Raw genomic sequence first — 288,358 nt, 5'->3', positions numbered from 1 at the left:
AGTCTAATACGGTGGTGAAGGGCTTTTTCACCAGGAAACTCGAAATTGTTTCATCCCTCAAAATAGACAAACCAGCCTCTTGAACACTCACGCGTACAGCCATAAATACTGAGGATATATAATTCCCTCAACGTAGGCTCCGAAACAAGCCGATTGGGTTCTCCCAATGTTGCATCAAGGAAATACAGCTGACCTGCATCAAGCGGGATGTAATGCTAGGAAGAAGACAAAGATTGCCTGAATGTTCCACTCGGGAAGTGTGATGATAATAAGTGTTATATCAGAGTATATCAACTGTTTAAATAATTCAATTTTTAAAGTAAAAGTCGAATTGAAAAAAAAAGAGGATGATTAGAGTGATAACAAGCCTATTAATGCATGCAATTATCTTTCTTTGCCATGCAGATATAGCAATTTTTTTGTTCACACTGAGCATCATTCCACTTTAACCACGCTACCGGCCCAGACGTATATATTCGTCCAGGTTACCATGGATGCGAAGTGCATATTAAAATTGGAATACCAACAACGAAACATATCCTGGATACGAAGCGTATGAGGATGCCGATTTGATCCATAATGGTAAGGTGGTTCTGTATACATCTCACCACAGTGTTTTTACTAACTGCTGGGAGCACCGTAATTCCAGTTGGTGTAATCAAAAGCACTGCCATCATAGCCAACAAATCCACCATAAAAATGATAACGATATTCAATGAGAAATAGAAAATCAAAATCTATTTTGGAAATATGAATAAATGAGGATTTCATGAATGTTTTATTTTCAATTTCCTTCCATTTTTACTTTATTATTACTGACACACAAACACACACACACAACTTAAAGCCTCTTAAGGCTTTAAGTTGTGTGTGTGCGCGTCACACACACACTTTTTTGCTCATTCTAATGAATATCAAAGGTATGTTTTGGCTTTGCGTTTCGAAATTTAGCTTGATGATGTTATTGTTTGAACTTGAACACATTCATTTTATCACGTCATCATTACTATAACTACATGCAGTAAAGTAGGTTTCTAGATAATTTATTATGCTGGTTCTGATGGTTAGATATCGGGAATTGATATTTAATATAAACATGATGTTCAAGAAATACATCAGCCGAATCTTAATTTTTTTTCACTCTCCCTTTCTTACACAGTGTGGAAACGGTGGGTGAAGTGATACAAGCTTTTGCAACATGTAAGTGTGTGGAGGAATGGATTCCTAAAACTAACTGAGATTTAAATGATCAGTTGTAATATATGATTACAACTTTTTGTCATTCACTCCTTTCCTAAAATCAAGTTCAAGCCTTCATAGACCTTTTTGCTATCATTTTCCTCTATTTCTTTGGAGACTGGTTGAGCAAGTCTTACTTTGCATTTTCAACCGAATAATTACTTGTTTATTCAACTCTTTTATATCCGACTTGGGATTCACTGTTTTTCTTATTCTTCCATATTCTTGTTTTGACCAATTTTTTCTACCACTTCCTCAGTAATCCAAGGCTTCCTTCCTTTCCTCTCTGCCTCACCCAGAAGACGTTTAGAACATTTCTTGATTTTCTCTCTTAACTCAGTCCAGATTACTTCTAGAGGTGTATAAGTATCATCAATGTTGCTGATTTTTACAATGTTGCTGATATCAATTAGCATAAATCAGTATTTACATTTATACTGATTTATGCTAATTGAAATTTCTTTATTTGTTTGTTTTAATCTGATTTGTACTTTAATTTCTCTCTTCAAATTAATTTCTGTAATATTTACTTTCACCTTCTCATATATAACTAATACGATGTGGTTTGGTATCGGATTTAATTCTAGTACTTGTTTATTGATTACTGTAGTTCACATCATTGTAATAAATTATGAAAATGTGATTGTATCATATATCCTATGAGGTCATGCACAAACAGTGTTCGTTTCCGCACAAAATATTTAGTCTAAATGTAAATTTACAGTTTTTCTTCTTGCTTACAATATACTTATAATATTTTACAATACTTCGTATAAATCAGTATGAACTACATCATATCTTGATGTGTTTCATTCTTGTTCCTTTTCTTACGGAGTTGGATTTAATATTGAAAATGTTCTAATGAAAGTGAATGGAAATATTAACATAAAAACGTTTTCTGTTATAAATCAACACAAACAACCAAGTAAATTACAATCTTGTTTATTTCAATGAGAATATTGCAAAACAGCAATGAATACAACAAGCATTTCTTTAAGGGTCGCTTAAAAATCATGAAAGAAAATTGTTCTACTGCTCCATATCACTCAGCATGCAAACTGTGGGTTTTGGTATTAAAAAGTATTTAAGCTTCTTGAAATGATGTTCATAGTAGGGAATGTTTTTTTTTCTTTTTTTGCATATCTGATTTTATTCGTGTACATGTGATCAGTAAGCTACGTTCCACATCCAGTGTTTCTTCTTTTCCCACTATTAACCGATTTCCCATAAGCATAGAGCCATTCAGGCGGAGTGCCCAATAAATGGAATACAATTCAGCAAGTTCTACGAAACCAAACCCTCTGGAGCGACCTGTCTTTTTATCTCTTATGATATCTACTCTGTTAATTGGTCCACACGAAAAGAAGTGAGCCCTCACATCGTTCTCGGTTGCTTGCAGAGGGATGTTCCTTACGCAAATTATGCGAGATGCAATTTGTAGGATCTCTGCGATGTTCGTCATTTTCGAAACTCCGCTTTGGCCGCCGTTGGAAATATGCCATTCTTTTATTTTGTCGTTGATCCTTTTGGACAACTCTATTTCAACTGGATCATGTGCTGGGTCGGAGTATTCGGCATTTACTTCTTCTTCTTCGAGCCCATTTTCTTGCTTATTCAGTTCACTGGATGCATCCAACTCTGTAGCACAATCATTTCTTTCTCGTCTAAATGGAGAATCAAATCGAGTGAATGCATTTGCACTTCCTGGCAAAGCACCATCAGCCTTGAGAAAGTGATCGGGATAAGGATATTCTGTGATCCACTGCCTTTGAGACCTGGCCAGTGCTTCTACTATTCCATTGTTATCACGTGTTTCTGCATCTCTCCCTTGAGGTGTTTCTGTACATAACTCGGGTTTGTATAAATCTCCACTCTTTTCTACTCGAAAGGTGTCGACGTTTCTGTAAGTTGAATGTATTTGCACGTTGTTCGCTTTTTGCGAATTCTTCCTTATAGTATGCGGCATTATAAATCTCTCATCATTTTCTAACGTTGTGCAAATGAGATCCAGAACTTCTTTTTTCTGTGTATCTTTCACACAGCTGCAAAGGTCAAGTAATAATCGAACTGATGAGTCTTCTATATTTGCTTCATCCTCTTTAAACATTGGAAAGTTAAAAGCCATCTTTCACTGGGCAAGGTTTCTTCTTTTGAAATCAAAACAATTTATTCGTAAAACCTATAAATAAACAAAAGCTAATTGAATAAAAGTGATCTGAAGTAAATTTGAAATATAATTTCATGATATTCCTCGATTATTATTAATTATTTGTCAAACATAAAGTGGATAATTATTTAACTGGTTAAATTTCTGTTAACAAATTCAAAAGAAACAAAGAGCTTAGGTAAATAAACTTTGCATGCAAACAAATATGAGCATTTGCGACTAAAAAATGAAAGAAGGGAAAAATAAACTTTCCTTTCTTTGAATATTGTATCAATATTATGCATAAGCACAAAATGTTGTGCGTATGCATATATATCAAATATTGTATAGAGGTTCTGTATAGAACTTCTATACAGAATAATAAACACAATATCCTCATAGCCTTAGTTGCTTCGGCAGATTCCAAACATCGTGATGATGAAGTAATTTTGATGAACACACATATTGAATAATACACACTACACCTCTAAAGAAGAATTAAAATAAGAATGATAGTTGATGAACTTCCATAACATGGTAGTTCTTCTACCATAACAACCATGATTATGAGGAATATAAGAACAAGGTATTGATTGATTTGTGGATTATTTCTATATCATCCGAATTTGCTGATTTAACTTACGGTTTATTATGTTTCGTTCTGAAATCAAATCGTAAACATGCTATCCCCCCCCCCTCCCCAAGAGCTCCTTAAATTTACTTTGCGCTGATATTGCTATTCTTATCTTAAAGCATTTCACTCTTAACAATCATGACAATTTAGATTTTGTTCTCTTCACACATTTTGTTTCTGTTTGAAAGGAGTTTCTTAATGGAATATCAAAGCCATAAAAAATAATCACAGTTTTCACAAATGTTTCAAACGGAGTTTTATCCGATGAGTGCAAGGAATCCTTCTAGGGAAATAGTACTCCATTAATCTTCATCGGAGAAAGATCTTAGACGATACTCTGCATATACGTGCTGTTATCTTGACAGCAAAAGTTTGAAGAATTCGTAGAATTGTATTAATAAAATTTGAACACTATCACGTGAACATTGAAAGCAATTCAAATTTCTCTTCTAAGATTATAGGTGTCCAAGATTAGCATACAATATTTACATTTCTTTAATAGCACACTCGAAAAAACGAATAAAATAACTGAGCGAAACCAAAATGTTAATAAAGAGTAGGTTATTATATCCTAAATTATGATATTAAATCTTACCTTAAGGAGCTGGATAATAAAATTCCACAAATCTTGGCTACTTCTTATTGCCAAATAAATTAAAAAAATTTTTTTTATAATGGCTGAATTTATAGAGTATATGCCCTTGTTCGAGATTTTAAAACCGCTATATACTAAAATAACCAATCAGAAACAATTCTATTAATGCAAGGAAGAGAATATCGCTTTATGCGAAATCATCTGCTGGTTACGAGAGTATACAAGTAACAGAACAACGTAATGATGTCGTCACACCGAGTAAATAGTTTCTTTATTTTCCAATTGATAGCGCAAAAATCGCTCAACTTGTTAACCTGAACAAATGCAATAAATAAAACCAATCTGCTGATCAAAATGAACAGATAGGGTTCTAAAAATCACATCTGCTCATTAAAATGAAAGTTGATTATACTATAGCCAAACTGTATGTAACATTATCGGGAAAACAAACCAAAGCAGTTTATAAAAGAGACTGACAGATGGCAAGGTCATTGGCAAATTTGTGAAAAATGCAGTGTATCGAAGATCTGACTTAATTTTAGTGAACATTTATTTCTATTTTTATATATGATTACATATGGTACATCACATTTCCAAGTTTATTGCTGAAATAAATTTAAATAGGAATAATTTTTCACTATGCGTTCTAAATCTCTCTTTAGCCTCATTAGTAATGTAAATATATTTAACATCATTCACATGAAGAATATTAGTTAATTATGGCATAATACTCGTAGGTTCAGAAGCGCGCCATTAACAGTTTTCTTTAATTGTTCTCTTTCACAACAGTATATGTTAATATATTGCACTTGTTAAGAGAATTTGTTTTGTTATCATTTGTATATGAATTAAAATATTGAATATTATTCCTATATTTTTGATTTTGTCTAATTTTTTGTTTGATTCCCATCTCCAAATAGCATTCCTCCCTGCCACGGGGATGAATCGTTTTGCTTATTTTTATGTGGGAGATGGATTTCGTCTTCCGTAATGACAATACCGTTGTTATAACGGACCATATTATATCAGAAACGTTGCCTTATTATGATTAATAAGGCAAATCAATCTGTTACCTGTGAAGAAGTAACTGTCAATTTGAAAAATGAGAGTTTGTAAATCAGAAATATTCTTGTTAATACTTATACAAAGTAATAATGTACGAAAGTAGTCATTTATTTTATCGAAGTGCTTTACTTTTTTACATTGTTTTCACTGGTAATGATTTTAAAAAATGAATAAAACAAAGCATAGGAATTTCAGCTCTTTAATTTGAACACTGTTGTATATAGGTTTTTGCCATTTTGACTAATTTCTCTCTTATTCTATATGAATTTATTCAGTTGATTTCCCAACATATAAGCTTTGCTGATTTCATTGTCTATTTCCATATTCATTAAAACTTGTGCGTAAATAGCTGAAATATTTTACTTTTGCATTATTGGTTCTGCATTCAGATTGAAGTTTATATTTTCAATGTTCCTACATATTTTCGTAGTCTGAAATTGCCAATTTTCACACCAAATATTTTAATAGGTTTTCAGATGAGTTAGTGAATTTTGCAGACGTTTACAAGATTTGTTTAAATAGTAAATCATCAGCAGAAAGTAAAGAGCTGAGAATTTTGATACCAGGTTTCAAAGGACTCCCATCATTTTATCCAAACGATGGATAATAATAGGGATAATGTTCACTCTTGTCTTACACGAGACGACATCAAATTGTATTCTTGTATCCCCTAAAATTCTAACTGCTGTATTATATCTGAAATATAAACTATGTCGACATACTGTTGTATTCAAACCCCGTAACTGTAGAGGTTCGAAAAGTTTTCATTGCGCACCTGGTCGTAAGCCTTTTCCAGATACCAATAAGTAAATTCTGATTCTTGTTATATTCCCATGATTTCTCAACGTATGTAATAAAGTTAAAATCTGATACTGACATTCTGTTTTAGGCCTGAATCCAGCTTATTGTTTCCCAAGTCTAACTTTCACTTAAGCATACCAGCATAAATATTACCAGAAAAAAATGGTATAATTTATTCAAGTTTACCCAAGAAAAAGTATTTCTCTGTAATTCTAAAAGTCAGTTTTGGTTCATCTTTCTCTCTGTAATTATAATACTTAGTTTCATTTCCCTTTTTATAAATAGGTTCTATGCGAGGTAGGCTCCAATAATTTGGAACTGAACTGATATCATCATGACCTGATGAATTGATTATACAGTGCAGTCACTGTAAAACGTTAACACCTCCATGTTTGCTGGTCGAATATAATCTACTCCAGATGCCTTTTCACATTTTATGTTTTGCGCCTTTTCTTCTTGAAGTACACGCTTTCCCCCGGTTTACGGACGACCGATTAACGGCGTTTGGTACGTAAGAACCAGCTCTGAAGACTCTCCACAAGGATAACTAATAATTAAGTCAGTGGTTCCCAAAATGTGCGCCACGAAATATTCCAATATTTTCACTGAAACAATCGCACTGCAAATGTTAGGTAGGCCTATGTTCTTTCAGCGCCATGGAAATATCTTGCTATACTATGGGCACCACGAACCGAAAAAGTTTGGGATCCACTGAATTAAATGAATAAGACGGAAACTAGTTTCTTCCGCTCATCTAAACAAACCCACATGTATCAATTTGTTTTTACGTTCTCTTTGAATTAAAAGAAAGAGCACAATAGTTTCTGTAACTTATTATTAGATTACATGGGTATTATTATTATTATTATTATTATTATTATTATTGTCACATTAGAGTATTATTATTATTACCGTATAGGCACTGTTCATTATGGATTCGAGTTACGTACAAATACGACTTAAGACGTTCTCAGGAACGTTCGTAACCCGAGGACTGCCTGTACTGAAATGCATTCTTGCCGCGTATTTTCTGCCATCGTCACTGCTTGTTTCAAATTAATTACTCCAGACATTTTATGTTTTTCTATCATCTATATCATTCTTTGATTCCTTTTTTGCTATCTTCTCGATATTTAGTTTCAATATTCTTTCATGATATTTGTATAGATTGTTCTTCACAATGCTCCACTTTCTTACATTTTCACTGTATTCTCTCGTAGAACATGCTGACCTACTTCGCAATACCTTTTGATATGCTTTATTCTGTTACTAGTCTGGCTGTTTAACTTCCTTAGACCACAATGGAGGACTGATAATTTCTATACTTGGAGACAACTTAAACAGCAGGTCTATTTGGCTGAATCAATTCTTTATTTTTCTTCCAATGAATCTCTAAAGCTTGATTCTTGTAGTGACACACTTTCATTTTGAATAATATTTGTGTATTTAAGTCTACAGTTCATCTTTGATAGATTCTCTATGATGCGTTTTAAAACTCTCTTACTCACTTTTCTTTCCAATATGATATTCAGTTTTGTCCTGCTCAGAACTAAATGGCGATCGCTTACTTTTCCAAATCCTCTGTATACTCTTGTCCCGTGAACTATCGTTAAATATCACACTCAGCACACTAAAGATTACTTCTGTAATGCCTCAAGAAATTCATCCATATGCTGCCTAAAGTATCACAGAACATTCTGTGATACTTTAGACACAAATAGTGTCATTGTCCAGTTAACTATTCCGATAGTTGCCCCTTATCACTTTATTTGATATTTCCAGCCATTGAAGAATATTTTCGTCGTGTTTAGTGCTGAATGCTATATCCACTGTTTTTTGCTTGAAAATCTTTAACATCTCATCCGTTTTTAATTCTACATTTCGGTGATATTAATTATGCTAATTTAGTACTTTTCTAATTCTTCTGCCAGTCTCAAATCTTTTCTGTCCATGCTGGTTAAATTTCATAGTCTTTTGTTATTCGGTTGTTGTTAATCTTTTTGTCTGACTGATATATATATATATATATATATATATATAATATACTGTAAATTAAGTCTAGTCTGACATTGTACTTCTAAGCAAAAAATTTATTATATTAATTTCTTCCGAAATATTTTCACTTATTGTTATTTTATATCTCGCTGGGTTTTGATCTATACGTCCATACTTTTCGGATTTCTTTGTTGAAATTATGATTATTATTATTTTCTGTAGAAGTGCGTTTTGATTTCGTATATACTCACTGGTCTTACAGATATAGAATTCTCTGTTATAGAGTTTAATCATATCTGTATTTCACAGGTATGTCTGTAATAATCTTATTTGTATTAGAATATTATTTGCTTCGTTTTTTTTTTCCTTCTTGTGATATTTTAAATACACTTCAATTAATTCAACATGTGTTTGTAGCTTGTGAATTACCGGATAGTTATTTTTTCTGGCAAAACCAATGAATGGAATGTATGTGTGTTGGTTGTATCCATTTATTATTAATTTTTTCTATTATTCATTTGAAAAAAATCTTAATTTACACATGAACGTCGGTAGCAAAAATGATTTTGTTATTCTAGAATAAAACATTCTCATTATTTTCTAAGCTTCTTAAATAATATTATACTTTTATATAATAATAAACAAGCTTCTTAAATAATACTTGAAATTCCTGATACACTGTGTATCAGAAATCTCTGCCCGATTTAAAATGTTTACATAATCTATTATTTTTAGTTTCGTCTTTATTGACTTTTATTTATATATGAATTACTGTTACTAGTTTTCAATTTTTTTCCAGATTAAGCGGAGATTTTCTTTAAATCGGATTCTGCATATTTCTATAATTCCAAATAGAAGTTACCTCTTTTGGTGATTTTGTTTGTTTCTTTTAGGTTTATTTTTAATATTCATGTTGTCATTATTTTAGCATTTCGGTTATATGTATCCAAAATGTTTACTCTGTAATTATTATCTCTTCATAATTCTAAATAAAAATTTAGAAATTGCGTTTCTTCAAAGTTAACAATTGGAAAAATATACAGTAAGCGATGGAATTTCAAAATGCGGTTAACAAACAAAACAAAACAAAAATCAAACAGATTAGTACAGAATAATTCCATGTATGATCCATCGTATTTATATGTAAGCAGTTTATTGTCATGAATAAGTTTTAGATGGTTACTGACGCAGTGAATGTCTAAAATATGATCCGTTGTGTGTCCTGTTTCGTCAAATGTCGTTTCCATCCAACGGATTGATTATTATATATCCCTTCCTGAAATCCATAATGTGCAGAAGGAAGATGAATTGGTGACCCTCTGATATCTTCCGTCTCGCAGCTAGTAACCTATATCACATATTAAATGTGTGCTCACGGGACCGTTTTGCTTGTATTAAGGGACAAAAAACCAGAGTTTCATAGCGAAGCTTCGATTTAAGTAAGAAACCGGCTAACTCACTATTTGATTGTCATCTGATAAACTTTCCACTCGTTAATGACAGCAATCAAACCCGGATTGTTGCAACCAAATCGGTAGTCTACCAGGGAGCTACGGAGGGTCTGATCCATCGCATGAGCCTACTTGTAAATATTGTATCATGCAGAAAGAAACTCTGGGATCTACTTTGTGTGTTTTATAACTTAAATGGACTCTTTAGAAATCCATAAGGTAAGGTACAAATGCATGAATTTGTCATCGAGTCTGATCTTACAAACTTCTAAAGGGTTACCGACAACTGAAAATTCTTCAGGTTTTCTAGAAAAAAGTGTTAGACATCAACATAAATTTCAAGTAGTTTAGATGTTGTGTTATTATTCAAAAGCGTATTGGTTGAAGTCTAAATGCCTCACTGTCCAGTATATTCCTTCAGTAAACGCACATCCTACATCTTCATGAAAATGTCATGATGTTGTTCGTCTATAATTTCAGGCAAATTTTATATTCAGTAATATAAGGCCTAGTTATGGATCGTCTTTATTACCTCCCGTTGCTATCTTTTAAAAGAAACAAGAAACGAGGCGAAATCTTTATTTCAAGCTATTTTGAAACCCATTTATGCGTTTATTGTATATGGGCGATATTTTCGTTATCTGGTAGCATACCCTAAAAGGAATTAACATATTCCTTTTTTTCCTAAATAGTCCTATACAATAATAACCTTTATCATAGAAATAGAAACGGACAAACTTTCTTCATAGATTTAGTTCTAATTATCCATAGAACACAAACCATCTTCTTCGAGCCTTACCTGAAAGATAACCTGCTATTACAGGTTATTTAATCAAGTGTATTCTCTTAAAGTAATTTAAATAGAAACCATTGGTTTTTATTTATATTACTTTGAGACATTCATCATGTTAGTTGGAAGTTTCATATACTATCTTATATTTGATGAGCGTTATATACTTATCAAAATATATGAGTGAATTCCCGAATAATTCAGTTATTATTCAAAATCTTCGAAATTTCTTTATATAATTTCTTATTACCTAACATTTATGGTGGCATGTTTCTTAATTATTATTACAAGAATAGAATTTCTTACTTAATATGATTAATTACGTATTGTTCTCGATTAAATGTGTGAATTAATTCAAGATTTGTGAATGTACTCAATTTTAACATTAAAAGAAAAAAAAAGTTTTTAGTCTGTTTGTTGACAACTGTTAAATGTACATTTTAATTAATAGTTGATTAAAATTAAAATGAATGCGAAAGTACTGATAATTGCTAAATGAACTTAAGAAAGTTGTATATTTCTTGTGTAAATAGAGTATTGTAAAATACTACTTGCAAAAGTACAGGAATAAATAACTACAACTGTTAAAATGAAATGAACAAGTTTAATAGTAATATTGAAAGTGCTGCAAAATGGATTACATACATTATAGACAACACTAACTTTTGTAATCGGCATATCCATACCCTTTAAGCTTCTTATGTTCAACTGTTATTCTCTTTCCCATAATAATTGATCCATTTAATTTGCGAGCCCAAACAACACTTGCTAATTTAGCCATTTCAACAAAGCCGTACCTCCTTATTACGCCATTCTGATTATACTTTATGATATTCACATGTTTTATTTCTCCACACTGACTGAAATATGCTTTCAGATGTTCTTCGGTGGCTACCCCTGGAAGGTTCTTGACAATTACACTACGGAAACACCTTTCAATCTTCTCTTCAGTCAGCTCCTTTGGAAACCTTCCGAAACGGGAATTGAAAGCACCTTTACTGTTTTCAGTTCTTGTTCCAAATCCACCATTATTTCCCATATGTGGATTTGATGTTGGAATAATACTGTTGAATTCACGATGAGTTTTGTTTTCTGGATCTGATTCTATGTTTGATTGTTCACAGCTGCCAAGTTTAGCTGACGGCTTTGATTCAAGACTCACAATTTGTTTACTCGCTTCTTCTTTGTTTTCACTTCGACGTCTTCGTACTGGAGAGAAGAATAATCCGCAAGAGCTTTTTGGAATCGCACCGTAGCCTTCACTAAAATGACCGGGATAAGGATATTCTCCCATAAATAAACCCGAATTGCAATCCGAGTTCTGTATTAATTTACTAGGATCTGACTGACTAATTTCATCCAGAAATCTTCCCTTTCGCAGATAAGAAAGCATATCGAATTCAGGATTGCGAAGGTCCCGTTCTAGACAACTGGTAGACTTCTCCGAAACTAATCCCCTGTCAGCTGTACTTCTTATTGCTGAGGCCAGTACAGTAGAATTGTCTGGAAACATATTTTTGGAATTGAAATCAAATTGTTGAGAATGATTTACTTGTAACACACCATTTTGCGATTCTTCACAATCGATGACACCAAACTGCGGATTTTGTCCGTACGTTTCATTTCCAATCGATCTTGTTGAAGGCAACTTCTGTAAATGACCATTCTTGGAAACCCTAACTTCTGTTGCTAGATTCCTTGCTGCACCGAAATTGCTTTTAGTACTTTCATACAATGAGGTTTCGCTGTTGTACATATCTGCTGTTGTACTGAATTTTGTTATATGAAAACTGGAGAATACCAAAGTTTATTTCGGGCTTTCTCACCTTCTGCACCACTCGTGACTTCGCGTTTTCCAATTGAGTGGTAATTGCTGAAAGAATAAAAAAAGATTCAAAATATTAATTTATTCTGAAAACAGAAATTAGAAGCAAACGTATAAAAATATTATTTAGTGTTAAGTATTAAGGGATGGAAATTCTAGAAATACTTTTTAAAAAACTTAGATTTCACAGCATAACACGAACAAAAACACAAAAAAATTTACCTTATTGATTTCAAAAATCCTGCACCAGCTTATGATAAGAATGTAATAGCGATTTTCTATCTAACCTCTACTTTGCGAAAAAACGTACATGCTTTGACCATTCCTTTTATACTTGTAGAGCTTGTGACTGAGAATTGCAGATTGAGATTATTGTGTACTACTTCACTGGTATCCAGAGTTTACTGTGACATCACACATTATTCCTTCTATTGATTATGATATAATTCTTATATATATTTTAGAATAATATCATTCTAATATAAACATTTGGAGTTGAGATTATTGTGCACTAGTGAACTGGTATCCAGAGTTTATTCTGACGTCACGCATTATGCCCTTAAGATAAATGTTCATATATATATATTTTGTTTTGTTTGATATCAAATTATGCAAGTTTAAAATTTCCTTTCATTAACTGACAAAATTAAAATAAGAACAATAAGGACTTTTAGATGATGTGTTTAGAATTTTAGTCGATCATATTTATTTTCAGAAATATAATAGTAAAAATAATAAGCCGAAAAATAATCTGGGGTGTAGGAGTATTTATACTAGGATCGAGATTGTATGAATGTCAAGCTACTTCTAAATCACGATAGACAATATTAAATAATAATTATAATATATTCATATTTCATAACACTCTATATGACAGCAGATAAACCTATATGTTTATTTAAAGGATGCGATTGCTGCTGTAGCGGTAATAATATGTTGTATAATTGTTGAACGAATTAATCCTTATTCATACGTTTAACATGAACTATAACGTTCTACAAATTAAGCATGAAAAAAGACAATTTTGTTCCCTTTCTCTCTCTCTTTGTATATATATATATATATGAAATGATTATATTTTCTCCAATCAGTTGCTTTAGCGAGCGAAAAACGTTATATGTTTTGATATTTTAATTCTAAACGTTTACGGAGTAAATGGAAAATTTAAAACTAATGTATTATGTGCAATCATAACTTATGACATTCGTTGTTCCCTTTTGATATTTTTTTCTTTTAGAAAGTGATCCACTCTGTTTAGGATAAAAACCAAGTCCCTCTTTCAGTAGAAAAAAACATTGCTAATTGTTCCATTTGTTGTTAAATTAATACCGTATTTACTCGAATACAACTCGCACGTTTTTCCCCAAAATGAAAGCTAAAAAATTGTCATGCCTGATATATGCGCGGATTTTCGGAAATTAAAGTTTTCAGGATAATCTGAAAATGGGTATGTATGACTTGCGAAGAATCATCTATTTGCAATCGCTACTTCCGGCTTTGAGGGCGGTTTTCTTATGTGTAGTCATTTACCGAATAGCGTCACCTTCTTTCTCATTATTTCAAGCAAAAACGACCAGTAAGTTAAAAGGGATGAGATGCGTAATGAACAATCCTTCACGAATGACTGACGAGAAGTGAAAGCAGTGCGCGAAACAAACAGAAATGGTAGCCAGTAGAGATATTGTACGTCTTCATAGCTGCTATTCACGGTATTAATAAAAGATCACGCGACTTAACGACAAAGGCAAGTTGAGAATTGTTGATTTGAAATGCTAATTCTCTTCAGCCGAATTCCATAATATCTGAAACTTCCATAACAACATTCGCCATATATTTCTCAGTATTAACACGTTCACAACGGGTTGGTGTTTTGTTCGTTTATCGTTTGGTCAGAACTTCTCATTACAGATTGTGTACCTCTTTTGCTTCGCGCCAACTGGCTCAACTCACACAAAGTTTCAACCCTTCCGTTGAACATCATTACTGTTTGTTTGCATGTCGCTTCAAAATCGAGCTGGTGGGCGGACTCACACAAATATTATATGGCATGTTTCAATTAATGGAAAAGTTTTATATGAAGTTTGCCATTGTGATCTGTCTTAATGACATCGAAAACTTCAAATACAATCAAACAAACACTTATTTTATGCAACTGAAAATTTGAACAATAGTTTCTAGTTAGATACTGAGTTTGTCTTTGTGACATAGAGTCTATACAGCACAGTTTCTGTGGGAGGGGAGTGTGATTCATTAGTTAGTGCCGTTTTAACCCAGTTGTGTCTAATTGCACTGTTTGTTGAGAAATATATTACACACAGTGAAAATGTCTCTATACCTTATTTAGTGATACAATAAAACCACTTGTTTTTCTTGCTTCTTCAGTATAGTGGCGGTTTGTGATGTCGTGTTAATTACCGCAGGGACCTAGTTACTATTACCCCGACATAAACGTACTTAAGCGTTTGTTTTTCGTGTGTGAGGTATATGTTAAACATTCTAATTTACTTTTTTTGTAGAGTAAGATCAGGGGATGTGAGATATATTCGAGTAAATGCGGTATCAGTTTTCGTTTTTTTTTTCATAAAAGGAAAAATCCAACTGAAATCAGACTTGATATTTGAAATGAGAAGTACATATGTATTTATTACGAATACGTAAATAAAAGAAGCAATTTAATTAAAAAATATGATAGCTCTTATACAATTTATAACAGCAATATGAAGGTGGATTAATCATGAACATGAACTTATTACTTTTTCCATAGCAGCAGTTTCACATATAAAGCCATTGAGTAAGAGATATCATCTGGTACTCTAAAAAATCGAAGACGTGTGTGTATGTGATGATCGTGATTTTTATTTTTTAAACTCATTGATTAATTATTGTTTTCAATATTTTGACAGAATTATTATACAGACCTGTTTGTTTTGTATTGCATTTTCAATACAAGTCCTATATCTAATATCATTTGATTTTAGCTTTTCAATTCAAATAGCGTGTGTTCAGTCTGAAGCAAGAGAAAAACAATTTGGGGAAATTTCCATTTTATTATTCTTAGATTTAGGTGAAGTCAGGAAAGATAAAAAGTGGAATGATGTCAACATCATGGCTTGAAAACAATTGCACTGATAGTTATATTTTATATAATTCTTGAAGACTCAGGCTCTTCACTAGGTAGAGTTGAGGCCTTTACTCTTTAGCTAAACAAACCCTTCCAATCAATGAATATTATCTTTCCTTAATTTCTACAAATACTTCCATGGACGCTGTTCATCGAATGATTTTTATTCATAATAAATATGTAAAAAGACGTGAAGCAGCTATCAAATAATCTTTACAGTTCAACTCCAAAATAAGTAAAGGAATTTGTGCTTTTCCTTTTATTAATTTTTTGTGTTGCTGTTGGATAATTCTCCATAATACAATGCACCCCACCTACGCTTTTTGTCATTTTTTGCACGTAACCAAAATTTGTAGAACATCAACTTTTAAGATACTAAACTCTGTTCTGTTAATTATCTGTAATAGAGTTCTGACTTATTAAGGCTTTACCAAACACAGATCTTCTGAATATTGTTGTTATATTTGACGAACACCTAAGTACGTTAAGTGTACTTGTCAATTTGTTGATTTCAGTGCAGTGGAGAACAACTAGTTGAATAATGATCCAACTCTCACCTTTACACAGATATTAACTTTCTGTCGACAGTGTTTGCTGTTTACTGGTAAAGAAATCAATAATCCCCATACAGATAAATTAAACAAAACAGAAAAATTTCGCAGGAGAAATTTCATTCCTTCCACTACAATCTCCTTGAACAGTTTTTGCTTCTTATGTATTTCCTAAAGTATGTTGGAGGCCTGTAGTGGCTTACAAAACTTCAATGTTTAGTTTCTAAATATACGATTCCTCCGCCATCTTTCCATTTTTAATTTTAAAATTTAGTGCTCTAGTAATAGCACCTTCTTTCCTGTATTTTGTCCCTCTACCCCTGTTCATATTTTAACCTGATTGCCATTGAACTTGTCCAATGTTCCCAGATATGTAAAGCAGATTCATAAAAAATCCTCAGCCCACCCACAGTAGCCAATATGCTAAAGGTTAATAAATAATCTTTCGTAGGGCTTGGATGAGAGCAACATGAAAAAAATTCCTTAAGGAATGTAAGTTACAGTTCAACATAATCAATGATAAATATTTCCCCTTAGTTTTCTGCCTGCTAACATTACCGATGAATGATAGATCGAATAACCACAAGATATGGTATTATCGTGAAAATATTACCTTGTAACGGAAAATTATCAAGAATAAATTCGAAATTAGGTGGAAGAACAAGATCTGCGCGATCACTCTTTCTCTGTTATTTATTATTTATTATTATTATTTCAATGTCCCTGGTATGTAGAACACAAATTATATACAAAATACACGCTTCTTACGGTACCGTTCCATCTTTAATTTTGAAATTTAGTGCTGTACTCGTAGCATCTTCTTTCCTGAATTTTCCCTCCTACTTATGTTCATATTTTAAAATAACTGCCATTGAACTTGTTTAAAAGGAGTCGAAGAAGTGATCCTCGTAATTTCAGTCTTTTAGTTTCTCGACTGAATTAGTATTATTACTTTTTTTATAAGTGTATCAGTTGTATTTATAGTTCCTATTCTCTACTGAATTTTAAATTCATATATGTTAGGTTTCTCTATGAAACGTTTAAGGATACGAAATCTGTTTTGTGATGCAATATCTCTACAATGTTTTATGTCTGGAATAACATTGTTAATGGTCGTAAGCAAATTAGTATCTTTTAGAAAGTGACGTTAAGGATTAAATACTGAAAAAAAAAACATCCTATCTAAAATATATGTAACGTTTGTGTAATTCGTTTGTCATCTCATTTGCATTTTGGTAATTAAATCTGGTGAAACATAAGTTTGTAATTTCAAAACGATACTCAAAATCCTTTGAGTGATCATCTCCGTAAATATTCTGCTTTGAAGATATGCAATAACTTTCAAGATTGTAAATTCTGCTCAAATACTTTTTCTCAACGTATCGAAATATTCCTATCTTAATTATTTGCTTTAGAGATCAAGCATGGTAACCTTTGTAATGAGCTGGCCGGAGGCGTTTCATATCTTTCATGAATGTGTTAATTTTTACTGCATTCGAGGGAGAGGCATTCATGTTATTTATGTAAAAGGTAAACCCGATGTTTAGAGTGGGTCTTCGATTATTTATTCTACGCACACATATATTTATACTGTGTTCAAAATAGCACTGATGTTAGACTGGAAGGACTATCACAGCCAAGTACTTGAGCTTATTAGAAAGTTTCTTGTGTAAAGCTATTCTATTTATGAGTGTGGTCTGAACAGTTCTTGCCCTCGACCATAGATGGCAACACTATCGGAAAGGGTTTTTGCCAAAGTGTGTACATCTGTCAAAATCATCCATGTGAAATTGCAAGTCATTGGCTCAAGTAGCTTGTGTTATACACATGTCTGAAACAAACCCTTGTTGTATCCCTAGAAATTGATAAAATTGAGTATCGTGCATTTATACAATTCTTTGTAAAAGAAGGTTTAACACCAAAATAAATTCATTCGAAGTTCATGATCACTCTTCTTCTTCGTTTTCGACAAGTAAGAAATGGGCTGCCGGGTTAACCATGGTTGTGCCAGCATAGAACATGATCCACGTGAAGAACGTTCAAAGAGTGTAATAACACTAGAAATCATTGATCAAGTACACGACATATTATTAGACGACTGCCGAGTCAAACTGCATGATATTGCTGAGATTATAGGCATTTCAAACGAACATGGAACATGTAGGATATTTTGCTTGAAGAATTGCATATGAAAAAGCATTGCGCAAGAGGCTTGCCACGCTTCCTCCAAGCAAATCAAAAACGCACTCGCATGAAAATCTATGAACAGTGCTTGGGACGTTTTAACCAGAATAAAAGTGACCTTGCTTTAGTTGCTATGGATAAGATGTGGGTACACCACTGCACACCAGAATCCCAACAGTGGGCAGAAGCCGGTCGTTCAACGCCAAAGTTGGTTTCATCAGAACGAAAGATCATGGCATCGGTGTTTCGGGAAGCTAAAGGCATTTTTTTCATTACTTATCTTCAAAAGGGCAAAATAATAACTGGGGAATATTATTCCGATCTTTCAACCAGACTAGACAAAAAAATTCGTGAGAGAAGACCCTGCTTGCATAAGAAAAAAATCATGTTTCATCCGGACAATGCACCTGCCTATAGAGCCGTTTTGGCAATGGAAAAATTAAGGGATCTGCACTTTGATTTGTTGGAACATCCACCCTATTCTCCCCAGATTTTGCTCGACATGACTTCTTCCCAAAACTAAAATTCTTCCTCGCTGGTCAGCATCTTTTTTCGAATCAAGAGGTGTTTTCAGCTGTAGAGGGATAATTTGCAGATCTTACTAAGAACCACTAGAGGGTTGGGATAATCGCGCTGGAATAAATGAATTAGTCTTAAGCGGGATTATGTTAAAAAATAAAAATAATTTTGAATTATAAATTCGTTTTTTCATTGTTAGGCCGCCCTCGTACATCTCCAAACTGCATGTGATCTTTCTGAAAAACTCTTCATGTCGGAATAACACGAGCTAAATAAATTTTCGTATACAGAGCGAAATAAAGCTTCTTCCTAGATCCCTTCACGGGATCTAGATAGACGGGAATTATCAATACCAAGTGAGTTTTTAAAATATTTTTTAAAAAGTTAAAATATTTAAACACACTCACACATTTATTTCCTTCACAATCCAAATATATATTAAAATAGAGTTTCTAAATATGCATATCAATTCTTTTAGCATTGCTTTAAACCCTGTAATTTATGTCTGTTACTATTTTGTAGATATTTAATCGCTTAATTTATATATTGTAGCTTTGTTTTGTAGGAAAAAGGTTACGTTTTGAAATTAGTAATTAGCAAGAGATACATAACAGACAGTCGGCTTCTTATTTTTTATTAAAAAAACAAGAAGACGAACAAATATTTTAATTAAATGTAATAATTGTGTCTGAAATTCTAAAAAATAAACTTTCTGTATATATTGAAATAAATTAACAGATATCTATGCAAAACAAAGTTTATTAATAAAAAGTAAATTTAATTCACATGCAGACATTTTGAAGTCAACATACTAGATAACGTTCAGATCACTGCCTGATTTATCACAACACGTGATAACAGTTTCCATATCGAGAACAGTCACATTACATCAAAAAGATTTCAATCACAATAACCTTTTCCGCTCGACCCATATTTTTTCACCCATCAAGGTTGATCCACTTAACATTAAGGCACAAGGAACACTGGATAGATCATTCATTTCAACGAAACCAAATCGCCTTGACCGGTAGGTTCGATGATCCCGTGCGATATCTATGCGATTAATTGTTCCACACCGAGAGAAATGTGCTTCTAGATCGTCCTTAGTGGCAGCGATGGGAATGTTCTTGACGACGACTGTGCGAGACATGATTTCATTCTTCTTTTCAATTGTGGCTTTTCTTGGAAACTTAAGAAAACCGGACTTTGACTTTTTTTTCATGCTGGCATCATTTCTTTTAACTTCATCGTTAATTCTTCCAATTTCAGGTGATGATGAGCTAACATCTACGAACTCCTCACTTTGAGTTTTTTCCTCTGGACTTTCTGGCACAAATGAAAAGATGGCATCGAGTTCAAATGGTTGTTGTAAGTCGGTGTTGAAAATGTCTGAACTAAGAGCGTCTTGGTTTTTGTTTCGCCTTTTTAGTACAGGAGAAAAGAATGATTTGCAGCATTCTTCCGGAATGGCACCGTATCCTTTACTAACATGACCTGGATATGGGTATTCTTTTGTGAACAACAAACCCCAGTTGATTTCGTCTTGTGATGCAAAATGATTTTGAGGTTTACATATCCCAACTCGAAGGAAGTCGATAAGATTAAAATCAGGATTCTGGAGATTCCTTTGCAAAACACTTGTTTCGTCCGTCGAAGGAGGGGATTTGTTTCTGGCATCCGCATAGAAATTACTTGGATGGGAAATGCATTCTTTGCCAAGTAAGTCTGCATGGTATTTCACATCTTTAGACTCTGCCTTGTCGATAACTCCGCACTTTGCATTTATGAGATTACATTTTCCAACTTCGTGAAAATTATTATTCAAAGTTTCAGGAGCTGACCCTGAAGAAAATTTTAACTCGTTATTACCGTCAGATGATTCTTGGTTTTCTGATCTAACGGTGCCAATTGCATCGGTTATTTTTCGAGCTACGTTAGTTTTCGGTCTGGCGCCATAGTATCTGACTAAACTTTGACGGACTTCATTACTTTCCAAGGAGACATTGAAATTCTTTTCGCAGGTTTGTGGATTGTCTCCACCGGATTGGTTATTCATTTTTAACTTTTCTTATTTTGCAACTTCAATAATTATTCCTAAAATTAAAAAAAAGGAATGGTTAAAATTATTAAAACGTTTGAAATGTACATTTATTGTCACAAAAAAACTGAAATATGTGAATACGAATTATTTACTTATTTTATCCCTAAATAATTTTAATGTAACCTTTGCATTTTATTGTTGAATACATAACAATAAAAGAGATCTTTCAGTTTAAATTTAACTCGTGTCGTATTTAATATTCAGAATTATTTTATAAATGAAATATAAAATTAAAAACTTACCTTTTTATTTGAATTTAGAGAAAGCTTATTTAAAATCTTCTGTTTAAAATGCAAGAAACTCGACTCTTTCAAGTTCAGATTCTGATAATTCTAAATAGATTTTACGACCCAATCAGTCTGATTTAACGTTGGTTGAAAAAATTGAATATAACCAGTGCTCCATGATATTCTCACTTTTATACCAAAAATCCTCGGATATCGGAGAACGAGATTATTCAACTCTGAGGGTCTGGAATGCAGGCTAATTCACGAGCATTGCTTAATACAAAGTGATTAAGTGACGTCATAATTTGTATGTATTTGTATAAATCGCCCGAAGCGATTTATACAAATACGTATCTTATCTTTGTTTCGATTCTTACTAGTTTCTTTGTTGATCTTTAATCACCATAACGGCCATTATGGATCAAATACGCATCCGCATGCGCTTCATATCCATCATATATTTCAATGAATATCAATCGTATTACAATTTTAATATATACATCGCATCCATGGAAATTTGGACGTATATATAATTCCTGGCCGGTAGCGTGGTTTTAATATTTAATATAATTAAATTAATGGAATTATTAGTATAATATAACACGGAAATAAAATTACTTAAAAGAAGTAATGAAAGTAATTTTTTTATGATTTAGAAAGAGCTGTAAGGTTTATCAGTCTGTTTAAAGTGGAATTTCTCTATTTTAATTTAAATAAGCATGCTTATTCTTCCCTTCCATGTTGTTGAGAGAGTCTTTGTACAGATTTTTAGCAGAAAGTGTCGTTCGAAACACACTAACCTACGAGAAGAATACATATAATTAACAGACATAAAATACTCATAGGTTTAATTCTGCATCACAACTAACAGGTTGTGACGCAGATCGGAGTCTTATTTTGTAAATATCGAAATTCTTGCATGAAGTGGAAATATATTTTTATATAGCTTCTCAATTATTCATAAGCCGAAGTGTTCATCGTGCAATATTGACAGAATTCCTACGAGATATAAGTTACATCTACATTCACCAAGGAATTTATTAACAATATATAATTTAATATTTGAATCTAGATTTGATGTACAGATTTATAACTGCAATTATTTTGTTATGCAAACGCTTATGTAAAATTAATTTCTTATAAAGCGTAATACTAATTTATTTGTTAATTTGAAACCATTATGTGAATTGCTAGTGCCCCAGCAAGATTAGACTGTTGAGAAGATTGAATCCACTTGAGAAATAAAGATGTCATTTTTAATTTCAAAGACTTATGCTCTGATCTCGTGTTTATTAGGCAGGAAATTTCATTTAATTGACATGCATTACTAACTAGACTCTATTACAGGCAATGTTTGTTGCATACTATTATTGCTTGAAGGAAGCACGTAATACATTATAAGAATTACGTCGTTTTTTCTTCTTCAAATGGAAGTTAAAATATGTCTTTTTTGCACGTTGATTCAAGTAATTGGATTGTTTTCTTTAAGCACTTTTATATTAGCATAATTTGGGATGCATATTTTTAGAAACGTTATTTGAATTTGATTCATAAATAAGATAGCCTCCTCATCATAAACGGATGCATTTTTTTCTCGCTATGTATCAGACACAATGTTCGCTTGCCGTATATGATATCAAGCAAATTTAAGAAATAGAGTACCATTGAGGATACGCACTAGACTTTATGAAAGTCTGGTGTCCACAAACAGTACAATAACTCAAACCTATGCATACGGCGATGATTTTATGCAGCTACCCCGATTTAAGAGAATTAATTTCGTAATTAAGCCATCCCAAGTGGGCCACAGTAGATGATTATATAAATAAATATAATTTTATATTTCAGGACCCTGATTTACATTCTTACCCTCAAACATAACTGAAGCTGTACTTCATCTACAAAACTTTAATTGTAATAACTGCCTTACAATCCCAAATGTTTGTGAAATTTAAATGAATTATATATATTGCTCTTCAATTGTACTGATTTGTGTTAAATAAACTGCATGATTATAAATAGTTAACTTAATTAATTATCATTTTCAGCAAAATAGTTTTTAATTTAAATTCAAATGAAACAATACAGCACATGTGCTATACGTTTTTATTCTTTTCATTCCTTACTGTTGTTCGTTGCTGTCACTGATGGCGTCATACGATACTTAAGACAAAATGTAAATTTAATAAAATTTTCTATTCAGACACACGTGCGATTCTTTAATTATGATAACATCACACGCCGCCCTGTTCAAGAATGCTAATTTTTTGCTTTTAAAAGGAGAATTAGTGGAAAAAAGGGCAACTTTCATTTATCTATCTATCTATATATATATATAAACTGTGAGCACATGCAGTGTGGCTGAAAGAATGCGTTTTTATGGTGATCTTATAGAAATATACTGTGTTGGCAAAAGTACGTGGACACGTTGAGTGCCATACAAATTTCGGATCGTATCACACGAAAATATTCAGGGAGTGTTTGCGCAAGTCTGATCATAAAAGGTGGGATGTGCTGCATGCTTTGATACAGCTGAACAGAGCTGTTAGTTCAGCTTAACGAAGTGTCGTACAGCTGAACTAACAGCTTCAACGTGGGATGGTAGTTAGGTGTCATATCAGGTACTTTCTGTCCGTGGCATTGTTACTCGTCTCAGAATACCGAAATCCAAAATGTCGACTGGAATTCAACATACAAAATTTTATGAAGGTTGTCTCCGGTTTTAGACGTATCAAATTAAGAGTTTGTGGTTTGCATGTTTTGCAATTGCAAGCAGATGCTACTACCGCACACACTGAGTTTAAGATTGGAAATAGTGGACAAAATGCACAAATATGTGCTACAAAATGCATACGTTTGTTCAGCAACTGCTGAACAAACAGCCCTTTGCTGATCATTTATACGATTTATCATTTAGCTGGACAGCCCTGTCTTGTTCATAAATCATGGACAATTTAAGATCAATATATAATTCATTTAAATTAAATCCTTTGCTGAATTTCACAAGTTAGATTTTTTTCCTGATATTTGCAAATGTCTTTACTTATGCTAGTAATGTTGTTTATTCTGTAAACCTCATTGATTTATAAAATCAACGTAGGCACATGTAGTAGTTCTCGAAGTGAGAAGTAAAATATAAAATACCACTAATGAAGATATTACAATTTCGAAGGCCTTCTGGGCCTAAATTAAATTGAGTCAACCAAATCCTTTGGTAGGTTTAATGGAGTTTAAGATTTCTGAAGCCTAATTCACATTTTGTCGACTGAACATATCGCTGTTTGCACATGCGGATGATGAACTGTTCTTGATTGTTGTAATTTAGATATTTAATTACAGGAAAGCTTGAAGAATCGTACTCAGTTACAACTTTGGTTTCATATGCAGGTAGAGGGGATTTCCGATGCGAAACCAAGTTTCTCTTATTTTCCTTCAAAACACTCAGACCGGCTACAATAACGTAACTTAACGTAAATTACAATATACACTTCACTCATAGCCTTAATGTCTTAGTTCTAAATTCTATTACAAATGAACAGTCCCTCCATGAAGTTCCTGTTCTTTCTGAAGAGACCCCTACGATAGCGATAAGACTTTGCATTCTGTTTTTGTACACTTTTTTCTCTTTGTTTTCTTAGCGCTCCTTCTCCTGAGACAGTTTTCTTTTGTATTCTCCAGAAACCATCACTGAGATCGAAACTGCTATGATTACTATTCAATGCGACCATGGATATCCATAAATGGGATTGCAGTAGTGTAACACTTGTTTTGTTCATGTAACGTTGGTGGTCGTTGATGTCCCTTAGGATTACTGTAGTCATTCGCAGCGAATGGAGGTTCGACATATTAATTAGGTGAGCACCATGGCTATTTGTTCCTCACACTATGATGTCTTTTCATTTCAATCCAAGGATTGTTTTTAAATACTTAATTATTTCTCATGAACCATACAACAGATGAAAGAACAATAGTTTCAGGAAAATATCATCCTTTATTAATAAGCGTTTCAAAAGATTGAAAAGATTAAAAAAAATTAAACAACCATGATTAAACAAACACCAGAAACATATGATGTTTCTGTTGGAAACCTCATATCTGCAACATCCAGCAAATATAAAAGCTACCTACACCAATAGTGATTGAGGGAATAAAATTTATAACCCCATAAAATTCCGAACTAAACTATTCTAGAGAAACGATAGCAGAGTGAGAGCTCTTCTTGAAGTTCGAGATGAAGAGTTCAAAGTTCAAGCAGTGACGGGAATGGGGGCGTGTTTCGATAAGCACATATATCGACCACGGAAACAGTAACGTTCATTTTACTTAATAGCTATGTGACTGCCAATACCAGTTTCTTCAATTCTCTGCGCATAGTTCGGTGAGCTGTGGATCGGCAACAGCCCTCATTAAATACTTCATTCAATTTCTGCACACAGAAAGTTCTGTTTGTCCTTACAAGAGTTATCAGTTGACAGCGATCTCTTTCTTAATAGACTGTCTTAGGACCACAGTTACTCCTGTTACTGTGGTCCTAAGATAGCCATAAAAATTTTTTCCCCCACTGATTAAACACCAGAGATATCTCACCTTTTGAGAAACAAGTCAACTCTTCAAAATCATAACTCCAGCCATACGGGCACTTACAATGAGTCCTTTATGGAACTCAGAAAGACGTTTGCTTTTCTTATTGTGATCAACGTTATGCCTCTTACTGACCAGAGGCATTCTTAAATAGTTACCTAGTACACGTAGTGAAGCAGGTGACGAAGTATTTCGCATGGAGGCGGCGTGAGTGACGTTTTACATAAAGCATACACGGTTCTAATTCAACGGCCCGTATATGTAGAGATGGAGGAGGCCTAGTTACCAGATATATCTTCTCACATTTTGACAAACATAAACATCCAACTGAATCTCCTTAGCTCAGTCGGTATAGACGAAACCCTTTGGTGTGAAAGGGCTTCGTCCTGGGTTCTAATCCCGTTCATGACATGATTATCTGGTCTCTTTCGACATTAGGTGAGTTAGTCTCGTACGGAGGTAGAGGGATTTTCACCTGGAAACTAGAGTTTCCGAGTGATATTCTGAATGAACTGCACAGAAGGTATAAGATTAATCTTAGAAGGGAAGTTTACATAGGCACATGGAATGTTCCGGTATACAGATGGGTACCCTTGAGATTGTCTGTAAAGAGATGGATAGATATAAAATTGTCATCAGGGGGAAATACAAAGACCAGAGGGAATGATGAAGGTCACCTGAAAAGACCGGACGGTAAGCTAGTTATTTACTGACGTGGTGACTCAAAGCATCATGGGGTAGCTGCAATACTGAAGATATCTCAGGCAAGAAGCATTCTTTGTTATAACCTCATTAATGAGAGGATACTGTCTACTTGCCAAGGCTTAGCCTACCAGTGTATCAATTGTGGTAGTTTATGTACCCCCCACCACCACCGTCCTTCACAAAAAATAAACTTAATTAAAACTCTTCGAGACAGAGCATACAATATCTCCAGCACACAAGAAAGATGTAATGAAGAACTAAAATACTTAACACAAATCCTCCAACAGAATCGATATGAAACAAGAAACATCAAGAGAATCCTTAAAATGCGTCCAGCTAACAACACAATAAAACAGGATTACAAAAACGCAATCTCGTTTCCTTATATCAAAAATGTTACAGATAAGCTAGCCAAATTAATGAACAAACACAACATAAAAGTAGCTTTCCTTCCTATGGAAAAAATCTCGAAATTACCACATCCACCAAAACCACCTCATCATCCTCTTAAAAAACCAGGAATCTACAAAATCCATTGCTCTTGCGGGATTTGCTACGTAGGACAGACAGGAAGATCTGGAGAAATACGCATGGCTGAACACCAAAAAGACGTACAATACAAAAGAGAGCAAAAAACGGGTCTTGCTTTCCATACCACTTCCACTGGACACGATGTACTCTGGCATAAAACGACGATGTCATATATAGAAAACAACAATTATATAAGAAAATTTAAAGAAGCTGCTAATATGCTAAAAAATCCAACCCAATGCAATAAAAATCAAGGTTTAATTCTCCATCAAGTGTGATCATCTCTAATAAAAAATCTTCCTCAATCTGACCTCGGACTGTATGAAAGAGAACAAGAACACGTGACATCGTCCAGTATTGTTCAACGTCAATAACGATATATATCTGCATTCTGTTATTTGAGTTTTATGAATAGCCAGACGGTTATGTTTTGTAGTTATTAATTTCTCTTGTTTAAACTTTAAGTTATACTATTTACCCCCTGAAGATGTAAATCCTACGATTTATGAAACTTGTCGGGAACTATTATTTCAGTGTTTTATATAACTGAATAATAAAAAAATGTAGTGTAATCACAGAAATATATCTTTTGTAACAACAACAATGTTTTCTGTCTAGAGATGAACCACTATTTGCACAATGTAGAAGGTACGCTTACAGAATAATGTAAAAAAGAACAAAATAATTATACAATCTCAATTACAGGCGTTGTCTACATCTTCGGTGATAACAGGTATTCTTACCGAACACTTTAGAATAGTTTTTCAAGAAAATTAATTTATCGATGAATTCTTTAAAAATTCATCGAAACATTTTTTGATGAATTTCAATTCCATTTGCTAAGAATTGTCGTGAGAGGACCTGTCGTTCGACTAATTGTTTATTCGATAAATTGAGTTTTCGATTAATTGCCATTCATTAAAATGTTCTTTGATTAATTGTTTATTCGACGAATTGCTTTTCAATGAATTGTCGTTCGACGAATTGCCATTCGGTGAACTTTCTTTCGATGACCGGTTTTCGATGAATTTTCATGCAACCATCAGAATAATATAAAATATACTTAAACGCCTTAGGAGTTTAGCAGATATACTTATTTAAAAAAACATATCGCTGTATGCACATGCGGATGATGAACTGTTCTTGATTGTTGTAATTTAGATATTTAATTACAGGAAAGCTTGAAGAATCGTACTCAGTTACAACTTTTTCATGATTATACATAACAGTAACTGCAGACGGGTTCTTTCTTTCTTTCTGTAAACGGTACCCTGATATATTTGGGGTGGAATCTGATGGAACTATAAAATACGTTAAAATTACTCAGACAAAAATGTGGTATATAAACAAAGTAAACAGAATTGAAACATGCAATTCAGCTTTTAGGCTGTTCTATGAATTCGCCTAGACCAAAGAATATTATCAGGCTTAAGATCATATTAATATGCAGATATTGAAATGTAGGTTCTCTTATAACCGGTAATTTAATCTTGTAATCTACTATTATTTATTTATAATGGAAGTCCATCCTGAATGCAATGATAAAAGTGTAGAATTATACATTGGCTTAGAGTTGAATAATGCTCTGTAGCTTTATGCAGCTCTAGCGTATCTAGCTTTGGATCTAGAGAAAGCTTTAAAGAGGAAAGGTATCTACCTTTTGTACTGTCAGGAGGAAAATATTTATTTTTAATATTTTTGTATTTTCTATTAATTTGAGTAGTAATGTGTTTCCACTTACAACATCAAGCAACGTAACAACTACGAAAATAGCTTAGCTTAAAAGTAAAACTATTTATTAATTACTTGCAATAAAGTTTCATGATTATATACTTACCAGAAAGTGTAGATTGAGTGGTTCCTTCTTTGTCTGATCGAAACTCCGAAGTCTTCAGGATGGAATTTAGTGGAGCTGCAAAATATAGTAGTTTTGCTTAAACAACATGTACTTTCTAAACATGGTCAACAAAAATTCAAACTGGAAAACTCATCTTTTAGGTTATTCTATGAACTCTGAATATAGGTCAAACATTACGACCATGTATGCTACTGTATTAAGATACAGAACGAACGATGTAACGAACTCAACTGCGAGTAATATGAAAGAAAGAAACAGGGGAAATTGGGGTAAACCACTCTCGCAGTTCTGTTAGAGAATCCATCTCTTATCAGTTTCAGTTCCTCACACGAGTAAAAGAAACCAGAGACTGAAAAAAGAAACTGATTATATGGTTGCTATGATCACACAAGTTTGCAGTATACGCTGAAATATCATTGTATTCTGACCAGTTAGGTATGCATCACTCCTCACGATGTAGCCATGAAGTCATTCAAAGAAGCTAAATAATTTTGGCTGGTGATTTGAGTCACCAAACTGAGGAAGGCAAAGGGAAGTTGGGAGAATTATTATTTTGGAGCTTTTTCTATTATGGACAGGGAAACTTAATGGAGTCATTGTTGTACAAGTAAGTTAAGTCATTTTGATTTTAATGCCAAAGCAACTCAGGATAGGAGGCGGGTGTATTATGACTGTCAACTGCCTGTGTTCTTATGGACGTTTCGTGGGAATAAAAAAGAGGAAAAAACCTCTTCACCTCCATATGAGACTAGCAAACCCATATTCATCAGTAAACCTTACAGCATGAAAGTCCTCGCATTTTAGGCAGGATACAAAATCTAAAGTTTGCAGATTCTGTGCAAACTTTCGGTCCCGCTTATATTTTCATTCTTTCGATCATAAAATCCAAGGATGAGTGTGTAATTCTCTTTCCCAACAAACTATGCATATGATGACTTTTGTTGTGCTGAGCACTGATTGCACAATATTTTTTTATTATTACAGGCGACTCCAAGGAGTTCTTAGACTCATCGAGGGAGGCCCTAAACATCATGTCCATCTCAGCTATTTGACATTCACACAGTAGCTATCATACGTTTCATTGAACTCATTCACAGCACCTACAACAGACTCAGGCAGCGTATTCCACTCATTCACCACTCTAAAAGTAAAACACACCAGCTCTAACACCCTTGCCCAGCTTCCATGGATGTCCTCTAGTCCTCCCACCACCAGTTCTGTTCTCAAAAATATCCTCTGAATTAATCCGATAGAAACCCTTCAGTAATTTGAATGTCTTAATCACATCTCCCTTTTTCACCTATCAACCAATTTCTGCAATCCACAAATCTTCAACCTGTTTTCATAAGGTTCATTCCATAGACTTGCTATCATCTTGGTCACTTGCCTCGGGATACTCTCAACCTACTCCCCATCAAGAAGAAACCTAGGTGACCAGATCTGGGCACAGTAATCTAGATGGGATCTTATCAAGGCTCGATACTGAGGAACAATAACTTGCTTATCTCTGCTTGTCAAAGTATTCTTCAGCATCCAAGTGATTTGATGAGCTGATTTAGCCACTTTTGCGATGTATCCCTTAAACTTCAACTCCCTATACACCAACACTTCCAAGTCCCTGGCCTCATCAATCTCCTCTAGGTACAGTTCCACCAATGTGCTATTCTGCTGCTAATCTTTTCACCCCAAAATGCATAACCTTACATTTTTCCACATTAAATTGACATCCATTCCCCTTAGCCCAGACCACCAATCTATCCAAATCATCCTGCTTTATGTGAATGATAACACTGTCCTCTATTTTCTCTCTTCTTTTAATCACTTTTTTTCTGATTGAAGGATCTGAGAGTTACTACTAATGTTGGTGGTATTTTTTTTTTCAATGTGCTTTTTCTAAATGAAAACATATTATTTTTCCGATCCGGATCGTTGCATGAAAATAGGTGATTGCTACTTTGGTTGCATTTATCCTTCATTATCAGAGAAAGCATGTTTTCGAGAGTGAAGTGACCAAACGTATTAAGTCTGATCATAGGGATAGTTTCATTATGTTACATAACGTTTTTTTTTAGTTCAATACATGAGAGTAAAAAGAAATGGATGCTCCCGATGCATAAAACATTTCATTCTCACTTACAGTGTTAGCCCATCTCCAAAATACGATTGAACTTAATTGCATAAATTTAGCCATATAAAAATATTTGACATGCAGTCAACCGTTATATTTCTTCTGAAGTTTTTCCATTTGTTATTCTGGAAACAACCATTTATTTTATAGAAAAGACAAATTTTAACATATTTCAAATAAGACTCAACAACTTATGCAAAAGTTGTTGATATTCAAACTTATGAACAAAGATGCAATATTTTAGGGAAAACATTTGCAATATTATTTCGAAAAAATAAAGTTTTTGCATTAATTTCAAAACAGGTGTTCAATTAGCTTACAGAAGTTGCTTAATTAAGCTGGTATCAATTGAAACGTGAATTCCTTTTTGTCTTGAAGAACTGTATATAAAGACTAAAAATTAATTAAAACTTAGAATTAGGAAGGCAATTAAGTATTTGCAGAGAATATGTCAGACAAAATATGTCGTGTTACTCGCAGTGCAGAACGAATAATGAAGAATACATATTAAAAATGGTTGTAAACCTGTAAAATTTATAACAAACTATTAATTAATTTCAGTAACATAACATTAAATTACTATTAATATAATTACGGCTATTATAGTAGCCTGTTTTTGTTTAGGGGTGCCCCTTATTTTAATACATTGGCTATCATTAATCAAAAAAGGGGTATATATATATATATATATATATATATATATATATATATATATATTTAGGGCATTATGGGTGAGTATAGAAGGCAATTTTGGCAGAATAAAAGAGGTGGAAAAATTTTGTACATATCTTGTTTTGGTTCTACGATGCCTTCCAATTCCATGATCCTGCTGAAGGTTGTTTATAAACGGGGGAGAAGAGGGGGGTGGGAAGGAACATGGGGGTGTGTTTTGACGCGGGAAAATAAGTTTGGAAACCCGGGTTACTATTAATAATATATATATATTATTTTGTTTAGGGCCGCATTTTACATGGGAATTTTCGCAGAAACTATACTTAATTAAATTACTGATTATATGCTTAACGTCGGAATGGGAGATCTTTCGCACAGTTGATTGCCCGTGCACCCCGTAGCTTTGATTCTATTAGATACTATATAATGCCGGAATTATAGCCATTCGCTCTCTCTCTGCAAAGCAACTTGTAATTACATCCTCCTCCGCAATAAAGAAAGGTAAGTTTATGTAATTACGTGTCAGAGTACGTTCTAGAACATTCCACAGGTGTTTGTTCAGTTGGAATATCGGATACCACAATAGATTATCGCCCTGAATCATTTTATATCCACTTGAGAACAAACGTAATACGGCAAAGTGCGAATAGGTATGTTACTAGTTTCCGATATGTTAAGTTAGTCATATTTTGGTCAATATATGATAAGGGATCTAATGATAACTAGAGAAACGCACCATCCATATCATGATGCTTCATCTACGGCCTGGATGGTGCGAGGGCATCAACTAATTGTACCGTTTTGCACCATATAAATAGCTATCCATTCGATTGGAAAATCAAAAATGCAACCTATCTACAAATCTTCTTTACTTCCAGTGTCCTACCGGAGTCGAAAAGCAACAGCCGCTTTCAACAATGATCTTTGATGAGGAACGAACGTATTTTGTGACTGTGAATTCTAGGATCCCATACATGCATCTCACGTACCAGGTGGCTGCACTTCCCCATTCCTTTGACAACTGTGGCAAAATTACTCTTCGATTTGCATGTATGAGTAATTGCACCTTTGCTCATTATAAGTATTGATTTTCAATGCTTTTTGCAGTTTTTCTGGTGATGGAGATTTTGCATAATTGGGGTCAGTATGTACAATTTACTAAAGGTCAGCAAGGTGTGTCGTCATAACCAAGATAGAGAGCCTAACTATCGTATCCCGTAAATTATGCTTTTATTGAACTTGATGATATTGTTATCTTCTCCTACCAATGCAACTTAAAACCTCTTTTGCACAATCATACACACAATTTTATTGTTTTATTTCACACTAATGCATTTATTCATATGCTTCAGTAGACTCTTTGGAATATTCATGGAGACTCCGTAGTTCAGTGGGAATAGTTAAAGCCAATTGGTTGGAACGACTTGCGTTCCATTCTTCTGCATGACGTGAGAAGCCTTTATCTGGTCATTTTCCACTAAAGGTATTTCAACTTAAATCAGTCCAGATTACTTCTAGATGTGTATCAGTATGAATATTGATGATCTTAGTTTCTAGTTCAGCTTGATATTTCTCTCTGATATATATGTTTTTTCCCCATCAATTCTTGTTTTTCTAGTTGAAATGTCTTTATTTATTTGTTTTAATCTGATTTGTACTTTAATTTCTCTCTTCAAATTAATTTCTCTAATATTTACTTTCAACTGCTCATATGTATCTAATACGATGTGTTTTTGTATTGAATTTTAATTCTAACACTTGTTTATTGATTACTGTATTTCAAATGATTGTAATAGGTTATGAAAAAGTGATTGTATGGCAATCATGTGAGGTCATACACAAATGTACTTTTCCCCATTAGTGAGAATTTAAATGTAGGGTATTTGTCTTGCGAACAATCTAATTATAATATTGTGCGTATAAATCTGTATATGAAATACAGCATATCTTGATTTATTTCATTCTTGTTTCTTTGCTTACCAAGTTGAATTTAATATTCACAAATATTCTAATGAAAATTAATGGATATAATTAACATAAAAACGAAATCTGTTATAAATCTACACATTACATAAATCACCAAAAAACAAGCAAGTACATTACAATGTTCTTTATTTCAAAGAGGATTTTGCAAAACACCAATGAGTACAACAAGCATTTACTTTAAGGATCGCTTAAAAGTCATGAAAGAGAATTGTTACACTGCTCCACATCACTCAGCATTTCAACTGTGAGTTTTTTGGTATTAACAAGTATTTAAGTTGCTAGAAATTATGTTCACAGCAGTGAATTTTTTTTTTTGGATATCTGATTTTATTTGTGTACAATGTGATCTCTACGTTCCACATCCAGTGTTTCTTCTTTTCCCACTATTAACCGATTTCCCATAAGCATAGAGCCATTCAGGCGGAGTGCCCAATAAATGGAATACAATTCAGCACCTTCTACGAAACCGAACCCTCTGGAAGGACCTGTCTTTTTATTTCTTATGATATCTACTCTGTTAATGGGTCCACACGAAAAGAAGTGAGCCCTCACATCGTTCTCGGTTGCTTGCAGAGGGATGTTCCTTACGCAAATTATGCGAGAAGCGATTTGTAGTATTTCTGCGATATTCGCTGTTTTCGGAACTCCGCTTTGGCCGAGTTCCGAAATTGCCATTCTTTTATTTTGTCGTTGATCCTTTTGGTCAACGGGATCATGTGCAGGGTCAGAGTATTCCGCATTCACCTCTTCTTGCCCATTTTCTTGTCTATTCAGTTCACTGGATGCATCCACCTCTGTAGCACAATCATTGTTTTCCCGTCTAAATGGAGAATCAAATCGCGTGATTGCATCTGCACCTCCAGGCAAAGCACCATAACCCTTGAGAAAGTGATCGGGATAAGGATATTCTGTGATCCACTGCCTTTGAGAACTAGCCAGCGCTTCTACTATTGCATTGTTACCACATGTTTCTGCATCTCTTCCTTCAAGTTTTTCTGTACATAACTCGAGTTTGTATGAATCTTCGCTCTTTTCTTCTCGAAAGGTATCAATGTTTCTATAAGTTGAATTTATTCGCATGTTCTTCGCTTTATAAGAATTTTTGCTTATTCCATTATGCATTATAAACCTTTCGTCATTTTCTATCGTTGTGCAAATCAAATGAGATCCAGAACTTCTTTTTTCTGTCTAGTTTTAACGCAGCTGCAAAGGTCAAGTAATAATCGAACTGATGTGTCTTCTATATTTGCTTCATCCTCTTTAAACATTGGAAAGTGAAAAGCCATATTTCACTGGGCAAGGTTTCGTCTTTTGAAATCCAAACAATTTATTCGTAAAACCTATAAATAAACAAATTTGTTTGAATGAAAATGATATGAAGTAAATTGCAAATATAACTTCATTATATTCTGCGATTATTATTAATTAATTTGTCAAACATAAAGTGGATAATTAATTACATTTCTGTTGAGGAATTCAAAACAGTCAAAGAGCTTAGGGGATATAAACTCCGCATGCTAACAAATATGAATAGTTTTCAATAGTTTTTCTCAGATGGCCAAAAAAAAAACTGAAAGAAGGGAAAAATAAACTTACTTTCCTTTGAACATTGTATCAAAATTTTGCATAATCACAAAATGTGCTGATTGTTTACATTACTGTCAATTGCATATGTCAAATATCGTATAGAGTTTCTGTATAGAACTTCCTTCTGAGCAACTGTATGTCTATTTTTAAATCATTGAAATAAAACCTGATAGAACTGTCAATTTTTCTATTGCTTAACAAAAAGGAAAAAAAACGATAGTGATTTTCCAATTATTAACGATAATATTCGAGTTATAAATTGTTACATAACTTACATCGAACTGTAGTGAAGGCTTCTGTACCTTTGTAAAGCGTTCTTGGCAGTCAGCGAGTCCTTAGCATAGTCGAAATCAAATGTCCTTCTGTTGGAAAGACTTCGGTTTGAATCCTATATAGGACTTGAAGAACCGTTATTGAGAGTTTTCTGATTCTTTCAAATGAGGTGGGTTAACTCGTCTTTCACAGAGGTGGTAGGGTTTTCCTCCAAGAAATTTCGATTTTGCATCATTGTAAGGAATTGTCAGAAGAACTCACTCAATGAACACACAATAGCCTTAATTGCTTCGGCAGATTCCAAACATCTTGATGATGAAGAGAATTTTACTGAACACGCATATTGAGTAATAAACACTACACCTCTAAAGAAGAATTAGAATAAGAATGGTAGTTGATTAACTACCATAACATGGCAGTTCATCTACAATAACAACCACGATTATGAGAACAAGTTATTGATTAATTTGGAGATTATTTCTATATCATCTGAATTTGCAGATTTTCACTTGCGGTTTATTTTGTTTCCGTTCTGGAATCAAATCGTAATTATACTATTCACCCTCCTCCCAAGAGCTCCTTAAATATACAAAGTCTGTAAATTTAAGGAGTAAATTTTTGTAAAAAGCATGCTATTCTTATCTTGAAGCATTTCGCGTTTAACAATCATGAAATTCAGATTTTGTTCTACTTTGTTCTTTTCACACGTTTTGTTTCAGTCCGAAAGGAGTTTCTTTATGGAATAGCAAAACCACAAAAAATAACCAGAGTTTTCACAAATGTTTGAAACGGAGTTTTATCCGAAGAGAGGAATTCTCCTAGTGAAACAGTAATCCATTAATCGTCATCTGAGAAAGATCTTACACGATACTCTGATAAAGGTACTGTTATCTTGACAGCAAAAGTTCGAAAAATTCGCTGAATTGTATTAATGAAATTTGAAAACTATAAGGTGAACATTGAAAGCAATTTAAATTTCTTTTCTAAGATTATATAGAAGTGTCCGTGATTAGCATACAATATTTACATTTCATTAATAGAACACTGGAAAAAACGGATAAAATAACTGAGCGAAACCAAAATGTTAATAAAGATAGGTTATTATAATATTAAATCTTACCTTAAGGAGCTGGATAATAAAATTCCACATATCTCGGCTACTTCCTATTGCCAAATAAATTTCAAAAATTTATTTTTTTGAAATTTATTTTAAATTTATTACAAAAAGCTTGCAATTAACGTAACCGTAGAACTGGCTTCGTTTTGTGGTGTTATTGACTACTCCACAAATATTTATTTATGCTGCCTATCGCCAACAAACATGTTCAATCAATAAGTGAAAAATACAAGACACTCTGTCCATCTTTTAGTGACATTAATTATAATTTCTAATTAAAAGACAAGCATTTGTTGTTTATCATGGATGTAAACTTTCCACCTACCAAAGAGAAAGAGAATTAATTTGATTTTTGCTAGCAAATGCAAATAATGTGTTTTCGGACTGAAGCAAGAAAAAAACAATTTGCGGAGATTTCCAGTTTATTATTCGTTTTGTATATATAAAGATTAAGGAGAAGTCAGGAATGAAAAACGTGGAATGATCAACATCATAGCTTGAAGAAAATTGTATTGATAATTATATTTTATATAACTCGTGAAGACTCAGGCTCTTTGCTAGTTACACTTCAAACCTTTATTCTTTAGCTAAATAAGTACACTTTCAATTAATGAAAAGCAAAAATTAAAATAATGTTTCTGGAAAGAATTTTTATTCATTGTAGATAATTACAAGCTTCAAGACGTAATTTAAAATATAAGTCAGCCATAAATTGTTATTGACATTTATTCCCCCTAGGATACTGGTAATTTCAAGTGAATTTGTTTCTAACAGAGATTGCGTGGTGTCATACAGAAGACCATACGAAGTCATCATCATGCGTGTCAAAGACTTGGGTGTAACATGGCCTGTTCCAGCCTCAGAAGTCATCGTTGAAGAGGACGTTCTGGTTTTCTTTTTCCTAATGGCTTGTACTTTAAGGCTTGTTTTGGTAATATTTCTGATTTCATTCTTTGAACGTGTTCCATCCATTTATGTTTATATTTTTTAATTTTTTCATTTACTGGTTGTTGGTTTAATTCTTTCATAATTTCTTTTGTGATCAAATAGGATATACTTTGCAGTTTTTCTCATAAACTTCATTTCTGCTGTTATTAATCTTTGTTTGACTTTTTGTTTTATTGTCTAGATTTCGCTTCCATACATTAAGATTGGTGGGGCAAATGTATTGTATACTTTTAGTCTGGTTACCATACAAAGTATCAGTGATAAAATATCTCTTAACGTACTTCATTCTGCTATGCTTCAAACTTCACACATTACATGTGATATCTGTTGCGACCAAGGCTTTATCTTCTTTAATATGAAGGCTTAATAGTATTTTTTTCTAGGTCTTCCTGTTCTTCGGTTTCCAACTATAAACTTGTTTTATTTATCTCTCTCCCTTCACTTCTTTTCTACACATGTTCAATTAATTTTATTCTTCGGATTGATACCCAATTGTTTATTTCTTGTATTTCACATTGTTTCTTATATCACATTGTGTCATAATAGGTCTGATTACTGCTTCAAAAATTCGGGTTTTTTCTCTGCTCTAAGATTTTTATTTTTCCATATTGTTTCATTCAAACATCCTTATAATAATAATAATTTACAGCTTTCGGAACTTGTTCTCTGACTTCTAGATGTGGCCTTCATTCCCAATTCAGTTGTATACCTAAATGGTTGTAATTTGTTCGATAATAGTACCTTCCAATGGTCATATGCATCTTTGTCGTTCTTGTGATATAGTGATACATTTGTTCAAGTTTTTGATGTCTTCTTATTATATAATTTTGCTGCTTAATTAAATTATGTAGTAATATCTGTAGCCGAGTTTCATTTTCTGCAATTAGTAGAGCATCATCTGCTTAACTTGTGATTCTAATTATTCTTCTGTTTATTTTCACTCCTGTATTTCGTAGTTTATTAACTTTTTGTATTATTTCATCCATTACTATATTGGATATTGTTGGGCTTAAAGAGTCTCCTTTTCTAATGCCATTATTAACTTGTATCTCTTTACTTATTTTCCCTTGTGTTTTTATTATACAGCTATTATTATTATTATATTCTTTAATTATTTATATTTGCTTCAAACTAAAACGTTCATCTATCGTTAATCATCCTAATTTCCTTTTCTTTCTTTTTTTTTTATTTTGCATAAACGGGGTGTATTCAGATAACTAGATTCTCCGTTTTGAAAAGCACATTTCACGATTTAACATGTCTCATCAATATTTTCCTCCATTATTATAATTTGCGTGGGTCTAATTTTCGCATTTTAAGAAAGAAAAGTGTACTTAGCAAATGAATAGCGTCATTGCAATAAATTACCATGAAACAAATGAAAGCGTAAAATTAATTAAAAGCTATTCTATAATTCGATATGAAATATGTTTTCGTTTTAGTTAAACATTTCATTTTAATCTGTCTGAAGAGTCTTTAGTATGACATTCTTTGAAGATGCTGTTGTACTGATAACTATTAAATGCGATGATAGTAAAACGCAATTTGGTCTTGATTCTCGTAAAAGAGATCCCGTGTTTCCTGGTGTTATTTTTCGCAGCTCACAAATGTGCTGTTCAAGAAGCAAGACTGCTTCTTAAAAACTCTCTAACTCACAATTTCTCTTTTGACATATTAGCAATATACACTTCTTCAGTGATTAGGTCTTTTCTTTCGTTCAAATGTTATCTTATCTTTCCAGTTAAACTCCAAACTAAGTAAAGGAATTTTTCTGGAATGACTAATGGGACTATATTGCCCGTGATCTGGAGGACCCTTATTAGATCTCTTAGCTCACCAGAACTGAATTATAGTGCCAACTATAGAAAGTTCCTAAATAACAACAAGTGAGATTCATGCACGCTCTATGCATGTATTGTACGCGCTCTGTTCTTTGTCTAATATAATTGGAATCGGTTGATTAGAGTTTGTAACAGTTTTTACTTTTTAGTGCCTTACATCAGTTATGTACCCTGAAGATGCCAACAGCCTTAGTTGGTGAAACTAGTTGTTTATTATATGTATTTGATCAATATAGTCCCATTAGAAGTCATTACAGAGCTGTTATGGTCAAGAAATTTAAACGTTTTTTTTAAGAATTTTTGTTTTTCCTTTTATTTATTTTTTGTGTCGCTGTTGGATAATTCTCCAGAATATGACGCACCCATACCCATGCATTTTTTCCTTTTTTGCACGTCACCAAAATTTAAAGATGTTTAAATCAATTTTTAAGATACTAAACGCTGTTCTATTAATTATCTGTAATAGAGTTCAAACTCCTTTTTCTTTATTTTCGGTCAAGAAATAAAAATAAAATTACAATTGAGTGCAATGTAGAACAACTGGTGGAATAATAATCCAACTCTCACTTTTACACAGATATTAACTTTTTGCGAACAGTATTTGCTTTTCACTGAAAATGAAATAGATAATGCTCATGCAGATAAATTCGAAATTCTGTGGAAACACAGTTTCCATTTAACTAAAATCTCACAGGAGAAATTTTATTCCTCTTCATCATTCATTCCTTCCACTAAAATCTCCTTGAATAGTTTTCGCTTCTTATGTATTTCCTAAAGTGTGTTTTCTCTAAATACACGATTCCTCCGCTATCTTTGCTTTTTAATTTCGAAATTTAGTGCTGTACTCATAGTAACTTCTTTCCTGTATTATTTTCTCTACTTCTGTTCATATTTTAACCTGACTGCTATTGAACTTATCCAATGCTTCTAGACTATGTAAAATACATTCCTAATATGCTAAAGGTTAGTAAATAATCTTTTGTAGGGCTTAGATGGGAGCAACATAAAAAATTCCTTAAAGAATATACGATACAGTTCAACATAATTAATGATAAATATTTACCCTTAGTTTTCTGCCTGCTAACATTTCCGATGTATGATATATCGAAGAATTTCAAGATATAGTATTATCATAAATATATTACCCTCTAATGGAAAATAGTCAAGAATACGAGGTTTTCGAAATTAGGTGGAAGAACAAGAGCTGCACGATTTCTCTCTCTGTTCCACTTATTATTATTATAAATTCAATGTCCCCAATATGAGGAATACAAATTATATACAAAATACACGATTCCTCCGCTATCTTTCCATTTTTAATTTAGTGCTGTACTCAAGCACCTTCATTCCCGTATTTTAGTCTCAACCTCTGTTCATACCTGACTGCCATTGAACTTGTCCAAAAGGAGTCGAAGAAGTGATCCTTGTAATTTCGGTGGTTTAGTTTCTCGAAAGAATTATTATTATTACTTTTTTTTATGTCTTTCATTTGTACTTACAGTTTATATTCTCTACTGCATTTTAAATTTATATATGTTAGGCTTCTCGAAAAAAAGGTTTTGTAATGCAATATCTCTACAACGTTTTGTGTCCGTTATAATATTTTCAATGGTCATAAGCAAATTAGAAAGGACGTTTAAGGATTAAATCCTGAAAAAATGTATGTCCTATCTAAAATATATGTTGTAAATTTTTTGTAATTCTTTTATTATCTCATTTGCATTTTGGTAATTAAATTCTTTGAATGATCATCTGAGTAAATATGCTGCTTTGGAGATATGCAACTTTCAAGGTTGCGAATTCTGCTCAAGCACTTTTTCTCAACATATCGAAATATTCCTATCCTAGTTATTTGCTTCAGAGATTAAGCACGGTAACATTTGTAAATAGCTTTAATTTGTAATGCATTCGAGGGAGAGGCATTCATATTTTAGGCAATGAACGACTTTTTGATTGTCCGGTGTGAGACAAAGAACGCCTTTCTTATTAGAGAAGGATAAGTAATAGGAAACCGAATGTCTAGAGTGAGTCTTCGATTATTTATTCTACACACACATATATTCATACTGTGTTCAAAATAGCCTTGGTGTTAGAATGGAACGACTATCACAGCCAAGTACTAGGGCTTCATAGAAAGTTGATTGTGTAACGGCAGATATTCTTTTTATGAGGGTGGTCTGAGCAGTTCTTCGCTTTTTTATTTTTCTAAAATTTTTTTTTCTATAATTCTTCGATTTATTACTATAGATGAGACAGAGATTCACCACAGAATCCAATGAGCAGTCAAAAGCCCGTTATTCAGCGCCAAAAAAGACAAAGCCGATTCCATCAGAACGAAAAGTCATGGCATCGATGTTTAGGGATGCTAAAGACATTTTGTTTATTACTTATCTTCAAAATGGTAAAACAATAAACGGGGAATATTTTTCCGATCTTCTAACCAGAATAGACGAAAAAAATTCGTATGTATACAGCCGGTTTGCAGAAGAAAAAATCATCTTTCACCAGGACAATGCACTTGCTCACAAAGGTTAATTTTCCAACAAATGGAAAACTTAACGGTCTACACTATGATTTGTTCGACCATCAATCATATTCCCCAGATTTCGTTGCACATGACTTCTTCTTCCCAAAACTGAAACTGTTGCTCGCTGGTCAGCGTTTTGCTTCGAATCAAGAGGTGTTCGCAGTTGTAGAGGATTAGTTTTCAAATATACAACAAAATAGAGATTTTATATGTATTTCAATTCTTTTACCATTGCTTTAAACCCTGTAATTTATATCTCTTTCTATTTTGTAGACATATGTAATCGCTTAATTAATATATTGTAGCTTTATTTTCTGGGAAAAACGTTACCTTTTGAAATTAGTAAAGCAAAACATACATAACAGGACAGTCGGTTTCTATTAAATTATAATTAGTTGGCTTCTTATTTTTTATAAAGAAATCAAGAAGCCAAAGAAATATATTTTAATTAAATGTAATAATTGTGTCTGAAATTCTAATAAATAAACTTTCTGTATATATTGAAATAAAGTAACAGATATCTATGCAAAACAAAGTTTATTACTAAAAATCAAAATTAATTCACATGCAGACATTTTGAAATCAACATACTATACAACGTTTAGATCACTGTCTAAATTATCACAACACGTGATAACGGTTTCCATATTGAGAAGATTCCAATCACAATAACCTTTTCCGCTCGACCCATATTTGTTCACCCATCAAGGTTGATCCACTTAACATTAAGGCACAAGGAACACTGGATAGATCATTCATTTCAACAAAACCAAATCGCCTTGACCGGTAGGTTTGATGATCCCGTGGGATATCTATGCGATTAATTGTTCCACACCGAGAGAAATGTGCTTCTAGATCGTCCTTAGTGGCAGCGATGGGAATGTTCTTCACGACGACTGTGCGGGACATGATTTCATTCTTCTTTTCAATTGTGGCTTTTCTTGGAAACTTAAGAAAACCGGACTTTGACTTTTTTTTCATGCTGGCATCATTTCTTTTCACTTCCTCTTTAATTCTTCCAATTTCAGGTGATGATGAGCTAACATCTACGAACTCCTCACTTTTCTCTGGAGTTTCTGGCACAACAAATGAAAAGATGGCATCGAGTTCCAATGGTTGTTGTAAGTCGGTGTTGAAAAAGTCTGAACTAAGAGCGTCTTGGTTTTTGTTTCGCCTTTTTAGTACAGGAGAAAAGAATGATTTGCAGCATTCTTCCGGAATGGCACCGTATCCTTTACTAACATGACCTGGATATGGGTATTCTTTTGTGAACAACAAACCCCAGTTGATTTCGTCTTGTGATGCAAAATGATTTTGAGGTTTACATATCCCAACTCGAAGGAAGTCGATAAGATTAAAATCAGGATTCTGGAGATTCCTTTGCAAAACACTTGTTTCGTCCGTCGAAGGAGGGGATTTGTTTCTGGCATCCGCATAGAAATTACTTGGATGGGAAATGCATTCTTTGCCAAGTAAGTCTGCATGGTATTTCACATCTTTAGACTCTGCCTTGTCGATAACTCCGCACTTTGCGTTTATGAGATTACATTTTCCAACTTCGTGAAAATTATTATTCAAAGTTTCAGGAGCTGACCCTGAAGAAAATTTTAACTCGTTATTACCGTCAGATGATTCTTGGTTTTCTGATCTAACGGTGCCAATTGCATCGGTTATTTTTCGAGCTACGTTAGTTTTCGGTCTGGCGCCATGGCATCTGACTAAACTTCGACGGACTTCATTACTTTCCAAGGAGACATTGAAATTCTTTTCACAGGTTTGTGGATTGTCTCCACCGGATAGGTGATTCATTTTTAACTTTTCTTATTTTGCAACTTCAATAATTATTCCTAAAATTAAAAAAAAAGAATAGTTAAAATTACTAAAATATTGAAATGTATACATTTACTGTATTGTGACAAAAATAGAGAAATACGTGAATACGAATTATTTACTTTATATATATCCCTAAGTAATTTTAATGTAACCTTTTGCATTTTATTGTTGAATACATAACAATAAAAGAGATCTTTCAGTTTAAATTGATCTCATGTCGTATTTAATATTCAGAATTAGTTTATAAATGAAATGTAAAATAAAACTTACCTTTGAATTTAGATAAAGCTTATTTAATATCTTCTGTTTAAAATGCAAGAAACTCGACTCTTTCCACTTCAAATTCTGATAATTCTAAATACTCCTAACCGATCCAACTAGTCTGCTTTAACGTTGGTTAAGAAAAATGAATGTAAAATGGTGTCCATGATATTCTCACTTTTATAGCAAAAATCCACTGATATCGGAGAACGAGATTATATAATTTCAGGGTCTGGAATGCAGGCTATTTCACAAGCATTACCTATTACCACGCGATTAAGTGACGTCATAAGCACTGCCCGAAGCGATTTATACAAATACATTTTTTTATCTTTCTTTCTTTCGATTCATACAATGATTCTTTCTAGTTTCTTTGTCGATCTTTAATATTTAATATAATTAAATTAATGGAATTATTAGTATAATATAACACGGAAAAAAATTACTTAATAGAAGTATTGAAAGTAATTTGTTCCTGATTTCGAAACAGTAAGGTTTATCAGCCTGTTTAAAGTTGAATTTCACTACTTTAATTTGAATAAGCATGAAAATGTAAATACCTCATACTTATTCTTCCCTTCTACGTTGTTGAGAAAGCCTTTGTATAGAGTTTTAGCAGAAAGTGTCGTTCGAAACACACTAACCTACGAGAAGAATACCGATAATTAACAGACATAAAATAACCATAGGTTTAATTCTGCATCATAACGCACAGGTTGTGCTGCAGATCAAAGCCTTATTTAGTAGATATCGAAATTCTTGCATGAAGTGGAAATATATTTTTATATAGCCTCTCAATTATTGATAAGCCGAAGTATTCATCCTGTAATACTGACAGAGTTCCTACGAGATATAAGTTACATCTATATTCACCAAGGCATTTATTAGCAATATATAATTTAACATTTGCATCTGGATTTGATGTACAGATTTATTTTGCTATGGAACAGACTAAGAACGCTTATATAAAATTTAATTTCTTATAAGGCGTAATACTAATTTATTTGTTAATTTGAAACCGTTCTGTGAATTGCTAGTTCCCCAGCAAGATTAGACTGTTGAAAAGATCGAATCCACTTGAGAAATAGATGTCATTTTTATTTTCAAAGAATTACGCTTTGATCTCTTGTTTATTAGCCAGAAAATTTCGTTTAATTTACATTATACTAAATAGACTGTATTACAGACAAAGGTCGTTGTATACTATTATTGCTTGAAGGAAGCAGGTAATAATTTATAGGATTTAGGTTTTTTTTTCTTCAAATGGAAGTTAACATATGTCTTTTTTGCACGTTGATTCAAGTAATTGAACTGTTTTCTTTTAAGCACTTTTATATTAGCATAATTTCAGGTGCATATTTTTAGAAACGTTATTTGAATTTGATTCATAAATAAGATTAATGCTTCCTCATCATGAACGGATGTATTTTGTTCTCACTATCTACCAGACACAATATTCGCTTCCCGTATACGATATCAAGCAAATTTAAGAAATAGAGTACCACTAGTGATACGCGCACTAGACGTTATGAAAGTCTGGTGTGCACAAAGATTACAATAACTCAAACCAGAGCATACGACGAGGATTTTACGCAGCTACGTTCAGATTTAAGAGAATTAATTTAGTTATTAAACAATCACACGTGTGCCACCGTTGAAAAGTATATAAATAAATATAATTTTATATTTCAAGACCCTGATTTACATTCTTACCCGCAAACATAATTGAAGCTGTACTTCATCTACCAGACCTTAATCGTAATAACTGCCTTAAAATTCCAAATGTTTGTGAAATTATTATACTGAAGTGTGTTAAATGAACTGCATTACCATTAGTAGTTAAATAAGTATCATTTTCAGCAAAATAGTTTCTAATTTAAATTCAAATGGAAAAATACAGCACATGTGCTATACGTTTCTATTCTTTGCATTCCTTTCTGTTGTCCGTTGCTCTCACTGATGAGGTCATACGATACTTAAGCCGAAATATTTGTAAATTTAATAAAATTTTCTATTATGGCACACGTGCGATTGTTTCATTATGATAACAGCACACGTGCCCCTCTTCAAGAATGTTCATTTTGTACTCTTCAGAGGAGAACTATTCGAAAAAGGGCAACTTTTATCTCATCTCTCTCTCTCTCTCTCTCTCTCTCTCTCTCTCTCTCTCTCTCTCTCTCTCTCTCTCTCTCTCTCTCTCTATATATATATATATATATATATATATATATATATATTCATATTGATATATACTGACTATAACCTAGACTAGAATAACAATTAAATTATTCAAAACGCAACATGTTTCATCGGATTGTCCGACTTTTTCAGGCGTGGGAACATAGAAAGCAAATAAACACTATAACTTTTATCTCATCTCTCTCTCTCTCTCTCTCTCTCTCTCTCTCTATATATATATATATATATATATATATATATATTCATATTGATATATACTGACTATAACCTAGACTAGAATAACAATTAAATTATTCAAAACGCAACATGTTTCATCGGATTGTCCGACTTTTTCAGGCGTGGGAACATAGAAAGCAAATAAACACTATAAGAAACATCGTATCACTATAAACACGACTATTATAAAATCAGTTAGCTTTGAACTGTAGCTACAGTCCGTGTTGAAGTTCTATTGTTAAACAGCGGCGTGCGTCTGATTTCAAGAATGTGCCAATATCGGATAGCAGAGCTGAAAGAGTCCGGTAGATTATAGCTGAGGTTATTATTTATGTGATGCGCGTCCATAACAATTTCCTTAGACTCGACTATGCGGCGCTCCACCTCATCGCGACATTTATAAAGGTATGAGGATCTTGACCAGTTTATCTCATGTTGACGGCCTTCATCATTTGTGTTTACTGAAAACAGTACATGGCTTGACAGCACTTGCCCTAGTTCTTTTGCAGGCAATGTCCCTCTGGTGTTCTTCCAGACGTAGGAGGATGGATTTTTCAGTTTGGCCATAGTACTGCTTCTCGCAGTCACACGGGAATTTATACACTCCTGGGAATTATAGATGGCTGTGAGCTTGTTTGTATTTGCTTAAAATCGATCTTAGTTTAGGAAGAGTAGAAAAGCAGGTTCTTATGTTGAACTTTCGTAAAATGTTTCTTAGTTTCGTGGAGAGCGAGCTGATATATGGTAAGGAGATATAACCTTCTTCAGGATTGTCTTGTGTTTCTGAGTTGTTTTGATGGCGGCGGTATAGATGCTTATTAATAGTTTTCGACGAGTAGCCATTACTTGTGAAGGTTCTTTGTAGATGTTGTAGTTCATTTTTTAGCTCGTCATCATCTGACAGTAGATCTGGGACGATGTGCTAGGGTTGAGATGATACCCACTTTCTTTGCAGGATAGTGATGTGAGGACGCATGCAAGTATCTATTTGTGTGTGCACATTTTCTAAAGATTGAGATTTTAATAGAATCAGATGTCTTAGTAAGTCTTACGTCCAGGAAAGGAAGAAATCAATTTTCTTCGACCTCCATTGTTAATTTGATATCTTGGTCGAAGTTGTTTAAATGATTTAAAAAAGACTGAAGGTTAGTGGTGCCATGTTCTCAGATAAGATATATGTCATCTACAAATCTCAGCCAAATTTTTGGTTTAAGAGTAGCTGAGAAGATTACCTTTTGTTCAAAATCTTCAAAAAAGATGTTAGCTAATATAGGAGATAGGGGCTTCCCATTGCTAATCCCTTATTTTGTTTGTAGATTTCTTCTCATATTGAAAGTAGCCGGAGTGAACGCAATGTGATAGCAAGGAAAACATCTTTTTTTTTTTTGAAATCTTGTTCTTTACAATATCGAGAACCTCTTGAGTTGGTACGTTTGTAAAGAGAGCCACCACGTCAAAGCTCACCATGATATCTGAAGGCTGGAGTTTTACATTTTCGATTTTCGAGACGAAATCAGATGAGTTTTTTTATATATGAAGAAGAAATTCCTGTAAAACCTTTTAAATATGAAGCCAGAAAAAATAGAAGATGTAGGTAGGCGAGTCAATACTATCTACAATTGGTCTCAGTGGGTAGTGTTCCTTTTGAATCTTTGGGAGACCATATAACCTTGGGATGAGTGGATGAAAAGGCCGAGTGGCAAGGCGTATGTTTCATAGAAGTTCTGTAGTTTTTGTAAGAGGTTGTTTGTTTTGTTATGTATCTCCCTCGTTGGATTCCTTTCAATTTTCAAGTATCTATCTGACTCTAATAATGCCAAGATTTTTTCACGGTAATCTGTTTTATTTAGCACTACAGTTGCGTTGCCCTTGTCAGCTTGTATGATAACTAAGATGGAGAAAGCTGCATCACTACTTAGAAACATTTCCTTGGTTATAGTTTTAGGTGCAAGGACAAAATTGAGACCTTTTTCAAGAATGTGTTCTTTATGACTTAGAATATATGACGATTGGTTTATCACTAATTTTGTAGTTCTTCCATGAAGATTATTAGGGGTTGCTTGTTTTTGTGTTGTCTTTAGCGAATTAAACTTTCTAATAAGCTTGTGTTTGTTATTATTGTTTATTTGTTATTATTGTTTAAGTTTTGAGATCTTAATGCCCGACGTACTTATTTCTTGAACGTGATTCCATGACACGCAGTCTAACGAGGTCGCTAAATGGTTTTCTAAGGATGATTTTTGAGAAAAGAGAAGAACTAATTTACGTTTGGTATCCTTAATCCTCTCTCTCCTAAAAGTTCTAGTTTTGCTTTTTGGTAGATTCTGTGTTCTTTTTCAGTAGTGAAAGCTTATTAGAAGACACTTAAGAGTATTGGACTCGCTATCAACAGACGTTTCTTCCTGAAACTTTGTAAGTTCTCTTCTATTATTCCTAAATTGTTACAATTCAGAGAAGCCATTACCAGTGAAAAAGCAAAATGGCGCCAAAATCCGTCAACTTGTTAACTTTAACAAATTCAATAAATTAAACCAATCTGTTCATAAAAATGAACAGATAGGGTTTTAAAATAATCACATCTGTTCATCAAAATGAAAGTTGATTATACTATATTCAAACTATATGTAACGTTATCGGGAAAACAGACGAAAGCAGTTATAAAAAAGAGGCAGACAGATGACAAGGTCATTGGCAAATTTGTGAAAAATTCAATATATCGAAGTTTTAACTCAATTTTTTAATTTTAATGAACATTTATTTCCATTTTTATTATTATTGCATACTCTATATCACATTTCCAAGTTTATTACTGAAATAAATTCAAATAGGAATAACTTTTCACTGTGTGTTCTAAATCTTTCTTTAGCTTCAGTATTAATGTAAATATATTTATCATCATTGACATGAGGCATATAAAGTTAATTATGGCCTAAGTAGATTCAGTAGCCAATAATAGTTTCCTTTAATTGTTCTTTTTCACAACAGTGTATGTTAATATTTTGCACTTGTTTTAGGATTTTCTTTCTATTGTTAGCATTTTGTATAAAATATTGAATATTATGTTCCTATATTCTTGTTTTTATCTAATTTTTTGTTTGATTTTATCATTAATTTCGTTTATGATATAAGTGTGCGTGGCAGCTTGGATGAATGATTAATTCCCATATCCAAGTAACATCCCTCCCTGCCACGGGGATGAATCTTTTTGCTTATTATTATGTGGGAGATGGATTTCGTCTTCAATTATGAGAACCTGTTGTAATAAGAGAGCATATTAAATCATAAACCGTGCCATATTATGATTAATAACATTTATTGGAAACTGGAAGTGGCTTGTAAATAATTGAATGTTAGGTTTTAGTGTTTGGTTTTCAAGAGTTCATAAAAATGGCAAATATATATTTTTAACTGATCACTAAGCCTGGGCTAATATACGTTTGTAATATTGCGTGTGTGTGTGAAAAACATAAACAAAATGTATTTTTCTTTTTTAAATTTCAAATCGGTTGTTGTTGTTTATCATCACTACCCGATTCCTAATATTTAGCCCCATTAGAGTGTACAGGATACTATGATAGTACTACATGAAGAAGTTATCCAGTTTCTAATTTCTTATCGTCATTTTCCCTCCAAATCAATCAGTTACCTGTCAAGAAGTAACTGTCAATTTGAAAATGAGAGTTTGTAAATCAGAAATATTCTTGTTAATACTTATACACAGTAATAATGTACGAAAGTAGTCATTTATTTTATTGAAGTGCTTTACGTTTTTACATTGTTTTCGCTAGTAATAATTTTAAAAATATGAATACCATAAACCACAGCAATTTCAACTCTTTAGTTTGAACACTTTTGTATACAGTCATTTTTACTAATTTCTCTCTTATTCTATATGAATTTATTCAGTTCATTTCCTAACATATCAACTTTGCTTATTTCATTATCTATTTCCATATTCAGTAAAACTTGTACGTAAATAGCTGAAATGTTTTATTTTTGCATTATGGGTTCTACATTCAGGTTGAAATTTATGTTTTCAATGTTCCTACATATTGTCTTAGTCTGAAATTGCCAATTTTCATACCAACTTTATTATAATAGATTTTCAGATGAGTTAGTGAATTCTGCAGACGTTTACAAAATTTGTTTAAATGGTATATCATCTGCAGAAAGTAAAGAGCTGAGAATGTTGATACCAGGTTTCAAGGGGCTTTCGTCATTTTATCCAAACGATGAATAATAATAGGGATAATATTCACTCTTATCTTACACGAGACGACATCAAATTGTAATCTTGTATCCCCTAAAATTCTAACTGCTGAATTACATCTGAAATATAGACTATAATTCTAATATAGACTATGTCGACATACTGTCCCATTCAAACCCGGTAACTGTAGAGGTTCGAACAGTTTCTTTGCGCACCTGGTCGTAAGCCTTTTCCAGATTACAAGGAGTAAATACATATCCTTCTTATATTCCCATGATTTCTCAATTTTTGTAATAAAGTTAAAATCTGATACTGGCATCCTCTGTTAGGCCTGAATCCAGCTTTTCTTCTCCAAGTCTCCCTTTAATAATTTTTCTTAGCTGTCACTTAAGCCTACTAGCATAAATCGTACCAGAACAAATGGTATACTTTATTCAAGTATACCCAAGGAAAAGTATTTCTGTGTAATTCTAATAGTCAGTTTTGGATAATCTTTCTCTCTGTAATTATCACATTCAGTTTCATTTCCCTTTCTATAAATAGATCCTATGCGAGCTTGACTCCGATAATTTGGAAATGGACTAATATTGTCCTGACCGTCTGATTTGAGTATACAGGCCAGTGACTGTAAAACGTTTATACCTCCATATTTGATGGTCGAATATCATCTACTCCACATGCCTTTTCATATTTTATGGTTTACACCTTTTGGGCTTGAAGTACACGCGGTTCCCGTGTTACGGACGACCGACTTACTGCGAACGGGCTCCCAAGGGTCTCCACAAGGATACTTAATAATTAAATCAGTGGTTCCCAAAATGTGCGCCGCGAAATATTCCAATATTTTCACAGAAACAACTGAAATAACTGCACTTCGACTGTTAGGTAGGCCTATTTTCTGACTTTCGGCGCCATGGAAAAATCCTAATATACTAAGGGCGCCGTGAACCGAAAAAGTTTGGGAACCACCGAATTAAATTAATAATCGAGAACTAGTTTCTTCCGCGGATGTAAATAAACCCTCATGTAGGAATTAGGTTTTACGTTCTCTTTGAATTAAAAGAAAGAGCACAATAGTTTCTCTAACTTATTATTACAGTATAGGGGTATTATTATTATTACACTGTGTTATTATTGCCACATATTAATAATTAGAGATTTGTTATTATTAATATTATTACTAGTATGTCCTGTCAAATGTCATTTCCATCCAACGGTTTGATTATTAAGTATATCTACCCAAAATCCGTAATGTGCGGAAGTTAGATGAGTTCATGACCCTCTCATCTCTTCTGTCTCGCAGTAAGTAACCTACATTACATATCTGCAGATGTGTGCTCAAGGAACCGGTTTGCTTCTTTTGCGGGAAGTAAAACCACAGTTTCATAAAGCTTCCATTTCTGTAACAGACAGCATTCTAACCCGGATTATTCCAACCAAATAGCTCGTCTAACAGTGAGCTACGGAGTGTCTGATCATCGGATGAGACAACTTGTAAATATTGTATCATGCAGAAAGAAGCTGTGGGTTCTAATTTGAGTGTTTTATAACTTAAATTGACTCTGAAAATCCACACGGTAAGGTAAAAATGCATGAATTTGTCATCGAGGCGAATCTTACAAACTTCTAAAGAGTTACAGACAACTTAAAAATCGAAAATGTTAGACATAAATCCAGCACAAACCTTAAGTAGTTTAGATGTTGTGTTATTATTCAAAAGCGTGTTGGTTAAACACTAAATGCCTCACTGTTCCTGTATATTTATTCAGTAAAGCGCACATCCTACATCTTCATGAAAACGTTCATCTGCATTTTCAGGCAAATTTTATATTCAGAAATATGAGGTATCTATGGAATCGTTTTTACTGTCTTCCGTTGCTATCTTTTAAAAGAAACAACAAATCTTCTAATCTACGATTATTTAATTAAATAATTGAAGTTCATCCTGAATACGATGATAAAAGTGCAGAATTCTAATTTTCGAAGAGCTGAATAATGTTCTACGGCTTTATCCAGCCCTAGCTTATCTAGGGTTAAATCTAGAGAATGTTTTAAAGAGTAAAAGATATCTCAGTGATTTACTGTAAGCAGGAAAATATTTATTTTTTATATTTTTGCATTTTCTATTAATTTCAGTAGTAATGTGTTTCCACTTACATCAAACAACGTAACAACTACGAAAATAGCTTAGATTAAAAGTAAAACTATCTATTAATTACTTGCAATAAAGTTTCATGATTATATACTTACCAGAGAGTGTAGATTGAGTGAAATATAGGTTTATAATACTGCATATGTGGGAAATGCATAAACAAAAGTATTGTTTTTTAAATTTCAACTAGGTTTTTGTTCACCATCATCGTCCTATTTCAAATATGTATCCCCATAGAAGTGTACAGGACATTATGAGAGTAATACATGAAGAGGTGACACCATTACTAATTTGTTATCATCAAAGTTACTCCAGATTAATTTGTTATATGCCAAGAAGTATCTGTCAAGTTGAAAAATGAGTTTAGAAACATTAAATAAAATTAAAAATTAATTAAAAAGAAGACTTCTGTTTTAGAAAAAACAGAAGTCTTCTTTTTAATTACGCTTTATATTTCTGTTTCTTATCAATCTGAAGACTTTTACAGTAGTTATGTACGAAACTAGTCATTTATTTTATTCAAGTGCTTTACTTTTTTACAATATTCGATAGGAAGGGTTTTAAAAATATGAATAAAAAAGCATTGGGAATGTCAACTCTTTAGTTTGAACACTGTTGTATATTGTTCACTTTTTATTTTGACAAACATCTCTCTCATTCTATATAAATTTATTTAGGTGATTTCCTTTCCTAGCAGTTTTTCCGATTTCGTTACTATTTCCACAATCACTAAATCATGTGCGTAAATAGCAGAAATGTTTTATTTAGTAATATGGGTTCTGAATTCAGTTCGAAGTTGATGTTTTCCATGCTCCTGTATATTATTTTAGTCCTAAATCACAAATGTTCATACCAAAGTTAGTACAACAATTTTCTGTTGAATCAGTGAATTCTGCAGACTTTTACAAGACTTCTTCAGGAGTATACCATTATCTGCATAAAGAAAAGAGCTGACGTTAACATCTCCAATTTTATTACACGGTGTCATGTCGCCCTATGAAAAATACTAATAGAAATAATGCACGATCTCGTCTTACAACAGATGACGTCAAACTATTTTTCTGTTTGCCCTTCAGTTCTGATTGCTGAATCACAACTCAAATATAGACTATGTCGATATAATGTCCCACTAAAACCAAGGAACTGTATCGATTCGAACAGTTTTCGTTGGATACCTGGTCGTAAACCTTTTCCAGATTCTTATTATATTCACATGATTCCTGACGTTTGCCATAAAGTGAAAATCTGATGCTTACATCCTCTGTTAGGCCTGAATCCAGCTTTTTCTTTTCCAAGTCTCCCTTTAAACAATTTTTGTTAGCTTTCCGGTAAATATTTACCTGAAAGCTAAGAACTTAATAATGAATTTCTTATTATAGTTATGTAATATTTAAATAACTATTTTCATAAATATTTACATAATTAATATTAACATAACTCGTACCAGGAAAAGTGGGATAATTTACTCAAGTATCCCGAGAAAAATATTTCTCTGTAATTCTAAACATTCAGTTTTGTATAATCATTCTCTCTTTAATTATCACATTCTATTTTATTTCACTTTTTATAAATAGATTCTTTGCGAGCTTTATTCCAATAAGTTCGAAATAAACTCTCTGTCCAGGCATTCAGAATTATGCAACAGAGTCAGTGTTAAACTATTATACCCCCATATTTGAAATATGTAGTCGAATATCATCTACTCCAGGTGCATGTTCGCATTTCATGTTTTGTATGCCTTTCTGCTACAAGTTTTGAGCATTCCTGCCGCTGTCACTGCTTGTTTCATTCATGAGTATTCAATATTAATTCCACCAGTCCTTTTCCGTTTGATTGTCATCTATGATTATTTTTGTCACCTTCTCGATATTTATTTTCAATGTTTGTATAAAAGCTTTTCAAAGATATTTGTTTATCTAGACTAACAGTGCTCAATTTCCTTATATTTTCCTCTGTATTCTCTTGTAGCACAAGCTGACGTACTTGCTAAGAACTTTTGATATACTTTCTTCTGCTACTAGACTGGCTCTTCCGTAGGCCACCAGGGAGGTCTAATTTCTTATTCTTGCAGACATGATATAGGTAGCAGGTCTCTATGGATGAATCATGTAATTTTTTTCTTCACCGTTTTCCACTGAATCTCTAAATTTTGGTCCTTGAGGTGAAACTCTTTCATTTTGAATAAATCCTTTGAAAAATTCTCTACTGGCGAGTTTTAAAATTCTCTTACTCATTTTTGTTTCGCTTACGATTCCCGAATCGTAAGCGATCGCTTACGTTCCCAAATCTTCTGTAGAACCTTCTCCTCTGAACCATCTTAAAATATCACTGTTAGCACTTCAGTGCACTGAAAATGTGCACAGTTATCATGCGCAGATCTTCTTGCTGGAACATGGTGTTAGTAATAATTCACTTCCAGGAAATAAATTCAGTAGGTATATGCCTGCCTTCTGTAACGTTTCGAAATATTCATCTGTCTTCCATAGTAGATCATTCTGTGATGCGTTAGGCACAAATATATATGTCATTGTCCAGTTTCCTAATCGGATATTTGACCTTATCACTGGATTTGATATTGTATGGCTTTGAAGAATATTTTACTCTAAGGATTCCTGTTACTGATCTAACACCAGTGGGAACATCCAACAAGTAATTCACTTTTTTTAATGAGAATACCACTATCACAGCTTTGAAACACTACAGATCCTACGAATTTGTAATTATGCGCAAATGACGAAGTTCCTTTCCTAAGGTAAAAATGAAAGAAAACAAAACATTTGAACATTTAGACGAAGCCATTTGGTCAGAAAGACCTGGGTTCGGTTCTTCTCCATCACGTGAAAAACCTTTATCTGGCCATTTTCCACTAAAGGTAAGTTAGCCAGTTTCATACGCGGTGGAGGGTTTTGTTCACCCGAAAACTCGGATGTTTAGTCCCTCAAAATAGACAAACAAGCGGATTGAACACACACACACACGCGTACAGTCATAAATACTAAGGATATGTAACCCCCCCACTCAATGTCAGTCTTCAAGACAAGCCGATTGGGTTCTCCCAAAGTTTCACAAAGAAATACAGCGGAACTGCATCAAGCGGGACATAACGCTAGGAAGAAGACTGCCTGAATGTTATACTAGAGTATATCAACTGATTAAATAAATTAATTCTTAAAGTAAAATCGAATTTAAAAAAAGAGGATGATGATGAAGTGAAAATAAGCCTCTTAATGCATGCAATTACCTTTTTTACCATGCAGGTGTAGCCCTTTTTAGTTTCACATTCAACATCACTCCACTTTAAGTTAGCTGTATACATCTCGAAACCGTATTTTTTTTCCCAACTGGTGGGCACACCGTATTCCTAGTTGATGTAATCAACAGCACTGCCATCATACCAAACAAACCCACCTACCAAAATGACAACTGTATTATATGAGAAATATAAAATGAAAATCTATTTTGGAAATGTGAATAAATAAGGATTTCATATTTTCTTCAGTTTTCGTCGGTTTTTACATTATTATTACTTACGCATAAATAACACACATACAAAAACACACAAAAAATGTTTGGCCATTCTAATGAATATCAGAAGCATGTTTTGGCTTTGTTTTTCTCGAAATTTAGCTTGATGCTAAGTATAAGTTTTTACCGATCGAATAGTGAGGATTCAGGGTGATGTTGTTGTTTGAACACATTCATTTTAGCACGTAATTACTATAACACATCCAGTAGATTAGGTCTCTAAGTAATATAATATGCCGGTTCTGATTGTGAGATATCGGGAATTGACATTTAATATAAACATCATGTTAAAGAAATAGATCAGCCGAATCTTAACTTCTTCTTCACCCTCCCTTTCCTACACATTGTGTGGGGAAGGAAGGGTGAAGTGTTACAAGCTTTTGAAAATTGTACTTGTGAATGTGTTTGTGTGTGTGTGTGGGGGGGAAGGAATGGATTCATAAATCTAACTGAGGTTTAAGTGATCAGTAGTAATATACGATTACAACTTTTTGTCCTTCTCTTCATCCCTGAAATCAAGTTTAAGCCTTCAATGACTTTCTCCTATCATTTGCTGTATCATTTTCCTCTATTTCCTTGCAGACTGATTGATCTAGTCTTCCTTTGTCTTTTTATCCAGAATATTTACTCGTTTATTGACCTCTTTTATATCTGACTTGGGATTCATTGTTGTTCTTATTCATCCGTTTTCTTCTTTCGTTCCTTTTTTTCTATCACCTCATCAGTAATCTAGGGCCTCCTTCCTTTTCTCTCTGTCTCAGACTGAAGACGTTTAACACATTCATTGATTCTCTCTCTTAAATCAGACCAGATTATTTCTGGAGGTGTATAAGTATCACTATTAGTGATATTAGTTTCGAGTTCAGCTTGATATTTCTCTCTCATATCTTTTTTTTTTTAGTCCATCAATGGTTATTTTTCTAGTTGAAATTTCTTTATTTATTTCTTTAATATTATTTTATATTTTAATTTCTCTTCTAATTATTAATTTCTCTAATATTTACTTTCAACTGTCAATATGTTTTTTGCTTATTGATTACTGTAGTTCAAATCATTGTAATAAGTTATGAAAATGTGATTGCATCACATATCCTATGAGGTCATGAACGACCATTCTTCTTTTCCCCACCAATTATTTAGTCTAAATGTAAATTTAGAGTTTTTCTTCTTGCGTATAATCTACTTATAATATTGTATAATACTGCGTGTAAATCAGTATAAGTACATAATATTTTAATAAGTATGACAATTTTTATTTTGCCTACCAAATTTAATTTAATATTAACAAATGTTATAATGAAAGGTAATTTAATAATTTTAACATGAAAATAAATCCTGTTACAAAACTATACATTATAACTGAACACAAACAACCAAGTCAATTACAATGTCATTTATTTCAATAATGATCGCACAAAACAGCACTGAAACAATAATTTACTTCAACGATTACTTAAAATTTATGAAAGAGAATTGCTACAGTGCTCCGTATCAGAATCATTTTGAAAATGAAATATAAAATAAACTATCCTTTGAATTGAATTTATAGAAACCTTGTTATTTAAATTCTTCTGCTTAAGAATTTAAATAACTTGCAGATCCAACTACTCTGCTTTAAAAGTTTGTTTGAAAGAATAATAAATATAAATGCTATCTTTAATATAATTAAAATTAATGGAATTATTAGTATGATATGACAAGAAAATAGAGTCACATTAAAGAAATGATGAAAGTAATTTATTTCTGATTTAATTTTGACTATTGAAATAACTGTAAGGTTTATTAGAACTGTTTAAAATCGGAGTTTCTCCTTTTTGATTAGAAGTGAAATCAACAGTAAATGTTTCATTCTTATTTTTACCCTTTCTATTTTTGAGAGTCTTTGTATAGATTTTTAACAGAAAGTGTCGTTCAAAAGATACACCCACGAGAAGAATACATATAATTAACAGACATAAAATACTCTACTCATAGGTTTAACTGTGCATCACAAATATCGAAATTCGTGCATGATGTGGAAAAATAAATTTCGTTGTTGTGTGTCTTTGTGTAGATTTTTAGCAGAAAGTTTCGTTCGAAAGACACTAAACAACGAAAAAGATATATATGCCATTAACAGACAAAATATTGTATTGATAGGTTGAATTCCTGAATTTTTGAATCTGATAAAAGTTTATTCTGTAAATGTCGAATATATTTTCCAATTTTTGAAGACAGAATATTTAACAGAGAAAGCACGATGGAAATTCTGCATGATTAGGAAATCTATTTTTATACAACCTCTCAATGATTTTCAGAGGTTAATAAGCCACAGTGTTAATAATTCTGTAATACTGATAGAATTCCAACCAGATATCAGCGACATGATCATTCACCACAGCATTTATTACCAATATATATTCGAGTTAAGTTAAGCTTTGCAAGTTAATGGTATAACTTGCTGTGTATATTTTTAGGGACGTTCTTCGAGTGTGATTCATAAATATATGAATAAATGGATAATTAACCATGTATATCCCCTCATCATAAACGGGTCGCATTTTTACACTATGTAGGAAACAGGAATAATGCTTGTAGTAGAGTAGTAATATCGATCAAATGTAAGAATGGCACTAATAAAAGAATGTTGCAGAGGTCTAAGAACTTTCATAAGGGAACTTCACTGCAGCAGCAATATGCACCGCTCCTTAATTTTTATTTTTTTTTCACTACGCAGAATCACCAAATTAACCACACGTGCACAATTTCATCAATCATTATTTCAACTAAGTAAATTTTTTCAGTTATGCTTGTAATATTTACTTTAAGCTGCACATGTAAAACTAACGCGAAGTGTTTTTTGTATTAGATTTAATTCTAATACTTATTTATTGAATACTTCAGTACAACGTATTGTAATAAGTTATGAAAATGCGATTGCATCATATATTCTATCAGGTCATACACGAACAATCTTCTTTTACTCACCAAATATTAACTTGGATTTGATATTATCAAATATTCTAATGAAAGGAATGGATTAAATTAACATAAAACGGTTTTTGTTACAAATGTATACATTATATAAATGATCACAAACAACCAAGTCAATTTGAATGACATTTATTTTAATAAGGATTACACAAAAGAACACAAGTTGTGGGTTGCGCATATCAGATAATCTTATTCGTGTAAAATGTGTCAGCAATCTCTACGTTCCACCTCAAGTATTTCTTCTTTTCCAACAATTAACTTATTTCCCATAAGCATAGAGCCATTCAGACGGAGTGCCCAATAAATGGAATAAAATTCAGCTAGTTCTACGAAGCCAAACCCTCTGGAGCGACCTGTCTTTTTATTTCTTATGATATCTACTCTGTTAATTGGTCCACACGAAAAGAAATGAGCCCTCACATCGTTCTCAGTTGCGTGCAGAGGGATGTTCCTTACGCAAATTATGCGAGAAGCGATTTGTAGGATTTCTGCGATGGTCGCCGTTCTCTGCGCTTCACTTTGACCGACGTCGCTTATCTGCCATTCCTTTATTTTGTCGTTGATCCTTTTGGCCAATTCTATGTCAACTAGATCATGTGCTGGGTCAGAGTATTCCGCATGTAATTCTTCTTTTTGCCTATTCAATTCACTGGATGCATCCATCTCTGAACCACAATCATTGTTTTCTCGTCTAAATGGAGAATCAAATCGCGTGACTGCATCTGCACCTCCAGGAAAATTAGTATCATAAACGTTGAGAAATGGATCAGGATAAGGATATTCTGTGATCCACTGCTTTTGAGACCTTGCCAGTGCTTCCACCACTCCATTGTTCATGGCATTGTTATCACTTGTTTCTGTATCTCGTCCGTGGGGTTTTGGTGTTCCTAATTCAGGTTTGTTTAAATCTTCGCTCTTTTCTTCTCGAAAGATGTCTACGTTTCTGTAAGTTGAATGTACTTGCGCGGTCTTCGCTTTATATGAATTCTTCCTTATCGTATGCGGCATTATAAATCTTTCATCATTTTCTAACGTTGTGCAAATGAGATCCAGAACTTCTTTTTTCTGCGTAGCTTTCACACAACTGCAGAGGTCAAGTAATAATCGAATTGACGAGTCTTCTATATTAGCTTCATCCTCTTTAAACATTGGAAAGTTAAAAGCCATCTTTCACTGTGCAAGGTTTCTTCTTTTGAAATCAAAACAATTTATTCGTAAAACCTATAAATAAACAAAAGTTGTATGAATAAAAGTGATCTGAAGTAAATTGGAAATATAATTTGAAGATATTCTGAGATTGGCATAATATGCTGTGAAAATTAAAGTAGGTAATTAATTAATTGATTAAATTTCTGTTAAGAAATTGAAGACAGTCAAAGAACGTAGGTATATAAACTCCGCAATGCTAACAAATATGAGTATTTGTAAATCTTTTGAATAGTTCTTCTAAGAAAGCCAAAAACAAAGAAAGAAAGAAAGAAAGAAGGGGAAAATAATTTTACTTTATTTGAAAATTGCATCAATATTTTGCATAAACAGAAAACGTACTGATTAGTTACAGTACTGTCAATTCCATATGTCAAATATTGAATACAGTTTCTAAGTAAAATATCCTCTGCAACTATATGTTCATTTTTAAACCATCTGAAATACAACCTGATAGAACTGTCAAAATTTCTCTTTTGAATTATAAAAAAAAACTAGTTTAATTTTCTGATTCTTAAAGATAATGTTCAAGTTATAAATGCCTGCTTAACACACAACAGACTGTAGTGAAGTAGCTTCTATAACTATATAAAATGTTCTCCGCATTCAGCTCATCCGTAGCAGTAGCACAGTTGGGATCAACATTGTCCTTGGTTGGAAAAACCGAGGTTTCAGTCCTGTAAGAACCGTTCTTGATAGTCTTTTCTTCTTGTTTCAACTGAGATGAGTTAGCTGGTCTCTTACAAAGAGGTGTCAGAATATTCCTCCAGGAAACTTCGATTTTGAATCATTCTAAGGATTCAATCAATTAACACACATTGGCGTCATAGCCTAAGTTGCTTCGGTCGATTCAGAATATCTTGAGTAAGAAGTAAACTTTGCTGAACACGCAGTAATAAAGAAGTGAGAAATACACACTCGCACATGAAGAATAATTACAATAAGAATGGTGGCAGTCGAACTGCTGTAACATGAGATGGTACAAAACCACGATTATGAGGAATATGGAACAAGTTATTGACTGAAATGGAGATTACTTCTATATCATCTGATTCTGGAGATTTTCACTAGCAGTTTGTTTGTTTTCATTCTGAAATCAAATAGTAAATGTGGTAGTAAAATCAGATAGTAAACGTTTTCCCCCTGAGATCTCCATAAATTTATAGGCTTTGTGCTGATATTGCTGTTCTTATCTTGAAGCAATTCATGTTTAGCAATCGTGAAAATTTAGATTTTTTCTCCATCAACTTTATTCTCTTCACACGTTTTAATTCTATCCGAAAGCCTTTATTTATGAAATATCAAAACCATAAGTAATAATCTGAATTTTTACAAAGGTTCCAAATGGAGTTTTATCCGATAAGTACAAGGAATCCTCCTAGGCGGAATAGTAATCTATTAATCCTCACCTTAGAAATATCTCACATTTGACTCTGATATATAGATGCTGTTATCTTGCCAGTAATAATGTTGAATAATTCGTTGAATTGTATTAAAGAAATTTGAAAACTATCCGATTCACCTTGAAAGCAATATTAAACTTCTTTTCTAAAATTATATACCAGTGTCAGGCTAGCATACAATATTTATATATCAATAAAAACTAAAAAAAAACAGAATAAATTAACTGAGCATAACGAAATATTAGCAGTAAATAATAGTAAGTAAATCTTAGTAAATAATACTAGGATGTGATATGCTATCTTATAATATTAAATCTTACCTTAAGGAACTAGATAAAAAAATTGCAAAAATTGTGGCAACTTCTTATTGCGAAATAAACTTCAAAATTTCTTTTATAATGGGTGAATTTATTCAGTATGCCCTTGTTCGAGATTTTAAAGCGGCTTTATACTAAAATAACCAATCAGGAACAAACAGTTTTCTATTATTGAAACGAAGAGAGTATAGCTGTGTATGAAAGTATCTGTTGGTTACGAGAGTACATCAAGTAACAAACAAACGTAACGAGGTCGTAACACCCAGTAAATGGTTTCTGTATTCTCCAATTGGTGGCGCCAAAATCGCTGAACTTTAACTTTATCAAATTTTCTTTAACTCTATGAAATTCAATAAATAAAACATAATCTAAATATTTGCTAAAGCAAATCTGTTCATCAAAATGAAAGTTGATAATCCTATAGTCAAATTGTCTGTAACGTTATTTGGAAAACACACCGAAGCAGTTTATAAAAGAGGAAGACAGATTGCAAGGGTACTGCCAGATTTGTAAAAAATGCAGTGTTTCGAAGTACGAAGCTCTTACTGAGATTTGTAATTTAAATGAACATTTGTTTTCATTTGAATATAATTCCATACGATATATCAATTTTCCAAGTTAATTGCAGAAATAAATTCATATAGGAATAATTTTTCACTATGTGTTCTAAATCTGTACCTAGCCTCAGTATTAATGTAAATATATTTATCGTCATTCACATCATCCTTGATGTGAATGACGATATTATATCCCAATATTTGTTTGTTCAGTAGCCATTAACAGTTTGCTTTAATTGTTCTATTTCACAACAGTGTATGTTAATATACTGTGCTAGTTTGCGGATTTGTTTGTTAATAATTTGATATATGAATTAAAATATTGAATATTTTGTTCTCTAATTTTTGTTTCTATCTAATTTATTGTTTGATTCTATCATTATTTTCTTTTATGCGATAAGTGAGCCAGCCAGCTTGCACGAATGGCTAACATCCAAATAATATTTTGCAAGTTCGAATATTGCCATGGGACTGAATCTTTCTGTTTATTTTTTCTGGGAGATGGATTTCGTCTTCCGTTATGACAACACCGTTGTTATAACGGGCCATATTATATCAAATTTGTCGTCATATTATGACTAATACCATTTTTTTTAAATGGCGAAAATAATCCTTAACTGGTCAGTAAGCTTGTTCTAATATGTTTTTGTTTTTTTTAATTTCAACTCGGTTTTTGTTCACCATCATAATCCTATTCATAATATCTATTCCCATGGAAGTGTAGAGGACATTATGAGAGTAATACATGAAGAGGTGACACCATTACTAATTTCTTATCGTCAAATTTCCTCCAGATTAATTTGATATATGCGAAGTATCTGTCAAGATGAAAAGGAGAGGTTCTAAAACAGAAATCTTCTTGTTAATACCTCTTTATATTTCTGTTCCATATCAATCTGAAGGTTTTTACAGTAGTTATGTACGAAACTAGACATTTGTTTTATTCAAGTGCTTTACTTTTTTATAATTTTCAATAGGAAGGGTTTTAAAAATATGAAAAAAAAAAGCATTGGGAATTTCAATTCTTTAGTTCGAACACTGTTGTATATTGTTCACTTGTTATTTTGACTAACATCTCTCTCTCTCTATCATTTGATATAAATTTATTTAGGTGATTTTCTTTCTTTGAAATTTTGTCTATTTCGTTATCTATTTTCAAAATCACTAAATCTTGTGCGTAAACAGCTGAAATGTTATTTAGTATTATGGGTTCTGAATTCAGTGTGAAGTTGATGTTTTCAATACTTCTGAATATTTTCTTAGTCCGAAATCACAAATTTTCATACTAAATTCAGTAGAACAATTTTCTGTTGAATTAATGAATTCTGCAGACGTTCAAATACTTCTTCAAGAGTATACTATTATCTGCATAAAGAAAAGAGCTGATGTTAACATCTCCAATTTTATTACCATATTTGATGTTGGCCTCAATGAATAATACTAATAGAAATAACGTACGCCCTCGTCTTACAACAGATGACTTCCAACTATTCTCCTGTATGCCCTTCAGTTCTGATTGCTGAATCACAACTCAAATATAGAATATGTCGACATAATATCCCACTTAAACCAAGTAACTCTATCGGTTTGAGCAATTTTCGTTGAGACCCTGGTCGTAAACCTTTTCCAGATTCTTATTATATTCGCGTGATTCTTGACATTTGCCATAAAGTGAAAATCTGATTCTTACATCCTCTGTTAGGCCTGAATCCAGCTTTTTCTTCTCCAAGTCTCCCTTTAAACAATTTTTCTTAGCTTTCCGGTAAATATTTAGTGGAAAATTTAGAAATTAATAATGAATTTCTTATTATAGTAATGTAATATTTATGTAATTATTTACATAACTAATATTAATAATTAATATTTACATAACTCTTACCAGGAAAAGTGGGATAATTTATTCAAGTATTCCCGAGAAAAATATTTCTCTGTAATTCTAACATTCAGTTTTGTATAATCATTCTCTCTTTAATTATCAAATTCTGTTTTATTTCACTTTTTATAAATAGATTCTTTGCGAGCTCAATTCCAATAATTTTGAACTGAACTCTCTTCTGTCCAGGCATTCAGAATTATGGAGCACAGTCAGTGCTAAACTTTTATACCTCCATATTTGAAATTTGTAGTCGAATATCATGTATTCCAGATGCATGTCCGCATTTCATGGTTTGTATGCCTTTCTGCTTCAAGTATTGAGTATTCCTACCGTGTGTTTCCTGCCGCTGTCACTGCTTGTTTCATTCATGAATATTCAATATTAATTCCTCCAGTCCTTTTCCGTTTGATTGTCATCTTTATCACCTTTAATTCCTATTTTCCACCTTCTCGATATTTATTTTCAATGTTTGTGTAAAAGCTTTTCCACGATATTTGTTTAGCTATTGCTAACAGTGTTCAATTTCCTTATATTTTCCTCTGTATTCTTCGTAGTACGTGGTGATGTACTTACTAAGAACGTTTGATATACTTTCTTCTGACTAGACTGTCCTCTTCCGTAGACCACCATGCAGGTATAATTTCTCTATTATTGCAGACATGATATAGGTATCATAAAATTCAGTACCGTGAGGTTATAAAATTCTTTGTAAAAGAAGGTTTATCCCCAAAAGAAATTTATTCGAAGTTCAAAAAATTGTGAGGGTACTCTTCTCCTTCGTTTTCGACAAAAACGAAAAGGCTGCCGAGTTTAAACGTGGCCGTTCCAGACTTGAAGATGATCCACGTGAAGGATGTACAAACAAAAAAATGAAAAAAAAAAGTGTATCAATACCAGAAATCATTGACCAAGTGCACAATATGGTATAGGATGACAGAGAAGTGAAAGTGCTTCAAATTATTGAGACTAGAGGCATTTCAAAAGAACGTGTAGATTATATTTTTAATGAAGAATTGCAAATGAAAACGTTTTGTGCAAGATGGGTGCCGCTTGCTCACAGCAGATCAAAAATGCACTCTCATGAAAATATCTGAACAATGCTTGGAGAGTTTTAACACGAATAAAACTGATTTTGTGCGTCGATTTATTACCATGGATGACACTTGGATTCACCTTTAACCATCAGAATCCAAACAGCAGTCAACTCGGTGGACAGAAGCTGGTTGTTCAGCGCCAAAGACGACAAAGTCGGTTCCATCAGCAGGAAAGGTCATGGCAGCGCTGTTTTGAATGCTAAAGACATTTTGTTTGAAAAGGGTAAAACAATAACCGGGGAATATTATTCCAATCTTTCAACCAGACTAGACGAAAAAATTCGTGAAAAAAAACCCGATTGCTGAGGATAGTCAATTTCACTAGTTTTACCATTTGGACTTTTCAATTTCGTGGTTTTTTCTTGAAAAAGGAATTCGTGATATATAGGTTTTATTTTTCTGCAAATTAACCTTGCTCTTCTACCGTTTCTCGTGCCATATGCAAAATTTCCATGTTTTATACCAGGGAAAATATAGATTCTATATTTTCTATTCTAGCGTTAAAGTCTCCTATTACAATTCTGAATTGATGTTTTCCTTTATAGAGCTAGGATGCATCATGATAAATGGCTTCAACTTCTTCATCAGTGCGAAATATTGTTGGTGAATATACTCGGATGATTTATGAGTGTATCGTTTTGAGATTTGAACAACAATAGCTATTCGACCAATTACTGTCAAATTCCTTTATGCTGTTCTTCAATTTTTTGTTAATCATGAATCCAACTTCACTGATTATTTCATTATCTCGGTCTCTATATTATAGTGTCTCTGTTTTGTAATTGAAGAATTTCTTCGCCATTGCGTATACTTCACACAGACCGAGAATATCCCATTTTAGTCGCTTTAGCTCTTCAGTTAGTCGGTCGTTACTGTTCAGAGTCCTACAGTTTAACGTTCCGAAGTCTAGCTTCCATTGGCAGCATAATCTGGTTACATGGTGATTATTAGCACCCTCTACCTTCATATTTAACTGTCTGCTGCGTTAGTAACAATCTGGCCTCCGAGAAATGAGAGCATTTTATTTCTGTTTGATTCATTTTGTAAGGTTAGGTTATAAATGCACAACGCTGCCCAGTGCGGGTTTGTGAATGGTAATATTTTCACATGGGATCCCAAGTTCCAAAACCAATGGTCCACGACGATTTATTCAATATATTCAGCGCTGTCTTGATATCCAACGGTGGTAGTCATGGTTTCCTCCCATCCGTCACCTAGGGGACACGTTCGCTAGCTCGTAGGAGTCATTTAAATGTTACTACGAACATTTAAATGAAAGAAGCAATTTATAAAAAAAAACAAAATTAGATAACATTTGTACAATTTAGAACAGTAATACGAAAGTAGTGGATTCAAAACAAACATGAACTTATTTCTTTTTCCATATCAGCTTTTTTCACATACTTTCATATATTAAGACACTTTAGTATCAGATATTGTCTGATACTATAAAAATTGACGAAGTGTTCGTATCTGTGCTTGATGGTCGTGAATTTTATTTTTTAAACTCATTGATTAATTTTTTATCAACGTTTTGATACAATAATTTACACAGACTATTTATTTTATATTGTTTTTTCAATACAAGTTCTATATCCAAGCATTGATTCTTGAATAAACGTGTAAAGGCTCTTCATGGGAAATCTGCTATAATGTATTTACATTTCTTTGATATCACGACTTCGTTTATTCAAATTAATAAAATATATAAATATTTTTACAAACACAATGTAAAATTCAATGCTTCTTTTTAACCATATTATTGGAATTGTATACTAAAACGATATACAATAGATGAAAGCTTGCAATTAATGTAACCGTTAGACTGGCTTCGTTTTGTGGTGTTTTTTTAAGTTATTGACTACTCCACAAATATTTATTTATGCTGCCTATCGCCAACAAACATATTCAATCAATAAGTGAAAAACGCAAGTCACTCTGTCCATCTTTTAGTGAAATTAATTATAATTTCTAATTAAAAGACAAGCATTTGTTGTTTATTATGGATGCAAACTTTCCACCTAACAAAGAGAAAAAAAACGAATTAATTTGATTTTTGCTAACAAATGCAAATAATGTGTTTTCGGACTGAAACAAGAAAAAAACAATTTGGGAAGATTCCAATTTTATCATTTTTTTGTATATAATGATTAAGGAGAAGCCAGGAATGAAAAAAATGGAATGATCAACATCATAGCTTGAAGGCAATTGTATTTATAATTATATTTTATATAACTCGTGAAGACTTAGGCTCTTTGCTTAGGCCCTTTACTCTTTAGCTAAATAAGTACATTTACAATTAATGAAAAGCAAAAATTAAAATAATGTTTCTGGAAAGAGCGTTTATTCATTATAGATAATTACAAGCGTTAAGACGTAATTTAAAATATAAGTCAGCCGTAAATTGTTATTGACATTTATTCTGCCTGGGACACTAGAACTTCCAAGTGAATTTGTTTCTATCAGAGATTGCGTGGTGTCATACAAAAGACCATACGAAGTCATCATCATCATCATCATGCCTATCAAGGATTTAGGTCTAGCTTAGCCTGTTCCAGTCTCAGAAGTCATCGTTGAATCCTTTTAGAGGGCATTCTGGTTTTCCTTTTTTCTAATGCCTTGTACTTTAAGGCTTGTTTTGGTATTCTTTCTGTGTTTCATTCTTTGAACGTGTTCCATCCATTTATGTTTATATTTTTTAATTTTTTCTATTACTGGTTCTTGTTTAATTCTTTCATAATTTCTTCGTTTCTTTTGTGATTAAATAGAGTATACTTTGCAGTTTTTCTCATAAACTTTATTTCTGCTGTTATTAATCTTTTGTTTGTCTTTTTGTTTTATTGTCCAGATTTCGCTTCCATACATTAAGACTGGTAGGGCTAATGTATTGTATGCTTTTAGCCTGGTCACCATACGAAGTATCAGTGATAAAATATCTCTTAACGTACTTCCTTCTGCTATGCTTCAAACCCCCACTTCTTCACCCATCACATGTGATATCTGTTGCGATCAAGCCTTCATCTTCTTTAATAGTATCTTTTAGTAATCTTTTTCTAGGTCTTACTGTTCTTCGGTTTCCAACTATAAACTTGTTTTATTATTCTCTCTCTCTCTCTCTCTTTACTCCTTCTCTACACATGTTCAATCCATTTTATTCTTCGGGTTGATACCCAATTGTTTATTTCTTGGATTTCACATTGTTTCTTATATCTGTATATTTTATTTTATCTATTCTAGTTTTAATTACTATTTTTCTTAATATATTCTTTTCACCTGTGTTTAACATTAGTCTTGTTTTTCTATTGTCTGGTGTTATTTCTATATTATATGTCATAATAGGTCTGATTACTGCTTCAAAAATTCGGGTTTTTGTATCTGTTCTAAGATTTTTATTTTTCCATATTGTTTCATTCAAGCATCCTGATATTCTTACATCTATCGCGACTAGTTCTCTGACTCCTAGATGTGACCTTCATTCCAAATTCAGTTGTAATTTGTTGAATAATAGTACTTTCCAATTGTAATATGCATCTTTGTTGTTCTTGTGATATTATCATACATTTTGTTTTAGTTATTGATGTCTTCATATTATATAAGTTTGCTGTTTTATGAAATGTATGTAGTAATATCTGTAGCCGAGTTTCATTTTCTGCAATTAGTAGAGCATCATGTGCATAACTTGTGATTCTTATTATTCTGTTATTTATTTTCACTCCTGCATTTTATAGTTTATTAACTTTTTGTGTTATTTCATCCATTATTATATTGAATACATTATTATAATAATCTCTTTATTTATTTTTCCGTGTGTTTTTATGATACAGCTATTATTTATTATTATTATTATATTCTTTAATTATTTCTATTTGCTTCAAACTAAAACGCTCATCTATCGTTAATCATCCTAATTTCCTTTTCTTTCTTTTTTTATTTTGCATAAATGCAGTGTATTCAGATGAATAGATTCTCCGTTTTGAAAAGCACATTTCACGATTTAACATGTCTCATCAATATTTTCCTCCATTATTATAATTTGCGTGGGTCTAATTTTCGCATTTTAAGAAAGAAAAATGTACTTAGCAAATGAATAGCATCATTGCAATAAATGACCATGAAACAAATGAAAGAATAAAATTAATTAAAAGCCATTTTATAATTCGATATGAAATATGTTTTCGTTTTAGTTAAACATTTCATTTTAATCTGTCTGAGGAGTCTTTAGTATGACATTCTTTGAAGATGCTGTTGTACTGATAACTATTAAATGCGATGCTAGTAAAACACAATTTGGTCTTGATTCTCGTAAAAGAGATCCCGTGTTTTCTGGTGTTATTTTTTGCAGCTCACAAATGTGCTGTACAAGAAGCAAGACTGCTTCTTAAGAACTCTCTAACTCACAATTTCTCTTTTGACATATTAGGAATGTAGCTTCTTCAGTGATTAGGTCTTCTCTTTCATTCAAATATTATCTTACCTTTACAGTTAAACTCCAAACTAAGTAAAGGAAGTTTTCTGGAATGAATTTTTTGGCACTTTATTGCCCGTGATCTGGAGGACCCTTATTAGATCTCTTAACTCACCAGAACTGAATTATAGTGCCAACTATAGAAAGTTCCTAAATAACAACAAGTGAGATCATGCATGCACTATGCATGTATTGTACGCGCTTTGTTCTTTGTCTAATATAATTGGAATTGATTGATTAGAGTTTGTAAGAGTTTTTACTTTTTAGTGCCTTACATCAGTTATGTACCCTGAAGATGCCAACAGCCTTAGTTGGTGAAACTAGTTGGTTATTATATGTACTTGATCAATTAGAAGTAATTCCATTAGAATGACTTCTAATTCCAATCCCATTAGAAGTCATTCCAGAGTTGTTATGGTCAAGAAATTTAAACATTTTTTAAAGGAATTTTTGTTTTTCCTTTTATTTATTTTTTGTGTTGTTGGATAATTCTCCAGAATATAACGCACCCCTACCCATGCGTTTTTTCTTTTGCAGGTCACCAAAATTTAAAGATGTTTAAATCAATTTTTAAGATACTAAACGCTGTTCTCTTAATTATCTGTAATAGAGTTCAAACTCCTTTTTCTTGACTTTAGGTCAATAAATAAAAATAAAATTACATTTGCACATGATTTTCTGTATTTCTGAACAGATATTAAGGCTTTACCAAACGCAGATCTACTGAATGCTGTTGTTATATTTGATTACACCTAAGTACGTTAAGTGTACTTGTCAATTCAGTGCAGTGGAGAACAACTGGTTGAAAAATAATCCAACTCTCACTTTTACACCGATATTAACTTTCTGAAAACAGTGTTTGCTTTTCACTGGAAATGAAATAGATAATGCTCATGCAGATAAATTCAAAATTCCGTTGAAACACAGTTTCAATTTAACTAAAATCTCACAGGAGAAATTTTATTCCTCTTCATCATTCATTCCTTCCACTAAAATCTCCTTGAACAGTTTTCGCTTCTTATGTATGTCCTAAAGTATGTTTTCTCTAAATACACGATTCCTCTGCTATCTTTGCTTTCTAATTTCGAAATTTAGTGCTGTACTCATAGTACCTTCTTTCCTGTATTATTTTCTCTACTTCTGCTCATATTTTAACCTGACTGTCATTGAACTTATCCAATGCTTCTAGACTATGTAAAATACATTCCTAATATGCTAAAGGTTAGTAAATAATCTTTTGTAGGGCTTAGATGGGAGCAACATAAAAAATTCCTTAAAGAATATACGATACAGTTCAACATAATTAATGATAAATATTTACCCTTAGTTTTCTGCCTGCTAACATTTCCGATGTATGATATATCGAAGAATTTCCAGATATAGTATTATCATAAAAATATTACCCTCTAATGGAAAATGGTCAAGAATACGAGGTTTTCGAAATTAGTTGGAAGAACAAGAGCTGCACGATCTCTCTCTCTGTTCCACTTATTATTATTATAATTTCAATGTCCCCAGTATGTGGAACACAAATTATATACAAAATACACGATTCCTCCGCTATCTTTCCATTTTTAATTTAGTGCTCTACTCATAGCACCATCTTTCCAATATTTTGGTCTCAACCTCTGTTCATACATTAACCTGACTGCCATTGAACTTGTCCAAAAGGAGTCGAAGAAGTGATCCTCGTAATTTCGGTAGTTTAGTTTCTCGACGGAATTATTATTATTACTTTTTTTTATGTCTTTCATTTGTACTTACAGTTTATATTCTCTACTGAATTTTAAATGTATACATGGTAGGCTTCTCGAAAAAAAGGTTAAGCATACTAAATCTGTTTTGTAATGCAATATCTCTAAACGTTTTGTGTCCGTAATAATATTTTCAATGTTCAATTTCTAATTTTCAAAGCAAATTAGAAAGGACGTTTAAGGATTAAATACTGAAAAACGGTATGTCCTATCTAAAATATATGTAACTATATGTTGTAAATTTTTTGTAATTCTTTTAATATCTCATTTGCATTTTGGTAAATAAATTCTTTGAATGATCATCTGAGTAATTTCAAGGTTGCGAATTCTGCTCAAGCACTTTTTCTCAACGTATCGAAATATTCCTATCCTACTTAAAATAAGGGGATATTAAATCCCACATAGTTTTAAAACCGAATAAGAAACTCAAAGATTGGAATCAGAGAGTTTCTTGCCGAATATAGTAAACTATAAAGTATCGGCGACACTAGCGTTAGCAAATGCAAGTGATCCTAGTACGTAGTACAATACTGGGCAGCTCGTTGCAAAGGTGGAGAAGTTCAGATCGCTATTCTTAGGTATTTTCCATAATGTAAAAACACATTTCCTAGGAAATGTATGCTGTTATTACATTATGGAGGGAGGTCACTACCCAGACCGGTTTCAGCCTTTTTTGAGGCTTCATCAGTGAGTAGCTAGACCTAATAATACCAAAGTGTATAGCGAAAAGAACTTAAATACTCTGCGAACGAGTTATCCAAACAGGTGCAACCATTAAGTTACTTAAATACAAAGAGCTAATAAGCTTCATTTCGGCAATGATTTTTTATTTATTTTATATATTTTTTATACATTAAATATATTTTAAGTAATGTTTTCATTGCCGAAATGAAGCTTATTAGCTCTTTATATTTAAGTAAAATTCCTATCCTAGTTATTTGCTTCAGAGATTAAGCACGTAACTTTTGTAAAGAGCTTTAATTTGTATTGCATTCGAGGGTGAGGCATTCATATTTTGCAATATTGTAGGTAATGAACGACTTTTTTATTGTCCGGTGTGAGACAAAGAACGCCTTTCTAATTAGAGAAGGATAAGTAATAGGAAACCGAATGTCTAGAGTGAGTCTTCGATTATTTATTCTACGCACACACACATATATTCATGCTGTGTTCAAAATAGCCCTGGTGTTAGACTGGAACGACTATCACAGCCAAGTACTTGGGCTTCATAGAAAGTTGCTTGTGTAACGGCAGGTATTCTTTTTATGAGGGTGGTCTGAGCAGTTCTTCGCTTTTTTTATTTTTCTATAATTCCTCGATTTATATAAATTCTTTTTTCGATTTATATAGTAATAAATCGAAGAATTTATAATTCTTCGATTTATTACTATGGATGAGACATGGATTCAGCACTGCACAACAGAATCCAATCAGCAGTCAAAAGCCCGTTGTTCAGCGCCAAAAAAGACAAAGCCGATTCCATCAGAACGAAAGGTCATGGCATCAATGTTTCGGGATGCTAAAGACATTTTGTTTATTACTTATCTTCAAAAGGGTAAAACAATAAACGGGGAATGTTTTCCCGATCTTCTGACCAGAATAGACGAAAAACATTCGTGTGTATACAGCCGGTTTGCAGAAGAAAAAATCATCTTTCACCAGGACAATGCATTTGCTAACAAAGCTTAATTTTCCCACAAATGGAAAACTTAACGGTCTACACTATGATTTGTTCGACCATCAATCATATTCCCCAGATTTCGTTGCACATGACTTCTTCTTCCCAAAACTGTAACTGTTGCTCGCTGGTCAGCGTTTTGCTTTGAATCAAGTGGTGTTCGCAGTTGTAAAGGATTATTTTTCAAATATACAGCAAAATAGAGATTTTATATGTATAGCAATTCTTTTACCATTGCTTTAAACCCTGTAATTTATGTCTGTTTCTATTTAGTAGACATATATAATCGCTTAATTAATATATTGTAGCTTTATTTTCTGGGATAACGTTATCTTTTGAAATTAGTAAAGCAAAACATACATAACAGGACAGTCGGTTTCTATTAAATTATATTTAGTTGGCTTCTTATTTTTTATAAAGAAATCAAGAAGCCGAAGAAATACATTTTAATTAAATGTAATAATTGTGTCTGAAATTCTAAAAAATAAACTTTTAGTATATATTGAAATAAAGTAACAGATATCTATGCAAAACAAAGTTTATTAATAAAAATCAAAATTAATTGACATGCAGACATTTTGAAATCAACATACTAGACAACGTTTGGATCACTGTCTAAATTATCACAACACGTGATAACGGTTTCCATATTGAGAACAATCACATTACATCAAAAAGATTCCAATTACAATAACCTTTTCCGCTCGACCCATATTTGTTCACCCATCAAGGTTGATCCATTTAACATTAAGGCACAAGGAACACTTGATAGATCATTCATTACAACGAAACCAAATCGCCTTGACCGGTAGGTTCGATGATCCCGTGCGATATCTATGCGATTAATTGTTCCACACCGAGAGAAATGTGCTTCTAGATCGTCCTTTGTGGCAGCGATGGGAATGTTCTTGACGACGACTGTGCGAGACATGATTTCATTCTTCTTTTCAATTGTGGCTTTTCTTGGAAACTTAAGAAAACCGGACCTTGACTTTTTTTTGATGCTGGCATCATTTCTTTTCACTTCCTCTTTAATTCTTCCAATTTCAGGTGATGATGAGCTAACATCTACGAACTCCTCACTTTGAGTTTTTTCCTCTGGAGTTTCTGGCACAACAAATGAAAAGATGGCATCGAGTTCAAATGGTTGTTGTAAGTCGGTGTTGAAAATGTCTGAACTAAGAGCGTCTTGGTTTTTGTTTCGCCTTTTTAGTACAGGAGAAAAGAATGATTTGCAGCATTCTTCCGGAATGGCACCGTATCCTTTACTAACATGACCTGGATATGGGTATTCTTTTGTGAACAACAAACCCCAGTTGATTTCGTTTTGAACTGCAAAAGGAGTTTGAGGTTTACATATTCCAACTCGAAGGAAGTCGATAAGATTAAAATCAGGATTCTGGAGATTCCTTTGCAAAACACTTGTTTCGTCCGTTGAAGGAGGAGATTTGTTTCTGGCATCCGCATAGAAATTACTTGGATGGGAAATGCATTCTTTGGTAAGTAAGTCTGCATGGTATTTCACATCTTTAGACTCTGCCTTGTCAATAACTCTGCACTTTGCATTTATGAGATTACATTTTCCAACTTCGTGAAAATTATTATTCAAAGTTTCAGGAGCTGACCCTGAAGAAAATTTTAACTCGTTATTACCGTCAGATGATTCTTGGTTTTCTGATCTAACGGTGCTAATCGCATAAGTTATTTTCCGAGCTACGTTAGTTTTCGGTCTGGCGCCATTGCATCTGTCTAAATTGCGACGGACTTCATTACTTTCCAAGGAGACATTGAAATTCTTTCCGCAGTTTTGTGAATTGTCTCCACCGGATTGGTGATTCATTTTTAACTTTTCTTATTTTGCAACTTTAATAATTATTCCTAAAATGAAAAAAAAAATTATATAGTTAAAATTACTAAAATATTTGAAATGTACATTTATTGTGACAAAAATACATAAATATGTGAATACGAATTATTTACTTTATATATCCCTAAGTAATTTTAATATAACCTTAGTATTTCACAGCTGAATAACTAACAACAAAAGAGACATATATTTCAGTTTAAATTGATCTCATGTTGTATTTAATATTCAGAATTAGTTTATAAATGAAATATAGAATAAAGTTACTTACCTTTAAATTTAGAGAAAGCTTATTTAAAATCTTCTGTTTAAAATGCAAGAAACTCGACTCTTCCAAGTTCAAATTCTGATAATTCCAAATATTCTTTACCGATCCAATTAGTCTGCTTTAACGTTGGTTAAAAAAAATGAATGTAAACTGGTGTCCATGATATTCTCACTTTTATAGCAAAAATCCACTGATATCGGAGAACGAGATTATATAATCTCAGGGTCTGAAATGCAGGCAATTTCACGAGCATTACCTAATACCGAGGGATTAAGTGACGTCATAAGCACTGCCCGAAGCGATTTATACAAATACATATTTTTATCGTTCTTTCGATTCATACCATGATTCTTTCTAGATTCTTTGTCGATCTTTAATATTTAATATAATTAAATTAATGGAATTTTTAATATAATATAAAACGGAAATAAAATTGCTTAAATGAAGTAATGAAAGTAATTTTTTTCTGATTTAGAAAGAGCTGTAAGGTTTATCAGTCTGTTTAAAGTGGAATTTCTCTGTTTTAATTTGAATTAGTATGCATATTTTTCCCTTCTATGTTGTTGAAAGAGTTTTGCAGATTTTTAGCAGAAAGTGTCGTTCGAAACACACTAACCTACAAGAATACATATAATTAACAGACATAAAATACTCATAGGTTTAATTCTGCATTTCAACGCACAGGTTGTGATGCAGATCAAAGCCTTATTTTGTAAATATCGAAATTCTTGCATGAAGTGGAAATATATTTTTATATATCCTCTCATTTATTGATAAGCCGAAGTGTTCATCCTGTCATCCTGACAGAATTCCTATGAGATATAAGTTACATCTACATTCACGAAGTCAAAAATTAACAATATATAATTTAAGATTTGAATCTAGATTTGATCTACAGATTTACAACCGCAGCTATTTTGTTATGCAAACGACTAAGAATGCTTATGTAAAATTTAATTTTTTATAACGTGTGCGTAATACTAATTTATTTGATAATTTGACACCATTATGTGAATTGCTAGTGCCCCAGCACGATTAGACTGTGGAGAAGATCGAATCCTCTTCAGAAATAAAGATGTCAATTTTAATTTCAAAGACTTACGCTTTGATCTCATGTTTATTAGCCAGAATATTTCATTTAATTGGCATTATACAAAATAGACTCTATTGCAAACAAAATTCGTTGTATGCTACTATTGCTTGAAGGAAGCAGGTAATAATTTATAGGATTTAGGTTTTTTTCTTCAAACGGAAGTTAACATATGTCTTTTTTGTATGCTGATTCAAGTAATTGCATAGTTTCTTTTAAGCACTTTTATATTAACATAATTTTAGGTGCATATTTTTAGAAACGTTATTTGAATTTGATTCATAAATAAGATTAATGCCTCCTCATCATAAACGGATGCATGTTTTTCTCACTATCTACCAGACACAATGTTCGCTTGCCGTATACGATATCAAGCAAATTTAAGAAATAGAGTACCACTGGTGATACGTGCACTAGACTTTAATGAAAGTTTGGTGCACAAACAGTACAATAACTCAAACCAGTGCATACGACGATGATTTTATGCAGCTACGTTCAGATTTAAGAGAAATAATTTAGTTTTTAAACAATCACGAGTGTGCCATAGTAGAAAATTATATAAATAAATACAATTGTATATTTCAAGACCCTGATTCACATTCTTGCCCCAAACATAACTGAAGCTCTACTTCATCTACCAAACCTTAATCGTAATAAATGCCTTACAATCCCAAATGTTTGTGAAATTCTTATACTGAATTGTGTAAAATAAACTGCATTATTATTAATAGTTAACTTAATGAATTTTCATTTTCAGCGAAATAGTTTAAAATTTAAATTCAAATGGAACAATACAGCACATGTGCTTTACGTTTCTATTCTATCCATTCCTTACTGTTGTTTGTTGCTGTCACTGATGATCATAAGATACGTAAAACGAAATATTTGTATATTTAATAAAATTTTCTATTTTGGCACACCTGCGATTGTTTAATTATGATAGCAGCACGCGTCGTCCCTATTCAAGAATGTTCATTTTGTACTCTGAAGAGGAGAACTAGTCGAAAAAAGGACAACTTTCATCTCTCTCTCTCTCTCTCTCTCTCTCTCTCTCTCTCTATATATATATATATATATATATATATATATATATATATATATATATATATATATATATATATTCGTATTGATATATACTGACTATAATCATTAAATTTATATGGTCATAGTACTAGGATAACAATTAAATTTATTCAAAACCAACATGTTTCATCGGATTGTCCGACTTTTTCAGGCGTGGGGACATAGAAAGCAAATAAACACTATAAGAAACATCGTATCACAATAAACACGACTATTATAAAATTCAGTTAGCTTTGATCTGTAGCTACAGCCCGTGTTGAAGTTCTATTGTTAAGCAGCGGTGTGCGTCTGATTTCACGAGTGTGCCAATATCGGATAGCAGAGCTGAAAGAGTCCGGTAGATTATAACTAAGGTTATTATTTATGTGATGAGCGTCCATAACAATTTTCTTAGACTCGACTATGCGGCGTTCCACCTCGTCACGGCATATATGAAGGTTTGAGGTTGTTGTCCAGTTTATCTCATATTGACGGCCTTCATCATTTGTGTTTACTGAAAACAGTACATGGCTTGACAGGTCACTTGCTCTAGGTTTTTTTGTAGGTAATGTCCCTCTGGTGTTCTTCCAGACGTAGGAGGATGGATTTTTCAGTTTGGCCATAGTATTGTTTCCCGCAGTCACACGTGATTTTGTACACTCCTGGGAATTGTAGATGGTTGTGAGCTTGTTTGTATTTGCTTAAAATCGATCTTGGTTTAGGAAGAGTAGAAAAACAGGTTTTTATGTTGAACTTTCGTAAAATGTTTCTTAGTTTCGTGCAGAGAGAGAGAGAGCTGATATATGGTAAGGAGATATAACCTTCAGGATTGTCTTGTGTTTCTGAGTTGTTTTGATGGCGGCGATATAGATGCTTATTAATAGTTTTCGACGAGTAGCCATTACTTGTGAAGGTTCTTTGTAGATGTTGTAGTTCATTTTTTAGCTCGTCATCATCTGACAGTAGATCTGGGACGATGTGCTAGGGTTGAGATGATACCCACTTTCTGTGCAGGATAGTGATGTGAGGACGCATGCAGATTTTCTAAAGATTGAGATTTTAATAGAATCAGCTGTCTTTGTAAGTATTACGTCCAGGAAGGGAAGAGATCCATTTTCTTCAACCTCCATTGTTAATTTGATATCTTGGTCGAAGTTGTTTAAATTATTTAAAAAAGACTGAAGGTTATCGGTGCCATGTTCTCAGATAAGATATATGTCATCTACAAATCTCAGCCAAATTTTTGGTTTAAGAGTAGCTGAGAAGATTACCTTTTGTTCAAAATCTTCAAAAAAGATGTTAGCTAATATAGGAGATAGGGGCTTTCCATTGCTAATCCCTTATTTTGTTTGTAGATTGTCTTCTCATATTGAAAGTAGCCGGAGTGAACGCAATGTGATAGCAAGGAAAACATTTTTTTTTTTTTTGAAATCTTGTTCTTTACAATATCGAGAACCTCTTGAGTTGGTACGTTTATAAAGAGTGCCACCACGTCAAAGCTCAGCATGATATTTGAAGGCTGGAGTTTGAAATTTTTCATTTTCGAGACGAAATCTGTTGAGTTTTTTTTATATGTGAAGAAGAAGTTCCTCTAAAACCTTTTAAAGATTTAGCACTACAGTGGCGTTGCCCTTGTCAGCTTGTATGATAACGATGTCTGATAACGAAGCCTTTCGCCAAGGGAGATGTTATCAGATGGAGGTCTTGCATTATTAATCACAAGTATTGCTTCCATGCGAAGTAAACTGTCGTCAGTGGCAGGAAGTAGTGATGCAGCTTTCTTCATCTTAGTTAAAAGCATTTCCTTAGGAATAGTTTTAGGCGCAGGGACAAAATTGGGACATTTTTCAAGAACTTGTTTTTCGTTATGACTTAGAACATATGACGATTGGTTTATGATAGTTAGATGTCATAACAGGTCTTTCTGTCCGTGGCATTGTTAAATGTCTCAGAATGCCGAAATCCACAAATGTCGATTCGAATGCAACATACAAGATTTTTATGAAGGATGTCTCCAGTTTTAGACGTATCAAATTAAGAGTTTGTGGTTCGTATCTTTTGATATTAAAAGCACATGCTACTATCGCACACGTTGAGTCCAAGACTGGAAACTAGTCGACAAATGCACAAGTATGTGCTGCAAAATGCATACGTTTGTTCAGCAACTGCTGTGCAAACAACCCTTTGCTGATCATTTATACGATTTATCATTTAGTCGGATATCCACGTCGGCGAACGTTGTTGCGGTTAGATGTTTATAATTCATGGAAAATTAAATATCAATATATAATTCATTCAAATTAAACCCTTTGCTGAATTTCACAAGTTAGATTTTCTTTTTTCTGATATTTTTAAATGTCTTTACTTTTGCTAGTAATGTTGTTTATTCCACAATCCTCAATGATTTATAAAATCAACGTAGGCACATGTGGTTGTTCTCGAAGGGAGAAATAAAATATAAAATACAACTAATGAAGATATTACAATTTCGAAGGACTTCTGAGCCTAAATTAAATTGAGTCAACCAAATCCTTTGGTAGGTTTAATGGATTGTAAGATTTCTGGAGCCTAATTCACATTTTGTCGATTGAACATATCGCTGTATGCACATGCCGATGATGAACTCTTCTTGATTGTTTTAATTTAGATATTTAACTACGAGAAAACTTGAAGAATCGTACTCAGTTACAACGTTGGCTTCGTATGGAGGCAGAGGGGATTTCGATACGAAACTCAGTTTCTGTTATCTTCCTTCAAAACACGCAGAGCGGCTACAATAATGTAACTTAACGTAAATTACAAAATAACAACAAGTCAATTACAAATGAACAGTCCCGTCCCTCCATGAAGCTTCTGTTCGTGCTGAAGAGACCTTCTACGATGGAGATAAAACTACATTCTGTTTAGGTACACTTTTTTCAATTCGGTTTCTTCGCTTTACCTCTCCTGAGACGGTTTTCTTTTGTATTCTCCAGACACTATCACTGAGATCGAAACTGCAATGATTACTGTGCGATGCGACCATGGATATCCATAAATGGGATTACAGTAGTCTAACATTCGTTTTCTCCATGTTGGTGGTTGTGGATGTCCCTTAGGATTACTGTAGTCATCGCAGCGAATGGAGGTTCGACTTATTAATTAGGTGGGCACCATGACTGTTCCTCACAGTATGACGTCTTTTTATTTCATTCCAAGCATTGTTTTTAAATACTTAATTATTTCTAATGATCCATACAACAGATGAAAGAACAATAGTTTCAGGAAAATATCATCCTTTATTAATAAGGGTTTCGAAAAATTGAAAAAAAATTAAACAACCATGATTAAACAATTAGCAAACCGTAACGATACTGACAACAACAGTGATAGAGAGAATATTATAACCCCATAAAATTCTGAACTAAACTATTCTAGAGGAACGATAGCAGAGTGAGATCTCTTCTTGAAGTTCGAGATGAAGAGACGCTAAGAGTTCAAAGTTCAAGCAGTGACGGTGATGGGGACGTGTTTCGATAAGCACATATGTCAACCACTGAAACAGTAACTTTTATTTTACTTAATAATATTTTATTAAAATAAAAGTAACTTTTATTTTAATTTACTTAATAGGCATGGGACTACCCATACCAATTTCTTCAATTCGGGAACAGCCTTCATTAAATGCTTCAGTCAATTGCTGCACATAGAAAGTTCTACTTGTCCGTACCAGCTTTCTCAGTTGGCAGCGATCTCTTTCTTAATAGACTGTCTTAGGACCACAGTTACTCCTGTTAGACAAGAAAAGTTTTTTTTTTACCCACTGATTAACACCAGAGATATCTCACCTTTTGAGAAAGAAGTGCTCTTCAAAATCCTAACTCCAGCCAGACGGGCACCTACAATAAGTTCTTTTTGAACTCAAAAAGGCCTTTGCTTTTCTTATTGTGATCAACATTATGTCTAATACTGACCAGCGGCATTCTGAAATAGTTACCTAGTACACGCATTGAAGCAGTGACGAAGTATTTCGCATATACGCGGCGTGAGTGATGTTTTACATTAAGCGTATACGTTTCTAATTCAGGGGCGCATGTATGTATAGATGGAGCAGGCCTATTTACCAGAAATATCTTCCTCACCATTTGACAAACATAAACGTCCAACTGAACCTTCTTAGCTCAGTCGGTATAGACGAAGCCGTTTGGTTAGAAAGGGCTTCGTTCTGGGTTCTAATCCCGTTCATGACATGATTATCTGGTCTCTTTCGACATTAGTTGAGTTAGTCTCGTACGGAGGTAGAGGGATTTTCACCTGGAAACTAGAGTTTCCGAGTGATATTGTGAATGAACCACACAGAAGATATAAGATTAATGTTAGCAATGAAATTTACATAGGCACATGGAATGTTCGGGTCCACAGATGGGTACTCTGGAGATTGTCTGTAAAGCGATGGATACGTATAAAATTGTCATACGAGGAATTACCGAGACTAGATGGAATGGTGAATGTCACGTAAAAGACAGGACGGTAAGCTAGTTATTTACTCAAGTGGTGACTCAAAATATCAAGGGGTATCTGTGATACTGAAGTCAGCTCAGGCAAGATGCCTTCTTGGTTATAACCTCATTAATGACAGGATACTTTCGTTTATCCAACGCTTAGCCTACCAATGTATCAGTTGTGGTAGTTTAAGCACCCCACAAGGACAGGACTGAAGAAGAGAGTAAGGAATTCTATGAAAACTTACAAATTGTTTTGGACTGCCTACGAAGAGAGACATATTTTACATCTTACGGTAATTAAATGCAAAAGTGGGAAAAATTATGCGAATCAGGCCAGCGTAGGCAGTCCAATGTTTGGTCTGGGTAAACGTAAACAGCCGTGGTGAAAGACTGTTGGAACTTTCCCTTGCCAACAGATTAGTTATTAGCAATACCTGCTTCCAGAAACATCCACTACGGACCTATACTTGGACATCTAACACTGATAGGTCAAGGCACTAGATTGATTACGTCCTGGCCCTGAACCGGTGGAAAAGGAGCATCTCTGATGGGCATACGTCTCCTGGAGCAGATTGTGGTACAGATCATCAGCTAGTATTTATTTTATAGAAAAGACAAATTTTAACATATTCCAAATAAGACTCAACAATCACCGTTGTAGTTGATATTCAAACTTCTGAACATAAACGTAACATTTTAGGGAAAACGTTTGTAATATTATTTCGAAAAAAAATAAGGTTTTTGCATTAGTTTCAAAACAGGTTTTCAATTATCTTACAGTAGTTGCTTAAGTAAGCTGGAATTCAATGCGAAGTGAACTCCTTTTATCTTGAAGAACTGTATATAATGACTAAAAATAATTAAAACTTAGAATTCGGAAGTTTGTTAAGTATTTTCAGAGAATTCTTCTGACAAAATATGGCGTGTTACTCGAAGTGCAGAACATATAATGATGAATACACATTTAAAATGGATGAAAACCTTAAAAGTTTATAACAAACGATTAATTAATTTCAGTAACATAACATTAAATTACTGATTACTTACTTAACATCGCGATAGGATGCCTTTCGCACAGTTGGTGGCCCGTGTACACCATAGCTTTGATTCTGCTAGATGCTATATAATGTCGGAATTAAAACATTCTCTCTCCCTCTCTCTGCAAAGCAACTCATGATTACATCCTCCTCTGCAATAGAGAAAGGTAAAATTATGTAATTACGTGTCACAATCGTTCCAGAACATCCCACAGGTGTTTGTTCAGTTGGAGTATCCGATAACACAATAGTTTATCGCCATGAATCATTTTATTTCAACCTGGGAACAAACGTAATACGGCAAAGGGCGAATGTTATGTTAGTCATGTTTTGGTCAATATATGGTAAGGGATCTAATTGTAACTAGAGAAACACCTCACCCATATCATGATGCCTCATACGTACATACCACCTGGATGGTGGAATGTACGTATGAGGCATCATCTAATTGTACTGTTTGCACCATATAAATAGCTACCCATGCGATTGGCCAATAGGAAATGCAACCTATCTACAAATCATCTTTACTTCTAGTGTCCAACTGGAGTCGAAAAGCAACAGCCGCTTTCAACGATGATCTTTGATGAGCAACGAACGTATTTTGTGACTGTGAATTCTAGGATCCCATACATGCATCTCACGTATCAGGTGACTGCACCTCCCCATTCCTTTGACAACTGTGGCAAAATTACTCTTCGATTAGCATGTATGAGTAATTGCACCTTTGCTCATTATAAGATTTTCAATTTTGATTTTCAATGCTTTTTGCAGTTTTTCTGGTGATGGAGATTTTGACTAATTGGGGTTAGCATGTACACTTTACTGAAGGTCAGCATGGTGTGTCGTCATAATCAAGATAGAGAGCCTAACTATCGTATCCCGTAAATTATGCTTTTATCGAACTTGGTGATATTATTATTTTCTCCTACAAATGCAATTTAAAAGCTCTTTTGCACAATCATACACACAATTTTATTGTATTAGTTCACACTACTGCATTTATTCATATGCTTCAGTAGACTCTTTGGAATACTCATGGAGACTCCGTAGCTTAATGGTATAGACGAAGGCATTTGTTCTCAAAGACCTGGGTTCGGTTCTCCTCCATCACGTGAGGAACCTCTATCTGGTCATTTTCCACTAAAGGAAAGTTAGCCAGTCGCATACGCGTTTGAGGGATTATTATTGATGCACCTGAAAACTCGGATTTTTCATCCCTCAAATTAGACAAACAAGTGGCATGAACACACACACGCGTACATGTCTAAGGATATTTACATATCCTTAGTCATAAATACTAAGGATATGTAATCCCCCAACCCCTCATTCACAGTCGCCACGACAAGCCGATTGGGTTCTCCTGAAGTTGCACAATGGAAATACAGCGAACTTTCATTAAGCAGGACATAACGCTAGGAAGAAGAAGACTGCCTGAATGTTATACCAGAGTATACCAAATGATTAAATAATTAAGTTCTTAAAGTAAAATCGAATTAAAAAAAAAGAGGATATGATGAAGTGATAACAAGCCTCTTAATGCATGCAATTACCTTTTTTTACCATGCAGGTTTAGCCCCTTTTAGTTTCACACTCAGCATCACTCCGCTTTAAGTTAGCTGAATATACATAGACACAGTTTTTTTTCCCAGCTGCTGGGCACACCGTGTTCCTAGTTGATGTAATCAACAGCACTGCCATCATACCAAACAAACCCACCTACCAAAATGTCAACTGTATTATATGAGAAATATAAAATGAAAATCTATTTTGGAAATGTGAATAAATAAGGATTTCATATTTTTTTCAGTTTCCTTCAGTTTTTACTTTATTATTACTGATGCATAAATAACACACACATACAAAATGTTTGCCCATTCCAATGAATATCAGAGGCGTATTTTGGCTTTGCTTTTCTCGAAATTTAGCTTGATGCTAAGTATAAGTTTTAACCGATCAAATAGTGTGGATTCAGGATGATGTTAATGTTTGAACTTAAACATCACTTGAACACATTCATTTGAGCACGTAATTACTATAATACATCCAGTATATTAGGCCTCTAGGTAATTTAATATGCCGGTTCTGATTGTGAGATATCGGGAATTGACATTTAATATAAACATCATGTTCAAGAAATATATCGGCTGAATCTTAACTTTTTCTTCACCCGCTCTTACCTACACATTGTGTGGGAAAGGAAGGATGAAGTGTTACAAGCTTTTAAAAATTGTACTTGTGAATGTGTTTGTGGGGAAGGAATGGATTCATAAATCTAACTGAGATTTAAGTGATCAGTAATAATATACGATTACAACTTTTTGTCATTCTCTTCATCCCTGAAATCAAGTTCAAGCCTTCAATGACTTTCTCCCAACATTTTCCTCTATTTCATGGCACATTGATTGATCTAGTCTTCCTTTGTCTTTTTATCCAGAATATTTACTCGTTTATTGACCTCTTTTATATCTGACTTAAAATTCATGGTTGTTTTTATTCTTCCATTTTCTTATTTCGTTCATTTTTTCTATCACTTCCTCAATAATCCAGTGCTTCCTTCCTTTTCTCACTGTGTCAGCCAGAAGACGTTTAGCACATTCCTTGCTTTTCTCTCTTGAATCAGTCCAGATTATTTCTGGAGGTGTATAAGTATCAATATTCCTGATCTCAGTTTCTAGTTCAACTTGATATTTGTCTCTTATATCTTTTTTTTTTAGTCCATCAAATCCGATTTTTATAGTTAAAATTTCTTTAATATTATTTTCTATTTTAATTTCTCTTCAAATTAATTTCTCAATTATTTATTTTCAACTGTCACATATAACTAATACAATGTGTTTTTCTATCGGATTTAATTCTAATACTTGTTTATTGATTACTGTAGTTCAAATCATTGTAATGAATTATGAAAATGTGATTGTATCACATATCCTATGAGGTCCTGAACGAACATTCTTCTTTTCCCCCAATTACTTAGTCTAAATGTAAATTTAGAGTTTTTCTTCTTGGATGCAATCTACTTATAATATTGTATAATATTGCGTGTAAATCAGTATAAGTACATCATTTTTAATGAGTGTCACAATTTTTATTTTGATTTAATTTAATATTAACAAATGTTCTAGTAAAAGGGAATTTCATAAAAGTAACATGAAAACAAATTCTGTTACAAATCTATACATTTATAACTGATCAGAAACGACCGAGTCAATTACAATGTCACTTACTTCAATAATGATTGCACAAAACAGCACTGAGGACAACAAAACAATAATTTACTTCACCGATTACATCAAAATAATGAAAGAGAATTGCTACAGTGCGCCGTATCCGAATTAGATTGAAAATATAATATAAAATAAACTATCCATTGAATTCAATTTATAGAAACCTTGTTATTTAAATTCTTCTGCTTAAGAATTTAAGAGACACGACTTGCCGATCCAACTAGTCTGCTTTTAAAGTTTGTTGAAAAGAAGAATAAATATAAAAGCTATCTTTAATATAATTGAACTTAATGGAATTATTAGTATAATACGACAAGAAAATAGAGTCACATTAAAGAAGTGATGAAAGTAATTTTTTTTCTGATTTATTTTTGACTATTGAAATAACTGTAAGATTTATTAGACTGTTTTACATCGGAGTTTCTCCTTTTTGATTAGAAGTGAAATCAACAGTAAATGTTTCATTCTTATTTTTCCCCTTTATGTTGTTGAGAGTCTTTGTATAGAATTTTAGCAGAAAGTGTCGTTCGAAAGATACTAACCCACGAGAAGAATACATATAATTAACAGACATATAATACTGTACTCATATGTTTCTGCATTTAATTCTGCATCACAACTCATAGGTTGTGATGCAGATAAAAGTTTTTATTTTCTTGCAAATATCGAAACTCTTGCATGATGTGGAAATATATTTTGTTTTTGTGTGTCTTTGTGTAGATTTTTAGCAGAATGTTTCGTTCGAAAGACACTAAACAACGAAAAAGATATATACAATTAACAGTCAAAACATTTTTTCATAGGTTGAATTCCTGATTCTGATCAAAGTTTTATTCTGCAAATGTCGAATATATTTTCCTATTTTTTGAGGACAGAATATTTAACAAAGAAAGCATGATGGAAATTCTGCATGATTAGGAAATATATTTTTATACAACCTCTCAATGATTTTCAGGGATTAATAAGCCAAAGTGTTAATCCTGACAGAATTCCAACGAGATATCAGCGACATGAACATTCTCCACGGCATTTATTACCATATATAATCGAGTTAAATTAAGCTTTGCAAGTTAATGGTATAATTTGCCGTGTATATTTTTAGGGACGTTCTTCGAGTGTGATTCATAAATATATGAATAATTAAACATGAATATCTCCTCATCATAAACGGATCGCATTTTTACGCTATGTAGGAAACACGAATAATGCTTGTAGTAGAGTAGTAATACCGATCAAATGTAAGAATGGCACTAATAAAAGAATGTTGCAGAGGTCTAAGAACTTTTATAAGGGAAATTCACTGCAGCAGCTATATGCACACGCTTTTTTTGCACTACGCAGAATCACCAAATTAAGCACACGTGCTCAGTTTCATCAATCATCATTTCAACTATGTCACTTTTTTTCAGTTATGCTTGTAATATTTACTTTAAGCTGCACAACATTAACTAACGCAATGTGTTTTTTGTATGGGACTTTATTCTAATACTTGTTTATTGAATACTTCAGTACAAAATATTGTAATAAGTTATGAAAATGCGATTGCATCATATATTCTATCAGGTCATACACGAACAATCTTCTTTTTATCACCATATATTAACTTGGATTTGATATTATTAAATATTCTAATGAAAAGGAATGGATAAAATTAACAGAAAAACGGTTTTTGTTGCAAATGTATGCATTATATAAATGATCAGAAACAACCAAGTAAGTCAATTAGAATGTCGTTTATTTCAATAAGGATTGCACAAAACAACGCAAGTTGTGGCTTGCACATATCAAATCAACATCAGATAATCTTACTCGTGTACAATGTGTCAGCAATCTCTACGTTTCACCTCATGCATTTCTTCTTTACCCACAATTAACTTATTTCCCATAAGCGTAGAGCCATTCAGACCGAGTGCCCAATAAATGGAATAAAATTCAGCTAGTTCTACGAAACCAAACCCTCTGGAGCGACCTGTCTTTTTATTTCTTATGATATCTACTCTGTTAATTGGTCCACACGAAAAGAAGTGAGCCCTCACATCGTTCTCGGTTGCTTGCAGAGGGATATTCCTTACGCAAATTATGCGACAAGCGATTTGTAGGATCTCTGCGATGTTCGCCGTTCTCGGAGCTCCACTTTGACCGACGCTGGTAATCTGCCATTCTTTTATTTTGTTGTTGATCCTTTTGGAGAATTCTATATCAACTGGATCGTGTGATGGGTCAGAGTATTCCGCATCCACTTCTTCTTCCTTTTGCCTATTCAATTCACTGGATGCATCCATCTCTATAGCACAATCATTGTTTTCTCGTTTAAATGGAGAATCAAATCGCGTGACTGCATCTGCAGGCAAATTATCATAAGCTTTGAGAAATTGATTGGGATAAGGATATTCTGTGATCCACTGCGTTTGAGACCTGGCCAGTGCTTCCACTACTCCATTGTTCATGGCATTGTTATCACTTGTCTCTGTATCTCGTCCGTGGGGTTTTGGTGTTCTTAATTCAGGTTTGTATAAATCTTCGCTCTTTTCTACTCGAAAGGTGTCCACGTTTCTGTAAGTTGAATGTATTTGCACCTTCTTCGCTTTGTATGAACTCTTCCTTATCGTATGCGGCATTATAAATCTTTCATCATTTTCTAACGTTGTGCAAATGAGATCCAGAACTTCTTTTTTCTGTGTAGCTTTCACACAGCTGCAAAGGTCAAGTAATAATCGAATTGATAAGTCTTCTATATTTGCTTCATCCTCTTTAAACACTGGAAAATGAAAAGCCATCTTTCACTGAGCAAGGTTTAGTCTTTTGAAATCCAAACAATTTATTCGTAAAACCTATAAATAAACAAATGTTGTTTGAATAAATGTGATCTGAAGTAAATTGGAAATATAATTTGAAGATATTCTGAGATTGCTATTGAATATGCTATCAAAATTAAAGTAGGCAATTAATTAATTGATTAAAATTCTGTTAAGAAATTGAAGACAGTCAAAGAATGAAGGTATATAAACTCTGCAATGCTAACAAATATGAGTGTTTGCGACTCTTTTGAATAGTTCGTCTAAGAAGGCCAAAAAACAAAGAAAGAAAGGGAAAATAATCTTACCCTTATTTGAATATTGCATGAATATTTTGCATAAACACAAAATGTACTGATTATTTACAGTACTGTCAATTGCATATGTCAAATACTGAATAGAGATTCTAAGTAAAATGTCCTCTGCAACTATATGTTCATTTTTAAGCCATCTGAAATACAACCTGATAGAACTCTCAAAATTTCTCTTTTGAATTATAAAAAAAATTAGTTTAATTTTCCGATTCTTAAAGATAATGTTTAAGTTATAAATCCTTGCTTAATACACAATATACTGTAGTGAAGAAGCTTCTATAACTGTATAAAATGTTCTCCGCATTCAGCTCATCCGTAGCAGTAGCACAGTTGGGATCAACATTTTCCTTGGTTGGAAAAACCATTTTTACAGGTTTCAATCCTGTAAGAACGCCAAGAACCGTTCTTGAGAGTCTTTTCTTCTTGTTTCAACTGAGATGAGTTAGCTGGTCTCTTACAAAGAGGTGGCAGGATATTCCTCCAGGAAACTTCAATTTTGCATCATTCTAAAGATTAAATCAATTAACACACATTGGCGTCAGAGCCTAAGTTGCTTCGGCCGATTCAGAGTAGCTTGTGGAAGAAGTAAACTTTGCTGAACATGCAGTAAGAAAGAAGCGAGAAATACACACCGCACATAAAGAATAATGGTTGTTAAATAGCTGTAACATGAGATGGTACAAAGCCACAATTATGAGGAATATGGAACAAGTTATTGACTGATTGAAGATTACTTCTATATCATCTGATTCTGGAGATTTTCAGTAGCAGTTCGTTTTCGTTCTGAAATCAAATAGTAAATGTGGTAGTAATTTCAGATGGTAAACGTTGTCTCCCTAAGATCTCCATAAATGTATAGACTTTGCACTGATAATTCATGTTTAGCAATCATGACAATTTAGATTTTTTTCCCTTCAACTTTCTTCTCTTCACACGTTTTATTTATGAAATATCAAAACCATAAGGAAGAATCAGATTTTCTACGAAGGTTTCAAATAGAGTTTTATCCGATATGTACAAGGAATTCTCCTAGACGAACAGTAATCTATTAATCCTCACCTTAGAAATATCTCACATTTGACTCTGATATAGGTGCTATTATCTTGACAGTAATAATGTTGAATAATTCGTTGAATTGTATTAAAGAAATTCGAAACTATCCGATTCACCTTGAACGCAATATTAAACTTCTTTTCTAAGATTATATACCAGTGTCCAGCTAGGATACAATATTTAATATCATTAAACACTGAAAAAAAAACGAATAAAAAACTGAGCAAAAGGAAATATTAGCAGTAAATAATAGTAAGTAAATTTTAGTAAATAATACTACGATATCATATGCTATGTTATAATATTAAATCTTACCTTGAGGAACTAGATAAAAAAAGTGCAAAAATTTGGGCTACTTCTTATTGGGAAATAAACTTCAAAATTTCTTTTATAATGGTTGAATTTATTCAGTATGCCCTTGTTCGAGATTTTAAAGCGGCTTTGTAATAAAATAGCCAATCAGAAACAGTTTTTTATTATTGAAATGAAGAGAGTAACGCTGTGTATTAAATTATCTGTTGGTTACGAGAGTATACATCAAGTAACCAACAAACGCAACGAGGTCGTAACACTGAGTAAATAGTTTCTGTATTCTCCAATTGGTGGCGCCAAAATCGCTGAACTTTAACTTTATCAAATTTTCTTTAACTCTATGAAATTCAATAAATAAAACATAATCTAAATATTTGCTAAAGCAAATCTGTTCATCAAAATGAAAGTTGTTAATCCTATAGCCGAATTGTCTGTAACGTTATTTGGAAAACACACCGAAGCAGTTTATAAAAGAGGAAGATAGCTTCAGTATTAATGTAAATATATTTATCGTCATTCACATCACCCTTGATGTGAATGACGGTTAACTGTTGGTTAATTATGGCCCAGTATTTATTTGTTCAGCTGCCATTAACAGTTTGCTTTAATTGTTCTCTTCCACAAAGTTTATGTTAATATACTGTGCTTGTTTGGGGATTTTTTGGTTAATATTTTGATATATTAATTAAAATATAGAATATTGTGTTCGCAAATTTTTGTTTCTATCTAATTTATTGATTGATTCTATCATTATTTTCTTTTATGAAATAAGTGAGCCAGCCAGCTTGCACGAATGGCTAACATCCAAATAATATTTTGCAAGTTCGAATCTTGCCATGGGACTGAATCTTTCTGTTTATTTTTTGTGGGAAATGGATTTCGTCTTCCTTTATGACAACACCGTTGTTATAACGAACCATATTATATCAAAACTGTCGTTACATTATGACTATTACCATTTTTGTTTTTGTTTTAAAATGGCCAAAATAATCCTTAACTGGTCACTGAGCTTGTTCTAATATAGGTTTATAATACTGAGTATGTGGGAAATACATAAACGAAAGTATTTTGGTTTTTAATTTCAACTCGGTTTTTGTTCACCATCATCATCATATTCTAATATGTATCCCCCTAATTAGTAATAAACCATTACTAATTTCGTATCGTCAAATTTCTTCCAGATTAAATTGTTATATGCCAAGAAGTATATGCCAGGTTGAAAATGAGAGTTTCTAAAACAGAAATCTTCTTGTTAATACCTCTTTATATTTCCAGTTCAAATCAATCTGAACACGTTTACAGTAGTTATGTACGAAACTACTCATTTATTTTATTCAAGTGCTTTACTTTTTTACAATTTTCGATAGTAAGGGTTTTGAAAATATGAATAAAAAAGCATTGGGAATTACAACTCTTTAGTTTGAACACTGTTGTATATTGTTCACTTGTTCTTTTGATTAAAATCTCTCTCATTCTATATAAATTTATTTAGGTGATTTCCTTTCCAAGCAGTTTTTCCGATTTCGTTACTATTTCCACACTCAGTAAATTTTGTGCGTAAATAGTGGAAATGTTTATGGTTGTGAATTCAGTTTGAAGTTGATTTTTTCAATGCTCCTGTATAATTTCTTAGTCAAAAATCACAAAGTTTCATACCAAATTTAGTAGAACAATTTTCTGTTGAATTAGTGAATTCTGTAGACGTTTACAAGACTTCTTCAGGAGTATACCATTATCTGCATAAAGAAAAGAGCTGATGTTAACATCTCCAATTTTATTACCAGGTTTCATGTCGCCCTCAATGAATAATCGCTCTCAATGAATAATACTAATAGAAATAATGTAATCTCAGGGGACCCTGTAACCCCTAGAGAGCGCGTCCCCTGGGTGGCGGATAGATAGGGGAGCCCACCATGTGTGTGTGTGTGTACATGCGCGTGCGTGTGTGTGTGTGTATATATATATATATATATATATATATATATATATATGGTGGGGTGGTCCGAATATACTGAATAAGGATTCGTGGACCAACAGGGCCATAAGGGGCAATCATCCCCTACCACTGAACTATTCCATCGTCAGGCTAGTCCCCTGACATGGAGAACATAACCATACTTGTAAGCTGACAGAAAAAGATAGTCGGATTGAATCTATGGGAAACGACCCTGGAATGGAAAAGGGAAAACTAAAATGGAAACGATAAAATATAATACACATAGCAAACTGGAATGTAAGAGGAATAGCATATAAAGAAATAGAATTAGACCAGTTATTAAATGAAAGAAATTTTAAAATAGCAGTAATCACTGAAACAAAAAAGAAATTAAAAGGAACTATGAGAACTGAAAATTTTAATGTGATATACAGTGGAGTCGACAGAGACCAAAGAGCACAAGCAGGAGTCATGATTTGGATTTATAACTCCCTTTCAAAACAGTTAAAACATTATAAATTATGGAATGAAAGAATAATAGAAGCTAGAATAAAAATAGATAGAGGTTATTTAACAATAATTTTATATAAATATAAACCAATTATTTGGTTTATATGCCCCAGAAGAAGGAAGAGAACAGGATAATATTGATTTTTATAATCAACTACAAAACATATATAATAAATAAATAAAAATTATTACATAATTTTAGCAGGAGACTTAAATGCAAGAATTGGAAACACGAAAATTAATAATAATACAGGAATACATGGAGAACACACTCTAAACAGAAATGGTAAAAAATTGATTGACTTTGTAGTTTATAATAACCTAAAAATAATGAATTCCTTCTATAAACATAAAGACACATAAATATACTTGGGCAGCAAGAGGATGGAAATCAATATTAGATTACTTCATATTAAATGAAAAGACATCAAAATTTTCACTAGATGTTAGAGTTCACAGAGGATATGAAATAAGCAGTGACCACTTCCCTGTTAAAATAAAATTAAGATTACCACCTAAATGGCTACAAGTAACAAGAACAGAAAGAAAAATTGAAACATTTGTTTATAAAACTAGACTATTGAATGACACAAATTTACAATGGCTATATGAACAAAGAATTAACCACTATCTAGATAAAATAAAACAAAATTAAGAAATAGGAATAGAATGGCTTAATATAAAAACGATACTAAATGCAGCAGCAAATGAAAGCTTAGGAAAGACCAAAAAATTCAATAAAAGAAAAAAACTGAAGATCTGGGATGATACAATCAAAGAAATAATCAAAAAGAAAAAAGAAGCCTATCACAAATGGTTAAGCAGTAAAAGATTAGAAGATGAAATAGAATATAAAATAATAAGAGCCATAGCTAAAAGAGAAGTCAGAAAAAGACATAGAGAATCATGGAATAAATTTGTTTCTAATTTAGAACATGATTTATATAAAATGAGACCCAATGTATATAAGATTTTGAAACACCTAAATGCAGATACCAAAGAAAACATAAAATTAAACACTGAATTGAAATTAGAAGAATTTCTAAATTACTACACAGAATTGTGGACAGACAAATATTTTAAAAAAGACAACTGGCAAACAATTAACGAAAATGAAAAGGAAATAACTGAAGAAGAATTAGAAATCAGCCTGAAAGAAACAAGAAACGGAAAATCACCTGGAGAAGATAAGCTAGGTTCAGAACTATATAAATACGCAGGAACAAGATTCAAAGGAAGACTCTTATTATTTTTAAATAAAATTTACTCAACTGGTATCCCCCCAATAGAATGGAAAAAAGCAATTGTGATTCCTATCTTTAAGAAAGGTAATAGAGATGACCCTAAAAACTATAGAGGTATCAGTATACTAAATTCATGTTACAAAATATACAGCAGAATCTTAAATAACAAACTAATGAAATATTCCGAAAACTTTATTATACAGGCACAAATGGATTTAAAAAATGACGATCATGTATAGACCCAGCTTTCTGCCTAAAATTAATAATAGAGAAAAGAAGATAATATAATTTAGAAACACATATTGCATTTATAGACTTTGAAAAAGCATTTGACAAAGTTAAAAGAAACATATTATTTAATATATTAAAAGAAAGACAAATACCGAATAATATCCTAAAAGCTGTCACAAGTATATATGAAAATAATCAAATACAAATAAGATTAAATCACGAGCTATCATATACAAGAGAGATAAACCAAGGGGTCCGACAGGGATGTCCCCTCTCAGCAACTCTTTTTAATATCTACTTAAATGAAATAATAATAAAATGGAGTAAAAATTTACATCAAGGAATTAAACTTTCACCTACAGTTAACTTAAACACTCTCCTCTTTGCAGACGACCAAATAATAATTACAAATTCTGAAGATAACTTACAGAAAGCTATTTTAAATCTAAATGAGATATCCAAAGATTATGGTATGATAATATCAACGGAAAAATCAAAAACTATGGCCTTTAAAGGACAAGATCCAGCAAGAACTAAAATAGTATTAGATAACAAGATCTTAGAACAGGTGAATTCATTTAACTACCTAGGATGTATGATCACCTATGAAAATGAAAAAGATATAAACATAAAAATTGCAAAATATTTAAAAATAACAGGAGTAATTAACTCTATATTTAAACCAAACCTAGTTCAAAAACAAACCAGGCTAAAAGTATACAATACATTAGCCCTACCGGTCTTAATGTATGGAAGCGAAATCTGGACAATAAAACAAAAAGACAAACAAAGATTAACAACAGCAGAAATGAAGTTTATGAGAAAAACTGCAAAGTATACCCTATTTGATCACAAAAGAAACGAAGATATTATGAAAGAATTAAACCAAGAACCAGTAATTGAAAAAAAATAAAAAATATAAACATTGATGGATGGAACACGTTCAAAGAATGAAAATAGAAAGATTAGCAAAATAATGCTTAAAGTACAAGCCATTAGGAAAAAGAAAACCAGGACGTCCTCTTAAACGATTCAACGATGACTTCTAAGGCCGGAAGGCCATACTAGGCCTAAATCCTTGATACGTATGATGATGATGATGATGATGATGAGAAATAATGTACGATCTCGTCTTAAAACAGATGACGTCAAATTATTCTTCTATATGCCCTTCAGTTCAATTGCTGAATCACAACTCGAATATAGACTATGTCGACATAATGTCCCACTTAAACCAAGTAACTCTATCGGTTTGAACAGTTTTCGATTGGCACCTGGTCGTAAACCTTTTCCAGATTCTTGTTATATTCGCATGATTCTTCACGTTTGCCATTAAGTTGAAATCCGATGCTTACATCCTCTGTTAGGCCTGAATTCAGCTTTTTCTTCTCCAAGTCTCCCTTTAAACAATTTTTCTTAGCTTTTCGGTATATATATTTACCAAAAAGCTAAGATATTAATAATTAATTTCTTATTATAGTTATGTAATATTTAATATAACTATTTACATAACTACCAGGAAAAGTTGGATAATTTATTCAAGTATTCCCGAGAAATATATTTCTCTGTAATTCTAACATTGGGTTTTGTATAATCATTCTCTTTCTTTAATTATCACATTCTGTTTTATTTCACTTTTTATAAATAGATTCTTTGCGAGCTCAATTCCAATAAGTTTGAACTGGACTCTCTGTCCAGGTATTCAGAATTAAGCAACACATTCAGTGTTAAACTTTTATACCTCCATATTTGAATTTTATAGTCGAATATCATCTACTCCCGATGCATGTTCGCATTTCATGTTTTGTATGCCTTTCTACTTCGAGTATTGAGCATTCCTGCCGCTGTTACTGTTTGCTTCATTTATGAATATCCAATATTAATTCATCCTGTCCTTTTTCGTTTGACTGTCATATTTATCATCTTTAATTACTTTTTGCCACCTTCTCGATATTTATTTTCAATGTTTGTATAAAAGCCTTTCCAAGATATTTGTTTACCTTGTTTTAACAGGGAAGCCTGTGTAGCTCAGTGGATGTGGCGTTTGCATACCACAGCGCTTGGCCGCACGAAGGAAGACTTGGTTTCGAGTCTAGTCGGCGACTAGAGGAAATTTTTCTAAGCCTTTTTTCGACCGATTCCCGAGTTAGTAGATCACGGGCAAGCGGGTTTTTACTCCCGGAAACTCGGGTTTTTCGTCCCGTAAACTCAAGAAAATCGACCGTAGAACCCACATTATTTCAGACATTAAATATATTGTGTTAGGGTTAGGGACCACGAGATGGCGGCACATTTGAGCCGTCTCTCTTCACCGTGTACCGCTTAATTAGTGATAGCCTTGGGCCATCTATCTCTGATTGGTACAGTGGAGATTGAACTGCCCACTCGGTCTCCAAAAGTTAGACAGAGCTAAATGGCCTCGCCTACTCCCCGAATACGGGAATAAAAACGCGTTGGCTGATTTATTATTATTATTTTTTTTAACATTGCTCAATTTCCTTATATTTTCCTCTGTATTCTTCGTAGCATACGATGACGTACTTGCTAAGAACTTTTGATATACTTTCTTCTGCTACTAGACTGGGTCTTCCGTAGACCACCATGGAGGTCTAATTTCTCTATTCTTGCAGACATGATATAGGTAGCAGGTCTCTATGGCTGAATCATTTAATTTTTTTCTTCAGAGTTTTCCACGGAATTTCCCAAATCTGGTTCTTGAGGTGAAACTCTTTCATTTTGAATAAATCCTTTGAAAGATTCTCTACTGACGCGTTTTAAAACTCTCTTACTCAATTTTGTTACCAATATTATATGTAGTTTTATCCTGCTCAGAACTAAATAGCGATCGGTTACGTTCCCAACTCTTCTGTAGAACCTTCTCCTCTGAACCATCGTAAAATCCCGCTGTTAGCACTTCAGTGCACTGAAAATGTGCACAATTATCATGCGCAGATCCTCTTGCTGGAACATGGTGTTAGTAATAATTCACTTCCAGGAAATAAATCCAGTAGGTACATGCCCGCCTTCTGTAACGCCTCGAAATATTCATCTGTCTTCCATAGATCATTCTGTGATACGTTAAGCAAAAATATGTGTCATTGTCTAGTTTCCTAATCGGATATTTGACCTTATCACTGGATTTGATATTGTATGGCTTTGAGGAACATTTTACTCTAAAGAATCCGGTTACTGATCTTACACCAGTGGGAACATCCAACAAGTAATTTTTTTTAAAGAGAATAGCACTATCACAGCTTTCAAACAGTACAAATCCTACGAATTTGTCATTATGCGCAATTGACACAGTTCCTTTCCTAAGGTAAAATGAAACAAAACAAAAAAATTCTTGTGTATACAAAATCTTTTGCTCTTGATAGAAGACTTACACAGGTCAGACGGAAGAAGTTTAGAAAGCCGAAAAACGGTTTTATTTTATAAAGCTATTTTTCGTTTGTGTGATTAATATTACACAAAATATAACATGAAGTTGTCATCTGCTTCGATGCCTTCCTGGAAGACACTTACTATTAAAGGTTTTGAAGTTGTTCAATCAAGTAATACTTTCTAAAAGTAATTTAAATGGAAACCAAACATCATTCTACATGTCATTTAGAAGTTTCTTATACGATCATGCCCTATCAGACCTGTTATATCAACCATATAAAAGCTATTGCATAACTGTGAATTAATTTTACATCTAATTCGCTGGATGAGTGGTACAGTTAATGTGCTGCATCATATTGAATATTTTCGATAAGTTATTTTCCTTTTTTTTTTTTTTACCAAAGCCAGTGTTCTACGGAATTTTTTTTTTTTTTTTTTGTTCGTTTTTCTTTTTGTCGTACAGCATGGCGTACGGTGCAAATGTTTGTTCCAATTTTACACCATTGGTACAGGTATTTGTTCGAATGTAATTTTCGTACTCCTTTCCATTGTAGGATCTAAATTGCGGATTTTGTGCTTTAAGTTTCTAAACCTTTAAATTATTTTAAATTATTCCTTATGTGCCACGTTAACAATGTCTTGGTCAGCATACGGAATTTCGTAAAATTTGTCGCAGCTTCCAGCCATAACGTTTTTCCAGCATGAATTGACCAAGTCTGTTTGAGTTCCTTCACTGCTTCTTTAACTATCACAATGCAATCTGCAATACCGAATTGCTTCCAGCTCTGCATAACTCCAATATTTCAATTGTCTTCAGATGCTCTGAAAATTGAACGAAAAATACACTTTGTGTAATGAACTTTGAACATTCGAATTATTCCTTGATCTAATAATTGAATTACAGTCGTGTTAGGTGAAGGAAATACGACTTAGATATTATTATTTAGATGTTTCAGTTCGTCTGGATGTCCTGTTGCACAGGATAAGCATAACTGAACGAAAGATTTTTCAGCGAAGCTATTTCTTTACTTCAGGTAAAATCATTGCTTAAATTTACCCTGGCGCATTTCTCGTGCTACAAGAATCGTTGCAATTCACGCTGTTACTTTGTCAGTGAGTTAATTTTACTTTTTCCCTTTAAAGCTGTCAGGAAAGGTAATGCATGAAGGAATTGATCATATCACCTGCGGCATTTCCACAAAATAAAAGTGTCAACTTATCTTTAAATCCTGGCATCCGTTTATCCTCTTAGGTAACATTAGACCTGTTAGGGATTCTCTTCCAGTAGCACCCAGACTCATCTGCATTAAAGACCTGCTCCAGCACTTATATATCCTTTCTCCTCAATTATTTTGCGAAATTCTTCAGGGTAAACAGCTGACGCTTGGTCAGCAGAAGTGGATCACGGTTTAAGAAATTTAAAGTTACCTTTAAATTTCTGAAAGAAAATCATTTTAAGTCCTTCATATCAACCTTTACTGGCAATGAAGGTTTTTGTAGAACTTTCAGAATATAATTTCGATTTTTTTCTTAAATTGCCGAATCGATTGGCAATCAGAGACTGATGTGGGAACAGAGGGAAATGATTTTGAGTTTTTTAGGATATTGCAGAATTTCAATGCAGATAAAACTATGGGATTAGATGGGATATCAGCTCGGATTTAGCTAGAATGTGAAAGAGAACTAGCAATAACTCTGAGTAGGCTTTTTACATTAATTCTCAGCTCTGATAAACTTCCAAAGGAGTGGTAAAATAATTCCTTTGCATAAGGAAGTTTCTAAGACTGCAACAGCAAATTATAGACCAATCATTATCTCAGGTTTGATAGCAAAGGCATTAGAAAAATTGGTAAAAAAAGAAAATTTTAGAACGGGTGGATAAGAATATGATATGCATTAGGGGCAAAATGCATTTGTGACGGGTCGGTTATGCATTAGTAATTTACTAACTTTTTGTAATAGAACAACAGCTGAGTTGGATAAAGGAAATGTCTTCACGATGATTCTGTTGCATTTTGCAAGGAATTTGACCAAATACTATGTGGAATTCTGTTTCGCAAATTAGGACAAATGGATATGACACTGGTTATGCGGATAACAGTATGGCTGCTGGACAGATATCAGAAAGCGGTATATGGAGATGGAGTGCTTTATGTATATGCAGCCTACCACTAGTCACTAGCAAATGCTTGTGACTAGTGGTGGGCTGCAAGGTTTAGTGCTGGAACCATTGCTGATTAATTTGAACATAAATGATATAGGAAATAAACTAAAATGAAGTATTCAATTGTTTGAGGATGATGCGAAATAAGGAAAAGTAACGGTTAATCAATGCGATGTGGTGAGCTTACAGACGATTTAAATAGGCTGTCAGTATGGGCAAAAGATAGATTCCGTATCTCGATTTAATGTTGAGACAAGTAAAGATATGCATTTTGGGATAAAAAGGTGCTAGTACTACATTGATGGAACTGCACTCCAGGAATTAAAATGAAACTACAGATTTAGGGGTGGTGGTAGATAGAGAATTTAGAAGAGTTATTGCTAAAGTTGATTAGCTATAATGACTTTTAAATATTGAAAAATGCAATTGCAAAGTTAGTGACGCATTTTTGACCAACACAGATAAGAGAAATGTTTTCAACTTTGCAATCGAAATATATCGCTCCTGTATTTTGGATGAAACTATGGAGGCAGAACTACGAGTATAATCTCTGCTATCTAATTTCATGTAAAATTTCAGTCTTTTGAATTTCAAGAAACAATCTTCATTATAAGATTAATGATAATTATCATTAATCTTATAATGAACAAAAATTATAATTTTTGTTTAGTGAATGTGTGGTTTTTTCTGTGTTATATAGAGGAGAATGTAAACCAATGTAAATTAAAACACGTATATATGTAGTTTTTATATTCATATATAGAAATATAATTTAATTTTTATTGCAACAGTTACAATCTTTACATGAGGTGGAAGTTATTCTTTTCCAGTTTTAAGAAAATTCAAATTATTGAAAATGAAGTTTCATTAAAATATCTTCGTCCTTTACCTGGCTACTTCATTCCAATGGGCAGGTAGATAGAGTCAAGCTAACAGGTGCTGTTTCCTGTGAAATCCGCCACCCCAAAAAGAAAAGAAAATAACTGTTGTTTCGTAAGTTGAATTACATCCTTTATCAGCATTGAGCATTTCGTTCCATCTTGTAGAAAAACACTGTATAAACGTTTCAAAACAATTCAAAATCAAATCTAATGCTTTCCAAATGGGGAAACCGCGATATTATTCAAAACTGAAAATATTGTTGATATGAAAGAATTTAAAATAAAATCCGATATCGCTTCTAAACCAAGGAATCAGATGACCGTATTAGAAAGTCATGAATAATTGACAAATTCAAGAACAACTACATTCCTTTGTTGATTAAAACAAGAATATAATTTCTTACTTAATATGTAAGCTAAGTAATGTTCTCGCATTTCCTCAATTAAGTGACAGAAATCAAACATTTGTGAATTTATTTCACTTTAATGGTAAAAGACAGGAATTAATGGGGAAAATATATTATTTGTTTTAGTCTGTTTGCAAAACAATTGTTAAATACGCATTTAATTTCTTATTTGGTAAAAATTCAAGTTAATTTAAAAATACTGAGAATTTCTAAATCTCAAGGTTTAGCTTTGAAAAAATCGCATATTTGTGAATAAATAGGATATTTAAAAAAAATCAGCTAACGTCTTTTTATTCTCGTATATAGGGAGTAGGCGGGGCCGTTTAGCCCTGTTTAAGTTTTGGAGATTGAGTGGGCAGTTCAATCTCCACTGGTGTGTCCAATCAGACACAGCTTGCTCAAGGTTATCATTAATTAAGCGGCACGCAGTGAAGAGAGACGACTCAACAAGTGCCGCCATCTCATGGTCCCTAACCCTAACACTAGTATTTAATGTCTGAAATAATGTGAGTTCTACGGTCGATTTTCTTGAGTTTACGGGACGAAAAACCCGAGTTTCAAGGAGAAAAAACCCGATTACCCGTTCTAGATCTCGACTAACTAACTCGGGAACCGGTCGACTTCTAGTCGCCGACTGTGTATGTATGTTTTTCTTTGATTTGGAAACATCTTTCTTTTTGGCAGTTTATTTGGATTTTACTGTGCACTATACGATGGCCACTTCCAATATTGAAGGTGTTTATAAGAGTAGTCTTGAAAGATGTTTTTTTATTGCTGAAGATAGTCAATTTCATTAGTTATTCGTTTGGACTTTTCCACGTCCACTTCCTATGTGTTTCGTTCTTGAAAAAGGAATTCATGATATACAGGTTTTTATTTTTCTGAAAATTCTATTAACCTTGCTCCTCTATCGTTTCTCATGCCATATCCAAAATTCCCTGTTTTGTGCCAATTCTACCATTTTTATAGCAATGTTTATACATATTTTATACCAGTTCTAGCATTAAAGTCTCCCATTACAATTCTGAAATGTTGTTTTCCCTTATTGTCGATTTGGGATACATCATGATAGAATACAATTTCTTCATCAGTATGACGTATTGTTGGTGAATAGACTTGGGTGATCTTTAGAGTGTATCTTTTTGGGACTTGAACAACAATACTTGCTATTCGATCAGATATACCGTCAAATTCTATTATGCTGTTCTTCAATTTTTTGTTGATCATGGATCCAACTCCACTGATTATTTCACTATCTTGGTCTCTATAATATAGTATGTCTCTGTATTTTAATTGAAGAATTTCTTTGCCATTACGTCGAACTTCATGCAGTCTGGGAATGTCTCATTTTAGTCGCATTAGCTCTTCAGTAGTTCGGTTAGCCGTACGTCACTGCTCAGAGTCGTACAGTCTAAAGTTCCAAGGTCTAGCTTCCAATGGCAGCATAATCTGGTTACCTAGGTATTCTTAGAACTCTCTACCTTCATGTTTAACTACCTGCTGCTGCTGTAGGTGTAACAATCTGGCCTCTGATGAATGAGGGCATTTTATTTCTGTTTGATTCATCTTGGAAGGTTATATCATAAATTCAACACGCTGGCCCAGTGCGGGTTGGTGAATGGCAATATTTTCCCATGGGAACTCCAGTCCCAAAACCACTGGTCCACGAGGTTTTTTTTTCAATATATTCTTCAGTGCTGCCCTGATATCCAACGGTGACAGTCAGGGTTTCCTCCCATCCATCACCTAGGGAACACGTTCAGTAGCACGTGGGAGAGTCAAATTTGCTCCTGCATGTAGTGCAAGTCTGAGGCAACACTTGGTAGTGCTAGTCGAGGCAAAGGTAAAGGTGGGTTAAGCTCTGATCACTTTCCTTAGTATTTTCCCTTCATGTAAAGCACATCCCGTTGCGGAGATGTATGATCATAAACCATAACAAAATTCATAACAAGTCTGTATTACTTCAAACTTAGCATTTTCAGGTCTGGGTCCCACTGAAGAGAACTCAATAAAGGTCGAAACCGGTATGGGTAGTGACCATTGCCTTTATGTTTAGCATCATACATTTTCGCAACGGGATGTGCGTTACATTAAGGGAAAAATACTAAGGAAAGTGATCACGAGTTGCATTGACTGGCACTACCAAGAGGTGCCTCAGACTTGGACTACGTGCAGGAACAAACTTGATTTACTTGTCTGTTTGCTTACTTGGGAAATAGGATTCAAAACCAAGGTTATATAAAATTACTTGGTATCTTGAATATATATATATATATAAGAGAGAGATCCACTTGTGTAGGACAGAGAACGTTTCTCTCTCTTTCATAAGAAAAATATTACTAATTTATTCCAATAGCTCTTGAATGAATATCAGTTTCTTTTAATTTTTTAAGAACAAACATGAACTTATTTCTTTTTTTTTTTAAAATTAGCTTTTTTCACATACTTTCATGTATAAAGACACCTTTGTATGATATATTGTCTGGTACTAAACCAATTGACGAGGTGTTCGTATCTGCGGTTGATGGTCGTGAATTTTATTTTTTAAACTCATTGATTAATTATTGTTATCAATGTTTGATATAGTCATTTATACCGATATTTATTTTACATTGCTTTTTCAATACAAGTCCTATATCTAAGTGTTGATTCTTGAATAAATGTGTTAAGGCTATTCAGTGGAAATATACTATATTGTATTTACATTACTTTGACATCACGACTTCGTTTACTTAAAAATTAATGAAATGTATAAATATTTTTCCAACCACACAAGTAAAATTCAATGCTTCGTTTTAACCATGTTATTCAAACGGTATACTAAAACGACATACTATAGATGAAAGTTTGCAATTTACGTGACTATAGAACTGGTTTCGTTTGGTGGTGATTTTTTTAAGTTATTTACTACTCCACAAATATTTATTTATGCTGACTATCGGCAACAAACATATTCAATCAATAAGGGAAAAAAGCAAGTCACTCTGTCCATCTTTTAGTGAATTTAAGTTTAATTTCTAATTAAAAGACAAGCATTTGTTTTCTGTTATGGATGCGAACTTTCCACCTACCAAAGAGAAAGAAAACGAAATAATTTGATTTTTGCTTTCAAATGCATATAGTGTGTCTTCGGTCAGAAGCAAGAACAAAACAATTTGGAGAGATTTCCGTTTCATTATTCTTTTTGTATATAAAGATTAAGGAGAAGTCAGGAATGAGAAAAAGTGGAATGACGTCAACATCATGGCTTGAAGACAATTGCATTGATATTGATAATTATATTTCATATAATTCGTGAAGACTCAGGATTTTCGCTAGTTACACTTCAGGCCTTTACTCTTTAGCTAAATACACTTCCAATTAATGTAGGAGGAAAGGAAATTGAAATAATGTTTCTGGAAATAATTTTTATTCATTATAGATAATTACAAGCTTCAAGACGTAATTTAAAATGGAAGTCAACTATAAATTGTTATCCACATTTATTCCGTCTTGCAGATTGCAACTTGCAATGAATTTCTTTCTCACAGGAGATTATGTGGTATCATACAGAAGACCACACGAAGTATCAGTGATAAAATACCTTAACGTACTTCCTTCTGCTATGGTTTAAATTTCTTATTGTTCTTCTTCACGCATTACATGTGATAGCTGTTGCGACCAAGACTCCATCTTTTTTAATAGTATCTTAGTCTTTTTCTAGGTCTTCGGTTTACAACTATGGACTTGTTTTATTATTCTCTCTCTCTTCACTTCTTCTCTACACATGTTCAATCCATTTTATTCTTCGGGTTGATACCCAATTGTTTATTTCTTGTATTTCACATTGTTTCTTATATCTGTATTTTTTATGTTATCTAAGTCTGCAGCCTGTGTAGCTCAGTAGAAGTTGCGTTTGCACTCTACAGCGCTAGACCGCACGACGAGAGGCGTTCGAATCTAGTTGCCGACTAGAGGGACTTTTTCTAAGCCTTTTCTCGACCGATTCCAGTGTTAGTCGATCTCTGGCACACGCTAGCTGGTTTTCCTAGCGGAAATTCGGGTTTTTCGTCCCGTAAATTCAAGAAAATTGGCTGTCGAACCACACTGTTTTCAGACATTAAAAATATTGTGTTAGGGACCACCAGATGACGGCACTTATCCGCCTTCTTCACTGCGTGCCGATTAATTAGTGATAGCCTTGGGCCAGCTATCGCTGATTGGCTACCAGTGGACACTGAACTGCCCAATCAGTCTCCAAAAGTTAGATATGGCTAAAAAACGGCCTCGCCTACTCCCTATACAGGAACAAAAAGGCGTTAGCTTATTTTTTTGTTTCACCTGTGTTTAACATTTGTTTTGTTTTTCTAGTGTCTGGTGTTGTTTCTGCATTATATATCATAATAGGTCTCTCTACCCTTTAATATTTATTTTTCCATATTGTTTTATTCAAGTATCCTGATATTCTTGCAGCTTTCGCAACTTGTTCTTTGATTTCTAGATGTTGTCTTCGTTCCCCATTCAGTTGTATAACTAAGTTATAATTTGTTACATAATAGTACCTTCCAATTATAATATGCATCTTTGTTGTTCTTGTGATATTGTCATACATTTTGTTTTAGTTTTTGATATCCTCATATTATATAATTTTGCCGCCATGTTAAATGTATATAGTAATATGTGTAGCTGAGTTTCATTTTCTGCAATTAGTAGTGCATCATCTGCATAAGTTTTCATTCTTATTATTCTACTATTTATTTTTCCTCCTGTATTTTGCAGTTTATTAACTTTATGTATTATTTCATCCATTATTATATTGAATATTGTTAGGCTTAAAGAGTCTCCTTTTCTAATGTCATTACTAACTTCTATCCCTTTACTTATTTTTTGTTGTGTTATTATTATTATTATTATTATTATTATTATTATTATTATTATTATTATTATTATTATATTTCTTTAATTATTTGTATTTGCTTCAAATTAACACTCTCTTAATTTATCGTTAATCATCTTAATTTACTTTTCTTTCTCTTTTATTTTTCATAAACAGAGTGTATTCAGATAGATAGGTTGTCCATTTGGAAAAGCACAGTTTCACAAATGCCTCACCAACATTTTCCTCCATTATTGTAATTTGCGTGGTTCTAGTTTTGGCATTTTAAGAAAGAAAAGTGTACTTAGCGAATGAATAGCATCATTGCAAGAAATGACGATGAAACAAATGAAAGCGTAAAATTAATTAAAAGCCCATTCTATAATTCGATGTTAAAAATGTTTTCGTTTTAGTTAAAATTTTCATTTTAATCTGTCTGAGGAGTCTTTCGTATGACATTCTTTGAAGATGTTGTTCTGATAACTGTTCATTGCGATCCTAGTAATACACAATTTGGTCTTTATTCTAGTAAGAGAGATCCCGTTTTTCTGTTGTTATTTTTCTCAGCTCACAAATGTGCTGTACAAGAAGCAAGACCCCTTCTTAGGATTACTCGAACTCACAATCTCTCTTTAGACATATTATCAATATCGCGATAACAGCGGTTAGGTCTTCTCTTTCGGTCAAATATTATCTTGCCTTACTCTCATGGACGCTGTTCATCGAAATAGGCACTGAATAATTTTTATTTATGCTAAATATGTAAAAAGACATGGAGCAGCCATTCAATAACCTTCAGAGTTCAACTCCAAACTAAGCATCGGAATTTTTGTTTTTCCTTTCCACCAAAATTTGAAGAACATCAGCTTTTAAGTTACTAATCGCTGTTCCCTTAAGTATCTGTAATAGTGTTCCGACTTATTTTTCTTGATGTTCGGTGAAGAAATAAAAACAAAATTATATTTTCACATGGCGTTCTGTATTTCTGAACAGATATTAAGGCTTTACCAAACGCAGATCTACTGAATACTGTTTTTATATTTGACTAGTACACCACAGTACGTTAGGTGTTCTGGTCAATTTCTTAATTAAGTGCAGTGGAGACCAACTGGTTGAATAATGATCCAACTTTCACCTTACACAGATATTAACTTTCTGCCGACATTGTTTGCTTTTCACTGGATATGAAATCGATAATCCTCATACAGATAAATTAAAATTATGTTGAAACACTGTTTTCATTAAACTAAAATCTCACAGGAGAAATTTTATTTCTCTTCATCATTCATTCCTTCCACTACAATCTCCTTGAAAAGTTTTCGCTTCTTATATATTTCCTAAAGTATGTTGGAGACCTGTAGTGGTTTGAAAAACTTCAATATTTAGCCTCTAGAGAAGGGTTTCCGGACTATCTAAAATAGATTCACAAAAACTGCTCAGCCCACCCTCAGTACCAAATATGCTAAAGCTTAGTAAATAATCTTTTTCGTAGGGATTAGGCGGGAGCAACATAAAAAATCCCTTAACGAATATAAGCTAAGTTCAACATAATCAATGATAAATATTTCCCCTCAGTTTTCTGCCCGTTAACATTATCGATGTATGATATGTATATCGAAGAATCACAAGATATGAAATTATCATAAAATATTATCCTTTAATGGAAAATGGTCAAGAATATACGTTTTCAAAATTAGGTGGAAGACTTCAAGCTCCAACTATCTCTCTTTCTTATTTTTTTATAATTCTTATTATTTCCTAATTCTTGTTATTATTATTTTTTCAATGTCCCCAGTTTGTGAAACACAAATTATATACAAAATGCACCAATCCCCAGGTATCATTCCATTTATAATTTTGAAATTTAGTGCTGTATTCATAGCACCTTCTTTCCTTTTTTTTTACTCTACTTTGGTTCGTATTTTAAACTGACTGCCATTGAACATGCTCAAATGGAGTTGTAGAAGTGATCCTCGTAATTTCAGTGTTTTATTTTCTCGAATGAATTATTATTATTAATTTAGTTTTATAATATAGTCATTATATTGACCGTTTATATTCTCTACTGAAATTTAAATTTAAATATGTATGATATCCCGAAAAAAAGTTTAAGCATAAGAAATCTATTTTGTGATGCAATATCTCTACAACGTTTTGTGTCCATAATAAATTATTTTCAATGGTAGCAAGCAAATTAGCATCTTTTAGAAACTGATGGTTAAGGATTGACTACTGAAAAAGTTATATATCGTATCTAAAATATATGTAACTGCATATTGTAACGTTTGTGTAATTCGATCAACTAGCTTGTTTCATCCAGATGTCTGATGCAAAAGTGTTGTTTGTATCCCTTGAAGTGGATAAAATTGAGTATCATGAGGTTATAAAGAAGTCTTTGTAAAAGAAGGATTAACCCCAAAAGGAATTTATTTGAAGTTCATAAAAGTTTATGGGTACTCTTCTTCTTCGTTTTTGATAAGTAAGAAATGAGCTGAGTTTAAATGTGGTTGTACCAGCGTGACGAATGCCCAAAACGTGTAACAACACTAGAAATTATTGATCAAGTACACCATAATATATTGGTCGACCGGCGATTCAAACTACATGAAATTGCTGAAACTATAGGCATTTCAAAAGAACGTGTAAGATAAAATTTGCGTGAAGAATTGCATATGAAAAAACTTTGCGCAAGAGGGGTGCGGTGCTTGCTCACAGCATATCAGAAACGCACTCGCATGAATATCTCTGATCCGTGCTTGGAGCGTTTTAACAAGAATAAAATTGATCTTGTGCATCGAATGTTTACTATTGATGAGAATTGGTTTCACATTACACATCAGAATTCAAACAGCAGTCAAACACAGTGGACAGAAGCCGATTGTTCAGCACCAAAGAAGACAAAGTCGGTTCCATCAGCAGGAAAGGTCATCGCATTAGTGTTTAGGGATGCTAAAGTTTTGTTTATTAATTTTCTCGAAAAGGGTAAAACAATGCCCTGGAAATATTTATTCCGATCTTTTATCCAAAATAGACGAAAAAATTCGAGAGAAAAGACGCGGTTTGCAGAAGAAAAAATCATCTTTCATCAGGACAATGAAGACCTCCCCAAAGAGGTCTTCATTGTCCCAACATTGCCAAAAGACCTCCCCAAAGAGGTCTTTTGGCATTTTATTTTATAAATTTTATAAATTTTATAAATTTTATTTTATAAATATTATATTTTATAAATCTTATAATTCTTACTTTTATAAATCTTACTGAGAACCACTAGAGGTATGGGATAATGGCGCTGGAATAAATGCATTAGTCTTAAGGGATATTATGTTAAAAATAAAAAATAATATTGAAATTAAAAAGCAGTTTTTTCATTGTTAGGCCGACAACTTTTTAGACCACCCTCGTACATTTTTGAACTGCAAATGATCTTTCTTTAAAAAACTCTTCAAGTCCGAATCAGACCAGCCAAATAAACTTTTGTATGAAAAACCAAATAAGGTTCTTAGCTTCACACACGGGATCTGGACAGAATGGTATCGTGAATACCAAGTGAGCTACAGAGGATTCCTACTTTTTAAATATATACTTATATTAAAATATTAAAACACACATACATTTAATTCCTCACACAATCCAAATATATAATAAAATCGAGTTTTTATATACAACTGCGGTTTAAAAAGGAACCGAACTTTTGATAGAAAATAAAACACAGGCCAATTATAATCACAGTATTCAAATCATTTATTTCATTCAATATACTCTCCCTCAGCTTCAATACTACGTTTGTCACTGTGAATTAATTCATTATATGAGTTTTTTATATCGGTTTTTGGGATACTGTTGAGGGTCGTGGTTACTGCCGCTTGAACGTTTTCAATGGTGTCGTATCGCTTTCCTTTCATCGGCAAATGAATTCGGAGGAAGAGAAAGAAATCACAGGGTGCTAAATCAGTGAATACGGCGAGTAGAGCAATCTAACACACTAACTTGGTTTTTGCTCAAAACTGTCTCACAATGTTCGACCAATGAGATGGTGCATTATCGCGCAAAAGTGACCAGCTGCCTTCATCATGATATTTATGCCGTACGGGACGAATTATTGCTATCAATCGCTTCAAAACGGCCAAAGTAAAACGTCGAGGTAAAACTCACCATTGACCGGTTGGCCAAGCGGAATGAATTCTTTGTGGATAATACCCATGTAATCGTAGAAAAAAATCAGCATTGTCTTTACTTTTTGCCTTCCCCAAACGACCTTTTTTCGGATGCCCCTCTTCTGGTTGTCTCCACTCAGCACTCTGTTTCGGCCCCATTCTCAAAACATCAGGTTTTGTCACCAGTAACGATCGCTTCAAGGAAGTTTGAGTCCATACGAGCGGTTTTAATGAGGTCTTTGCAGTGTTCAATTTTTTGGAATTTTGGAATGTCCGGCATGCTCGGAGATTCCAAGACAGAGCTCGTCGATCTGGGTCAGTGATCTCCCATGGCGTTTTCCTCCTGTGGTAGCACCATTATCTTTCCATCTGACATAAGCACTGGGGGATTTCGGTATTCTGAGAAGGGTAAAAACGTCAAGGACAGAAAGACCTGATATAACACCTAACTACCATCCCGCGTTTTAAGCTGTCAGTTCAGCTGAATGAGATATCTTGACATCGATTACAGGGCAAAACATGCAGCACATATCATCTTTTTTTATGACTTGCGCAGACACTCCCTGAATATTTTCGTGTGATATGATCCGAAATTTGTATGGCAATCGAAGTGTCGAAATAGTTTATCAACGCAGTATATTTCTGTAAGATCAACCTAAAAGCTTCGACTTTCAGCCACTCCGCATATTTATGCAGTTTATAAATAAAAAATAAATAAATAAATAAATATTCCATTTGTTTTGTCACTGAAATTTAAACGAATCATCAGTGTTTTTTTTTTTTCACTTTAATTTAGACAGTAACATTTGAGGGTTTAAACACTAGTGGAATTTCTCATATGAAAGTTGCCCTGTTTTTCGTCTATTTATATTCATTAAAATTAAGAGCACAAAATTAACATTCTTGAATAGGCTACTTGTGATGTTTCTATAATTAAACAATCGCTCGTGTACCAAAATAGAAAATGTTATTTAATTTACAAATATTTCGTCTTACGTATCGTATGACATCAGTGACAGCGACGAACAAGAGTAAAAAATGTAAACAATAGAGACATATAGCGCATGTGCTGTATTCTATCTGTTAAGTTAAAAACAATATTGCTGAAAATGATAATTCATTAAGTTAACTGTTAATAGTAATGAAGTATATTTAACATAATTGAGTATGGCAACTTCCCCAACATTTGGGGTTGTAAGGCAGTCATTACGATTAAGGTTTGGTAGATGAAGTACAGCTTCAGTTATGTTTGCGGCCAAGAATGTAAATCAGAGTCTTGACATATAAAATTATATTTATTTATATACTTTTCTACTGTGGCACACGTGTGATTGTTTAATTATTGAATTAATTCTCTAAAATGATTTTATGCAGCGCAGCATAAAATCATCGCCGTATGCACTGGTTTGAGTAATTGTGCTATTTGTGCACACCAGACTTTCATAAAATCTATGCCCGGCGTATCCCCAAGAGTATATTATGTCGTTAAACGAAATACGGCACTTTTCATCTAGTAAAACTCCATTTCTTGCATTTCCTTGGTATCAATTCTATACGGCAAGCGAACTTCTTGTCTGCTGCATGGTGGAAAAACATGCGATCCCTTTATGATGTGGAGACATTTATGGTATTTATGAATCAAATTCGGAGGACTTTTCTAAAAATATGCAATGCGAAATTATGCTAATATAAAAGTTCTTAAACGAAAACTATGCAATTACTTGAATCAAAAAACAAAAAAAAAAACGAAAAACAAAAAAAACAAATTACTGAATCAAAATCAACGTACAAAAAAAGACATAGGTCAACTTCCATTTGAAGAGAAAGAAAAGCCTAATTCCTATACATCATTACGTGCTCAACTTCAACCAACAACATTTTCTATGATCAAGTCTAGTTAGTAATGCATGTCAAATAAATGAAATTTTGTGCCTAATAAACAAGAGATCAAAGCATAAATCTTTGAAATGAAAAATGACATCATAATTTCTCAAGCGGATTCGATCTGCTCAACAGTCTAATCCTTCTGGGATACTAGCAATTCACAGAACGGTTTCAAATTAACAAATAAAGTAGTATTACGCCTTATAAGAAATTAAATTTTACATAAACGTTCTTAGTCATTTGAATAACAAAATAGATGTGGTCATAAATCTGTACATCAAAATTTGATTCAAATCTTTTGTATCTTATAAGTTATTCTTATCTTATAAGATTCAAATCTTAATTATTGTTAATAAATGCCATGGTGAATGTAGATGTAACTTATATATCGTAGGAATTCTGTCAGTATTACAGGATGAACACTTCGGCTTATCAATAATTGACAGGCTATATTAAAATATATTTCCACATCATGCAAGAATTTCGATATTTACAAAATAATACCTTGAACTGCGTCACAACCTGTGAGATGTGATGCAGAAATAAACCTGTGAGTATTTTATGTCTGTTAATTATATGTATTCTTCTCGTAGGTTAGTGTCTTTAGAACGACACCTTCTGCTAAAAATCTGTACAAAGACTTTCTCAACAACATGGAAGGGAAGAATAAGAATGAAACATTTACTATTTCATGTTTATTCAAATTAAAATAAAGAAATTTCCACTACAGGCTGATAAACCTTACAGCTCTTTCTATAGTCAAAACTAAATCAGAAACAAATTATTTTCATTACTTCTTTTACTTAATTCTGTTTGCGTGTTATATTACACTAGTAATTCCATTTACTTTAAATATATTAAATATTAAAGATCGATAAAGAAACAAGTAAGAATCATGGTATGAATCGAAAGAAAGATAAAAGATACGTATTTGTATAAATAGTTTTGGGCAGTGTTTATGACGTCACTTAATCCCTTTATATTAGGCAATGTTACGTGATATAGCCTGCTATTCCAGACTATCAGAGTTATATAATCTCGTTTTCCGATATCAGTAGATTTTTGGTATAAAAGTGAGAATATCATGGACTACTAAGAAGGCGAAACAATAATAGAGAAATCATTAGTTCAGAAACTTTCAACATTGACTTACAACAACCATTTGAACTCGATATTACAGGATGAACACATCGGCTTATAAATAATTGAGAGGTTATATAAAAATATATAGCCTCTAAACATCTGGCACAACATCTTTTCATTTGTTGTGCCAGAGACTCCAGAAAAAGAAACTCAAAGTGAGGAGTTCGTAGGTGTTAGCTCATAATCACCTGAAATTGGAAGAATTAAAGATGAAGTTAAAAGAAATAATGCCAGAAGCAAAGAACAGTCAAAGTCCCGTTTTCGTAAGTTTCCAAGAAGTGTCACAAATGAAAAGAAGAATGAAATCATGTCCCGCACAGTCGTCGTCAATAACATTCCCATCGCTGCCACTGTGGACGATCTGGAAGCACGTATCTCCCGATGTGGAACAATTAATCGCATAGATATCGCGCGTGATCATCGAACCTGCCGGCCAACGCGATGTTGTTTCGTTGAAATGAATGATCTTTCCAGTGTTCCTTGTGCCTTAATGTTAAGTGGATCAACCATGATGTGGGATAAATATGGATCGAACGGAAAAGGTAATTGTGATTGGAATCTTTGTGATATCATGTGACGGTTCATGATATGGAAACCGTTGTCGCCTGTTGTGATAATTTAGTCAGTGATCTAAACGTTGTCTAGTATGTTGATTTCAAAATGACTGAACATGTGATTTAATTTTGCTTTTTATTAATAAACTTGGTTTTGCATAGATATCTATTACTTTATTTCAATATGTATAGAAAGAAGTTTTTTTTTAATTAGACTCAATTATTATACTTAATTCCAAATATATTTAGTCGGCTTCTTGTTTTTTGTAAAAAACTAGAAGCCAGCTAAATATAATATAATACAAGCCGACTCTCTGTAAACTACTTATTGCTTTACTAATTTCAAAAGGTAACCTTTTTCCCAGAAAACTAAGCTACAATATATTAATTAAGCGATGAAATATGTCTGCAAAAGAGTAACTAACATAAATTACAGGATTTAAAGCAATGGTAAAAGTATTGATATACCTACACCCTCTGTCCAAAGAGACACCGAACGTTTCGAAAATAAAAGAAACTGTCGGCAACACCTGTTATACGTTTTTGCTGTCAAAAACGGCAACCTTCATTAGTGTTGTGTCTACTGTTTATAACATTTGTTTCATTTGAAGTCGAGTTATAGTGCCAAGAGTGGCAGTGTGTTTTGACGAAAGGTCGGAAAATGAGTTGCAAACAGAGAGCTGCGATTGACTTTCGTGTTAAACTTGGTAAAAGTTTTACCGAAACGCATTAAATGCTTCAAAGAGCATACAGTAATGAATGCTTATCCCGTACTTAAGTCTACGAGTGGTTTAAGAGATTCAAAATGCTCATGAGATGCCTGAGGACAACGAAAAGCCAGGCCGTCCAAAAACTAGACTGAGCGAAGTCAACATCCAAAAAAGTGTGTGATTTCATCAAATAAAACCCGAAATTGTCCGTGCGATTCATTGGAGATGAATTGGGGAATCTGAAGTCAACTGTGCACAACATTTTGACCGAGAGGTTTGGCCTTCGTAAATTGAATTCGCGATTTGTTCCCCACAAGTTGACCGACGACCAAAAAATGACCCTTAGGATTCCTGCAGTCATCGTCGCTAATGGAGGTTCTACATCCAATTTAGGAGGGCACCATGCTTGTTTGTTCTTCTCACTATGATGTCTGTTGACTTCTTTCCAAGCGTTGCATATAAATACTGTATATATATATATATATATATATATATATTGAATTCGCGATTTGTTCCCCACAAGTTGACTGACGACCAAAAAATGTCCCTTAGGATTCCTGCAGTCATCACCGCTAATGGAGGTTCTACATCCAATTAATATATATATATATATATATATATATTAAAGATACCAAGCAATATTATAAATTTTGCTTTAACCCTTTTTCCCGAGTAAGCAAACAAGCGGGTAAGTCAAGTTTGGGCCTGAAGTATTTACTTCAGGCCCAAACTTATTTTCCGATCTTTCATTTCAGCGAGCCTTTAATGTAGCAGATGTAACGAGATGCTATTTCTCTTCTCGTTATATCAATCAACATCATAACAGAATATTATTATGGTTGCTCCTTTAGTTTAATTGCAATCTATTAATTACCACTGCTACATTATTATTTCATCCAAATTAGATTAAACATTAATAGAATATTTATATGCTCGTCTTTTTCCAGAATTGCATTTGTGTGGTTTCTCATATTAATAATTCTAGAATTTTAATATAATGGAGGTGAATGAGACCAGTTAATTCACATTCAGTCGCATATCCTTTATAAATACCTTGCATTTTAGATCAGATTCATGATATTAGTATATGTTTTCAACCTCTCATGGAGAGCGTTGGCGAAAATGGTATTAGTTGGCAGAATACACTCATGAGCCTAAACATTCTGACCAACCAGACTGTTTCCGGCCAACTCCACGGTTTGATGCGAAAGACCAGTGGCAGCTGTATCCTAGTTTGGTGACTCTTCTAATGGACACCGCTTGGTCCCCTCATCCCTAGTGAAAACATCTGGACAGCTAATTCATGCCTAGGAATTGTTTTGGAGAAGTATTACACTTCATGGTGATAATGTAGCCCGTGGATATGAGCTCTTCCAGCAAAGACAACCCCTTGTTACAAGGTTCGAATTGCACAAACATGGTTCGAAAACGATATTAAAACGATATGTGGGTGACTAGGGGAGCTCACATTCCGTGAGCTCCCCTAGTCACCCACATTCTGCTGATTTGTATTCTCGAACATTTGTGGGATTATGTAAAATGTAACGTCCATCAGTCGACGCCAGTGCTTCGCACAGTCGCTGACCTGCGAAACGTTATTCTGTTTAATTCCAGAATAGCTCCAGATACACTTCCAAGACTAGTAGAATACATGCCAAGAGCAGAATAAATGCATTATCTCTGCCAAAAAGGAGGCTGACCAAGCTGTTTGGTAAGTGTTCATAATGTTTTCCCCATGACTGCGTGAATAACGTATTACTTGCTAACGTTGAATAACCTATTAAATACTAAAATAATGAAACTGTTTCAATAAATATTATTTTAATATTTTAGTTTGTACATAACTCAATATGGTAATTTGACGGCATTCCATTACATAAAAATTTATATTATACTTGTTTCTTGTTCCATTGTCTTGTGCGTACATTTTCAGTACTAAAATCTAATTTCTTCTTCTTGAACCTTATTATTGATAAAATGAGCATCCACAGTCTCCTCTGAAGGATATCTGAGACGAGAATGTTGCAGGGTACTCTTCCGTCTTCTCAAGTAAATATATAATGCCACCGCTACAAGAAGAGCTATAACTGACAGCGAAGCCACCGTTATTCCAGTAACCTCACCTGATGATGATGATGATGATGACTGACCTGTAATATATATATATATATATATGATGCAATTTATTAAAACACTATGTGTTGAAATCAATGATGCTTTGCAGAAATCTCAAAATATTTTGCCATCACATTGTTATTCTAAATTAGGTAAGAAATATAACTAAATTTAATTAAGGATATTTTTCATAGATAATAGTCAAACTTATTGTATGTTTTAGTTTAGTTAAAAACTTATATTTTTCTTTTATTTATATTTAAATATTATTCAAATTTGAACATTATAGAAGTTCATAATATTTTAATATATGTTGTCACCTGCATAACATAAAATATTAAAAAGTTGTGCAATCATATCTATTCGATCTTTGATCAACTATGCGATATATTTGAAACATCAATAAAATTCCTTTACAATTCCCTGTTTACGTGGGCGGTCGGAAACGTTCTCGGCCTAACAATGAAAAAACGAATTTATAATTTCAAAATAATTTTTATTTTTTAACATAATCTTCCTTAAGACTAATACATTTATTCCAGCGATGCTCCAGCGTCATTTCCAGTTCCCTATAGTGCTTCTCAGAAAGATCTTCTAAATACCCCTCAACAGCGAAATCACCTCTTGATTCGAAGAAAGACGCTGACCAGGGAGGAAGAGCTTTAGTTTTGGGAAGAGATAGAAGTCAGAGGGTGCCAATATCTGGGGAATAGGGTGGATGTTCCAACAATTCATATTGAAGATCCTTTAATTTTCCCATTGACAAAGCACCTTTGTGGGCAGGTGCATTCTACTGATGGAAGATGATTATTTCTTCTGCAAACCGGGACTTTTCTTACCAATGTTTTCGTCTAGTCTGGTTAAAAGACTAGAATAATATTATCCGGTTATCGTTTTACCCTTTTCAAGATAATTAATAAACAAAATGTTTTAGCATCCCTTGTCTTCTTTGGCGCTGAAAACAACCGGCTTCCGCCCACTGTTTTGATTGCTGTTTGATTATGTGTAATGGTGAATCCAAGTCTGATCCGTAGTAATAAACCGACGCACAAAAAATCAGTTTTGTTCTTGTTAAAACACTTCAAGTACTGTTGAAGTGTTTTCATGCGAGTGTGTTTTTGATCTGGTGTGAGCAAGCGCAGCAGCCATCTTGCGCAAAGCTATTTCATTTTCAATTCTTCATGCAAAATATATCGTACACGTTCTTTTGAAAAGCCTATAGCCTCTGAAATTTCACGCACTTTGACTCGCCTGGCATCCCATACCATATCGTGCATTTGATCAATGATTTCTGTTGTTATACTTTTTAGACGTCCTTCGCCTGGATCATCTTCAAGACTAGTACGCCCGAGTTTAAACTCTGCAAGCCCATTTCTTAATTGTCGAAAACGAAAGGGAAAGAGAGCCCATAAACGTTTATGAACTTTGAGTTATTCTTGTGGCGTTAAATCCTCTTTTAGAAAGAATTTTATAACCTCAGGATACTCAATTTTATCCGTTTCAAGGGATACAGACAACACTTTGGCTTTCGACAGCTGTATAAAAAAAACCTACTTGGTAGAATTACTTGCAATTTCACAGGGATGCTTATGACGGATGTTCCACAATCTTAGAAAAATATCTTGCCGATAATGTTGGGAAGATTGTTTCATTTCAAACTTCTTTGAAATGAAATTTCAAAGAAGTTTGAAATGAAATTTTTTTTTTTTCATTTTTTTCAAACTTTGATTGTTTCATTTCAAACATTTCAAACAAAAAAACCACTATAAGATGTACAATAGGAACACTCTGTCATAAAGAATAGATTATATAATTAGAATTGCTTGTGTCAATCCCGTTATGAGAAAAACAAACAAAATATTGAAATGGATATTGTAATATTACACTTAAAACTGTTATATTACAATAAATAGTTTCGTCAGGTAAAATCTCTCTCTCTCTCTCTCTCTCTCTCTCTCTCTTTATTTTACAAAAATAATAAAAAGGCTCATATATTCTCATAATATGGAAGATATCACGTCAACCGGATAATACACAGTAAAAGAAAAATAATGATGGTTCTCCATAATACGTTTTCTTTCACTCTTCACCCTCGAACCATGCGACCATCTCTATACTATACTATAATATTGTACAAATATGTGTTTGTATGTTTGTAATCGATATATACATATATTTTTTGTCAAAGTTATTTCACCAATAATACTCTTAAAAATAATCGCTTTTTATGTTCTAAAGAAATTATTTGCAATTAAGGCGTCTTGATATCTGTCCTTGAAACCAAGCATGGAACTTTTTCAATACGCGTCAGGCTCCAAATAGACATTTATGACATTTCAAGTGAAATGACCGGAACTATAGGATCTGCTTTTCCTAAAAGATAATCTGAATTTTTTTATTATTATTATTTTAAAATAACGGTTTTATAGTAGCTTTCTTAACATGCATTTTCAAAGGCATTGAGAATCACATGGAAGTTCTGTACACATAAATTCCGATGTTCGAACCAGAATACGCTTGAACTAGTCCATTAACCACACTTGCATTTAGACAAGCGTCGAACTAAATATAAATTTGACCACGTAATTAATGTAGCCCTAATTCACCCTCTAACACAACAATGAATCATTGGCATACTGAATATTTTTTTTCTTATAGTCTCGAGAGGATTCACGAATTAGTTTTTCGGAAAGAAAATCTGAACTTTTTTAAAATAAATATTTTATATTGTTATTAATTAATAAACACGCCTCCTTCACAAATGACTGATTAAAATCATCATTCTGTTCGTCCATATGGTGTACTGATATAAGGATTAAGATTATATCTAGCGAAATTGTAGCTCAGATTGTATCGATCATCTTTGTATATAACAATAGTGTGTATTTCGTCACTCACACAATAATTTAAATAATTAATATTATTAAATGCAATTGTTAACATCTATAATTATTATTCATCTGTGTTTCTTAAAATATTAGCAGTTCAATTATTAATTCAGAGTGCAATTAGTTATCAATTTAGTTTTATTCTTTTGTTTAGGTGTGACATGATTGTCATTGCCATAGTGCAAGACAACAGTCTTGTTATCACACAATATAACATTAAGCGGCTTCAAAAAGTAGTATGTTTAGGTTTCTTTAGAGAATTCCTAGATTACCTACTCTCTACTCCACTCAAGCAGCTTCTGTATCCCTGTGGAAATGATGATTGCATCCATATCGCTAAGTCACCGAATGAAAGACCTTAAAAGTTCGATTTTAGCTGTTGACTAGAGGAGCGTTTTTCTAAGCCGTTATTCAATCACTTCCGAATTTATTCGATCTCTGGCACGGTAAGTATAGTTTTTTTTTTGTTCCCGAAACGAGTGTTTTTAATTCTCAGAAGGAAATCGACCATATCATTGACACTATTTCAGATAATAATATATGATGTCAGATTTGGGGATCACGGGATTTTCTGCCTTACTCGCCTTCCTAGATGCCTATTAAAAGCACTGATAATCATGAATTTATTTGGATGCTAAGGGTTTGGTCCATCCCAATCTTTCAAAGGTAGCGCAAAACGGCTTCATCTCCTACTTCTTACTCAGCTCAATGTCTTGGTCTGCTATAAGTACGACCATTTCACGGTTGAGATAATCAAAACAGTGTAATTTTATGTGTTAGTTACTTATTAATCTAAAGCTAATTATATATTATTTATTAACCAATCAAGTCCGATTACTTTATAAATATCGGTTAATAGGTGTTTGCATAGCTTCATGGAAATAGAATAATGCTAGATGGTTGATCAAGGGTAGTAACTGTTGCTGTCCTATTCTTTGCTAAGACAAAGCTGACTTATTGACAAAAAAAAAGTTCTAATCTTGTTTTTTCAGTTGGTTCTTTACTTAGTCAAGCTTTTAGAGAGTTAATTATCCCCCCCCCCCTCTTTCCAGGAAGTAAACTTTCAACCATGCAGAAAAAATCGTTGGTCGATAGAATTGCTATCTGACACCATAGTCTAGTTTAGATCAGCGCTTCCCAAACTGTGGACCGCGACCCCATTGGGGGCCGTAAATTTTGTTGAGGGGGGCCGTAAAATAATGAAAAAAATTGAAAATGTTTTTAGACTAAGTATAGATTTTTTTATCTTAAAAGAAACGTATTTCATTTTTATTATTTCTTATTTCTTTTTTGTTATTTTTTTTATATTTTAATGGAAAAAATATGGCACATTAGTCCGGGTTCAAAAATTTTGCTTCCTGCATATTTCGGAGCTTAATGAATATTAGTAAATATATGCTTATTCATATAAGTTTCATTTCAAAGCAGAAATCTAAGAATTGCATTTTCAAATATTTCGCCTGACGCTGACTTTTTGTGTATCAGTATTGAAACACACCTCCATTATAGTAAATTGTTGTTAAACTTCTTTTATGTTTTTAATTCTTTCTTTATTATTAATCGTTTAACATTTCATGTGCTTGTACTGCAAATGTACAATAACAATGTATCTATCTACATAAAAATATGAGAAAATGTGCCATGTCGAAATGTAAGATGCTAAAAATGTAATATTGGCATTTGATTTTTGCAATATTCACTGTGTATGCTTTGCATTGAATATAAATACAATAAATATTCTAATAATATATGTCTACATTACGATTTGTTTCGAGGGGGCCGTGAAATATTTTAATTTTTCTAAAGGGGGCTCTGATATCCAGAAGTTTGGGAAGCACTATTCTAAAGCACCGATTTCCTCATTGTTAGTCTAAAGTTTAGACTGACAATGAGGAAATCGGTGGTTGCAGTTATTCATCATATCTCAGTGAGCTGTTTTCTATGATCTCAGGCAGTGTTTGCTTTAACTGACTAGCGAATGAAGCTTCCACTTTGAAGCTGCAGAGCACCACCTATTTCATCTTGGGGAGGAAGAAGCAACGAGGATTTGATTTGTTCATTCTGAACCAATATTAAATATTAATTAACATCAATATTAAAACATTTAAAATTAAGATTAAAATAGTAATTTTATTATTAATTTAAAATGAATACTGGAGAAATATCTGATTAACATACTAAAAGTATAGCATTTTACATTAGGTGAGAGAGGTAAGTAGCACATTCTCTCATCTTCCGGTATGAAATGCAATGAAAATGAAAAAAAAAAGTTTGCCCCGTCTCACTGAGTGATGAAATGTTGCCAAAAACATTTATATTTAACAATATTAACTTTTCCATTCATTTAATTTGGTGATGTTGCTTCCCTTTATGAGAAGAGGTATCCAGAAAATTCACCGAAAACAATTTATCCAAATACAGTTTATGGAATGACAATTCACTGAAGGAAATTTATCGAATAAACAATTAACAGAAAAGCAGTTCCCTCGAAAAAGAAATTTTTCGAAAGAAAATTAATCGAAAATACAATTTATCGAATGGCACTTGGTCTAAACCAACAATTAATCGAAATATCACATTTCACCGAAACTACAAATCATTGAATGAACAGTTTCGTCGAAAAATGAAAAATGAAAAAAAAAAAGAAATGTGAAATGAAGGGTATTTATCAAAAAGAACTGCAGTTTTAATGAATTGACTTGTGATGTAATTGAAGCTTAGCAAGCTATTTCTTTACTTATGTTTATGCAGTCGTGTACAATTTTTATCTAGGCAATTTTTTTGAGGAATATTCCTTTCAGTCAGTATATGTGTTGGGGGAAACCAACATAAACTGCACCAAATGCAGTTTATGTTGGTTTCCCCCAATCTGGAAAAGATTATGTAAAAATCTTTATTATTATTATAATTATTAATTCTCCTTATCTTCCATCCTCAACCGAATGGTTGGTGAGGTCGCAATGTTATTTTACTACGGAATAATTAGAAACCAAGATGGTTTCCAACTGCCATCTTTATCCAGTAAGTGTTTTATCCGTAGGTGTTCATGGGATCGGTTTTGGTCCAAGTTTCCGGGAGTAAAACCCTAACATCTGCATATGAGACCGGAACTCACCTTCCGTTGAAAATTCTTCGCGTCATATACGAGATTCGAAATCAGGTCTTTTCTTTCTAACTAAAGGCCTTCGTTTACATCGACTGAACTACGGAGGCTTCATCATTATTATCAGTAGTAATATTAGTACTAGTATGGTGACGTCCACACACACACACACACACACACACACACACACACACACACACACACACACACACACACACACACACACACACACACACACACACACACACACACACACACACACACACACACACACACACACACACACACACCAGTTATGTGGGATGAATTAGAAAATTTTGGTAGAGAAGTTTCGACAAGTGTGCAAAATTCCACTCTAGCAGGAGAATGGAATCCAATGAAATTTTATAGGTAAAATCTATATTAAAATTTGTCAGTTTTGATTTCAATCTGATCATTGTTGTTGTTGTGAAAAAAAAATTGTTCACCACATCAACAACGTTTTTTGTCTAGAGTTAAATCACTATTTACACAATGAAGTAGAAGGTTAAGGTACGCTTACAGAATAATGTAAAAAAAACAACAAAATAAGTATAATCTCACCTACATACGTTGTCTACATCTTAGGTGACATCAGGTATTCTTACCATACAGTTTAAAATAATTTTTCAAGAAAATTAATTCTTCAATGAATTTCAATTCCATTTGCTAAGAATTGTGCAAGGAACTGTCGTTCGATAAATTGCCTTTGCGATGAATTGTCGTTCGATAAATTGCCATGCTGTAAACTGTGTTTTGATGATCGGTTTTCGATGAATTTTCATGGAATCATCAGAATAACATAAAATATACTAGATAGTTATTTAAAATAAACATTAACTTTTCAAGATTATACGTACCAGTAAGTTCAGACTGGTTCGTTCGTTCTTTCTGTAAACCGTAATCTGATATATTCGAGGTGGAAGCTGATGTAACTATAAAATACATTAAAATTACTCAGACAGCATGTAGTATCTAAATAAAGTAAAGATACAGAATTCAAACATGAAATTCAGCTTTCAGGATATTCTATGAACGCTGTTTGTAGGTCAAAGAGTACTAATATGATTATGATCATATTGTGATACAGAAATTGAAATGTAGGTCTTTTGTAACCGGCAAGTTAATTAAAAGATTAAATTTAATAAAGGAAGTCCATCGGAGTACAACAATAAAATTTTAGAATTATACTTCGGCTTAGAGTTGAATAACTTTCTCTCTCGAGTAGATAATGCTGTAAAGAGGAAAAGATATCTACGTGAGGTACTGTAAGCAGGAAGATATTTGATTTTAATATTTTTGGTGTTTTCTATTTATGTGGGTAGTAATGTGTTTCCACTTACAAGAGCAACGTAACATCTACGAAAATAGCTTAGCTTAAAAGTAAAACTAGTTATAAATAACTTGCAATAATGTTCATGATTATATAGTTACCAGAAAGTGTAGATTGAGTGGTGCCTTTTTCGTCTGTTTGACTCTCTGAAGTCTTCAGGGTGGAACTTAAAGGAACTGAAAAATACAGTAAACTTGCTTAAACAACGTGTAGTTTCTGAACATAGTCAATCAAAATTGGAACAGGAAAACTCAGCTTTTAGGTCGGAGATTATGAATATGTACGCTACTGCATTAAGATACAGAAAACGGACGATGTAACAGACTCACATAATATAAAATAAAGAAATAGGGGAAATGTGGTTATAACACTCTCACAGTTCTGTGTGAGTATCCATCTCTTATCAGCTTCAGTTCCATATGCGAGTAAAAGGAACCAGAGGCAGAAAAAAGAAAATATGATTATATGGTTGCTACGATTACAGAAGTTTGAAGAATACACTTAAGTATCATTGAATTCAGTTCCGTTATGTATGCATTACTCCTCACCAAGTAACCACGAAGTCATTCAAAGAACTTGAATAATTTTGGTTGGATTTGATTTGAGTCACCAAATTGAGGAAGGCAAAGGGAAGTTGGGCGAATTATTATTTTGGAGCTTTTCTAGTATGGACAGGGAAACATAATGGAGGCATTATTGAACAAGTAAGTTAGTTCATTTTGATTTTAATGCCAATGCAACTCAGGATAGGAGGCCGGTGTATCATATCAGTTAACTGCCTGTGTTCGTATGGACGTTTTGTGGGAATAAAAAAAGTTTCCGGGAGGAAGAATCTCTTTCTCCTGCATATGAGATTAGCTAGCTCATATTCAGCAGTAAACTTTACACCATAAAAGTCTTCGCATTTTAAGCAGGATTCAAAATCTAAAGTTTGCAGATTCTGTGCAAACTTTCGGTCCCGCTTCTATTTTCATTCTTTCGACCACAAAATCGAAGGATGAGAGTGTGATTCTCTTTCCCAACAAACTAGGCGTATGATGACTTTTATTGTCCTGAGTACTGATTGGACAATATTTTAGGATACTGATAACACTATTTGTCTCTTTTTTCTCTTCATTTAACAACTTTTAACAACTTTCTTTCTGATTGAAAGATAGATACTAATCTATCTTATTTTCTTCAATGTGCCTTTTCTAATTGAAAACATATTATTATTGATCCTAATCGTTGCTTGAGGATAGGTGATTGCTATTTTCAATGCATTCGTCGTTGATCGTCTGTTGAAGCATGTGATCATAGGAATAGTTTCATTAGGTTCCATCACGTTTTTTGTTTAGTTCAATACATGAGAGCAAGGAGAAATGGATGCCCTCGATGCATGAAACATTTTATAAAGATTTCACTAACACTGTTAGCCCCCATCTCCAAAATACGATTGAACTTAATTGCATAAATTTAGCCATTTCAAATTATTTGACATACAGTCAAACATTATATTTCTTCTAAATTTTCTTCCAGTTTTTATTCTGGGTACAACCATTTATTTTAAAGAAAAGTCAAATTTTAACATATTCCAAATAAGATTCATCAACCAACATTGTAGCTGATATTCAAACTTATAAACATAGATGAAATATTTTAGGAAAAACGTTTGTAAAATTATTTCGAAAGAAAAAAAAAAGGTTTTGCATTAATTTCAAAACAGGTATTCAATCAGCATGCAGTAGTTGTTTCATTAAGCTGGAATCCATTGGAAAGTGAACTGCTTTTATCTTGAAGAACTCTGTACAAAGAAGAAAAATAATGAAAACTTGGAATTCCGAATTCTCTTAAGTATTTTCAGAGAAATTGTCAGACAAAATATGCCATGCTCGCAGTGCAGAACAAATAATGAACGGTACACATTTAAAATGAATGAAAACCTGTAAAGTTTATAACAAACTATTAACTAATTTCAGTGACATAACAATACATTACTGATTATCTGCTTAACATCGCGATAGGATGTGTTTTGCACAATTGATGGCACTTGCACACCGTAGCATTGATTCTACTAGATGCCATATAATTCCGGAATTGTAGCCATTCTCTCTCTCTCTCTCTCTCTCTATCTTTCTGCAAAGGAATTCATAATTACATCCTCCTCTGCAATAAAGAAAGGTATAATGTAATTACGTGTCACAGTACGTTCCAGAACATTCCACAGATGTTTGTTTAGTTGGAGTATCTGATAACACAATAGGTTATCGCCCTCAATCATTTTATTTCCATCTGGGAACAAATGTAATACGACAAAGTGCGAATGGTTTACTAGTTTCAGATATGTTAAGTTAGTCATATTTTGGTCAATATATGGTAAGTGATCTATAACTAGAGAAACATACCTTCCATATCATGATGCCGCATCTACGGCGTGGATGGTGGAAATGAGGGAAACATCTAATTGTACTGTTTGCACCATATAAATAGCTATCCATTCGACTCGCCAATCAAAAATGCAACTATCTGCAAATCTTCTTTACTTCTAGTGTTCAACCAGAGTCGAAAAGCAACAATGATGTTTGGTGAGGAACGAGCGTATTTTGTGACTGTGAATTCTAGGATCTCATGCGTACATGCAGCTCACGTATCAGGTGACTGTACTTCCCCATTCCTTAGATAACTGTGGCAAAGTTACTCTTCGATTAGCATGTATGAGGTATCGCACCTTTCTCATCATAAGTATTCGCTTTCAATGCTTTTTGCAGTTTTTCTGGTGATGGAGATTTTGCCTATTTGGGGCCAGTATGTACACTTTACTGAAGATCAACAAGGTGTGTCGTCATATCCGAGAGAGCCTAACTACCGTACCCTATAAATTATGCTTTTATCAAACTTGGCGATATTGTTATCATCTCCTTCCAATGCAATTTAAACGCTGTTTTGCAAAAGCATACACAGAATTACAACATTTTAGTTCACACTACTACATTTATCCTGCTGTAGACTCTTTGGAATATTCATGGTGACTCCGTAGCTCAGTCGGTATAGTTGAAGCCATTTGGTTGGAAAAACATGGGCTCGGTTCATCTCAAACGGTGAGAAACCTTTATCTGGTCTTTTTCTACTAAAGTCAAGTTAGCCGGTCTCATAGAGATGGAAAGTTTTTCATCACTCAAAATAGACAAACCGGCCACCATACCCACCCACACACACACACACACACGTACAATCGTAAATACTAAGGATATGTAACCCCGCCCTCAACGTCAGGCACCTCGAAAAGCTGGTTGGGGTCTCCCAAAACTGCACCAAGGAAATACAGTGGACCTGCAACAAGTGGGACATAACGCTAGGAAGAAGATGACTGCCTTGAATGTTCCACTCCGGAAAACTGTGATCATAATCAATGTTATATCAGAGTATATCAGCTGTTTAAATAATACAATTCTTAAAGTAAAAGTCGAATTAAAAAAAATGAAGAGAGAATGATGAGTGATAATAAGCCTCTTAATGCATGCAATTACCTTTCTTTGCCATACAGATGTAGCCCTTTTTAGTTTCACACTCAGCATCACTCCACTTTAAGTTAACTGTATACATCTCACCACAGTGTTTTTTCAAACTGCTCGGCGCACCGTCATTCCAGTTGGTGTAATCAACAGCACTGCCATCATACCAAACAAATCCACCTACAAAAATGATAACGGTATTTAATGAGAAATATAAAATCAATTTCGGAAATATGAATAAATGATGATTTCATGAATATTTTTTTCAATTTTCTTCGGTTTTTATTTCATTATTACTGATGCATAACACACACACACACACGCACGCACGCACGCACGCACGCACGCACGCACGCACGCACGCACAGTTTTCACCATTCTAATGAATATCAGAGGCATGTTTTGGCTTTGCGTTTCTAGAAATTTAGCTTGGTGCTAAGTATAAATTTTTAGCAATTCAATAATGACTATTCTACATACAGTATATCAGGTCTGTAGAAAATTTAATATGCTGGATCTGATGGTGAGATATCGGGAATTGATATTTAATATAAACATCATGTTCAAGAAATACATCAGCCGAATCTTAATTTCTTCTTCACCCTCTCTTTCCTACACCTACTGTGGGAAAGGGAGGGTGAAGTGTTACAAGCTTTTGTAAATTGAACCTGTGTGTGTGTGTGGGGGGGAATAGATGCATAAGACTAACTAAGATTTAAATGATCAGTTGTAATATACACACCATCGTGATTCCTTATCAGTCCAATCCAGACGGATGTAGATTCATACTTCTTCAAAGCCATTCCCAAAAGTTTTAATTCTTGATTTGAATGAATGCTGGCAAGTACTCCTCCTGGAAGGTATTTGAGATACAGAAACGCTTTAAATATTAAGTAACAAAATATGTGAAGAAATTAATATGTTAATGTCTGGTTTGAAATACAATATTTGATAAAAATAGATATTTGTGCTTAGTAAACTCTTAGAATTAAATCACGAATCCTTCTGTTTATAAGCAAGCTGAGTTGGTAAACATCCATCTTCGTATTTATCTGATAAGCATTAAAATATTCATATGTAGGGCACTGACATCTGAGAAACCAATAGCATATCCAACTGATAACCTTAATTTCTTGAATTGTCAAGTGATCTCTGAAGAGCCCGTATTTCCAGATTTTATTCACCTGAGAGTAGTAATTGAACTTTTTTTTTTGTTCTTCAGAATGAACTTTAGGTTTTATGTATCACAAGGTATTTTGAATTTTTATTTCGAAAATCAAAATATTCGAAATAGCTCTCAGGACACTCAGTGAAAGATTTAATTAAAGCACTAAATAAAGGCAATAATCAGGTGTTTCATAACCTGATTATCCTCTTAATTAGTGCGATGATAACACAATTTATGATAATGCTTTAAGGGACTTCCGCGTGATGTCAATTTTTTTTTGTCAAAACATCTTTTCAAATGAATGTGAGTTCGCCGATCTGATATGAAGGTAACAGGATTTTTCTTGTCTAAACTCCGTTTTTTTTTTTCATCATACAGAAAAATCAGCCAAGAGAATAGAAGTCATTCATAGACAAAAATACTATAGTTTTTGGTGTTGGGCGGTACATGAAGTTGTGTAGTGATGGTAGTAGTTTCGCTGTGTGTAGTTGTAGGATTTAGTAGTAGGTAGAGATGGTGAATTGTCAATAGTTGAAAGATTAAGTAGGAGCGAGGATGAGATGTGTTGTAGTGGAGTACAGTGCCCTCTAGGATGAGTCCTTGGACTCCATGGAGGTGGCATATATAATTAGAAGTGTCCTAATAATAGTAATGGTAAATTGTGTATGTATTTTGCGCATATTAGTATTCGTATTAGTTGAAAATTAGGATTCTTTTTTGTTGTTGTTGTTCATAATACATGCAAATAACAGTCAGTAAAAATGCTCTTAGTCGGTGATAGATGGCATGACGTGTGACATTGAATTACATAGTGTGATTACATAGGTGGAGTATAATTGCCCTTTCCGCGATTTGAAGTTCTTGGATGTTGAAGTTAAGATCCAAAAAGTGCGTTATTTTATCAAAGAAAACCCGAAATCGTCCGTGAGATTGAATTGAAGATGAATTAGAGATTCCAAAATCAACTGTGCACAACATTTTGACCGAGAGTTTGGGCCTTTGTAAATTGAATTCGCGATTTTTTACCCACAAGTTGACCGACGACCAAAAAATGTATCGAATTAAATACTGCAAGAACCTAATTAAAACCGCTCGTAAGGACTCACACTTCCTTTAAGCGATCGTTACTGGTGACGAAACGTGGAGAAGTCAAAGGTAAAGACAATGCTGATTTGTTTCTACGATTCCAAGGGCATAATCCACAAAGAATTTGTTCCGCCTGGCCAAACGGTCAATGGTTAGTTTTATCTGGAAGTTTTGAAGCGATTGATAGCGAGAATTCGTCGCGTACGGCATGAATATCGTGACGACCAGCCGTTCATTAAAACACACTGGCACTCTTGGCACTAGAACTTGGCTTCTAATGAAACAATGTCATAAACAGTTGGCACAACACTAATGAATGTTTCCGCTTTCGACAACAAAAAGATACAACAGGTGGCCCTACTAGTTCCTTCTATTTTCTAAAAGTTCGGTTTATTTTTGGACAGAGGGTGTATTCTTTCTACACTTTTGGCTGTACAGTACTGGAGATTTAGCACCCAAATTATGAAAAAAAATAACAAGGCATTTTTAAATATAAATACTGCAGTATGAAATTTAGCTTAAAAAGTTCAGCTTCCAAATGAAAACCTGGAAGTTATTATAATAATAAAAGAAGCCGTCTCAAGCTTTAGGTGAATTAAGTACATTAGAAAAATTCTGAGATATTCATGTGGATAGATTAGAAAACAGTCGCTCCGTAGCATTAATAGTATTCTACTAGTTACTAGTGGAATACTATTAATGCTACGGATATAAAGTAACTAGTGGATAGATAATTGGTTACTATTGTTATCCATAATGTGGATAACAATAGTAACTAGTTCATCGCGTCCTCATGCCTGTAAAATATCCGCCATCTCGTTTGACTTTCCTATAAAGTCAGAAGAATTGAGTAGAAAGGGATGTTTATGACGCACGTCGGACTCTACTCTAGAGCGTTAAGAAGTAGAGTTAGTTAGTTTTTCAAATTATCTCTCTTATTGGATGCTGCATGGTCACAGGGTTGTCGTAGATAGTAGGGTCGCAGATGCTCTTTCCACACATAACGGGTAAGACAATCACAAACATCTATTCCCAAGGTGAGATTCGTACCCTCAACCCATTAATTGTAGAGTGAGTACTCTTATCTACTCGGCCAACCATGCCGAGCTGAATATTAATTAATACGAATGTTAGTACTTTAAAAAAATATACATACATGCATACATATACATCTTCAAGGCCCACTCTTCCTAATTGGGTTGTGGGGGCAAAAGCTGCAAGAGGAACTTCTAATGGTCACGATCCTCTGCCACCAAGTTCAGGTGTTCTGGTGGGATTCCCAAACATGTCCACCCAAGGTTTTGGATATAATCTATCCAGCGAGTCCTTGGCCTTCCACCTGGCCTCCCACCCTCTGGCTTGGCAAAGAGGGCCTGCTGAGGGAGCCTCTCTTGTGGCATTCTGACCAGGTGCCAGTACCAGCGTAACTGTTATCTCTCAACACGGAGAAGGAAGCAGCGGTGGAGTATTGAGGGTTTCCTGAATTGCAGAGCTTCTGACTCTGTCGAGTTTTGTCAGCCCCGCAACCCCTCGAAGGAACCTCATTTCAGCCGCTTGGATTCGTGTCCGCATTCTTTCGGTCATTACCCAACTCTCATGACCATAGGTGAGGATGGGGACATAGACTGTATTGAAGACAGCCAGCTTTGCCTTCTGGCTTAACTCGCGTTTCAATACTACTGAACGGCCAAGCTCCCGCAATATTGAGCTTACTAAGCCAATTCGAGTATCTAGCTCTACGTCCCATTTTCCATCATTCGTGAATATGGACCCAAGGTATTTAAACTTCTCCACCTGTCTCATTGGGACTCCACTTACATTTAGAGTGCACTGGGATGGTTGTCTTGAGACCACAAATGTTTCAGTTTTGGCCACACTGATCTCCATTCCGGCGTCTGCACAAACAGCTACAAGCCTATCCAGGGTCCGCTGGAGGTTATCTGTGGAAGAGCTAAGCAGAACTAGGTCATTTGCAAAAAGGAGACGTCCAATGATACATTTTCCAATTCTGACACACTCACTGCCTCGGCTGTGCCTATCAATCCAGTCCATAAATATTATGAAAAGGAGGGGTGCAGAACACACCCTTGGCGGAGGCCAACGGAGACTGTGAAAGATTCAGACTTTGTGCTGTTTACCCTGACACAAAACTCTGGGCATTCATACAGGGACTTGATGGCAGCTAATAGTTGACCATCCACTCCATACTCCTGTACTACTTGCCAAAGCTTATCCCGAGGAACCCGGTCATATGCCTTCTCCAAGTCCACAAAACATGTGTACATTCTTGGCATATTCCCAAGATTTCTCAAAGACTTACCTTAAAGTGAAGATTTGGTCAGTTGTGCTTCTACCAGGACGAAAGCCACATTGTTCTTCCTGGAACTTTGACTCAACTATGCTCCTGCACCGTCTTTCCAAGCACTTAGCGTACACTTTCCCAGGCAAGCTGAGCAGAGAGATGCCACGATAGTTACTGCAATCCTTCTGGTCTCCCTTCTTAAAGACTGGTATTATTATGCCTGTCTGCCATTGCTTTGGTGCTCGCCCAGATATCCAAGCAGCCTAACACACTCGAGTCAGCCAGAGAACACCGTCTCGATTTAAGGCTTTTAGCATTTCGGGTCGAATTTCATCATCGCTAACAGCCTTGCCCGATTTTAGCGATTTTATTGCTAAATGGACCTCTTCTGCTGTGAGACTAGTCATTGCCCCGATCTGCACCTCTTGGATGTCCACAACTGCTGGGCCACCCGGGTTAAGAAGGCTCTCAAAGTATTCCCTCCATCTGTGGAGGATATCCTTTTCGGTTGTTAAACGTGCACCATCAGAGGCCTTAATTACCCTTGCTGTGCACGATTTCCTCCCTCGAAGGAGGCGGATGGTCTGCCAGAATACTTTGTTTGCATTTGCAGAGGATGAATCTAATCTTTCTCCAAAGGATTCCCAAGCCTTCTGCTTTGCTGTCTTTACTGCCTTAGCAGCAGCTTTTCGTGCCTCAGCATACTGCAAACGCATCTCAGGTGACTTGACTCTAAGCCATGTTAGGTAGGACTCCTTTTTTGCCCGGACAGTTTTTTGGACTTCTTGGTTCCACCAAGGTGTCCTTTTCTCACTGCCCGTTGCCACCGAGCCGCTTTCTGCCACACCATGAGAGTGCAGAGGCAGTGATAGCTGTTCTGAACAGCTTCCATTCCTCCTCAACATCTGCAGTATGTTTGGGAATCTCTTTGAACTTGGAGGAAATGTCATCTGCAAAATTCTTCCTCACAGCCTCATTTTCCAATGTTTCCCATTTCACGCGGTATAGCTGCTTAGGTCTACCAGCGTTGATGGTAGCATCTGGTTTCTGAAGCCGTAGAGTGCACACAACAAGGTGGTGGTCAGTTGACAATTCTGCCCCCTCTTTTCACACGAACGTCCAACACTGAGGCAAATAGGTCTGCTGAGACTATAAAGAAGTCAATCAGAGACCTTTGTTCTAGTGTATCCCTGTACCAGGTATACTTATGGACTTCTCGGTGCTGGAAGAAGGTATTCATTATGGACAAGCTATTAGTACAGCAGAAGTTCAATAATTTCAACCCATTCGCGTTAAGGTCAGGGGCACCGTTCCTCCCAACCACACCCCTCCATGTCTGATCATCTGTTCCAACATGTGCATTGAAGTCACCCATTAGCAGGACTGATTCCATGTCTGCCACCCTGTCAAAAGCAGCATCCACTTCCTCTAGGAAGGCAGAGTATTCTGACTCCAGATTAGGTGCATAGGCTTGCACCACAGCCAAATCATGGTTTTTCATCTGAAGCCTTAATACACATACCCGTCCTCCCAATGGAATCCACTCAGCAACACAGTCTGACAGCCGGGGGCTTGTGAGTATCCCCACACCCGCCTGAGCAGACATTGTCGGGCTCACACCAGAGTAGTAGAGCTTCCACCCCTTATCCAGATCGACAGTTCCAGAGCCTCTCCTCTTGGTTGAAGAAAGCCCGACTAAGTCTAGCCGGTAGCGTTTGGCTTCCTCAACCAGTTCCAACTCCTTCCCTGTCAGAGAGAAGATGTTCCAGTTGCCTAAAGCCATAGTCTGGTGCCGTTGTCGTTGCCATTTACGTCCTTTTGCAGAACCATTTCTTTGCACTTCCCCTAAATGGGCCCGCTACCCAAACGGGTAGCGGGCCCATTGATGAAGTTTCCTCTAGCAGAGTGCTGAGGAGTGGTGTCTAAGGGAGATTGTAACATATTTTTCGAACGGGTCCCTCTGCCTAAAACCCGAACGCGTCCTTTCGTAACCCGCGCCACAGAAGATGCGGTATGAACATTTTTTGATGGCCTGATCATGTTACAGTGTTTGATAATGTCCTGTTAGCACAAGACGGAATGACATAGAAAAATAGGAAAGATTCCCCTCGAATACTCTAATAGCATTCGGGGGAAGGAGCAAGAGAGAAGAAAGAAAAAATCAAGGGAGGAAGAGGAAGAGGAAAAATATATTGAGAGAAAAAATATTAAGATACAGAGGCAACAAATATTGACAGTTTGAGGTTTTTGAGGTTTTTACCTTGCTTGAACCATTTTGATTAGCAATAATAGATGATAGATGCATATTATCTATCAAATTTTATCCTTTATGTAAATCGCATAAAACAAAAAAAATCAAATCCTAGAGTTAGGTAAAGTCTGGGCTAAAGCTTACGAATCTCTCTGTGCTTTCTTAAGAAATTATTAAACGCTCTATAAACGTACATTTGTGAATATTTTCAGTACTTTTGAAAGGATTATATAATCATTTGACAAAATGTATTATCAAATGGATTAGTAAGACAGGCAAAACTTAGTTTTCACAACATTCACATCAGAAATAACGTCTTGCTCACTATAAATCAAATATTTATTTTTTTTATTGTTGTTGAAATGACCTTCAGTCCTAGTCAAAATGAAAATATCATGACTATGAATAAGTACATTTTTTATGTGAAATTCACCTAGGAAAGTCGCAAACTTATCGAATAGTAACAGTGCGGATAGCTGCAATTCGATAATCCAGGAATTATGAGAGCAGGGGTCTTGAACAGTTCAAACAGTACGGTCCGCATTAAAAATTTCAACGAAGCTCTCGGGCCACTAAGCTATACTATGGTATTTAGAATTGTAAGATGCTTTCCAGATTCACAAGGAACGCTGTGAATTTAATACTTTATATAAAATCCTATAAAAATAAACAAACACGGCTTTAAGAGGGTAGGTAGGTAGGAGTCGGGTTCATGATAAGAAAATACAATCAATACTTGAAAAAAGATAATTTAATGAAGAAAACATTCATTTTGTACAATGCCAATTGGCAATTTGCCAATGTTTTTCCTTGACAAGCTTGTCGATGTTGGAATCAATGTTGGAAGTCGCTATGCGCAGTATTCTCGAGATGTTGGTGCGTAATCTGAGTTCTTGTCTTGGACTTCACATGTTTCATTCTGGAGAACTGCTCACATAAGTATGTGCCTCCTAAAAAAGCGCACATCTTCATAGCATGCTGGAGAAGTTTAGGGAATGCGTCCTCAGAAATGTAGTCTTTGTAAAATGTAAGCAAGGGCACATTGAATAATTTTTCTCTCAAAGAAGAGTTGTTTTGGAGTTCAAGCAGCTGCATTTGTACTGAGAGTGGTATTTCGGCAGCATTGAAACTGAATGGCACTGAAAATCAATTTAAAGAAGACTATTGGTTACGAAAATCACGAAATCTCTCTTCGAACTAATTTCGCAACACTGTACTAATTTTGTAGCGTATTCATCAAGAGACTGACAGTTGGACTCAGCGAGAAGCTGAAAATGAGTTAAGACTTTTTTTTGCGAGTTGTGCCCCCCCCGCCCCAAAGTTTGAGCTTGGCCACAAAAGCTTTGATGTGATCAAACAGAGTGCGCACCAGTTGATCTTTGGATTGTATTCGCCTATTTAGGTCATTCATATGCAACGAGATGTTTGAACTTTGTGTCGGTCACAAAGGCAAAGTCTGTCATCAACTTCGGATAGTTAAATTCCGCAATCGCATTTCCCTTGATTTGCATGAACGGCTGTATTTCGCTCCTTAAGTGAAAGACTCTTTTAAGAACCTTCCACTGCTCAAGCAACGCACATCATTATAATCAACTCTTGAGTCAAAAACTCTTGGAGTTGACGATGATTCAATCTTCTTGCCCTAATAATGTTGACGACAGTCACAATAACTTTCGTGACATTCTCAATTCCAATAGTTTTCGCGCACAAATTCTCCTGGTGGATTAAACAGTGGTAATGGACGAAATCCTTTCCTTCTAGTTACTGTTCTTTCTGTAGTAGCACAACAAACCCTTCGTTCTTTCCCACCATAGTAGGAGCACCATAAGTTACCACACTCTCGAGGTTGCTTAAGCTGAAGTCGAAACGCTGGAGCGTTTTCTTGGCAGCTTCAAGAATATCAGTATACCTTTCGTCATTCCCTTCATAGGTACAAACGCTAACAGTTCTTCTGTCACATTGAATTGTTGATTAATGCCAAGGCAAAGATAGCCAGTTGTGCTCTACTCTTTCACATCTGTGCTCTCATCTAAAGCAAGTGAATATGGCATAAATTCGGACGACCGTTTCTATAAAGTTCCTTCAATGTCATTGGCAAGTTCTTTGACACGTCGTGCTACAGTTACCCAGACAAACTCGGTTTTTTAATTAAACACTTCCTTATTATTTGGACAGAATATCCCCAGCAGCGAGAGACACTCTTTCATAAACTGGCCGTTCAAGAAGGCTTTTGATTTTTCAGCAATATTTTCAGCTATTACATAACTTACTTTGACGCACGCTTCGCTCTTCCCTCTGCCTGTTAAACGTTCCCTGCTGGCATTTTAAATCAATTTGGCGACGGTTCACTTTGTCCACACGAAGCCGCCCTTGAAAGTGATCGAAAGTGGACGCATGCTTTGTCTCATAGTGTCGTTTTATATTGTAATCTTTTGATACTGACACTGACTCACGATAAATTAAACACAGTGGCGTATCATCGATCGGCACAAAAAAGTACAAATTGGTCCACTTTTTATTAAAAACCCGACAAGAATCACTTTATTTACGCGTTTTACTCGTAGACGCCATAGTGATGGAAGGTGAACCCAAATATTGATCCAAAATGGTTATTATCTACTGAATATGTCTCACACTAATGAAAGAAGTCTGGCAATATAAAATCACAATAGGCAATGGCTGACACGACGAACCTGCGTGAGCTTATACACGAATATCACACTGTTCACGAATGACTGACTGACGGTGGATAAGATCCTCTTGTATTTATATGATATCGATAACCTTCGAGATGTATCTGGAAGGCACTAGACAGCGCACTCGAAGGAAATACTGCTTCAGCCATTTACCTGCGACGTTAGTACTAGTACTTAAATACTGCTTTGCGCTGGTAGATGGCTGAAGAAGCATGTCTGTTTAATATTTATTTTTATAGGATTTTATGTAAAGTATCAAATGTACAGCATTCCTTGTGAATCTGGTAAGCATCTTACAATTCTAAATACCACAGTAGAGCTTATTGGACCGCGGGCTTCATTGAAATTCTTTTTTATTTAATCGCGTTTTAATGTTGAGTAGTTATTTTTTCAAAATGGCCGGCGGGCCACGGCAAAGAGCTCTACGGGCCACAGGTGGGCCGTGGGCCATGCGTTGAAGACCTCTGCATTAGAGCCTAAACATGAAATTGTTTCAAGACACTTCAGGTCTCTAATAACCAGGCTTGGAGTCTTCAGGTAGTCTCACTCAGAAATTAAATTCATCTACCACCAAATATATATTCAGAAATACTCCACGCTCACAGTGGGGTTAAAACCCGCTTAACATTGGCTAGTAGAAGTACTGTCGTCTCGACCAACCAGGGCATCAAGTGTTTGAGCAGATAAGCAACTTCAAAGCATCCATCAACAATTTCATTGAAAAAAAAAATCGCATTTATATGCGAATTTTTTTTCAAAAATTCGGTATCTCATAATACCGAATTTTTTCAAAAATTCGGTATTATGAGATACCGAATTTTTCTTTTCTGGAAACTGTATTTTATAAACGTTTCCAAGTGATGTTTGTTTCTCTTGAGAGAGTGGACTGGACTTATCAGAAAGAGCTAATCTTTACGCATTTATATTTCATCAGAGATTTGTGAAATATGTTTATATATCAATATAAATTAATGTATGTAGTCGTGTATATATATTATTGAAATTAGGATTTACTCGAGATGTATACATTTATAAAAATAAATATAAATTTAACTGACGAGAACCCGAAAAAAGGGTCCTAGTCAGTTAAACTTATTAGGTTCCAATACGTATTCTAGGCTAGAAAGTGATCCCACAAGAGAACTTCATAACCGTACAAAAAAAAAAAAAAAAAAAATCGGGTTCTAGTCAGTTAAATTTATTTTTATACACAAACACACACGATTTAAATTAAATTCTGGTATAACAAGATGAGGTTGGTGTTTAAATCATTAACTCACAGTGATCTGAGAAATGTCGTTCAATCCAACGAACTTCGCACTTCTTTCTTCTTTAATTAAATAAAATAAATCCTAGCGCCTTTCGTAAGTTACGAAAATATTAGTAATGTAGCTTGATATTCGTATCTGTCTCTCTCCCACACACGCACGCACGCACGGAAGGGTTGCTGGGATGTCTACAGGGAGAAAAAGAAAAGAAGCAGGACAATGAAGAGCAAGGAAAATAAGCACTACATTCGTTAATGAATTCTGCTGCATAGACACTTTGATTTTTCGAGATCACTTTGGAAAGAAGTGAATGCTGACCATCATAATAATGTAAGCTTTGCTAGCATCTGGAAAACCGAAGAAATACTTCACTTACCTCGCTGAGAACAGTTCATGCTGGCTGCAATCCAAGTGAGAGTATTCTGGTCTTCGAAGAAATAGCAGTATCTTCCGCCAAAATCATACCAGCTATCATCATATGGACATATGGTACCTTCTTCTGGCGGTAGGGTTGCTGGAATGTCTACAGGGAGAAAAAGAAAAGTAGCAGGACAACGAAGAGCAAAGAAAATGAGCACTACATTCGTTAATGACTACTGCTGCATAGACACTTTGATTTTTCGAGATCACTTAGGAAAAAAGTGAATGCTGACCATTGCTATCAGCAAGCTTATCCCGTTTGTTGAGCAGAGTCGTGCAATAGCGAGTAGAAGCAAACCCATTATAAACAAACGGAGTTAAATGTAGTTAATTAACGGATATGCTATCATTTTTTTACAATTCACAGTATATATTAAAAGTGCAATTTCTGCAATTATTTTACCAAATTATTAATCCTATTAATATTAATCCTATTTATTAACACTTTTCAAGTTATATCTACGTCAGAAGCACCTTTCTTTAACAGTCTACAGCAATACTGCAGGTTTGTACCAACACTATTACAAACGTGATCTACTTCGTACTTTTATCTGATGCATTCTAAGAGTAATCAAGGCAGCGATGCGCGCGCACTAGAAAGAATAATGCAAATACTTTCTTTCGTTGGAAAGGACTTGGGCTTGATTCGAATAACTGACGTTAGGAAAAGTTCTCTAAGATAAGAGCACTATTTTTTAAAGTGAAGATGACACCATTCGATTGGAAAAGATCTGGGTTCGATTCTCGTCGTGACGAGGGGAGTCCTTATATGGGCTAGGCTTTTTCAATTGAAGGACTGTTAGAAGATCTCATTACGAAGGTGCAGGGGTTTCATCACACGTACAGATAAATTGCACTTCAGAACATACGCAATTTACAGACAAAAATACTATTGTGATGGTGATGATGGAAGGTAGATGGCATGGATGGTAGTAGTTTCTTAGTAGGAGAATTAAGTACTAGTGGAGAGGATGAGATGTACTGTATTTAGCGAAATAAAATAGAGATCCCTCACGCAATAAGTCCTTGGACTCCCTAGAGGTGTCACATAATAATAATAATAATAATAATAATAATAATAATAATAATAATAATAATAATAATAATAATAATAATAATAATAATTAATAAATTAGATGGTATTATACTGAGGATAGCAGCATTTTCTCTCCCGAATAATTATGGTGTTTTCATCTTGTAAATAAGTATGCAATCGTGATAACAAACAGTGAAGAATTTTCCAAAGTTTGGGAAAATAAGTTAAACTTTATTTAAGCTAATAAATGTGTCTAAGAAATAATACTTCGGTTATAATACTTATTTTTTATTTATCTCTCCGACAACAAATGACTATATAATTGCTAGCAATTAGTACTGCATTTAGATAGGTAATGAGAGTGAAGAAAACTATTGATATTTTCTTTTGCCTAACTGCAGAATTTCGTCGCTAGAGTACACTTGTTGAGGGACACTAAATGATTGATTAAAGAAGGAAGTAGAAGCAGGTTCCATGGATGTACAGTTGGACTCTGAATGAATGCTAAAGCAAACTAATGTTCTTGGTATTTTAGTGATAGAAAAGCCATAGCAAGAGATATGCGCAAAAGACTATCAGTGAGATAGCAACTGAAATAAGGCTGTGTAAAAGAGTAATATAGAAACCAAACCGCGAATAGCATTCTATTTCTGGGCAGATTTGGAATTTGAAGTTTACAGAGAGACAGGAGAAAAGGAAAGTCTTCGGGGGAAAATGGCAGCAATATTTGTTTGGAGATTTATGAATCATTAGATATGACAATTTTCTTCCAGCAAAGAAGAGAGGTATATTATCTTGATGATATCCCATGACGACTGTAATTAAATATCAAATTTTCAGCACTTTACGCAGAATACTGTACTAAAATACGCATACCGACCACTGAATTAGAAACGTTTATTTAATACCGTGGTGGACCTTCTTTATCTCGAATTACAGCACATATGCGGTTTGGCACAGATTCCGCAATGTGCTGGATTTCACTTATGCTACAACATACCAGGCGTTCACTAGGCATTCCTTTAATTGGCTCAAATTTTGACAAAAGAGGACTTTTCTCCCGAGTCTGTTTTTCTAACATTCTCAATGGGATTCAGATCTAGGTTTTATGGTGGCCAGTGACGATGGTGTAATCCACTCTCATGCTCTCTGACATGAACAATAGCATTATCATCTATGAAACAATCGCATCAGCTGGACAGAAAATCAGCATTGCAGGATGGAGTTGATGGGCAACAATGTTCAGATATTACTTGGAGGATACCCCACCTTCCAACAATATCAGAGAAACGATTCATACCAACAGAATATGCTTTACACCATAACACCAACTCCAGAACCTTGAATTTTGTTTACAAAGCAAGCTGGGTTCATTGTTTCATGGGTTGGCGCCAAACTCTCTGCTTATCATCGTTACAGAACAAGGTATACAGTTAACCCGCCGCACTACATGGCTTTTTTCCAGTCTTCCAGCGTCTAGTAACGGTTTTCCGTACACCACTGCAGACAAAATTTCTGGTTCTTAACAGAAATCAGTGATTTCCGTATAGGCATGGGACTGTCCTATTCAATTTCGTGTGAGCAGTTCGGTGAGAAATGTGTGAGGAACAGCTTACAATAAAGGCTTCGGTCATTTGCTGCACACAGGAAGTTCCGTTTGTCCTTGCAACCCTTTTCAGACGACAGCGATCTCTTTCATGCAGACTGTCCTAGGACCACAGTTACACATCGCAGAAAAGTAATGTGGCAAATTTTCTACTGATTAAACAACCGATGTAGCTCACATTTTGAGGAACCAATCAGCTCTGCTGGTCTCAAAATCGTGGCTCCAGCCAGACGCACATCCACCAGAAATTCTTTATCGAACTCCGAAAGATACTTTGTTTTTCCCATTGTGAACAACCCTATTGACGACTAACCAGCACTATTCTTAAATGGTTGCGAAAAACACGTGGTGACATGGCAATCTACGTAGAACGAAACATAAATATACCATATCACTGGAGAGATCATACTTAACACTTTCATTGCCAAGCTGAAAATTGGAATTTCGTGTGGTGGCCAAATTTTTTTAAATTTTTTTATTTAGTTAGCGACGTCCGCGCGATAACGCGTGATCGGCCGTTTGGTGAGAACTCGCATCGCGTGTCGCGCGATATCGTTCATTGCCAAGCTGAAAATTGGAATTTCGTGTGGTGTCCAATTTTTTTTTATTTTTTTATTAAGTTAGCGACGTCAACGCGATAATGCGTGATCGGCCGTTTGGTGAGAACTCGCATCGCGCGATTGGCAATGAACGTGTTAAAAAATACAGTTTAGCCCTTATAAAAGTAATCTTGGAACAAAGAAATAATATCATATGAACATTAAAATGAAAAGAAGAACCCAATTCCAACTATACTACTAAATCTAAGACCTAGAAAAAGATGGAAATTTAAAATAATGACACCTCATCCAATTCTCCTCCAAATCATTGAACTGGGTAAAAGATAAACACAGTTCGAATCCGGTTTCCCTTAAATTCTCTTACAAGCAGTTCTATCTTGTTGTTTTTGTCGTGTCTCCCCTCAAAAAGTATATTCACTCTACCTTATTCTACGTTAATTAACATCTTTTTTTTTCCGGCCAAAGAAATATTTTCGCTCTTTAGAAAAGAAACTACATTCTCACCATGTTTACGAGGGTAATCTGAAAATTCTCAGCCTCGCCCATAGATGACAACACTATCGACAAGATTTCTTTTTCTAAGTTGGCACATCAGTCCTAAGCACCCATGTGAAATTGCAATTCATTCTATCAAGTAGTTTGTTTTATACAGCTGTCTGAAGCAAACGTGGTGTCTGTATCCCCTAAAATGAATAAAATTGAGTATCGTTCGGTTATAAAATTCTTTGTAAAAGAAGGTTTAACGCCAAAAGAAATTCATTCAAAATTCATAAAAGTTTATGGGCACTCTTCTTCGTTTTCATCAAATAGGAAATGGGCTGCTGAGTTTAAACGTGGTCGTACTAGCCTTGAAGATGATTCATGTGAAGGACTTCCAAAAGGTGTAACAACACCAGAAATCATTGATCAAGTGCACGATATGTTATTTGATGACAGGTTAGTTCAAGTACGTGAAATTACTGAGACTATAAGCATTTCAAAAGAACCTGTAGGTCATTTTGCATGAAGAATTGCAGTTGAAAACTTTGCGCATGTTGGGTGCCTCGCTTGTTCACAACAGATCAAAAACGCATTCGCATGAAAATCTCTGAACAATGCTTGGAGCGTTTTAACAATAATGGAACTGATTTTGTGCGTCGATTTTTTACTATGGATGAGACCTAGATTCACGATTACACACCAGAATCCAAATAGCAATCAACACAGTGGACAGAAGCCGGTTGTTCAGCGCCAAAGAAGACACAGTTGGTTCCATCAGCAGGAATGGTCATAGCATCGGTTTTTGGGATGCCAAAGGCATTTTGATTATTAATTATCTTGAAAAGGGTAAAACAATAACCGTAGAATATCATTCTGATCTTTTAACCAGCCTAGACGAAAACATTTGTGAGAAAAAACCCGGTTTCTAGAAGGGAAAAAACTCATCTTTCATCAGGACATTGCACCTGCCCAGAAAGCTGTTTTGGCAATGGACAAATTAAGGGATCTGCACTATGAATTGTTGGAACATCCACCCTATTCCCGAGATTTGGCTCCCTCTGACTTCTATCTCTTCCCAAAATTAAACTCTTCCTCCCTGGTCAGCGTCTTTCTTCGAATCAAAAGGTGATTGAAGCTGTAGAGGAGTATTTTGCAGATCTTACTGAGAACCACTACAGGGACGGGGTAATGGCGCTGGAGCATCGCTGGAATAAATGTATTAGTCTTAATGAAGATTATGTTGAAAAATAAAATAAATTTGAAATTATAAATTCGTTTTTTTTTCATTGTTAGGCCGAGAACTTTTCACACCACCCTCATACATAATCTTTACAGCTATACAAAAAACATCTCGGAAATATATTAACAAATATTTAAGTTGAAATGGCACATGAAACTATAAATGGAGGAGATAATTAATTAGATCAATTAGACAGTTTGTATTCATGATTCATACTATTGTTGCATAATGCGTTGCTTCAATCTCAAATCGTGCACCGTATTTACATTACAATTGACAACATTAAATTTATTTCGATTTAGAGCAACTGACATTGCTATTGTGCTGTTATGTTATTTGAAAATCAGGTTTGTTAGAGTTAAATCGGGACGAATGTTTTTAACTCTTACTTCGAAATGGATTGGAATTATGCCTAACGAATCCCGTTTATGATGCAATGGAGCTTTGGTTAGTATATGCTTGTTTTACAGGATGATAAACCAGTTTTTGCAAGAAAAAACAAGAAACCCCTGTTGCTCTCTCTCTCTCTCTATGATATTTTCAGTTCTACACATTTTTCAGCTTTCTACACTTACGTTGTCATCAATAGAGATAGGACAAAGCTTTCTACATAATTCTCGGTTTTTAGACGTTTTGAAAATTTAATTCAGTTTACTTAAAACTGAATAGACACTACAAACTCAATACAAGCCACATTATTTCAAGTAAGCCGTCCATGGTCGCGTTGCTTACGAGTATATCGTTTAATCTATGAAACATTTCTGTTTTTAATTTCTTGCTTTCACAAAAAAGCAAAAAAAAAAAAATTCGTATATTATATAAACTGTTTTCCTCAATCTGATCTATCTATTGATATCGTTTTTACTAAACAAAGCAAACTAGTATTTATCAAATATTTACCAAACTAGTATTTACCAAACAAAACAAACAAACAAAAAAAGACCCGAAAACATTAAAAGAAAAATTTAATTTTTATTATGTCCTACAATTTTACTATCAGTGAGTTAGGTGAAATTTGTTTCACGTGACATAGAGAATATGGCAAATTTCCATATTCTCTATGTCCACTATTAACTATATCGGTGAAGAACTGCATACGTCCGTAGAAGACAAAAGAATTTGTTGGTATTCTAAGTTTATTTATGCTTTTATAAACTAACAGTGATATATAAAACAGACAATACGAAACGACAAACTATATTTAGAATTCTATATCCCAATGTCATTTGAAATTGAGAGCAGCAGACTAAATTACATTGGCTAAAGGATGCCTACCATGTGACACTTCGCAGTAAAAAGACCTCGTTTCTTCGCAGTTGATTGTCTTCCAGTGACTATCTTCCATCATAACTGCACAGTCCTTTTCAGGCGTGTTTTCACTTGGTTCATTCTCATCCCAGTCGGTGTAGGCGACGAGCCAACCAGATGACCATTTAAAGAGACCTTCATCCTAAAAAAAAAAAGAAAGAAAGAAAGAAAGAAAGAAAGAAAGAAAGAAAATAACAATAATAATAATATTAACAAAAATTAACTTTTTAACATTAACGTTTTGGGTTTTTAGACTTTTATGTAATTTTTAAGTTCAAAGTTAAGTTTAAGCTTAATTTTTAAGCTTCATACAGGATATTTTCGACGATGTTCATTATACCAGAGCTCATCCAATTAGAACAATAACATCACATTTCGCTGGAAAATGCACTAAAAATTAATATTTTGATATTGTTCTATTATTATTGTTCTATTTCAATGAATCAATCAACATGAAAGAACTCTTAAGACTAAAGTGGTTATTTTCCATTCATTACATTGAAGCGTCATTTTTATGTGTGAATTTCATAAAATTCCACCTCTCGAAGGTTATGCTTAATTAGTTAATTAGAGTGTTTGGTGGATGTGACTTTGGCCAGATTAATAAGCAGTCTATAATAGTGCTTTAACACTATAAATTAAAGTTACCAAAAATTATATACTTGGTTTAATCCTTTATTCAAGTGTAAGCAAACAAAGTTTGCGCTTGAAGTATCTTCAGGACTGCTTTAAGTACTTTAACACTGTAGACGACAAAGATCCGTATTTGTATAATCTTTGCTCGTCTACGGTAATTTCGTAATTACTGCATTCTCATTTATTTTTGAATTTCGTATTATTTCCTTTACTATATCTTCATCACGGTCAACTCCTTTTGCTGAAATTAACAAATTACTCGTTTATTCTGTTAACAGATTTTTTTTTACTGTTGGCCATATACAGTATTATTCGAATTTTTTGCTCATCGAGAAATGTTATGCTAATTATAAAACTCCTCAGACAGCTTAGCAGAAATCACATTATTCTATAAATCTCTTGGTAACAAAAGCTACCACCTATACGTATATAACTGAACGAACCACTTCCGAAACGCTTCTGAAATAAGTGAAATAATAAAACAACTGCTGGTCATTCAAAAGAAACAAAAACGCCACCTACTGCACTCAGATTAATTACCAACGGACCCCACAATGCACACAGTTCAGCAATGAAATGTGTCATTACTGAAGCAAAAAACTAATAGTTTCATTTGTAAATGTCAGGAATGTTTTTTTTTTAATTGAAATTTATCTCATCTGATTATTTCTCATCAGCACTTTAATTGTGTGGTATTGAAGCAAAATAATCGATTCCTATTCAAAATCAGTATTAAGTTTTGTAGTATTACTGTTTGTCTCTGATTTACGAGTATTTTTACCAGATTATCCAGCACGTGAAATACATTAAATAAAACTGATTAATGTGTTTATATTTGATTGAATTCGAACGCATATTGCATTCACTTTTTTATTTTTCTTGACGGTAAAATATTTTTTCGAGCTTGATATTTTATGATCACTTATTTTTTATTTGTTTGGGCAAGTACTTTTATTGTTCATACATGAAACGGACAAAAATATGAAATAAATTGCTTATTGAGTGAGATTCCATGAATGACTGAATAACACAAAGAGCTGAGGAATATGCTTTATATAAAATCGTCATTAATATGTTAAAAAATCTATTAGCGTATTTTATGGAGTCTCGACTACAACCTTTGAAGGTTGTAGCCGAGACCCCTTAAGCCCTAACTTTAGAAGGCAGACGGGTAACCAACTGCCATCCATTAACCATTGGGCTCACATTGATAGTGAGCCCAAGCCAAGGCGTTGGGAGGAGATAATGGGAAAGGCATGGCCGTGAGATTCCATCAGCTGTCTCACGGCAATAAACTCTAACCCTTGTGTTATTGTCCTGTAAATCGGAGATCTGTAGTCAATGTTTTGAGATTCTGGTTTAAAAACTGAGATTCCGTATGGAGGAAAATAAACTCAACTTCCCTTAGCGAAAGATAGACTAGCTCAAGAAATGGTTGAAGAAAGAGCTAGAAAAGTTCGACTTTTATAGCTCTAATAACAATAACGGTTTTTCGTCAAGTAGCCTAGAATTATGGAAATAAACGCCATTTCCACAGGGCTACACAGGTACCGTCATTAGATTTAATATATACTATTTAATTATAAAATATTATTATGGAATTTATAAATTTAATATTTACTGAAAGCCTAAACAACGCTAATTCCGTCAGAAAACTTAGATGCATGAAAAGTTTAGAATAAAAAAAAATGCAACTGAACAGTCAATCTACGCAACACAAAATCCCAATATATTAATTTCTAGCTCTTCAAATAGAAGTTAAGGCACTTTGTTTATCAATCCTACAAACGAGAATCTGTACAAATATATATCAAGCGGGATTTCCCATTGACGGTCTGTTGGATGCAACGCATCCTCAACTAGCAGTCTCATCCACTACATCAGTGTTTCTCGAAGGATGGTACGCGTACCCCCGGGGGTACGCGATAGGTCTTCAGGAGGTACTTGGAAATTTTCGGCTCTGCATCATTAACGCATGGAATCATTATATTATATGCAATTAGAGACAACTGGGATAAAAACAGCACTAACTAATGAATCACGTCTCCCCTCCAACAGAAACTGCTGTATAGACTGAAGCAAAACCATATGTTGCCGGTGAAACATATGGTTTTCTTGACATCACCCAGTCGTGAACGTATTAAAACTAAGAAATATATAGTGAATGTGTTTCAGATATTATGGAATTCGGTTGAAGGGAATCAGCATTTCAACTCAACTGTTGAAATGCTAATTTGTTTTTGGTTCTCGTGATCTTTTGTTAATGCCGCACCAATCATATGCACTTGATAGCTGATCTACGTATCTCGAGTCTTGTAAATTACTGGTAATTTTGTTTGAAATAATGGGAAAGAAGATGAAGCTATTTGAGTAGATGACTTTGACGATGCACACAAGGAAACTGTTCTCGATGCCAAAAGTAGTGATAGCGAGTAGGAGCTTCTTGGTAAGTTACAACACTTGCAGTTTTTTTTTCTGAAAACTTTAGGTTCGAAATTCCCCGCATATATCTCGCACCTCGGTTTTTAGCTTTAACTTTGAGAAAAAAGTGCGAGTTATATTCGAGAAAATACGGTCTGTCTCTAGATAACCAACTAGGAAGAAGATGAAAAATCTTCGTAAGTATGATATGAATTACTTGAAATGTGAATTTTCATGGACAGGAAATGAAGAGAAACCGATTCCACATTTTGTTCTATTAAAAATAAATCATATTTTTTGTTTACGTGAACATATAAATTCAAATAAAATAAACACCTACAATGAAATGTACTTCATTTATTTATTATTTGATAAGGGGGTACTTGGTAATAATGAAAATTTAAGAGGGGGTACGCGGATATCTGAAGTTTGAGAAACACTGCAGTACATATCATACGCAGGTGGTGTGTTCAAATTATGCCGCCGTGAATGCCTTTAGGTAATAAATGAATTTCCTCTTCTAGTGTAAGACCATCATCAGGCTTAATGTAGGCCTGAAGTCGTATGAAAAAAAAAGTTCCATGTTTGTTCTCCAGAGCAGGATATATCAGGACATCGTAAAAATGAATAAAAAAAAAGCAATATATACAAAAATACTTAGCATTAGAAGTTTACAACTTATCGTTGGTGCGAGTCAATCCCCCCCGTCCCCCAAAATCCAACGTTAGGTTTAAATGTCTATATGCTGTAGCACACATAATATATGTTAATATTAAAACCAAGAGGGTGGTAGGTGAATGTGAAGGTGTTTTTTGTTGTTCTTTTGGAACGCTTTTTTGTTGTTCTGTAAGTTTTTTGTGAGAGTTCTGTTTTATTTTATGTGAAATGTATATTATATTTCTTTGCTTTTTGTTTTCTAAGGGAAACCGTATGTTTCTATAAGTGAAAATTCGCATCCATCCTTCTGTCCACTAGTGAACTCTGAAGCTGCCTACCTACCTATCACTATACTCGGCTGGCCAATAGACATGATCTGGCAGAATACTTTGTAAAAATGAATTATTCATTAGCTGTTCAGGTAGGTGGCTCCTGATAAATTAGCAAATCAGGTTCTGTTCTGTATACAGTCTGTCCACTGCACCATCACGATTTTGCTAGCGAACTCTGGAATGAGTTGATTAGATGTCCTTACACTGTATATTATTATTATTATTATTATTATTATTATTATTATTATTATTATTATTATTATTATTAAGTTAAACTGTGCGCAATTAGTGCTAGCCTGTGGACGTGTGTACTTGCCGCTATACTTTAACCGGAAAAAAGCATTTATATATATATATATATATATATATATATATATATGTGTGTGTGTGTGTGTGTGTGTGTGTGTGTGTGTGTGTGTGTGTAGAAATTTTTTACCTTGGGTGTAAAATACGTTAAAGATACCAAGAAATTTTATACTTGGATCCTTTTCCCAAGTAATCAAAAGAAAGTTTGGCGCGTGAAATATAATCACATCTGAGCTACTTGTATATAGAAGCTAATGACTTCATATCACTTGCCTTCGTATGTATCCCATAATGCAATACATAATGGGAAGGGCCACTACTCAGACCGGTTTCGACTTTTATTGACCTTTATTATACACGATGAAAGAGGTGAATAATGCAAAGCATTATGGAACATACTAAGGCAAGTGATGTGTGGTCATTAGCTTCTATATATAAGTAGCTCAGGCGTGAATATGTTTCACGCGCATAACTTTGTTTTGCTTACTTGGGAAAAGGATTAAAACCAAGAATAAAATTTCTTTATATCTTTAACGTATTTTACAACCAAGGTAAAAAGTTTCTTCATCTTTCTCTCATCTAGAGATTTTTATTAAGAAAATCAAGCACCTTTTGTGTACTTATATATGACTTTGCATTATTTCAAACTTGGTATCTCACCTGGGTCTAGCTCCCACTGAAGAGACCTCAATAAAGGTCGAAAATGGTAGGGTAGTGGCCGTTCCCATTATGTATTGCATTATACACATCTTGAAAGGGGTGCGTGTGTGTGTATATATATATCTGCTGAAGCTTCCAGGAAGAAGAAGAAATGCCCCTCACCCCCCCAAAAAAACATCAAACAAAGTATTATTATCGATTTGAAAATAGCATTGTGAAAAAGTGGAATGAATGCATTCGGCATTCCTATTGCATGTTAACAGAAAAGAAACTGACAATGTAAATTGTACATCAAAGAAAATTGAAATTGAAAAAAAAATATTAATATTACTGATTCAAAAAAAAAAGAAAAGAAGAGAAAAAAAACAGCATTGTTAAAAGTGAAATGAATCCATTCAGCAATCCCTACTGATAACAAAAAACAAACTGTAAATATAATTTGCGAATTAAAATGAACCGCAGACTGAAATATAAATAATAAAATGCAGAAAAAAGTATCTATATGTATATAAAATTATTCCACAACCGATATCGTTAATAGCAAAATTATCTTCTCTTAACACATTAAATGCATCATTGTAAATATGTATGTGAAAAAATTGTAAAAACATTATCAGTATTATTATTTTTGTATTTAAATAAGATATTTACTTAAAATGATTTTAAAATTTGAATATTTGTACTTAATACTTGTAGTGAAATATATTGTAATAGTAATACTTCAATTATACTGTATATTTGCCAATGTTCTGTATATGTACAGAGGATAATACACTTTGACAAAAGAATATTATTATTAAGAGCGACCTCTAGGGAGTCAGAAACTCAGCAAGGATCGAGGGAGGCCATATCATTCTGACCTACCCTTGAAGACTGTGTAGATGACATAACCTTGAAGACTGTGATTAGCAATGCACTTAAGAAGTTGCGAAGGAAGTGGAAACACATAAAACTCAGGCTACTAACAAGCAAGGTGATTGTATTTAGCCGGACGAAAGTCATTTTACTATCTAAAGAACTTACTGGCATTTCCTCCAACAAGACAAGGTCGCCAGAACCCCCTTATTTTGAAAGTGACTCTACTACGGAAGCTGGAATTGATGGAAAGGCTGTGCTAAGCATCACCGTGATGTTACGAGCTGACCAATGGCTCTTATCACTAATACATTATATTTTGTAGACAGTAGAGACCTCGTGTGTGTGTGTGTGTGTGTGTGTGTGTGTGTGTGTGTGTGTGTGTGTGTGTGTGTGTGTGTGTGTGTGTGTGTGTGTGTGTGTGTGGTTTACATAAATGTATAAAATATCAGTAAAGATTAAGAGGATAAGATAGTGGCAGTTGAATTCTTGCTGTATTTTACTCACATCAACGTAGCAGATCTGAAAAGAATTCGTTGAACGATGTGGGGATGGAAGGCAGAACCGACTTGTTAACTGATCTAAATAAAGTCTATGGAATTGAAGAGTATTTTATTTTGTCCGGAATCAGTAAATGAAATGTAAAAAGGAGAGGTCGACTACTTTCACTTGGTACACTCGTTACTTCAAAAGTAGAAATTCTAGCTTTTATTGTTTACAAAAAATTCTAGAATTTTTATGTAAACAACTTCTTAGGCATCAAGCTTTGTTAGCTGTGATGTGAATATGTTGAATACAGTCTTGCATTTTATATCATAAATCTGAAGAATATTGAAGTCTCCCTTTCAGTTTCATTAATTATAACTTTTTCTCTAACGCAGAGTAGTCTGTTATGTAAATGATACCGAGAATTTTTCATTTATTTGGTACTCTTCATACACAGGGAAATAATCGATAAATTTACCAAAACATCTATTTCTGTTGGCATGAGGAAGGAAAACGAAGAAGAATTCGAAAAGTTTGAATTGATATATTTTGCTTTACATTCTGACCAAAAATCTGATTCTGGATCGCTTCTGGATGAAAATAATAACTCTTTCTTCGGTGTACTGAAGTTTAATCGACAAAATCCACGATGATACTTCAGTGTGAATTTAAAAGAAATACCAGAAGGATTCTCTAATAGAAAGTTCGAGTAAGAAGTGAAATCAAAAGTTTATGAACATCAATTGTATTTTTAAGCGGGAAAAATACAAAACGACTGAATGAGGAAATTAATAATGTCCGACAATCTTCTGCGCGAAGTTCAAGGAAATGTAACACGTTAGGCTAGTCGCGAATTCTTCGCACGAGGTTTTGTTCTAAATTTTATGTAAACGATGAATTTTATCGAAGAAAATGAGGATGTTACTGTCGAAAACGTGTTTCGGTAATGGAGCATCATTCCATTAATTTGAAAAGGTCATCGCAAGCAATGGAGATGGTGAAAACAGCTTGAGGATCATCCCTTTTATGTGTTATACCGGATATTAATCTTTTATTTGTAGGAAAACGTAAAAAAAAACGTAAGTGGTGTTACGAGTAGAGAGTAAGCTTGGAAGAGTAGAAAGTGCTGGGTTTTATAAAATTCTTGAATATGATCCCTAGCTAATATGGAGTTTTTTCAGTTAAACATCGGCGAGTGGTAGTTTCAAGGAAAGAGATTCCAATAATTTTACACTTTTTCGCACCGGAGTTTCATTTTCTTTAATTCTGTGATCGAATTTGTTTGGGGCAAAATTGTATTCAATGTTTTGTAATAAGATCATAGGTTGAAAATATTTAATTATTTAATAAACAGGGTAGCCATAAAATAATGGCAACGAACAAACAACAGCAATACCTAAAGTATTTAGATGCTTATTTATGATTTCATTTATCAAGATCTGTTACATACCATCTCAGAAGATGTTTGTAATGTAGTTTCTTGCTAGTTTTCTAAGGAACCATAAGGAACAACGTGTACGTTAGTTCAATGGAAAAAAATTACTTAAATATCTAGTTTTGCGAGCTAGCTTTAACGTACCTGTTGAAGATTACAGTTGCCTTATTAACAATGGCTCAGCTATCACCATACTCAATTGCGTAAGTTAATATTTATCGGAGTTTAGATGTTACGGTGAGCAAAAAGGTTCGGTAATTTGTAAATGCAGGGTTTGCTGGAGGAAGTTGATAGAGGCTTCTTGAACCGACTGACGTTTATGTCGGAAAGTAAAAGGCATTGGCCATGAGTTGATTCAAATGCCTTTGACACTAAAGAGAAAGTGTAGAAGTACACGTAAAATATTACTGAATGCTCTTATACAGAAATGGCACGTTTTGTAGTAACCAGCTATTCAAAGATTAAATTTAGTGTTTGAGTTATTACCGCTGATTTAAGTTATAAAGAATTTTCCAAAAGCTTCGATATAACAATAGCTCTCATAATTGCGTATAAGCGGACCATTCTGGTCTTTTTTTTAGCACAACACTTTTTCTTAATGATTATATATTTTAAATTTGCATTCTACCGTCTTATAATATATTTAATTATATTATAATTTATATATTTAAATATATTTAAATTTAAATATATATAAATTTAAAAATATTCAGTAACTTGCATTTTTTCTGAGTCCAATCCACATAGGGGAAGTGATGTTAGACATTTCATTGGCAATAAGCAGTGCTTGGAAGAAAGTATCTCGAACAGTCAAAAGATGACCTCCAAACGTCTTACAGAATTCCTCCGCTTGAAACCATGTTTTCTTCTGTGACGAAAGGTCATACTTTTGATAACAAGAGGATCCTAAAGGCTTCCAACCTTGAGGATTGTCACATAAATTGGTATTGTACCCTGGGGTTGACAAACTAGGATCTGCAAAGAAACACGGAACTAAATGTTTAAAAACTGCGAAAAATAAAAGTGAAATAAATCCAAATAATCTCTCTCTCTTTCTCTCTCTCTCTTTAAAATATATATATATATAAAAAAAATCAGCTAACGCCTTTTTTTATTCCCGTATACGGGAGTAGGAGAGGCCATTAGCCCTATCTAACTTTTAGAGACTGAGTGGGCAGTTCAATCTCCACTGGTACCCAATCAGAGATAGATGGCCCAAGGCTATCACTAATTAAGCGGTACGCAGTGAAGAGAGACGGCTCAAATGTGCCGCCATCTCGTGGTCCCTAACCCTAACACAATATATTTGATGTCTGAAATAATGTGGGTTCTACGGTCGATTTTCTTGAGTTTACAGGACGAAAAACCAGAGTTTCCGGGAGGAAAAACCCGCTTGCCCGTGCCAGAGATCGATTAACTCGGGAACCGGCCGAAAATAGGCTTAGAAAAATTTCCTCTAGTCGCCGATTAGACTCAAAACCAAGTCTTCCTTCGTGCGGCCAAGCGTCATGGTGTGCAAACGCCACATCCACTGAGCTACACAGTATATATATATATATATATATATATTTTATTTTATTTTATTTTATTTTTTTTCCATGGTCGACTGGTCTCCGAGACTGTCAGCGTGAAGATCGTATGCATATAAAATACATGCACATACCATGTCCTGCAAGAAGTGCTATGAACCATTGTGTGAAAAAGGGAAAGGGCTATATTGCATAGGTTGTTAACATAGGCTACAATACCACTATTTTGGAATTTCCAATTCAGAAAATAACCGAAATCCTAATGGCAAAACACAAAATTCTGAGTATAAAGAATCTAAGACACTGCGTACTGTTGCTATGACACTATTTCAACACTGCTTACCTCAATAACAGAGAAACGTACCGTATAACAAGGCCAAACATAATCCTCTACAGAAGCACGTGTTATAACAATTTGTATGGAGCCATTGTGAGAGAGCATCCAATACCCACAGTACTTAACAACTTATCACATAATGTAAAACATCTGAACAGTTGCAGAACATTAAAAAAGCGAAGCAAGGAAATTGTAACAGCACACTCAGTACTGCAGCAGTTGCCATAAATTTCACATAAAACATAGTAACTACAGCAAAAACTGCTAAGAAAAAAAGAATAAGTTTAGTTAATCGCTAATCCCTGGCTTCAGAAAAGCTAACGCTGGCTTCGAAGTTAGTAGATTACTCCATCTCATTATCCTTTTTTACGAGATTATTTAGCATCTAACTCATTTTGGTACATAATTTCCGTTCCTTACATCAGATTATCCTATTATGCATGTAATCTATGTCCATATATATATATATATACATTGTAAATAATATGCACGTGTGGACATTAAAATGTTTTATTGGCAATAATATGTATTATTGTTATTATTAATTATCAAACTTTCATGGACTCAAATACATCATATTATCTATCAAAAAAAAATGAATGTACACTCTAATTTTGTATACATAAATCTCATATCGTTTTCCTTTTACCCTCTTTTACCTTGCAGTGGCGAGGGTTTATTAATCATCGAACCTTAAACCGTTCACAGGATAAGGTGGTCAGCCCTACGGGTTGTTAACATAGCATAACTATGCTCTGTATTGTTGAGTTCTCAAGCATGGTTTGCCTACTTTGCGGGATGAAAAACCCCAGGATAAACTGGGGAAAAACCATACTGTCCACACCTAAGACCAGCTAACTTAGCTATGTCTGAGGAAGATCCTTCAAGTCCTCATTCACCGACAGGAATTGAACCCAGGACACTCCTTCCCCAGGCATATAGTTGCGAAGAGCGCAGCCACTAGGCTAACCGCACGGACCTATATGTAAATATAGTGTATAATAATAAATTATGATATTGGTATGGAAAACCTATCTACATTTATATTAAAAAAATAATGTACTCTACACTGTGTACTGAACAGAAAATGCAAAAATATTTTACATGTATATATACTCGTATGTAAATACTTTGTATGATAATAAAATTATTATTATTCAAAACTTGTTGTTATTATTATTATTATTATTATTATTCAAAACTTGTTATTATTATTATTATTATTATTATTATTATTATTATTATAGTAGTAGTAGTACTCGTAATAATAATAATAATAATAGTAGTAGTAGTAGTAATAGTAACGATCGTGGTATCAGCAGTAGCAGAGTTTTACGGGATATGATTTTTGCGTTATGGATATTGGCCCCGCAATTGTTGAGGTTACATAGAATTGTATTTAAATAAACTTAACGAATCACTAACTCGAAAAACGACGACCTCAGAAAAAGATTTTATCGCAAAAATGCTTCGGTTAGGATATGAACCAAGAGAAACTAGCAGACTTATCCAACTATTCCTTCACAAACAATATCACACAACTCAAAAAAGATAATCTACCAAAAAAAATTACCAACACAAATTCAGCAGCAAACTATGTCTTTTACACCCGTAACAAAACAGGAACTGAAGGAAGCACTCTTACAGGTATGCCCATAGATCACTCCAGGAATAGACAAAATAAGACTCACAGACTTTTCAACACACATTGAACAAATAAATCCTATATTTCTGAGACTCGTGAACATAATATTCGATACTGATATCATTCCACAAACAACTAACAATTGCGATTATTGCACCAAATTATTAGGGAAAAAGAAATGATACACAGAACTACGGACATACAGCTAACTTACCAGTCATCTCCAAAATTCTTGAAAAAATAACACACTCTAGACTACAGAACTATTTACAAAATTACAACATTATCTCATAAAACCAATACGGGTTCCAGAAAACAAAAAGCTCCATCACCTTATTAGAAGATATTGCCGACACCATAAACATTGATCTTGGTAAAAACAAGTTCGCTGTCTTTATACTTTTTGACTTAATTAAAACTTTTGATACACTTGAACATGACATACTTGCTGACTAAACTACATTCAGTCGGAATAAGAGGAACACTGCATACCTAGTTTAGGAACTATCTCTCAAATAGGACACAAGTAAAAAAATAGGCACGAATTACAACCGGGCTATACAGATAAAACAGGGGATCCCACAAAGCCATATTATCACCTTTCCTGTCCAACTTATACATTTTACAACGTTCACAACCTGGCCACACGAAGTCAGGTATAACAATACGCAGAAAACATCGCGCTACAAGCAGTCCACACAGACATCATCACCGCTCTTTCCAAAGCACAACAAGACCTAAACGAAATCACAACTTGCTTCTACTAAAACTCAATTATAATAAATAGCACCAAAAGGCAGATGTTAATTATACATAATCCGAGAATCATGAGCCCCGCACCACTGTCGCTGTACTGTCACACATACCGCTGCATTAACAACGAAAGCAGCTGCCAATGTCCCGAAATCACACCTGTAACACATGCAAAATACCTTGGCGTTTACTTAGATTGTAATTGCATGGACAAAACATTACCTACATACTAAACACTGCATCACTGGAGCAAAACCTTTTCAAGCAAAAGACATGATTCCATATAACGTAAAACAAAAACTCCTACATCACGGTATTTGCGAATCGCTACTCAGGTACAGTATAATAGTCTAAGCAAACACATCAAACAGTCATCTGACGAAATTAGAAATATTATATAGGAAAATTATTTCAACAGTGATTTGGAGGTCTCATATGCAGCAGCCAATAACCGAACCCTATATAATCATGCACAAAATCCTGAGCATAAAAAATCTGAATCACTACATAATTTTACTAAGGAATTACTTCAACAACACATATCATAACAACAGAGATACCTATCGGATAACACGATCCACCACACCTTTTACATCCCTAGACCCTTCAACAACACATACGGTTTTGCAGTGAGATCACTTCTCATTCCCACGCTATTCAAAAACCTACCATAAAATTTAAAACACATAGAAAATAATAGATAATTGAAACACGAGCTGTGGGAGCTATACCAACATTATTAATATGGCATTCACACCTACAGTATATACACTTCAAAAATCAGCAGCATCGAACGCCTACATTCCATCCATGAAAAAGTACCAATCCCACTCGCTTCATGAAAGCTAACACTAGCATCGAAGTAGGTGGGATTCGCACGGATTAATCAATTAATCCTCATTATCCAATCACTACAATTAACTTCCGGTTCACAACACCTTAACCGATATCCTCTATTTAACCCTTAAAGATAATTCACTCCTACTTCAATCTGATTCCTTGTTACATATACTTCACTCTCTTTGTGCATATCCTATTACCTGACTTAGTCGGCATCAACTAGTATTCTTTATAACTCTATATATCTAAAAATGAATGTTGCACCGTATCATATAGTTTATTCTGTAACTTCCAAAAATAATATATAAATAGTATTAAAAAAGTGTATGTATACATAAAAAAGGTACGTTTTTCAGAATTGATGATATATATACATATACAGTATATACACACATAAACACAAAAACTGAAAAAAAAAGCTAATCATGTTAATTACCCTATGAAACTGGGAACTATAATTTAAGACTATTACTGTGATAGTTATAATAATATTATATGAATGTTTCTACTAATGAATAGCCTACAGTGCAAAGTATGATATGAATTGGAATATGAACTGAACCACACGTGAGATATTGTAGCACTGTTTCCTAAATTTGATAGGTAATAAAGTATTACTTTACTATAAAGGTAAAAATATTATTATATAAACAAAAAAACCAAGTATTATTACCGATTTAAAAATAGTATTGTGAAAAATTGAAATAAAGGCATTCAACATTCCTACTGCATATTAACAGAAAAGAAACTGACAACGTAAATTGTAAATCAAAATAAACTGTAAATTGAAATCGAAAAAAATATTATTGATTAAAAAAAAATAAATAAAATTGTAATCTTAAAAAGTGAAATGACTCTATTCAGCATTCCCTACTTATAACAAGAGAAATGTAAATATAATTTGTGAATTAAAATGAACTACAGATTGAAATATAAATGTAAATGACGAAATGCAGTAAAGAATTACGTGTATATTTATATAAAATTTATATGCAATTTATATACAATACGGTTAACATGAAAACTCTCTCTCTCTCAACATCTTAAACGAATGATTGTAAATATATACGTAAAAAAGTGTAAAATAAGTTAATAGTATTATTATTTATACACATTTAAGTAATATATTTACTTAACATTCTGTACTGAATATTTGTAGTGAACAAAAATGTAATTATAACACTTCAATTATATATTTGTAAATATTCTGTATATGTGAATAGGATAATAAACTTTGTCAAAAAAAAATACGCTGAAGACATTATTTTTTTGTGTAGTGAGAACTCAGCCACATTCGTTTTCAATCAAAAGACAACATTGTTGACACTGATATCATATGGCAAGTGTCCTATTAAATGATCGTTCATTTTTATAATATCCATTCATTATTTACCTTTGTTCCGTTGACAAATGAAAGCCTTCTTGTCATTGCAGACTGCATCGTTCCACTTTCCGAGGTGGTCAGGTTTAAATAACATTTCTATACATGCTTCCTAAGTAAAAAAATAAAGAGAATTTTTTTAATAATTAAATTTATGAAATTTTTGAAGTAAGGAAGGACATATTAAATATCTAACAATATAGGAGTAGAACATTTTTAACAAGTACACTATGTATTTTTAATCCTTATTTATCTCCCGGAAGCTACCGTATTAACCGGCCTATAAGACGCACTCCTTTTTTGTACACATCGTTAGGAAAAAAAAACTTTATCGCTGAATATTATAATGAATTTACAGTATTTCAAATATAAAGTAATAATTAGGTCTAATTCAACAAATATCTAATCTAACTAGGAAAGGGTGCCCACCTTTTAATCTTCTTCGTCTAAATCCAGAAATTCATCTCCAGAGCTAAATGAAGAGACACTTTGAAACCTCTTCTAAATCAGAATCTGAGTCTTCATACAACAAACTGTTCTCTGTACCATCCAGTGCACTTCTTAAATGATTTAACCACTGTCTCAGTTTTCACAGCATCCCATGAAGCTTTGACCCACTCACCAACTTGCGAAATGCAAGGCCTCTTCAATTTTGTAGCAATGCCGACGTTTTTTAGCAATAATTTGCCAAGAAATTTAGAGAAAATTTAACGGCAGAAATTTATCACCGTTCACAACAACCCCGACAACAATTGGAAAGTTTGAACGAACGGGAACACAGATGTGATCGTCGATGACAGCACATGCGCATCCACTGAATTCAACGTAACTGAAATGCGCTCACACACCACAAGGAAGCAAGAAAGAAATCGCGTAACTTGGAAGAGAGAAAATTTCCAGAAATGAAAGTAATAAAAAAGCTGTGTTCGGCGTATAAGACGCACTTTGTTTTTAAGACCTATTTTCAAAGAAAAAAAGTGCGTCTTATACGCTTGCAAATACATACATTTTCCAAAAACAGACTTTTACAAACATCTATGACTTACTTAGGATTAAAATCCCCTGTCATTTCTTAACCAGGCGTTAGTAAGGTGGGGTGTCACAGACCCCAAAGATTTTAAATTGACTATAACTTTTTTAACAACACCGGCAGTGAGTCACGCCGCAGTATAACTTCCCCGTAACCAGCTACTCGAGGCCATAGACGACAGCGTAAGTTTAGTGTAAAGAGGTGTAAAGTGTGCTGTGGTCCACCAGACTCCACCTTACCAAAAGTGTGACTATATTTATTTCAGAAATGTAAGTTGTTTTCATGTATATTCTACTAAAATATTATCGTTACTGCTGTGTCTTCTATATTTTTACATACCAACTATAAGCAAATACGTTTTCGTAAATATTTAGAGGGTATTTTGAGAATAATATCTTTTTTTTTTTTTTTTTACCAGATGAGTTACGAGCAGGAAGTACAGAGGTTACGTCAACTTATAGATGACGCTTTGAAAGACGATGAGCCATTTAGCGGAGATAATGATAGTGAAATTGATTTAGAATTAGTCAGTAACCATGAGTCTGGTACAAACAAGACTGTCAGGAAAAAACTTAAACAATATGTAATCTAATGTTGATTAAAATGTTATGGATTTCTATAATACACTACATTATTTGGATGGGTCTGTGGGACCCTCCATCTTACCACTTTTGTTACATTTTCCCACCTCACCAGCGCTGGGTTAAATACAAACAGTGATCTTTATCAAATGAGACACCAAGTTAGTGAAATAATAAGCAGTCACTTACATAAATTCCAGCCCAAGCTCGTGAATGGATGGCATCACAACTCTGAAACCAGCAGGTTGTGGGATTGAGTTCGATGACAACAATGAAATGGGTGTTTGTAAAAGTCTTCAGGGGAGCAGAGATTTTGATCTTCGATACAGAGGCAATCATTTCATCACTGGATGCCTTAAATGTTTTGTAAAAACATGAAATTTAATCTGTAGAGTAGAGTTTCGGGTGTATCGAACTATTAGTCGATCCATGGTTGTAAACTGGGAAATAGGTTTTCAAAGTTTTGTGAATAGAATTGCGATGAAAATAAACAAATACACGCATACCTCAAAAGATATATTACGGTGATTACACCACATTTTTTATTATTCAGTTGTATAAAATACTGAAATAATAGTTCCCGACAAGTTTCGTAAATCGTAGGATTTACATCTTCAGGGGGTAAATAGTATAACTTAAAGTTTAAACAAGAGAATTAATAAATACAAATCATAACCGTCTGGCTATTCATAAAATCAAACAACAGAATGCAGATATATATCGTTATTGACGTTGAACAATACTGGACGACGTCACGTGTTCTTCTTCTCTTTCATACAGTCCGAGCTCAGATTGAGGTAGATTTTTTATTAGAGATGACCACACTTGATGGAGAATTAAACCTTGATTTTTTTTGCATTGGGTTGGGTTTTTCAGCATATTAGCAGCTTCTTTAAATTTTCTTATATAACTGTTGTTTTCTATGTATGACATCGTTGTGTTTTGCCAGAGTACATCGTGTCCAGTGGAAGTGGTATGGAAAGCAAGACCCGTTTTTCGTTCTCTTTTGTATTGTGCGTCTTTTTGGTGTTCAGCCATGCGTATTTCTCCAGATCTTCCTGTCTGTCCTACGAAGCAAATCAGCAAGAGCAATGGATTTTGTAGACTCCTGGTTTTTTAAGAGGATGATGAGGTGGTTTTGGTGGATGTAGGAATCTTGAGGTTTTTTCCATAGGAAGGAAGGCTACTTTTATGTTGTGTTTGTTCATTAATTTGGCTAGCTTATCTGTAAAATTTTTGATATAAGGAAGCGAGATTGCGTTTTTGTAATCCTGTTTTATTGTGTTGTTAGCTGGAGGCATTTTAAGGATTCTCTTGATGTTTCTTGTTTCATATCGATTCTGTTGGAGGATTTGTTTTAAGTATTTTAGTTCTTCATTACATCTTTCTTGTGTGCTGGAGATATTGTATGCTCTGTCTCAAAGAGTTTTAATTAAGCTTATTTTTTGTGAAGGATGGTGGTGTGAGGGTGCATTTAGAAATCTTCCAGTGTTTGTCGGCTTCCTATATACCGAAAAGGAGAGTTTACTTTCTTCATTAATTTAAAATAGAAATTTGCACACCACCATAAAATTCACTTTAGAACAAGAAAAAAATAGAAAACTTCCTTTTCTGGATATTCTATTAGAAATTAATGGATCGGGAACTATTATTTCAGTATTTTATACAACTGAATAATAAAAAATGTGGTGTATTCACCGAAATATATCTTTTGAACCAATTAGCCACAGAAGTGTACGCCTGCAAATATTTCAGAATAACCTATTTCAGAATGACCAAAGCATGGATATTGTTTACTCTTAATTCATTTTTGTATCATTCTTATGCGAAAGGTTGCAAAATCTATAATAGAATAATGAGGTACATGAGCAAGAGGCGAGAGAGAGAGAGAGAGAAGAGGAAAGGTGCTGGTGTGTTTCCTGAACAAGTGGAATTTGAAGTATGTGAGAATGGCTGTTGCCCTGAAGAAGAAGACTGTAATTTAAAAGTGTGTGTGTGTGTTTGCGTTTTTCTCCCAATAGTAACCCTACCAGGAGGTAATTTATTCCTACATGCTCCATTGCATTACAATACTTATTATATTTTTGTATCAATTTCCATAATTACATTTATATTTTTATATATACATATATTAATACTATACAGTATAATTCACATAATATCAGTATTTATGTTAGATCACAAGGACTGAAAGTTGATTTTATTAGCAAATTTAACTAATTCTATGGAATACTTTTCGATAAGTCTCTGTTTTGACTCTGGCCACTTGTCTCCGGAAGTGATGACGTGTTGTATTAGGGGCATCCGGATGGAGTCCAATAGCTGACAGTCGTGAAATATGTGGTCAACAGTCTGTTGAAGGTGTGGACTGCAGATGCACTATGGTGATTCCAGGATATGGAATCTGTGTAGATAGTGTCTTCTTTTTCCGTGTCCCGTTAGTAGCGTGGTTAAACCGGGAGAAATGGCGTGTTTTTTCAGTCGGAGTCTGCTTTTGATGCTAGGACTAGGAAAGAATTCTTTTGTTGTTGATCCGTTTTTTGATGTTTTCCATTCTTCTTGCATGAAATGCATGAATCATTAGAGAAGGCACGTAATTTTGAAGACGAAGGCATTATGGAGACAGTGAAAGGTGTGAGGTAATAATCAGCTGCATAAAGAGCAGATAAAGAAGGTGACTCGCTTTGTGAGAACCCAAACTACAACAGTTAGCTAATAATGCTAAAAATCGCAGAAAGTTATTTTAATACGTGCCCAGTAAAAGAAGGAACGATTATGGAGAAATGATATTGTCTAATAGAAATAATAAGATGATAATGAAGATTTTGGGAAAGTTGTAGAGATCACATGCGAAATGGAATGACAGAGGATCTATTATTTTCAATGAGCAGCACTGGTTTACTAAGAGAGTTTCTTTTTTCAGTAACTTGCTCATTATAATAATGCGACGGTTGAGTTACACAAAGGATATAAATACATTATCACACTTTTCGACTTGTCTAAATCTTTTAGTTTCAGAATGGAAAGCTGTTGCATAAGTCAGAGGATATGAGATCGGATTATAAACTACTAGTTTCGATAAGAGAATGATTCAGTGAGAGATATAAAAAACTAGTGTATGGGGGGTTGTGAGTTTAAAAACTTTATGGTGACCAGTGGTGTACCCCAGGAATCAGTCCCATTATTATTCAGTTTTTACATTAATGGCAAAGGATTTAACGGGAACATACAGCTATTTGCTGATGAAAAATAAGGTTATAATCAGGGATGCAACTGAGACATGCAGCACTTGCAAAATATGCTGGAATTGGGGGCATGTTTAATGCTTATGAGTTCAATGTTAATAGATGTAAAATTATGTACTTTGGTGTAAAAAGATATCCACTGGAATATGATATTGGCGGGATTATGGTAGAAGAAAATGAAGAAATTAGTAATATTAGAGTTTTAGTAGATATAAAATTGAAATTCCAAGTCCCTTTGGCCATACAGCAAAGTTTGCAAATACAACTCAGAGGAAAATTGCGATTCAGAAGCCAGCACTGACATGTAAGAATAAGGAAGTCAATTTTCCTCTTTACAAAGCTTTACTATGGCTTCATCTAAGATACTGTACGTTCTGGTGTTCTGCTTACCAAGGTGATGCAGATAGAATGGAGCGAATAAAAATGAGAGTATTAAAGATGAAACACGGACTGTGGAAGAGGAGAGATTGAAAATTCTTGGACTGCAAATATTAAAAAACAGACGATAATTACATAATAGCGAGCTACAAAATTCAGAAAGCGTCATAGAGATACTAGTAGATGTCCTTTTTTGTAATATATAGGGTAAGGAGAGGACGGCCACGGAAGTTGAGAATACATGCAGTCAAGAAGAGGATGAGAACTAGATTTTTCTGTCATAGAGCGATGCCTGACTGAAATGGCTAGCCTTTGCTGTTAGTGCAGACGATGTGAATGAATTTATGAAAAGCTATGATATTGGATGCGAGTGACATGTGGTCTCCCTCAATGAGTTCCTGACTCCCCGGAGGTCTTTTGTTATAATAATAATAATAATAATAATAATAAAATCGACTAAATATTATAGTACAGATGTTAAATTAGAAATTGATAAAAGTATTTCATTCTCCCGAATGTAACTTCATGCACAACATGAAAGCGGATTAAGTGAAGAGAAGCCGAAGATGGTGATTGAGCAGGAGGTGCATGAGTAATTGAGTAAACGTAAGTCAATAAGGCTGTGGGACTTAATGAAATATCGTTACGTATCTTGATGGGATGTTTTATGGAATGAACAAAATCTTTCACGTAACTTTTTTAAACGAGCCTTAGATTGTCCACACTCCCAAGGATTGAAAACAGAGAAAAATTGCTTTGCTCCAGAAGGGAGCGATAAGATTAAAACGTCGAATTATAGACCAATCTCTTTGTCTGGAGTTCTGGTTAACGTTAGAGATGCTAGTAAGGACCAATATTCAGAACTGGGTTGACAACAGCAGCATTTTCTTTAATGGACAGCATAAGTTTACTAAAAGCAGATCATATTTTAGCAATCTACTTACTTATTTCAACAAAATGACTTGCATACTAAATGGTACATTTAGATTTAGAAAAAAAAACTTTTGATAGATTGTCGCATAACAAACTGAATAGATATTTTGGATAACAGATTAGTGCGTTTGATTGGAAATTGGCTGCCTGAGTATCAGCAAATTGTGTACGGAGGAAAGTGATTCCAGAAGAGAGAAGTTACTAGTTGTGTGTCTTGGAGATGCTGCTCTTTAAGTTTTATGTTAATAATAATGGAGAAGACTTGATTAGTGACAATTGTTTACAGATGATGAGAAGATGGGAAGAACAATGAGGAGTAGAATGGATATTGTAGCCTTGTTACAGGAATTGAATAGGCTGGGTAAATGGACAAATCAACGGGGTCACTAATTCAATGCCAAAGTGTAAAATTTTAAAATTTTGAAAGTAAACATGGGATGTAGAGTGTAAGATTAGTGAGCACATTTTAGAGGAGGAAGTGAGTGATTTAGTGTGATGGTAGCTAGGAACTTGAAATTTTGAATGAAATTTTATAAAATTGTGAGGCAGCACAACATATTATGACAATGATGAGAATGATATTGACATGTAGAAGAAAAGATGCTTTGATTCCATTGTATTAGTATTTGATCAAAGTGCATATGGGTTTCTGTGTACATATTTGGTCACTTGGTTTTCCAAAGGATGAAGACATTTTGGAAAGGATGCAGAAACGATTGAATAAAGTGTTTTATCGTTCCTGGAATGTTAAGTGTAAGGGATAGATTGAGGGAACATATTTGCAGAATATAGCTGATAGAAGGAGAATCGAGACATATAAGTTGATAAGGGGCTATTAATGGATCAACATGGATAAGAATTTTCAAAACATGAGGAGGAGGAGACAGAGTTAGTAAAAGACCATCCTTGGAAGCGGTATAAGAGGGTATGTGCGATGGAGTATGTAATAGGTTCTTTAATTGGAGAATGGTGACGAAATACGTTGTCTCGAATTGTGAATGGTGAGAAGACAGTGAATTAATTTAAATCACGGTATGATGATCCGTGTGTGGGGAGGGGTGGAGGGTCAGACTTTCGCGATGAGTGGTTTGATTCCTTGCAGGTATAATACTAATATTAATAATAGTAATAATAATAATAAAAAAGAGAAGTTCTAGGTTGAACAACTCTTTACATATAATGTCATCCATGAGAAATGTACTGCACTTCTTGTACAAGAAATAATGTAGAATGCACTTTACACAATTGGAATGTTATGTGTAAGGGGCTGACACTAGTCGACTGTCAGTGGAAGTTGTGAAAAAAGCAATTGGGTATTGATTTATGTAAGTAGTAGCACACATTATTTAAAATTTGTGTTAAGGCAAGAATGTTGGTAAAGTGCACGTGGACGAATATTTCATGGATTTTTGTTACGTTGGGACCCATGCCATACAAGCCCATCTTATTAGACATGGGGTGCAATAGAGGTCCTTCGTATTAGACATGGGGTTGTATGGTGCAACTGAGGTCCTTATTAGACATGCGACCCATGCCATACAAGCCCTTTTTATTAGACATGGGGGGTTCAAAAGAGGTTCTTCTTATTAGACATGGGGGTGCAATAGAGGTCTTCTTATTAGACACGGGGATGCAATGGGGCCTTTTATTACTCTAAAGTGAGAAACGCAAGGCCATTTAGCAATATATAACCCCTTTAGAGACTGTTCAATCTCCACTCGTACCCAATCAGAGATGGCTGGCTCAAGGTTGTCACTAAATGCACATGGCATTCGGTGAGCAGAAAAGGCTGACAAGTGTTCCCAGTTTGTGATCTTTAATCCTAACACTATGTTTACTGACTGAATTAATGTGGGCTCTACGGCCACTTTCTTGAATTTTACAGGATGAAAAACTGAAGTTTGCGGGAAAAAAAGGCTTAGAGACAGTTTCTCTAGTCGGCTACTAGAATCAACTTTACGACGTTCTTTCTTCGGGCGATCAAGCGCCGTGGAAGGCACACTCCACTTCCACTGAGCTACACACATTTCTTTAACATATTTTCAGCTGTACCTTTAATGGTCACGAAAAACACAAACCATTGTGGAATTGGTTTTATAATTTAGAATAGTTAAACATCGTTAACGGACCATTTCTGTTCCACAAACATGGGAATAATACTAACAATAGTAACACACACACACACACACACACACACACATATATATATATATATATATATATATATATATATATATATCACAAACAAAATTACTTTCTAGAGTATACTGCACACTTCCTTACCTTTTTATTGGTGCTAGACCAAGATGGTTGGTTTGGAGCCCAGTGTACATAATTAGTAGGAGAATTATCAGCCCAAAAGTATGTACTTCCGTACATCATGTTATTCAAACCAATCCATAAGTTTGTCCGATAACCGACCATCAGGCCAGTCAGAAAATCTAGACAATAAGGATGAAATTTTAATTATAATAAATAAGATAAATTCAGTTTGATAGTTTACGTATTTTAAAGAGGAAAACAGAATGGCATATTAAAATATCGAAAAGAGCTTTTTAAATTATTATTATTATTATTATTATTATTATTATTATTATTATTATTATTATTAAACTACTCACAATATTAAAGTGGCAGTCATTTGTTAATATCGCAGTTTTTCTGAACTCATCAAGGAGGTGGAATGTAACTCATTCTTGAGCGAACTGATCAAACGCGCATGTGGTATATTTCCCACTCCATTGTACTGTGAAACGATGTGTTGAACGAGCGAAGTGAGACATTCAGTATTCAACAGAGCGTTGTTAAATCGGTCACAGAAAATACATGAAACTCAAAAAAATGCATTCTAATAAAAAACTTTGAATCTATTGAACAGATTTCAGTGTGTTTTTATTTTCACTTACAGTGATGAGTCTTCACATTGGCTTGACATCAACGGGTCAAAACAATGTTGCTATTCATGTGCCAATAAATTAATTTCTGGAGAGAGAGAGAGAGAGAGAACTGCATTTCGAGGAATTCTTACAGTATTCAAGGCTAGCTGTTCAGTGCAGAAATCATCTCAAGTTTTCAGGAGAAGTCTTCCTCGCAGTGGCACAGACATATATGATGACTCTTACTGCTATAAAAAGAAGCACACTAGCTTGAAGCCTTCATACTCAAATATTAACAGTAAAATGGGCCGTATTGAAGGGGCTCAGTGAATTTCAACGTGGCAATACATAGGATGCCACCTTTTCAACAACTGAATTCAAGATATGTCTGCCCTTCTACAGTTGTCTGCAACTATAAGTGACATAAGTGACGTTATTGTGAAGTGGGAACACCTAGGGGGAATAACCACACCATCGCGACCTGGTACGCCATGACGCGTACACAAAACAGCACTGACAAGTGCTGAAGTGAATAGCTCAAAAAATCGCCTGTACTCGGTTGAAACATTTGCTTCCGAGATCCGAAGAGCAAAAGCAGATGGGCATGTATTTTCGTGGCCTCCCAGCTGCACATAAGGATAACCAGAAAGAGCAACGCCAAGCGTCGGATGGAATGGTTTAAGCTCGCCACCATTAAACTCTGGAAAGTGGAAAATAGTTCTCTAGGGCGATGAATCACATTTTATCATCTGGTAATCCGATGGATGTATCTGGGTTTGGCTGATGCCAGGGAAACTCTACCTTCCCAAATGTGTGGTGTCACCTATCAAATTTGCTGGAGGAGGCATCATGATCTGGGACTGTTTTTCATGGTTTTCACTGCCCCTCCCTAGGGGCGGCAGTGAAATCAACGTTTTTTTTGGCCTATAATGATATTCTAAATAATTCTGTGCTTCCAAAATTTCTTTGAAAATAGTTCTTTGAATGACCTTTTCTGCATCACCGAGACAATTACACTATCCATAAAGAGAGGTCTGCAGAGGAATGATTTGATTAGATGGGTATTGGAGGGCGAGACTGTCCTGCCTAGTCCTGATCGTAATGCTGTCGAACACCTGAACTGGAACTCCGATTCATCCCACAAGTGTGAGATAAATCGGAACGCTGATTGCGAGAATGCCGAATTTCCCGACATCCCTGATTAACAGACCATACTAATGCCCTTCTGGAAGAAGTGAAGAGAAATACCACACCAAAATCTAGTGGAAAGCCTTCCCAAATGATTAAAAAGCTGTTATAGAAGCAAGAGCAAAGGGTGGTTCAACTCTATATTAATGCGTTTCAGAATAGAGAGAAATTTGGTACGAGCAAGCGTTCAGATTGATCAGATTGTGTATCTGGGAATGGTTTTGTTGTAAGACGATTCTCTTCGCCACTAGTGACCAGCTTACTTTTTTTGAGGTCTTAATTGGCTTCTTCCATGTTTCAGTTTAGATTATCTACCAGTTAGCGCACGAATTTCATTTGTTTACAGTAGGATAGATTTAAAACATTTATTGAGTGGAATTAATATTAAAAAAAAAAATATATATATATATATATATATATATATATATATATATATATATATATATATATATATATATATATATATATATATATATATATATATATATATATATATATATATATATATATATTGAGTACGAGGAATGCGTCGAGTTTGTGGTTGTGTGAAGTGAAATTGATGGAAGGGAGCATTTATATATGACAGATGGTTTGCGTTAGAATGAATTCGGAGTGAGATGTATTGGTAAAGTAATGCTCAGTATGAGTTCGGAAGTGTGAAGTCTGCATTTTAACACAGACGAGATCTTGTTAAGTGGAGAGTGATCACATGATGCTGAATGTAGTTCCGTAGGTTCTTAATTTTCGTGCAGTAAGCAACACAAGGCGAGAGGAAGCTTGTAGGATAAAGGAGATATTGCAATTTATGTATAATGACTGATGCCAGAAGTAATTGGAATAGGGGAGAGGAGTTTCTAATATTGGTTAACTCCTCTTAATTCAAGGTTTTTGGTATTAGGAAGTCTTGGTTCCTGAGAATATTATCATAGCGACAGAACACAAGCGTTATAGAATTTTTAGAGAGGATAAAGTGAACAGAATAGAATGATGGGTTTTGTTAATGATAGCAGAAGAAATGAAGTCAGAAAACATTATAGGTAGGAGATAACAGGATGTAATACGTAGTTGGTGTTTCTGCTGTAGACCCCGGGAAGGTATAAGGGAGTGTAGATGGCATGCATTGAAAAATTAGCACATGAATACAGTCAGCTTCTAAGAAATAATTATCTGGAATAGTATGTAATGAGAAAACACGATACAGGAGAGTGCTGATCTAGTAATAGCGTCCAAAACTTAGAAGTAACCAATCTATCCACGCTACCTCCGTTTGGAGAAAGCCTTCATGTGATCTTCACTTTTCTGTTAAAAGTCCTATATATGAAATTGCAAATCAGGTGATTACAGCAAGCTGAGGAGTCAGGTTGCAGCAATGCTACCATATAAGAATTTGCAGAGGAGAGATGTTTGCAGTCCATGGAAAATGGTCTAGCAGTGTTTGAAGAAAGGAGCCAGACTGTATACCTAGATTTGGTGGATAAATAAGGTAGGAGTTGAATGAAGAGTATCATTAAGCAGAAGTAGCAAAATGAGAAAAGTTGCGGAAGTAATATGAAAGAAAAGATGATCAGCATACCCATGACCAGTACAAGGTTCAGACAAGAAGAGTGACCAGTGTGATAAGCAAATTATTATAGCTAATAATTTTTAACCAAGCTAATTATTATAGCTGATGAGACCAAAATAACTCTTGGAGTGCTTTCGCTATGTAACAAGTAAGAAAAATGATTATGGAAGGGTGACTTTAACAGGTACTAATGGCAGTGATGATAGTGTAGTACGAGATATGACATTAACTGACGAGAAAAGAAAGGTAGATGAATTGAAGGTGCTTAGAATATTGCAGAATATTGAGAACACGGTCATGAGATTAGATGTCATATCAGAGGGCAGTGTATTACAAGAATGTGCAAAGAAGCTGGCACCTCCTCTGACTAAGCTGTTTAATACAAACTTCAGTTCTAGAAAGGTTTGGATGGAATGGAAAGAAGACAAAATTGTTCTACTGAATAGAGGAACCGCAAAGACAGAAATGATAAATTATAGGCCAGTTATTACCTTAAGAGTGATGGGTAAGTGATAGCAGAAGTTGCTGAAAGGCAGAATTCAAGACTAGGCGGAAAGAAATGTGAGACATTATAAAGGTAACATAGTTTTGTGAATGAGAAAGTGACAGTTGAGTAGGATATATAATATGGCTACTCAGTGGTACTGCAGGACATTCTTAGGCAACTCGCAGTTCTAACGCTATCGGTTTACAACAATTCGTAGGTGGGATTGTTAGAAAAAATAAAACTATGTTTCATTCATGTGTTTACTGTAGAGGGACTAATCATCTTTTATTTAATGGTCTGCAAAACTTTGTTATATGAATATTCATGTAAATCGTAGCGAGTGATATTCAAAAACCTATATTAGCTAGGTGGAGAAATCACGAAAAAAGCTTCTAAGAGAGTTCCATACATGTATAGCGCGATTCCCCCCCCCCCCACAACACAGTACACTGCACCACGCATTCTTAAATTATTGCAAAATAATCGATTCGTATACTTACTTTGTTCTTCGGCACTATGAATTGACGCCAATGCTCCATGTAATGATTTGCATTCCCGGGAAGCAGCAATCCAAATTTTCCAAGAGTCTTTGTCGATTCCGATTACCTTAAAGCACTTATTTCCTAGAGAAAGTTCATAAAAAGCGTTGGTACAGTCAGAAGTCACCCCGCCCCAACACACACAGATAGAAATTTAAATAGAAATCAGATTGATAGAAACATATACGTACACAACTGCCACGTTGTTCAAAACATAGCTTGTTTATTCACTTACTAAATACGGAGACAAAAGGATTCATTTTGATAAATAATCACGATATTAAGATAGTAAGATAGTGGATTATATGGGTTCCTCCATGTGATTTATAGCCAAAATAAGCCTTTTTTTTGGTTATATACCTTAATAACTGATTATGCACCTATGTTCACTTATAATGTATTTAACTTTCAGATATAGGATTTTAATGTTTAAGAGGATTTTTGCTCACGTTAGTTTTATGCCTAGTTTCTGATGAGAACCAACATTTCGAGAAACATTAATAAAAGGCGAACATGCGCGTTCCAGAGCAGAACTTGTACCTTTGCTTGCTGTAGTGCAAAAGTCAACTATAAGCTGTCCAGAAAATTTTAAACCTTTTTTAAAGTTTCTTTATATATATATATATATATATATATATATATATATATATATATATATATATATATATATATATATATATATATATATATATATATATATATATATATATTATATATATATATATATTTATTTATACATATATAATCAGTATTCTAGGATAAAGATCTAAGGTGTGTTCTAATGCATGTAGCCAAACGTCCCTTACGTTTGGCTACATCATGTGTTTTTGTTTGGTAAATTCACAAGATGTGTTTTTGTATGGTATGTTGAAAACCAAATACGTTAATCGTTGGTGTAAAATTTTAAATAAATACATGGATTCATGCAAGAATTATCACTACTCTTGCCGATAAACGATTTTTGATAAGACAAACAATGATTTTAATAGGTATCAGGTACCAAGAGATGCTTTACCTGATACCTATGAAAATCATTGACAGCCTTAGGCCAGGTTCTATGACTGGCTGCTAATCCTTCTTTAAAACGTAATTTAGGCCAAAGGTCTCTGCTACTCCCTCCTTGGAATAAAAAGCATTAGCAGATTTATTTATAACGCTATTTTCTACTTCTACACATGATGCCTACAAAAACAAGAAAAAATTCATACGAAATTTATCTATCGATGGTAGGCTAAAACTAAAACCTTTAGCGCTGTATACATTTTATTCATCCCCGATAATAATACAATAACAATAACTATGATAATATATTATATTAATTATAATAATGCTGACTGACTATCATGATAAAGATACAATCTAAAAATGTTAGACTAATAGGAACCTTACCAAATTCATGCCAGGATGATGGACAATATCCAGGCATAGGAGTAGTTGGCAGTTTGTCCATCATGGTGGTGGACGAGTTCTGCTTCTTGCATATCACTCCAGTTTGCAAATTGCAATTGTCATCATTCCACTTTCCTACAAAAAATTGTACTAATGAGTAGTGTTGAAAATGTAGTTAAATAAATAAATAAAAGCCTAAAGTACTTTTGTAAAAGAATAAAATTCCTTGAGGAGCTCAGTTTTGAGCATAGAAGAAATATATATATATATATATATACATACATATATATATACTGTATATATAATCGTATGATGATACACGGCCGTGAGTCCCCTTTACGGGGAAGTACGGCACCATCTCAGTTCCCCTAAATTTTATCCGGGCGTCGGAACCGGCATAGCTGACAAATCAGACCTATGGCTGGGTCAGTATTCCTGATTGTAATTCGTGTGTGTTCACACACACAAGATATGACCGGTTTGCCTGCTTGCGGGATGAAAAACCCCAAATAAACTGGTGAAAAAACCCTGCTGTCCACGCCCAAGACCGGCTAACTTGGCTATGACTGAGGAAGATCCTAACTTGGCTATGACTGAGGAAGATCCAGTATCACGATAAACTAACATATACACTTGAGTTTAAAGTGGCGTTCTGCATAGCCTCCTGATAAAAGGGTAAGACGATCTTTAGATACTTTATATCCTCGTTGAGATTATTCAGTTTTAGCTAGGAAATTTTGTTGGCATACGCTTCCAAAGAGACCAGTTTCGTCGTGGTTGAATATTTCACGACCGTGTTAATCACCCTCCTGAATTATCCTTTGCAATTCTTCAGGAAACTTGGCCAAATCTTTATCAGCAGTAGCAGTTTCCCCAATTATTCGTACGTTATGCAGTCCAGCTCAAATTTTGAAATGGGCAAATCATACTAAATCCGCAGTAAAGCTTTCCCACTCCTCTTGATATTGGGTCTCTTTCAATGATGTAAAAATATTGAGAGCTTTTGCTTGAATATTCCTTGTACTAATAGGTATTCTTTTTTGGATACAAGCCTCAATCCAGGGTGATAGAAGACGCTTCATCTCGATCATTAAATGGCTTCTATTTCAGGTGATCTGCATGCTTAAAAAATCCAGTAGCAACTTTTCCTAGTTCTTTGTATTGTTTGCTCTTATTTGATATAGTCCTAACTGTAGACTCGCTGTATCCCAGGTCTCGCAGAATCATCGATTTACTAGCGCCAGTTTCATGTCTCTTAAGATCTTCGAGCTTTTCTTCTAACGTAATTACTTTTCTTCTCTTTTTATTATTGCCGCTTTCTTTGTCAGTCTTCCTCTTTTCCATAAGAGGGGTTGAATATAATAAAGCCTTATAGGTATCTAAATTAAAGCAAAATGAACGAAAAGTGATTGAGCTAAGAAAAGAGTTTACATGTGCGCTTGCGATGATAGCTTGAGTCAACTGCCGAGAATTCCACCGCTGCAGATTGATGACATAAAAAATTCGCTTAACGTAAAAAAATCGCGTTAACTGATTAATCACTGGCTCGGAAATAGTATCATTTCACTCAATCGCGCAAAATTATTATTATCAGCATATCGAATTCGCGTTAAGCGAGGTATATATATATATATATTGAAAATTTCGCTACTTATGTTTTTGCCAGGAAGATCGACAAAATCCAGACATTGGAGTAGTTGGGACCATAACTCTGCTTATCGGAGTCTGAATTGGCTTTTTGTATTTGTTGTCTAAAGGATGGTAATCGAATACAAACATGATATAAATTTAGAAGAGAGAGAGAGAGAGAGAGAGAGAGAGAGAGAGAGAGAGAGAGAGAGAGAGAAATTTAAATAAGATTAATAAGATTAAAGTAATATACGGAGGAAAAATAGTTGGTATAGTACGCCCACAGATTCGAGACCCTTCAATACTTCTGCGCATGTCACAAAAAGGAGAATCCATTCCGATAATAGGGTAATCAATCTTCTAGGATGAGTTTGTTTATTATTACAGGTCGGAAAATTTAGCTTTTCTTTTATGAACATTGTAGTTTTTAAAGTGGTAACTGCTGTATTTTGTTTGTATAACAGTTGGAAAAATGTACGTACAGTATTATCAGAATTAAAAAAAGTATAACAAAAAACACATATTTAAAGAAATTTATTTTTAAGAAAGTTTTGTATAAAATAAAAATAATTATACAGAAAAACAGAAATTTTTTCAAATGAACTTAGATATTCTAAACTTACATTGAGAGAACTGAGACACTAATGTCCTAAACCGATTAATTATTTATGACTTGTTGTGACTCTTTTAACAAACCTATTAAAAAAAAAGGTTGGAAAAAATACTATTATCAAATCCTTTTAATCTTCATAGTCATCTGAATCGGTGTCCGAATAGCCATCACTTTCACTTAAACTGATCACCAAAGATTCGCATAATTCTTCGATAATTCTGTCTCTGTCCCAATACATATTTTCCAATGAGGTGACATGAGAGTAATATTTTCCTCATTTTTGAACTGTAATACTTTAAATCCCCTGTTCTGAAAGCTTACAAAGTTTCGACATATCAATATTCCCAGTTCCGTTGCGATGGCGAATGAAATTTTTCACTTCTGCCCAAACTTACTCAATAGCATTAATATCACAATGATGTGGTGGTAGCCTCAAAGCTAGAAATCCATGCTCTTTAAGCATCCTGTCGAATTTAATTGGTTTAGTTGAGGGCGAGTTTCTTTTGACCAAATTAAGCAGTTCAATTTTTAGCATATCTGGGGAATGAGAAATGTTATTTGCAGAGAGTCAATCCATAAAAACTTGCTTCTTACTAGACCAAATTGGAACTTTGTTTAATTGAATAGAGTGATATGAAGCATTATCAATAATAACGGCAGCATTTTTAGGAAGGTTTGGAATCAGTTTTTCTTCTGCCCACTTTTCGAAGATCTTAGAATTCATTTGGCCATGGTAATCTCCAGTAGTTGAATTGGCTTTGTACAGTAAGTTTGAATTCGGTAAAAAAACCCAATTTCTCCATCCGCACACAAAATTATTATGCTTAGCGAGGCATTTCCGGTTTGTAGCACTCCACATTCTTCTTTAGACTGCCAACATTTTCCATAAGTTAAATTACTATCAATCCAAGTTTCATCTAGATACACAATCGGTCTTTTCACCTCCCTGAAACGTATTATTACTCTCAAATACTGCGTTCTAGATAAAACAATCTCACTTCGCTCCATGATAAGTTTAATTTTATTCTGGGACTTTTTAAAACAAAATTCGATTTCCTGAAGTATTTGCCTTAAAGTTTCTCTTTTCCAAGGAAAATTAATTTTTTCTTTAAGCACAGCAATCAATTTCGGAACAGTCGGCACTCTTTTCTCGCCCACGTAAAATTCGTGAATAGTTCTTCTTATAACGTCTACATAAAAATCATTCAAAGCTATGTTTTCGGTGGTTTTCTTTCTCTGGCGCTTTTTTTTAGGAGATTTAAATTTTGGCTTACCTTCACCGTTTGATTCCCTACGAATTCTTTTAAAAGTCGCCCCCGATATGCCCGCAATTACACTTGCACGTTTTATGACTTGAGAAAGGGCAACAAGGAGACTGCCTTTTAACGATTTTTTTTCGCAGAATGTCAGCACATTATTCAATGTTCTTTTGCAAGAGCTATTGAAAGGTTTAACAGTAGAACTTCTTGACTGTACTGGATCTATCATACAAATTAATAATAAAAAAATGCAAAAAAAAGCGACAACAAAAATCAAGCTACTACTAGTACAGCGACAAACAAGAAATCACTTGATTTCGCATGTTGGCGACCAGTTCGTACATCCGTCATTTCTTTCTCCCCTTCAGCATGAATCGACTCTCAAGTCGTCAAGCAGAGATCTACAAACTGTGTGCGTACTATATTCTTGACAATACTCTTTTATGTCATGAATTAGAATGCTTCCGACAACTACAGAAAATGGAACAGAACTAGGGCCATTGACTAATAAAGGAAATCCAGGAGAAAGGAGAATTGAATGGAAATCATGTTTATTTATACGTCGTAATATTTTCAGTAATTTCGGTGACCAAGAGAGTGAATGCTAAGAATGCGTCGGAGTTTTTTAGAATTCTGACGGGAGTAACTATGAACTGAACTTGGGTCCGAATATTGTGGACAATTATTCAGTTGGACTTCAAACCTGCTGCAGAAATCTCTTAGATCTACGATATTAGTTTTTCTAAAATTGAACATTTGTTATACATTTTATATTTTAACTTAATAATTATTAAATGCGATATTAATAACCGATAGTAATTCTGGTGAATGCTTTTGATTGTGAAATAATTAGTAGGCTATTATGAAGTGAACTAAAAGTGATCCGACCTCGCACACTCGTTGTTGTTCTGCACGAGAAACAGTGCAGTCAGACTTAAAACTAGTTATTTATGCATTCTGGTAAGAAGAAAGGGCTAAAAATGAAGGAATCTCTACATAAGAAAATAAGTAGTAAATACAGTTTGTATTTACTACTGTAAATACAAACTGTATTTACAGAATATTCTTCTTTTTCAAGCCATTTTTCATTTTTGAAAGAGGGGTGGGATCATCCCTTTAAAATTTATCTCCGACTTTGCCAACTTGGGAGGCAAATTTAGGATAAATGGAATTTGGCATTATTTTAGAAATTTACGTCTCTTTTAAAACTTTAATACTTCAAGCAAACATTTTTAAGTAAATGAATAATTCAGAGTAAAGTGTTTCCCAACAGTGAATAGGATTTAATGGTATTCTTACTTACTCTGATTTTTTTTCGCAAAACCAAAAAATAAAAATGTTCATTCTAGTGTTTAACATATAGGAGATTCTAGATGTTCATTGCTTGGTGGTAAGATGTATGGTTCAAAATCCGATCCTGTAGTCAGCATTAAGTAAGAAAATAAACAAGAATCAATTTTTCTTTTTAAACAACTAGACTACCCAAAATTATGGTTGGGTTTGAACAAAAACAAGAAAAAATTATGTCGAAGATGATATCTAGATTAAATTGTAATGAGAAGAGGTGACAAAGTGTCAGTGTGTTGAGGATAAACATACACGCGCACACACATAATCGCACTATCATCTACAATAAATAGTTTGATTCAATGGACGTTTTTTCTGCCGGTCAGTGTAGGACAGAGAATTAATCGGAATAGTTATCTTTGAGAAAAACACTGCAGTCTTTTCCTTAATTGCTGGGTAAGGTGCGGAAGTTGATTACTACATGCATGTAGGTCTTGCGTATTTTGATGAAAAAAAAAACATTCTGTTAGCCGATTTTATTTCCTTTATGCTAGCTTTGATATGATATCACGTTAATACAGTGGTGGCTGTTTACGAATATGTTATGGTTCTTGTCCTGCTCAGGATTTCCTCGAAAGTCTAAAACCAGAACTGCAAATATATATTTCTTTTGATATCCTAGCCGTCGTATTATTTGCAATTAATTTTAATTTTAGAGTGTAATGACTAAAAGAGCAAAATAATGTTCGGCTATAGTTTTAAGGAATGAATTATCAGCTTTTAAACAGAGTCTTGTCCTGGTTATCGTCTTGGCACCAACTTGGTATAGTATAGTAAATATATTAGAGTAAAAATAATAGGGAGCGTCTACTATATTCACAGACAAAAATCACACCCACACACACACACACGAATCGCACTATCATCAACAATATCATCTTATTTGGAACCTCAAATTACATGAAAAAATTCCATGTTTGGTATCTTGAATGAATTGCTAGGCTTTCTAATTCTTATCTGACCAATCTTAGTAATAATGCCCTGTATGCTTTATAGCATTTCTTATTGGGATTCACATAAAAGATTAACCTGGCAAGTTGTTTAACCTTAACATTTTCAAAATGGGTAATACAGAAAGAGCATCTTGACAGTGGATTGAAAATAATAGTGGCACTCTTAAGAAGTCTCGATTAATATATTTTCCTCTTGTTAGCATTTTGTGGCACTACATGGCCGGCTCGTTTTTAATTTTGTCTTTTGTTTTCTGTTTTCTATTATAACTGATAATTTACAAAATAATGTTATGCATCAAATTCACTGTTAAGTTGAAGTTTATATTGCTTTAAACACCGGTACTATTGTACGATGCATACTAAAATATTCTAAAGAATTCAATGTTGAGTTTGATTTAAATAGGCTAAGTTAGTTTTTACTAAAATCAAGAGCAAATAGGCTTCAGTTCGCGATATCAAAATTATAAAAAATAAAGTGGATATTATATCCGGTATTATTTCAAAGCCGAATGTAGAAACTATGAAAGTTTCGTAAAAAACAAGTTGACCAGAGAGCTTACGGGAATACGCCCCGTGGCCCACTTTAGAAATATGCATGTCTAGGCAGCGCACATGTTTTCTAAAGTGGTCCACGCTAGGGCGTCTCGGCGTGCATATTCCGTAAGCTCTCTGGTCAACTTATTTTTACGAAAATTTCATAGTTTCTATATTTAGCTTTGAAATGATGCTGGATAAATTAGTTATCTTTTTTCTTTCCAGCAGAAATGACTGTTTTCAATACATTCTATTAGTTTCCAATGTTAACAAGTGTCTTGAAAAGATAAGTAATTATAAAACTTCAGAGTTGCCAGAAGGTAAACATTGCTATCTTCGTATGCAACTGGCTAATTCATATTCAGTAGAAAAACTGGTACTAAAGAATCGTAGCAACTTGCGAATATATTGGATATAACAAACATACTAGTTAAATTGCACTTTACTTTTCTTCTCGTTATGCTGCACATAATGCACGAGAGAGAGAGAGAGAGAGAGAGAGAGAGAGAGAGAGAGAGAGAGAGATGAGAGAGAGAGAGAGAGAGAGAGAGAGAGAGAGAGAGAGAGAGAGAGAGAGAGAGAGAGAGAGAGAGCAATCTATGAAAGAGATCGCATCAGAAGTGTAGTATGGAAATCAATATGAAATTATTCCTCTTTTTCGGAATAAATTTTCATTGTTATATTGTTCATTGATTAGAGTTTAACTAGACTCTTGAACATTAAGTGAAGTTAAATGTATTGTGACTTTTCAAGTCAATGATGCTTTCCTATCGGTATCCATTCGAACTTTTGAATGTTCAAATTTACCTACCTTCTCGACAATGAGAGGTTAAGAAACGATGTTAATTATTGCCTCGAGAGGAAAGTGGATATAAAACAGTATCAAAAGGATGAACTTCCTACTATAATGAATTGGGAGAAACCGGATTATATAGAATAATTATTAATTTCATGTATATAAAATTCATTAGAATTTTAGGAATTATTAATAAGTTAAGGAATTATTCATAGTAATGAATATTTACGAATTTTTATATTTTATTTCAGAATTTAAGTTACGAAGTAAAAGAAATTGCTGGTATTTTTTGTATAAATCATGTTCAAATAATACGTAACTATTTTAGTAATAATCATTAATAACAATGCAGTTTACTTTATATTATAATATATTCAAAAATTATGAAAGTTAAGGTGAGTAGCTACTTCTGTTCAGGCTATTTAATTAATTAAGCAGTAAATATCACGAGTTGATGTATCCCTATTGCATAGTTTCTATTATTTACACCGACGGATGTGACATCATTGTACGGTCTCTATTTTGCTAATCAGAATTAGGACTCTGCTTGATATTGGACTATAAATCAACTTAAAGGGATACGCTTTCCTCCTGGAAGTTCATAGTAGACACCACATGCATGCTGCCATATTTTACTTGTTCCAAGGACTATTACAATAGAATAATCACGAGGTCCATGCTGTGTAAGTAACTTGCGTGGACGTGATGACGCAACACACATTCAAATTCAAAAGTAATGGTTCAATTTAGAGACTAAACGCATGAATAGTTTTTCACCTAATTTGATATCCAACAGGAATGGTGAAAAGGAATTTTCATGAAATTCAATTATATGACTGCATTCTGAAAAACTTCTACTTAGATTGGGATGATGCTACTACACAATGGAAAACACTGCATATATTCACAGACAAAAATCACCTCGCAAAGTTAGATATGTTCAGTAAGCTGCATAATTTAATCACATTTTATTTGTATCTATTCTTCGAGGAAGGGTTAGAGTACAGTATGTAGAATGTGATACGAGATGATGGTCAGAATTCCGGAAAAGTGAGTTGTAGAATTTATTGACAGGCACCTCGCTATAAATAAACAAAACTCGATTTTTAAATAATCAGAGATAATCTAAAAACATTTTATTGTAAAGTATTTGACAACATTTGTGAAAGCTAAATGGTTTCAAGCTTTTCGAAAAGACACTGAAAACAACTTATCATTTCCTGTGCATGTAACTTACTGGACATGTGAAAATGCTTTGAGTGTGGCTATATGCATAGAGCTGTTGCACGCAGTAATTTCTTTATCTTTAATGAATTACGTTTTGTAGATAATATTTGAATCCAAAACGATTTTAATTGGTAGGGATTTCTGCAGAAGCTGACACCTCGTTATTTTAGCATTATATGTTTCAACAAAATATGCATTTATTATTCTTTACTACTAATAAATAATAAATAATAAGAGATCCATATTTTTGGAAAGGGTTGTTTTGTAGAGAAAAAGTCGCAAAATCCTGTATCTTAATCTACTAATGATGTCAGTTGGATGGTTATAGTGTATAACATAACGTATTCAAGAGAAGCATTGTGCACCCAATAATTTTTGTGAGAGAGACGTTGAGATAATTCATTTTCAAACTACCTTTCGTCAACTGTAAGTTTTTTCTTACCTGTTTCGATGAAAATACTTGCGCAGCGTTCTTGATTTAGATAATTGTCTGGCTGAAGATAACTCCACTTCTGGAAGTCTACCACAGATCCGTCACTCCACTCAAAGGCTCCATCGAATCCTAATGCGTTAAGTCCAATCCAGACTCTGTTAAACCCTAATGTTTTACCAGCCATCTACAAGATAATGAATCACCATGTAACTTAGAAGTGCAGCGAATGAGGTTTTTTTTTATATTTATTTCCATTTCTCCCCGTTTCCATTGCATTTTAAGGACATTGTTCTCGAATTTAGACAAAATACTATATTTGAAGACGTTTATCTGAGAATAGCAACATTTGTTGTATTTACAGATATATTTAAAAACATTAAGTTTATAAGCCGTATGAATATAGCTTATAAACTTATATTTAAGCTTCCACAATATCAATAACATGATTATTTTAAAACACGAGTGTCTGCTCAGATATCAGGATGTTTGATTATAGTATAAAGCTTGTTAAAGGGAAGCATTCGTAGTTGCAAGTTACTAAATTAACTTAAATAATTAAATTAATTTAGTTAACTTAATGTTAACATTCCTCCTTTCGTGGGTGAAAAGGTTGAGATAGGATGAACATATAAATGCATAGAAAACCCTACTTAAAACTTACCCGGCTGGCCTCAAGAGGCGGATAATTTGGAGCACGCCTTGAAAAAGTTAAGTGTGATTATGATTTCGTTATAGAATTTTGAATTTCATCTGCCAAGTTTTGTATATAAAAGTGATTTTATTGCCCTTCTGCTCATAGTTTGTGAATTTACAAGAATTATAAGAAAGTGCAAAAAATGTCTCCATCAGGTTTCGTTGTAGATTTTACAAAACTGCATGGTAAATCTTTGGAACATGAACAATATTTGGAATGAAAGCAATGGGAAAGACGCAAAAGTTTTGCATTGTGTATTCAAGCTATGCAAGTTCTGAATACAAGGGTGTACATCAGGTCATCCATTTACCAGTTGGACTGTTGGGAATGTATGCAAATTTCTCCCTAAGGATAGGCATCGTCCTATTCAAAACGTAGCTAGAATGTTGGGCCTCTTTTATTCAACATATCAGCGTAGTTTATTCAGAGCATACTCTGTTGTGTGTGTGTGTGTGTACAACAAATATTTTGGTCAAGAACAACATCATGGTAGTGAACGAACCCCCCCCTCCCCTACTTGTCCGAAATCTTGCTCTCTGTGACATTATTGTCTTATAAAATAAGACAATAATGACGTTGTAATTTTATAAGACAGTGTCTTATAAAATTGCAACGAAAAGAAGATGGGTTGAAGTTATCACAGAGATACGGGTAATATATGCAGAGTTTCAGACGATATCCTATAACACCCATTCAAACGTTTTTAGACCTTTATCATATCACCCATCTTTCTCATCAACTAAATCCCATAATTCCGATTTAACCTTTGTAACTCTTCTTTGCATCCTTTCCACAGCTTCTTTATGCCCTTGAACTTGCGTGACCAAATATGAGCACAATAACCTAGGCGAGTTTTATCAAGGCCTTATAAAGAAGCAAAATGGTTTCATTATTCTTACATGTCATTGTATGCTTCAACATCACAATTATCCTTTGAGTTATATTTGCAACTTTTGCTATATGACTATTGAACTTCAAATTCTATCCACCGTTACGCCAAAATCCCTAGCTTTATCAGTTTCTTGTATCATAACCCCACTAATATAATATGCCTCTGAAAATTTCATGATGCCAAAGCGAATAACTTTACATTCCCAACCCATATTTTCCCGTTTATGTAAACAGACTTTCGTTTGGTATGCTATCAAATGCCTTAGCAAAATCCAACATTATTACAGCGTATCCATTACCTTTATCCAACTGGGCCATAACAATGTTATAAAATACGAGAAAATTGCTAAAAACATAACCTTTATTTAGTAATTTTATTTAGTAAACCCATGCAGCTCCTCGAAGAGTATAGCTTGTTTGTTTACCCATTTTTGTATGCCAGTTGTTACCAACTTCTGTAAAATCTTGACTACCACATCAGAGACAGTGAAAAGTCAGTAGTTAGACATCAGTTTTTGCATCACCCTTGTGCAATGGAACTGTTCCTACAATGCTTGCATTCCTGTGATATCATTCCTGAGCTGAGGCTCAAATTATACAAACACGTGAAAGGCCTAGCCAATTCGGCTGAACATTCCTTTAGCAAACGTGCTGATATTCCCTCTGTTCCTATTTTCAAATTCTTATCCAGGTTACACAACAACTCTTCAACCTCATTTTCATGCACCTCCTTTATCCAATGTAGCAGTAGCACTGTACACCATGTTACATACACCTTATTGTTATACATCATAATAAGGTGAGCACTCATTAACTGAATAATCTCATTAGCTTCTAAGCCTAGAATACCATATACATTCAATAAAGTTCACATTTGTTCTTTCTTTTGCTTACAGCATAACGATAAAATTCTTTTGGATTGTCTTTCGCTTCCATAGTCGATTTCGTTTCATACTCCAATTCAGCTTTCCGCACAATACTTGCTATTTTTCTGGCCTGAGCTTTAAATATTTCATAACTCCTCTCGTTCTTACATCATCATCTTCTTGCAGATCTCTTGCTTAATAAGGTGTCAGATCCATTTCACTCACAACCTATTTATTCTTCGAACATTAGGGATATATTCAGATGCCGCCTCATTTAAGCACTTTTTTTTCAAAGATTCCCATACATTATTACACATAAGGCTAAATTGACGATGCATTTCTTCGTCTTCTTCCCCTGCAACTGAGCCTGGAGGCTCAGTTGCAGGGGAAGAAAGTATGAATGTATGGGACGAAGAGGACGAATATATGGTGGGGTGTTCTACTACTGTATTGTTAGCCTCCACGTCATACTACATAGCCTCAAACTCACCGCTACATGGGACATTGTGACCATCGTTGTTTTCTTGTGTTTTCACCCTAACTGGACACTTAAGTCGTCTGATATATCATTAGTAGTATTCCCTCCCCCCTCCTCTCCTATCTCTTTTGTTATTCCTAAAAATACTATACCCATTACTCTCGATCTCAATTATCGTATCTGATTCTGATAGCCAGGTTTCCCTAATGAACAATCTTAGGCCACATTATTCAATAAAGCAAAGAACTGAAACCCTTTGTTAATGATGCTCCGATTAGCTTGTATATTTACCAAGTGTGTCTGCAATATTAAATATCACTATAAATGTTTCACTAGGAGTTTTGATCCGAAGCAATATGTTCAATTTAATGGACTCAGAGTAATATATAGTGGTTACCATTTATGCTGATGACTCAGTTTATGTATTCAGGCGTACGGTTTTCACAGAAGATGAAGGCATGGCGTGTTCCAGCGATTTTAGGGAATATGAATATTTTTACAAGTTGATCAATTTACTAACTCAAGAACTCTTTTATGATTAAAACAACATATTAGCTTCAAAAGAACTACAAGAAAAAAATGGGTAAACATTTAAAGATATTCGAATGAATGCTTTGCCAAAGAAGATCTCTAGGTGTTTCCATAACTAGTTTATCAATAAAACATAAGCCGAAATTTGAATATTAGAATGAATGCTCTATCCTAACAAACTGAATCACTTTTATAAACAATGTCATTCATTTGAGGAACATTTTCCTTTTATGAAATTTGTTTTATCTACGATATGAAATGTACTTTATTCATAAAACGTTTAATTCTAAAATCCTGCTTGGATGAATTTTCCACACAGGAATTAAAATCGATCATTACCGCATAATTTTTGGTTCTTTAATTATTTAATAAAGAAAATAAAATAATTCTAAATTATGATGGGAAACGAGACTTCAGAACTGAAAGTATTTTCTGTATTTTTTTTTTAAAATCCCTCTGCTTTCAATAACATCATTTAGATATCTGCAGATGTTCCGTACGAATTCATATTATAGCCAGTTTGGGTAAATATATTCTGTCCAAATTCCCTCTCTCTCTCTCTCTCTCTCTCGGTGAAAATGGCACACATTACGTACAAAGAGCATCCTAACCTATCTAAGGAATCATTTGAGATTGCGTGTCAGGTTTTGATGGAACAAAACCATTTTACAAATTTTTAATTTTGATTTCTAACATTGCAAAGATTAAGATGAAAAAAACAAATCATTACCAGTTCCTTTAAGAAAGATGTCTCATTGTCAGAGTGAATAGATGTGATCGAAGCGTCGATGCTTTCGCAGTATTCCTTAGCACTGTGCCACGTAAACTTTGTCGCATTGAGAACGTAACAGTCACCATTGAAAAAACGCCAGTCAGAATCATTTTGATTACACTGCGAAACTGAACATAAATACATTAATGAATATAAACAAAAAACATACCAGTTATTCACTCCATATATATATATAAATTAAATATTATTAATTATATATTAATTATATATTAATTATATATTAATTATATATTAATTAATTATATATATAAATATATGTAAATTAAATCGAAAGGTATTTCGGGAGTATATCGAAAGATATATAGAAAGATATCGAAAAATAAAAATTATTACAGCTCACATGCACCTTTTCACTTTGCAAACGATTATATGCTATTAAAAGTACAAAAACGATGAACTGTGGTACTACTACTTCACATTTTCCATCTAACCTAAAGCTAAACAAAGACTGTACTGAGCGCATAAACGAAATATGATTGTAATATACAGGAAACAAATATAACTGTTATAGTAATAAGATCAAATGGAAGAGATCGTAAATGAACTTGGGTTCCAATAAATAATGTATTTAATCAACAATAGTTCATTCTGAATCCAGTTATTTAGAACTTCGGAAAACCTGGTACAAGCTAAGCTACTAGCAGACGGGTATAATAAGACTTTCATAAAAATGAAAGTCTTATTATATTCATATTATCCTTGGTACATTTAAGGCAAATTAAACCGCTCTTGGAAAAAACAAAACTGACAGTATTTGACATAGAATAAGAATCTTTGGTTTCGTCAGATACAAAACAAAGTATTTGATGGGAAATTTGGAAACATTTATTGCAAACCTTACCTAACTAAGATTTTCAAATAAGACTCAGGATTGCCAAAGTATGTCTCCATCCTTTCTACAATCATATCCAGATTACTAAACCCGATTTTCCAACAATGCACAATACAACGCAACCTGAAAACCACATTACATAAGAAAGCAGAAACCATTGGATATAATTACAGGTCTATATCGTGACTGGGACTAATAGACTAAATCATGGAAAGAGATGTCAATCAAAAATAGCCACATATCTAGAGAAATCACTGTAATATGCAAGAATATGCATTTCTTAAAAATCAAAGTAATCTGATTTAGTGATCTCTGTGATATTATTGACTCAGTTCTTGATAAAAACTCTTTCGCCTCAGCGGTAGATCTTGAATATGATAAAGCATTCAACATAAAGAACGACAATCATCTAAAAGGAACGACGTGCAGTTATTATAAGGGAAAATGGGTGTCGTTTGTAGATTTTGTGAAACACAGAACTTATATCACAAAAATAAAGGACAATATCATCTTCATCATCATCATCATCATCAGCTTTATTCAGTCCACTGTTCGATTAATTCCACTCCACGGGTTTTTCCAATTTTTATCAATAATTTTATACATTTTTTTTAAATATCTTTTTTTTAAATTTATTTTTAGATAGTCTAGAAATCCCGCATCGAGGTATTTGTCACCTTGTTATAGTACATAAGTAAGTTAGTGAAGCATGATCTCCCCTGTATTATTATAATACAGTTCACGAGAACGCTGTCAGGGCTTGCAGTATTACCATCCGAAAAGGTAGAAAAAAAAATCACTAACTCGTTTTGTGTTATTTCCATCAACAAATTATTTTTTAAAAGCAGTTACCTTATAAATGACACAAATTCAGGAATTCTAAAATAAATTTAAATTTTTAAGCCCTGCTCTAGTATTGAAAAAAAAATAGTTGGATTTCATATATCCACATTTAATTACGAATTGGCTATATTGACAACGATAACATCATCAGCTCTGGGGATGCGACTTTCATCATGACCAGAGATAATGCACTGTTCTTAGTAATATCTGTAATTACTAAAAGTTAGCATGCTTAGCATGGTGACATATTAAGAAAACAAGACTGCTGTTGACAAATTCATATTAACCTTGTACTATTACACGTGTGCTAATTTTCTCCGCAATTTTCATACTTTTCTGCTATTAACGTTGTCTGACTATTTCAAGTAACATAACAGGCCTGAAGGTGTGGGGGAGGTCGTCTTGGGTCGCGATTTGAAAAGCTTTTTCATTGCCTAATGCAATGAAAAAGTTGTCTCCTTTCCGAAAAATTTAGAAGGAAGAAATCTCAAATATTTATCCTGTTCTTTAAATAGAACATGCGAAAAATTAATAATATACATAGAACAATGCAAGTAATGCTTTTTAAAATGTATGCATTTGCTACAAGGTATATTACCACAGAATACTAGAATAAAAAATTAGCTGAGTCCATACTTAGACTTATCATATTTTGCTATAATTCTGCACCAAAGTATTTAATGAACATGATTTAAAAGAAGACTGGACTGATTTGTAGATCAATGTATAGCAATACTAAAGCCAGATTGTAGGTAGCTTATCCATATTTATCGAAAAATTTGTCTATAGCAATCGTAAACATTGCACCATCAGACACTACTTCTCTTATTAATACTAACAACATAACAACGTCTTATCAAATCAGACCTCAGTGTACGCACATGTGACCATACTAATTGACAAGGTAAAGAAAACCCATAATTAAAATAGTTCCTGACCTGTTAAACAAACGACCTTATATTGTTGAAACTTATCATGTGGCCTGAAAAGAGCTTTGTGAATGCCCTACACAACAACTAGGAATAATAACACTCCTTACTGCTAACGTAATCACAAGTCACAAACTGTTTTAATCTTGAGTGAAAATGATCTATCGGCCAAGTAGCAGTAAAAAAACCAATAAATCAAACTATTAAAATGAAACCTAAAATTATAACATATGCGGAAATTATACTAAATAAACACATGCTCGGTTTAGATTATTGATCATCATTGTCCCAATTTATAGTTCTATTGATATTAAATTAAAAGTAAAAAAAAAAATTATTTTCGTCTGGCCTGCCGCTGGTTTGCACGTAGTAATGCTTACAACGATTTGTGATAAACTCCTCACTCTTCTGTTCAATAAGAATTATCTCTGTAGTGTAATGGTGCGTTCGCACATTTGTAAATGCCCAGATAATTTAGCTTGAAATCATGGATATGTGATCAGAAATAATCTAGCATTATTACGTATTACGTTTTGTATTATCAGTTTGACAGTGGCAAAGGTTGGCAATCTTTGCCGTTGTCAAAATTGCAAGTACTATTGTTACTGGAAGGACTATTAATTTCAGGGAAATTAATAACTGAAAAATAACAATAAATAAATAAATACTATGAAGTCTCTATAATTCAACATATCGGCGAGAAACTAGCTAAAAATACTACTTCATAAAATCCTGCCTAATTACGACATATTACGACAATCTTCTTGAAGGCTAACCGGCTAAATTAAATTTGATGTCAGTTTTATAAGATATTTATTATAAAAGGTACCATGAAAAGATGGCGAAAGTTTAAGGCTTTGGGATAAGATTTTGAAAGTCTCTGGTTACTATGTAATTTATGAAGATGTTCTAAATATGGAAGGTTACGGAAAATGGAGGAAAGTAATCCTCAAACCATTATGAGAATGACATTTTTTTTTGTAAAATTAGAAAATAAAAATATCAGAATGCTTACCCGAAATGGGAAACATGCATGGAAGGTATAATATAATTAACCAGTAGTTGTTCATGGCACCTTCTAACCGATAATTCCAAGACTACAGTGAAGAAATCGATGTCTTCAACGTATTGAACCCCGTTCTAAACTTTAATTTATTCAAAAATCCCGGATACTTTAAACATTTATATGCGTTCGCAGATTATTTACTTGGAATATTACATATTCTTGTTATTAGGATATTAATGACTGCTTCTGGACGTCAAACGTAGTAGCAATTAATTACAGGATTTCCGATTAGGAAGTGCTGTTACGCACATACGGTCGCACTGCACATATCCACCCACTCAAATATAGATAATAGAAACACATTCGACTTTTAGAACTAACTATCTGGGAGAGTCGACTTGTGAAATATGATTCTAATTCTTTATTTCTGTATTTTGATATTTTAATATGATACAATATCAGTTGTTTATGATGAAATGGGTAATGGTACTCTAGAAATCAAGTTCTGCGTTAAAGTCTAATGTTGAGTTTAACACCTTAAACAGGAATAATTAAAAATAAAATATTTGCTAAAATAAAGAGACAAAAGGCTTCAGTTCGGCGATGTGAAATTATATGCAAAATTTCATATACTAATATAATATTATATAATTACATGAAATTATATAATATTATTAAATTATATGCGATGTGATGTTATTAGCAAAGTATGCAAGATATGCAAATAGGTCATGAGCAGACAAAAATTCGAATTCGTAACGACTCCTGTCTAAATAACTCCTTGCTCCTGCTCCTAATTTCTTCCTAAGGTCTTTGGACGCATCTTGTGCCATCCTGTACTTCTACATTTTTCACTAATTCTGATAGCATTACTGTTACTTTAACCAAAGATAAAGCTTACCCCTTCCCCCATGGCGTCACTATTTTCCTCGAACTCCTGCCTAGATGGCCAAGGGAAATCACCTGATACCATACCAAAATACGAGTTCTGTATGCCTCCTTTAGGTTTTCTGCAAAGCACATAAAGACAACTACGAATAAACAACATGGAGACTAAAACGTCTTCTGCTCCGAAGACTTTTAAGTCAACGTTTACGCTAACCTTTCGGCCAACCAGGCATGCAACCAGTTGATAGCACTCTCCGCTCATCCTATTAATTCAATCAACTATGCGGTACTCTGACATACGAGGCTATAAAGTCATCTACTTACTATCTTTGAATAGGGAGAGGACAACCTTCTCTTCTTCGACGCCACCATAACATGTTCTTGCCTTTTCTCTCTCTCAAAAGCGTTCTCTCCTCACCTATCCTTATCCTCAGCAATACAAAAACCACCATACAATAGCAGATCTCTCTATTTGGGATAACATTCACTTGCAGCTTTTCCTAGCGCAAACATATAACATCAATAACTTTCTCAGCATCCAAGAAACTAGGCATTCTATTTAGATTAAGAGGTTATTTTGCAATTAAGCGGTTATTGTTAAGGCAAACAAATGTTAACTATATTGAAATACCAAATTCGGCATGACTAGAATGCTGCTCAGCTGTTTGGGGTGGCGCACCTAAAACTTTCCATGAAATCCTTTACGCTGTGTAGATCCGAGCAATTAGAATATATACATTAAATAGTTGACGTCTCCTTTCTTACAGATTCAATTCATATTCTACCTCACAGACGCAGTAGCCTACTCTACAGGTTCTTCCAGTGAACTGGCAACCGTCATTGATCTACTTTCTGTTGCATTTGTCAACATGGAACAGCAGCTATCCAGCATCTCTTTATTGTGTAACTGAAAACACACCGAACACGCCCATCTCCTTTTCCTTTTTTATTTCATCTACTTTGGTTCTCTGGAACAACATTTGTCATGTCGTAGTTATTCAAAAATAATAAATAAATAAATAAAATAAAATAAAATAAAATAAAATAAATAAATAAACTTCTATTTCAGTCGTCATCTTCAACCAATATATGGCAATCATGTGTTTATAGGTCTCGCGTCCTCTGGTGTGCAGGACGAGAGAACTCGAGAGCTATCTTCTGAGACTTATCTATTCCTCTCTTCTGAAGGATCAATAGAAAAAAAAAAGGGAATAAGATTAATGATCACCATATAACAGTGCTTTAGCACCAGAGGTGAGAAACGGTTATATAATTATTCTCCTTTATTTATATTTTGTCTGTTATTTCTTCAAGAACCTAAATAAACAAATCAGAAAATTAATCTGTCAAATGAAATTTTTTGTTTTTTAACCAATATTTGGCTTAACTAGAAATGATTTGCCAAATTCCCTACAAACTTCCCATAAGCAATGTAATATTCTTTAATAGGGCAAACAGTTATTTACTATCTCAGAAACTCATTATCATTTCCTCAAATAAAAAGAGGAGGCATAAGACCAAGCCAGTTATGCCCCTATGACGGTTGAGGTTATAAAGAATAGAAACCCTCGACATCGTAAAGGTAAATGAGGAAAAGTTTAAGAAGCAGAAGTAAATAAAGGTAAGAGTCCCATTATGTGACAAAGTCTACACAAGAGAACGTGGCGTTGTCTTGAGAGGTTATATAGCATATCAAACACACAATTGCTTAAAGCTCATTAGTGACATTATTACTAATACATTCTTTCATATATCTGTTGTGTGTTTGTATATTGCATATAGATATGCGATATATACGATTTTGTCTGAGTCATGATAACATCATTAAAAAGCGATCGGTGAATTACTTTTATTACAGCTTGGGCATATAATAAGCGGAAAGTTTATATAATTATGCTTAACTGCTTGAGTAGACCATATAATTAAAGTCTGAGAACAGGGAAGATTCCGCAGGAATGGAAAGAATGTATGGTAATCTCATTGAACAAGTGTGGTGCATAGACCTGTCTATCGATTAGTATTTCAGGACCCGTGGTAAAGATTTTGGAAATGCGGGTTAGGGATGACTTTCAAAAATAGGTTGACAGTAAATCTCTACTTTGCAATGAACAGCAACGGTGTACTAAGAAAAGTTCATGTTTTAGCAAGTTGCTCACATTCTATAATGATGTTACCGTTGCGCTAGACAAGGAGAATGAATACATAATGAAACTTTTGAATTCTGCTAATGCTTTGAAAAGATCAGAACATAGTAGACTGTTGAATCAATTGGATAATATGGGTTTAGATTATACAATATTAATGGGGTTAAGAGGATGACTGACTGATTGATATCAAAGAGGGGTATACGAGATATGTGAGTCTTCAAGATTTAAATTAAAGATACGAAGAAATTATATACTTGGTTTAATTCTTTATCCAAGTGTGAGCAAACAAAATTTGCTCCTGAAGTATTTTCAGGACTGAGGCCACTCCTATATAGAAGCTAATGACTTCACATCACTTGCCTTAGTATCCCGTAATGCAAAGCACATATCCTTACGAATATATATATATATATATATATATATATATATTTTTTTTTTTTTAAAGCTTTTTGAATAATATTCCAACCGAGTAAAAATGAATTCTTAAAAAAATAAAATATATATATATTTTTTTTTCAGAATTCATTTTTACTCGGTTGGAATATTATTCAAAAAGCTTTAATGACTGTTACCCTGTTACCGAGAGATAAAGAGAATACATGGTTTATTTAAAAAGATACTACTAGTTAACAAGTTTCGTTGAATACATCAACATCTTCAGGTATCACAATCAAAGAAATATATAAAGAATTACAGAGACTTAAAATTGTAATAACAGAACAAATACAAAAAGACAGTAGCGTGTTTGAAAACAAAATGCGAGCTTGAGTTCCAAACAAACGTAGATTACGCGCTGTCACGAGTGCGCCAGAACTGAACAGAGGCAACGTGTGCGTCGGAGAGATTGAAACTTAGGATGTTGTTGATATGAGAAGAATCTAGAGAAATTTCTCTAGATTAGACAATCTTTCTTTCGAGTTCATCATAGCACACATGGATGTTAGAAGTTTGAATCCAATTCGCAATGTGTTGGCGGCCTTCGTCTGAGTTAACTGAAAAGAGAACATGGCTAGAGAGAGCACTGGCTTTAGTCCTGTTATAGGAGATATCTCTACGGTGTTCTTCCAAACGTAGAAGAATGGATTTAGCAGTCTGGCCATAGTATGACTTTCCACAATCACATAAAATCTTGTGCACTCCAGGAAACTGAGTAGGAAGATATTTCTCTTTAGGTTTACTAAGTATTGAACGAAATTTTGGGAACGTAGTAAAGCAAGTTCTGAAGTTAAATTTCTTGAGAATTTTTACCAGTTTTGGTGAAAGAGAGCTGATGTAAGGCAAAGAGATGAAGGCTCTGAGGGGAGAGGGATTTTCAGAAGTAGTTGAGTGACTGGGGGGGAAAGAAATCTGTCAATTTTCTTAGGAGAGAAAACATTATTAATAAAAGTTTTTTTAAGAAAAAGGAGTTCATTTTCAATTTATGTTTCTTCTGTAAGTAAAGATTTGGCTCAGTGAGCTAAGGTGGAAACAATACCAAATTTTTGTGGGGGTTAGTGATGGGATGAAGCATGAAGGTATCTCTCAGTATGAGTAGGCTTTCTAAAAATTGAGATTTTAATACTCTCAGCACATCTGGTAAGTATCAGGTCTAGAAAGGGGAAGAAGTCATCAGATTCCAGTTCGAAGGTAAAAGAGATTGTCTGTCATCTGCAAAATTGTGTATTGGGTTAGAGATCAACTGAAGTAGATCATTGATATATAGAAGCAAAGTGGGATCTTGGAGGCATTCCAAAAGGAATGCCTCCAAGATCCCACTTTCCATAAATTTTAATAAAACATTAATAAAAACTTCCCGTTTAAATGCTCAAAAAATATCAACATTAGTTTGGTTAGAAAGATAAAAATGACGATAGAGCTATCTTTCATAAACAAATGATTATATAGTGGTATATCTAATTGATATACTAGTTATTCCTCTCTGATTAACCTACTTGATTACTTGATAGAGACGTTAACCAGCGTAAGGAAATAAAGCAGCGATCAAAAGAGGACAAGAACATTGCAGCAATATATATTGTCGTTTACTACAAAAACAGTTTCACATTAACGTCCGTAGCTGGTGGAATCAATATCACTCTATTAAAAAAATGCTTATAGTATAGAATCTTCTGCTATCTTAGTGATAAACACTGGCAAAAAATAAAGCGGCCCATCAACTGGTCGTAAATACATACATTACTTATATCAATACTAATTACATGGTTTTGCTATTTCCAATATCACTTACATATGCATATGGAAATGAATCAACAAAATTGTTACAACCTGAAAGAAAAGTTAAAAATCGTTTGGATTAGTACAATTCCCAGGGTGGACAAGGGGAATTATTAATACAGGTGAAGAACAAGGTGAAGTGTTAATGCAAAAGCAACCAAGCGTATTGAGGAGTACTGTTAGATAGAGTTTAAAATAGAAATATAATAAGAATATAATTTTATATTCTTATTATATTATAGAGAGAGAGAGAGAGACAGCATCACTCTGATTAAAGCCGACAGACTATAACGAGGATTTGAAACAAGAAGTGATCATTATTTAATTCTGACCAAAAAGGAAAAAACATGGAAAGAATAGTGTGTAGAAACGTTTTGAAACGAATAAACATTGGAAATGTAGATTCAAACACACAAATGCTATTCGAGAAAACTAAAACAGTTTGAAACCAAACCTTGGAAATTCGTTGGCACACATTGACTAATATATTTATTGATTCAGCCAGACAGATATGCAGTGAGTTTGTCTGAAAAGATCAGAATGGTGCGAAAACAAAAGATAAAGATATCGTAGATATCTAAAGAAGCGTGGAAAGATTGCGAATAGATAAGCAGTAACAGTACGGTGCCTGAAAATGCACAACAATGCACAAGGTTTTAATCAGAAAGAAATAATGAAAACCGGAAATGTCGAAAGGCAGTTGAAGATGATGATGTTCGACCAAAATTGCTATAATGTGGGGTATATATGTTTTACATTGGCTACATTGAAAAATTCTGGAAGGCTTCTGGTCAGAGTATAGATTCTGTTCGATTGTAGAAGACATCTTTTAGTACCTGTCTAGGAAATAGAAAATAAAACTGACTATGAGAAATATGGAGGAATATTTCTATTGAGTGTTCTTCCTGGTAAGATTTAGCCGAGCATAAATCTTAACAGGAGAAAAATGCAGAAGAACAAGCTGAGTTCAAGCTAAATAGAAGTTGTCAGGATGAGACTTTCACCTCAGAAAATTAGTTCATAAATATGGGAATATATTAAAAATATGTATTTAAGACTCGTCGATATTGAAAGGGCATATGTTAAGGTGCCAAGAGAAATATATTCAAAACCCTGCAATTATGTGGTGTAACTGGTTCAATACATCGAACAATATATAGTTTATATTTGAGAAATAAATCATCAGTTATAATTGAAAGAACTTCTCTCATATATACAGGAAGAGTCTGTGATATTAAACCATGCTTGAGACAAGGGGGCACATTATCCTTTCTGTTTTTTTTTTTTCTTCATCTATGTAGATCACTTTGTGAACAAAAGTAGTGTTACACCTGATATCCAAATTTTACATGTCTATCGAAAATCTACTTCATGGAGTCGTGATACTCTTAAAAATCCAGAATTCATCTGTAGAATTCATTGAGTAAATTGAATAACTGTTATAATAAATTTAGAATAAAAGTCAACAATAAAAATACAGAAAATAGGAAATTTGGTAACTAGATTTAGAACTTCAACTGTAACCTGAATAGCGAACTGATATTACAAATAAATTACCTGCTAATTAAGTACGATTTTAAGTGACGACGGGAAAAAATATGAAAATAGACAACAGAATTAGCATTAGTAAACGTGACATGATCTGAAGTCAACTGATTAAATTTATACGAAAAAATAGGGAAATTACTCAAAACACTGAACTAATTGTATACATTGAAATCAGTTTTAACTTAAGAATATGAGAATTGGTTAGAAAGTAAGCAATCAAGCAAAGAGTGAAAAAAACCAGAGACAGACGATTTATTAGAAGACTAGTGCAGTCAAAAATAGTATCAGCAACCAAGAATGTATGACAGAAGCTAATTTTATGAGTTATAGTTATTTAAACAGAATAGGCCAGGAAAAGGTAGTAAAACCTTTTTTTTTTTTTGCCGTGATAGCAGGAAATCGATAGATTGACCTAGAGTAAGACCAAAATCTAGGTGAAGCGGCACAATGAAAAGTGCTTTAGAAGAACGAAATATAAGATTTGAGAATATAGTAATCCTGTCAAATAAAAGAGTAATTTGAAGGAAAATTGTCAATGAGAATTTAGTAATTACGTGATCTCTTAATGCTAGAGTACTTAATATCCTGTACACCAATTGAGTTACATATATGGAATTTGATAAAGATGATGAAAAGGAAGCATTTACTTTCATCTTTTGTCTCGTTATTCGCGTTGTACATTTACGTAATCATTTTAACTAACTCATCATCCTCCGATTGGGTCATTTGTGTTCACTTTGTTATTATGGTGAGTCATATATTTTTAAAACGGTGCAAAGATTTTTATTCCAAGTTTTATTCCAAGTTCTATATAATATTAATCTCTCTTTGTAATGTCTCTAGATAGTGCTGGTGTCCAAGAATTTGACTAAAGTGTTTGCCATTTTATGTAATTTGTAATTTACTCCCCGACAACAGAAACCCATTGTCGTACATGACAATTATATGTAACTTTGTACGACATTGTACCTGTCGTATACCTGACCAGAAAACCGTTGTCGTATTATTATTCTTTTTGGATGAGCTACAAGCGATTTACTTTTCCTAAAGAGAGTTTGAAAATTTATTAAATAAATGTTTTAATTTGTTATGAACTAATAAGTAATAAATCTCGTCTCTTACTTTGTTTTTCATGTCAAGGAATTGATCTTTTAGGATAAATATTTTTGTTTCGTTTAGTCAAACGGTCATCAAGATCGAATGAATCACTTTTGTGTTTAACAGCAGTGTGTATTAAGTTAAGGCGATAATAAATCCCTCATTATTTCAACGCCGATTAAGAAACTCGCAGATCGAAATCTAAGAGTTTCATTTCGGAGAACTTCTGGCAAGTCTAAGCGTAAGTGAACACCTGATAGTACAACACTAGGGAAACGCGGAGCAAAGGTGGAGCTAGTTTCGATCACTGTCCTTAATATTTTCTCATAATGTAAAGCACAGCTCCAAAGAGATGTATTACTGTTTTACATTATGAGGGAAGGTCACTACCCAGACCGGTTTCGACCTTTATTGAGGTCTCATCAGGGAGAAGGTAGACCTAGCTAATACCAAGGTTTAAATGAACCGAAATTACATACTTTACTATACGAATTGCCAGAAAGGTGTACCTATATATTATTACTACAATAAAGAGCCGGCGTTGAAATAATGAGGGATTTATTATCCCCTTAACTTAATTTACGAAAAAAATAGCCTATTGGCTCTTTATTGCAGCAGTGTGTATTATAGTTATTGACATATTACTTACTGTTAGTTGCAAATATAGTTAATAATCAATCAAGTGAAATTAACAAAAAAACTGTCACAAGTTTAATTATAATATTTGAGAGTAATTAGTTATTAATTTAATCTAAGTCGTTTAAATGTCAAATAATTTTCAGATTTTCAGTTCCACAGCTTCAAGATATTCCCTCCTTATATTAGAGACAAGAAATCACTTGGAAAAGTAACAGAGTTCAGGCTGTTGAGGGAAGTTACCCTTTATTCGAAAAATTACTGCAATGAAGGTTCAGATGGAATATAGGTTACTGATTTGTTGCAGTTGAGATAATCAAAATAAATCAAGCTTAAAATCAAAAACATTTTTTTTTTCTAAATTCGAATAAATTTAGAAAAAAAAAGGTAATTTTGTAGTTTAATGGGAATTCCCTCACATTTCTATGTAATAGAATTTTCTACATATTTCTATATTTCTCTCTCTCTCTCTCTCTCTCTCTCTCTCTATATATATATATATATATATATATATATAAATTTTTTTTCATTCGTGTGATTAATGTTGTATTTCCACTTATCATAGTAATATAACAGCTAAAAAATAGAGAATTTATCAAATAGCACTGTAAACATTGGTAAAGGTCACCGGTTTACTTACCAGAAAGCCCAGATTGATTCCTATTTCATTGTTTGAAAGGTAAAGGTCACCGGTTTACTTACTAGAAAGCCCAGATTGATTCCTATTTCATTGTTTGAAAGGTACTCTGTTATTGTCGATGTGGAATTGGATGGAACTGGATAATAGAAGAAATTTACTTTGAACCATGAATGCTTTGTACGAAGTCAACAGAAATCAAATCGGTAACTCCCCAGGTTACTGCAGAGTTATGCTATTCTATGAATATTGCTAATTGGCTATAGATTATGAATATGTATACAACTACATTAAGCTACGGAACTTGAACTATAGAGGAACCGATATAACTACTGGCAATTTATTTCGCCTAATTTCGTAATCCTCTGTTATTTAATTAAGTGATACTTGAACAGCAGCATAGTAATAAAGGTTGAGAACTGTAAATTATTGTACTCTCTCTCTCTCTCTTCATATTCTTTGTATAATGTTGTAAAGATTACTAATATAAGCGCATGATGATACAGTGGTCGGTATGTCCTCTTGAGCCTTTGGCATAATCTTATGAAGCAGTATATTACTGTTAAGCGTAAAGTATATTTGGGTTCTACTTCTGGTTTGCGTAACGAAACACCAGAGATTTCGGAGACAAAACGATGCCACGCTCATGTGAGACTGCCGAACTCATGTTCAGTTGAAAAGCCTTGATCAGGTCTTCCTCAGTTTACATGATATTCGAAGCCAGATATTTCGAATCAACGAAAGTACTTCATCTGTGCAAACTGAGCAACGAAGCCTCGCTGCTGTGAATATATCAGATATCTCTATAATGTAATGCTCCCATATGCACTATATATAATGGAAAAATATTTCCTTGGAATTTACAGTATTATTAACAGAAACTTGCAGTAACGTTTGGTGATTGCTTATTTACTGGAAAGTGCTGACAGGGTCGATTTTTTTTTTTAAAGATGCTCTACCCTTGTAGGACTGGAATACGATGAAACAGCGGAATACATTAAATTTATTTATTCAATATCTAGTTTCTAAAAAAACGTCGTGTGTTTTTAAAACAATGTATTTTATTTTATTTTATTTTTTAAATACTTATAGGTTTTAGAAAGCTATTTTTTTTCCAAATTGATAATTAACAAAACTAGTTTAAAACTTGCAGTACCGCTTGATGATTAGTTACTTACCGAAAATTGCAGATTCAGTCGTTCCTCCTGTTTTTGAAAGCTGCTCTGTTGTACTCGAACTGGAAGGTGATGAAACTGTAAAATAGAGGAAATCTACTTAGTCAGGTTCTAGTTTCTTAACAAAATCAAATGATTTCAAAGAGGTAATTCATTTGTTCACAGTCCTCTCTCAAGCTAATATAACGGGGATTTGAATACAATCGTAGGTACGGATATTTTTGATTTTCAGAAGGGGAGATATGAATTCTTTGCGTGAGGTGAGATTACCGATCTTATTGGTGGCTTGAATTGTCTCAAATAACGTTCCATGTTTGTTCTCTAAAGTACGCTTTATGGTCTATGATAAAAAATCACAAGAATACAATAAATGTAAGAATACAATAAATAATAAGAATACAATAAATGCAAAATTAATAAAATAACAAAATGTCCTTCGTGTACTAAGAATGCTAACGTGATAACTAGGTAATTGACGATAGAATAGAAGCACTGAGCAAGTGGATGAGTTATCGGTAGCTGCAATGCAGCGTCTGCGATACACCAAATACAGATTCAATGGGTTTGCAAATGAGTTTGAAACGGCGTGATTGTTGTAGCCAGGGTTGCAGGTGCAAATCTGACTAGAACAGTCGAAATTTCATATGTTACTCAAGGAACAGTCTCTAAGGTTATGTCATGGCAGTCGACAGGAGAAACATCATCACCGAAATGCAATAGCGGACGAAAGTACTTACTGCAAGTTAGAAATGTTCGAACATTAATGCATTGTATCACAAAAATTACGCGGGCACCTGCTGAGCCTTCTTGTATTAGAAGGCAAAAGTGTATGCTGCGCGTTATCTGTCAATCATAAGTGGTCAAATTCATCCCATGTTGACCCATTTTTCTCCTACGCAGCGGAAGATAATGCTCCCGTTCATCCAGGAAATGTAGTCACTGAGTGGCTTGTAGAACATGAGGGTGAAGTGTTCTGTCTGCCATGGAGATCCCAATATCCAGACTTAAATTAAATAGAACATTTATGAGGGATTTTTAAGCAAGCTCAGAGGCAACGTTCCAATTCCAAAGAACAAAGGCGAATTGATCCGGTTTCTTTCGACGAATGGTGTAAAATTCCTCCTGTCGAGTTTCAAGCACTGAGAGAAAGAGAGAGAGAGAGAGAGAGAGAGAGAGAGAGAGAATCTCTCTCTCTCTCTCTCTCTCTCTCTCTCTCTGTACTAGATGCAAGCGGTGGACAGACGCCATATTAATCGAATCGTCCCATTGTTTCCATTTTTGTCCATTACCTGTAAGCTTACAGCCTTTATTGAGTATCATATACAAAAATTGATGAGTATCTGAATAATAAGATATATGATCGGATGTGTTTCCAGTTATCAGCGTAACAAAACGTATAAGTTAACAAACTAGATGGCTTAACAGTATTGTACATAGCTAATGCACAATACTAATAATTCACTGCGTAGCACACCGAAGAACGAAAGATGAATTATTCTCTCTCTCTCTTTCTTCTATGTGCTATGCAGTGAGGATGACAGAAGGTGTCTCCATGGTATAATGCTGAAAGAACATATTTATTTTAAACATGTTGATTATTTTCATTCATATGATAATTGGTTTCCACGTTTTTCTGAATAATAACCTTTAAACACCGATAATAAAAGATTAGTAAATAGAATATTAGCAAAATTAGTAAATACTTCGATAATGTTTCATGATTATAAACTTACCAGAAATTGTAGATTGGGTCGTTACATCTTTGTTTGGAGGATGGTCTGATATTATCGTGGTAGAAATCGATGGAACTGTAAAATGCAGTAAACATTCTTAGGCAACATATAGTTTCTGACCGTAAGCTAAGAACATTTAAGAGCATTAAGAGTATTTCTTCAGAACGCAAAATTATTATTATTATTATTATTATTATTATTATTATTATTATTATTATTATTATTATTATTATTATTATATAATTCAAGTTAAGTGTCGCATAGCAATTGAAGGCGGAGATGTACACATCATCTTAATGGGCTACCAAATTTCTGTGTACCGAAAGTTGCAGGCAGAGTGGAGTGTGGTCACTAACGATAAAAGACAAACAGCATGGCCAATTTTTACTGTCATACTACTGTTTTTCAAGGGAATAAACGTAAGCAAGTGCCTGAAGATCTTCCGATGGATAACATACAGCAGGGGGAAGAAAGAAATGTCGCCATCTACAACATGATATAAATTAACAACGCAGACCATTTTACCAGAGGCAGAATCAGAAGAGGATCCGAACAGGGGAAAAATATACAGGTGATTTCTATAATTTGAGCTATTTAAGTATGCTACTAGGAAATGGGTTAGAAAGTATAAAAGCCTGCAGAATAGCTCTTGTCCAAGAATTCTTCGATAGGCCGAACGTACGAATAATATGCATACAAAAAAATAAAAGAAAAAAATAATGAGCGATTATGAGGATTTTGTCAATTATAATAATTTCGAAGTAGAGCCTCTGTAGCTCAGTCGGTATAGACGAAGCTCTTTGGTTGGAAAAAACCTAGGTTCGATTCCAGTCAATGATGTTAGGAACCTTTATCTGGTCTTTTTCGACTAAAAGTGAGTTAGCCGGTCTTACACAGTGTAGAGTATTTTTTCAGCTGGAAACTGGAATTTTTCAAGGGAAGGAACTCCTCAGACTGGCCCGTAAACACACACAGATCTACAGATAATCAAAAAATATATTTAATCCCTTAGTAGGAGGTCGCAACGTCCTAAGGGATAACATAGGAACTCCATGAGATAAATAAAATTTAGCAATGGAAGAAATCTCGTAAACTGTAAAATATACCAAAATTTAATGTTAATATCCTAAATGACAAACAACGTTATCTGTTGAAAGAGACATATGAAATCCGTCCATTATTTAATTCCCTAAACGGACTTTTAAATCACAGCAATATAAAGAAGATTTTGTCAAAAACGATCTCCCTGAAAATTGCACCTATGGAAAATTCATGAGAGGTGGTTTTAAAGTTAGGTCATGCTACAGACATGACACCACCATGACAATGAAGAAAATTCTCATGGTTGTCTTTATCGACTTAACTAAAGCATTCGACACATTATATATGAAACCTTATTAGAAAAGCTAAGGTATGTTGGAATAGGTGAGTCGCTGCACACGTGGTTTAGAAACTACTTTCAAACTAGAAAACAAATCACACCATCGGTTCAGTTCGTAGTAGAGGCAGTTACCAGTAACCTGTGCAGTGCCATAGGTAGATGATCTCTACCCAATTCTATTCAACACCAATATGCACGATATTAATATTAATAGACGATATCTTCCTCTCAAAGGCAAGATATTTCAATATGCAGACGATACAGCTATTGTATTCATCCATAATAATGCAAGAATAGATTTGATAACTACCTGCACCTCTTTACCACAAATAAATATCTTGGCATAGAGAGGCGCACCACTCAATATTACCAGTACTTCTGGGAACAGATTGGATCTATCCTCTACAGAATATATATAGAAGCCAGTACCAATGGTTTCTCAACCAATATGACAGCATCTGTCATTCAGCTTATCCCAAAGAAATGAGACGCAAAAAAATTGGAAAACTGCCTACAGATCTTCATTATAAACTGCAAAATAGTATCAAAAACCATTACCAACTAACTTTCCTGCACCTGCACGAAATACGAGTAATGCATAGTCAATAGAACTATTGTATTCGAGGACGGTCTAATCAACAAAAACCTGCACCTCACAAAGGATCTGATAAGTATAGCTAAGAACAACAGCAAAACCATGGGTCTTGTATTCATGGGCAGATCATGAGAATGATTTCGGCTGAAAACCTTGTTTTTTGGCTCAGGCATCATTGAAGTCATTAAAATCTTATATACTTTTGCCTAAAAAAAACACGCTCATCGTATCGATACTACAGAGCAGAAGTATTAGACAAGGCTCCAATTTCAGCCGCTCTTTACAAAATTACCATAGAGCCGTGTTTAAGTAAAGTAAACACGTTTCTTAGGGCATCATCTACTAGACTCTCTTACCGAGTCATAACTATGTCAGCATATACTAATTATGTTACAGTTATAGCCAGAAAGAGTAGGATTTCTATAACATACAAAGAGCATACCAAGATTAATAAGCAGCCTTAGGAGCCAAACTATACGCATACAAAACAACAGGGCTGTGGTGTGGAAAATAGTGATGCCAACCAATTATACTATGTCAGGTCACTGGCCCGCAGAGAGAAACAAATACCTGGGGATTTACTTAGGAAACATGCCAAAATACGTAGATAACAACTGGGAAACACTTATTAAACGTTTCGAGCAAGTACTAGGAAATTAGGAAGCACTACGAGTTCCTTCCTCCGCAAGAGGGAGAACAATAATTGTTAACTAAATAGCTGCCATTGTCCTTTTTCGTACACTAAAGATTCTCACTCCACCAGTGCAATTTATCAAACAAATATAGTCAACCATCTGTCGATTGATATGGAATCAAACAAACTGGCTTTCATGCTCCAAGCTAAGTACTTCTCTCAAAGAAGGATGACAATACTTGACCTCCATTAACAATAAGATAACAACGTTCTTCACTCGACTTCTCCTTAATACTCTACAACTGGAAATGGGACACAAACACACACCCGAATATGTTTTCAGGTCTGTCACTAGATATCTATCTTTCTTCACAACCTTAAGAATAACCAGAGCGCACGTTTAGTGTGAATCTAACAAAATTCTACAAAGATGCCCTTCGAGGATTGAAGAATCTAAACCTCCAGTCCACAGTGAAGACAGCATCCCTTCCGGAAATACTTATGCCACTCATTTTCCACAAAACGATGGTAGGGAACCCCATCACTCAGAAAGAGATTTTCTTTCCTCCATGGAGCTGGCGTAAAGGCTAGTGGGTGACATTCTTTCTCAGAGCGTGACCTAGCGCTTTCCAAAATCACTAATCACTCGCAAACTTAGAATATGTGAATCAGGATGAACAGATAAACATTGTGAAATCTACTTTTCAATCTGCTATTCCTGATAGCAGAATGGATGAAGGGCTCAGTCCTCTTGCATGCAGAAGGTCGGGTGCCTATCGTTTTGATAAAAAACAACAAAAAATGCATTGGAGAAATTTAAACCTGAAACATAAACAAAATCTACAGCACTGTAATACAACAGTCCGACCAAAGCACTGCACTGCGCAATCCCGTATGAAACCACTAAACACTATTTAATGGGCACCTTCTATATGCACAAGAGTCAGCAAACACGACGCCATTGTTGAGTGAAGAATGTGGCACAATGACATAATCTCTTTAAAGAAATTATGGCATTGTGCCACATTCTTTTAAGTATATTGCAGAAATTCAGGAACGTTTGGATAAATGTCTGTTCTGTTGTCGAGGTGGCAACAGAACAGACATTCATCCAAACAATCCGGCATATCTACTTAGAGTGCACCGTTAACACCAAATTAATCCGTTATTCTAGGGAAATAGCATGCTTATCCTACAACTGTTTTCATTCAGAAAAAGTACATCTCAGTCTTGTGCTCACAGAGTCAAATATACAGTTTCTATCTTCGACACACAAGACCAAATAGCACAACAGTTTGTAGACATTGATATCTCTGTGGTTAAGCTGTAATGTAGGTAGTATTTTTCGGAATTGAGACCACATATTAATATAAAGATTTATTAAAAATAAACAATTAAAAACACAACAAGTTTCGTTCGTCGTAAGACTTACATCATCAGGGGTAATGTATATCCCTTTAATATACCATTACCAATGATGATATAAGCCTTACGACGAACGAAACTTGTTTGGTTTTTTAACTGTTTATTTTTAATAAACACTTTATAGCAATATTTAAATTAAATTCAATTCCACATTGTTTCAATACCCGAATAAAGTGAGAAATCGTCTCTTACATGAGCATCATTACTATAAGAAGAGCGGCACACTATACCTTTTCCTACAATACCGGAATCCATGGAATCAAGTACTGGCTGAGTAGGGCGACTGAATCACTGTCCACTTTCCAATTTACAAGGGACAACATTGCTCCTTCCCTAAGTGTCGAGTCTTCAAAATTCTAGTCATCAGAATTCAAGGAGAACCGGCCTACCAGTCCGGAACACGGGGGATTGGGCGTCGTAGGCGCCAGGGGGGGCGTAGCCCCCTAGTAATAATAATAATAATAATAATAATAATAATAATAATAATAATAATAATATTATTATTATTATTATTATGTGACACCTCCAAGCAGTCCAAAGACTCATCGAGGGCGGTCACCTACTCCACAACTCTCCATCTTCACCACTCAATCTACCAACTAGGAAATCGCACCTTCTACAACAGGACTGTCGAACCCTAAGCAATCCGAGAACCTCATTACAAAACAAAAAAGATTTATTAGACGGCCGCATCCAGAATAATAAATACAGTACATATATTAAATTATTTGGAGAGTCCTACAGTTAGTTATGTTTAGCAATCATTTCGAAAATTTCATAAGAAATAAAAAGTCATGGTGCTTATAAAAGTTTTTATTGAAACAGCAGACAAGAAAAAATAATTATTTATTCATTTGCGAGAGGTAAGCGGTAGTTCGGCTTCGTTTACTAAAGTACCTATATCAATTTCGATGCTTGTAGTTGCCAATCGCAATATATTTGCAAGAGAATTATCTGTCAATGAACATCTGTACTTTGATTTAATGAATTTCATCATTGGAAAAGTGTTTTAGCAAAAATATAGGCTATCTAGCATTCAGCACATCTTGAGCCCAAAGTTCCTCAATTTCGAGTACCTCTCTATTGGTAGTACTTTTAAAAAAATCTTCACCTTTTTCACTTCTGTTAGTATAAAAAGGGTCTGATTGCAAATCGCACAATCCCAGCTGAAGGTCAGATCATACATTTTCAATGCTTACAATGTCTCATTTACTCAGTCAAGGGCTGAGTAAAAATTTAAACATCTTTAATTTCCTTAAAATCACCAAATCGATTCTCAAAACCCTCAATGATCATATCAATATACGTGAGCTTAAAATTATATTTACTCAAAATTCTTCATTTCTTCAAAATGTTATTTGCTATTCGGGAAAAAAAAGTAAAAATATTATTAGCCAATGTTGATTTAAAAAGCTTCAATTCACTTTTAAAGCCATTCGAATGACCATATAAGTTAGCAATATTCTGTTGTTTGCTTTACAGTTTTAAGTTCAAATCATTCAAATGGTTGGTCATATCTGCTATAAATGCAAGATATGATAAAAAATTGGGATCTTGCATCTGATTTTCAAGTTCTGTTGTGTCAGACTTCACATAGTTTTAAAGAAATATGGGTAATCGTTTTTGCTAATTGAAATATCTTTTCGATTAGCAAAAACGGCTTCCAGACATGCCGGCACTCAGCCAGCGAATATCAGAATAAAGGAGCAAATGGCCATATGCAACATCCATTTTGTTCAAGAAATCGCAAAAGTTACAATGAGTCAAAGATCTATTACCTTCTCGTATATTAGTTATTTTTACAGCTACTTTCATGGAATCATGGAATTGACATCTGACGTAGAAATTTTCCACAGAATGCTTCTTGGTGAATTGTAGGGCACTTAAAATTATTTTGTTTCAATAGTCCACAAAATCCGCTTCCTGTTCCCGTCATAACTTTGGCCTCATCTGTTACGATGCAGGAACATTTCTTCAATCCTCCATAGTTCATAACAGAATTTTGAACTGCTTCGAAAATATCACTACCTTCATTAGTTCCTTGTAAAGATATAAGACTGAGGAGTTCTTCATTAATAGTAACGTCCTCTTGAATAGTTCGAACAAATATTAAAAGTACACTTACATCTGTTTGATCAATGCTTTCATTCACATAGAATGAAAAATACTCACATTTTGCTATTAAATCACACATCTTTTTTATACATACTGATCCATGGGTTGTATACGTCTTCCAACAGTCTGTTATGATAATGCCACTGTTTCGAACTTAGCTAATTTCGCCTAGTTAAAATGTTTTGAAAGTTCAATTGCACTAATGTGCATTAGTGCAATTGAATAGTAGGAATTTATCTGAATGCGGCCCTCGGATAATTCTTTTTTTTTTTTTTTTTTAAGAAGGCCATCAGATTACCTAAGGTAACCCTGCCTTAGTTGATATGACATGGATTTGATTCCCAGAATACAAATCCAGAGAGGAAAAGGGACGTTATCTAAATCGTTCTTGTGTATCTTTTATTTTATGAATAGCAAACACAATAATGTTACTGTTGTGCAGAAAGAAGGACTTCTTATACAAAGGTTACATCAATGAGATACCCTTATTGATTGACATTATGACCATCTGTCATCGTCGTTCAAATGCCAGTAACTGATGAACTTATAACAAATATGAAACAACTTCGCGCCATAACAATACTTTTTCTGTGGAAGCAATGAAGGTTTCTACTAACCATACTGCTTACAAGAATAGAAAGGAAATAAATTTATTTCTTCACAGTATTCAGAGAAACTGCCAAATAAAAGTTTTTTGCACGTTTGTAACCTTAACAACCGATACGTAAATTTATTGAAAGATCTGTACTTATGAGGGAATGTACAACTATCTAGTTTACAGGCCTGTGTTATTCACAAGAAAACGTTGAGATTATTTGTTTAGTTGTTTGAAATCACGGTCTGATGAACAACAATTACGAAGTCAATGCATTATTTCTGATAATCACAAATATCTTTCTGTGTAAATGGTGAAAACCGAATTTAGGAAACTCCTAACACCTCCATAGTAAACCGTGTAACACTGATTAAGTTGAGAGGCTCACAGAAAAGTCCCTCACTTCACAAAAAACATTAGAACGATAATCTTTCCCCATACCGTGATTAGAACGCAAATCTCTACCGTGATCCGGTCCGAGTTAAGGATTAAAAATGAACTTCAGGTTTGACTGCTAGTACAATTTTCTGAACAGTCTCTAGTGGGACAATAGTTTGAAAACAAGGAGAATTAAAAAGCTGTCATGTGGCGCACTTCCTCAAAGAACACATGATAAACTAGCAAGCATCAACTATACCGTATATAGAAGAGAATTACTTCGACTGGTTGTTGAAGGAACCCTCCGCGTTCAGTCATTCGCTCAAAAGACATATTAAATAGAAACCAAGGAATGATCCTTCATGACACCTGGAATTAGTTAATTAATACGGGTAACATTCAAAACTTCGCCTATGATGACAATCACCATACAAAATTACACAACAAAGACTGCACCTAACACGCCTAATGATACACATTATTATACTATCATTCCAGTCTGTTCACTTTATAGATATTAGTGGCTGTTGGAATAGATTCTTTTTTGTCGTTATTTTTTTTTTTTTTTCTTATATTAAGCAACCTCGTGAAGATGCTGCTACCCATATAAACAGCGAAAAATATCGAGAAAATACAGCTGGTATAAATATTGACACGTATACGAGTTAAAACCTTATTATTTATATACTAAAATAAAGAGCTAAAAGGCTTCACTTCGGCGACGCAAAATTATCTAAATTAAGTGGATATTAAATCCAGCATCATTTCAAAGCCGAATACAGAAACTATACAAGTTTCGTGCTGAAACTATAAACGTTTCGTGCGGAGATTGACCAGAGAGCTAGAGGGAATACACAGTCGCCATACTACGAGCCGGCCTGGTTGGCTGTGTGGTTAGCGTGTTTTCTGTCCAGCCAAGACGCTGGCGGTTCGAATCCCACCGTGGGCATGGATGTTTGGGATTGTCCTACAAACTCTGTGTGGAAAAGGAGTCTGCGTCTCTACCACTTATTCTAGCAGAAGACATCATTATCAAAACCATGTGAGGTACGGCAGTAACCATACGGCGTATACGTACGTAAAATTTTTAAGTTTTTAATACTACGAGTTACCCACGCCGAACCTAATAGGAAAGCACGACCGCTAAAAGCGTCCGTATATTGCTTTCTTTTGGTTCATTATAATGGTTTCACTAGTCTCTGACAGCTATTTCAAGCATATTGATTTTCGTCAGAGATCACGAAGGAACCCAGAGAGCAAAAAAAATTCTGTGCTAAGAAAGTCTAAGCGTTGGAGAGGTGTATATTCGAGTTCCTTAGCACAGAGAGTTTTTTGCTCTCGAGGTCTCTAGGTTTTGCTCTCTTTCTGTCTAGTTCGACTTCCGAAGAGGGGAGTTCGGATTTCGGTTTGCCTCGAGCCATTTTGATTCCCCGGGGATGGTGCTTTCCGTCGAGGTCCGTGTGTGGCCGTGTGCTTTTCCCTGGAATATGAACGGTTCTGCTCAGTGGTGAGGTGAGCTTGTCACTGAGTGAACCAACGCTCAGTTGAACGATCTTTCGTTATCACTCGTAAGGAGTGGTCCGCGGGATCGCTTAATTTTTAGAGTGAGAATTTACTTAAACATTAATCCCTGGCAAAAAAACCAATGAGCTCGATATAGCTGTCAGACTAGTGAAACCTTATAATGAACCAATAGAAAGCAATATACAGACGCTTTTAGCATCATGCTTCCCTATTAGGTTCGGCGAGGGTAACTCGTAGTATGGCGACGGTGTATTCCCGCTGGCTCTCTGGTCAATCTGCGCACTTTTATAGTTTCTGTATTCGGCTTTGAAATGATGATGGATTTAATATTCACTTAATTTTAGATTATTATTTATTATTTAGCTACGAATTCAGGTTCAAACGGTCTTGTCAGGAAATGTAATACTATAATTTTTTTAAAATGTTCTCTTCCCTTTTTTGGTGCGAATAATGTAATTTCAAGAAAAGTTCATTTAAAATATTCACAGTAAAATTCGTAACAATTTTAGATGGTTGTTAAGTTGGAGTAAAAATAAATACAAAATTTAATGGAACTCTTTTCTTTTTCTTTCGAAAAGTACTGAATTTTAATAAAATGCAAGTGATTTATTGTGTATTTTACATCTTGCCCTAAGTCTGCTTAGGGTATTTGCTTAATTAAATGGGAATCCATTCGAAAGTGAGATTTTTTTTTTATATAGACGAAATTCACCTAATAGCAATACCGATGATTAGATCTTTGAACTAGGAACTAAATATGTTGATTAATTAGTGCAAAGACGTCTGTTAAGCCGTTTTCACAAACGTTTCAAAGAAAAATATGTATAAGATCAACTGCATTGGGAACTTATGTTTTATTGATGGTGAAATCGATCACTGGCGGAAAACGGAAAAACAGCACGCATTGCAATAAAAACCCACTAAAGTTTACAAAAAATAATTAATCACGCTAGCATAACATTCAGTTATTCACCATTTGCTTATCATCGAACATCCATCCTTTTCGTCGCAAAGACATGGGTTCGATTCCCGTCTATGACTGAAGGAACAACTTGCATCGGTTGTTAATACAGCCGGAGGAGTTGGAGGGATTTTTTCTCCCGGAAAGTCGTGTTTTTCATCTCCCATAACGAACAAAAATGTTCTTGAACAGAAACCTTTACAGACATAAATACTTACGAAGGCAACGGGAAACCATCATGTTCTGTATTCATTATTCCCTAGAAAAGTAGCATGTTGCTATTCCACCAACAATAAGGTTCAGTAGAGAAGAATAAGTACTTATCATCGCGCTGTGATGTCTTTTCGTAGCTGTGTGCCGGGAGAACTCTATCACTGATTGAAGTAGATGTCAAATAACGTTCGGTAGGAATCCGTAGCTATTGGCTTCAAAACATATTACAGTGGAAGAAGAATGGACACTTTAATTAGCTCTGACACTAGGTTCGATAACTTCTCACAGATTATTTGACTGCCGTGTGAAACCTGAACTTCACGACTTAAATTTTTCTCCATTAGCAGGGAGGTGCTATATGGAAAATGACATGCTACTAGTTTCCTAAATGTCATACGAGCCATACATTGGTCAAAAAACATCAGAAGAGTTTTTATTTGTGATCAACTAAACATTCATTTACTACTCTGAGCGGTTAAAAATATGATGATCCATTGACTCATTATATGTTTCATGCAGTTAGCCGTTCTATTGGTGAATCGAAAGTCGGTTTTTCTGCACGTCTTTTTGCCTCAAGATTCCTACTAGAGTACGAACACACACTAGGAATTCGTTGAAGCGAGAGTATTCTATGATCATAAGTTCTACATTTCAGTCATGCAGATCACTTCTTTGGTTTGCGTATGCTATATGTTTGCGCATGCATGGTACCTTCCTTCGATAAGTGGGGCAACGTTAATAGTTGGGTAACCTGTTAGGATTTACACGTTTTTCTCTACACGATTATGCACTTGTAATGAATTTTTGCAGTTTCTTAGTGAGATGATGATTACTCTTGTTTGACTATTTATCTCTCTATATTGCTGGCCTGGTTGGTCGAGGGATTAGCGTATCCGCACTCCAACCAAAAGGCTACGGGTTGGAATCCTGCCGTGGGCATGGATGCTTGCACTTGTCTGTGAATATACTAGTGGAGGAGATCGGCGATAGATGGCGTTGGTGTCGATGTTGAAAGTAGTAGTAGGTGGTAGACACGGGGAGTTGTAGATTAGGTACCCTCCCTCGATGAGTCATTGGACGCCCTGGAGGTGTCACGTAATAATAATAATAATTAAGTAGCAGTTTCAGCAAGAAAAATGGTCATAATTAGGATGGGGTGCTGACTCTCTCACATCCCGAAAATAATGCGTTTATCACACCCCGTGATATCGTTACCTTTTACTACAATGACGAATTGAACAAATGTTTTTAACAAACTCATAGACATAACTATATTTATATTAGTGCACACTACTACAAGTGTGTCTATATACAGCAGTAGACCAACAGCTGTTTCCATTCTGGAAAAGATGATCACAATGAATGTTAATTTAGTATAAATACAAGTATATCAACTATTTAAACAATATTACTTCTAAAGTCAAATTGACATTTTAAATTCAAAATATTTGAAGGGAGAAGGAAGACATAATTTCATGCAATACCTTTCTTAGTCATGCAGATATAGCCTCGTTTGTCGTTACAGTTTTTACCCCTCCATTTTAAGGTGCGAGGATACATCACAACACAGCGCTCCTCCACACTGTTGGGTTCATTCTCTTCCCAGCTGGTAAAATCAAGTTCACTGCCATCATCCCAAACAAATTTATCTAAAAAAAAGTCGGATTTAATAATAATAATAATAATATAACCGAAAAATACGTATAATTTATGCAATGTGAATAAATCAGGATTTCATATTTTCTCTTATGATTTGTCATTACTTTATGATTACTGACTCCAAACTAATATTCTCGTAATTTGCTTTATACTGTAATATAATATTTGGAAGCACTTCGGTTTCTTTTCTACAACTTTAGCCTGTTTATGACTGCGCGCCTTTACGAAACATTTTGTGGCAGGAAATGAATATAGTAAAGTTACTATATGAATTTCATCACCACAACAATAGAGTCATTTGCGACATAGAACCCTTTTGTGCTTCATATACTGTATTTGATCTTTACGAATTATGTTTTAAGTTACTGAGGTTGAGCAGCACTCTAGCATAACGGTTTTATTTGTTGATTAATTGATCAGCTAGACTAATTATTCGCATACTTTATCCTACCTAACATAGAGAGATATTGTTACGTATATGGCAATTAAAGAATAACAATAATTAATTAATTAAACAATATGCTATTCTGAGCGATAACATTTCTGAAACTGATGTTTATCCCAAATATTATGTTCCAGAATTATATCAACCGAATTCTACTTTTTACGTAACCTCTTTCCTGCAGACAAAGCTGAAGGGCTATTGTCTCTGCAGTTCCTTTGAAAGCATGTGCTTTGGGGTGGATATGTAAAATTAGCTAATGTGTAAATGACAAATTGTAATATACATACCATAAAAATTCCGTTTCAGACCAATCCAGACCACAATAAAGGAATAATCTTCCAAAACCTTTCCGAAAAGTTTTAATTCTTCATTTGAATGGATGCTGATAAGTTCTCCTCCTGAAAGATATTTGAGATACATTAATAGTTTAAATATTAAGCAGCGAATTAAATAAAGATATTAAAAGTCCATCAATAGATATTTGAAATCAGAAATATATCCGTTTGATATATATATATATATTTTTTCCACGGTAAATCTAATCTCGTCGTGTAGAGTACTAAAAATATTTAGAAGAGACCTTCAGGTAGAGTTAGAGAATTACTTATGCTCCTGAAAATTTCTTACCTTCGAGTGAAAACTGCTTTTCTTGAGTGTGCTGCAAATATGAAAAATCTGATAGAGCACACATTAATCACCACAATAGGACTAGAAAAATAACACTCTTGTCATTAGCATAATTATATTTAGAAGTCACATTATTATTCATAACAAACTTATGGATATAATGCATTTCTAGTTTGAAAACGTTTCTGGTTTGAAAACGGTTACGATTACGGCTATAACGCCATTACATGCCTGTTAATTGCGTAAGTTTGCTGCCTAGTTTTCTTCACCATCATCATCATGAATATCAAGGATTTAGCCCTAGCGCGGCCTGTTTCGGCCTTAGAAATCGTCATTGAATCTCTTAAGAGGAAGTCCTGGTTTTCTTTTTCTTAATGGCTTGTACTTAAGGCTTGTTTTGGTAATCTTTCTGTTTTCATTCTTTGAACGTGTTTCATCCATTTATGTTTATATTTTTTATTTTTTTCTATTACTAATTCTTGGTTTAATTCTTTCATAATTTTTTCGTTTCTTTTGTGATCAAATAGAGTATACTTTGCAGTTTTTCTCATAAACTTCATTTCTGCTGTTATTAATCTTTGTTGATCTTTTTGTTTTATTGTCCAGATTTCATTTCCATACAATAAGACTGGTAGGGCTAGTGTATTGTAAAATTTGTTAAAAACTGCAAAATTTTAAATATTTTGTAATTTTTACGTTTATATCTTTTTTAATTTCATATGTGATCATACATCCTAGGTAGTTAAACGAATTCACCTGTTCTAAGATCTTGTTATCTATTACTATTTTAGTACTTGCTGGATCTTGTCCTTTGAAGGTCATAGTTTTTGATTTTTCTGTTGATATTATCATACAATAATCTTTGGATATCTGATTTAGATCTAAAATAACTTTCTGTAAGTTATCTTCAGAATTTGTAATTATTGTTCGGCAAAAAGGGGAGTGTTTAAGTTCACTGTAGGAGAAAGTTTAATACCATGATTGAAATTTTTATTCCATTTTATAATTATTTCATTTAAGTAAATATTAGAAAGAGTTGCTGAGAGGCGACATCCCTGTTGGATTCCTTGGTTTATCTCTCTCGTATATGATAGCCCGTGATTTAATCTTATTTGTATTTGATTATTTTCATATATACTTCTAATAGCCTTTAGGATATTATTTGGTATTTTTATTTCTTTTAGTATGTTGAATAATATGTTTCTTTTAACTTTGTCAAATGCTTTTTCGAAGTCAATAAATGCAATATGTGTTTCTAAATTGTATTCTCTTCTTTTCAGTATTATTGATTTTAGGCAAAAGGACGGGTCTTTACATGATCGTCCTTTTCTAAACCCATTCTATACTTCTAAAATATAGTTTTTGGAATATTTCATTAGTTTGCTATTTAAAATTCTGCTATATATTTTGTAACAGGAATTTAGTATACTGATACCTCTACAGTTTTTAGGGTCATTTCTATTACCCATTTTAAAGATAGAAATCACAATTGCTTTTTACCATTCTATTGGAGGGTTACCAGTTGTATACATTTTATTTAAAAATAATAGGAGTCTTTCTTTGAATCTTGTTCCTGCATATTTATATAGTTCTTGACATAGCTCCAGGAGATTTTCCATTTCTTGTTTCTTTCAGGCTGATTTCTAATTCTTCTTTAGTTATTTCCTTTTCATTTTCATTAAGCGCTTGCCAGTTGTCTTTTTTAAAATTCTGTCCACATTTCTGTATAGAATTTAGAAATTCTTCTAATTTCAATTCGGTATTTAATTTTATCTTTTCTTTAACATCTGCAATTAGGAGTTTCAAAAGTTAATATACATTGGGTCTTACTTTATATAAATCACGTTCTAAATTAGAAACGAATTTGTTCCATGATTCCCTGTGTCTTTTTCTGACTTCTCTTAGTTTTCTTATATTGCGGTATTAACAATTTTCTCCGTCCGAAAGTCACTTTACGGAACATCGTGCTATGAAACATCTACATAGCATTGAACAGAATGATATCAATTCTATTGGTTGTGTGGTCGTTTAGTTTGTATTGTTGTAAACGTGAAAAAAGTTTCCCTGTTGGGAATGTCCTCAACATTCAGAATCCAAAGTGAAAAATTTAGGGCTAGGAAATTATTGCTTAGTTCCTTTTCGAGATATAAATGCATACGATAATTTCTTCTTATTAATAAAATTTGCAGTTAGTTTCATATGTTTGCCAGGCATTAAAATATTCAACTGAAGAACTATTATATATGCGAAATTCAGTTCATATCTATCTCATTCGGTTTAAATGATTGTTAATGAGACCAGTTGAAAAGCGAATCTGATTATCCCATATTTGTAGTTTTATATCATATTGCTTCGAATAAATAATGCATTCCCGAGAGCACTATTACAAATTTTTTTATTTTTGTTTTTGAAATGTATTATTTTAAAGAATATGTTTATCAAGATATTTGAGTTTTTAACAGTCTATGAGAAGAATAAAAAAAATTGAAACGTTGCCATGGGACTGGATGGTAGTCTTAACCAAAGAACTAGTTAATGACATTGAGACTCCGAGGAATTTTCATCTTTCAACTATGTGGTTAACAAACACACAACTTACGCCAATGATTTCTGACTTCAGCGTGCTATCTTTTCGAAACGTCTATTCAATGTTGTGTACATGTTGATATGCTTATTAACTATCAAGTCGAATTACTTTTTATTTATAAACGCAAGAAATTTACAGACACAAATACAATTGTTAGCAGTAGATTGCGTAGTGCGTGAAGGTAGATTATGTACTGTATTAATGGCAGTTAGATGATATTATGTAGATGATGGGTTACGCGGTATATGAGTAGAGTGATGTCATGATTAGTGGAATGTTCCTTCACGATAAGTTTTACAACTTATTATTATTATTATCCTGCATATGTTGGATAACAACAACAACAACAACAATAAAAGTCATCAATGAAGAATGTTTTACTGAGTTTAACTGTCAAATTTACATTTCAATGTTCTTTGTTATAATTACAATGTAGCTTTATGCGTGTAGGTGTATGAAAGAAAATTTTTAATTCTAAAGTAATTTCGAAACTTATATTTAATAAGTAAAGAAACGAAAGGTTGTTGTCTTCAGTTTCTGCCAATTTCTCTTGAGTAGACACTACCAAATGATTAGATATGCTAATGCGTCAATTACCAATAACCAAAATTGAGATAATGCGATTTTTTTAAAATTTACTATATCAGTTAAGGTACCATCTAAATCTTTAATAATGAGTTTAATAATGGAAGTTGAAAAGTCTGAAGAGTCCGTCTTCCATGTTTGATATGTTTTTGATTTGATTATGTATAGCATTCACCTCAGAGCAAATGCGACACTTTTTGTAATGAACAAGTGAAATATATGTTATATATATAAAATAAAATTGTATATATTTTAAGATAAAATTTTAAAACTTAAAAAGCTAGGTGACGTAATATATATTGTCTTATAAATTTTTTAGTTCTCGTATTTATATTATTATTTTATTTAGAAGTTGAATTACATTTTAGTCTACGTGTAATCAAAAGAATAAATGAAGTATTTAATATGGTGAGCAAAGTCCGTAATACGATGAGTAAAATCTGTAAAATAGGGTGATTCATTCAGTAATTGGTGTTTCATACGTGCATCGAGTTAAACATGAAATCTTGGAGCCACTTGTATTTTACAAATTGTTATTGGCTAACTTTGAAAAAAATCTTACTAAATTATGAAGATGGAAGCTCATCAGATCAGTTTAAAAATGAATAAGCACCATCTCAATTAACTACTTATAATGAATTACTACTTTTAATTACAAACACGATGCCTATTTAATACTGTTGAGTTAAACGAAACTCAACCAAATATCATAGAATCTGGGACATAGAGCCAAAAATAGTTCCTTCTTCTGTATCACCTTAATTATCTACTTCTTGTCAAGTTGCACAAAGTATGACACAATATATTGAACATGCTGTTGTACTCTTATTACCTGGAACTGTAGTTTCGCCTTTTGACAGCACTTCTCATCAAGTTGTTATAGTACAGCAGCATCGGTTCTTCTTCATTCCGCATTCATGGGATACATACAGAGTGCCTGCTGCTGTTGCGCCAAGTAGTCATTAAGAAAATGATCAGTAACTTCAAATGCAAGGTAAGAATGACGATCGGACGTCGATACACGAGTCAATTCGTTATTCTTGTTTCAACATCAGCGTAAGTCTGCTGCGGATTCTGCACAAACAAACGTAACCAAAAACCTTGTATGAAATTACATGAGAATATCAGACATGAATCTTCATGTTACCATATATTTTATCAGGACATGAAAATAGAGTTCACGAAGATGAGCCAAGAGATGGAGTATATGCGAAATGAAATTAAAAGAATTACAGAAATACATGGAAGTGTTAAAAAGAGTGGAACAAAAGATGATCATGTGAAAGATGTAACGAATGGGTCGAGAGGTGGATCTCTCTGGAGATTCGATTATTAAAGGTGTGGTGAATGACAAGGTGCATACGTTTTGTTCTTCTGTCGGTATAATGTGATTGAAACATTGGACATGAGGAATAATAGAGCAAAAGTGTTGGTGATTGCAGTAAGGACAATGGTTTGGATGGGAACAAGGGAAATGGCAGATTGGATATTAGCAGGTTATTATGGAGAGGAACAGATAAACATTGCGGAAGGAAAGGTAGTTTTTTGTCTTGCCAATGTATGATAGTGGTGAAATAAGGCTGCGAGCAAATATTACGAATGGTATGTTAGCGCATTACCTGAGGAGAAAAGAGTGGAATTTGTGAATGTGTGAGATGAATATGAGGGACGGATGGAACTATGTAATGAAGACGGGCTGCATTTAATTGGCTTTGGTGTGAGTTCGCTAGAGAGTGAGATTGTTGTTGGAAGGAGAGGTAATGATTGTAAGGAATATATCCGAATTAGTGCGAGGTGATACGAAAGAGAAAGAAAGGAGGGTAGGGAGGCTTCTAATTTGAATATCATGAGTGAAGTAAATGAGAGGGTGGAAGCACAAAACAAACGGGAAAACGGAGAGAATCAGAGTGGTCGTAGAGACACTGTATGAAACAAGTCCATGCTGGATTTATAACTACATGCGCAAATAATTCAAAGAAAAAGTCCAGATTGCCTGGGATGGGCGGGGAGAGTTTGATTGCGAGGAAAGTTGTAAAATAGGTGGTAATATAGAGGAGGGGACTGGGGAAATTATTGATAAGGAGCATTGGAGAAGTTATGTTCATAGGACATGTAGAACAAGAAATGATTGCTGTTCAATGAAAGTATTGTATTGATTGAGTTTATTCTTCCAAACATTGATAGTATAACACAAGATAATATTTCATGAGGATGACATTCTGACAGGAATAGAGATGGACGGATATGATATTCTTTGAAGATAGACAGGAAAGAAAGCGAGCATTACTGTTGATGGTAGCAAATGAATGGTGCCCATCTAAGGTGGATTTGCAAAGCGGGAATCCATCTTAGCTGGGCACAATTCATTTTTGGCTGCAGGATTGAGGCAGCATGATGTGAAGTAGAGGTGAAACAGATGAAATATTTGGTTGGGTGTTTACAGACCTGCTAATGTGGAGGGTAATGAGAATGAAATGTATAGGCAAATTAACCTGTTTAGAGACGAGCGATCATTGTGGGGAAATTTATTCATGGTAATATAGACCTGAATTAAGAGACTGAATGTAGGGACAAAGAGTATGAATTTTTAGATTTTTTGAGAGATAATTACCTTAGGTAGTACTTAACAGAGGGTACTCATCGATCAAGAATATTGCATTGGATAGTCTCATCAGATGCTATAAAATGGGGGATCAAATCTTCCAGCAGTTGGTAAGAATGACCATGTGGTGATCACTTGTTGGGTGACCAGTCATTTTATGACTTCTGTTAGAAAGGGGTATATGTGGACTTATAAGGCTAGTAATAAAGAAAACCTCAGGAAACAAATTGGGCAATAGCTTGGAAATCAGGAACTAGATGGAAGGGATATCAATTCTACTTGGATACTACTCGAGAACTACTTGGTGAAAGCAATAACAGAATGCATTCCAAAGCTCAATAGGGTAAATAGAGAATAAATATGGAAGAAGGTACTGTATTATGGATGAAGCATAAGATGAGTGGTTATAACAACCATTTATATGAGAATTTCAAAGAGCAGAAGGGGAAGATGACTCGCTTTATAAGGTTAGCAAAACTGCAGTTAGAGGCAGTTATCTAATTGCGTCTTAATGCGTTCTACTGGCCACATATCGAATTTTGTCGACATGTGGCCAGTAAAAGAAAGAATGATTATGAAAGGATGACACTGCTTGGTGAAATTGAGGGGTGATAACCGCTGCAGAGAATAGAGCTGAGGTATTTAATGAGCAATTGATAAAGATTTTCAGTCTTCTAAATATAACAGCTTGAATGCAGTGTGAAAGAAGGAGAAGCAGAAACTCTTAGTATAGGAGCAGGAGGTATATGAGTTGTTAAATAAATGTAATGTTAATCAGGTTGTAGGATTTGATACTATTTCACTGCGTGTTTTGATGGAATGTTCCGAGGAGTTAAGATCCGCTTTTACATATCTTTTTATTATCAGTCTTGCAACTGGGCCAAGTTTGAAAGAAGTGGAAAGAGGCTAAAATTGTTCCTCTTCATAAGTTAATCGATAAGAATAAGGCTTTCATTTGTAGGCCAGTCTTCCTGGATTACGTTGCACATATTTGGTTACCTGGTTTTCAAAACGATGAAGATGATTGGTTAAGGTCGAGGGACGATTGATGAAGGTGGGTTCTGGTCACTGTAATGTAAAACTATAAAGACTATAAAAACCATAAAAACTATAAACGTAATTTGCAAAAATTGACGGATAGAAGGAGAGCGGATATGATCGATAAATAAGCTCTTAAGGATTTATTACTGCATTAACGTGAGGTTTTACATAGGATGGGTAGAAGCAAGGAGAGAACAAGAGGTCATCCCATGAAACTGTATAAGGAGAGTATGAGCATCGGGGTGAGGAGCAGATTTTTTGTATGGAGAGTAGTGAGTGATTGGAATGCATTCCCCGAGGGTGGTGAGCACGGAGAAGTGGACATATTTAATGCATGGTATGATACGCTGTATTAGTAGCAGTGGTCCCTCCAGCGATGCGACTTTGGACTCCATGAAGGTGTACTACTACGTCTAATAATAATAATAATAATAATAATAATAATAATAATAATAATAATAATAATAATAATAATAATAATAATGTGAGGTTTCAGCTTCGCTCAAGGAACACCGCCTTGTCTTGGAGGTGGAACTTGCGTGCTTCAATGATATCGAGATCTATTATGGCTGTAGCATAGCTGCCAGCAGGGCCAATCCCCCCCCCCCCCTTGTCAGACAGATCTCATCTGAGGAGCCAGGCTAACAATGTTCCATCCCATATATTAATGATGAATAGCAAGAAGAAATCCATAACGGATCAGTCGACGCCGGCTCTCCGTGCTGGGCAATCACGTCAGGGAGCTGAAAAGCAACTGGTAGAAACCAAAATTAAAAATGGACTATAGAAGAAAACAGAGATGTTATGAAATGTTTTTACCGATCAATAGCAGGTTTTGGAAAGCGTATGCATGTAGTTTAGAAACAAAATTTCACAGAATCTGCAATAACAGAAGAAAGACTTATGGACCAAAAGAATTTCATTTTCCATGAAAAAACACATTTACTGAACTTGAGCTGCAAGAGTTATGTAATAAACCAAAAACTCCAGTAACAGTTAATCATTACGAGGTAGCTATATCTAACTTTGGAATTCAATTCAACAAACATCAAGCTAAGGACATACCTCAGAATGTTTTGAAGAAGTGCAGTGTAAAATGAAGTAAGGGATGTTAGAACTTATGAACTCCATAAATGGCTGTATAAGACTACCACCATTAAAAGCTTTACATAAATCTAAGCTAAAACGGCTTCTCTTAGCGCAAATGCTCTAATAAAAACCATCAGAACCAAACGTAAAAGGAAACAAATCAGCTCCAGTACAGCAATGGCTATATTATTACAGTGAAACTTGGTTTCAAACCATAAATGCAAAAACTGAATATGAAACAGTCTGCACCGTGCAAAATCCGGTTGGAATGAAAAGTCAACTTACTTCGACCTGTACTGAGCAACTTAAACAGTTTTAAAAAAGGTCGTCTTAAAAATAATAACATCAAAAACAAACTGACGAACACATATAATTTGGCCAACAAAACAATTGCTAAAGTTACCGAAGAGTTAAAACAAAGAATTATAGCGAGTGCACCAAAAATTAAGAGATGGGAAGCAAGAATAGACGAATACGTACAAAACATGCAATTTCAATGGAACTAACGTCAGTTCTTTCAGTTTCTCCAGAGAAATACAAATGCAAACAATCATTCTCCAGAAAAACATGAAACATTTAAATTTTAGAAGACAATCTGGGAAAATCCTATTGAATATAATAAAGATGAAATGAAATGAAACAGAAATAAAACAAAAACAAATGCAAATTATCATTATCACTAAAGAAACGGGCAGTGCAGCACAAGCTAGAAATTAAAAAAAAAAAAAAACTGGAGTGCGCATAACAAAGAAGATCTACATGGATTTTAGTTAAAGCACCTAAACACTTTACATAATCGAATGGCAGAACAATTTAATTATTTGTTGCGGTCAGGCTCAGTAGGCTGGATGATATCTGGGCGCACGTTTGTCTTCACGAATGATGAGGGTTCGGACCCAAGTGAACATCGTCCAATAACATACTAATCAACTATGCTTAAGCTGTTCACTGAAATCATAGCAAATTCCATATACCAGTACTTATCAGATAATTTGATTTATCTGATTCTCAGAAAAACTTCAAAAAGACGAAAAACTAACTTAACCATGGCATGGATAGACTAAAGGAAAGCATTCGATATCCTCCCACACTACTGGATTCCTGGGAATTAAGAAACACACGATGATATCTTGTTTCTGCTATGAAATCATGGAAAAGAACTTTAATTAGTCAATAATGATCGATTCGGAGATATTAACATTAAAACTGAAATTTTCCAAGGTGATTTGTTGTCTCCAATGCTCTTCAACATTTCTTTGATACATCTGTCTATGATTCTGAAGAAAATAAAACTTGGGTATAAAATTCCTAAATGTACTATTAAAAGTTCCCATTCTGTTATACATGAATGATTTGAAGTTATATGGAAAATCGACTCTTTACTGAACACAATGTGTATTAATGAGGACATCAAATTGGAATTTGGTTTACATAAATGAGCAATTTTATCAATTAAACGAGGAAAAATTAATGATAATAATAATTTTAATTTTGATCAAGACAAATATATAAGAGCAATTTCAGATAACAAACACTATATATTCCTAGGAATATTAGAAGACAGTGATATTCTCAACTCCAAAATTACACAACAGGCAGCAATAGAAGAATACACCAAAGGAGGTTGAAATATTCTGTGAACAAAATTAGGGCAATGAATTCTAAGCTATACCAATGATCTGATACACAGCTTGGATAATAGACTGGACAAAAGAAGACCTGGACAAATTGGAATGCAACACTAGAACATAAATGACTATGCATAATGCATTGCATCCACGAAATGATATTGACCGGTCGTATCTACCAAGGAGAATAGGTGGACGTGGTCTGCTGCAAGTGAGACAGAGTGTGGAAGAAAAAGAAATTAGTTTAAAAAGTTACATCGACAATTGCTCCGAGAAAATGCTTCTTCAGTATGATCTTCAGCATGATCCGCTCCATAATTTGATTGATAATTGGTAATGTTGCTATGGGTCTGTAATTGCTGATTAAATTTCTTTTTCCATATTTGTATATGGGTGATTATGGCGGTCTTTAGCATACTTGGTATCTGTCCTGTTTTAAATATTTTATTTATTAATTTTAGTAGGATAGGACTTAAACTAGTTGCATGTTGCATTATATCTTTAGGTCTTATACCATCAATTCCTGGGCCTTTGTTTGGTTTGATTTGATGTATTGCAGAGAGAAGTTCTGCTTCTTTTATGGTTGGAACCATAATGTCTGTTTTGATTGTGGTCCAAGTGGAGGGTCTCGTTTTGTGATTGGGGGAATATTTCTGTGTAGTTCTTGGATGGAGTGTACAAAGTATTGGTTAAAGTCATTTGCAAGTTGTTGGATAGGTTTTGCGTCTTTCATTAAGCTCTGTTTTATGATTTCGGAGGCGGTGATGTTGGGAACACAATCTAGCATCTCATTGATCAGATGCCAGGTTTGTTTCATGTTGTTTTGTAAAGGTTAGTTTGTGTCTGTAGCAGCTCCTTTTTGTATTTCTGATTTGTGTTGTAAGGCGATTCCTGGTTATCTTATATTTAATTTTTAAAGCTGTGTTATTTGGATATCGCTTTAATTCTTTCCATAAAGCGTCCTTTCTGTGTATTTCTAGGATTAAGTTTTGTGTTATCCAAGGATAACACAAATTGTGTTGTTTTTGAACGAATTCTGACTTTCTCTGCAGCTTTCTTATATATTTCCTCCAGTGTGAGTTTAATGTTGTTGTATAAGATATCTGCTGAATCTGATGCCAGGTGTTCCCAGTTTGTTTTTCTTATTTCGTGGGTGACTATTTCTTCGTCTATTATTGTTTTCTGTCGCTTTTCTTCTGTGAGGAATTGCAAGGTTATTGTCTTTGTGTGAAGGTTTAGAGCGGTGAAGTAATGATCTGCTACTTTGCACTTTATGACTGATGCAGTGTAACTGTTTGGTGGTGCTCGGACGTTTATATGATCTAGACAGGAGTCAGTGATAGTATTTCCGATATTTCTTCTCTAGTACATAAGGTTATTGTTGGTATTAGATTATACATGGATAGTGTGTCTAGGTATTGTACAGTATTGTTCTGGTTTTCGTTTGCAATATTTATGCTTATGTCACCAATTATCATTAGGTATTCGGTTGAGCATATTTCTTGGCGTGAAAACCAGCAATTGAGTTCGTGCAAGAATTTTATCATGTTTAGGTATGGTGTCCTGTAAATAGCATTTAGTATTATGGGATGCTGTCTATTGGTGGTATTAGTGATTTCGAAGCAAAGGGTTTCAGCATGCTCCAACTGATAGGCCGTTTCTTTTGCTATTAATTTTTGTTTGATAAATATTAATATTCCACCTCCCCTCTTATTGTTTGGGGGCATGATCTATGTTGTTGGAAGCCTGGAATTTGGAACGCAGTTGCTTCGTCATTAGTTATGGATACTTCTGTTAGAATCAATATATCAATAATATCAGTGTAATTACTGAGATTATTGATTCCTGATAACCAATGTTTTCGAATGCTTCTGATGTTAATATGCAAGATTGATAGACCTCTCGGTTGTTCTGTGTGTTGTGTCCATGCATCAAGCGATTCGAAAGTGCAATTTCTGATATATTCAGGTGTAATTACATCTATCTGATCGTTCACATTCATTTTTGTTGTGTTGAGATCTTCTTATTGGACTAAGTTTGAGTCTTTTGTTTCACTCTGGCAACCTATCTATATCTTCCGAGCTTTTTATTTGTATAGTCTTTGAAGTCTGCGACTTTCTCAAGAATATTTTGCCGTCTTTAATCCATAAAAATTGATACTTTTTTTTCTGTTTTTTCTTTTTTTGCTTGGTTCAAAAGATTCTGATTGAAAGGTGTTAAATATTAGATAGAAAGATTGGCGTATTGTCTTGCAATGCATTTAAATCCTTGACTATCTGTTTTTTTTCAGTCTGCTGGCTTTTATGAGATTGTCTCTTGTAGCCTTGCTTGTCAGACGGATTATTACTGGTGCGGGTCGTAGTCAGCCTTGTTTTTTGTTCTTCCTGGGAATCCGATTTATGGTCTGAATATCATTATACTGTAGGGGGATGTCAATTGCATGGCCTAACTTTAAAACTACGTCTCTGAGATTTTCTGTGGATTCAATTTCTGGAAGACCGTTTATGACAAGTTCTTCTTTATGTTGTTGTTGGTTTAAAACTTCGTATTGTAGTTTCAGGAAATTAAATTCTTGACGGAGATCCGACGTGTCTTTTATCAATTTGTGCTTCCTGTCAGTTAATGCGTTAATGCTGATTTTAATGTCTTTTACCGTTTGTAAGACTTCGACTTTCGAATTATTAAATTTAACAAATTCTTCATATTCGCTATTTTGTTTTATTTTTTTTTTGTTATTTTATTCGTTTATTCTGTTTATCAAATAGTTCTTGGACAAGATCTACCAAGCTGGCTTTTATATTTTCTAAACCTTTTTCTAGTAATAAATTTACGGAACTCAATTATAAGACTCACCGGTATTTTTTTTGTCTGTTCAGTTCATCGTCCGATTCTGCCTCCGACGTAATCAGTTGCGTCGTTTACGTCGGAAGCAGTCGTTTTTTCTTTGCGTCGTTTCTTTGTTCTCTCTGCAGTATAGGCATTTCCATTCCTCTCGCTTGGCATTGGATTTGCTTTGCCATGTTGTTTCTGAAAGTCCGGAACATGTAAAGTGAAGATTCCTAAGGCATTTCCTGCAGGTTATATGACTTCCGTCGGACGGTAATTCCTTCAGGCACTTGTTGCACTTCATGTCTCACCTTTCTTCCCTTGGACAACTGTAAAGATGGCGATGTCCTTTATTCTATACTCGTTAGTGACCATGGTGAACTCTGCTCAATTTTCAGCACACTTAAAATTTGGGTTTCATTTGGCCGATTTCGATGAATTATATATCACCATTGTCTTCAGCGTGACAAGAAGAGTTCCTTTGTATTTTTAAATTAATAATAGGAGTTTGAACCACATTAAAGTATAAAATATAATAATAATAATAATAATAATAATAATAATAATAATAATAATAATAATAATAATAATAATGGTTTGCAATGTTTGTTTATTTTCTAGCTTAGTCTGCGAGCAGAATGGAATTACACGAAAGTATATTTGTGGTGTATGTTCGCAATGATTATTTATCCTTAGCTGCTAACAGCTCAAGAAATTTATTCTTAACGATTGAAGCATATTCTTTTGTTGCACTCGAATTTCCCTCCATGTCTTTCTTTGATTTGAACAAATGAAACTATTTCATTGTGTAGAGTAGTTTGAATAATAAGAATATTTTAAAGAAATATCTTTAACATGTTTGATCAAATGAATTAATGTAGTTTAGTACGCTATGTACTAAATTAACATTCCGCTAAAAGATGTTTCCAATGTTTTGTGAGGAGATTATAAAACGCCTGAAAGTTAGATAAGGAGCACAAGTTTTTCTGGTTTCAAACTGATCCACTAATTTATAATGTAATTAAAAATTATCATAATAAATGTATTAAGAAAAAAATGAAACTGAAGTGCAAAGATGAAACGTAAAATTTAATAACGAGTCGACAACTTCCTAAAAGATTCTGACTCTGACAACAAACAACAATAACAATAGTAATAAAAATATATCACAAAAGCTAGGCGAATGTTATCAAATATGGTCATACATTTTTCGCATTGAAACCCATTCACATACCAGCAAGCATTCCTGCATCCTTTTTATCAAATGTATTCTCTGCTGTTTACAATTGAAAAGAAAAATCAAACCGCACAAATCAATCAAATGAAATAGTGCTTTAAGAGTTTAAGAGAATTACAAGAAAATAACTTATTTAGAAGTCATTATTGTATTTTTTTTATTAAGAATGTATCTGATGACATCCAATAAGAATTAATTACACTTGGACCAACGTATGCACATCTTTATAGCTGCTCTTTCTCTACTGGCCTACCATAAGCAGAATAAAGATGTACTAAAAAAGGATTTTCGAAGAAATTCTGCCAGCCTGGCTGGCCGAGTCGTTAGCCATGGGGCTCCAGCCAAAGGGCTGCGGGTTCGAATCCCCGCCGTGGGCATGAATGTTTGTGATTGTCTGTGAAGATAGGCAGTGGTAGTTGTAGTTGCGGTCAGTTGGGGGATTGAGTGGTAGATACAGAGTTGTAGAGGTGCCCTCCCTCAATGAGCCTTTGGGCTCCCTGGAGGTGTTAAATAATAATAATAATAATTGTAATAATAATTATTATTATTTCAGGAATATCAATAATAACGGAAGAACAGAGTTTTGATGGTTATATAAAGAACATAAGGCTGTTACCCATTTTGTTTCTTTTTTCTATAACAATAGTTACTCTTCCGCTCATTAACCTTATGATTTATGGAGTAGCAAGGCTATATTACTTAGGGAATTATTGCAGGACACATGGTTTCCCCGTTGCCTTCCTTATGTGATACAAATCTCTGTATACAAATATATATGATAAGAGGATAGTTCGACTATTTGAGGGATAAAAAAAACTAGTTTCAGGGAGAAAAATCTCACCCATCTCTGTACGAAGCTGGCTTCTCACCTCAGTTTTAAAACTTTAATGTGTTTCGTCTCCTAAAAAGAACTCAAACATTAGTTTTTCCAACGAAGGATCCTTTACACAGACTCAGCAAAGAAGTCTCTGTGGTTGTTAACAATCATCATCATGAGGATGTTAATAGGAATCGTGTGTGTGTGTGTGTGTGTGTGTGTGTGTGTGTGTGTGTGTGTGTGTGTGTGTGTGTGTGTGTGTGTGTGTGTGTGTGTGTGTGTGTGTGTGTGTGTGTGTGTGTGTGTGTGTGTGTGTGTGTGTGTGTGTGTTATCCTACTTATTAAACTCGCAAGGAATCAAGGACTCATCTACAGTAGCCAATTTTCACCCACATCAGCTGTCGGACTGATCTTCATTTCCTTCACATACCATACCTAAACTTACTACATACAAAAGAAAGCCATTCCAATATAGCACTGCTACATGACAGAAAACTCTAGCTATAGTCAATTCTTTAACTACAACCATCTTTGATTTCCATGAACGCTAGATCCTTCTCTTAACGCCCACTATAAAATAAAAACTTTCATATACTGTTATCGTGTATAATACTTTGAGAACTTTGTAGGCCATTGTCATATGACACCTTATTGTGCTGTTTGTTAGTGGCCGTATTCCACAAATGCGTAATATGTTCTCATGATTTACATTCCTCTGGTCCTGACATAATATTTAAATAAAAATGAAATCATAATTTGCTGCTCTAACAATGTGTGTTGTGTCTCATCATTTCGGAATCCAGATGAACAGATGTACGCAGAGTAGTCCAAGCGTGGTCGTATCACGTTTTGTGCAATTTTAAAATAATTTCCTTATCGTTAGATAGGAGTACCAATATTCTTTACAGCAGTGCAATTACCCTCTGAGTGGTATTCCAAATATTTGTTAAATGTTCCCTTAACGTCAATTACCTATCAACTAAAACTCCTAAATTTCTAACCTTTGATCACTCTCTTGTATATTATGTTCATCTATATAATGCACCTATGTATATCTCAATACAGAAAAGTGAACACTTTTTACAATTACTAACATTCAACCAATAGCTCTTTTCACTTCCTTACTTTTCCATCTTATTCATATCATTTGGCAATATTCTGATTATTACCTTAGCTGTATTTGCATCATAATTAAAAGCGTTCATTTCTCTTATCAAATCCTTCCTAATGTCCTTCCTAATTGTAGTGTTAACGTAAAGTTAACTTTACAACCTCTCAATATTTCTTTCAACAATTTTCGGGGAGGTCTATAAACGTGCATTTTTCAGCATTTTGAGTTTGTCTGAATAGGCTGATCAGTCGCTTAATAAAATATCATCAGACAGAGTAGAACAACAGAAGAATACTGCCTTAATATTCGCTGCGCAAAATTCACTGAATCATGTTTGCGTACTTAACATGCATTGTGTTGTTGTTGTTGTTGTTGTATTGTTTCGATTCACCACTTCTAGTTAAAATAGAAATGGCAATGGCGGGAATTTGCCTCCCAAAAATCTACACACGTTTTGATTATAAACACAGCGTGAATCCTAACGATTAGATGATATAGGAGACATAATGTTGCAATAATCAATTGAGGGAATTTCGAGAATTACGGGAAACCTCAATATGTGGGAAGTTTTAAGACGCTTCTAACATGTATTAGTCAAATTGGTTGTGGTCTGATTGGCAACAATCAGACAACAACCTAAAGAGATTAGAAACACTCTACATTTACTGTGGGATTCGCAGGGAGAATGAACTGTCTGTCGATTATAGAGGTCAATGGCTCTCCACTCGATTAGGTAAGTCGGCAATATTTAGAAGAATCACTTTAATTGAACAGCGAACTATATGATTTGAGAAATATCCTCTTTCTAAAAGACCTGGTTTCTTTTGTTGAATCTGTATTTTATAGAGGAGTCCACGTGATATGTGCTTCTCTCGTGAGTACGGACTGAATTGTCTAGAAAGTAGGAATCCTTACAGACAACTGTTTCATTGAAACATGAAAAATATCATATTTTGCCTGCTTGTTTGAGATGAATGAATTTGGCTCTTATTGAAATCACCTTGCGTTATAGATATACGAAAAGATAATTTTTATATAAATTTCTAATGTCATGGGCACAATAAATTTATTATTAATGACCATAGTCTATCTGTATAGCTTGTTGCCTCAGTTCTCTTGCAAATTACGTTATGATGGTGTCGCTATGAGTCAACATAAGTGATGTATTGACACTTTAACCCATTTAATTAAACATGTATTCCTCAACAAAACTTAGACACATCCTGTTGGTAGCAAACGCAACAATCTAATTAGACACCATCTTTTTAATTAAGGACTTAGTGATATCTTACAGAATAATGTTGCAATGAATTATAAATATACATTTCTTCACCTGTAGGTAAATCTGCGTCCTTAATATACGAGGGTTGTTCGATGTCCATACACAGTCTAAGAGATGGCACAACCAGTATGTATCGAGGTTATTTTTAGTTTCTGGCAACTGTGGGAAGAACACACACACTAAGGTTCCGTCAGATAGATCTATTATTCTGTGTTTGGCGTTTATTTGAATCGATGATGTACCGTCGTTTGTGAAAAATGGATGAGAAAGAATTTCGCGTAGTGATAAATTACCTTTTGAAAGGCAAAACGGCTCAGGAATCAAATGATAAGCTTGATAAACATTACGATGAGTCTGCTCCTTCGACCAGAACGGTTTATAAGTGGTTAAGTGACTTTCGAAGTGGTCATATGAGCATAAGTTGGGCTGAAGTTTATGGACACCCTGTCGAGGTCACTACTCCAGAAGGTATTCAAAAATTCCATTATATGGTGATGGATGATAGAAGAGCGAAGGTGCGTGAAATTGCTTAGGCTGTGGGCATCTCAAATGACCGCGTACATAATATTTTACATGAACATTTACATATGAGAAAACTATCCGCAAGGTGGGTGCCGCTTTTGCTCACACTGCATCCAAATCGTCAACGTGTGAACTGTTGCAAGGACAGTTTGAAGCCATTTGAACGGAATCCAGAGGGAGTTTTGCGTACTTTTGTAACAGTTGACGAAACATGGATTCGTCACTACCGGTCTGAGACAATCAAAACAATGGGTTGCAAGCGAGGAATCTGCATCAAAGGAAGCGAAAACGTTCCTTCAGCAGGAAAGGTTATGACCACCGTCTTCTGGGATGCTCGTGGCCTAATCTTCATAGACTTCTTGGAAAAGAAGTCTATGAAGACGAGGCAAGGGACTTGGGAGTCATTGTGGACAGAGAACTTAAGTTTAAGGGGAATGTTGCAAAGATAGCCAAAACATCACATCAAATTACATGGTTGTTGAAGAACACACTAAAAAGCAGGGATAAGGAAGTTATTGTTCCAATTTATAAGACATTAATAAGACCGCATTTGGATTATTGTGTACAGATCTGGTCACCTGGATTTCTTGGTGATGAAGAAATGGTGAAGAGGCGAGTTACAAAGAAGGTTCCCTACCAGGATAGATTGAAGATCTGCGGCCAAAAATTAGCCCATAGACGTAGGAGAGGAGATATGATAGAAGTATATAAATTATTAAAAGGATTTTACAGGATTGATGCTGATGACATTTTTATAACCAATGCAGGAAGGGAGAGAACGAGGGGCCATTCCTGGAGATTGTGTAAGAGTGTGGTAAACAAAGGTGTTAGGACTAGATTTTTTACTTGGAAGGTTGTGAAGGAGTGGAATGCATTGCCAGAGGTTGTTGTGAATGCTTCATCTGTGAATGAATTTAAGGATAAGTATGATAGGTATTGTGTAAATAATGGTTAGTGTGTCAATATGGGGTCTCCCGCGATGAGTCTTTTGACTCCATGGGGACACCGTTGGGCAAAACAATTACCGGAGTGTATTAATACGTCTTTTCTAGATTGCGTAAATATTGAAATAAAAGGAACAACGCCACACTTGGCGAAAAATTTTCTTTTTCAACTCTCACTCTTCTGCAATTTTGACCACAAAATTGTTTGATTCAAGCTACGAAGCCTTTTCGCATCCACTACTCTCCAGGTTTGGCTCCTTCAGACTACTATCTGTTTTCAAACATGAAAAATATGGCTGGCAGGAAAGAGAATTTCATCAAACGATGAGGTGATTGAGGAAACAACTGCCTATTTTGAAGAGTTGCACAAATCACACTATATCGGACGGGATCAAAAAACTCAATCATCGTTGGACTGAGTGTGTAGACTTCAAAGGAGATTATGTTGAAATATAAAAAATGTTTGTCCCAAAACATTATGTTTTCTTCATATTTGCTCGGACTTATCGAACAACTCTCTCACAGAGGATTAAAAATGAAATTTGATGCGATTGACTAATATATATATCGAAATAAAATTACTGATTCAAGTTTTAATTATTAATTTACAGTGCACCAAAATGGTTATTCAATTCAAGTCGTATTTCACTTACCTCGTTTGAAACATTCCGTTTTGGCATCATCCCAGCGAAACGTATTTTCGAGTTTAAAGAAGTAACAGTATTTTCCTCCAAAATCATACCAAGGATAACCAGGTGGGCATATGGTGCCTATTTCTGGAGGCAACGTCGCTGCAATATCTGCGGGACGGAAAAAAAAAAAATGGCAGTTAACATAACAACACTTAGATAAATAGGTTGATAAGTAACTGCTACTGCTGTTTGTTTGCTTTATTGAATTCAATTAAACAGTACTATATGCCGTAATATCACGACTATTCGAATGCCTTAATATCAAGACTATTGGATTACTTTCTAAAAAGTGTCCGCTGCAACCTATCGAACAAATGCCTTTTTGTTGAGTACACTGCATCACTGCAAAGCAGCACATTCATTAGAAGCATACGAACAAATATACATAAAGGATTATTTGCAGTTTTTTTTTCATGATTCATCCAGTGTATGACAAGACCGCTATTTCTTCCCCCAAATTAATTAATCATGTTATATATTTTTAATTGTATTAATAATTTTCAATTTATAAGTAGACTAGACTTACCTTCTTTTTAAGTACGAGAGTTTTGCTGGTTCAAACCAATACTATTACAGAAATGTCCTATTTCGTTACTTAAATAAAAAGAGCCAACAGGCTTCATTTCGGCGATATAAACATTAATTAAATTAAGGGGGTTAGATCCCACATCGTTTTAAAACGGAATAAGAAACTCAAAGATTGGAATCAGATCTTGATTCCAATTGGAATGACCTCCTACCATAATGTAATAACAGCATACATTTCCTAGGAAATGTGTTTTTACATTATGAAAAATACCAAGAATAGCGATCAGAACTTATCCCACCTTTGCAACGAGTTGCCCGTGTTTGTACTACGTTCTAGGACTACTTGCATTTAGCTCACGCTAGTATTTGCCGATACTTTTATAGTTTTTTATACTATATTCGGCATGAAACTCTCTGATTCCAATCTTTGAGTTTCTTATTCGGTTTTAAAACGATGTGGGATCTAATCCCCTTAATTTAATTAATGTCCTATTTCGTACTTTTACCTGACGCATTCTAAGAGCAGTAATGGTTATCCACGTAGCAACATCATAATTACTTTTTCCAAGTCCAAGTCTCATCATCAACTGAATATTGCTCTCCTCTTAATGAGACTCTCTCACCAGCAAATATCTGAAATTCCTAGATTTTGTTTATCATAGAAAAACGGACTTATTTTCCAGTCTAGCTGACGTAATGAATATTCTGGGAATACTGCCTTGGGTAAGGTTTATAGTTGGCTTTAGTAGGAGATGAATGTTCCCTCATTGCTTATTGAAAGTCTGAAATGGTTCTAAAAATGATGTGTTTCTAGAGCACAGTTTCGTATTATATAAATAAATAAAGGATAATAAAGTATAAAAAATCCTTATTTGCAACGGCAATAAATTATTTCCACGAAAGGTAAGTTTGCTACCTTCGATCAGTTTGAAACACAAATAAATTATTGAACAAGTGGAGCAATGTAGACAGCAACACTAAACGAACGATCAGCATATTATATAAAATTGTTCGGTATAAACGGAGGCAGACAAAGCCGTCACACACACACACACACACACACACACACACACACACACACACACACACACACACACACACACACACACACACACACACACACACACACGCACGCACGCACGCACGCACGCACGCACGCACGCACACACACACACACACACACACAAAATTCAGATATTAAAGGAGAGAAAAAGAAATAACAACAGTAAAATTTGACTTTTAAATTAAGAAGTTTATTATAAAGATACTTGTATATGTCGTGAAAAGGCAAGTTGTGTTCTGTATACTTGTTGAAAAAAAGACTAGGAGAGTGGCAAAAATAGGAGGTGCAGAATGGACAATCAGATAATCGACGCCATTGTCATGGCGTCGGCCAGTGATAGTACATAAGCAGAGGACAAAACATTACGAAGATTAGAACGGAAAAGTTCCATTTTCGTAATGCTCGAGTATTTGCATGTTTTTTTCCTTTCCTTTGGAATCCGTTTTATTTCTCCAGAAGTGATATTAAAGCTTCATTTAATAACGTTTTGTGAAAGATCATCATCATCCTTTCAGGATGATGATCATCATCATCCTTTTGTGAAAGGATGATGATGATGATCATCATCCTTTCAGGGATATACCCACTGGCCTGTTCCGGTCTCTCTCCATCTTTTCCTTGGTTTGTCCCTTACTTATGTATCTGCTGTAGGTTTCGAAAGGTAACTTTAATTAACGACCATAGTTAAGTCGTTGTTAAGATGAATGTATTGTTTTCGGTTTCTTTCTTTTCTTCTTTCGACACTTCCGATTTCTTTGTGTGTGGTTGTGATACTACCTTGTCCTTTTTTGTATATATTTTCTTTAGGGTTTTGCAGGCTGCATTCGCTTTCCCTGACCTGGAATTTGACAGGTTATCGAATCATAGTTCATTTTTTATTGAACTGTGTTAGTAATTTTTATGCTAGTTTTGTGGTGGCATATAGTTTTTTACAGCTTTTTTTCTGGTATAACGTTGGATTTCAATGTTGCTAGTGGCCTTTGATCCTTTGTATTTGCATTTTTAATAGCTTTCTGATATTGATTTCACGTTTCTGAAGAGATAATATGTTCGCTTCACTGATTTTGAAAGGTCAGGTTAGCTATCCAGATCCGTAGATCATCGACATTTGATACACGATGCCGATTTTGCTAGCTTCTGATTGAAGAGTGAAATGTTCGTTTCAATAGCTTTCAAACGAGCTAATATAGTAAATGAAAACCCATTAGAGAATTTTATTAAAAATAAACAAATAAAAATAAAAGAAAGGAAACTTATGAGGGAAAAACTTTGCACGTTTCTGGTACTGGATTTTTGTTGTGGCTCTATTCATGTCTAAATGGATGATGTGTAAGTTTCAATAACTTTAAAATGTCATGATAGCATTCCGTATAAAAAGAATTATCACAAAGCCAGAGTGTATTTTATAGTAGTTTCAATGATACAAGCTCTCAAATGTAAAACTTTGATAAGCTATTTAAAGAATTAAAACTTAAGTTACAAAGGAGAACAGACTACATGGTGTTAGTTGTGTCAAATATATAAGATGAAATTTTAAAGTTGACTTCAAGAGAAATTTCAGTTATATTAATGATAAAAGAGCACCACACGAAAAGCATATGGGTGTAAATAATTATAAATGATATAGATATGGAGGCATATAAAAGGTCCTGACATTATTCTTAAGAACTGTGTTAACCTATTAATATTGAAGCGATCAGTGTAACTCAAATCACAATTCTTAGTTTGTCCATCTTGTGTAAAATATTTTGAGGAGCGCAGTGAAAAATTCTAAATTTGTACCATCACAACTTAGACTTTTTCAACAATGGATTAGCATATTCTGATTTTGAAGAATTAATAGATAACCTAATTTTTGGGCCGTCTTGTAAAACACTTTTAAACGCATGAGCACATACTGCAGTGATTACCGTATTTTTTTTTCCTTGTAAGACGCACCGTATTGACGCGTCACATTTTTCATGTCGATTGCTTTGAAAAAAAAAAAATTCTTCGCAGTATAAGACGAACGAATTATGTATCGAATTTTTCATATAAATATAAATTTTCTATTACAAAATTTAATACATAGATTATCCGTTTATTACATAAGAAACAATTATTCTTAAAATCGTCAAATCATTAAAAATCTAACAAATAATAATAATAATAAGTTTTATAAATTTTATTAATCTTTTCAAATCTTTATTCACCTTCACATTCTTCCCACTCAAAACTTTCTGAACTTGCTTCTTGATCAGAAACTAATCAGTTTAACTTGATTAGAAAATAAGTCATCAAGAGAATAACTAATTCCACACTTTCGAAAAGATTTCATAATAATTTCGGGTTTCACTTCATTCTATGACACTTTACCCATTCAGAAACCTGAGAAATTGTGGCCTTCTTTCTCCTACCTGCAAATAGTTTCTCATATTTGCATATTGCATTCAATGAACCCATTTTTCCCATCATAAATCCTTTAAATGGTTTGTTTATCGATACATCTAAAGGTTGAAGCGCTGAGGTGAATCCTCCTGATTGCGACTAATTTTGTGTTAATTTTGCGAAGTTCATTCTTAGCAGCTTCAGTTTTATGCCATCTAAACTGATCCCATACTAAAATTCCCTAACAGAGCAGGTTTCTGATAAACTGCCAGGACGTCTGTGCCACACGTTCGTTATCCATAACTTCATTCCTTCTTCATTCATCCATCTATCCATCCTTTTGGGTGAATTTGAATGCGAACTCTTTGGAAAGTGTGTCTTTGTGCATTGTTTTTCCTTTTAAAAATGAAAAACAGATAAGGTGTTCCATCCGCACAACCCGACAAAACAACAGTATAGTGGATTTTTTTCGTCACCAGAGGCTTTAACAATAATATTTTATTTTTACGTTTGGAGTCAACAGTCTTGTTCGAGGGCACATCAAAGCCAGAGGAACTTCATCCATATTAGCTGTCAGTAAAAGTTCAAAATTGTCTTGTTTTCTAGTATTTATAATTAATATATGAAACTCAGTAATTTTATTTTCGAATTCGTCTGGCTTTTTCTTTCTTACTTACTTTTTTTCTTTTTTTTTCATATTTTCGTTTTTACAGGGATGTATAAATCATTTGTCTTCATAAATCTAAAGCATCATGATGGCAAACCTGTAAAGGCGATATTTCCTTCTGTTGCCAATAATTTTGCTTGTTGAATAATCATTTTTGTAGATAAGCAGCTACCCTACCTCCTGTGATGAGTTATCCAAGTTTTTAATTCATTTTCAGTTTTTGGCCCGTTTGCGTGTTTTCTGGACAGGCATAAAGTGATTTTTTATTTATTTATTTATTTTTTTAGAATTTTCTTCTATTAATTGATACTTTTGTTTCTTACAAGTTTGTACCATTTTTTTCTGTCGGGCGAGATCCAAAGTGCCGCTCTACTGCTCTTTTTCATTCTTTTTTGCGCATTGACTCACAATACGCTTAAACGCAATCGTATAGCTATGTCTGTGCTTCATAGAATCCATGGGTTATAAAAACAAATTAAATATAATGTACTGATTATTAGTTTAAATGCGTAAACGTAAACCCGTAAACGATCGTGAAACTATCATAGGCTTCTAAGAAGCAAACTGATTTCATATACATTTTTTTGTACAAAAAAAGCGCACCTTATAAGGAGAAAAATACGGTACTCAGGAAATTTTTACTCTTTTTTTCAGTTGAAAAAATGTTGAACCTTCTGATTTGGGTTAACATATTTCCTTAACGAAGTTTGCTGAGATTTTCTTCTCGAAAATAAATTTATTCTGAAGTGATGAAACTGATGGTTCACTCACTCTTCAAAGAGGATTATTGTCACTTTCCTAAATAAAATGAATTCAATTATTTAAATATCTCAATGGAAAGCAAGATACAGGGAGGAATTATTTGATTTCTCTTGCTGTTATTCTGTTAGATGCAGTTCTGTAAGATAGTACCTACTGCATGAATCAGGAGATTGAAATGCTTCCTGGAAGTTAAAGTTAGCGATTTAGCTGCCACCATATTTTGCAGAAGGAAAAAAATGGAAAGATTTTCTATTATATAAGTAAAGATGCATTGCAGAGAGGCTGTTGTTAGATGGATTCATGAAGTGAACCGACATTTATAGTACAACTTGTATAATTATATTGGTTATGTACTATATATATATATATATATAGTACATAACCAATATAATTTATAATACCACTCCATGTGTGGTAACAATTCCATTAGTGGCGTCGTTTTTTAATACATGAAAGATTAACAGATAACATAATCTACGTGAAAGAAGTATGAATCTGAGTAGCAGAAATAAGAATGTCAATAAATAAGATATAAAATTAAAATTGTCCAAATTTGTGCCAAAACTTCAGATTACTCATGGCGAAATCAAAGAATTATACGCAAAACTAGAACAAACTGTATAATAGAGTAGCGAAATTTGTATAATTTTCATAACGATTTCAGTGCAAGAGTGGCTGAAAACAATAATAATTTAAATTCAATACGAACTTTATCAAAGGGAAGAGGAATGAAGAAGGCGAAAGTCAGATGAAATTTAACAAAAAGCAGGTTCTTTATTGTTTATTCATTCTTTAACATTGAAAACATTGAAACTAGACATGAAGAAGCACAAATAGATAAACTATTAGTGAAAGATATTTTATACTAACAAACTACAAATATATTGTAAATGATGTAACAGTTTAAAAGAATTGTATTATATTTAGTGATCAGAGAATGGCGAGATCCAAAAGTATAATTAACAAAAATCTAACACGATATGCTTTGCGTGAAATAGTATAGCACGATATGCTTTGGGAAGAAAAAAACCCGCTTGCGATTGCCGAAGATCGATTAACTCGGGAACCGGTCAAAGAAAGGCATAGAAAGAGTTCCTGTAGTTCGGTGCTCGGAATTAAACCTAGATCTTTCTTCGTGCGCCTCAGAGCGTAAAGAGGAAGAAGATTTTATCTCATGAGAAATATGAATTAAGCAATCCTATAATTACTTTCTCTAATAATGATTCTCAGATCCAAAGTTAAAATTGGTTTTAACAGTTTGTTGTATACCGCTAATTTAATGTTTTGTCTAATTTCTTTCTTATTCCGTACACATTTAATAAGCGGTTTATGTTTATTTTCATCGTCTGTATCTTTTTATTGTTGATTTTCATACCATGTTCATCAAAACAGTTTTTCAATTTTGTTGGAGAATCTTTCAGCCCTCTACTGGATTTATTCAGAAGTATAACATCGTCTGCATAAAGAAAAGAGCTAAGATTAGCATAGCCAATTTAGATATCATATTTAAATCAATCATTCCATTTCAGATATCTGAAATAGGATATCTGGTTTCTCTATTTTAGGTTTATATATCTCTATATATTAATTTTTCTATATTATGATTGAGTTGTTTATGTGACTTGATATATATTGAAATGTTCTTTAAATGTTCTTTCAAGTAAACAGGAATATATATTTATATGTACCCTTGATTGACTGCAATTTTGAAGTCTGTGTAAGTGAGGCGCTGAGAACTCACGAGGAACTCAAAAGGTTTGATCGATATATTTCGCTTTAGAGTCGCATGAAAATGTACTTTCACATGAGAATGATAAGAAGAGAGGAATGGTATTACATTCATGAAAGAATTCATGTGTAGAATATTATTTTTAAGATGTTTGTAAATAATTTTCTTAAAAGCAAGACACCATTACACATAATGAAGTTTGCGATACATCTGCATGTATTAATAAGGATATACGCAGAAATTAACGAAATAAACCAAAAGCGAGTTCAGTTTCAGATGATGAATTTGATTATATGTGAAAGAGATGTGTATTAAACAGGTATAGTTGTTCACATATATGTTCGAAAAAATAGGATGTCTGCATGAGTATGTGATAAATGAAAAAAAAATTACCCGTTATAAACATTTATTCTGAATAAAAATTAAAAAGAAAGGGGAGGGGGGGGACATAATTTTTTTTCTTAGTTTTTAAAAGAATTACGATAACAGCGTGAAATGAAAAGTGTCCGAAAACCAATTGTAGCGCTAAGTAGAAAAAATTTAGAAAGCCCAAATGAATAAATTAGTGTCATTCAGCTACTTCTCTGTGAAAAATAACGAAATCAACACATTTGTCTAGATGTGAGTTCTCTGTTCTCCATCCTTAGTGATGCTTTATTTATAACGGATAAGAAATTACAAATTGTTAATAATGTCCATGGTACTTTGCAATGATAGAAATGGATTCTTCTTCTTCTTCTTCTTTTTATTATTATTATTATCGAAAATTTGTTTCGCTGAAAAAGCAACGATTTTTCAATCATAATAGGTAAACATTTGTAACCGCAAGGTTGGGAGGGGAAATGGAAAAGATTGCTTGAAGACAAAAAATCTATCCCTTTTGTGATATTCTGATAAATGAAGCGGATGAGCCTATTATATTGGGGGGGAGGGAGAATTGCGAGTTGGCTTCTCTTCAGGTGAAAAGATACTCTGAGGAGTGGAAAGCACGACAAAGAGGAATGAAATGAGTATGAGAGCCAGGTTTTCTTCTCACTTTTATATACACATACTGAAATATAGGTGTAAATAACATATCTGAACATTCGTTGCTGGGATTCTGAAAATATTCACTGTGATCCTGAGGTAATTTGACTCTTCTTAAGTTATTATTTCTTATTTAAAAGTTAATGTGCTATCCATTACAGACAATCCAAAGCGACTGGAGTATGATGAAATTTGTAATGCATATTCTCGGGCTGGATAATATGAGTATATAATAGTATGCAGCAATTGTCTATAGACAACGATAAATTACTTGTATATCTAAACCAATCTGAAGTGCTTTACTTGATAAACCGGTTGAAGAAAATAGCAGTCTGAGAATAACTGAGGTATTATTAGGCATAATATGTGTGATAATGATTTTCAGAGTTTGTGCGTAATGTTGAGAAAAAAATATTTAGATATATTTTTAATAAAATGTTCTGCTCAGGATTATTAGACGCTTTACGAAATCGCACAATTTTTCTTTGTTGGTAAGCAAATACCTCATTCCCAAGAAGTTACACTAATTCCTCGGGTGATATATATTTAGGAAATTTTCAGCAGTAGACTGCTCGATATATATAGCGGGGTTTTTCACAAGAAAACTCGGGTTTTTCATCCCATGAACTCAAGAAAATCGACCATACAACTCACATTATTTCAGACAGTAACATAACCTGCTAGGGTTAGGTACCAACAGATGGCAGCACTTGTTGTCCGGTATCTTCGTTGGTGGCTGTGTAAAATTAGTGATACAAATGGGCCAGCCATCTCTGATTTTCTACTGGTGGAAACTGAACTGCCCACTCAATCTCCAAAAGCTAAATTGGATTTAAAGGCCTCGCCTACTCCTTATTCGGGAATGAAGAAGGCCTTAGCTTATCATCATAACAAAAATTAAACTTAGCGTTTAAAATATCAGGTTGTGTGTTCATATCATGTTGAGCAGGCCTGTACAATCATCGACGCTCAAGAGAATGTGAAGGCATATCCTATTAATTGGAAATCGGGTGTGCTCTCCCGTCGGTAATCCAGATGTATTAGTTTCATAACAGAAAAAATAATCAAAAGGATTAATTCGGAATATAAGGCACAGTTTTCAAATTAGACATAACTAATGGATCTTAGAGCTTAGCAGTAAAATGGTTGATCGATAAGTATAGCTGATTAGCATTATAAATATTTGTTTTCATTATATAATTAAATAAAGAATTATTCACTTAACTCCCCAAGATACTAAGTGTTTATTTTATTATCTTCTTTCCATACGAAATTTATCTTATTCACTAAAAACTGAGCTTAAATAGCAGAAATGTTTTATTTTTAATACAATTCGCTATGTAAAAATTCAGTTACAGTTTTCATATTTTGATCGTTTCTTCTGTTTGTCATGCCACACACCAGATATTCAATTTAATTTCTTCAATTGTACTTGCAGATTTACAACTTAATTATAGACTGTGTACTACTTGATGTTATTTCCCCTTCACATATTAGCCTAATAATAAATTAACAGATATTCTCTTCGATCCTTGTCATATGCATTTTGTAGATCTACAGAAAAGCTAAGGACACATTCTTATTAGAGGTATTGCGATTTTGCGACTATTTGTTGTTGAGCGAAAATCTAAACGTAAAGGTTTCTAATTGGATTGAACCCAACTTTAAGATTGTTATTCATTCAAGTTTTCCTTCCACAATTTTTCTTGGACTCTTCTCAAATATGTTTCCAAGAATCTTACATGGAACATTCAGTAGAGAAATTTCCCTGTTATGTTCATATTCAACTGAGTTCCTTTTTCTTACATACGGATGCCACGAGACCTCTATTTAGATCATCTGGAATTCGTCCTTATGACGATGTCATCTACATTACGCAGTGCTCCAATAATAAAATTTTACATCCCATATTTGAGCATCTACCGTCGAATATCGTGTTCTACTGTGTGTGTCTACATTGCAGGTCTTTGATGGCTTTCTCTACAGTATATGCTGATATACAATTTATTGAAGACTTCATTCCTCTGAGTATTTTCTATCATAGGGTTGTCATATCCCGTTTCTTTAAACAATGACGTCTAACATCTTGGATGTATTTATCTTTTATTTTCAGAAATTCTTCATACTTTCTGATTTCTTTTATAACACTGGTTCATCTAATTATAAGAGAAATAAAGAGAAGAAAAAAAATTACTTTCATAATATTTTCAACCCTTTCTGATCTTTAGTTTCCATATTCTAACGAGAGTCTTACTGACTTTTGTTTAGCTGCTTTTACATTTTCCTTTATACTTTTTACTTTATATGAACTTTCACTTTGCTTTCTTCTTTCCGAAATCGTACTGCGTGGTCCATGGGGATTTGTCATCAATATTCTTAAACATTACCTCTTCATCATATGAACTAACTGAACTTTCTTGTCAATGAAAGGAGGTATAAACTTACTTAGCTGGCGGTATAGAAGAAATAAAAATGCAAATTCTTGTGATAAAGACTGGATTAACTGGAAAAGATGCATCTCATGTTAGGGTGCTCGTAAGAAGAAGACAGTTAGGCAGTTAGATAGTTATGGTTGTTTAATGAATTTCTTGCTTTGAGTATGAGTGGGTGTGTGAATACATGCTTTAAGTGTGACAGCGGGGCAGTAATTATTATCTTATTCTTGTCTTAATGATGTGCAACTAGTGAACACTAATCTTTACTTACACAGACGAATGCAGCTTATTGTTATTTTGCGAAGAATTCCTGATTTTGTGAGGAAGAATACATGTTTTAGTGACATACACTGACAAGGCAGACAGTAAAGGTGCATTAAAAAACGACTGGATGGGATTTCCTATTAATGTATTGCGTGCGGTTTGGTTCTTTCTACGCATTTAATCCATCTTATTTTATTCATATTACCATGGAAGATCAGTCAATTTAGGATGTGGTATTTTGTGCTCAAAATTTATTAGTTCTACTTCTATTTGTTGCAATTTTCTCATGATCAGAGTAAAGGTAGACATTGTAAAGCATATTTCGGTTAATGCAGATCATGATCTCCACTTCCTGTGCTTTGTTTTTTAAAGTATCTTTGCCTGAAAGGTGACTGCTGCATGCAAGTGATTCTGCTGTTTACGGGAATCGTGGTAAAATTACGATTCCAGTATTATCCAGTATTATTATTACATCTGCAATGTAATCAAAATGATTACATTGCAAAATTAGTTTTCATTATGCTTCTTATTTTGTTGTTATTAATAACATCTTTACTCTAACTGTTTAGGACTTGTTTGACTCCCTCCTTCTCGTAATGTTCTCGGTATAAAAGAGCATCGGGATGGATTTTCTTGTTTGCAGCTGGCACTTTAAGCAGTGTCATAATATCTACAGGTGACGTAGGTGGGTATCATAAGAGATTACGCCTCCATCGTATATGCAAATTAATTACTATAGTGAAGGTATTCAGTCTGATATTATGTAATTTGGAGTTTAGAATTGTCAAATGATAAGAGCTATAATTGTTCTGCATTATTTTTTTTACTTCGCTGAAAACGTATTGAAGTTTCACTTAATCATTGATGAGTGGTGATTGCTGATTAAGTGAAAGGCTTACAGGAATTGAAGACACTTGCCGTTAATGAGCTCGCTTCTCCAATTTTTTGAAATTGATCGAGAGTAGGATAATTTAATTTATAACTGACCTTTACTCTCTTCTTTAGGGTCAGGTTGGATAACGGAATTATTCCATGCTAATCGATAGATGCCAACTGAATATAAACAATTTCTATGTCCAATAGAGGAAGAGTCTTAATTAGGGAGCCATATTCAGAGCACATTTGGGTGGATACCACATACTTCAATGGCGGTGTTCTTATTAAGTCTGTTGAGCATTCTTCTGATCTCTTTCAATAGTTGGTAATAATGTGGAAGATGATTCGCCATGTTTGTCTATACAACTAATGGAGGCTTACCGAAAGATACCTCCCATGTATTTTCGAAATATTACCAGCATTTGCGTGAGAATCGTAAACAAGAAACGGCAAAATTTGCATTGAGAAGATTTCGAGAAGTTCGAAACGAGAATGCCTGATTCTTAATTGATCAGGAGTCAAAATGTTTTCGTTTGTTCTTCAGAAATTTGCTTTTGACTTGTTGATTTCTTCTTTAATTGTTAAGAGCTGTACTACGGGACGAGATAGAACTTGAAACTTTAAGTTAAGACCACGAATATATTCTTAAGTTTTATCTCTCGCTGTTTTGGGATACTTGCCTAAGTACTAGGGTTTGAATAGGGTGATGCTTTTGAGTTGAGTATTAGATGAAAGTCCTCATTTCAACAAGGACTATTTCAGTTATTTAATGCAAGAAAGTGTTCGGATCGTGAGAGATCAAATAATAATCGCATTTTGGAAAAGATATGTGGAAATATGGAAGGTCAAGTTATACGTATAGATTATTTAAAGTTAGAGCTAGTTAGGAATAGGTCCGTGTTGTTGGGACATTAATTACGATTGCACTACGAATCCACACAATGGATATTTTATCTTGTTTGGATATTCTGTACATTACGAAGGTGCAAGACTTTATGTGAATTCAGCTGTTTCTTCCCATAAAAAAAGCAAATGAGCCCCAAAAAAGATTAATTAAGAGACACATACTATCTCATGGAAATAAAAAAAAAAATACTCAAAGAAGAAAATTGGACTAATTTGAAAGTTTAGGATTATTTGGTTTGGTTTATTTTGATTTACAGTCAAAACAGATCATGGGATATGAGGCCTGAGTATTATGTATGATTTGTTATGTTAATTGCGTGTGTTTTAATGACCGGTTTTTTCTGTTGTGAGGGATAAAAAACATGAGATTCCGGGAGAAGACCCTTCACCAGTGTATGAAACTGGTTAAGTCACGTTACTTGAAAAAGTCTTATAATATATCTTCGTATTCTACAGGTGATTCGAACTCAGATCTTTCTAACCAAATGGTATCGACAAAACCGACTGAGCTACTGACGCTATGATTTGGAAGAAAAAAAATCTAGAATTTACTCTTAGCGAAAAGTCAGCTGTGAAAGTAGCCTCAGAGAACTGAAGAGAGGTGGCATCAACAGGGTAATTCAAAATTTCACGTACAAATTTTGAGGGGAGGTGCAGAACATTAAAATTTGCCATATTCACATACGAAAGCATGCCAGGAAACGTCACCGGAAGGTATTAACAGGGACACAAAGATACAGAAATAACACACACACACACACACACACATATATATATATATATATATATATATAATCATTAGTTACATTGACTCCGTGATATTAGATATGTTCATCTTTTGTTTGACTGACTGAAACCGAGCAAATAGATTAAATTGAATTAATTTACTAAAATAACTTAAATTAAATTTAATTAAATTAACTTGTTATCTATTTTCTCGGTTTCAGTCATTCAAAAAAGATAAACACACACACACACACACACACACACATATATATATATGTGTGTGTGTGTGTGTGTGTGTGTTTATATATATATATATATATTAAACTTATTTATTTTATTTTCGTATTTTTTCTTGAATGAGACCTAGACACTAGGGTTTGTCGAATTTTAAAAACCATGTTTAAAATCGTTTTTTTTTTCTTTTTGGATAAATTTGTAAAATTCGAAAACCGGTTTTTAAATTTAAAGACCCGGTTTTATATACTAAAATTACTATGTAAAAATTAATTATTTAATTAAAAACATTAACATTTAGAGTTGAAATAGCCTCGGGCACAAGCATATTGTAGTAAAACTAATCTTCGTGAGTCAGGCGAATATTTGACATGCAAATCCACAAACGCATTCTATTATGCTATTCTACGAGTATGTGGCAGTCACAGCATACAGACTGACCAATGACATCATCGTGTTGCTCACGTGCACCCACCACACCAGACCAGTTTAGTTCTGCGTACTACGCAGTACAACGCAACGCGACACCTCCATTGTCTTGAGTTTGAACGTAAGCAGGAATCGGAAGTTTATGTTATAGCTTGTTATCATTCTTGTTTTAGTTAGTAAAAACAAAAACAACGTAAATACATTTATTAATGTGTATTCTAATAATATAACATTCTTTCATTATTAAATATTAATATCATTGATAAAAATAATTAAAATTTTTCATTTGATTTTTAGACCAAAATAAATGTTGCAAATAAGTCGGAGGTTTGGGAAGATTTCAAGAAGGTTGGGAAAGACAATGCATGCTGCAATCATTATAATAAAATGTTGAGCTGCAAAGGATCATCTTCGAGCAATCTCTATAATGATCCGAAAGCAATTCATAAAATAATAATCGACAAGAGAACAGAAACGATCGACAAGCAAGAAACATATGGACCCTCCTCCTGCCTACAAAAACAAGCCAGTATTTTAAATTTCGTGAAAAGGAGCAGTTTATAAGAAATTATAGCAAAATTTGGACTGGATGGATTATCCATTACTAGGATTACAACAACATACGAGAGTCGTTGCAACAACGGGAAATAATCATTACCAAAAAACAACTGTCCAGTAACGGATCTCATTGATACGTTTTATGAAAACTGACATACGTGAAACTATAAATGAATTGGATTATATTAAGAAGAATGGGCAAAAATATTTCTATAACTTTAGATGAGTGGACTAGCAAAAGAAATCGCAGATATTTGAATATCAACGTACACCATTTTGCGAAAGATTTTAATTTGGGCTTAGTTCCAATAGTTAGTTCCTGCGATATTAAGAAAACATTGGAATTAGTTTCTGAGAGGCTACAAAGTTTTAACTTGGATCTATCAACTGAAATAGTTGAATCGACAAATGATGATGCCGCTGTTTTGAGAAAAAAATATTAGCCAATTATCGCCTGTAATTAATCAACTACTATGTTATTCACACAGCATACACTTAACAGTTACTGGTGTGTTATATAAAAATAAAGAAATTGCTGAAACCAATCTTTACAATCAATTTACAACCAACCAATTACAAGTGAGGAATGGGATTTTTTATGGGGAGGATTTTTTAAATTCTCTTGATCTAGATAACGACTGCGGACTCCCTTTGTTGTCTTACAATTACAAAAAATCAATTTCCCAAATTAGAAAAATTTGGGAAATGGATTGTTTTTCTAAAAAAAAATTTAGAAAATCTCCGGTAAGAAATACCGGAGATTTCTTCAGAATTATGTAAAAAAGAAGAAAAGCGAAAGGAATCAAGTGTGATATTGACTGCCAGAAGAGATGGAATGGTTTAGAGCCCGTGATCGTAAGATTTCTGAGATGAAAAGAATGCGTTTTTAGCTTTGAATGATATTAGTGATTCCCAGTATAGAATGAAGCTCAATATCCTAAAATCATGGAGCTGCTTAAAGTGTTGGGACCAGCACGTCTAGCAGCTTAGGGCGGCGAGATACCAATTTATTAAAAAATGAAAGCTTATTTTAATTTGTATTAAATGAACTAAAGCTTTTAGAATTAGAATAAGAAAGCCTTAAGAATTCAAGAAGGAAGAAAAGTTGGATTGGTAACCCTTTTGCAATACTCATAGAAATCTAGTGTAATTCCACTGGCTTCAAAACTCGATATTATTAAGTTATCTGGAAAAATATGAAAAATATTGTCCAGAATATATCCAGATTCTTGTATGGACACAGATTTGGATGATGAATATATCGGATATTGAGAAACAATTAATCAGGATAATGCTTTAAAAGAAGCCATGGAAAAATTAATTCATACGTTTCTCGAGGAAACCGAAGAAATGGTATAAAATTCGACACTGAAGCCCGAAGTTTCAGTATCTGAACGCAACCAATAAAAGAACAAAGAATTTAGATTTATTAGTTGACGAACGAAGTTCAGTACCAAGTAAGAGAGTATTTTCTATTTCAAGGAATTTTGTATCTAGAATAAGAAAAAGATTAAGTAATCGTTCAGTGAACATTTTATGTTTTTGAAATCATATTTCCTAAAAAAATACTAAATGAAATAAAAATTTATGTTCTGCACGGATTTTAGTTATTTTATTTATTTTTTTTTTTTAATTTCGTTTTGTGTGAAGTATACGAAATTTTGTTATTCCTTTTAATTCCATAAATTTTAAATAAACAAAACATTTTGAAATAAGTATAAATAGTTTTTACTGTTAAAATTAAATTTTTTTTTAACCCGGTTAACCTGTTTTTTTTTTTTTTTTTTTTTTTTTTTTTTTTAAATCGTGGAATTGGTAAACTGGTGTTTTCAAAAAGTCGGTTTTTTTATAAACCCTACCAAACACCTCACCTCCCTCTTGAACAGTCAAGTAAGATTTCAAATTTTCCTGGGACGAGTTTTCGACCACGAATATTTCAACCAAAAAAAGGCATGATATCTTCAAATCTACCATCATATTATAGAGGCTTCATTAAAGGAACGTCAGTTTTCATAATAATCCCTCACTATCAGTATTTACCTTTGTTCCTCTGGCAAATGAAAGCTTTCCTGAGGTCACAGAGGTTTTCTTTCCAGATTCCCAGGCTTTCAAAGCTCATTTCTGTACATTTCAACTAAAAATATAATAAAATAAAATAAATAAAATGTCATAAACACAAATATTCTACAACCATCATAAGAAATATGAAGTTGAATATTATGTATTGAACATCTGATATTATGGAACGAATACTCCTTTAACGGGTACATTAAATTGTGCTTCATGTTTCATAGGAAAGCATCATAGCATATAGAATGTTTTTTCTGTTGTGAGGAGTGGCTGTTTCAAAAGTAGATTTCACACACAACCATACCTTTCCGAGAATGTGTATCTCCTAGTTTAAATAAGAATGCAGTGACTTTTACCGAATAAAACACCAAGCCATTAAAATAATTTATAAATCGTCCACATAAATAAGAGCCTAAATGGGTCGGTGGAGAAGGTTTAATCCCCGCTGCCAACTAGATGTGAGTTCCATGCCCACTGTAAAACGTATGTTTTTAAATCTCTTTAGTTATCGCAGGACTTTATCCTCCAATACAAAGGAAATCTCTTCATTTATATCAAGGCTTCAAATTGTTCAAAATCGATTACGTTTAGTCCTTGAAACAGTTTCCAGCATATCAAACTATTAGCTTAAACACGGTCGTATATTGTTCAATAGGTTTTCAGTTTCCATTATTTGGTTATATATATATTATATATATAATATTTATATATATATATATATATATAAAACCAAATAATGAATACTATTTAGCACTAATTCATTTTAAAACAATCCTACCCATGATATCTCACAAACCTACAGCAGAAACACTGCCAAATGCAGGTAAGACCCGGAAGAGAAGAGAAAGGTCATAATACTTGACCAACTAGAATTTATATTTCTTTGGAAATCCTTCCTAGAAATGCTATTACTAAGAACAGCCAGGCTAAAAAAAACAGAGGATAAAGTTGTTGGTTTGGTAACTTTCAAGCATAGACACGAACGGATGGCTGTTTACGATTTACTGCTTTTAGAAATATAATTCGAAGAAAGCAGAATACGGGAAGTGGCCATTTCTATTGAACAGAGAAATGCAATTACCGATAGAAGGAGCATAAGCCGGAAAGAAAAGTATGAGATAAGCAAATTCAAAGGCATGTTATGGTAGATCTTATTTTGCAAATTACATCCTTTTGGACAGTATCATTTAACAAGGTTTGCAAGGCAACAACTTAATTATAAGAAAGTATTCTAAGACTGACCAACTTTCGAATTTTGCAATGATACAGGTTGTGTTAATGAAAAGCATATCATTCAAGATCGAAAAAGGCACTCACCTGTAGCAAGTTGAGAACGATAGAGGTGTGATTTTTCATGCCAGAAAGATAAGAAATGCAAAAGAGAAATCGGGTCTTGACAGCGGATCTAAAAAGAAAATATCTCAAATTAAAGTGCATCTTTTAAGAGCACATGTAAAGAGAGCCGCCAGTAGAAGAAATACTCTCAAACGAGTGTGTTCCCTACACAGATTACGAAGAAGAGATTTGTTAAATACAAATGATTCAAAAATTACCAAAAATGTTTGGTAATTTTTGAACCATTTTTGAACCAAATTTTGAAAAATTTGGGTGATGGGTCTCTTTGGGGATCATGCATTGCAATATATTTTCTATAGGAATGGGAAAAACGCTGAAGCAGCACTTCAATACTGCACGCTCCTAAAGACCGAGAAAAGTTCCAATAACACCAAAGATAATGCGATGCATAGTTCTTAGATTTAAAGAGGTAGACATTGTTACAGTGCAACCAAGATGAGGGTATGAATCTTCCTGACATCTCACGTAGACTTTATCTACGTGAGATGTCAGGAAGTACGTTGCTGAAATTCTTTGGCACATTTGTTGTTCAGCCGTTATTTGAAGAGCATAAGGAGTGTCATAAAACAAGTAAGTAGGATTAGGTTGGGTATAGCCGTGCGATTCAGAAGTTAAGATGTAAATGGTTCATGTAAAAATGTAATGTACCATTAAAGATAGAAGAAATATATGCTAGTATATACATATATACTAGCATATATTGAAAATATAGCATAAAATAATATTTAAAAAAATCATGTTAAAAGTGCTTTCCTGAGGACACTATACTTTCTTACCGTGGACATCGGGCGAAATAATCCAAGTTTAGGGTCCCAGTAAACAAAATTAAGTAAAGATTTATCATCCCAGTGGTATAAACCATTGTTTCCCTTGTTACTGAGACCAATCCACAAATTCGTGCGAGATATATTCATCAGACTGGTGAGAAATTCTAGACAGTAATAAAAAAAAAACCATTTTATTGGAATAGGAAAGATGATTTCATTTTTAGAATTTTTATAGTCTAAAGATAAAATAGGAAATTATGAAGGCCTATCAGAACATTCAAAAAGAGTTATTACAATTAGTGGAAATATACTAACAGTACTGAAGTAATAATTACCTGGTAAAAGTAAACGAGGAGATTTAGTAATTTTTAAGTAGCTGACCTAAGGCTCTAGGAGAATATTAAGATGCAAAATATATGCAGGAAATGAAGTAAAACTTTTTTAAGACAAACACAGAAAATTTGTCCAATCAATACAATTACGTAGTTCTTAGTTCTTGCACGGTATCAAGGATCTGACATACGGACAGTCGTCAAGGACTCCATGCAATGCTGCTCCCTGTCGTGTCCAAACTCTAATTCTTTGAAAGAGCAGCAACGTATTGTGGTTGCACTCATCAGCTGCAGATCACTAGCCCAGTCAGCAAAAGCAACTGTTTCCTGTATTTACACAACAGGTCAGGATTTAATCCCACCAGATGATCGATGTTAGATAAATTTTATGGACTTTAAAAACAATTTGTTTATTTTTAAGGCTTGAATTTACTTGCACACGTGTTCGGTTCATCTGCATTGTAGTTATACCGAATAATTTTTTGGTTAGCACTCGCTGTTGGAAACTCGCCTCTGCTTTCCACACACACACACACACACACACACACACACACACACACACACACACACACACACACACACACACACACACACACACACACACACACACACACTACAGAGAGAGAGAGAAAGTATTTAAAAATAATATCAGTTACTTTTACTTACTTTGCTCTTGAACACTGTGAACTGATGCCAGTGTACTGTTCATGGCTTCGCATATGCTGGAAGCAGAATCCCATTGTCTCCAAGTTTTTCTTTCTTCGTTGCTCCCAATTATCTTGAAACACTTATTTCCTATGAGAGATTGTGCAAAGCAACATTTTTGTTTGTGTGCATATATATATATATATATATGTATCGGATTTCATATTTACTCCGTTAATAATATTATGAAAAATAGTATAGTTTGAATGACTATAACACTGAGAATACAAGAAGAAGATTTAATCGTAAGACACTACTAGTTTCGTTGAAAAGATCAACTTCTTCAGGTGTAAAATACAAAATATTACATAAAAAATGACAGAAACATTATAAAATAACAATAACAGATCTAATATAAAAACTGTAATACAGTTTAAACAGGAATACGTGCTGATGTTGCAATTGAAATTAACTACGTAAGTGAGCTATCTGGAGAGCCCCAATAACATTAACAGTAGAAATGTGCGCATCAGATAACTTGTAGTGAGGCTGTTGTTCATATGGGATGAATCGAGGGAAATTTCTGTAGATTCGAGTATCCTTCTCTCGAGTTCATCATAACACTTATGTATATTGGATGTTTGAGACCAGTGTATGAGGTGTTGGCGGCCTTCATCGGAGTTCATAGAGAAAAGAACGTGGATATACAGAGCGCTGGCTCTGGTCCTGTTGAATGAAATGTCTCTTTTGTGTTGTTCAATATGTAAGAGGACAGTTTAGCCGTCTGACTGTAATATGGTTTGCCACATTCACAAAACATCTTGTAAATTTCTGGATACTGAAGAGGGAGATGTTTTACTTTAGGTCAACTCAGCATGGAGTGAAGTTTAGGAAACGTAGTGAAACGTTTTTTTTTTATGTTGAACTTCTTAAGAATTTTTGCAGTTTGGGATAGAGAGAGAAACGATGTATTGCAAAGATATATATGCTCTTGAGGAAGAAGAATCTTTAATAGTAGGTAAACGAGTGAGAGGTAAATCTTTCAATGTTCTTCAGAGCGAAACCATTGTTAAGGAAGGTCCTTTTCAGTAAATTAAGTTCATTTTTTATCTCCATTTCGCCCGTTAATAACGATCTGGCTCGATGTGACAGGTTTGATATAATAACAAATTTCTGCGGAGAGTAGTAATGGGAGGAAGTATCAAAGTATCTGCCTGTCTGTGTGGGATTTCTAAAAATTGAGATTTTGATATTTTCAGAGTATCTTATAAGTTTTATGTCCAAAAAGGCAAGCCGCTTGTTGGATTCTAGTTCGTAGGTGAATATAATTTTTTGATGAAAGTTGTTAAGATGATCTAAAAAAGTATTCAGGTTGTTTAACGCGTGTTCCCAAATGAGGAAAACATCATCTATAAAATGGTACCAGATTTTGGGTTTTAGTGTTTAGGAATTAATCGCCTTTTCTTTGAAATCCTCAAATAATATATTAGCAAGTACCGGTGAGAACGGACTACCCATCGCTAATCCTGAGTTCTGTTTAAAAATCTTGTCCTCGAATTTGAAGTATTCGAGGATAAAAATCTTATCCTCGAATACTTCAAATTAAAAAAAAAAATCAGCTGACTTCGTGTCTAAAATCAAAGACTTCAAACTTAACAAATCAGATTTAATTGCGAGTTTCGATAGAGTTTCTCTCTTCAAGAACGTGCCTACTCAAGAAATCCTTAATCTTGTCTAGATAATTTTGATGATCTAGATAACATTTTTCTAGATCATCTTAACAACTTTCATCAAAAAATTAAATTTACCTGCGAACTAGAATACAACAAGTGTCTTGCCTTTTTGGACATAAAACTTACAAGATGCTCTAAATATATCAAAATCTCAATTTTCAGAAATCCCCCACACAGAGACAGATACCTTCATTCTTCCTCTCTTCATTACCCTCCGCAGAAATTTGTTATTATTTTAACTCTGGCACATCGAGCGAGATCTTTATTAACAGGCGAAATGGAGATTTAAAATGAACTTAATTTACTAAAAAGGACCAGAATCAACAATGGTTTCCCTTTTGAAGAACATTGAATGGTTTTGAAAGTTTATTTTTCACTTGGTTAGACTATAATAAATTTAGTTTAATCCTTTATCCAAGATAAAGGATTAAAGTCTATTATATGATATTATTATAGTATAATAATATACTATATTATTATAGTCTAACCAAGTGAAATTTGCTCACACTTGGATAAAGGATTGAACTAAATTTATTATTGAATCGTTTATCTCTCACAGTCGTTTACCTACTATTGAAGAGCTTCTTCCCCAAGAGCATATATATACATGTATATATCTTTGCCGTACATCAGCTTTCTCTCTCCCAAACTGGCAAAAATTCATATGGAGTTCAACATAAAAATATGTTTGACTACGTTTCCTAAACTTCGCTCCATAGTGAGTTGACCTAAAGTAAAACATCTCCCTCTTCAGTATCTAGAAATTTACAAGATCATTTGTGAATGTGGCAAACCATATTACGGTGAGAAGGCTAAATCTGTCCTCTCACGTATTGAAGAACACAAAAGAGACATTTCCTTCAATAGGACCAGAGCCAGCGCTCTGTCTAGCCACGTTCTTTTCTCTATGAACTCCGATGGAGGCCGCCAACACCTCATACACTGGTCTCAAACATCCAATATACATACTAGTTATGATGAACTCGAGAGAAATATACTCGAATCTACAGAAATTTCTCTTGATTCATCCCATATGATAAACAGCCTCAGCTACAAGTTATCTGGTGCACACATTTCTGCTGTTAATGTTATTGGTGCTCTCCAGATAGCTCATGCACGTAGTTAGCTTCAATTGCAGCGTCAGCACGCATTCCTGTTTAAACTGTATTACGGTTTTTATATTAGATCTGTTATTGTTATTTTATCATGTTTCTGTCATTTTTTATGTAATATTTTGTATTTTACACCTGAAGAAGTTGATCTTTTCAACGAAACTAGTAGTGTCTAACGATTAAATCTTCTTCTTTTATTCTCGGTGTTATAATCATTCAAAAACCACATTATTTTTCACACACACACACACACACACACACACACACACACACACACACACACACACACACACACACACACACACACACACACACACACACACACACACACACACACACACACACACACACACACACACACACACACACACACACACACACACACACACACACACACACACAAATGTGTACATTAAAACATTGAAATTGGCTAAATTTCAAATATTCAAAATCTATTCACCAGTATTCTTACAAAAAGTATAATAATAATGAATGCTGAAAATTTATATGAGTATTCCAAAAGAGCAAAAAAAAAGTTTAAAAATCATGAAACAAAAGGCCAAAAAAAAAAAAAAGAATTAAGATGCATATGGTGTAAGAAACAAAGAATATACTGAGCTTCAAAAGAATTAAGTAAAAGATAAGAGAGGATATAAGATATTTCAATAGAAATTTAATCATAACATCAAGTGAAATAACATTTTAAAGAAAACAGGAAAGATCTTGATAATGCAGGGAATCTTTACATGACAAGTGTAAAAGATGAAAATTGAATACTGATTACAGACAGAAGACGTATGTTGGAGATTATTGCAAGATTCTATTAAGAATTATATATAAGTAAAGGAAAAGTAATAGATAACAATAATAGAGAAAATGATACTGAAACTAAACAAGAATATACAGTCAAAGGTGATGAATTAAAGCATTCAAGCAAATTTGAAATTGATGGATTAAAGACATGAGGGGTTTTCTTGCATACAAAATTAGCAAAATTGTATTGTTAGCGTTTAATAATAGGAGGATTTCCTAAAGGTTGAAATACTGCAAAGCGTTGTCTGAGAAGGTATTTTTAATTTCCACTAATTACATGGCGATTCTTTTGGTTTTAAGGAAACTAAACTATTTTTGGGAGACGATCTTAGACTTGTGTGCGGCGATTTACAGGGTTGTGTTTATTACTTTTTCAAAACGTTTAGAGAAGACTGGTAAGTTATCAATTGATCTGTAATTCTGAATGAAATGTTATTTTCCCTTGATTCTGAAGAGATAAAATCATCGCGTATTTTATTTGTTTAGGAATAGTATCAGGGCTAAATACTCTTGTGAATACGTTTCAGAAGCACAGAAGTTAATATCTGTGTTAAAAGCTGTGTGTGTGTATTTAATTTTGTGAATTCTTGCACTGGACTTCAGCTTTAGTTTGGAGAGGACACCTTACATTTCCCATTTGGTTTTATGAGAAAAATTCCAGGTTTGCTGTTATATTTGGCTTAACAGTGTTAGGTTGCAACATGCAGGTATTTTTTTATTTTTATTTTTTTTGAATTGTAAGATGTTGTTTGTATAGTTGTATAATTCTGCGCTTTTCTAATAGCTGATCAACTGATCAGCTGTTTTGGTGATAAAACCCTTTGGGAAGATTTCCTTTTCACATTATCAATAGATCATGAAGTGTATAATATGATTACTTCAGAAAAATACTATATTCTGTGAATTTCTGAAGTGAAGAAGTACAGTCATTTTTTGCACTGTGAATTTTAGTTGTTAGTAATTTTCTTGATTCTCTTGAATAATGTTTGCAGGTGAATGTTGCTGAGTGTATATTTGTATATTCTCCTTATTCGAATGTTATTAGTGCAATACTCTTACAGATATCCACGTTTATCACGACCCATTTTATTGGCTCTAGTCTTTTGTTTTTCATTGTTTCATTTTTTTTGTATATATATATATACTTTTTTCTGTCATAACCACACACGAAAGGTTATTAGTAAACCTATTAGTAGACACTCCTCCCCTGAGTGGTTAGATGATTTCGTTTTCCATTTTTTATCCATTTGCTTCCAATAAAGGAGTTTACATTCGCGTTTGGTGTTGACTACAATTAACACTCCTTCCGTTTCTTTATTATTATTTCTCAAATATAATACCGTATACTAATTACGTTTCACCGTTTTCTCTCTTCTTTGTCTCAGTATTACCAGTTATGTTCAAGAGTTATTTTTCATTCCTTCTGCAAATTCGATTTGCTTTCCATTAAGTTAGAGGTTGTTGCAGTTGCTGAGTTTGTAAGGTTTTCATAGTTACTGGTGAAAACCCTGGGGCTCCTTGTTTATTCAGGCCATTCCCAGCCGAAAATAAATCTCATCGTATTGTACCTTGAGATGCGTTTCTTATTTAAGCCAATAGAAGAAAAATCTTTCAGCTAATTCCGAAATTTCTAGGCTACAGTATATTTTCTCTTACAAAACCCATAATGCACACTTATTAACTGCGCGCACTACTGAATATTAGCATTGGACAATATTCCCAGTGGCCACTTTATTGGAATCACCAGGCCAATTTATATAAATGGGGAGTGTTTCTGATAAAATATCGACTCAATGTAGATCGTAAACTCAGTGGGTTATCATATTCCTTAAAGGCGATGTGAAGGACTTCTCTCAGGTAGTTGTGTTTAACCCTTAAGTGACCACGTCGGAACTACCCCAGTTTGAATAACAGAGACGCTTAAAAAAGTCTAGATTTAAGGAAGAGCACAAACACTTGTCGAATTACTGTTAAACAGATCACATCGAATTTCATAATAATAATAATAATAATAATAATAATAATAATAATAATAATAATAATAATAATAACTGACTAACAAGGTAAAGATACGACTTCATTTATGTTTGAATAACAGTGAGCTTACCAAATGGTTCCCACGATGATGGACAATAACCAATTGGTTGTAAGTCATCCACCACATTGTTAGTCGAGTTCTGCTTCTTGCATACAAATGGGAATTGATCATTACATTCGCCACTTGTCCATCTTCCTACAAAATAAAACGAAATGAGATCACAAGAGTGATAAATAAATGATGAGCAAATCCAACTAAATACCCAGATAAAAAAATCATTACATAAAATAACTTCTCTAAAAGAATGATATCTCTTCAAGGGTTCAATATAAAACACAAAAGAAACTAAAACATCTTGTAAACAACAGAAAACAAATCTTTCTACTGATGAAAGAACTCCAATAAGTAAGGTAGAGGAATTCATGTTAGGGAATGAAATTCATCTCACGCTCTGTCAATGAGGACAGCAAATTACTATATACGATTATTTCATTTTTTTAAAAAAAAATTGGACCTCTTTTAAAGTGTTAATATTTCAAGTAAACATTTTAAGTCCATGAATAAACCAGCATAAGTAACGTTAATTCTGTAATTTAAATTTGAGACAAAAAAAAGAAGAAATAAAGCATAGATAATTCTGTCGTCTGTATATACAGGAGATTCTAGGACGATCATCACTTATGATTAAGTGGACGAATTAACAACGATGCTGCCAATTATTAAGTCAAATAGGGTACCGGGATGAATGCGTTGGAAGGTGTCTAAATATCAAAGTGTTGGGCGCTCTTCCTCTCCCTCTCCCCACAAACACACAGAAGTGTGATATATCTGAGATAGCTCGGATGAGAAATGTTTTCTGAATTCGCAACTGAAGTTTATTCTTTTTTCTTTTTTTAAATAAACGTTCATTTATTCCATAAATATTGCTGCACTCTTAATTCATTAGAATTTAATAGAACTCTTGAACATACCGAGTAAAGATTAATTTATTATGTGAATTTTCAAGGCTATATTTTGAAAATACGTGTCCAGTCGAATATTTAAAATTCTGGATTTTAATAGATGATATTATTAATTTAGCACTGTATAGTGATACCTAACAAAAATTATGTAAAAAAAAAAAAAAAAAAAATCAGCTAACGCCTTTTTATTCCCGTATATACGGGAGTAGGCGAGTCCATTTTAGCCCTATCTAACTTTGGAGACTGAGTGGGCAGTTCAATCTCCACTGGTACCAATCAGAGACAGATGGCCCAAAGCTATCACTAATTAAGCGGTACGCAGTGAAGAGAGACGGCTCAAATGTGCCGCCATCTCGTGGCCCCTAACCCTAACACAATATATTTAATGTCTGAAATAATGTGGGTTCTACGGTCGATTTTCTTGAGTTTACAGGACGAAAAACCCGAGTTTCCGGGAGGAAAAACCTGCTTGCCCGTGCCAGAGATCGACTAACTCGGGAACCGGTCGAAAAAAGGCTTAGAAAAATTTCCTCTAGTCGCCGACTAGAGTCGTCTACTCTAGTCGGCGACTAGACTCGAAACCAAGACTTCCTTCGTGCGGCCTAGCGCGATGGTGTGCAAACGCCACATCCACTGAGCTACACAGGCTATGACAAAAATTATGTTTGATAAAGAAATAGAGGATATATTTTCAAACAATAACAAATAAACGTAAGCTTTTACAATTAATATATTTTACTGTATTAATTGTAAAATTAATACAGGCGAAACGAAGATTTGAAGAGAAACGAAGTAAAGCGGGAAACACATCCTTTTGTTAAAATGCTACCTACTCCCGCCTTCCCAACCCACTTGAGACTGACCACGTTGCGGAAAGAAGCAGAACGAAACAGTGTTGATTATTGCTTTTGAGGACGGTTAATATAAAGTCTTCTTAAAAAGATGAACTCTCAGCTTATGAAGAAAATAAAATACTGATCTAACTTTAGTATAATCATGTAGAATAATGCATCATTAGAGTTTGTTGTAATTATTAATTATATTGTTATTAAACAAAATTGTGCCTTAACGTTTATATCGCGTGTTTGGCAATGAACATGTTAACATGTTCATTGCCAAACACGCGATATCACGCGATGCGAGCTCTCACCAAATGGCCGATCACGCGTTATCGCGTGGACGTCGTTAACTAAATAAAAAAAATAAAAAAAAGTTGGCCCCACACGAAATTCCAATTTTCAGCTTGGCAATGTTAAACCAAGAGATTCAAGTTTTTCTTTCACACTGGAGAAAGATCGAATAATTGTTATAAATTTTCGATGAAAGGGTATAATATGTACTGTAGGAGATGGAATGATTGTCTGGAATCAGAAATGTATTGATATTATGCTATTTATTGACAGAGAGCTCATCGAATTTTTTTTAAAAAATGATATTTATAGTTGTCTCAGAAAATCGGTTTACTGTAAATAATTTGATTATATTTGTGAAGACAAAATAATGGAAGGGTTGCTGAAAAAAAACTAGAAAACAGCGTATCAGAAAGTGATATGATATCCTAACACATCACCTCCTGAGTATTTTAAAATGCTTTCAAATGTAGAATAATTGAGTATATTGCAAACTGTACCATGCAATCAATTTTCTACCTTTATTATTTATATCAGAATACCAAATCTCGCTTATAGCAAGGAACTACTAATCAATATACATCCAATCACACTGTCTTTTCTGCGAGAAAAATCGCAGAAGTTAGCATTTTAGTATGCTGATTTGGATTTCGGAAAGAAAACTAGGCGAGTAGCTTTGCCAGTGATATCATATAATAATATAATAAAATTATAAAAATAAAAATAATGGAAATAATATAATAAACTAATATCATAATGTGATGACATAACTTTTCAGACAGTTTCTGCTTCGAAATACTATTTGTAAACTGAATATTTTCTTACCTGTAAGGATCTGAATACTTATGCAAAGATCTTGGTACGTTTTGTCTGGCTCGAATTGGGCCCACTTTATATAGTCCACCGCGGATCCATCACTCCAATGGTAGGCTTCATCAAATTTTGATGTGCGAAGACCAATCCAGACTCCAATACGTTTCAGTGCATTATCATCTACCTACGGTAAATTTAGAATCATGTAAATCAGAAAAGCAATAAATGTCGTTCTTCTTTCCTTATTTACATTTTTCCTCTTTTGGATTACATTTTAAAAGATTTTCTCCGAAATTCTGCAAAACATGCAATGTTTGATTATTTTCTCCGAGTAATAGCAAAGTTCTTTATAGGTACATATCAGTTTTAGCGAAATTAAATTCTGGCAGACTAAGTGATCTTATTAAGGTTGTTGTGTTACTCACTGTTATGAGAGCATGCTCTCACTGTTATGAGAGCATGTTCTGTAGTTTTGAGCGAAATCAACACAGTGACTATCACAGCAACCTTAATAAGATCACTCAGTCTTCCAGAATTTAATCTCGCTCAAAACTACAGAAAGCACATATCAGTTATAGAGATATACAGTTTAATTGCGCATTCCGGATATGAGATTCAGGCTAATATATATTCGTTGTCATTTACTTTGTTAGATCACATTCTAGTTACATGCGAAATGTTGAGTTTTATGTATACTATCGAAATAATTCCATGATTTTTACTATTCAATTAATAATTAATTGTTTAGCGTATAATGATACAGCGGCCGTTAGTCCCATACGGATAGTACGGTATACCATCTTTTGAAGCCAACATGAAACTAATAGTTATACTGTTTCCGGAGAAAAAATGCTCTGCCGCCGTATGAGACCGGCTAACTCACCTTTAGTCGAAAGAGACCAGGTTACTTATTTCATGGACGAGAATGTACCCAGGTCTTTCCGACCAAAGGGTGCCTAGCGAGCTACGAAGGATCTTCTATTAAACTGCAAGACGTTAAATCAACAAGGAAACAAAGAAGTTAATAATAGGGAAATTATTCGAAGCAAATGATTTTTTCCCGTTAAAAATTAGATTGTGATTTTCTTTGTTAAGAAAGGTATTTATTGTAATATTGAAAGTGGTTCTTGTATTGTATTCATGAGTTGGATATGAAAGCACAACTGGCCTAGATAATATTTTTAAAATTATCTGTGCCAAAATATTAAAAATATTTTAATATTCATTAAGTGTTACTAATATAATAGTTATGATTAAAACAACTATTACCAGTTTATTTATAAAAGAGGACTCGGAGTCAGAGTGAATAGATGTGATTGATGCGTTGATACTTTCGCAGTGTTCTTTAGCCTTATGCCAGGCCATCTTTTCCAAGTTGAGAGTATAACAGTCACCATTGAAGTAATGCCATTGAGAGTCATTCAGATCACATTGTGAAACTGAAAATAATTACATTAATTAACCAATATTCCGTATAGTTGTAATAGGCATCATTCTATCCAGTAGTGAATAAATATATTATAATTTTTAATCATGACATAAATAGAATCAAAGGAATTTAATACTAAAAAGATTTATTACTAAATTTGAACATTTTCATTGAGAAATATCACTCATTGTTACCAATGAAGATCTTATTTCTCATCCTAACTACAGTAATGCCGTAGGAATGCAAGGGAACCACACGATGGTGAATCCCGTGCATTCCTACGGCATCATAGATTAGAGACAGTGCTTATTATTTGTTCTTCTAAACCTCCACGTGTTCAACAACTTGGATGGGTGGGATTAAAACAGTTTTCTCAGCGAGGAAAAAAAAATCCTTTCTGTCATTTTCTAAAAGTTTGTCTCAAACGTTTGCTCTATCATAAGCTTTTTCAAAAAAATCTGGAATGCATATCGCTGTCATTTATGTGGATCTATGTTTCCTAATGGAAGAAGAAGAAGAGATGATGATGATGATGTTGATGATGATGATGACGATAATATTATTTTCGACAAAGTTTATTATCATCTTCACATATAGAGAATATTTAGAAATATATAATTGAAGTAATACAATTATATATTTGTCACTACAAATATTCAATAGAAAATGTTACGTGAATATATTATTTCCAGGTGTGTAAATAATAATACTAACAATGTATTTTACATTTATCCCATATGTAATTACAATGGTTCATTTAATATGTTAAGAAACAGATATTTTTCACATTAGTGATATTGGATGTGGAATAATTTTATATAAATATACACAGAATGTTTTTCTGAATTTTGTCATTTACATTTATATTTCAATCTGCAGTTCATTTAAATGCACAAATTATATTCACAGCTTACCTTTTATCAGTAGGGGATGCTGAATGGATTCATTTCTCTTTCTAACATCGCTATTTTTGAATCAACAACAACAACAATAATAATAATAATAATAATCAATAATAATAATAATAATAATAATAGTTTTGCTATTATTATTTTATTATTATTATTATTATTATTATTATTATTTTCGTATGCCTACACAGAGGGCGCTGTGTAGGCATACGAACGGGCGCACGGTGATATCGCTGTTCCAGTTTTTTATAGTTTTAAAGTGGTTCCAACTCTTGTTTTAAGTTGAAAGTGCTCCCAAGTAGCCCTACTTATCACGCCAAAGACAGTGATATAAAACTCAACGAGATCGGCTAAGAAGAAACCAAATTTTGAAGTGTTGAAAAGGGAACACTGAGGACCGTGGTCAACAACGAGCTAAGAACAAAGGACGTAGCCATCTTTATAATCACGCCATACTGCCTAAGGGAAAAAAAGTGAGTCATGAAGTGTATCAAATGCCTGGAGGATTTATTGTCCAACGGAAATAATAACTTGTACGAAATGCATAGGATACTACACTTAAAATGTGCCGGCTTTTCAGAAACAACCGGGCAACATAAATATAAATCCAATATAACACGCGAGGAATGGAAGTGCGTACTCTGTAGGAAGAACAAAGAAACGGAGGCAAAATCAGACGATGAACTGAACAGACAAAAAAAATGCAGGTGAGTCCTATAATTTCAACTCTTTAAATATACCAATAGAAAACGGTCTAGAGACCATAAAAGCCATCTAAGTAGACCTTGTGCAAGAACTCTTTAATAAACAGAACGAACAAATAACAAAAAAAATTAGCGAAAATGAAGATTTGGTAAAACATAATAATTTAGCAGTGATAGAAGTATTGCAAACGGTAAAAGACATTAAAATCAGCATTAACGCGCTAAATGACAGGCAACACAATTTGATGAAAGAGACATCCGAACTCCGTCAAGAACTTCATTCTCTAAAACTACAATACGAACGTTTAAATCAGCAACAACACAAAGAAGATCTTGTCATAAACGGTCTTCCTGAAACTGCACCTACAGAAAACCTCAGAGACATGGTTTTAAAATTAGGCCATGTAATTGATATCGCCTTACAGCTTAACGACATTCAAACCGTACATCGGATTCCTAGGAAGAGCAAAAACCAAGGCTTGCCACGACCTGCACCAGTCACAATTCGTCTTAAGAGCAAGTCCACAAGAGACAATCTCATAAAAGCCAGCAGGCAGAAAAAACAGTTGCCAAGGACTTGAACGCACAGCAAGACAATACACCAATCTTCTTATCCAAATATTTAATACCATTTAACCAGAATCTGTTGTACCAAGCGAGAAAAGCAAATACGGAAAAAAATTACCAATTTTTGTAGACCAGAGATGTCAAGATATTCATAAGGAAGTCACAAACGTCAAAGCCGATACAAATTAAAAGCACAGACGACATAGAAAGGCTGCCACTGTGAAAAAAAAGCCTCCTAAATAGTTCAAAAAGAAGCCCACAATAAAAAAAGAATGTGAACCGTCAAGACAGATGCAATAACACAGGATATATCGGCAATTTCACTTTGATCAGACCTTTCAGATCATTCATTTGATCTCCCAAACATCTGCCTACTTCCAACACAGCAACCAAATCAATAACAAATATATATATATATATATATATATATATATAACCAGTATCATCCTCAGATAAGCTAATTACAAAGCTTCGAGGATGCAGTTGAGTTACATCCCAGTAGTAGTATTTATCTAACTTTATTTACTTAACATTCTGTAATGAATACTTGTAGTAAACAGAAAATGTGATGGTAATACTTCAGTTATATATTTAAATTTAAAATTATATATTTAATTTACATATTTAAATTTAAAAAAATATTATTATGTAAACTGCAACATAAGTAATATTGTTTAACTTGTGAGTTATTAAGTGTGAAGTATTACTTTAGCCATATTGATTATTATTAATGGTAATAATACACGCTCTTTACTCTTGCGTCAATGAGAAATTCTGCAAATGATAATAATATTATGAGTAATTATAATTTTACTGAACCATTTGCAAGAAAAAGTTGCATTGTTGCTTAAATTTTAGTATATTCATGTAATTATTTGAGATAATAAACTATTATTATTAAAAAATTATTATTATTATTATTATTATTAAAAAATATTATTATTATTATTATTATTATTACGAACGGGCACACTGTGATAGTGCTGCTTCCGTTTTTTGTAGTTTTAAAGTGGTTCGAACTGCTGTTTTTAATTTGAAACTGTTCCCAAGTAACTCCAACTTTAAATCACTCCCAAAGACAGTGATTTAAAATTCACCGAAATTGACTGAGAAGAAACATAATTTTGAAGTGTTGAAAACTGATCAGAGACGACCGCAGTCAACAACGAGCAAAGAACAAGGACATCGCCATCTTTACAATCATGCCACAGTTACTCAAGGGAAGATAGGTGAGTCATGAAGTATATCAAATGAATGGAGAATTTATCGTCCGACAGAAATCAAATAACCTCTACGAAATGCAGTAGGATTCTGTACTTAAAATGTGCCGGCTTTTCAGAAACAACATGTCAACATAAAATCAATGCATCATGCGAGAACTGGAAGTGCATACTCTGCAGGAAGAACAAAGAAAGACATCTAAGGCAGCCACCTACGACGCAGCCGATTATACCAGAGGCAAAATCAGATGACGAACCGAACAGACAAAAAAAAAGGCAGGCGAGTCCTATAATGTCAACTCTTTAAATATACTATAGAAAACGGACTAGAGACTATAAAAGCCGGCTTAGTAGATTTTATACAAGAACTCTTTGAAAAACAGAACGAAAAAATAATAAAAAACTAAAGAATATGAAGATTTGGTCAAACATAATAACTTAGCAGTGATAGAAGTGTTTCAGACGGTAAAACACGTTAAAATCAGCATTAACGCACTCAAAGACAGGCAACACAATTTGATGAAAGAGACATCCGAACTCCGTCAAGAACTCCATTCTCTAAAACAATAATACGAACTTTAAATCAGCAACAACATAAAGAAGATCTTGTCATGTCATGTCTTCCTGAAACTGCACCTACAGAAAACCTCAGAGACGTAATTTTAAAATTAGGTCATGCAATTGATATTCCCTTACCTCTTACTGACATTCAGACCGTAAATCGTATTCCTAGGAAGAGCAAAAAACAAGGCTTGCCACGACTTGCACCAGTCATAGTTCGTCTTACAAGCAAGTCCAGAAGAGACAATCTCATAAAAGCCTACAGACAGAAAAAAAACAGCTGCCAAGGACTTGAACGCATTGCAAGACAATACACCAATCTTCCTATCCGAATATTTAATACCATTCAACCAGAATCTGTTGTACCAAGTAAGAAAAGCAAAAACAGAAATAAATTTCCAATTTTGTGGATCAGAGATGCCAAGATATTCTTGAGGAAGTCATAAACTTCAAAGCCTATACAAATTAAAAAGCTCAGAAGACAGAAATGCTGCCACAGTGAAAAAAAAGTCTCCTAATTAGTTCAAAAAGAAGACCACAATAAAAAAAAAGGAATGTGAATCATCAATACAGATGCATTAACACCGGAATATACCGACAATTTCACTTTGGTCAGACCTTTCAGATCATTCATTTGACTACCCAAAACATCAGCCTACTTCCAACATAGCAATGAAATAAATATATAAAAATCTAACAGGTGTCATTCTCAGATAAGCTAATTAAAAGTCTTCCAGGATGCAAGCGGAGAGATTACATCTCAACCGACATCAACAGAAAGAAAAAAAAAGAATTATTTATTACATTGAAATTGAAGTGCTGTAGTTACAGCGGATAAAACAATAAAAGCAAAAATTGTAAAAAATATATAATTCACTGTTATACTATAAATGCTGTTAAAATGTACTCATATCCAACTGAAAACTATAAATTACCATCTATATTAACTTTATTAACACATTATACGAAACACGGAAAAATCAGTATGAAATTATTGTAAAAAATAGAAGAACATGTTTTGTAAATGCATAATATGCAATCATAACTTTAATTAAAATTAGGCGTATGAGTGTGAACATGAACAAAATGAAGGATAGAGTGCTGTATGGAGACGACTCGTTAGTAAGAGGTGTGCTAGTAGAGGATTTGACAAAATCGTACCAACCTGGTGCGACCATAAATGATGTAACTGAATCTGTTAGAGAGCAAAAGGAAAGGGTGAAAGAAATGATTGTTGTGGCAGGTATGAATGATTTGAAAGGAGACAAAATGGAAATGATAGAAGACCTGAATGAATTGTTTGAGGTAGCAAAAGAAAAGAGTGAGAGAGTTAGAATGATTAGTCTTTTGCCACGGTATGACAGTGAAATGTTTAAAAGGAGGGCCATAATTGCGAATGACTTTATGCGTGGGTTATGTATGACGAGTGGTGTGGAATTTGTGGATGTGTGGAGTGAGTTCGATGGGCGAAAGGATCTATATAAGATGGATGGCTTGCATTTAAATGGTTACGGTGTAAGGAGACTTGAGAAAGTGTTGCTGAATATAGTGGATGTGCAAATTCAGGGAAACTAGATTTAGTAGGGGGGGTGTAGATATACAGTCCTTAGGGAGGCAGTTGAATGTATGAATGAATATAATATGCCCGAGCGAATAAGGACAAAAAATCAGAGTGGGATAGTTAATATAAGCCATCAAGGTAGGGTTGGGGATAATAGGGGTCTTAAATTCATGTACACTAATGCTTGGAGTATTAGGAACAAGAAGGAAGAGTTTTTGGCTATGGTTGGCACTTCAAGACCACAGGTTATTGGTATTAGTGAATCATGGCTGACTGTAGATGATATAGCTAGTGGGATTGAATGTGATGGGTATAGTGTGTTCAGGAATGACCGGGAGAATAAAATGGGGGAGGAGTATTGTTGATGATAGCTGATGAGCTGCAGCCAAGGAGAATAGAAGTTGAATTGCATGATAGAGAAAAGAGCACATTTGAGGCCATTTGGTGTGAGATTGTGGCTAGCAGAACTAAATATACAATGGGGTGCTGCTATAGACCAGGTGATGGAAAAGATGGTGGTGACAGTATGCACAAGCAAATAGAAGAAATGAGTGGAAGGAGGGTAATTATTATGGGAGATTTCAACTATGGTCGCATTGCTTGAAGTGAGGAGAGGACACACGGGAAGAAGGAATTGGATTTTATGCGGTTATTAAGGGATAACTATCTGCGACAGCATGTAATGGAAAATACTAGGGGTCAGAGAGTGCTTGAACTAGTAATTACATCTGAGGATTTGGCTGTAATAAATATGACCACATTGCCACCAACTGGTGAGAGTAATCATAGGGTCTTGACTTGGGAGGTGGCTGAAGGTGTGGAATTTTCAATTAAGACGGGGTACATGTGGAATTATCGGGCTGGAAAGCATGACAAGCTTACGAGTATGATTGGTTCAGTGCCATGGCATGTACAACTGCAAGGACCAGAGGTTGATAGTGCATGGGAGGCAGTTAAGAAGTGTTTGCATGAAGCAATGGCTGACTGTATACCTAGAGTCCGAATAATAAATCAACTAGGGGTTAAATGGATGAATAACACCATTAAGCTTGAGCTGCAAAAAAATAAACAACTATGGAGGGAATTTAAGGAGAAAGGTGACCGGCAGGCACATTAACTGTATAATGGGCAGGCCAGAAGGGTAACGAGTGTGGTAAGAAAAGCAAAAAAGGATTACGAAAGAACATTGGCCATGCAGGCTAAAGAGAATTCTAAACAGATTTTTAGATAAGTAGCAAGTAAAAGGAAAATTGTACATGGCAGAATAATTTTAAAGGATGCCGATGGTTGGGAGGTCACTGAATCAGTTGATATAGTTGAGTTACTGAGTGAGCACTTTGCAGGTATGTATCATCCACTGACATTGCAGAAACGAATAAACCAGTAGATTATACGGGAATTGTGGTGAATGGAGGTGAGTAGTCTATTGCATAACCTCAATGTCAATACATCCGTGGGATTGGATGTTATACCAGTACGAGAAGCAGCTAAAGAATTGTCAGTACCCTTGACCATTTTGTTTAATTTGAGTCTCGGGTCTGGGTTAGTCCCGAGGGGGTGGAAAGAGGGGAAAATAGTTCCACTGCATAAAGGTGGTTCCAAGACTGCTGTTGTAAATTACCCACCGATTAGCATATCAGGAATCATTGTCAAGGTCTTAGAGAAATTAGTCAAGAAAAGAATACAGGATTGGATAGATGAAAATGGGATATTGTATGGGGGACAACATGGTTTTGTGAAGGGTAGATCATGCCTCAGTAACTTGCTCACGTTCTATAACACAGTGACGGCTGAACTGGATAGGGGTAATTGGTTTACAGTGATACTACTGTACCTTGCCAAGGCCTTTGACAGGATACCACATGGAACCCTAATTAGTAAACTGGAGCAGATGGGGATAGATATAGGGTTGGTGAGATGGATAGGAGGGTGGTTGAAGGAGAGATACCAGAGAGTGTTTATGCAGGTGTGGAGTCTAAAAGACCGCTTATGACTAATGGTGTGCCGCAGGGCTCTGTTCTTGGACCACTGCTTTTCAATTTGTTCATCAATGATATAGGAAAGGATTTGAGAGGAAGTGTTCACTTGTTTGCTGATGATGCAAAGTTGGGTAGAGCAATTGTGAGTGCACAGGATGTCAAAATGTTACAGGATGATTTGGATAGTTTGGAGGACTGGGCTAGGAAAAATGGATGTCAGTTTAATGTGCCAAAGTGTAAGGTTATGCACTTTGGGGTGAAAAGAATAGAAGCAGTATATCGCATTGGTGGAACCGTACTCCAGGAGATTGATGAGGCCAGGGATTTGGGAGTGTTGGTGGATAGGGAGTTGAAGTTTAAGGGGTACATTGCAAAAGTGACTAAATCAGCTCATCAAATCACTTGGTTTCTGAAAAATACTTTAACATGCAGAGACAAACAAGTTGTTGTTCCTCTGTATCGAGCCTTGATAAGACCCCATCTGGACTACTGTGCCCAGTTATGGGCAGCAGGGTTTCTTCGTGATGGGGAAGAAGTGGGAAGGATCCAGAGACGAGTGACCAAGATGATAGAAGGTCTGTGGAATGAATCTTATGAGAATAGGTTGAAGATTTGTGGGTTGCAGAGATTGGACGATAGGCGAAGGAGGGGTGATATGATTGAGACATTCAAATTACTGAAGGGTTTCTACAAGATAGATCCAGAAGCTATTTTTGAAAATATGACTGGTGGTGGGAGGACTAGGGGCCACATGCATGGAAGCTGGGCAAGAGCGTGGTTGACAAGGGTGTTAGAGCTAGGTTATTTTACTTGGAGAGTGGTGAATGAGTGGAATAAGCTTCCAGAGTCTGTTGTGGGTACTCCGACTGTGAATGAGTTCAAGGCAAGGCACGATAGATACTGTGTCAATGTCGAATAGTTGTTCTTGACATGATGTTAGGTCCTCCCTCGATGAGTCTGTCGACTCGTTGGAGTTGCCCGGAACAACAACAACAATAATAATAATATCATTGAATTAAAAAAAAAACTATTATCATATGTAAGTAATTTTTAAATTTTGTAATTGCTATAATTTTATAATGTAATTATTATATGTATGCAAGACATAATAAAGTGAAAAAGAAAAAATATATAAATGCTTTATTCTATTAAAGTTGTAGAGAGTAGTACACGCTCCAACAAACTATCACTGCTTGAGTAAGGTTGAACATTTTTTACAATGAGATTGTATTTGGATGTGCGTATTTGTGTGCTTGTAATGGTGTTGGAGAGTGGTGTGTGTGTGTGTGTGTGTGTGTGTGTGTGTGTGTGTGTGTGTGTGTGTGTGTGTGTGTGTGTGTGTGTGTGTGTGTGATATATATATATATATATATATAGCGCCGACTTCTTCAGGTGAGTAAGAAATAACACAAAATTTATAAAACTAACAAGGTAAAAAACATGGACTTTTCAGCTTAATAAAAAGAAGAAGAATAGCAACAGTCATCTTTCAATTGGTGACCGCGTGCTAGTGTTAGCGTGTTTTGAATGTGAGTGACAGCTGATTTTAGAGCGCCAGTACTGGATTACTGCGCTATGGCAATCAGGCAAACTGTAGCTCAGATGGTTGTTCATGCGTAAAGGGTTCAGAACTATTTCTTTGGATTCTATAATTCGTCATTCAAATTCATCCTTGCATATATATCAATTGGTCGTGCGTTCCCAATCAATATGGTGTTGACGTTCTTCTAGGTTAGAGTTGGCGGAGACAAGAACACGACTGGAAAGGGCGCTCGCTCGTGTTCTTCTGTAGGAGATGTCACGTGTATGTTCCTCAAGACGTAGTGAAATAGATTTATCACTCTGACCAAAATAAGGTCGACACAGTCGCACATAACTCTATAAACACCTGGAAAATGCAGTTGGTTGTGTTTTGGTTTTGGCCGACTCAGAAAAGAACGAAGTTTTGGCGGAGTGGTATAGTCGATCTTTATGTTGAATTTCTTCATAATCCTAGCTAGTTTTGGGGTAAGAGAGCTAACAAATGGTAACTGGGTGTGAGTAATAGGGTTGGATTCATCTTTTTGTCTAGGTTGTTGACGTGGTCTCAAACGTTTAGTGATGTTACGAGATGAATAGTCATTATTTAAGAAGGTGCTTTTCAGGAAGTTGAGTTCTGTTTGAAGGTCTTACTTCTGTGGAAGTAAGACATCTTGCACGATGGGCAAGTGTGCAGATGGTGCCAAGTTTTTTTTTTAAAGAGTAAATTTGACGTGACATCTCCTACAGAAGAACACGAGAGAGCGCCCTTTCCAGTCATGTTCTTTTCTCCGTCAACTCTAACCTAGAAGAACGTCAACACCAAATTCATTAGGACCGCACGACCAATTGATATATATGCAATGATGAATTTGAAAGACTAATTGTAGAATCCAAAGAAATAGTTCTGAACCCTTCACACATGAACCACAATCTGAGCTACAGTTTGCCTGATTCCCATAGCGCAGTAATTCAGTACTGGCGCTCTAAAATCAGCTGTCACTCACATTCAAAACACGCTAACACTAGCACGCGGCCACCAATTGAAAGATGACTGTTGCTATTCTTCTTCTTTTTATTAAGCTGAAAAGTCCATGTTTTTTTTACCTTGTTAGTTTTATAAGTTTTGCGTTATTTCTTTCTCACCTGAATAAGTTGGGGCACCGATGAATCTAGTCATGATTCATAAAGGTTTTTTTGTGTTATACTTTCTCGGGTTCTAGTCAGTATAAATATTAATTTTCTAAATGTATACATCCCGAATCAATTCTACTAACAATATATATATATACAGTTTTCGGTTAGCGAGTAAGTAATTTGATTGATTTTGTTTTGTTTTATATTTATGTAAGCGATATTTACTTTGATATAAATGGATACTATAGCGATGCCATATGCGTATTGGAAGATTTTACTTTATAGGGGAAGATGGCTAATAATAATAATAATAATAATAATAATAATAATAATAATAATAATAATAATAATAATAATAAAAGTACACATCTATTTTGAACGATATATGCCAAAACTAACATCTGACTTATGCACGTATTTTCAATTTAATATAGTAATCCCACCAAATTTGTGTTTTATTTTATGCAACTAATAAATTACTGTTCTTTTTATAAATGCTAAGGTTCTTGTAGCAGTCACAGAACTATTTCCAATTCCATTTAGAGGAGTAAATACTTGCATCTTAACATTGCAAATTCATGTGATTTGCAATGTTTTGTGATGGTGTCTCTTCCTAATACGAATGTTTATCTTCTCGAGGCAGAAATGTATCGCTCGGTCTGTAGATTGTGGGAAAGGATATAGTTGCCTCGCAGCCTTACTTCTTTTCAACAGTTACAAATAATATTAATACCCTTCAGGACAGACTGAGTAGTAACCGTCTATAATGAGACTGGAGCAATATAATTCCAGAAGGAATTAAATTAGCTGGTATTCCTATAAGAGGTAATTCAAAAAATTAACCAGTCCTAAATGTACTGAATGTTCACTTTGTGACCACTTGTCTCTTCTTCTTCTTCTTACTAACATGGAATTTAGGCCAAGGGCCTGATCCGGTCTCAGCCATCTTTCTCTTGGTCTTCCTATTCTTCTTTTTTCACTTATTTTGTAGTTGTATAATATTTTTGGTAGTCTGCTTGTGTCCATTCGATTTAAATGTTCTAGCCATTTTTGTTTATACTGTCTTAAACCAATTAATTATGTCGTAATTAATTGGTTTTATTTTCAGGGATTGTAAGATTTCTTCATTTGTTTTGTGGTCCCACTTGGTATATCCAGCTGTTTTTCTGAGGAACTTCATTTCTTTTGTTTGAATTAGTGTTTCATCTTTCTTTTTTATGGTCCATGTTTCGCTTCCATATAGAGTGGGTTTTGACAAGACATTATATAGTCTGATTCTACAGATCATTAGTTTGACTCTGATTATCCATCTGCTTCTTCTTAATCCTTCCTCTTTTACCTTTTCGGTGTCGAGGTTTTATCCTTTTAACTAACTCTTCAGTTACGGTTACGGTTGCAACCGTAATTGGAGAGTAAGATGGTTAGCTGTATACCTCCCGGTGTGTTCTGTGTCTGTACCGCTTGTATTCACGGGAAACATTTGTTTGTTCTGGGGACGAAAAACCAGAATTTCCTGGTGAAGCAACCCTCTATCTCCATATGAGACGGGCTAACTCACCTTTCGTCGAAAGAGACCAGATAAAGGTTCCTCACATCACTAACTGGAATCGAACCCAGGTCTTTCAGACCAAAGGGTTTCGTCTATAACGACTGAGCTAGGAGTCTCTGCTAATAATACAATGAGATAAATAAAGAAATGCAATAAAAAGCAAACGAAATGAATAATAAAAAATAAAATGAAATATCAGATAATTGCATTTAGAACAGGTATTCTGCCATTGTCGGCTTGGTAATATTGGATTATATATTCATGTACATCATTAATTGTTATTAACATATTGTTATATGTTTTATAGTGATATTCTTATTCTTCTTCTTCTTCTGCAGCTTCTCCCACTTAAGTGGGGTGACTGTTTGTAACGAGTCTCCTCCACACCTTCCTGTCTTGGGCTGTCACCACATCCAAGTTCTTCATCTTCAAGTCCTCTTCTACCAGCTTCCTCCATCTCTTCTTTGGCCGCCCACGCTTCCGCCTTCCTTGCACATCCGTCTGCATGACCCTTCTTCCCACATATTCGTCCTCCCTCCTCACCACATGACCAAACCATCTCAACCTTGCCTCCTGTATTTTCGCTCCTAAGTTCGTAACTTTCACTGTTCCCCTGACATAGTCATTTCCCAGACGATCCTTTCTGGTCACACCGCACATCCACCTAAGCATTCTCATCTCTGCTACTTCCATCCTGCTGATGTTATTTTTCCTCAAGACGACAGTTTCTATAGCATATGTCATAGCTGGCCTCACTACTGTCCTATAAAATTTGCCTTTCAGATTGATCGGCATCCTCTTATCGCATAACACTCCAGCCATCTCCCTCAAGTTCCTCCAACCCGCTTGTATCCTGCATCCCACTTCCTTCTCAGCTCCTCCATCTTCTTCCACTGTTGAACCTAAGTATCTAAAGTCTCTCACCTTCCTGATGACATTTCCTGCCAGCTCCAGATCTGTCTCCTGACCGACGCCGACTGCGCAACACATATACTCTGTCTTACTTCTGCTCAGTCTCATAGCTCTCTCTTCCAGTACTTTTCTCCATCTTTTCTGTTTAGTTCCCGCTTCTTCTCTTGAATCTACACACAACAAGATGTCATCTGCATACAACATTGTCCAAGGCGCATCTTCTCTCACCTCCTCTGTTACCACCTCCATCACAATATTAAACAGAAACGGACTTAATGTTGACCCTTGATGCAAGCCAACTGTTACTTGAAAACTTTCTGTCTGACCCAAACAGGTCTGAACCCTTGTCTTCACATTTCTGTACATTTCCCGCACCAACCTGACATATTTCTCCAGCACCTTCTTCTCCCTCAGACACCTCCAGACTTCTTGCCTTGGCACTCGATCGTATGCTTTCTCCAGATCAATAAATACCAGATGTAGCTCCCTTTGTTTCTCTCGATATTTTTCCATCATCTGCCGTAAACCAAAGATAGCATCTGTTGTTGATCTACCAGGCATGAATCCAAATTGTTCCTATGCAATCTCCACCTCCTTTCTCAATCTACCATCAAGAGCCCTTTCTAGGATCTTCATTGTGTGGGACATCAACTTTATTCCTCTGTAATTTTTACAGTCTTGTGCATCCCCTTTACCCTTGTAGATGGGGACAAGAGTACTCTCCCTCCATTCCTCGGGTATATTTTATAGTGATATTGTTTATTGTTATTACAATATGATATATTGTTAGTTGGGATATATTACTTTTCTTCCTTTAATGAATGTAATTTAAATTATTTCAGAGAAATTTATTCAAAATTTTAAACATAAATGAATATTGTTATATTTCAGTAATTCAATAAACATACACATCAGCTAAAACATAATAATACACCTTAAAATGCTACCTAATTTCAATTTTGCAAGCAACATTAGCAGCTGTAAAAATCTAAAACATCGAGGAGGTCAGGGTTCATGTTTCGACTAGTTCTGTTACATTTATGAAGAAAGGTGATCCTATGATAAGTGTTTGTATGTTAGGTTATAATCTACTACAGCTTACGAGCAGATGCTTTCTAAATATAAAAGTATTTGAACAGTAGTGGAAAGTAATTCTAAATCTATTATGAAATGGAGATTTTTCTAAAAATTGAAGACAAAATAAAAGAATGCTTACGTGAAATGGGAAAAATGAGTGAAAGGTGCAATATAACTAACCAGTAGCTGTTCATGGCTGCTTCTAACTGATAATGCCAAGAATACGGTGTGGAGATCTAAGTCCAAGACGTGAGTTACCGTTCTTATCTTTAGTTTATTCCATAATGTAAACTTCAATAAGTTATTTATTTTGTTGCGCAGATTGTTCCCAGCAATATTACAGATCATATTTATTTATGCCATTAGCGTTGCTGATGACTTCTACTTGAACGTCAGCTGTCGTTCTAGTATTTCCTTTCTGCTGTGTATACAGGATTTCCGTTAATTAAGAGTGGTTATACACGGGTTCAAAGTACGCATATGTACTCACATCCCATCCAACCATTCACCCCCCCCCCCCAACACACACAGTAGGAGCATAATAAGAACATATTCACTTTACAGGAGGGAAAAAAAACATCGTACAGCGTTCACTTGTAAAATATAATTCTTTAATCTTTTTGATTGATATTTGCATGTGATGTTTCACTATTAAAGATTGAACCTTCATCATATTAAAAAACGATGTCGTTTCAATAGTGCAGATAATGGTATTAATTTAATATTTAAATTTAAAATTCTAACTCAGTGCTCTCTAGAAAATAGATTTTGCTTTGCTCCTTAATATTTAGTTCGTTTTAAACGAACGTGCTCACAATCCCATTTTGAATGGACGAGTCTTTACATAAAAATTTACACATCATTCCTAAGCATGCGTTTACAACACCAGTGTATCCCGTCTGTCAGCACACGATTATCAAGGTAGAATGTTTTCTTATAACATTCATAAAGGAAATAATTGATGTAGGTATAAACGCTATGGTTATATTCTGATAAAGTGTAAGCCACAAAGATATATATATATGGATTTACTTCTACTATCAAAATGTTAGAACTATTTATTTATGGAGGATATAGATAGACACAGTAATCTTTTTTATTGTAAGCTTCATATTTAATTACAAAATTCTGAAAATATATGTGTAACGTAAGTGAAACAGCTCTCCAAGTTGCTGTTATGTTCCATCGAGTCGTTTTCGTCTCGTGGTGACTCTCTGAACATACCCTCTCCATTCAGATCTGCTCTGACCCTGGCCATATCTTTAAGAATTCTCAGGCGCATTCTAGTTGCTTCTTTAAATTCATCAACCGATCTAATTCTTGTTCTTCTCCTACGGCTTCCATCAACCTTAGTAATCATCTTCTCCAGACTGTCATTTCCTCTCACAATAAGTATGACAATTTTTGCTTGATGATCACAGCATCGAAGGAGCAATCTGCATTTACTCTATCTATCACTGATTTATTGCTTCACTTTGCAGTCCTTGGCACTCGTATTAATCGTCTCCAAACCAATAATTCAAATGCATTATTCTTCCTTCTTTCACTCTTTCTCAGGGTTCAACTTTACTATCTTTGCAGTACCACACTGAGTACCATTGCTTTCATGATTCCGATTTTGTTGCGAGGCTAATATATTTTCTTTAAAGATCTTGCAGAAATTTGTCATTGCTTACCTTCCGAGTAATAATTTTCTTCTAACGACTTCAGTACAATACCCATCTTTAGCAATTCGGGATCCTACGAGTAAACAAATTGTTAACTACTTCCATTTATGGAGGTATAATTTTCTACTCACCTACTTAAAAATCGTTAAGTTCAAATGTTGCTATTACTTTTATCTTTTTGATGTTAAGGCAATATATAGCTCTTCCTTCTTAAATTTTCATAATAAGATCCACCAGATTTTCTTTTCATTCTTATAGCAAGGCGGTACCATCTGCATATCTCAAATTATTAATGTTTCTTCGAGCAATTTTAATTTTAACTGAAGACTCCTTCAGCACTGCCATTCTTAAAATGTATTCGCTGTACAAGTTAAACAGTATGAAAATAATATAACATACATATAACATGTCACACTCTTTTACATATCGTGCAATACACAGTTTCTCCAAGATCTATTCGGACAGTGGCATCTTGTTCATGATAAAGATTCCTCAGAAGGATAATGAAATGCTGTGCTACTCCTATTGTTCTTAATAGATTACACAGTTTCATATGATCTACAGAGTCAAAAGCCTCAGTGTAGTCAAGGAAACAAAGGTAGACATTATTTTGATATTCCTGTGCTCTTTCTATCATCTGTCTTACATGATGATCTGATCTCCTGTTCCTCTGCCTTTTCGAAATCCAGCTTATTCGGCTAGCATTTCTTTCTTCTTGAATGATTCCAGTTTGCTGAATGATATTAACACTTTATTTGCATGATGAATCACTGCTATAGTTCTGTAATTTTTGCTCTCTTACATCAACTTTCTTCAATAGATGAATATAAAGTGATTTTTTTTCCATTCCAATGTCTATAGTTGTGATCCAAATTCGTTGATACAGAACTGTTAAAATTTTAATGTGTTCACTCCAAGGTCTTTGAACAGCTCAATAGGTGTTCCGTCTCCTCCTGGTGCTTTCGTACTGAATATCTACTGCAGTGCTCACCTGACTTCTCTCTCTCTCCTATGGTACTGACTGCTATGTATAATCCTGCTCTTCAAATTTCTCAGTAATTTTGGAGTCCTTTCTGCAAATCTCTTCTTCATGTACTTTCCATGTTTCTTTGATGACCACAGATTCTGCGAGATATCCTTTGTGATTATTTTTCAATACTGTCACCTTAGCGATAAAATTCCCTATCAGTTCACTCATCTTTTTGAAAAGATCTCTTGTTTTTCCTTCCTTGCTTTGACATTACTGGTTAAAGTATTTTCCCTTGTCTCTTCTGGCTTGTCCTTGAAACCTCTGCATTCAAACGCAGTACTTTCTGCATACTTCCTGTGGCCTACATTTGCCTCATCTCCTGAGCAGTTTAGGTAGCAGCCTCTGACAGCCATTTAGACTTCTTCTTCTTAAAACTGTTAGAATATTCTTCTTTGCTTCTGTTTTAGTTATATCTTTAATCTGTTCTCATAATTCTTCTGGTTCTCTTTCACAAATGTAGCGTGCTGAAACTGTTCTGTATGATTATATTGCATTTGGCCGGTATGTTTTGAAGATCATATCGATTGACATTTGTATTGTTTCACTTTCCATAATTTCACATGTATCGTAACCAGAAATAATGCATTGTCTGTTCCACAGCCTGCAATTGCAAAGTCTTGAGAGACTGAATTACACTTTTCCATCTTCTTTATCGAATTATATAGTCAATTTGATTTCTGTATTGTCCCGAAGGTAATGTGTGCAATCTCAGTTTGTGTTGTATAAAACAAATCTCAGCAACAAACAAAGAATTCTCCTCACACAACTCAACTAGTCTCTTTTCTGCATTGCCACGAATACGTAAACCAAAACAACTTGTTATTTCTTGTTCCTCGGTTTCTGCCAATTTTGCATTCGAATCTCCGATAAGTAGCTATAAATCTTGCTTTGTAACTTGGCATAAAATTTTCCTGTCTTCTCTGGTTCCGCCGAAGTGGATGTGATAAACATGTATGATAGTCATATTCATTGAATGTCCACTAACTATGAGAGAAATGATTCTATCACTCACTGCGCTATAACTAAATACATACCAGGCCATATTTTTCCTGAGTAAGAAAGAAAGTACATTTTTAGAATTATGTCCTGATTAATACATCATATAGTCCCCTGACTGAAAATGGACAATTCCTGCCCATCTGAATTCATTTATTCCTAATATATCAGCTTCTTGTGCTACATTTTAATCTTTATTATTTCAAAATTACCTTGGTCCATGCTTCTAATATTCGAGGTTCCAATCTTGTGGGTTATATTGAAACTGGGAACCTCCCTTTGCCAACCAGCAACATCAGCGACCAAGCTTCTTTCCGGGTTTGACCTGGACATATCATAACAACTGGTTCTACATGTGGAAGCCCCCTCTCTTTTACCCCAGTTGCATGTTGGATATCTTCAGGTCCGGGGATCCTACCTTCCAGCACCACATCATGCTCTCCCTTTTTTTGGCATGTTCATATCTTGGCAGGGTATAGAGGTGGTTTGCCATTCCCTTCCTCTGGAAAATTTTTCGACTTTCCAGAATAGATCCGCAATGTTCTGGAAAAAGGGGTACTTCTGGAAGGATGTGACTCTTCGCCACACAGTACGGTCTCGGGAATAATTCCCAATAATGAAATTATCCCTTACCCCCTACCCCCTCATCCAGGTTCATCATCATCACGAAACATGGGCTCACTATTTTCTACCACCTTTCTTTGTCTATTGCACAGTGTTGCAGTTTCTGTTCATCCATTCCGCACCAGTCCTTGATGTCGTCTATCTATTCACTGTCTTGTCTACCTTTTCTCTTTATACCTTCCATAATACCAAACATGAATGTCTTTATATTTATCTTCTGGTCTTCACGTATTCTGCAGTGAGTCCAAATAATTGCAACGTCTGTTTTATAATCTTCTCTATTTGATTCTCATTTGGTTGTATCTTCGGATAGAGCTCTTCATTTGTAATTTTCTGTACCAATCCTATTCTTAGAATTTTTTTGTAACAAGTTCCTTCAAATACAAAAATTATTTTTTCTTTGTTCTTTATTTATCATCCAAGTTTCAGATTCATACAGTACACTGCTAAATATGCAGGCTTCCAGCACTCTTAGGTTTGTTTGCAGACTGATCACTATACTTTTTCAGATGTTATCCATGGCCTTCAGATTTGCTCTTCCCTTTACAATTCTGATCTTTGTTTCTTTTTGACAGCCCAAATCGTATGTTATTTTGCTTCCCAAATATGCGAATTGTTCTTCATTTCCTATATCAATTCCATTGACATCTTTTAATATAGTTATTACTTTTCTATCAATTCCATAGGACCCTAGCACTGCTAATGTCATTTTATGGTTAATACTGTCAAATGCCTTCTGAGAATCAACAATGCAATTATATATGTTTCTGGTTTTTCTCCTAGCTTTCTCTTCTATTAACCGTATTATCAAAATCTGTTGAATCGTACTTCTATTTGCTCTAAATCCTGCTTGCTCGTCCGCAATGCATGCTTTCAATTGTGTTCTCAATCTGTCAGAATTATCAACATCATTCATCATCACCTTACCATGGTGACTTGTCAAAGCAATTATTCTATAATATTTACATTCCAGCTCATTTCGTATCTCGATTTCACCTACTCCTCTGTCCGTTTCCCTTTCCATATCATATTATAAACCTTGTTACTATGATTCGTTCATTGACTGGTTTGTAGCCTAACAGTGCCTTTCTAGCTTTTTGATAAGAAGGAAACAAACTCCTGTTTTGTGCTTGGCGTCATGCCCTGACTTCGCATTCCTTTATCTCTCCTGATGATGTCCAACGCATCTCCGCCGATATCACTCCGATATCTCTTCATTTCCTCGCGGAGTAACTTTAGTTTTTCTCACATCCAAAGTGTCCATACTTTCCATGTGTAAAATTCTAGTTTTACTTTTGTTTAGTCTGTTAGACTGCTCTTTGGACTGCGCTATTTGTAAAATCTATCGTTGTTATATTATTGTTATATTACTTTCCTTATCTAATTTCTATCATTATTTAAAACCTCTCTTACTCTAAATTGACGATCTCCCCTTTTCTTGCATTAATCCGTTTCGTACGTTGATCTGCTCTAATTCTAATTGCTGCACGCTATACGTAGTATATAAAAATAAAAAATAAAGATATTAATATAAATTAAATATTTTAATATGAAATTTTGTTAAACTAAACTTGAATGTTTGTTACCAAATACATAAAAATGTCATTCGATCAACCAAAAACGTTAACAAAAGTCAGTTAATGCATGCGAAATGTTACAGTTTGTTTAAAACTTCCTTCAGAATTTCTGTTTATTGCAAAATTAATTAGAGAATATGCCTGCATTATCTGAGACAATACGAAGGAAATGTATGTGAACTAAAAAAATTAATGGTTCTTTAAATATCTTTTCCATAACTTTGGTAGTAAGCATCTGGCACTTCGGAAAAGACTGCACTGGAAGATGAGAATCACGATATACAGAATGTCGAATAAAATCTAGAAGAAAAATTGGTTTGTTTGTGAGACTTCAAGGACTCAATTTAGAGTACTGGTGTGGCGAATGCGAGGTACCTGATGCCGGGCCATTCCTTATTTCATGTAATATACATCGGTTATATTATCTATGGACTGGTCCGTACTCTTCTTTCTTTCTTTCGTTCTTTCCCCTCCCCTTATCCAATCTGCTTTATTTTACTTATCTTCATCACTTGCAGTTTGTGTATCCTTACAAAATAGGCATTTAAAGTACTTATCTCATTTAAAATAGAAGTAGAAAACAAAATAAAAGTTTGCAGAAGACACGAAGTGAATTAGAAGGACTATGGATAGCAACAAATTGTACAATGATAGAAGAAGCAAAGAAGACTAAATAAAGCAACAAGAAAGAATGTAAACGAAGTAAATGGATTGGTATTCATAATTAGAAGAGAATACAGAAAATACATTTTGGGTTACAACCCAGTCTCCGATAGAATAATTCTAATCAGAATAATGGCATATCCAGTGAATGTTACACTCATATAGGTATATGCACACACTACAGATTGGAGTGAAGATGAGGTAGAAAATCAGCTGTTTGCAACATGTATTATATATTACTGATAAAATAGGTTTTCTCTTGAAAATCTCTTTTATAAGTACTATATACTGCGAGGCATTACTGGTTATTACTGGGACATTTGGTTTTGGACTGAGGAATGAAGCAGTGAAAAGAAGTTGAAGTTTTGTGTGCGAGAACAGGGGCTTTATTGCAAACTTTCTTTCAACAACGTAAAAGAATGCTGTACGAATAGATTTCACCTAATGGAGAAAACAGAAATCAGATAGATTATGCTGTTGTTGCCAGCAGAAGGTGGAGGAGTGCTATCCAAGCAACAAAACACTACCTGTTGCAGACTTGGATCAGATCATGAATTATTGATAGCTGAAGTTAAATTGAAATTAAGGGTTAATAAGAAACAAAAGAGTAATATTAGATTTGATTTACATCCTATAAAGGAAGTATTTAAAATAGAAGTCGGAAAGAAAATAAAAAGTTTGGAGACGAGAGGAAGTCAGTTAGAGGTATGGTAAGAAAAATGTACTCTCATAGAAGCAGCATAGAGGACTCTGAATAAAGCAACATGAAAGAAAGTTTGGAAATGGTTGGAAAAAATAAGCTACTCAAATAGCAAAGGAAAGAAAAAAAATGAAACCTCAGAGAAACAAAGAAAGAGTTAAAACTAACATGAAATTAAATTCCTTGAAAAAGCAGAATCATGCTTTGACTCTGTAACGAGATCATTTAATTCGCATTTTTACGAGCAGTACTGTGTTAGCTAAAACTGAAATAATATTACAAGCCTCACGATCAGGTGTGTTACTTAATACTGAAAACGCACTAAAATCGGAACACGTGCATTTTAAGCTCACAATCAATACGCTTTATGGCAGAAATGCATAGGAAATGATTTTGCTTGTCGTTTCATATGCTTACACGGCGGTGAGGCAAACATATGAAACGCTTTCATCACGTTTTCGTACACAGTACGACATCGTATTGTAGAAGGCATCATGCTCTCTTAATTCTTTAAATAAATCTATTGCATCTACATCAGATGTTGTTGCTAATACGGCGGCTATCGCAATAAGGATGAACGAGCGCCCTTATTAAGCGGCGCCGTGAGACAGGCTGCCTCTATGCTACACCCTGTCGACGTACTGTGCATAGAACAATTCAGAGAATGGATTAATCTATGCACAGTACCGTCGACAGGGTATTAAGCGGCGCCGTGAGACAGGCTGCCTCTATGCTACACCCTGTCGACGTACTGTGCATAGAACAATTCAGAGAATGGATTAATCTATGCACAGTACCTTCGACAGGGTGTAGCATAGAGGCAGTCTGTCTCACGGCGACGCTTAATAAGGGCGCTCGTTCATCCTTATTGCGATTGCCGCCGTATAACGGCAACAACATCTGATGTAGATGCAATAGATTTATTTAAAGAATTAAAACTTCTCTCAAAAATAATAGAAAAGAAAAGTGGTCCTCACCAAATTTTATCATATATATATATATATATATATATATATATATATATATATATATATATGTATATATATATATATATATATATATATATATATATATATATATATATATATATATATATATATATATATATATATATATATATATATATATATATATATATGAAACCAACATCTTGTAGAAATTTATCCCAACGTAACCATCGCCCCAAGGATATTGTTAGCAATTCCTGTTAGCGTAGCAAGTGCGGGAAAGACGTTTCTCCAAGCTTAAACTGATTAAAAATTATTTGAGAACAGTAATGACCCAAGAAAGTTGCTTGGTCTAGCAACTATATCGATAGAGACATTGGTTATAATTTAAGTTTAGAAGAAGTTATAAATAGTTTTATTGTGCGATATCCCAGTAGAGCAAGCGTTTAATTAATATTATTATGTAATCGTTTTGGATTAATGTTTCTCTTGTAATAAAAAAAATAGCAATTGGAGATTTTCTTATATTTTTGTCTTATAATCCATCAGGGGCGATATTTAATTGTTTGCCTCAGGGCGCGATCTAATCCGACGAAGGCCCTGTCTATACATATGTGGCAAATTGTGTGTAAAAACCTTCGTCAAAATTCATCCTATTTCTTGCTCTTCTTCTTTCTTAACGTTATAGGCCTAGTGGCCTGTTACGATTCGAAACCTGAAATCCCACGGAATAGATCGGTCATTTCTGATTCCAGAAGTGTCTTATGAATGTAGATGCGTCTATTCAAGGGGGGGAGGTTGCCTGTTCTAAGGGACAAAAAACAGGAGATTCCGTGTAATAAAATAAAATTACCCCACTGTGAGACCGACCGGCTAACTCACCTTTCGTCGAAAGAGACAAGAGAAAGGTTTCTCAAGTCATGTACGGGAATCGAACCCAGGTATTTCCGACCAAAGGGTTTCGTCTGCAAGTTCAGATATAGAATTTGGAAATATATATGTAATGGTGTCCTTATTGCCTATCGTGAGTTACTCGGTGCCTCTTGTTGTTGGCAAGGACATAATAATAAATTGCAGTCTGCTAAAAAATTAAATATGGCTACAGTCTCGACTTTTATCAAATATTTTATTTCTAATAATATCCATTTGGTAAAAGTGGATTGACCAATGTGTTGTATACAACTAGCAGAGACATTTTTTTTACTGATATATCTCTTATTCCTCGTAATTATAGCTATTTTTCGTTTCATATTATCCATTTTTTATTTATTTCGGCATTAGTAAACTTGCTGCTATTTATTTAAAATATTTGAATTTTGTACTTTCATTTCAGTATGCATCTGAAAGAAAAGAAGAGGTTAACATCTGTACTTACTTTGAAGTACATTGTCCGATCGTTGCCACTAAATACTAAAAGCGCTCTCAGACTGTCTTTCGATATCTTCTGGCAACGATCAAATGAGAAACAGTTTCGAAACAGAAAAATCACAAGTAAGCAAGAAAAAAACGAAAACAATGAATAAGACGGCAGAATAATTAAGTATGATATTCGGGAGCCTTGAAGAAAAAAAAAGAAATAGAACAATTTAAATATTTAGGAGTAGTGGTCACAAGGCAAGCAAATGAGATGAGTCAATAGTTTGGTTATAGAGTCATACGAAGAATAAGAAAAGCATATGCTGCTCGATATAGCATCCTTTGGCAATTTTTCTCGTTTAACTGACTAGATTGTATTCTGTATTGATTTAAATGAAAAGAACATAATTGTGCAACACCAATATGGAAGGAATATTTCTCTTAAAGAATGAAACAACCTTTTCCACAAGTATGGGGAACTATGGAGAACAGCGAAAAGTCAGGTGCTGCAACTCTAATTCAAATTCCTCGTCAGTGGAATAAATGATAGGCACTAAAGATATAATCAGTATCAACCGTAAAACAGGAAACTGGTAGAATGATTAGATAAATACTTGATTAGCGTCACTGAAACTAAAATACACAAAAGAAATGAGATTCTTCAGGATTAAAATTAAAATTCCTCTCCCTGAACATTATTGTTGATTTTATATTCAACAATAATGTTCAGGGAGAGGAAGAGTTATCTGTAGTATTCAACCCTAAACAAGAAGATAATCTTGAATATGTAGCAAATTGACATAGGGTGATATGGGCAAACATTAAAATGGAGAATGAGACAATGAGATTTGGGCATGCACCTGTGACTGACACACATTGTATATCTCAATGTCTCAACATATTTTATACCAAGACGTAAGTTCTGAAATATTTCGATATATTAGAGGAAGAAGATAAA

General features: G+C 34.0%; 1 protein-coding gene across 1 annotated transcript; it reads right to left on the bottom strand.

Moving 5' to 3' along the window:
* Positions 1 to 117,097: 117,097 nt before the first annotated feature.
* LOC150110339 (macrophage mannose receptor 1-like) lies at positions 117,098 to 278,162 on the bottom strand. The gene is made up of 26 exons (XM_090393039.1): positions 277,980 to 278,162; positions 263,985 to 264,154; positions 262,728 to 262,899; positions 259,880 to 260,005; positions 254,136 to 254,264; positions 253,147 to 253,301; positions 250,985 to 251,078; positions 234,336 to 234,482; positions 215,072 to 215,182; positions 214,165 to 214,329; positions 202,860 to 202,934; positions 201,130 to 201,204; positions 187,111 to 187,280; positions 182,930 to 183,104; positions 174,130 to 174,264; positions 172,702 to 172,824; positions 168,370 to 168,527; positions 159,932 to 160,031; positions 154,156 to 154,409; positions 145,614 to 145,788; positions 139,373 to 139,519; positions 128,968 to 129,078; positions 128,241 to 128,405; positions 124,836 to 124,910; positions 124,262 to 124,336; positions 117,098 to 117,427 (listed from the first exon to the last, which is right to left on the bottom strand). Exons 1-26 carry the CDS (start codon positions 278,032 to 278,034, stop codon positions 117,213 to 117,215), a joined length of 3,552 nt encoding a protein of 1,183 aa, XP_090249165.1. The 5' UTR covers positions 278,035 to 278,162; the 3' UTR covers positions 117,098 to 117,212.
* Positions 278,163 to 288,358: the final 10,196 nt, after the last annotated feature.

Source organism: Typopeltis vanoorti, chromosome 1 (assembly GCF_054136105.1).
Source record: "Typopeltis vanoorti isolate ZY-2024b chromosome 1, IOZ_Tvanoo_1.0, whole genome shotgun sequence".
Taxonomy (NCBI): domain Eukaryota; kingdom Metazoa; phylum Arthropoda; class Arachnida; order Uropygi; family Thelyphonidae; genus Typopeltis; species Typopeltis vanoorti.
This window is presented reverse-complemented; position numbering and strand designations above follow the sequence as displayed.

Bases quoted from the DNA above. Each gene is read 5' to 3' on its own strand.
- LOC150110339 (XM_090393039.1), bottom strand. From the start codon at position 278,034: ATGAACAGCTACTGGTTAGTTATATTGCACCTTTCACTCATTTTTCCC. The intron at 254,265-259,879 runs GTAAGCTCACTG...AATCTCTCATAG, and splicing joins ATCATCGTGGGAACCATTTG to GAAATAAGTGTTTCAAGATA. The intron at 139,520-145,613 runs GTAGGCATCCTT...TTCTCCCTGTAG, and splicing joins TTACTGCGAAGTGTCACATG to ACATTCCAGCAACCCTACCG.